The 240000-nt window shown below is 44.7% G+C and overlaps 17 protein-coding genes across 18 annotated transcripts in view; 10 read left to right on the top strand and 7 right to left on the bottom strand.

The window, feature by feature from the left end:
- abhd17b (abhydrolase domain containing 17B, depalmitoylase) overlaps positions 1–6159 on the top strand; it is a 14210-nt gene extending 8051 nt beyond the window's left edge. The window contains exons 3-4 of the mRNA XM_084456800.1: positions 3175–3354; positions 3878–6159. Coding sequence (XP_084312926.1) covers positions 3175–3354; positions 3878–4097 — 400 coding nt within the window. The 3' untranslated portion in view covers positions 4098–6159. The remainder of the gene's footprint in view (positions 1–3174; positions 3355–3877) is intronic.
- A 3497-nt stretch (positions 6160–9656) lies between these two features.
- cemip2 (cell migration inducing hyaluronidase 2) lies at positions 9657–34206 on the top strand. Its single transcript, XM_084457283.1, has 24 exons — positions 9657–9762; positions 11342–11690; positions 11918–12058; positions 12224–12791; positions 16836–17005; positions 17632–17820; positions 18962–19131; positions 20919–21131; positions 21804–22009; positions 22770–22839; positions 23615–23743; positions 24410–24498; positions 25201–25332; positions 25588–25623; positions 25807–25962; positions 27376–27553; positions 28467–28682; positions 28914–29125; positions 29405–29587; positions 32271–32490; positions 32877–32978; positions 33087–33232; positions 33344–33450; positions 33980–34206. The coding sequence occupies exons 2-24, from the start codon at positions 11363–11365 to the stop codon at positions 34192–34194; spliced, it is 4176 nt and encodes a 1391-aa protein (XP_084313409.1). The 5' UTR covers positions 9657–9762; positions 11342–11362; the 3' UTR covers positions 34195–34206.
- Positions 34207–58503: 24297 nt separating this feature from the next.
- Positions 58504–62244, top strand: LOC311324326 (UDP-glucuronosyltransferase 2A1-like). The gene is made up of 6 exons (XM_084456779.1): positions 58504–59362; positions 59560–59708; positions 59872–60003; positions 60294–60381; positions 60549–60768; positions 61051–62244. The coding sequence occupies exons 1-6, from the start codon at positions 58645–58647 to the stop codon at positions 61334–61336; spliced, it is 1593 nt and encodes a 530-aa protein (XP_084312905.1). The 5' UTR covers positions 58504–58644; the 3' UTR covers positions 61337–62244.
- A 2980-nt stretch (positions 62245–65224) lies between these two features.
- Positions 65225–75842, bottom strand: ptgs1 (prostaglandin-endoperoxide synthase 1). Its single transcript, XM_084457583.1, has 11 exons — positions 75749–75842; positions 75544–75633; positions 74856–74972; positions 73408–73548; positions 69126–69269; positions 68831–69012; positions 68465–68548; positions 67520–67766; positions 67000–67286; positions 66411–66558; positions 65225–66182 (listed from the first exon to the last, which is right to left on the bottom strand). Exons 1-11 carry the CDS (start codon positions 75765–75767, stop codon positions 65833–65835), a joined length of 1809 nt encoding a protein of 602 aa, XP_084313709.1. The 5' UTR covers positions 75768–75842; the 3' UTR covers positions 65225–65832.
- Positions 75843–81230: 5388 nt separating this feature from the next.
- Positions 81231–90053, top strand: lhx6b (LIM homeobox 6b; the record flags this gene model as incomplete). The annotated part of the gene is made up of 8 exons (XM_084457476.1): positions 81231–81287; positions 86714–86875; positions 87132–87253; positions 87894–88114; positions 88302–88402; positions 89327–89422; positions 89581–89755; positions 89971–90053. 8 exons carry the CDS (start codon positions 81231–81233, stop codon positions 90051–90053), a joined length of 1017 nt encoding a protein of 338 aa, XP_084313602.1.
- Positions 90054–98270: 8217 nt separating this feature from the next.
- Positions 98271–103113, top strand: krt1-c5 (keratin, type 1, gene c5; the record flags this gene model as incomplete). The annotated part of the gene is made up of 8 exons (XM_084456976.1): positions 98271–98663; positions 98889–98971; positions 99515–99671; positions 100634–100798; positions 101096–101221; positions 102009–102226; positions 102387–102412; positions 102998–103113. 8 exons carry the CDS (start codon positions 98271–98273, stop codon positions 103111–103113), a joined length of 1284 nt encoding a protein of 427 aa, XP_084313102.1.
- Positions 103114–107061: 3948 nt separating this feature from the next.
- On the top strand, positions 107062–108396 carry zbtb26 (zinc finger and BTB domain containing 26; the record flags this gene model as incomplete). The annotated part of the gene is made up of 1 exon (XM_084457475.1): positions 107062–108396. The coding sequence occupies one exon, from the start codon at positions 107062–107064 to the stop codon at positions 108394–108396; it is 1335 nt and encodes a 444-aa protein (XP_084313601.1).
- Positions 108397–119561: 11165 nt separating this feature from the next.
- LOC311324876 (putative G-protein coupled receptor 21) lies at positions 119562–120623 on the top strand (the record flags this gene model as incomplete). Its single annotated transcript, XM_084457473.1, has 1 exon — positions 119562–120623. One exon carries the CDS (start codon positions 119562–119564, stop codon positions 120621–120623), a length of 1062 nt encoding a protein of 353 aa, XP_084313599.1.
- Positions 120624–132407: 11784 nt separating this feature from the next.
- Positions 132408–151515, bottom strand: LOC311324875 (spermatid perinuclear RNA-binding protein-like; the record flags this gene model as incomplete). Its single annotated transcript, XM_084457472.1, has 17 exons — positions 132408–132496; positions 133494–133544; positions 134388–134514; positions 134633–134776; positions 134903–135037; positions 135658–135825; positions 136060–136268; positions 137287–137355; positions 137506–137599; positions 138544–138641; positions 138851–138962; positions 139452–139547; positions 139726–139841; positions 143838–143988; positions 144754–144910; positions 145298–145548; positions 151447–151515. The coding sequence occupies 17 exons, from the start codon at positions 151513–151515 to the stop codon at positions 132408–132410; spliced, it is 2136 nt and encodes a 711-aa protein (XP_084313598.1).
- Positions 151516–156704: 5189 nt separating this feature from the next.
- On the bottom strand, positions 156705–162909 carry cfap157 (cilia and flagella associated protein 157; the record flags this gene model as incomplete). The annotated part of the gene is made up of 9 exons (XM_084457471.1): positions 156705–156828; positions 157145–157300; positions 157846–158024; positions 158718–158868; positions 159075–159205; positions 159435–159702; positions 161593–161746; positions 161962–162233; positions 162755–162909. 9 exons carry the CDS (start codon positions 162907–162909, stop codon positions 156705–156707), a joined length of 1590 nt encoding a protein of 529 aa, XP_084313597.1.
- A 1840-nt stretch (positions 162910–164749) lies between these two features.
- On the top strand, positions 164750–183124 carry sh2d3cb (SH2 domain containing 3Cb; the record flags this gene model as incomplete). The annotated part of the gene is made up of 14 exons (XM_084457470.1): positions 164750–164768; positions 166853–167101; positions 167519–167597; positions 170502–170541; positions 171634–171762; positions 172094–172432; positions 174733–174836; positions 174957–174985; positions 179887–180380; positions 181405–181520; positions 181713–181884; positions 182302–182413; positions 182562–182768; positions 182949–183124. The coding sequence occupies 14 exons, from the start codon at positions 164750–164752 to the stop codon at positions 183122–183124; spliced, it is 2265 nt and encodes a 754-aa protein (XP_084313596.1).
- A 1219-nt stretch (positions 183125–184343) lies between these two features.
- Positions 184344–195175, top strand: tor2a (torsin family 2, member A; the record flags this gene model as incomplete). The annotated part of the gene is made up of 5 exons (XM_084457622.1): positions 184344–184464; positions 188499–188764; positions 188956–189131; positions 189537–189664; positions 192490–195175. The coding sequence occupies 5 exons, from the start codon at positions 184344–184346 to the stop codon at positions 192732–192734; spliced, it is 936 nt and encodes a 311-aa protein (XP_084313748.1). The 3' UTR covers positions 192735–195175.
- A 10980-nt stretch (positions 195176–206155) lies between these two features.
- On the bottom strand, positions 206156–208903 carry ptrh1 (peptidyl-tRNA hydrolase 1 homolog). Of its 2 annotated transcripts, none has more exons than XM_084457364.1 (5): positions 208517–208903; positions 207411–207630; positions 207150–207249; positions 206890–206935; positions 206156–206706 (listed from the first exon to the last, which is right to left on the bottom strand). In XM_084457364.1, exons 1-5 carry the CDS (start codon positions 208688–208690, stop codon positions 206440–206442), a joined length of 807 nt encoding a protein of 268 aa, XP_084313490.1. In that variant the 5' UTR covers positions 208691–208903; the 3' UTR covers positions 206156–206439. The 2 variants fall into 2 exon arrangements, with proteins under 2 accessions (XP_084313490.1, XP_084313491.1); XM_084457365.1 differs by having other exon boundaries at positions 207150–207246.
- Positions 208904–209329: 426 nt separating this feature from the next.
- On the bottom strand, positions 209330–210775 carry LOC311324872 (natterin-3-like; the record flags this gene model as incomplete). The annotated part of the gene is made up of 2 exons (XM_084457469.1): positions 209330–210420; positions 210661–210775. 2 exons carry the CDS (start codon positions 210773–210775, stop codon positions 209330–209332), a joined length of 1206 nt encoding a protein of 401 aa, XP_084313595.1.
- A 2600-nt stretch (positions 210776–213375) lies between these two features.
- LOC311324871 (natterin-3-like) lies at positions 213376–217459 on the bottom strand (the record flags this gene model as incomplete). The annotated part of the gene is made up of 3 exons (XM_084457468.1): positions 213376–214463; positions 214582–214705; positions 217415–217459. 3 exons carry the CDS (start codon positions 217457–217459, stop codon positions 213376–213378), a joined length of 1257 nt encoding a protein of 418 aa, XP_084313594.1.
- Positions 217460–227296: 9837 nt separating this feature from the next.
- Positions 227297–227938, top strand: fam163b (family with sequence similarity 163 member B; the record flags this gene model as incomplete). Its single annotated transcript, XM_084457632.1, has 2 exons — positions 227297–227389; positions 227528–227938. 2 exons carry the CDS (start codon positions 227297–227299, stop codon positions 227936–227938), a joined length of 504 nt encoding a protein of 167 aa, XP_084313758.1.
- A 3537-nt stretch (positions 227939–231475) lies between these two features.
- The window catches only part of LOC311324976 (ADAMTS-like protein 2), a gene marked incomplete at both ends in the record, with an annotated part of 9108 nt that continues 583 nt past the window's right edge, over positions 231476–240000 (bottom strand). The window contains 17 exons of the mRNA XM_084457595.1: positions 231476–231597; positions 231746–231890; positions 232145–232321; positions 232475–232645; positions 232784–232939; positions 233358–233571; positions 233754–233889; positions 234064–234167; positions 235431–235797; positions 236739–237072; positions 237969–238144; positions 238417–238497; positions 238737–238860; positions 239053–239198; positions 239291–239393; positions 239650–239725; positions 239990–240000. The exon at positions 239990–240000 is cut by the window's right edge and continues 132 nt beyond it. Of these exons, the coding sequence (XP_084313721.1) occupies positions 231476–231597; positions 231746–231890; positions 232145–232321; positions 232475–232645; positions 232784–232939; positions 233358–233571; positions 233754–233889; positions 234064–234167; positions 235431–235797; positions 236739–237072; positions 237969–238144; positions 238417–238497; positions 238737–238860; positions 239053–239198; positions 239291–239393; positions 239650–239725; positions 239990–240000 (2643 nt within the window). The remainder of the gene's footprint in view (positions 231598–231745; positions 231891–232144; positions 232322–232474; positions 232646–232783; positions 232940–233357; positions 233572–233753; positions 233890–234063; positions 234168–235430; positions 235798–236738; positions 237073–237968; positions 238145–238416; positions 238498–238736; positions 238861–239052; positions 239199–239290; positions 239394–239649; positions 239726–239989) is intronic.

Below are 240000 nucleotides of genomic sequence, written 5' to 3'. Positions count from 1 at the left end.
GAGAGCCACAGCCCCGGTGGTGAGAACAGGTCCAGTACCTGCGTAGTTCCGCCGTAGAGACAAAAGAGGAAGCGGTCAGCGACGGCGCCAGGAACGCGAGAGGGTGTGATGCATTATTGATTGGAAACGTCTCCAGGGACTTGACTGATAGCGGGGGGGAGGGTTGAGGGAGCGCCTCAGGATGGCGTGTCGCTGAGGTGACGTGAGTTCACGCTGAATCAGAGAGTCCAGGGAGAGTCCAGGGAGAGCACCGCGTGGCGCGTTGAGGACATGCAGTTGCGTCACCTTTTGAATGACGTCACCTGACATTGGTGTGTACTGCCCCAGTAGCCTGTATTAAATCAAACATTATATATATATATATATATTTCATACACAAAGGCAACACAATGTGCTTTAAAGAAGGGGGGGGGGGGGGTATACATATAATGATCCTACCCTCATTTTCCAGAGGGAAGCAAAAAAAACAGTTCACCGGTTTTGAGCCAATGGGGGAACTGTAAAAAACTTTCCTGACCTCTCGATGAGATGCAAGACATAAAGCAAGCTCCTGGAAAATGTGTAACTATTAGCTTTATCATAGGAACATATTACATAGCACATGCATACAATACATGCTACATTATAAGACACATAACTATCAAAAACAGAGGAGTAAAATAAACAAATACAAACATTTTACCTGAGTAGTAGGCAACTATATGTTAGCTATATCCCAGTAACCCATTATACTGTAGGACGCATCTCACATAATAAAACACAGTAAACATTTAGCAGTGAACTATTGAATACTAGGTACAAGTAACAAAACAGAAGTGAGAAACAAAGTGCAGTGAACCAAGGGGGGGGGTGATGACTGTGGGGGATCAGATGGTGTCAACAAACAATTATTAGTATTGTCAACACTGCACAAACTTGATTTTGATAAGGACTGTACATGTTTATGGTTTGGCCAGTCTGTTTCATACAGAGTGATTAGATTAGCTTCTGTTTTATGTCTCAGAACTTTTCCAGGCCCCTGCTGGGAACAGACCACTGAGAACAGGAGAGTGATACATGGCGTTTCCTGACTCTGGCATAGTGAGCCTCAGAGCTGCTACTCTAATCAGTCTGCTAGCCTGAACCTGGTGACACACACACACACACACACAGACGGACAGACAGACACGCATACAGAGAGACGGCAAGCTACTCCTCGCACAGGCCTACATCCGCTCCTGGGCCAAGCAAGAGTAAACTATGGCACTTTCCTCATTCCTGTTTTGATCCGTGTCTACGCTGCACCTCTGTGAAGGCCTGGCCTCATCACAGGTAAACACTGTAGGCTAGCCCGCCGCCCCAGGGTCCTGGTGAATTGCTGGTGCCCACAGCTGTGCCATCTGCAGGTTCATGCACACACAGGGAAGCCCAGTACAGGTTAGTTGGTGGTCTCAGATAGTCCGTGTGTAGGAATACTACTACTATAATAATAATACTGACCTGTGGTGTACCCTCTGGCGGTCTGGTCTGGGCGTGCTGTGTGGTGTTCTGGTCTAGGTGTGCTTCTGTACGGTTGTGTTCTGGTTTGGGTGCGGCTAGACAGAGCCCAGGCCAGGTTGACCCGATGTTCTGAGCTGTTACAGCGCTTAACAGCCCAGGACTGTCAGCTGACTGGCTGAGAGGGTCACATTCTCCATAATCAGCTCTGGAATGCCGACTTTCTATTTCTTTTTCTTCTCTCTCTCTCTCTCTCTCTCTCTCTCTCTCTCTCTCTCTCTTCATCTTTCTTTTTCTCCTCCGCTGTCATCTCTTCTCTCTCTCTCTACACCTCCCCCCTGTCTCTCTGTCCCTTCTCTCTCTCTCTCTCTCTCTCTCTCTCTCTCTCTCTCTCTTCTCTCTCTCTCTCTCTCTCTCTCTCTCTCTCTCTCTCTCTCGCTCGCTCCACCTTCTCAGAACCTCATACTGGACCACGTGAGAGTTCCTCTCCTCTGGGCCCTCAGGAGGATGAGAATAGCTCGTCTCATAGGCCAGTGTGCTTGAAGCAGCAGTAGACCGTGTTGTAGGCCGGTATCGACTGTCTGACCTGACTCTGCTACCGCACCACAGACCACACCAGGGAGAGCCATGGCCTCCTCAACCAGAGAGGAGTGAATGAGCCTCGCTGTCGTCTCCAGTCACTCTTACGAAGCTGTAGCCCTTAAAGGTGCAGTATGAGGACATTTTTATTAAAGATTTTGAAAAAATCAACCGACAAAATCCCTGCCCCGCCCTTCAGGCCTCCCTCCAAAGCGCCACTGCTCCAAACTGAGGGTAAACAAATGACACTGGCTAGCTACCGCTAGGCAGGTAGGTAGGTTCACAGGCAGGTAAGCCATCCAGTCATTTCGAGTTGGCAACTCAAAACGATTGGACGCACCTGCGACTTCTATAGATTACAGATTTAATTCATTTTAGCGTCAGAGCACTTTATTTATCGATCGCTGTCGGGATGTAATGAGAATTGCAAAAAATAGAACGAAAATTGCTTCAGTCAAACCGCATACTGCACCTTTAACTGCTAACGACAAACGCCTAGCGCAATACCTGTGCAGGTGAGAGAGATGGAGTGTGTGCAGGTGAGAGAGATGGAGTGTGTGCAGGTGAGAGGGATGGAGTGTGTGCAAGTGAGCGAGATGGAGTGTGTGCAGGTGAGAGAGATGGAGTGTGCAGGTGAGAGAGATGGAGTGTGTGCAGGTGAGAGAGATGGAGTGTGTGCAGGTGAGAGAGATGGAGTGTGTGCTGGTGAGAGAGATGGAGTGTGTGCTGGTGAGAGAGATGGAGTGTGTGCAGGTGAGAGAGATGGAGTGTGTGCAGGTGAGAGGGATGGAGTGTGTGCAGGTGAGAGAGATGGAGTGTGCTGGTGAGAGAGATGGAGTGTGCAGGTGAGAGAGATGGAGTGTGTGCAGGTGAGAGAGATGGAGTGTGTGCAGGTGAGAGGGATGGAGTGTGTGCAGGTGAGAGAGATGGAGTGTGTGCAGGTGAGAGGGATGGAGTGTGTGCTGGTGAGAGAGAGAGCGATCGAGATAGCAGAAGTATAATGTGCAAATGTCTTGCGTGAGCGCACTTACTGGATGTGGATGTTGTGTTGACACCTGTCTCGTGTGTGTGTGTGTGTGTGTGTGTGTGTGTGTGTGCGTGCGTGCGCGTGCCTCCCAGGTACGGTATCCGTCCAGAGAACGTGATCGTTTATGGCCAGAGCATCGGCACGGTCCCGTCTGTGGACCTGGCAGCTCGCTACGAGAGCGCCGCAGTCGTCCTCCACTCCCCCCTGACCTCCGGAATGAGAGTGGCCTTCCCTGACACCAAGAAGACCTACTGCTTCGACGCCTTCCCCAAGTCAGTCCCAGAACACACACACACGCGCACACACAGAGTATTCCAAATGCTGATACATGATTGGTACAAAAAGGATCAACAAGTCAGGAGATGAGCTTGGTTCCTTTCGGACATTAAAAAAACAACAACAAGGAGTCCTTCATACAGGCCACAGCACCCTTAAGGGCAGGAGAGACTGTAACTGGGCCACAGAACAGAACTCATCCCTGACTGCTATACAACCATGGGCAAAAGCAATGTACTTTATTTAAAGGAAAGCAAGAGCAGTATATAATCTTTAATGAAGCCAACATACACAATAACAAAACAGAGTGATAAATTGTGAACTTATCAATAGCACCCTCTGGTGGTCCATAGTTGTCCCCTCTCAAATGCTCACCATTACAGAGCAACTATGCATTGCCTTATTGTTGTGTGTGTCTGTGTGCGTGCGTGCGTATGCGCGCGTTTGTGTGTGTGCCCGTGTGTGTGTGTGTGTGTGCGTGCGTGCGCGCGCATCATCTTCCCTTCCCCACCCCCACAGCATCGACAAGATCTCCAAGGTGACGTCCCCGGTCCTGGTGATCCACGGCACGGAGGACGAGGTCATCGACTTCTCCCACGGCCTGGCGCTGTACGAGCGCTGCCAGCGGCCCGTAGAGCCGCTCTGGGTGGAGGGCGCCGGCCACAACGACGTGGAGCTCTACGGACAGTACCTGGAGCGCTTGAAACAGTTTGTGGCCCACGAGCTGGTCAACCTGTAGAGGGGGAGCCGGGACTGGCCGTCGTCATCATCGCCCCCCTCTCTGCCCTCAGCCAACCAATCAACCGCCTCGCCTGCTGCAACTGTGAACTCTAGGAACCATACCACCCATCCTCCTTTTTGGTTGTTTTTTAGTTTTTGTCATTTGACATTGAATCGCACAGCGTGGCGTCCGAGGGAGGAGAGATGTGTGTGAAGGGTACACAGAGGAGCAAAGACGAGAAACCGTGTGCATGCGTACGTAGTCATGTTTGTGTATTCCGTGTGCGTGTATGTATGTGTGTGTGTGCGTGCGAGTGTGTGTGTATGTTATATTTTTGCGGCCTTTCAGAAGGATGCGTTGGGCGGCCCGTAGTTCGGACCTCTGACCGTGCCTAAGAGGGTTTTGTGGACCAGCCGTGCTGGAAACTGGACCGGACCAACTCTCACCCTAACCCTACCCTGTTCCACATGGATGGTCTGGTCCAATGTGGTCAACATGGATGTTTTGTTGTTGGTTTGTTTGTTTGAGTTTTTATTATACATAACTGTTGCACATACAGTATGACATGTGACTGAGAACTGTTTGGGACAAAACTCTGACATAATATGACGGTGCCAGTGTCGCCAAATCTTAAACATATTGAAGAGAATAAAACACAGACAACCACTTTGTATGAAGGAAAGTGGAGAAACAACTCCAAGGCTGAACAAGCTGTACGTTTTTTATGATTTATTTTTTCTTTCTTCATGTCTAAAGAACTACCTGTTTTGAAACCACAGTGAAATGCTGGATGGTACCAAGAAGATATACTGTCCCACTTTTAACGGCTTCATAAAGCCTGTATAACCTATTCACATGGTCCCGCATATTTAGAAGCAAATGTCAGGCCGTATTTCAATCGAAGTGGGACCAAATATATGATATATATGCCGTACGTAAAAGCTATAATAGAGCTTGTATACCACTTGGGAGAAATAGTCTAGATTTTTCTTTTTTATAGAAACTACTGTGGCTGGAGCCCGTGGTAGCTCTCTTTATTCACTCTGAACAAGGCCCATACCACTAATGCCATACTGAACTAAACAACAGTAAGAGTCTGGAAACGCTTAACCAGCTTGGCATTGATGACTTTCACAGAGGAACTCGATTGGGGCCTCTTTTTGGGGGGTTTTTCTTACACGTTTTGTAAATTGCATGTTGATTTGGTTCCATGGTTCTCTGTGAAATGCCCCGTGAATGCGGAAGGAGGTGAAACAGACCATTGACCCGTCACGCCATCGTCATGTATTATTTGTTTCACATTGACTACATTCTTCAGAGTTTGGCCCCAGTGTGTATCATGTGACAATTCAGATCGTATTTCCAGCTGAAGCATTTACCATGTTGTTTACACTGAAATTGTGGGTCCCCAGTGTGTACAGTATGATCACATGACAATTCAGATGATGTTTCTTTGGATAAAAGCATCTGCTAAATGACTAATGTTTCCTGCTGAAGCATTTACTACATTCTTTACACTTAAACGGTTTGGCCCCAGTGTGTATCATCCAAGTAACGATTCAGAATATATTTCCTATTGAAGCATTATTATATATGTTGAAGTATTAGCAAGGCCCTGGGAGGTTCATGTTGTTAAGTGCTACTGCATGCCACATACTGCTAGTCTCTTGCCCTGGCCAGTGGTAAGCAGGGGAGAGCCCCCACGTTCAAGGGTGCTACCTAAACCTTCAGGTTCGATCACAATAGGTGGAGTTGAACTGAATCTAGTTGGGATTTACAGTCGGTGTTTAATAGATTAACCAGGAACTATTAGGATCGGTTGTTTGTTGCTGTTGTCAGGTGAAGCATCATTTATAAATAATACTAATAATAATCTGGGGACTTGACTTTTCTGTACTTTAAAAGGTTATGCTTTCTTTCATCATTACACTGTAAATAATGTTTGTACTGGACATTTTTATTTCTTTCACAAGCCTCTGTATTATCTAAATTGTAGTTACCATAACTACTGTAACTCTTGGTGGGACAGTTGAGGGTCCATTTTTGGTGAGACTATTTTGAATTATCAGATGACCTCTGAACTCAATCTGGTCACTCGGGACTGATGTCATTTATATAATTTTTTGTAAGACACGTTTCATCATTGAAGGAACATGTATGTATAATTAATGATCTTGATAATAGTTATTATAAAAATGGTTATAGAAAATAAAAACATATTTGAGAAACAAATCAACTGTCTCCCGTGTATTGTAGCATTTCTTCACTTCAAGAGCTGTATCCCACATGAAAGAGTCTCCATTTACATAGAAGTACATTGAATCAATAAACAGCATGTGTGAATATTCTGGAGGGGGGGGGGGGGGTTGTCTGCAGAGAAAGAGAAGGACAGATGTAGACTGAATTCCACCTCACTACAGAAAACCCTCAATCACATACAGTACCCCACCATCAATCACATACTGTACATGTATCATACCCCACCACATCACATACCATACCCCACCTCATCACATACCATACCCCACCTCATCACATCACATACCCCACCTCCTCATATACAGTACCATACCCCACCATCAATCATATACATGTACCATACCCCACCTCATCACATACCATACCCCATCACATACCATACCCCATCACATCACATACCATACCCCATCACATACCATACCCCATCACATCACATACCCCACCTCATTACATACAGTACCATACCCCACCTCATCACATACCATACCCCACCCCATCACATACCATACCCCATCACATCACATACCCCACCTCATCACATACCATACCCCATCACATACCATACCCCACCTCATCACATCACATACCCCACCTCATCACATACCATACCTCATCACATACCATACCCCACCTAATCACATCACATACCCCACCTCATCACATACAGTACCATACCCCACCATCAATCATATACATGTACCATACCCCACCTCATCACATACCATACCCCATCACATACCATACCCCATCACATACATACCCCACCTCATCACATCACATACCCCACCTCATCACATACAGTACCATACCCCACCATCAATCATATACCATACCCCACCTCATCACATACCACATCACATACCCTACTGCCTACCCCATCACATACCGTACCCCATCCCATATACATACCATACCCCATCACATACCGTACCCCATCCCATCACATACCGTACCCCATCACATACCATACACCACCTCATCACATACCCCACCTCACCCTCCTCTCAGTGAGGGACTGGCACAACAATGGCCCAAGTGAATCTTTTTAAATTGTTAGGTGTTCTATTCTGAAGTAGTACAATAAAAGTAGTACAATAAAATTTACAAGCGCACCCCCAGTAACCTATGGTGATATTACAACGGATAAAGGGTCCAAATGAGGGTCCAGACTCAACCACAGTGTATTGTTTACTTTCACAACTGTTGAACGAGTGGCCATTCACAGTCCATTTTTTGACCTTAGATTTCATCTCATGTCTCTGTCTCTGTCTGTCTTTCTGCCTGCATACTGTAGCTTCTAAATATGGTGTTTCCTGTAGAACTATGCGAAAGGTTTTTTTTTCTTTTGCGAAAAAAAGTGAAGAAAGGTGTTAGTTTCATATACGTATGAAGCCTGTATGTATGTCTTACTGTATGCGATGCCATTTTTTCTCTTGCAAGTGATGCACGTGTGATGACTGATTGACGCAAGTAATGAACTCTTTACTGTCTATCTACCTATGATTGACGTATTTAGAGCGTCTGATGACCTTCTGACTGTCTGACTGACATCTATGATTGACGCATGCAGGTGGCTTCGATGATATGGGGTTAGATCTGTTTCAATACTTGTCAATATACACCACATGTTTCACAAATGTTTTTTGGTGATTCACAAATACATTTGTGTGGTTCACAAATAAATTCTTGTTTCACAAATGTTTTTTGGTGATTCACAAATAAATTCTTGTTTCACAAATGTATTTTTGTGGTTCACAAATATATTTCAAACTCACAAACTTGTATTTACTTGCACCTGAGACACGAACCATGAAACTGCTGACACAAATCAAAATTGATTTTGAAACAGATCTACCTCTCTGGGGTTAAGGTATGTCTGACAACAGTGAGGATCGATTCTTGTTAAAATAATATTTGAAGAGTCAGATAAGCACCTATCACAAAGGGTTCTAGATCCTAGTGACTAAAAATAGGTATCACAAGTGGTGAGATATGTTTTAGCATCACGAAAGGAATAGGATTCACTGTTTATAAGTCTTGGTAGTGAGAGTGGTGACCTTATTAAATTTGGATATTGTAGGATTCCGTATCAAACCAAAACCAGAACTAATTAATTTAATCTTGAAACGGCTATAGGATAAAACTCTAAATTAATTTAGCTATAAGTAGCTTTTTAAGGTTACTTAGAATAACTAAAAAGGTGATAGTTATTCAAGACCAAGGTCACCGTGACAGGAATATCACACCGGCGGTCCGTTGCGACAAATCCTCTCATTCTCACCAAGCGTTCCGTCCTACACAACAGAGGAGAAGCTATATAACGGGCTGGCATTGACTCTAACTTCTGAGGAGATAGAACCACTCTTCTCTGTTGTCGACTCTAGAAATGTTTTCAACCCCCCAAGACCTGAGTTACCAAGGCTTCTCTAGAAGAATTTATGAGACCTTGGGTGGGGGTCTGCTGCATAGCTGCATAAAGAATGTGGTGTTGACTAACCACACTGCAGACAGCAACTCCCAGTTCAGATTCTTTATGGCTCTTTGGGCTGATTATGGCCTCAGCAATGCCAACATGAGTAACATTCTTGGCCATGCTATTACCAGCCTCATAATGCCAAACTCTTGCCTATTTTCAGTCTAAGTCTACCATCTAAACTAACAGAGCCTGCCTCCATTTAAATTAATAAATTATTGCAATCACTATAAGTATTAGGGATAAAAAGTTTTCTTTTAGCATGTTGTTAATATTTATTTATGCGCCTATTTATGAAATAAGCCTAAGCCAAATGATGAAAAATGAGAGGAGGACGAGAGTGATACGTAGGCCTATAAAGTACAACAATAAAGTATATTTAGGCTATGTATGAATTTGTCTCTTTACAGCTTCATTATATGCTAACTGACCCTGGAATTCTTTGCTTTTGCCATCTGCTGTAGGTTATCGTTCTACTCCCAACCCCCCCTTCCCCTCCCTCTGTGGATTTATAATAATTTATTTGTTGATGCAGCGAGATGTTTTAGGCTACACACAGATCAGACCGCTCAGGATTCTTGAAGGTCTTCTATTATTCCTTACTAATCATGTTTATTACGATAGCAATTATATTCCACAGTCCAGTGAAGAACGAATCTCCAGTCTATAGACAGCAGGCGGCAGTGTGTCATCCCAACCCAAAAGCACCTCCCCCGATTCCCCTGAGCTACGGTTCGCTCCTCACTTCCTCTCAGCAAGCCGCGCCTGGGTCGGGGGCTGGCGGACGACAGCCCCGAAAGAGAACACCATGTAAAGAAAAGTATAAAAAGGATACAGCGCAAATTGTCGGGTTGTGTTATCATTTTTATAACATTTTAGTGTTGTGGGCAAAGCTTAGCGGTTTGGCAGAGATCGAATGGCCAGAGGAGACTCGGACTAGTGTCGTGAAAGGTAAGAGACGCTTCTCGCTCGTTACTACTGTGATTCCGTTGACATCCCGCGTGATAATTAAGTAGTAGGCTATTGAACGATGCTGATTGAACTCAAACATAATCTGTGCTGTTCAAACATTGATATAAACTAGGTTACTGAGTAGGCTGAGGTTTGAGAGTTTACGTTTCAAGCAGCGCTTTTAATGTTGTCAACAGTTACTCAAGTTGCAGTCTTGAAGAGACAACAGTGATGCAACGTGTCTCTCTGGCACATACTGGCATGTTATGGCACTATTTCTAAAGCAAATTACCATTTTATATGGAAACAAATCAGTAATAGCTGTAAAAAAAAGTTTTTGAACGTAAAACCGTCATGCAAACGTCATGTCAGATAGGCGGCATTTAGTCCTTTTAATGTAGCCTAATATAAGATACAATCTAATTTAATTCAGTTAGGCTATTTGTTACACAAAGAAGGCGAGACAGCAGATGGGCCAGATGACAACATGGGCCAGATGACAAGATGCTTCTTGTGTGTTATGTCTGTCCACGGCTGTCAGAACTTTGATCTTGTGACATATTGTAGCCTACTGATGGCCTGAAGGCAACGCTCCAATGAATGAGTAATGTTGTTTGGGGGATCTGAATGAGCCTTTGCCTTAGTGAGAAGGTAGACAAAGACATGGCGTGTTATACTGTATGGGGACTGGAGTGAAATGGATCTGTTCAGCAGTCTGCTTTCCCCGGGATAGGGCAGGAGGGATAGGTCGGGAGGGAAGACGTTTGTTTGCACCAGGTTGGTGTGGCTTGAATAGGGCAGATGAGGGAGGCTGTGGGGGGGGGGGGGGTCAATGAAAGGCCGAGTTTGGTGGTTGGTTCTGCCTGTAGCGCCCTTGACTCAACCTGTTCGGTTCTGCTGAGTCAGCGGGTCAAACCGCTATCCCACAGGATACATGCCGTATAGAAGCTTCTAGAGACACAGCTGGATCAGGTTTATTTTACTACTGTGCCAATACAGGACTCTGTTCTATTAGAGCGGCACATCTAATCCAAACAAATGTATATCCACAGTGTATGATACTTGGATGTTAGTATGCGCTGTGAAAGGAATCAGCTTGACTCTGCAGGAGTGAGACTTCTAAAGTAAAGGGCATGGAGGTTTTTTTTGCAGTGTCATTTCCTCTGGTGTGTATGTGCGCGTGTGCACGCGCGTGAGTAGGGAGCCAGACATTTTGCCTGCTCTACAACTGTAATTGGTGCCATCTGTGGGCCCCCCCCCCCACCCTACCACGGCGTCAGAAGGCTCAGCAGATCCATCAAATCTCCCCTTCACCCGCCTGGCCAAGGGCAGCCAAGGTCACCGACTCTTAAGCACAGCAAACCCAAGGGACGGCCTGGAAGGAAGGAGGAATTGAATTGGCTGTCAGCTTCAGCTCAGCCTTGGTGGCTGGCTGCCCGTTTCCCTGGGTTTACCACCTCACTCACAACCTGTTCTTTCTTATTCTCCTCTTGCCTCATTTCTTACTTTCTCTCTCAGCCACCCTCTCTATCTGTCCTCTGTCCGATTCCTGACGCTGCTTCGTTCTCTGTGTCTCCAGTAGGTAGCAGACAGTTGTACCATGCAGATGACGGGCCCCAGTCGTCTCCCTGTGTTTGTGGCCCCGCCCAACGGTAACCACCGGTCCCCAGGATACGTCCCTGGCAGGGTAGCCCCCGTCCGCTCCCCGCCTCCCACCAAAGCCCCTCCCCCTCCGCCGCTGAAGCCCCTGGGCCCGCCCCCGGAGCACCGGCCCACTTTCAACTTGTCAGAGGAGAACCAGCGCAGGGAGCGCGCTCAGAGCCTGAGGAAGAGAAGGAACACCTTGATCTGCTTCGGCATCTCTATGGGAATGTTTTTCGTCACGCTCATCCTCGCCGTCCGCCTCAACAGTCGATACGTACTGGATGGTGAGTGTGTGTGTGTGTGTGTGTGAGAGAGAGAGAGAAAGAGAAGAGAGAGAGAAAGAATGAATAGATGTCCTATGATCTTTAGGTTTACAATAATGAGTCATGTCTTTGCTGGAGCTGAAAGAGATCAAGGAACGATCTGGAAGGCCGAGAGCAGCAGTTTGTTCTGCTGTGTCACAGTTGTTTGTTGATATAGATTCTCTTCCTGTGATTGGTTGTGTCTGTAGAGAACTGCCCAGATCACAGCCCCTCCCTGAGCAGCTGGAAGCCAGGTCACCACCCTGAGAGGGCTGTGGTTGTCAGGAGGGGAGACCTGTTCCGATTGGATGCCTCTGCCACCATCTTCTCCCTAACCATCCAATCAGGAGGTACTATACATAGTCTAGGACAGGTCCACTGGTCAAGAGGATGTGCCAATGAAGCAGATATATAATAATAATAATAATAATAATTATTATTACATATTAATTACTTAGTAATTATCATCACAACCATGCATGATTGTTTTCATGTTTCTGTCCCTCCCCCATCAGGCAGTGTGGTCTTTGCCGACAGTGCAGACGGTTCCAAAAACATAACACTGCGAACGCGCCATGTGCTCATCGAGGATGGGGGGGCCCTGCACATCGGCGCGCCAAAATGCCCCTACCGCTCCCGAGCCACCATCGCCCTGGTGGGCCGGTCAGATGAGGCTGCGGTCACCGAGGTTCCGGGCCTGGGCAGGAAGTTCATCGGCGTGCGTGGGGGCGGAACCCTGGAGCTCCACGGGACTCCGAGGCTGTCCTGGACCCTCCTGACGCGCAGCGTCCCCGCCTCGGGGCTCGCCACCGGCGGCTACTCGTTCCAGCGTAACTTCAGCCGTGGCATCAACCTGCGTGTGGTGGACCAGGACACGGCGGCCATGCTGCTCTGCGAGCGCTACGACACGCATGATTCTCGCAACGACAGCCGGCGCCTCACCCAGCTGCTGAAGACGCTGCCAGCGGGGCGCATCGTCACACTGGCCGTGGGGGACTCGGCGGTCAAGAGCCTCATGGATGAGACCAAGAGAACCATCCAGGAGCTGCTAGGGAGCACCTACGTCCACGACCTCAAATACAGGTAACGGCACAGTCACAATCCTTCATAACACCTGAAATACAGGTAATGGCACAGTCACAATCCTTCATAACACCTGAAATACAGGTAATGGCACAGCCACAATCCTTCATAACACCTAAAATACAGGTAATGGCACAGTCACAATCCTTCATAACACTTGAAATACAGGTAATGGCACAGTCACAATCCTTCATAACACCTTAAATACAGGTAATGGCACAGATGATAAAGGATAATCCATCAAAGTGCTCCATCAAAGGTTTAGACAGACACACAGAGATAGAGATAGAAAGATACTTACTTTAATAAACCCTGTGGGGGGAAATTGGGTGTTTCAGCAGTGGTAAAATACAGCAGCAGTGGGGGAAAAAAGTACAGCAGAATAAAGAATACACTGGATGGTGATGGAGGTTGGGGGCATCTTGTTCCTTCTGAAGTCCACCACCAGTTCCTTGGTCTTGCTGATGTTGAGTTGGAACTGGTTCTCCTCAGACATTTCAATGAATCTCCTGATCACATCCCTATACTCCTCCTCATCGTCTGCCCTGATGCAGCCCACATCCGAGAACATCTGGTGGTGGCACGCTCCAGAGTCGTGGCTGAAGTCGGAGGTGTAGAGCGTGAACAGGAAAGCTGACAGAACTGCTCCTTGGGGGGCGCCTGTGTTGCTTATCACCACAGCCCTGCAGTCGGACATACTGTAGCCTGCCGGTGAGGTAGTCTGTGATCCAGGCCACCATGTCGTGGTCTACCCGCATTGCTGGGAGCTTTTCTGGGAGCTGGAGGAGCAGGATGGTGTTGAATGCACTGGAAAAGTCAAAGCGAACTTGACTCTTACATTAATTCCTTGCCCTTCCAGGTATGAGTAGGCTTTGTGGAGTAGGTAGATGATGGCATCGTCCACACTGTTTTGGGCCTGGTACGCAAACTGCAGGGGGTCCAGGAGGTTGCCTACCATGGGCCTCAGGTGCTTCAGAACCAGTCTCTCGAATATCTTCATGACATGTGACTTCAGTGCCACTGGCCTGTGGTCATTGAGGACGCTGGGATGTGCTTTTTTGGCCACTGGAACGATGCAGGTCTTCCACAGCACTGGCATCTTCTTCAGCCTCGGAATAGGTGTTGGAACACGCCCGCCATTTGTCCCACACACTCGCCAGCACCCACGTCAGCACCCTGGAGCTAATTCCCTCTGGGCCAGAGGCCTTGTTGATTCGTAGCCTTTGAAGTTCCCGCCTTACCTGGCTCTCTGAGTTGAATGGTCTGGTGGGGGTAGGGAGTGGTGGAGGGGGGCAGGGGCAGAGGCATTCTAAACTCATAGGGGTGGGGGCAGTGTCAAACTTGTTGGAAAAACTAGCTTTGAAAAACTTTAGTTCTGTGGAAAAACCCATTCAGGAAGTTCTTATTACATATCTGCATTTAGATCTCCCTTTCTCCTGATTCTGTTTAGATCCACGCTCACTATAGCAGCACTTTTGCATCTCCTCCCGACTCTTTGTCTGCTGCTCTGTCACGAGGAATTCCGCCGCACTCCTCCCTCCGCCTGTTTTCCGATGTTCGCTTTCCTCCAGGACAGGAAGTACGCGGGTGCACGGAGAACGTTTCCAGGATTTGTGTAAAATGAGCTGAATCAGGCCTCTTCTCCTCCGCTCAGAGGTCCGTCCTAGAACGGAAACTGAAATCATGCAGGGGTCCCCTGAGGTCCCCTGGAAAGTTTACAGGAATTATTATTGCAATACAGACATACTTCTGTGCAGTAGACAATTGATAGGGACCCGAATGACCACATACAGTACTGTACATACAGTATAATACAGAACATTCAAAACAGACATTTTGCCTGGCTCAGTGGAAATTCTGGGTGTTTATCTTGAATGTTTCCCGGTTGAAAACTCCTGCCCCTACTGCTACTGGCGGACCCGTGGTGGAGGAGACTGTTGGGTCACTGCAGGTGATACTCAGTGTTCAGTTCGGTTGGGGGAAGAGAAGCAAGGACAGCAGCACTCCACCAGAGAAAAGCCATAGGAACTGTCATACTGTACACTACACACACATACACATTCTACTGTACTTGCAGCACTACACTACACTTGCAACACACTCTCTCAGTGAACTCACACACACAAACACCCAACCCCCCATCTCGCTCTCTCTCTCTCTCTCTCTCTCTGTCTGTCTCTGTCTCTGTCTCTGTCTCGGTCTCTCTCTCTTTCTCTCTCTCTCTCTCTCCCCCTTATAGAATGAACACAAGTGACCTTATCCTCCTGTCAGACACATCAGACGACATGTGCCCCCCTGGCTCGTGCCTGCTGACCCCTTTCTCCCCTCCTCTGGCATTGATCTGTGGGATCTGAGGGGACCGGGCACTGGGCCGGGCAGCGCCAGTCCCGGGTGAGCTGACCTCTCCGGTCACCACGCTGCCAGGATAAACAAAGAGCCTGTTAAAAGGCAGAATGACGCATGTCTGGCTCTCGAGGACATGATGAGAGAGTGAGCCGAAAACAAAACACTCAAGACTTCAGGCTTTTTCTCGCTGGCATACATGCGTATACACACACACACACACTCCATCACACAGCTAATGGCGGGGCTGGGGTGCTTCCACAGATGGTTCCTGTTTGTGTTCCAGGGGGGTAGATGGCAGATCTTTTGGATTCTCTTGTGTTGGACCCCTGCTTGTGTCATATTTGGACTAGCTCTATGAAGAAAGAGGTTTGACGATTCCTCTTGATGCTCATTCAAGTGGAATTCAATGCTGTGCCGAGTTCCAGGCGTCACTATGTCGTCTCCTCAGATACAGAGCCAATATCTGGCCAATAAGGTTAAGTAAACGTTTTCTAAAGGTTATACAGTCTGAAAGGTTGTATAGATGTGAAATGAAAAGAAAGTGCCTCAAAAGGGCACTCTGTCCAAGGGCAGGAGAGGCTGTAAGCCTGTCAAAAGGGTTCTCTGATGTACTGTGGAAGTAGATAAATCTCTATAAATATAATGCCCCCACACTCTTAACGCCACAACCTCACCCCTCTTGTAAACCTCACTCTGCTGCTCCACAACCGCGGTCGCAGTTCTCACCCTTTCCTCTCTCCTCCCCTAGCTCTCTCCTTCCCTCGGTTTCTTATTCTAGCTCTGCCACACACACACACACACACACACACACACACACACACACACATACACAAGGGCACGTGAGCACACACACACACGCACACACACGTACTGTACAATTAAATCCAATATAGGTCGCACCCTTTCCTTGACCAACCCTCACATCTGTAAAATATCACGTAAGGAATGACACGAGCGTCCTGTGGATATAGTTTTGACTTTGCTCTTATTTGCAAGCGATACCAGCTGCTATGGCCGTGTTTATTGTACAATATAATTATTGTACAGTATAACGTTATACAGTCTGACATCGAGCAGTTGGAGTTGTACCACTTCCTGAGGACATTCCACAGCAGTGAGTATACCAGCAGTCATATTGTTGTTAGTACGGCAAGGGAGCGCATAACATAATTAGCTGCAGCAGTAGCAACTTCTGAATTAGGCTATAAAAGCTCGTCAATCTGCTCTCTCTTTCTGCGTGTGGAAAGCTGGAATGTGTGGAACGAAGGGCGTCACGGCCGGTTTGGCTCCCAGTCCCTGCCCAGGAGTAAACAGAGCTCTGAGCCAGCCAGGCAGGCGGTGCTGGGAGGGACCAGGTCAGTGGGTGGCCAGTGATGAGCTACGAGCCGGCGTGTCGACGTGTGAATGATGAGCGAATGGTGAACCGCCACCGGTCTGGTAGCCGTGGAGATATTCCCACCGTGGCTCCGCGCCCGCCCCCTCTCTCCCCCGTCGGACGACGACACGATGACCTCAGTCCTCAGACTGAGGGGTCCTCTGTCGCTGGGGTCTCTCGAAGTCTCATTCTTCTTCTCTCTTTGTCTCCCTCCCTTGCTGCTGTCCCTGTGTCGCTGCCAACCCCCCCCCACCTCTCTCTCTCTCCCCCACCCCCCCTCCCCTTTCTCTCTCGCTCTCTTGCCCCCCCCTTACCCACACCAGGCAGGCCTGGGCCCTGGTCTCTGTGATCGGAGGCGGGAACACGTCCTGCTCGGAGGAGGTCAGGGAGCATGAGAACCATGACACGGGAGGCAGGGCCCTGGCCCGGCGCAACTACACCACGGTGGACGGGGTGGCCTTCTCCGTCAGCGCCTACAGCGAGTGGAGAAACGGTGGGGCGCCGCACACACATTCATCACTCCTGCACCGGCCGACTGGCCGACATAATGACCAGACATGACCACGTAATGATCGTCTGGAACCGCATAATGCTCGGCTTTGACTACTGTGCGCTGCTGTGATGTGATTTGTGGTTCGGTCTTATTCGTTTCGGTTTCTGATCTCTCCCCCCGTCCGTGTTCATTGTAATTGTTGGACAGTCATTGGACAGATCGGACAGGAAGTTGTTAGGGGTTACCACCATATAAGGACATCCATGCAGGTGTTGCGATGCAGGCAGGCAGACGGCCTTCTCTGGCCAGTAGCGGGTGAGGGTTAGCGGCTCCGGGCTACTGGTCTGCTGGTTAGCTGCTGGTTTATAGGCCTGTCAGGATATCAAAGACATTCCTGAGCGTGTGTGGGCAGCCCAGTTATTATAGCTCTGTCACCAGGACAAACGACTGCTCCCCAGGTGTGTGTGTGTGTGTGTGTGTGTGTGTGTGGGGGGGGGTGGCATTCTGGGCGAGGCATCAGTTTTGTGAGATCCTCATACAGCCATGCCCACATCCTGTACAGGCCAGCTGAGAAAACTGAATGCCATTGATTGCTGCTAGACCTAAAGAGATCCCTTCTTTTTCAGGTTTTCCCATCTCGGGGTTCCAGGTGGATGCTGTGGATCAGGTTGTACTCAACCTGCAGGATGATGTTCAAACCTGGCAACCTGGAGACCAGATCGTGGTTGCCAGTACTGACTACTCAATGCACCAGGCTGAGGAGTTTACCATCCTGCCCTGCAGCCAGTGCACCAGCAGACAAGTCCGAATTCAAGGTGTGTGCGTGCATGTGTGTGTGTGTGTGTGTGCGCTGTGTTGGGATATATGGTATAAAGGTAGGAGGATGAGAAACGTATTTATAGGCCCTTAGCCATGAGGAGTAGTGATACTGTAGCAGCTCTGTTTATAAACGGTGCCAGGCAGTAGCGCTGGGGTCAAGTTACAGAGCAGACTGTTCCACAGACAGGAGCGGCAGAGCACACAGACACAACAATCTGACCGGCTAGTTCCCAGGAAAAACTGCCGCATGTCATCCCCGCATTTGCTGATCGGTCAAAGAAACAAGACTTTGTTAGAGAGGCAGTAGGAGAACATATTAACAAACAAATGGTTTTACTGTAACTTATTATTCCCTAAGAAGCACATTAATTGATCATCATTGATTGTTTATGTCCTACGCAGCTCTTTCTAGTGGTGTTTAAACATCAGCAGCAGGCTGGCTTACATAGCGGAGTGGTTTCAGGTCTGTCAGCCCCACAGTTCTGGGCTTCCGCTGCGGTCCGCGCCACCTCCCTTCCTGTGTGGCAAGGCTAGGTGAAGCACGCTTCCTGCGCGCGCTAGTAGCCAGGAAAGAGCGGACAGGGGAAGTCCTCTCAATCTTTTACGAGAGTTGCATTTTTAATGCTTTTCCGTCGCAAAAGTGCACCTGCTCGTGTGTACGTGCCCGTGTGTGTGTGTGTGTGTGTGTGTGTGTGTGTGTGTGTGTGTGTGTGTGTGTGTGTGTGTGTGTGTGTGTGCGCGTGTGCGTGTGCGTGTGTGTGAGACTGGCAGTGCTACATACATACAGTCGGTATGTATACGGGGTGGCTGTAGCTCAGTTGGTAGAGCGGGTCGTTCAGTGATCGAAGGGTCAGTGGTTCGAATCCCGGCTCCGACTGTCCACATGTCGAAGTGTCCTTGAGCAAGACACCTAACCCCAAATTGCTCCTAATGAGCAGGTTAGCACCTTGCATGGCAGCTACCGCCATTGGTGTATGAATGTGTGTGTGAATGGGTGAATGAGAGGCCATTGTAAAGCGCTTTGAGTGCCGCTAAGGTGGAAAAGCGCTATATAAGTGCAGTCCATTTACCATTTACAGTCAAGGCCATAGTGGTGATGACCCCCTCAGGAACAGTGTGTGTCATCGTCCCCCTCAGGGAGGCCCCAGTTTGCCCACATGGGGGAGATCGTGGAGGGGGTGGACATGCGTGCCGAGGTGGGGCTGCTCACCAGGAACATCCTCATCTATGGAGAGATGGAAAACTCCTGCTATGGAAACAACTGGTGCCAGTTCTTCAGCCACGACACCTTCGGCGGACACATCAAGGTGTGTGTGTGTGTTTGTGTGTATATCCAGGTATGTGTATCTTTTACATGGCTATGGCATGTGTGTGTGTGTTTAGACTATGCTACATGTCTGTGTGTGCAGTACTGACTGAGTGTGTGTGTGTGTGTGTGTGTGTGTGTGTGTGTGTGTGTGTGTGTGTGTGTGTGTGTGTGTGTGTGTGTGTTATTGAATGCCATAGCACCTAAGGTAATCAAGCTAAGGATATCCATATTGCTATGGTGAAGGATCACTAGACCATTCTGCTGGCCATGAATGAGAGAGTGTATTCAGTATTCACACATGTGCTCACACCACCAGGCTACACACAGCTCTGAGAAATAGAGAGAGAGCGAAAGAAAGAAAGAGAGAGAGAGAGAGAGAGCGAAAGAAAGAAAGGGAGAAAGAGAGAGAGAGAGAGAGGGAAAGAAAGAACGACAAAAAGGCAGCAATATTCATCTGCACTATATATTTAGTAATATTCATCTACATTATGTAGGCTATATTTGTATTCAGTAAAGCACTTTGTTCCTTTATAGCTTAGCCAAAATCAATCAACCCACACCCATACTTAATGTGATATATGTAAACAGCAACCAAGAACAAATACACCCACCAAGCTTGTGTGTGTGTGTGTGTGGATACGGATACGGTGTGGATCACACCCTCTTACACACCCAACCCTTTTGTCTCTTGATACATCAATGTATTATGTACTTAAATTGATATACCCATTCTGTGGACTGGTACATGCATAATAACATTCCTCCAGCCTTGCGTAAGCCTTGGTAAATGGAAAAATGTCCTTGTTGCTCTTCAGTTAGAGGAGAGCTGTGTTCAAGTGTGTGTGTGTGTGTGTGTGTGTGTGTGTGTGTGTGTGTGTGTGTGTGTGTGTGTGTGTTCGATGAGGGAGTGAGTTACAGTTAGCTGGAGAGATTGGCCAATGCCTTCTTAATGCAAACCAGACAGGAGGGAGTGGGCTGTAGTCATGAGGACCTCCTAGAGAGCCTGCCGAGTTTGTGTGGTTGATCCTAAGGGTCTGAGTTCATAAATGACTGTTTGGGGTTTTCCCCTGCAGATTAATTTAGTGTTTGCAACACAATTTTTTAATGTGGCAAACGTGACATACGGTATCCTACTGCTGGAAGGAAAACCGTGCTTTGTCTGTCTCAATTCAATTCAATATGCTTTATTGGCTTGAATATTGAGTACAACATTGCCAAGGTGTTGCGCATAAAAGGAGAGCAGATACATTATTCAAATTCTCTCTGTCTTTTATCTTTCTCTCTCTCTGTCTTTCTCTTTCTCTCTGTCCATCTGTCTCTCTGTCTGTCTTTTTCTCCCTCTCTCTCCTTCTCTCTCCTCTCTGTCTCCTTCTCTCTCTCCATCTCTCTCTTTCTCCATCTCACTTTCTCTCCCCATCTCTATCTCTCTCTCTCCATCTCTCTTTTTCTCCCCATCTCTCTCTCTCCATCTCTCTTTCTCTCTCCATCTCTCTCTCTCTCCCCATCTCTCTCTCCATCTCTCTCTCTTTCCATCTCTTTCTCTCCCCATCTCTCTCTCCCTCTCTCTCCGTCTCTCCATCTCTCTCCGTCTCTCTCTCCCTCTCTCTCCGTTTCTCTCTCTCTCCCCATCTCTCTCTCCCTCTCTCTCTGTCTCTCTCTCCCTCTCCATCTCTCTCCGTCTCTCTCTCTCTCCATCTCTCTCTCCATCTCTCTCTCTCTCTCTCTCTCTCTCCATCTCTCTCCGTCTCTCTCTCTCTCTCCATCTCTCTCCGTCTCTGACTCCAGGTGTTTGGGAACTTTTCTGCGGTGCACCTGTCTCAGGTGGAGCTGAGGAACCTGGGGCAGCAGAGGATTCTGGGCCGCTACCCCCTCCACTTCCACCGCTGCGGGGACGTGGACCGCCAGGGGGGCTACCGGGAGCCCACCTACGTAGACGGACTCTCCATCCACCACTCCTTCTCGCGCTGCCTCACTGTCCACGCCACCAACGGCCTGCTGGTGAGCCAGGGGTGTGTGTGTGTGTGCGCGCGTGCGTGTGTGTGTGTTTAACTCTGGTTTATTACTGTAATACCATCTGACGAAGGTCATTAAATCACTATTTTGCTGCAATATCCCCTGTTTCTCTTTCTGTGTTTTTAACATGTTTCATCCATCTCACCCTCTGCTTCTCTCTGCCTTGTCCTGTCTCAGCGCGGCTGCTGTGATCTATGTCTCCTCCATCCACTTTATTTACAGTCTTACAAAACTCAAATCACACCAGGCAACCTTCCAATTCTCTTACATAAACAAGCCGTATCTTGGGCGTAGGTGTGTTTCGGTGTTTGTGTTATCCTGACAATGCTCTTTGAGGTCAAACCCGTGACCGGTCATCTTCTGCCGTTGAGGTTCACAATAAAAACACATCCATCTTTAGTGCATTCGAGAAATACAATGACGTTCAGATGATTACATTGTTCCACTGCTTTCCTGCTTTAGCTCAGTCACTTCGATAGCAGTGACTAATGTTAGACAAAGCTCTCTAAGAAAGTCAGAATAATTGACCCCTAGTTGGTTCAGAGAAAGGAACAAGGAAGCGTCAGCCCTGTGGCTCCCCTGGGTCGGAGTAGAACACCCCCGCCCCTAACACTCCTAACACGTTCCCCCTAACGCCGTCCCTTCTCCCAACCCCAGGTGAAGGACACGGTGGGCTACGACACACTGGGCCACTGCTTCTTCCTGGAGGACGGCATCGAGCAGAGGAACACCTTCTACCACAACCTGGGCCTGGTGACCCGACCCGGAACCCTGCTGCCCACCGACCGCAACGAGACCATGTGCGCCGGCATCAGGGACCGCGTGTTCAAGAACTACGCCCCCTCGCCCAGCACCGAGTGCAAGTAAGGGACGCGCCGAGGACAGGGGAGGCACGCCCGCCCCGGGCGGGAGGGACAGAGTACGTCAGTCGAGGGGCGGGGGGTGCGAGAACGCAGATCCGAGCCAGGAACAGAGTGGTAATGGACTGATGAAGCGCTAAGAGCGGATTTCGCGGACGCCTGTCCGGGGCCTCTGAGTCGCTGGCCGCCGTGGCCGGGCTAGCTAGGGGGGGGGGGGGGGGCGGGTGCGGGGGCGGGGTGGGGGGCGGGGCGGGGCGGGGGAGTCCCGTGTCCCGCGCCAGACAGCTGCAGCGAGACAGGCGGCGGCGGTCGTGTGCCTGCAATAACAGCCGCCTCGCCACATGGGGTGTGTTTGTGTTGCAGGAGGAGGTTGAAAAGAGGGTCTGTTAGGGCAGCAGCAGCAGCGGGGCTCCGCTTTCCTAGGGCTGTGTGTGAGCGCCTGTGTGTGCGTTGTGTGTGTTGTGTGCGCGCGTGTGTGTGTGTGTGTGTGCGTGTGTTGTGCGTGTGTGCGTGTTTGTGTGTGCACGCTCTCGTGCGTGTGTGTGTGTTTGCGTGTGTTTCCCTGTGTGTGTGCATTGGCAGCCCTGTCCTAGCAGAGCGTTTATGTTGGAGAAATAAATCATCCAGGATAACAGGAGCCAGTGTTCTGTTCCCACTTCATATTACATTCACAGACATACTAAATATCAGATACGCCTGGAGCCCTCCTAATGCCCTCTCCTGCGTGTGTGTGTGTGCGTGCGTGCGCGTGCGTGTGTTACAGGGCAGTATCTACGTTCTGGATCGCTAACCCCAACAATAACCTCATAAGCAACGCTGCTGCCGGTTCTCAGGTAAGTCCTGTAATATCCCCCCCAGAGAGGCTTCTGGGTAACTGAAGGGATATCCACACACGGCAGGGCAGGGTTTCATCTCATCGTTGTTGTTGTCTGGGGTTCATGCGCTCGTTATGAAGGTACAGTCGTTTTTAACCAATAAGCAAGACATCCCCCGCCGTGAGTCTGGGGCCCGTGTGAGGAAATGAGGGGATCAAACGGTTCCACGGCGATGTTCCCAGCAGGTTCCTCCCTTCCCTCATCCCGGTTCTCCACTAGATAAACACGCAGCAGATCCCCGCTGTAAGGGCGGTTCCAGGGTGAAGCGGGGGACAACAGAGATAGATGTTCAAGAGATTTTATGTGCCATATGCAACAAGTACTGTATAAGTACAAGTACATTGGAATTCTTGATCCTTCTCCCAGGTTCCTGACTAAACAATATAATATACATGTGAATAATATAATATAGCATACTCTAGACAAGTAAAGCCTATATTAATATACTACAGTTCAATAATAATAATGTTGACCTGAATCTAGGACCTTGTGCGTGCGGAGGCGAGGTTCGACAAGCCCTGTGGTAGTAGTGATGATTACGCCGAGGATTTTCAGGTTCATTGTCGCCCAAAACCTTGTTGTCCAACTCGGTATGTGATGTAATTGCACTCTCTCTCTCTCTCTCTCTCTCTCTCTCTCTCTCTCTCTCTCCCCCTCTCCCCCTCCCTCCCTCCCTCCCTCTCTCTCTCTCTCTGTCTGTCTGTCTGTCTGTCTCTGCGTCTGTCTCCCGTAGGATGCTGGGATATGGTACGTGTTCCACAGTTCCTCCACGGGAGACTCTCACGGGCTGGTCCCTGAGACCAGGGCAGAGCTCACCCCCCTGGGGATCTTCTACAACAACCGCGTCCACTCCAACTTCAAGGTAGACACAAACACACACACACAAACAAACACACACATACACACAAACACACACACACAAACACACACACAGACGTGCGCGGCTGTCCGTCATATTCAACAGCCTCGCACGGTAGTTGTTGTTGATTGTCCCGAGCGTGTAAAACCAGTTCAGAGTGTGAAACCTTTTTTATTTTTTACAGTAGATACACATGCACGCTTGCTCACAAATACACACGCCAATACTGTACATGTACATGTAGACACACTCTCTCTCTCTCTCTCTCTCTCTCTCTCTCTCACACACACACTTACACACACACACACAAGCGCACACACAATAGAGCTCTGTCAATAGTGGAAGTAGGTCAGGTGAACTGTAAGGTCTTTGTCCACTCTGACCACAAGAGTCTCTCTCATAGAAAGACTTAAGACCATACCCGATTCATATACCTGTCACACTGCATTACTTCCTACACACACACACACAAATATCTGACAGTTCCCTCACCTGTGTGTGTGTGTGTGTGTGTGTGTGCATGCATGCGAGCGTACGCGTGTGTGTATGTGTGAGGGCATATATGTGTGTGTTTGCGTGCAAGTGTGTGCGCGCACGTACGTGCATGTGTGCATGTGTAGGGAGTAACGCAGTCACAGCCACATCACAGTACTGCCGTTTCCCTCACAGGCCGGCCTGTTCATTGATAAAGGTGTGAAGACCACCAACGCCAGCGCCGCAGACCCCCGGGAATACCTGTGTCTGGACAACAATGCCAGGTGTGTGTGTGTGTGTGTGTGTGTGTGTGCGCGCGTCTGAGATTTGTTTGTCCAGTTTGCGTGCGAATTTGAATGCATACAGACGATATGGGCTTTTCAGAGGATGTGTGATTTGAACAGGACTGGGTGTTACAGTTGGAGAAGGTCTAGTATTGGTGCATCCTGGAGTCATCACACGGGGGCCAGTCTGTGGTAGCTGGAGCAGCTGGGTCCGGCTGGATGGCCTGGTCTGTGCTGGACTGGTGCGAAGGGTCTCTGTTTACAGAGAAAACAAGCTTCCACAGATAGAGTTTCCACTCTGCAACTCTCTCTCCGAATACAAGCCTGGGACGGATGGAAAAAAGATTTAGACCGCCTCCGAAACCACTACCCACCCACACGCACGCGTGTGTGTGTGTGTTTGTGTGCCTGTGTTCATGCCGTGGTGGCGTGTAGGAGAGCACTGTGTGCCGCACGTATCCATTTTGTGGTTGCGCGTCAGTGTGTGTGTGTGTGTGTGTGTGTGTCTGTGTTTGTTTATGGGTACAATATTTGAAAGTGATGGCTGTGTGTGTGAGAGAAAGAGCTTAACTTGTGCAATGCGTGTGTGTGTGTGCGTGCGTGCGTGTGTGCGCGGCCGAGAGAGGGAGAAGGAAGCCATAAGTAGGCTTGTGTTCAATCATTGGCTCTTATTCAGGTCCCAACTTCCTCCCCCCGGCTCAGGTTCCGTCCGCACCAGAACGCCGACCCAACGCGCCCTCGGGTCGCTGCGCTCATCCACACACTCATCTCCTTCAAGAACAACGACCTGGGAGCCTGGATACGAGGCGGTGACATCATCATCCAGAACTCTGGGTGAGCGGGCGAGGGCCGTGAGGTCATCACGTGAGCCCTCGGGAGTGGGGATTGTCATGGTTACTCACGGATGAGCGTATTCTCTGTTTTTTCTGGGGCACTGGAGCAGTGTTTGATGTTCATACCATAGAGATGAATGTAGTTTGTATTCAGTATGACTCATGCCTTGGCTGTTCAGCGCGTTGAATATTGACTCATTCGCCTGCCGCGAGACACAGTCCATCTCTCTGACACGCTCGCTTTCATCGGTTGCAGGTTTGCAGACAATGGCGTCGGACTGTCCTTCGCAAGGTGCGTGCTATCGACTCACCGTGGGCGTCTGCCCCTTCTTTGCGCTTCGCCGCGTTCGTTTCATTGCTCTCGCCGCACAACACCACATCCTGTCCATTCTAAGCGTTCCTGGAGATGACGTACACGCGCGAGGTGTCTAAAAAGCCGCCCCCCCCCCCCTCTCTCATCCTCTCACCCTGGCAGTGACGGCAGCTACCCGAAGGACGAGGGCTCCAGCCAGGAGGTGACCGAGTCCCTGTTTGTGGGCGAGAGCCGGAACCGGGGCAGCAACGGTGGACAGAACAAATACTGGGGCATGGGAGGCGTGGACGGCAAGATGAGAACACTGCCCCGGAACAGGTGAGGGAGGGGGAGAGGAAATGAGAGAGAGAGAGAGAGGGAGGAATGGAGAGAAGGAGAGAGAGGGAGGAAGGGAGAGAGAGAGAGAGAGAGGGAGGGAGGCAGGGAGAGAGGGAGAGAGAGAGAGAATGTGAGACAGAGAGAGAGAGAGAAAAAGACTGGGCTGGTTGGGGTTAGCAGGTGTTTGTGATCTTGTGAAAGGAAGTAATCCAGAGTTTCCACATAACCAATTACTCAGTCAGCTGACTCTGCACCAGCTATCTGCAGCCAGCCGGCTGAGGGGGAGAGCGGCTGTCGTACCAGGACAGAGTGGAGGGCTTTACTGAGAGCCCAAGCGGAAGCAGGAAGAGCCGTCCCATGGGACCTTAATTTGGAAAAAAACATGTACGGTAGTCAATGGTGATAAAGAAAGAATTTCTTGATCCCGTTTGAATTGTGCCATGACCATCACATATGATGTTTGTCAATTTAAAACATAATAAGTCAAGAAAGTCGCAGTTTGTCGTAATAGTATAAAGCAGTTATTCCAGAATGAGTATTAAAAGAGGTGAAAATCAGTATTAGTCTGGCCATGTTGAGAGCTGCAGGAATGCGAAGGGAGAGTTAGTCAGTTCTGTAAGAGCTGGCATGCGAGATCGGCTTTACAAGGATTTGGCGAGTGTTAAACGAGTGTATAATTAAGTGTAATATTAGCTAACTTGCGAGTTAACCGAGATTAGTAAGGTTTATGTTTTAAATCGACAAACATCATGTGATGGTCATGGCACAATTCAATCGGGATCAAGGGATTATTCTTCTCACGCCGTTCACTACCATTCATATTTTTTCAGATTTAAGGTCCCATGACGGTTTTCTCTTCCTGCTTCCGCTCACGCACTCTGACCTCTCTGAGCCTCCTACCCATCCTCGCCCTCTGCGGAGGCTGTCCCTTGTCGTGAGGACGGCTAATTGCTGCCTGCTCTCAGGCACTCCAAAGTCCCCTCTCTGTCACCACTGAAACTTGTTCAGCTGAGTGTGCCATTTCACACATTTCCTGAGAAGAGTTACTGCTGTGGGTTTGTGGTCACTGTGGTATGGTTTCTCTACCATACCACAGATGTTCTTGCGTCACGTTCTGTCTCTAGTTAGACTAGTTGGTTTCCTGGGAAAGCTATGCGATGGTAACAGCAGTGCCATAAATGCATACTATTATACTGTAAATGGAGCATTAAGACAATGAAGTCTCTGGAGGCCTCAACGTTCCTAACAAAGTCAAAAATTGTTCCAGGAACTAATAAAAAGCTGAAGTTTTATTTGAAGCTCTGTAAACCCTTTCAAACTCCTTCATGTGTGACAGCCTTGAGTAATACTAGTAACAGTCAGTAGTGTTTCCAGTGAAGTTGACCCCCCCCTAAATGTGCTCCTGTTCCCCAGGACGTTCCCCATCCGAGGGTTCCAGATCTACGACGGCCCGGTGCGGCTGACCCGGAGCACATTCCGGAGCTACGTTCCCACGGCGGAACGTTTCACCAGCGCCGTGGGCTTCAGCCTGAAGAACACCTGGCAGCTCACCCCGCGCAACAACTTGTCCCAGCTCAACTTCCACCCCACGGTGAGCACTCCTGACGATGCAACACCGGAGCACAGCCCGCTCCCTTCTCAAATGGGATTAAGACTTCCGAGATCTCACCAGTTTCTTATCTTTAAGCTTTCTTTCTGTGTCTTTCTTCCTCCCTTGATTCAAAAGAAGCGAACGACCCGTCTAAAACTCTCCTGAAACAGTTACCTGTCTGTCGGCTTCCCTCCCTTCCTTCCAAATGACGAGTCCAACTATCTGAGGCGTCTGCGTTTGACACGTCGTCCTGTTCACCTCAAACGGATATCGTTTGGTTCCGGTGCCATTTGTGCTTATGTTGACAGCTTTGTTTTTCACTGCAGCAACAGATTGTTTCCCAGCTCCCTCTGCATTTGTGTGTGTGTGTGCGTGTGTGTGTGTGTGTGTGCGTGTGCCTGTGTCTGTTTCCTCTCTGAACTGTTCCCATCTGTTAGTCGCTCCCTCTCTGGCCCCGATCTCAGCAGTGAGGAGCAGAGTTACTGAGCTGGCACTTACTGGAGCTGGGGGTGGAGGGACCCCATGCAGGGGGCTCTGGAGCCTCATAGAGCTCATTTGGCGCTTGGGCGCCCTCTAGTGTCAGAGAAAAGAAACACACATATTGCTGGTGCCTGTACTCACATGCTGACGTTGAACCGAAGAGTAGAACTAGACTAACGGCAGATCTGCATGTGCTTTAGCCAATCTCTAACGACACCTCGGTCATGTTCAGCTGTGACAGGAACAGCAGCACAGCGCAGATATATCTATGGTGGCCAGAAGCCAGATCAGACTGAAGAACCGCACGTACGACAAGTGCAACGTTGCAGCAGTTCTAGACGGCAGATAGCACGGGCATCGATGACCGGTTGTGAGGCCAAGGCGTGTCCGACCGACGCGCCGTCTCTCACACCCGCGTCCTCTCCTCCGCCAGGTGGGTCTGAGGGCGTTCTTCGGCCGACCGGGCCAGTGGTTCGAGGAGAACGATTTAGACGGGGATAAAAACTCCATCTTCCACGACGTGGACGGGTCCGTGACGGGGTACCGCGACGCGTACGTGGGCCGGGCCGACAACTACCTGATCCGCCACCCCGGCTGCGCCAACGTCTCGCTGTGGAACGGGGTGATCTGCAGCGGGGCCTACTCTCAGGTGAGGAAAGGGTGTGTGTGTGTGTGTGTGTGTGTGGTGTGTGTGTGTGTGTGTGTGTGTGTGTTGTGTGTGTGTGTGTGTGTGTGTGTGTGTGTGTGTGTGTGTGTGTGTGGAAGGGGGGGAGGGGGTACTACATGATACTGACGGTGTGCTTGTCTGATCTGTTACATGTCTGATTGATACATATTCATTAGTCCTCTCCTCTATTTGACCCCCCTCCCTCCTCCCCAGGTCTACATCCAGACCCTGGGGGCCCCCAGCCTCAGCCTGTCCATCAATAGGGACGAGTACCCTGCTGCCCCCCTGCTGCTGCGGGGTATCAACAGCCAGGGGGCGCTGTCCCAGCAGTACCAGCCCATCCTGATGATGAGCAAGAGCTACACTCTGCACTGGGACGGCCCGGCTCCCAGAGAGATAGTCCTCTCCCTCATCAACTTCAACCAGTGAGTGGACAGTGCACTAAGAGCGCGTGTGTGTGTGTGTGTGTGTGTGCGTGCGTGCGTGTGCGCGTGTGCTTTTTTGTGTGCGTTTGTTAGTTTCTTCCCCTGCTACACTAAGACCTACTCTGAACCCTGCCGTGTGTGTGTGTGTGTGTGTGTGTGTGTGTGTGTGTGTGTGTGTGTGTGTGTGTGTGTGTGTGTGTGTGTGTGTGTGTGTGTGTGTGTGTGTGTGTGTGTGTGTGTGTGTGTGTGTGTGTGTGTGTGTGTGTGTGTTTTCCCCAGAGGCGACTGGGTCCTGGTGGGACTGTGTTACCCAGCAGACACCACCTTCCAGATCATGGCCGACATCAATGACCGGCAGAGCAACACCTTTGATGACATCACCGACTACGGCACCGTGAGCTCCCTGGTTGACCTGGAGAAGAGACCTCTGGAGAGGAAGTACTACTTTGACCGCAGCGTTGGGTGAGGCCATGCTAGAACCACATGGTGCTGCTAAGTCCTCCGTTGACATCATCCATCCACAGTGTTTTTTTGTGGTAGAATTTATGGTCAGCCTCTCACGCCTTCTCATTCTCTCTCTCTCTCTCTCTCTCCCTCGCTCTCTCTCAATTAAATTCAACATGAATAGACAAAAATCTAAATCTAAATTAGATCAACTAGTCCCTGTGCCTGTTAATAAGCTAATAAGCTAAGCCTTAGCAATATTACAAAGTGTAAGGGAGTACATGAAAATGCATTTTGACAGACATGAGAACTTTTCTAATTACTATAGCACCATAATGTATCGTAGCTAATAGTCAACTAAACTAAACTGTAAATGGTTAATTCACAAAGGCCCCTGCCGTTACACAGGTCTCCATGGTGGTGGTATACTGCGTTGGCTTTTCTGAGTAGCATTGCTAACAGTGGAGCATCTTCAAGCTATGTAGCTTAGCTTCCACCTTCCCTAAACCTACAGCCTCCATCCCTCCGCTCACACACTAATTCATTGTTCACATGGGCACCAATGACGTTATGGACAATCAGTCAAACTGTCAAAATCGATCAAATAGATTGCTTGGCATCCAGAATCCAGAGCCTGGGCAAAACCTGCGTTTTTTTTTGGCCCCATTCCCTCTCCTTCAAAAAGCCCTGAGCGTCTCAGCCATCTGTATAGTCTCCATTAAACTAGTGGCTCAAAACTACATACAGTGTATCGCTTTGAATTCTGAATGATATTCACCTCATCACGACCCTGCTCTTGAAGCTACTCTTGTCCATGATAATGAGCATCTCTCCCTGGGTCCTGCTGAACACTCCTTTACCAACACTGTACTCCATGCTGATGCCTTGCCTTTATCTTTCATTCCATCTATTGTTACTGTACAGAAAAGATACAGTAGATAGATAGAAGCCTTTATTTAGACAGGACATACTGAGACCAGGTCTCTTTTACAGATGTGCCCTGCTTACAAACAACAACATATACAGCAATTCAGTGGCAGGGTACTGAAAAATACAAGAACAGTGACAGTGCAGACAACACTGACAATGTATGAACTTAGAATCAACGATTACAGTAATACAGTAGCAGAGTGCGAGGGAAAAAATATGTTGGCCTAGGCCTAATGCTGGTTGCAACCACAGTAATCTACTGTTGTAAAAACCTTGATTCATACAAAAGTTAAACATGACCGGCAATATGGACTTTTAGATGCAAGATCGCTCACAGATAATAGTTTTTTAATCAGTGTTTATGATTTTTTTTCTCTGAAAAGAAATGTCTCTTTGTTTCTTGTGGAAACCTGGCCAAAGAGTGATGGCACTGCAACTCTTGTTGAAGCTTGTCCACCTACAGTAACTACAAGTTATTTCAATTGGTAAGACAGGTCAAAAGAGGGGGTGGTATAGCTGCAACTTCTCCAATCAGTTCAGTTATAGTGAGATTGATTTAGGTACATTTTTATCCTTTGAATATCTTGCCATCTGGCTCAAATCTGAATCAGATGTGCTTATCTTAACTCTATACAGACCACCTAAGCAACCATCAGTATTTCTTCCTGAACTTTCTTTCACATTTTACTTGAAATGCTTGAATAAATCTTGAAGTCCTGGACCAAAAAAAACAGGCCCAAACTACAGACCATGAGTTACTAGGCCAGAAAGTAGCACCACGATTTGATCCTATGTGGCGCTATAATAAGCAATTTAGAAAACAAAGCTGGCATTTCCACACCGTTGGAGGAAAATGTATGAAACTTAGAACACGTCATTCCTCATGGGGAACATCTTTGCCGATTTGGACCCATAATCTCCCCCATGATGGATTTGGCTGCAAGTTGAAAAGGTTTCTTCACATAAACACATATGTTCAGGGTGCATGTCACCCTATAGGGTGTTCACAACAAAGAAATCCAATCCAAGATGGTGAAGGAACTGGCATTAAAAAATAAACAAAGTTCAAGTGCTTATCATTTTGTACAACAATAATCTAGGGACCTGAACTCACTTTAACACGAAGAGTGCAGTACCATGTTGCACCCTGTCGAAGCCTTTGCAGATATCTCAAAAACAAGGAAATTACAGGCATTCAAAATTTGACCATTTTGGCAGGAAGCTAATTGCTAATGTTAATATACTGTAGGGCTTTAAAGCTAATTTTCTCATGAACGCTTTACACATGTACTCTTAGAGATTCACCATTCTTAGAGAATTTCCAGTCAGGTTTAATCGAATCACAGTACAGAGCGCTGTAGCTAAAATTGTCAATGATTTTAGACTCAAGTGCTGAATTTGACACAATTGACTACAGCATCTAATCAATCGTCTAGAAAACTGGGCTGGTTTCTCAGAATGTGCTCTTAATTAGTTCTGAACATAGAGAGACTATTTTAGATACACTTGACTAACAGACTGGAGACTTTCTTCCCCATTATCCTGTTTATTTATCCACAATGTCCACCCTCATGAGTCAGTTCCATGTCTATTATCGATGATGACATGTGTGACGTGGTGGCAGGTACAGCACCCTCTGGTGGCTAGGTGGTGAATCACACCTGGCAGTCGTTTGCCGGTTAGTCCATTCGCCTCTTTATAGTAACGGATAATAACAATGATAATGAAATATCGACTAATGAATAACCGCCCCCCCGCCCCCTCTCCCCAGGTTGTTGTGGCTGTACCTGAGGGCGAGGCAGGGCCGTGAGGGCCACAGCTACTGCTCTGTGAAGGGCTGTGAGAGGGTCAAGGTGATGGCCACCACCTCCTCCCGGCCCATTTGCAACTGCACAGCCAAGGCCTATCCCAAATATGCCAAAACCCCCTCTGCCGTGGTCCCCATGCCCAAGCTCAACATCCAGACCTGCAAGGACTGTGGGGCCTCTCAGGTCAGCACACGCCACACCACACTGTGTTTGACCACAGGCAGACATGGCCAGCGGATCTGAGCCAAGTCTCTTCTACAACTGGGTTCTATCACAGCATGATCATCCATTTTCATTTCAGCATAGAATGTTGTCAGCCTGTAGTTCAGCTTGATTGACAGTGAGGTTATGACAGTGAGGTTATATCATGTAACATTTAGCTGTTGTAACATTAAGGAGTGGTTCTAATCTGTGTGTGTGTGTGTGTGTGTGTGTGTGTGTGTGTGTGTGTGTGTGTGTGTGTGTGTGTGTGTGTGTGTGTGTGTGTGTGTGTGTGTGTGTGTGTGTGTGTGTGTGTGTGTGTGTGTGTGTGTGTGTGTGTGTGTGCGTGTGTGTGTTCTCTCCACTAGCTGGTGTTCTCCAGCGACCCGTGGAACTCCTACCTCCAGACCCAGATCAAGTCCCTCAGCAGCCAGGAGCAGCAGGCTGGAGACATACAGTCCTTCATCACTGTGAGTACGGCCCTCTAGGACTGTGGAGCCAGATGCTTTCTCGGCACAATAGAACAGGGCCTGTAGAGAGCCTTCATGTAATGCTCCTCCCTGTCGTGTGCTCCCCAGGTGAATGAAGAGAACTTCTCCTTCTCCCAGACGGGCTTTTTCCTGGTCACTGTGGACGCCTGCTCGGGAAAAGTCACCAAGAAATCTTCCTTCTCCAAAATGGATGCCAAAATGGTGCAGTATTTGAAAACTGGAATACCAAAGAGGTCAGTGGAAGGGGTTTAGACTAAGGGGGAAGGGTTTGAATGGTGGTTGGGGTGAGAGCTTGATCGGTGGCCCACGGTGCCTGAATTTAGAATGTCTCCACTCATGACCAGATCAATAGTGCTGCTGGGGTCGCGAGGTCAACCCGAAGGCCTGGCCAGTGTCGCACCGTTTCTGGTCCCTCTAGGACTGGCCAAGCCTGCTGATCTGCAGAGAAAAGGTAGGTGTCACACTCAACCGGTTCCCCTGGCAGGTTCCAGTTCTGTAAACCAGGTCTGGTTGTTGGGGGATTTACCTCTCTGTTCACTTTTCTCTGTGTCTCTACAGCAATTATTACAAATTCCACTCTTTTTCCAGTGCGATGCTATGACACGTGTTGAAGTTCCAGCATAAATGGACAGAACAACATGCAACAGCGATTTTGCAGCGCCCAAACATAGTTCCAAATTAGTTGACACCGATTTTGAAGAGAGAATGAATAAGTAACAGATATAAAGAAGTAACCACCCTAACATTTTCACTGGTTTCCATGACACCCGGCCAGACAAGCTAATTTTCACCCTTTTCCGGCAATTTCATGACATTGAACATGACACGGCAGAAAAAAACAGAAAGGGAATATTCATCTAAAAAGTAAATCTCTCTTTCTCTCCTTTTCCCTCTCTCTCTCTCTGTCCCTCCCTCTCTATGTCTTTCTCTTCATCCTTCCCTCTCTCCCCTGTGCTCCCTGCCGGCCCCTCCCTCCACAGACACCCTGGTGTTTTGGGGCCTCCAGGGTGGCTCTGCCCCGGCCCCGTGGGCCTCTCTGCTGTCCAGCCAGGGTGAGGAGGGCGGCGTGGGACTGCAGGAGCGCTACCTCCCCCTGGGGCTGGAGGCCTACGGCTGCCCCCCCCAGCCTGCGACACGCACACGCAAGGACCTGGAGCTCCTCAGGACAGCCACCGCACCACAGGGACCCATGTGAAACACAGCCAGCCAAACACACAACCCAACCAACCAGCGAATGAATGTGAACTGCTGAACTTTTATTTATTATCCTCGGCAAAGATGTTTACTGATCGGAGTGGTATTTTATTGTGAGTGGATGAGAAAGGAGAGTTAGAGTTTTGTGTGATTGTGTTTTATTGTGTACGTGTGCGTGCGTGCGTGTGCGTGCATGTGTGTATGTGTGTGTTGCTTGGGGGAGGATCCATTGAGGCACCGAATAATGCACTTTCCAAGAAGCAAACTGTTTTTCCTTGCCAGCCAAAGTGATAGACAGTAGATATGCCATGAAATCAGTTTGTGACTTATTCATCATCATGTAACCATGAAACATGCGAAAAAGCACCTGCACCGTCATTGCTCACCATAGTACTGTAGACTGCAACTGTAAGTTATTTCAATAAGACCAGACAAATCCAATTGTATGGTCAATGAACACAGCAAACAGTCTTGCTCTTGGTCAGGTATTGCATCATATAAAGATATGTTCTCCAAGATATGCATCATGGAGAACAGTACAGAGTACAGCCAGGCAATCAAAGGAAAACACTCATCATACAACTCATCCACACTGCTCCTGTCGGCTGTGTCTGTGTTTTTGTGCACCTTTTGTGCATTGTGACTGGAACTTTATTAAAAACTGTTTTTTTATTTTTATTTTTTATTTTTAACACATCACAGAGCAGCTGCAGGACAAATAGAGACCTCTTCCAGATTCCACTGGGACCTCCCAAGCCTTTTTGTTGTTCTTCTTGCTGCCATATTTATTTAATCTTATCTACTCTGTGACGGTTTCCATGGCTGGTTAGGTGTGCAACATTTTCCCCATGTCTCGTTCTCTCACCATTTCACAACTCCTTGATTTGGGCCACATATGCTGTTTTAACAAACTGTCATTACCAAAAGCAAGTTTCCTGTGAGAGTCTGAGGCGGTACATGTATATTGTATGTGAACATAGCAGGAAAGTGAACCAAAGCAGAAGCAGGGCTGTACCTCTGAGGGGGCGCCCCCTGGAGGCGCATTGAGCAGGGCTCACCCACTGTGCCATAATAGGTTCATCTCTGGATGTGTGGTCACGTGAGAGAATCTCTGCAGGAGAGATGAACCTGCCTTTAACCACTGAACTGTTGCATTCTAGCCTATACAGAGATACATGTGCTTTTCTACCTTACTTTGTATCTTCTCACTCAGTGCTTTCTAGATGCAAAAAACATGAACTCTTTTGGAGTAGGAATGAATTTTTGCAAGTACAGTATATGTTGTCCAATGCTATTAGTAGTGTGTGTATTTTCTGTGTGAGAGTGCCTTTCTTTTTTGAAGTGTTTTTTTTTTGTATTTGTAAAGTGTTGAATCACAGTACATGTGAGGGTTTCTATCTTTAATCGAGTTCTTACTTTGGAAACTCATCCTCAATGCTCTTTTTAAAGTGCAAAGTGAATAAACATTTGTACAGTAAGTTGCGATAACACTGTGTCGACTACCGCTCAGCTGTTACAGAGTGATGCGTCTATTAAGGAAGCCTCTACGAACATGCACAGTATTCAATATTCAAGATCCGTTTCATTGGCCATGTAGACGACATAGGACAGGGTGCAGTAGGCAGGACAAAGACAGGACAGTGCAAATGCAATACGAAAAAAAAACTAAATACAAAATACAGTGCAATATACAAAATCCCTTATATTACAAATTACTTGAAAAAGTAGCCTGATTACAGTAGGCTAATCCGTTATTTTGCAATCAATAATTAGGCTACTCGCAACACAGGTGGCGGTCCACGACGGACGAGGACGCGGAGATTGTGAATGCTTCAACACTAGAGAAGATTAGGGCTGCTTTCTGCCCGTAGAATTGTTTTGCTACTGACATTTTAGAATGAACTGTTTTTAACCCAACCTGAACGGACCGAGAGGGAGAGAGACCGGGTTGGCGGAACGACGCGGAGTCGTGAGAGCCAGAAGTCATCATCCGGTAAGACATACCCCCCTCTCTCCCCACTGCTCCTAACCGTTAGTTTGGCCGGCTAAATAGTAGCCTAGTGTAATCTGTGCTTCTTGGGGTAACGTTAACGGAGGTCCGGGAACTGTTATCTGTTAGCTGACCTGCCTATTTCGTGGATTGGATAGCCGGTGGGACCTGCCGCCACAGGATGCGGTTATAGTGGCCTATTATCACATATGACTGTTAGAAATGTCTTGATTCTGAGTCACTTTCACTAGGCTATATTTAATCCTCAACCTGTAGAGATCATATGACACTCTTGGACCAAGCACAGTGATAGGAGCATCCATAATCCAGGCAGAACCTGGGGCACCATGGTCATCAAATGCAACTGAAAAAAAATGGGTCTGGATCCATCTGACTAACTATGACATCCTGTTCTCCCACTTTTTGGAAACATTGGTCTCAACAACCTTCTGAGTTGGCTAGTTCGTTATTGAACACACTGTGCTGATGTGCACCAGTGATGCAGAAGAGGACAATTGATTACTGCCTACTGCATTGGGGCCCCAATAATGGTTTACCCTACATACAACCAAGAGCCAGTCTGATATCTACTCATGGTTGTGTCACATTTAGGAGACAGGAAGAGAGGGCTCTTGACACCTTTGAATGGATTTTGCCAGATAAAAAGACACAATTATCTATTGGCTATATGTCATTGCTGAACAGGACCATATCGGCAGGTGGCTGTGATGTTTTGGGCAATATCTTGGATTCCAGACTGTGGTTCTTCGGCATATGAGCTCCAGGACACCATCCACAATCTGAAGGAGGAGAACCTTTATCTACATCATCGACTGGAGAACCTCACCCGTGCTCTCCGTGAACTGAAACACCTGCTGCTGGTTCACTCTGGAGGTACAATAAGCAGCACATCCAGTATCACAGGTTACTGTAGCTCTGGTCCAGTGCGTTAGTGGGAGCATGGTCAGGGACCATACATTTCTCCATCGGCTTTTTTCACTGTCTGCTCTTCAGTCTACAGATAATATATTTTCGTTACTCAATGAAGTGAAAACGGTTGTCGAATGATGAAAGCCTTTTTTCTGAGGTGGCTGTACTCCCCCCCCCCCCCCCCCCAGCATCGTAGGTGCTCCTGTGTTATCTCAGGGGAGCAGCTCTGAGTGGAGTAGGCTGTCGTCCAGGTGTGTGGGGGCAGTACAGCTCTACCTGAATGCATGTTTAGTGTGGCTACATCTACCAAGGCTTCAGAATAAAAAGGCAACTGGCACTGATGTGTACTTTGCCAGTTTATGATCATGTGGTTCTAGGACTGGTAATCCTGCACAGCATTGCCAGGTCAGCTGTCTGAGTGTGAGCGTATGAGTCATTGCTCAGTAATGTTCGCTTGCCTGTAAAGTGGCTCCCTCATTAGAGAGAGGTGGCTCATTTGTTGTGAATGAGACCACTGCACCCAACCACCCACCCACCCAACCTTTTTCACGCTGGGCAGAGTGCTGTCATATCTCACAACAAGCATGTGATGGGAAAAGGTACAGCACATCAATGGAAAACCATTCAAACATCTACTACTGTAGGTTCTTACGTACAGTCATTGGTTTACTGATCAGTGCATGCCTTTACATGTTCACTCCAGGGGCCGAAGTCCCGAAAAGACAAATAAAAAAGTTATTGGTAGAAACCCAATTATTCTCAGAATATTCCACACATTTCCTCCATAATTTGGAGATGTCTCATGAGATTACCTGATCGAATCTGACCAGATAACAGTTGGTCTTTACCACCGTCAGCAGTGTGGTTGGAATGGCGAGCGCCCAGACAGTTACTGTACTGCTCCTGTGGTCATTTAGTGTGTTTGATGTACTCAACTGACAATATCACCATTTGTCAACTAAATCAGTCTTTGTCCAGTTAATTAAAATCACCCTCCTTGCATAGATTACACATCGGGCCATTTGTACTTTAATTTCCATTTGATTGTGCTGAACTGATTGGGAAAATAAGACCATTTACATTTGCAAAGACTTACTGCAGGTAGACACACGGCAGCTGATGATACCCAGGCCTTTGAATGGACTGCACAAAGCTTGGCTACTCCAGCAGCCACAGTTCCTGTAACAGTGATCTGGTTGAGGGTGTGCCTCTGAGCGAAGCAGTTGATAGACTGGTCCAGTGTTGGTCTGCTGTTGCCTCTCAGGCAGCCTAATTATTGGCCTTAATTGAGGGGAGAAAGTCTAGCCAGCAGTTTGCTTAGTACACAGTCCATTAACAAATCCACTAGACAGGATAAAGATTGCTGGCCCACCCTGCTCCACCTCAGATGCAGAAAGTCAATTTTTGCCTCTAGGGTATTGTGGGGGCATGTAAAGCTTCATGCTAAAAGCAAAGACTTAGCTATTCATCAACCTATTCGATCTTAATGTAGCACCGTAGTGACCTGCTCAACATGACAAGAACAGTCTTGTCTTCTGACAGTCCATCTCTGTATTTTCTGAAACTAGTGCACAGTGCCCGTGGAGCCGTCATGGTCTATCTAGCTCAGGTGGTAGAGTGGCCGGCTGGGGATCTCGAGGTCCCCGGTTCAATCGCAGCTTCTGGAGTATGCCGAAGTGTCCTTGAGCAAGACACTGAACCCCCAAAATCGCTCACGTGCAGCACGTGGCATAGTAGGCTACCTAGTACTGTCACCTCACAGCAAGTAGGTCTCTGGGCCTTTCTGTGCAGAGTTTGCATGTTCTTCTCATGTTGGCAAGGGTTTCCTCCCTGAGAACCCAACACGAAAAAACATGCGGAAGAACAGATCGCTAAGGCTGTATGTCCCTGACAAAGACAGACAGGAGCACTTGGTCAGTCCCCATGGCGCGTCCCCTGCATGCTGCCTACTGTCTGCTCCCGGCTGCCCTTGGAGGAAGGACGACGGGTTAAGAGCAGAGGTGGACACTGTGTGTGTGTGTGTGTGTGTGTGTGTGTGTGTGTGTGTTTCGGCATTGACACCCCATCGCTGTGTGCAACCACTGTATGACAATAAAAAGTTGTTTCGTTGGCGCCCCCCTTGTGGTGGGGGCAGCCTCCAAACCCTATGTCTCTAGCGCCCCCACACAGAAAGCTGGCAAAGTTTTGTTTTGGCTGTATTGCGCTTGCACATGCATGCAAGCGGGACACAATACATATTTGGTCTTGCTGCATTTGCTATGTTGAGACCTTTCTAAACCACGTCTCTGTGACCTTCCCACGCGGAGATGGCCATTTCAATCGCGCAGCGCCATCCGGTGGTTAGGCGGTGAAGTGCATGTTCGACCAGTCCACCGTCCACTATCCACCCAGCCTGTCCGTTTCTGCCATTATAGTACAGATGTAATGTCTTGTTTGAAAAGTACATTCATTGTAATGTAGTTACACAGAAATGTACCCACACTGGTAAGTAAAAGGTATGTTCCAAAAAAGTGAGAATTAATTCTGCAAACCCTTTGAGTTTTTCATTTGTCATCATTTGTGTTTTATCATGTTCTTCCAATATTGAATGCTCTTTAATTTAGAACAACAATGTAGAGACATTGATACTGGGCCTGATTATAAGCTTGTTATACAATGTTTGAGGGCAGAGCCCTGCAGTAGACTCCCTTGTGTTCCAACAGTCTGTCTTCTCTTTGTTGATTGATGGTTTTGTGCTTCAATACAGCCTCTGCCCATGAGTGGATTATGCTCTGCTCTTGAGTGTGTGTGTGTGTGTGTGTGTGTGTGTGTGTGTGTGTGTGTGTGTGTGTGTGTGTGTGTGTGTGTGAGAGAGAGAGAGAGAGAGAAAGTGTGTGTGCGTGTGTCTGTGTGAGAGGGAGAGAGAGTGAGAGAGAGAGGGAGAGTGTGTGTGTGAGAGGGAGAGGGAGAGAGAGTGTGTGTGTGTGTGTGTGTGTGTGCGTGCATGCTGTATACAATACTGTATGTGCATCTGTGTGTGCGCTGTATTTGCACGGTATTTGTGCATATGTGTGTGTGCGTGTGTGCTAGCGATTTGCTGTCTAGCTGGAAGCTTAACATATGCGCCGGGTGAGCAGAGGGTTGTCATCGACAGGAGAGAGACCTGGAGAGAGAGCTACAGCAGGTGCAGCAAATGGACTTACCAACACAGTAACAGAAAAACACTGTCACCGGACCAGCAGCAACAGCAAGTTAACGTCTTTCAAATGTCATATATGTAAAGATAGAATAATCTTTCAATAAGTTACATCAGGATTAATTTTAATTGTCAGTCTTGCAGCAATTGTTGCATGCATGCATGTTGCATATTAACTTAATTATAATTTATTGTTGGTTTTCCAGGCAATTGACATTTGGCAGAGCTTTTGTAGGCTATTTCATATGGATCAGATAGTTAAATGATGCTAGAAGCAGCATGATTTCTTCCATCAGGTTTCCTACACAATCAGGGTCCAGAAGGGTAACGATATCAAAGCTAGAGCCCCTCGTTGGATTAACGTTTGCTCTGTTGCAACTTAAGGAGCGTGATGATACAATATAGATTTTTTATTTTTTAAGATTTATAGTTTTTATTATTTTTAAGAATGCAATATACAAAACGCAACACGATACATAATGAGCAGTGAAACAAAAATTAAATAAACAAGTGTTTTTCAATGGTACACAATAAATTGGGGTATAGAGGGATTAATGATACAGTATGCCAATTCAAACTTCTAACAGGGTCCTTTAATATGGGTTTCCCACTTGTTCCATTTCAGCAGGTACAGCTCTACCTTATTCATAAGTCTGAAGGTCAGCTTTTCCAGAGCTGCCAAATGACCAAGCTGACTAATCCAAGTGTTCACAGAGGGAGCGTCAGGGGCTTCCATTCACACAATATCAGTTTGCGTCCCAGCATAAGGGCTGTTTGAATCCACTCTGCATCTGAGGAATTTAAATCGCTGAGAAGAGAGGGATCACCCAAGAGGTTGATACAATATAGATTAAAGCCTTTAGATATAATGCTATTTTGCATTCCCTTTAACTGCAACTTGAAATTCTGTAGTTATTCTTACTAGTGCAGTGCCCGTTCAGAACATGCGCACATCGCCCTCTGGCTGCTACAGTAGGTGGTATATAACATTGTTGCCCGTTCTGAATGCTAATGGTGTGGCCTCTTCCCATTGCAGCTTTCTCTGCTAATCAAAATAAATTAAGACAGACAGACATACCATGAAACATTGACGAAAGCATTGAGGTCAACCAGGCTTAATATTAGCCAAAGTAGGGTAGTAGAGAACGCATTTACGTTCTCTTTAATTAAGTACTTGCCTGGCCTTGACAGAATCTATTAATCTAAAGATATTTTTTGTCAAACAGGCTATCTGTGCAGTGTCTGTTCAAAACCTGCCTGTTTGGAACGGGCCGATTGCTTGGCCTCCGGTATTGCTGCTTACAGAACTGCTCACCCAAACTTGGGCCCGGCACAATGTCCTCTGGCTGCACTTCCTTGGTTCCTAGTGCCTGTTTAACACATGCCTGTTCATAATGGGCCGACTAATTGCAGCTTTCTCAAGAACCGTGGCTTGCCAAACAGCTTCACTCAATACTGCAGAATTTTTACTTCATACAGTGCCTGGTTCTTGAGATAATCAAAATACAGATATACAGACTACAGAGATTCCTGCCATTTATAGTAGGAAGTAGATGGTCGCGCAGATGATGATCTCTATCATTTCAATTTTGTCCAAAAATTGACCTAAAACTACAAAATCCATATCCACTACCCTCTATAAAAGAAGAGTGAGCATACTGTAGAAGTGCATTTGTGGAATATGACAAAACACAACTTAAAGTGCCTGTAAACTGGGTTTGAAATAGTAAAAATGCATATATAATGTCATTATGTTTAGTGTCTCTGTAAGCATCCACAATAATCTGAGGGAAAATAAACATTCAGAACTATTAGAAAACCTTGTTCAAAAACAGCTAATTTAGCTGCTTAGACCATTTCTAAAGACTGTCCTAATGGACTTTTAATGCATCACTGTACGCATCACAATGCACGCTCACCATGATGGTACGTCACACATGGGTGAAATTATTATTAGCCAGACGAATGATCATCGCCTGTCGAGGCGAAATTTGCATCAAAGGAGAACTCCATGTGAAGAAACGATGCCACCAGAAGCAAATGTTTTATTCGCCTCTTCCCTCGCATAGAAGTGAAGTGAATGGAGGTGAATATTAATTTTGCCCATGTGTGACCGTACCATGATAAGTAGGGCTGCATGACCTGTTCAGGAAAATAAACATTTTGAAAAACAGTTTAGGTTTAATGCCACAATTCAGTACTACATACCTGTAGTTCACAGACTCCACATATTTTCAGCAATTACTTTCCAACACATATAATGTGTTTATAAACAAATCTGGGAAACACTTTAAAGTCACTTTAGTTAATTGCTAAACTGTATGCTGGATAAAGGGTCTGTTGTGAGACCAAAGAAAACAAACACCCCCAGGCTCTCAGCTGCTATCTGTATGTTACCCACTCTCTGACACTACTGTCCGCACCAGATGAGTCAGGGCCTAAAGTAGCCATTCATGCTCCACTCTCAAGCACTTCAACAGACAGGTGCAGGTGCTTGGCCCACTAAAGCTGTGTTAAGATCTGTGGGAGTCCATTTTGTCCACTGTTACAGGGACAGTTGGGTCTAATTAGCATGTCCTTGGTATCACTACCTATACAGTTTTTCAGTATTTGTTTTGTGTGTCTACAGATATTTTTATTTTTTTGGACATTTAACCCTATTTGTGGTCTGTCTACCATTAACCTAAAACATAGAGACCATAATTTCACTGATCATTCCAGTATTGAGCTAGCTGCAGTTTTTATGCAGGCTCTCACTGGGCTAGGGAAGACTGGGATTGACTGGGAAGTCAATGGGGCATACGTAAATGCGTTGAGAAAAACTATGATAAAGTGGTTTTCGAAGAGGGAAAGCACAGATGTAATCTTACCAGTCTCAGTATGCTTTCCTTTGAAATGTATTGCAATCCGAATGTTTTTACATGTTTGGCATGGCTTGGACATGAGCATTCCCTTGGCGCTTGTTTTCACTGTTCCCACAGAGGACTATCTGCAAGTCATGCCAAACACCTACAAATATTTGGATTGCGATACATTTCACAGGAGAGCATACTGAGACTAGTAAGATAACACCCTGTGCTTCCTGTCTCAGAAAAGCACATTCATCATAGTTTTTCAATGCATTTATGTATGCTCCATTGTAGCCCAGTGAGAGCCTGCATGAAAACTGCAGCTAGCTCAATACTGGAACGATCAGTGAAATTATGGTCTCTATGTTTCAGGTTGATGGTAGACAGACCACAAATAGGGCTAAATGTACACATGTACACACTACCCCTTTAAATAAAAAATATAGTTTCAAATATTAATCAATGCACTAGAGAGAAACTGCATCTACTGTACATAGTCCCACGCTGAGCTGTTAACAAGTGATTCTGTCCAAAGCACCAAGGTAAAACCCTTGAAAAACTCAACTTTTATCATTATCAAGTCTCACTTTCATCGCACATGTATATATACATGTATATATACATGTGTATATATATATGTCAAGCTTTTTAGTGCTTAAATTAAATATAAGGATGTGCATTTCCCGTAGTTTCACTCTCTCCTCTTTCCTTTAGGGCCGCCTGAGCCGAAAGTGTGTCAGCTTGACGGCTGGTAGGATGTGTCTTCACAAGGCCAGGCTCAGGATTCATGAAAGCCCCATGCGATCAGACGAAGGGCAGGCAGCTTTCTTCCAGGGGGGCTGAGGGATAACTGATCCTCACAGTACAAAGCTCCGCTGCTCTTTTCATGTCACGTTCATTGAGTGGAGGGGCTGCAGCAGCTCACAGCTCTATAAAGTGGCCCTGGCTCCCATTGAAGAGACTAGATAGACTGCTATCGCCACCACCCCACTGAAACACGTCCAAAACAGGAACTGTCCAGGGAGAGGGGATGCAGTTCACCATCTAACTGTGAACTGCATTGTTGAGGATACTATACTGGGAGCCTACACCTATGTGTTTCAACAGGTATTCCCAGACATGGATGAGCTTCTCCAGACCTCTCCTCCTGTCTCCCAGGATGCACTGCAGTAGGATGCAGACTTGTGTCTGTCACGGGGGTCTCCATCAGATGACCTTTCACCTCTGGCTGCTGATCCTCTCCTGCTCTGTCCACATCCAACCAGCCGTCTCAGAACTGGGTGAGTGAGAGACAAACGCTGACACTCTTTATCATACAGTACTTAAACTATAAGACACACTTTGCATGCACAATTGCTGCATAGCAGAGATTATTGCATTATGCCAGAGCATCCTACATCCTACAGTATCCTATACAATGCTTTCGTAAGTCTACACTTAATGCTGCTGACTCAATCAAATATGTGTATGTGTCCAGATAAGCCACTGTGTCTTGCTCTGCTTACTCATCATCTAAAGGGAAATGCATAGGGAAGGCAATTACATTTTGGTCCAGAACTATCAAAAGAACAGCCATAAGCCAGGCTGGACCTGGCCTGGTTTTGCTTCCCTCTGGAAAATGAATGTCAGGGTTAGTATATGCATTTTATATGCATTTTATTGTTTGAAATGTGCTATATAAATAAATTTGATTGATTTGGTCAACTGCTCAAACTATTTATGACACCGTTGACCAATTAGCCTTGCGTGAATCAATGCATTGAGACCATAATGTAAAGAAACAAAGTCGCTTATCAGATTTTCCTAACAAGCAATCGTATCATTTAAAACAAGCACAAAGAAACGCTACCCGCGACCTGTGAAAATGTAACATTTAGATGTAATCCAAAACTTTGCTTAGTAAATCTATAGCTCTCATCTTCAATGGGTGAAACCCTGATAACTCAGAGTGATAGTCTGTCTATTAGCATAGCTCCAAGCTAATTTCCAGGCCTCATGTATAATGTGACAAAACAGGCTTGAAAAAACCTCGTCACCGTTGTATCTGTAACCTAGCAACCAGGGACACTGTCAGGTTATCTGATAATGTGATTTCAGTCAGGGCTGGGATCGACTGAAAATATTGGGAAATCGGGTTACAGTAGGCTAATTATATTCTTTTGAAATTTACACCACTTAATCACTCCATGATTTCCCTATTCATGGCTAGATGCTGATGATGTAAAACTATACACTTGCTGAAGGATGCATCGACTTTGAAGGATGCATTGCATTTTGCATAATGACAGTCACATCAACAGATTTTCTTGGCAAGAGAAAGGACAGACCTTAGTATTCAACTCAGGTGACAGGGTCAGGAAAGATGCAGGGTGAGGGTTCTATGTGAACTACTATAGAACCTTTTCACAAGGGCCAGAGTCTCTCTCCTGTCTCACTACTCCTTCTGTCCCCCCTCCAGTGTTCTCCACTCGTCCAGAGGATGGGGTAGGTGTGCTGGGCGCTCCCCTCACTCTGCACTGTGCAGTATATGATTCCAGGCAGCAGAGGGCGCTGTCTGTCAGCTGGGGGAGAACCAGTGGAGAACCGGCAGCAGCAGCAGACATCCATCAGATGGCGAACGGCTCCCTGTTCTTCCCCCGACTGGCAGAGAGAGACCTGGGGGAGTACGCCTGTAGAGCTACGGCTGGAACAGACCACATCACCACCACCGTCCAGGTGGTACAAGCTGGTTGGTATAGTGCTCCACAAATGCTGTTAGGAGAATCCAGAACACATGCAATTAAATATAACAGGATAGAACTTTGGAATCAATATGATATTGTGATATGACCTCCACAACTAAAAAGAGCAATAAGTGTCTCTCTCTCTTTCTCTCTCTCTCTTTCTCTGTGTGTGTGTGTGTGCGTGTGCGTGTGCGTGTGCGTGTGTGTGCGTGTGTGTGCGCGTGTGCGTGCGTGTGTGTGTGTGTGTGTGTGTGTGTGTCTCAGTAGATCTGGGGGCAGTGTTCCACAGTCCCCAGTCTCAGACGGTCAGTGAGAGCCAGGCTGTGTCTCTCCAGTGTGTGTCAGGAGACAGTTCTCCTCCAGCACACATCACCTGGCTCAGAGACGGCGCACTTCTCACTAAAGGCAAACAGATTCAGGTACAGTGTCTATGTGTGTGCGTGTGTGTAGCCCATCATGAACAATGTGTATATATACTGTAAGTGCAGTCCATTTACCTTTTACTATTTACCATTTACAAAAAAGTAAATAAGTTAGTTTGCGCTCTTATCAACTAGTCCAAAAATATATATTTTATCAGCTAGGTGCGTGAGCCAGAAACATATGAGATAAAAATTGAGAGAGCTCGCACACTGACATTAGACAAAAGAAATGTCCACACTGAGGTTAAGGATGCAGAGGTTAAGGATGCAGAAATGTATTCTCAAACTTTCAAAACATACAACTCTACAGTAGCGCTATACAAAAAAAGTAGTACTAACCTTCATCAGTCTGCCATAAAAGCACCATTTACCAAATGTGTTTCCTCAGGGTCAGTACGCTGGTGGCAGCCAGCGGAAGACCTCAGGCACTCTGCTTCTCTCTAACGTGTCACTGGACGACCAGGGACGATACATCTGTGTCACACACAACTCCTTACTCAACACCAGCAGGGAGAGCAGTCCTGCTACACTCACAGTGCTAGGTGAGAGCAGTCTCTCCGGAGAATTGCTATGGAGCCCTTGATACGGGCCTGGCCTGTCCCCTGCCTCACATATATCTGTGGTGGTTCTTACAACTATGAACGCATGTCCGTTCCTCCACAGGTGTTCCCAGAAGGCTCCAGATCACTCAGGGCCCTGACAACATCACTGTTGCCGTAGCGACAGAAGTCTCTATGCGCTGTGTTGTCCACGGCTACCCGGTTCCCACAGTGCACTGGTTCAAAGATGGCCGTCCGCTGGCCAACAGCTCTGGCGTCAGTCTGTTGGACAACGGACGGCTGCTCTTTTTCAGGTCAGGAGACATTTCACTAGAAATCAAACCTGCAGCACTGTCGTTTTGAACCTGAGCCTTGACCCTTTCTAGAGTCCTTGATCTATTTTATAGCAGGAAAATGAATCAATACACGAAAAAAGAAAAAGTCTAGCAAGCAAAGAAATATTACTATTTTAATGTTGTATATCACCTCCTCCTTAAAATAATGACCTGGATTTTTTCTTTTGTTGCCCAAGTAATCTCTTCATGGTGCTGGCCACCTCTGGTAAAATGGACTACTTACTCAAATGAAAAGATCACACTGCCTATCATGTATATGTTGACTTAGGCCATTCTATTTTTTGTGTTTTTTGAAAAACTTGAAAATACGACTTAGGCCATCATTTTAAGAAGGTGACTATCTTTAACTATACTGTAGAAGGATAGTATCTTGCTGTATCTTGTGCTCTTGGTTCTCAGGAATGTGTTCGAATTGGATGAGGGCTCCTATTACTGTGAGGCCAGGAACCAGATGGAGACAGTGAGATCCCAGCCTGCCTTCCTCCTGCCAGCAGGTATGCTGCTGGGGGCCAGAGAACCATCATCATGGTTATTCAATCTAGTTTTAACAGTTCTGTAACCTTCGTCCATGTGAATTTGACAACTACAGTAGATGTGTATATTTGACATCTTGAGACTATGTGCCTATTGTATTGCATTAACTTATTGCAACACTTAGTTTTTTCTCCCAAATTCTCTGACACTCAGATCAGTTGGGCTGATAACCTTTTTGATGACGTGTGTGGTAACACACACACACACACACACACACACACACACACACACACACACACGTGCACACATCATTAACTTTTACTGTAGTATCCTTTCTCTTTCCACAGTGATGGACTGGGCCTTTGTCCAGCAGCCCAGCAACCAGACGGTCAGGAGGGGGGCCCCGGTCACCCTGGCCTGCAGCCCCCCCCACAGCAGGCCCCCCGCTCAGCTGACCTGGTTCAAAAACAACACACCCCTCATTCCCCAGCCTCACTTTGCTGTGGCACCCAGGGGAGAGCTCATCTTCCATAGGTGTGTATGAATGCACAATGTGTGTGTGTGTGTGTGTGTGTGTGTGTGTGTGTGTGTGTGTGCGCACGTGTGCGTGCGTGTGTGCTGTGTGAGACTGAAGAAATGAAGTCAAAACTGTCTCTGTACTGCCTGTCCTGCTGTAGAGTCCAGGAGACAGACAGCGGGAGCTACTTCTGCAGGGCGTCTAACCCCCACCTTCACAGATCTGTGACCTCCTGGAGGGTCAGCCTCGAAGTGCTAGGTACAACAGGACAGTACAGCACGCACGCACACACACCATGTAATTATGACAAAATACAGGCCTCTGTAGATCTCCATACCCTCACCTTTCACCATGCGCCCTCCCCCCATCTCCTCCTGACAGCCCCGCCCTCTGTGAAGCTGTCACCCCTTGTGGCGACGGTGCCTGTGGGCGCACAGGTGGTGTTCCATTGCCAGGTGAGGGGGCACCCCCCCCCCTCCATCAGGTGGCACAAGCATGGTCTCCACAGGGAGACCGGGGGAAGGACCGCTGTGGGGTACGTTCACATGGACAAGCTGGCAGTGTTTAGGGCATTGTTGTTATGATCTCATTGCAGTCTAATGTACTGTTGTAGTCGTTAACATGTACAGTATGAAGAATTTCAAATTTACCAGAAAGAGAATGCACAGAATGTGGGATGATACATGCATTTGGATAAATAACTGTTGAAATTACTGTAATTCATATTTATTAGATTGTATTGTTGCCAATCAATCAATCAATCAATCAATCAATCAAGCAACCAATCAATCAGCCAATCAATCAATCAATCAATCAATCAATCAATGGGAGCTTGGCACAAGATCAAATACTCATTTGCAAATAAACCAAATGAGACAGTATTTCTGTAGTAGGAACCATTTCTCACTAGGGTTTTGGTTCTGAGCAGCTCGTCTGTTGCCAGGATGCGGAACGCCAGCCTCTCCATCCTGTCTGTCAGGAGTCTTGATGAGGGCATGTACACCTGTGAGGCCGCCAACACCATAGGTAGAGCCCACAGCACAGCCACGCTACGTGTTGCTGGTAAGCTGCTATGCTGTAGCCCATTAACACTAATAAACTCTTGGGTAAAGGTTTGCAATCTGTGGGCTGGCGTTGGTTTCCCAGAGTCAGATTTGTCCTGAACTAAAAACCTGTAAGTGGTCTCCGTTAAAAGGTCTTTTAGTTGTAGGCTCTTTTTTAGCTTAGGCTTCTGCGGCCCTCTCACTCTCCCCTCGCCTGTCCCTGTTGCAGCGAGCCCCATCATCGTGTCCTTGGTGAGGCAGGTGCGGGGCTCAGAGGGGACCCTGGTGGTGCTGCCGTGCCGGGCAGTGGGGGTCCTCCCTATCAGCTACATCTGGAGGAAGGGTGACCTCCGCTCCCCCATCACCTCCACACAGGAGAGACGCATTGATGGTGAGACATTCGTTACTTCCACACACAGGCCTTATCACAGCAGTAAAGCAGTCAGAACATCCAGTGACCTACAGGAGTGAATGCCATTCTGTGACGTTATTATAGTAGTAGTAGTTATTATAGTAATAGTAGTAGTACTAGTAGTAGCAGTAGTGTAGCCTACTTTATTGGTCAACAGAGGGAAATTGGACTGTTGCAGCATCAAAGACAACAAAATCGGATACAAATTTACAGTACAGTATATACAAAATATGCGGAAGTCCAAAAATACAAGAGTGCTATATCCAAATATACAAGAGTATGTAGGGCTTCCATGGTACTGCACGGTATCTATCTGCCTATCCAGATTCCTGAAATGACTTGTTTCAACAGGGTTTTACTGAGTGGCTTTGTGCTCTTCCTGCATGTGTAGATGACGGAGCTCTGCGCATCGCTAATGTGCAGCGGTCAGATGCAGGGGAGTACCACTGCACTGCCCAGAACAGAGTAGGACGACAGAAGAGAAGTTTCCTCCTCACTGTGACTGGTACAATCTTTATCTACAGATAAACCAAAATCATACACACACACACACACACCTGCAGTCACACACATACACTCACACAGTTCACAAGACAAGATGCATACATGCCTGTATGCTATTTTCTCATTGTAACTTTCTCTATTTTAAGATGAAGATCACAAGCAGATTAGACAGGTTTTGTCTTCAGTGAGTACCCAGGTCGATGTGGAGATCTCGTGTTGCGGTGACTTCTGTTTATTGTTGTCAGTTGTAAACATGCTGAGTAAACCATGTTCTCGCTATATTATGAGTCAGCTTCCTGTTATTCGTCTGCAGTTTTGTGTATCAATGTTGTGTAAACTGTTCCCAGTGTATTTGTGTGTCGTGCTTATGTAAGCTTATGCGTCATACATGTCTGGTTAGACAAAGGAATGTGTGGCAATCATCTGAAAACGTCCCCTCCGCAACATTCAGGCGGCTGTTGTTGAAGAGAATTTTGGGATGGCCCATGATCCACAACTCTCACAACACAAAGAGACCACTGGTGCGTACAAATCCATACTTAAAATGTTGTTCACATGATTGGCATGCACGGCTATAAATAGCTGGCATGAATTTGTTTTGTCTATTTTCAGCCCAGGCATCAGAGGTAGATTCGACTACCCAGATCACCCCGGCGGCCACGCTTGGCAATTCACTACTGCTCACATCTCCATCGGAAACCACCGATGGACTAACAGGACCTCACTCACGGCTGCCATTGGGCCAGCCCTCAGCCAATCCAGCACAACCTGCAGACACACAGATCCAGGCCCCTGTGTTCCAGCTCCCACCTGCAGAGCTCCATGAATCATCAAACCCTTTCCTCCTTTCCTCTTTGTCTAGTAACCTTCCCTCTCCATACACCCAAACACCCTCGCAGCCCCAAGCAGTTTCACCCACCCAGGATCTAGACCCCTTGAGCCAATCTGCTGCCTCTCTCCTCCCCTCTACAAAACCACTCACCCATTCTCTGTCTGAAGTCATGCCTGTGGACCCACACTTACAGCCCACTGACATGGCCATTTTGTTTTCAGCTTCCCAGGATCAGTCTACAACAGCACCAACACAACCACAGCCACTTCTAGCCGAACCTCACCTATCTCAAACTCCACCTCAACCACCTCTAACCCAGCCCCTACCATCTCTAGCCCAGCCTCAACCACCTCTAACCCAGCCCCTACCATCTCTAGCCCTGCCTCAACCACCTCTAACCCAGCCCCTACCATCTCTAGCCATGCCTCAACCACCTCTAACCCAGCCCCTACCATCTCTAGCCCTGCCTCAACCACCTCTAACCCAGCCCCTACCATCTCTAGCCCTGCCTCAACCACCTCTAACCCAGCCCCTACCATCTCTAGCCCTGCCTCAACCACCTCTAACCCAGCCTCAACCAACCACACATGGGCAAATCCGGCTTGAAACACAACCTACACATTCCCCCACAAAGACTTCCATCACCCACTCACACCACCTGACCCTAGGGCCCCCTACCTCTGACACCCAGGGCCCTATTGCCCCCCAGGTCACCACCACAGACCCCCTGCAGCAGAGGCCTAGCCAGTCCGCCAACCCAGCGCACCCTGCCAAGTCAGCTGGACCCAACGATACAGAGCCCACAGGGTGGCTGAAGAGGAACACATCACAGTCCACCATGCGGACAAGCGATGACCGCTGGTAGGCAGGGATGACCTCTGGTAGGCAGTGATGACCTCTGGTAGACAGGGATGACCTCTGGTAGACAGGGATGACCTCTGGTAGACAGGGATGACTGCAGGTAGGCAGGGATGACTGCAGGTAGGCAGGGATGACCACTGATAGGCAGGGATGGCCGCTGGTAGGCAAGGATAATGATGACCGCAGGTATTGGAATAGTGTTGGTTTCTTGCATGTGGATAGTTAAAGGTGCTATAGATAACTTTTTGTTGACTGGAATATGTAGGGGTGGGACGTCTGCCCACCTCCCTTGTTCTCTGTAAAGCGCATTGTGCTGCCTCTGGGTATGAAATGCGCTATACAAATAAAGCTTTGATTGATTGATTGACAAATCATTAAAAAAAATGAACAACTCTCTAACAAGGCTTATGAGCCAATAGTATTACGACTCCTGATTCCCTGATCCCAGAACATCTCCTGGAGGCAGGGCAGTGAACAGGGATGTCTCCCTGGTGGCTTTACTCAGTCTTCTTCCCCGTAGCCCTAGATCTTTGATTAGGCGTGTTGTTGAACCTTGTTGTTGAGTTGTTGTGCTGACAGAGTATGCTAGTATTAACCTACTCACAATGTGCTTTTCTGTGTCGGAGGTATGAGGAAATAAAGTACAGATAGTTGTGGCCCTTGTATGAACTACTGTGATGAAACCATTAACATCTACATGAAACATTGCGTTGAGATCTACCTCTAGATTCCATAAACTGTAGGTCAATCTAGCATTTTCTATACTGAGATCCCTCGTCTCTGTCAGGGTGACGCCTAAGCCTCCATCATGGCTGCCCGTGCTGGAGAAACATGACATCCCCATTGTGGTGGGAGTGGGCGTGTCCCTCGCCTTCATCTTCATCACCATGGCCTTCTATTCGCTGGTCCAGAAGAATGAGCCCGTCCCCATCGGGAGGGGAGGTTAGTGAATCTCACACTGACCGGATTTGAACCGGTAGCCTAAACAATGTCATACCTTTCTGTGCCAGAGTGATTGTTACTCCACGTACAGCAAGAAGAATATTGGTACTGGAAAGTGCTTCAAACTAATGACACCATATGATAAAACCGTCCACATAATCCCCATTGGTGTCCCCATCTTTGCATTAACACATGAAGAATGCAAATACTCTTAAACTGCAATGTTTTATTACAATAAATAACAACACACTGAGCTAAAAATCAACTAAGTGCCTGAATGTTCTCCACAGCTCAGAGGAACCTGGGTGTTCCTTGCAGACATGGTGAACGGCTGGCGACGGGGAGAACATACGAGAATAGGTAACTGTTTCCAATTTTTTGCATGATAGTGGGTGTGAAAGACATTACTGTGAGGATGACATCTAACGGTCTCATCTGAATTCATGTGTTCTGTGCAGGGCGTTCGAGGATGATGACCTGGTAGCTGTGATTGAACAAAGCCCCAACACGTCAGACACACGCGCCAGAGTCACGGTGCCCGGCCCAGTCACTGTGCACATGGACCCTTCCTCTGAAGAGCTCCAGGGGGACGACCAGCCCCAGCCCACCCCCGACCACTCCACCATGGCAGAGACCTACCCAGAGCCCAGCCAGGACACACTGGTCAGTGTGTGCGCCATGTTAAATCACATACATTCTACACAACAGGCGGATGCACTTACAGATGAATCTATTCCTCCTCTTTTCCCACCACAGATCGACTCGTCCCTGGATGAGGAGAAGGGCTCTGCCCTGTCCCACCCCAGCATCCAGCTCCAGCGTGTGGAGGACTGGGGGGGCGGCGGCGGCGAGGCGGAGTACGGCCCGTTCCGGGACTCCCTCCCTCCCCCGTCGCCCACCCCCTCCCGCTCTCCCTCGCCGCCGAGCACGTACGAGGCCCTCCGCTCCTCCCTCACCCTGCAGACCTCGGAGCCCCGCGGGACGCCCGTCCACCACAGCCTGAGCATCTCGCACGCCAACGCGCCCCTGCTCCTCTCGCACTGCGTCTCCCTGGGCCTCACCACCGTCGCCGTGGACGTCCATTTCTTCCCAGCGGCCTCCGCCGCGCCCGTCACACAGCTGAGCTCCACCGCGTCCGCCACCCTGGGGCCTCAGCTCAGCTCCCGATCGGCTCACAGTCAGGAGAACGACCTATCCATTGCCAGCATGCGTCAGAGTAAGTAATAGGAGAGGAAGCCAGACGGAATCCTGTTTCCTCTGTCAAGGCTAGCTTGATGGGTGTTGTGTTTGAGATCTTACCATGTGAGAGGAAGACATCTTGACGAGAGCTTCCACTGACGGGGCTTAATTTGATCTCTACATGCTACCTCCACTTTGTGTATCATGTAATGTTCCCACTATACCATTTAGAAGTTTGTCTAGGGATATATAGATGTTGCCTTTTGAAAAGTCTGTCAATTTACTATAGTCTAAATATTTTCAAATGTTTTATACGTTTTTTTCTGTGTACTCTATCACCATTGATTCATCATTGCTAAAATAACACTTAACGCTGTACATATAGTTTCTCTCACTTTACTGAATATGTTACAAGGCTGAAGTCACATGTACTTTCTGTGTTTTATACAGTACTTACAATAGGAAACAATTTGATTTTAAAGTTTAGTTTTTGTTTACTCGACTCTAAAGAAAGCCAATGACAACTGCATGTACTTTCAGAAAATATTGCAAAAAGAAATCGTTGTTGCTGTAATATCGTCCATTCAGGTAATCCACTCACATGTATAGCTGTTGCACCATAAGCCATACAGTAGCTGATACGGCTAGGCAGTGACTGTTACTTCTTTGCTGAAACCAAAGGAAGTTTTTATTGGCTTACTGTAAGTCAAATCCCACTGCCCTGAAGAGGCGTCAAGACCACCACCCATACAGTAGATGTGTCCGTCTCTGTTCTTTCCATAGTGACGTTCATTTTGCTAATGTTCTGTTTTCTGTGGCTGATGTGTGTTTTGTGGTTGTGGAAACCACATTCTCATGTTTTTGAGTTGTTTTTCTGTACACCTAAAACATTGTTGAATCTAGTAGCCAATCTGCTGTAGCTAATCGATCAAACAGATCATAAGTCTTAGAACTCCTTCATTACCATGTACAGTATTGCATTTCAATGACAACCATCCATGGCTAGTTGTAAACTATAAACGATTTTTATTTAGCTTGTTGCCTTACATATGTTTCATTTCAGTGTATAGTATACACATCCTCATCAAGTCATCAGTGTTGTAAAAATGTACAGTTGAAAAGATATCTAATATTGTGAAAAACAAGGAAGGTTATGACTAAAAGACTTGTTACATTCCTGGCACTGATATTGTTTCTCTCATGTGGGTTATTCTATGGCTCACACTAAACCTAATCTTTTTTTTTTTTACCAAAACCTTTGTCAAATTACTCACACTGATATGGTTTCTCTCCTGTGTGGATTCTCCTATGGTTAACTAAACAACCCTTACAACTAAAAGCTATTATGGTTTATCTCCTGTATGGATTCTTTGATGGCTAACTAAATGACAAGGCTAAAAGCTCTGCCACATTCCTGGCACTGATATCGTTCTCTCCTGTGTGGATTCCTCCATGGCCAATTAAATGACCCTGATGACTAAAAGCTTTGTCACATTTTCACACTGATATGGTTTCTCCCGTGTGGCTTCTATGTCTAACTAATTTACCCTTTTCACTAAAAACTCACATTCCTCACACTGGTATGGTTTCTCTGCGGCTTTTAAAAATGGTTAACCACAGCCATTTGCATTTCCACAGCAAATTTGGGGATTATAGCACTATAAAAGACAGAACAGAACATAAGAGATACAGGAATAGAAATCAACAATAGTCATTAAAAAACAAAATGTTTGAATTAAAATACATAAGAACTAGCCTATAATTAATTGCTGTAAAAACTATAAATATCTAAAGCCTAGCCAATGTAAAGTGACAAGTGACAAAAGGATGGGCTCAGGCACTGTTGTTATATGGTGTGATGGCTGCTGGCACAAAGGAATGACTAGCCTCCCTGTCTTACACTTGGGCGGGATGAGCCTGTGGCTGAAGGTGGTCCCCATCAGCCACAGCTCGTCATGGAAGGGATGAGAGGGGTTGTCCAGGATGGACTTAAGTTAGTTCTTCTTCCACTCATTCTCTGATGCTGGCCCAGAATCCTGGATCGGAGATTGGAGGGGAGAATAGCTATAGGTTTAAAACACCACAAGGAGCAACACCACAAAGGAGCAACACCAGAAATGCCTTGTGATAGGACAGCCAATCATTCATTTTAGACCTAGGCTATTACCGTAGCTATTTGTTGTGCAGGAAAATGATACTGACAAAGAGGCTTTGCACGTGGTATATCGTGAATATACAACGGCTCTTAACCAATCAGATTGCGAGGTCGGAACTACCCGTTGTAAGTTTTAATGAAGCAATAACTCATGAGAGGGTGTGCTATATGACAAAGCACAACCCGTGGTATATTGGCCATATACTACCGCAACCCTCGAGTGAGTTATTGCTTTGAGTGAGTCCCCCCTTCAGTGTTCTCCACTCGTCCAGAGGATGGGGTAGGTGTGCTGTAGCCTAGTACGAACATCCCGTTCTCGCGAGCTCACATTCTGTTTCCCTAACGCAGAACACTGCAGTCAAGTGAGCCGCACTTTTTTCTTCCACGGTCAAGTGAGCCGCACTTTTTTCCCCCTAAATTCTAAACAAAAATGGGGCAGCTATTGGTAGTATTACGGTGAAACGGTTTCTGCAATAGATATATCATCGCTGCTTCTTTTTCTTGGCACTGATATTGCTAATCGCACATTGGGTCATTTATATAATTAAATATAGGCTAACTAAGATATAATGTACAATAAATAAATGTATTTCGGAAATTAGGTAGGCTAGACGCGAACTAGCCTATTTCTCACGCACTCATGCCCTTGACGTCAATCTGATTCCTCAGAGCTGAGGCACCCCCCCCCCCCTTTCTCTCTCTCTCTCTCTCTTTCTCTCTCCCTTCTCTTGTAGTCAATATAATGTGAATTATCCATAACTCTTCACAGGATGGATTTTGAATTTCCTCACAAAGTAGGCTATTACTGTAAAAACATTTAAATTTTTCTCATTCTTGACAAGTAATAAAAGGATAATTATACGGTGTTAGAGTCTCTTATACATGCTTTCAGGACCACTACCAAACCACCTCAGTCAGGGGCTAATGGTCTGAGAGATTTAAATTGACTCGTAAGACAAAACAGCAGCCGTGCTTGCGGGGTTTTCACACTAGGCAGACAACCTCGGGCGACAGCTTATCAGTTATCTCTCTCTTGCTAAATTAGCTCACAGGCTAAAATAGCAGCCGTGCTCGTGGGGTTTCTACACTAGGCCGACAACTCCGAGCGACAGCGAGAGGCCAACTTAGCTACAGGCTAAGAAAGCGGGGAGAGACTGTGCTATAAGGTTCCTACTCTTGGTCGGCAACCTTGGCAGCTGTGCTATCGGAGACCCTACTCGAGGCCGGCGACTCCGTAGCAAAAGCAAGCAACAGTCGGCAATGCTAGATAGCTCTCGCTAAACTAGCAGCTTCACAGAGAAAACACAGTAGCTACAGGGGACACTGAGTCGCTCTGCGACTGGAAAACAGAGAACTGAATCCGCCTGCGAGCTGTTAAAGGGGTAGTAAAGGGAAAATGCATGTTCAGCCCTGTTTTAAGGTTACTTATGATCATATACAATGGTTCAGATCAAAACGTTGACAAAACTAGCACTTTTGAGAAAGTCTGATGATTGATTTTCCAAGGTGCCCACCCACATCCATTGTATGACCAAAACGGTGGTAGAGCAATGAGCGTGAGTGAGTTGTGACTTGAAGTCGTAATTTACGAGCTCAAAATCCTATCTGGAACGCGGCATTAATCACAACACTTAAACAAGAACAAGAGTATGCGCTAGCGGAGGTTCTCGGTGGAAAATTTTTGCCGTTCTCACAACTGGATTTGGCAAAAGTTTGCTTCACTAGAGGAGTTTCTCGGTGGAAAAGATGTTTTTGCCGTTCTTCCGACTGGATTTGGCAAAAGTTTGCTGAACGCTGATTGGCTGAAGGTGTTTGTCTGTCAACCCCCGCCCAAGTAATCGCTCTTTATGGGGCTAGTCATTTGCAGTTGTTTCGCTGGTCTAGAGCGGAAGCGCGATAACGCATCGCATAATCATCCGGTCTGGAACGGAAAGAGAACAGTTGTTGTAATGTTTTTACTGTAGGCTGCACATGGTGAAGTTTCGAGTAGATAACATTCGCGATGGCATCACCAGGCATAACACCTACAAAAATTGTAAAAGAAGATGCGAGGAGAACTACCGGTTAAGGAAAAATAAAGCAAGCGGATGTTGGAGGCGGGCTCTACAGGCTCGAGCCGGATGAGGGGGCGGGCTTAAGGCAGTGAAGTAAATAGATACCAGGCTCTTCTCCCCGAGGACGCGAGGCTACTATGGGGCGAAGGCCAGACCGATATTGCGGAGCGAAGCAGTGAGCTCGCTAGATTGGGATGGTCATACAAGGATAGGTCATACCAGGCTAGGTCATACCAGGCTACTGGTTCACTACAGGTGACTAGAGTTCAAATTCTGCGTTAATGATTCATTTTACTTGACAGTATAGTTCTGAGTTAATGATTTGTTTCCATTTACAGATAGTTTTTAAAAGGTTCAGGATCCACCACACACACTATTACTGTACGTGCTCAGACTCAGCCCAGGGGAGGGAAAGGGAGTAACAGATTCAAACAGTGAACCGGATGACAAAATTCATAGATTGAACCGGGTAGGCACACACACACACACTCACGATGAAGCTGGCACAGAGTGTATCTGTGTGTGTGATCCTACTGTGGATCACTGGGAATGTGAATGGTGGAAACATCCTTGTTTGGCACACCGAAGGAAGCCACTGGATCAACCTCAAACCTGTCCTGGACACTCTGATTGACAGGGGACACAGAGTGACAGTGCTGGTGCAGAATGCCTCTCTCTACATGGACCCCAGCGCTGCATCTCGCTTCAACTACGAACCGTTCAATGTCTCCGTCTCTTTGGAGGTCATGGATAATTATCTGGAAGAGTTCATTTACTTCAACATGTACGAGATTGACCACATGAACCTCCTGGAGCTCCACCTGAAGTACTTTGACCTCATGCAGAAAGAGATGAGGCTATCTATGCAGGTGTGTGACGGTCTGCTGAGGTCAGACACAGTCATGGGGAGACTGAAGGCTGCAAAGTATGACCTCATGCTAGCAGACCCCATCTACCCCTGTAGTGAGCTCACAGCAGAGATTCTGGACATCCCTCTGGTCTACACTCTGCGTTTCTCCATCGCCCACGTCTGGGAGAGGCTGTGTGGCCAGCTACCGGCACCTCCTTCCTACGTGCCAGGTGCCATGGTGAAGCTAACAGACAGGATGAGCTTCTCTGAGCGACTGTGGAACTTCCTGTTCTATGCCTCTCAGGATCTGCTGGCGCAGAGTCTGTGGAGGGAGCTGGATAACTACTACAGTGAGATCCGAGGTGAGCTTGCAGCCCCAGGGATGGGCGTCTAAACCTAGCAGGGCTGTGTGTTCATATGTTGTTGTTCTGGGTAAAAGCATGAAAAATGATCATCATAACTATACTAGATTTAATATCATCATCATCATAACTAGATATAATACTATATCTACCGTGTCACTAGTTTATACTAAAATGTTTTGCCTGGCCATGAACAGGGAGGCCAGTGTCTTTTTGTGAGATGATGGGCAGAGCAGACATTTGGCTAATCCGGACATACTGGGATTTTGAGTACCCCCGTCCTTTCCTCCCCAATTTTAAGTTTGTGGGAGGGATGCACTGCAGGCCTGCCAAACCCTTACCAAAGGTATGGTTAAAGCACACTCAAATCAACAAAAGCACATTAAAAATCCCTTTAAAATATTTTTTCTTACTCTTAGGCTCAACAGCCAGGAATATTAACCATTGCTTCTTAGAAGGTGACAGGCATGAGTGTTGTTACAAGAAACCCTGTTCTATTCTGTAATCAGGACATGGAGGAGTTTGTGCAGAGCTCAGGGGATGATGGTATTGTGGTGTTCACCCTGGGCTCCATGATCAAGAACATGACGAAAGAGAAGAGCAACATGATTGCCTCTGCCCTCGCTCAGCTTCCACAGAAGGTCAGACAACAACCCACTGTGACTATTACTGACATACACATGCTAACTGAATGGTTGAGTCCCAGCACAGATTACACAATACCCTGCTCATACTGTTCTAAGTCAGTGTACTGCAAGGCAAGACAAGTGTATTTGTATAGCACATTTCAGCAACAAGGCAGATACTTAGAACAGTATTTGGAAACACATTGTGCTGTGTGCTCATGCTATTTTATGTATTGTATGCAGTACATAGAACAGTAGAGTATTTGGCCACACATTGTGCTGTGTGGATGTTTCCCTATGACCAGATCCTGTGGAGAGACAGTGGAGAGAAACCTGAGACCCTGGGAGCGAACACCAGAGTGTATGACTGGATCCCACAGAATGACCTCCTGGGTACTGAAGAGAGTACTAAACCTATGCATGAATTCATATAAATATTCCTCTTGCTGATTCTTGTCCATCAATCTGTTGATCCGTGAAATGTTACATAACACACAATAGATGCACTAACAATGTAAACAATATTTCACCAGATATCTCTCTTTTGTTTGCTCTAAAAGGTCACCACAAGACCAGAGCCTTCATCACTCACGGTGGGACCAATGGAATCTATGAGGCTATCTACCACGGGGTTCCCATGGTGGGGATCCCCATGTTCAGTGACCAGCCCGACAACATGGTCCACATGAAGGCCAAAGGGGCTGCGGTCATCATGGACTTCAACTTCATGAAGGCCCAGGACCTGGTGGACGGGCTCAACGCGGTCATTAACGACCCATCGTAAGTCGTTCCCATATTCACTGTGAAGTAGGCTACTATGGAATGTAAAGTATATTAAAAGGCTGTGAAAGTTATGCTGCGTATGACAAGAGGGTAAAATCCCATGGAATACACCAATGACAAGGAGTTAAGAGGGAAAATGGACTAAATGTTTGTATCCATATCAACTCTGCAACATTGAGTGGTTCAAATAGGATGGCACACTCAAAAGATTCTGTATCATGCAGTTCATAAATCATGTAGTTATCAGACCAGTGGATCACTGATGTCTTTTCTGGACAGCTACAAGGAGAATGCCATGAGGTTGTCCAGGATCCACCACGACAGGCCCATCAGCCCCAAGGATGAGGCCATATTCTGGATAGAGTTTACCATGAGGCACAAAGGAGCCAAGCACCTTCAAGTCCAGGCCCACAAGCTCACCTGGTACCAGTACCACTGTCTGGATGTGCTGGCCTTCCTCCTGACCACCGTCCTGCTGCTGACCCTACTCCTGGTCAAAACCTGCATCTTCTGTGTCAGGATGTGCTGTGGCCAAAGGGGGAAGACCAAGAGCAAGACAGAGTGACTGTCAATACAAAGGATGACCATTTTAACACATGTCCATTCACTTGAAATGGCCTGTCCTCGCACAATTAGCAAAAATGCCTTGTGATGAATTGAAAGTTATTTTTGGTCATATATACCACATTTTATATATGCTAATTTTAAAGAATAGTTAAAACTGATATGCACATAAATACCAAACTTTTGTGACACAAAAGTACAACTACAAATCACTGTGCATTTTGACAAGTGTGCAATGAAAGAGAGGTTTGAAATGAAATAAACTGCTTGCCGTAACCAATCACTACAACACAAAATGGCACCCCCCTCCCCCAATCTTATGTAACCCATTAGATGAACAGAGCCAACAAAAAAACTTTAGAGAAGTAAATTGTGACATTTCAACAGTATCTGTGACATTTCATTAATAAACATAAAAATGTCAGTTTTATTACAATCACCATCTTTTCACTTTGCCATCTTCTTTGACCTTCCACAACATGAGCTCCATGCATGCAGCAGCGTCCTCTGCAGTATCATGGCCATCCACTGGGAGAGGGCACAACAGCATCAGATAAATGGACAACACACACTCACGACTGAAGATGAAACTCTGTAAAGTGTATTTCTACCATGTCATTTTGCGTGATGTGTCATATCAAAAGAGGGCAATTACCTGATTATATGAAACATGTCAAGTTACATCTAAAGCATCAATGCACACAACTTCCACAAAGACCATTCCCATTTAATTTCACTGTACAAATTGGAGAATATAAATCGATGGTCAGGAATATTAGGGGTACCTCAATATTGGGGCCAACACTGTTCACATTGTATATTAATGAGATATGTGGTGTATCAAAAATTATGAAATGTATACGTTTTGCTGATGATACAAATATATGCTCGGGGGAGAATCTTCAGCAGCTCTTGGTGGATATCACACAGGAAATTAATAAATAAAAATGTGTTTTAATATAAATGGTCACTATTTGAAAATAACAAACTAAACTTATGTTATTTGGAAAATGGAAAAGTGACATACCAGTACAAATAATGATTGATAATACAACTATAGAAAAAGTTGATCACAACACATTCCTGAGTGTGGTAATCAATGAAAGAATTAGCTTGAAACCCGACATACTGTAAGTCATATACGAATGAAAGTTGCCAAGGGTGTTATGAAGAGATCCAGTCATTTACTTAATCACACAACTTTGCTTATGCTGTATCACTCACTTATTATGCCATATCTAAATTATTGTGTTGAGGTCTGGGGACAAATTTACTACCTCTGGTTATGCTCCAAAAAAGAGCCATTAGAACTGCCAACAAGGTCAGATATAATGAACATACTAAACCATTATTTCTTGAATCATCTGCTTTGAAATTAATGGACTTGGTAAAGTACAAAACGGCTCAAATTATGTTCAAGGCATCAAAGAACGCTCTTCCTGGCGACATTCAAAAAACAAGGGAGGTGGGCATAAGTCCCACCCCTACATATTCCAGAGGGAATCTGTATGCACACACACACACACATGCGCACAAACGCGCGCACACACATGCGCATGTACACACACACGCACACATACACACAGCATCAGCCCCCGATTCTACTCACAGTGAAGAGAACGACCTCTCCTTCGCCAGCATGCGTCAGAGTAAGTGATGGGAGAGGAAGGCAGATTATGTATTGAACTGAATGTGTTGAAATGTATTGGAATATTACTTGCTGTCATTCATTTCCTGACAGACATTTTGGCTCTGTCGTCTTCACTTGGCTCTGTGTTTGTCAGCCTGTTTCCTCTGTCTAGTCCTGCCAGGCTAGGTTGATGGGGGTTGGTTTAAGATCTTACAGAACCATGTGATAGGGAGACATATTGATGAGAGCTTCCACTGAAGACAGGCTTAATTTGATCTCTACATGCTACCTGCACTTTGTGTATCATGTAATGTTCCCACTATACCATTTAGAAGTGAAAAAGAAAAACAATGTGTGCACCTGCGGCCAATCAGAGTACAGGTGCTACTATATAAACACGCTGCAACCAGCGTTCAATCCAAGAGGTAGCAGACAAAAGGCGATGGTGATGCCCACACCGCGGCCACACAAATGTATTCCACCAACACTCCACCAAAGAGGGCAACTGAGGTTGACATCCCTCTCGTGGAGTGTGCCCTGAAATTCGCAGGCTGCCGCTGCCTGATAAAGCCCCAAACGCACTGGAAGAGTCAATTACTGCGCTTCATTTGACTTGCCTCATTTGACGCTCCTATGGCGCACTGCAGGCGTCAGCTTTGATAGGGAGCTGATTTAATTTAGATTGATTTGTCCCCATTTGACGCTCCAAAATGTAAACAAGTTCGAAGTAGAAGCGTCAAGGCAGTTTGACTCGCCTCAAAACGCTTTTGGTGCGTGATCGGCCATTTAAAACAATTGGTGTTCTTTAAAATGCTAGTCTCAGGTGTACTCTCAAAACGTCAGACTCTTCCAGTGCGTCTGGGGCTTTAGACACGGTGATGCACTCCCAAAGCCAATGGGAGAGGCGTTGTCTCGAAAGCGGCAATCCCACTTATCCAGGGCCATAACAGACCAGAAACAGGGGCATGGACCTGACCGCTGCCATGCACTCAATGTAACGTAACAGCGCATGTACGGGGCAAAAGAGATGCAAGCGAGCCTCCTCCCCACTCCGGTGGGACGGGGGGAAGAACCCTTGCAGCTCGCAAGCCTGCGTGCTATAAGCCCTCTTAACCACCTTCGGAACGAAGGCAGGGTTAGAGTGCACCAAGCAGTCTTGATCAAAAGCCATTTGAGGGAAAGCTGATCCATCGGCTCGAAAGGCTGTTCACACGGCACATTCAGCACCAAGGACAGATCCTACTGTACCATAAGCATGTGGAAAAACCTCTTGGACACAGACACCGCGTGAAGGCACGCTCAGTGCCACGAAATGCATTCAGGAGCGGAGGTCTGTGCTCTCTGAGCACCATTTCTAGTTCTTTTGTTTTTTTAGTATAATTTTTTGTACAGGTAAGTTAGATCATCCTACATTATGAAACGTGTTCTTCTAATTATGTCATCGATCATACCTTAAAAGTCACACACACCCTTTCCTTATGGTATTGGTTTCTTCCAAAGGAAATTGGTTTGCAACGCGTGCACACAACCCGTTGGCTATTAATGCTGGAGGACATGTAGGCTGGTTAGTGTTGCTGAAGTTGGTGGTAGAGCAAAAATCCCATTTTCAAATGTGTGAAAAGGAAATACAATTAGTCATACATACCTAAATGCATTTGAGAAATTTAGGCATAATTTGCTTTTCAGGATAGTTGTTGGCTAGTAGTAGGCTAGGTTTAGCCTTCTGGCTCCCTAGTTGTGACTTGTGATAGCAAACCAGTCACAGAAGAGATGTGTGAATCTTGTGGCAGTGAGCTGATAGTTACCACCACTAAAAACTGAATTCCTTTTGATATGTCCAGCCAGGTAAATCATGCAGAAGTATGATAATATCTATATCCATACGTTTAAGGCCCCAGCCCTGTCCTCAGTCAGGAGGTTGTAGTGCAGCAAGAGTTAGCTGGAGTAGCTATTTTACCAATAAATTCCACTATATGGCAGTAAGAGACTCACGCAGTCCCCCCCCAGTATTTTGGCATGCATGATGCCTCTGACCAATCGTACATGTGTCTTTCTGTTGTTTCCAGCGACATTCTAATGTTCTGTCTTGTAGCTGTTTTGTGGGTGGGGAAACCACATTCTTGAGTTTTGTTTTTCTATGTACAGTAATGCATTTTCAGTGACAACCATCCAAGGCTATTTTTTAAAGATTTTTATTTAGCTTGTAGCTTTACATATGCTTCATTTCAGTCTATAATGGTCTTATGCATCCTTCTCAAGTCACCAGTTTTGTAAAAATGCACAGCTGAAAAATATATCTACAGTAATATTGTGGAAAAATATAAACAAACGTTTACATTTACATACTATAAGGGAGGAAGAATGCTATGGCCTTATAAAAAAAAGATAAGGAATTATACCTTTCATATACTGGTATGTTATATAATAGTTTGTTTTTTCCTTGGCAGCTTCTGTAAATATTGTTCATTATTCACAGAAATATCAGTAAGCAATGAATTAGGAAAGTGACATCTGTTCTCACATGGTATCACATTGTCTTCAGTGGAACCACTGTACTGTAGATTGAAATACTGTAGTAGAACTGAAATAGTATTAAAGCATAACTACATTATATCCACAGCCTTGCTTTATCAAGATGTATGAAAAAAACAAACTGATTCATCAATACTAGATAATCTTTTAAACTGACCGAATGTGTTATGGTAACTCACGTCACATGACACATCACATGACACGTGAAACCAATTAAACAAATGTAAGAGAAGTGGGGTTGGGGGGGGCTTTGTACTCTAAACATACAGGCCTCGTAGCCTCAGAGGGAGCAAAACCCTACTAATGAACACAAGGGTAGAGGCTGGTCACTACAGCTACAGTTCAGTGTCTGGTCTCCTTGGTGTCTTCTGAGGGTCATCCAAAGGAGCATGGAAGGCTACGTACGGACACCACTTGCTGTTGAGGCACACCAGTCTCTCCAGTGTGGCAGAGTTGACAATATTGAAGCCCGTCTGCCCTCCGAATGTGCTGGGCTTCCAGTACTCTGGCGAGCAGATGGGGTTTCCCAGCAAGCCTTTCAGGGAGAAAGGAGCCCCCATCTCCACCATGCTCTCTCCAAATATGGCATCGGGGCGTGTCCTCTCCAGCATGAGGGCAGGGTAGAACTCCAGAGCGTCAATGTCACCATAGAGTTCCTCCAGCTCTCTGGCGATCTCCTCATCACCTGTGGGAGAAAGACAAGAACATACAGTACAAGACTGCAGGGGGTGTTCAGCAGGAGCACCAGATCTCCATTTTAACATTACATTTTCAATTTGGCAACAGAACGATACACTCTCTTCCAAGGTTGCCATAAATTATAGTACAAGTAGATTTAGGAGTAGACTAAAATCATAAATGAATGGCCAACATTCATGTAGAATCTTGTTCTAGAAATGACCACTCTACTCACCAGTGAACTCAGAGAAAGAGGTGTAGGGCTTCAGGTGGAACCTCTTCCTGTACTCGTTGAAGGGTTGCAGACGCAGCGCTCTGGACTCTATAATGGCCCCCTCTGCCACATTTGTCACCACTGAGTGGATGTTCTTACCGCCCCCTATCTGTGACAGAGAAATGCAGGTTCAAGTCAACCAAGTCATCAGATGGGAACCTGAAAATAAACCTTCATTTTCAACCAATAATTCACACAGGATAAAGTTCCTGGTTCTAAGTCTATAATAGTAAATAAATTACATTTGTGTTTTTGTTCCTATTCACCATCTCTTTTTCCCATGTGTATCCATTTGAAATTCTCTTACACAAAATACAAATATCACATACTGTACTGTATATCTACCTCATAAAGAGCCCAAATACTCAAAACCAGTGGAGACCCATCAGTACTGCTCATGAAATCTCATGGAGGATTTCTGTCCCGGTCCTGGCCTCGTGCAAATCCCCATCCCAATTTCAATCGTGATCCTAATCCTAGTCTCCATCCCAGTCCAAGTCAGTCCTAATCCCAGAATCACTATCTGTACCACCACATCCAGAATCAGTACCTGACCGGCGTGCTGGCGTGAGAAGGCATCCACCAGCTTCTCCACGCCATAGTGTGTGAGGACGGTGGTGTTGTAGATGAACTGGGAGTAGGGGACGTCGTCCCCATCGATGAGGAAGCTGTCGGGCATCAGAGGGTGCCAGTGGTACAGCTGGTTGAACTCCACGGCGATACGGTTCCTGTACTGAAACTGGGAGCTGAAGAGCAGGGTGGGGTCGAACTTGAGCTGGAGCAGGTAGCCACTCAAGTGCTGCACATATTCCTCGATTACAATCCGGATAGTCTCACCTGAAATTTGATTGATTAAATACATTTCAATAAAATAAAACAATTTAATAATGTTTGATTATTAATCAAAAAAGCTTTGAAGAGTTTCCTACAGTAGTCCCCAATGCGCAGTCTCTCACTGTAAATAGAATCTATTGGTAGACGACGCTTGGCGAAAAAGAACTACAGCCCACACATTGGTCTATCATGACTTCAAAAAGAACTACAAAGACCACATTTCCTCACTCGCTCACCAATGACAATGAGTCTGCTGGTCTGGAAGAGCTGCTCGTCCCCCCAGGTGGGATGCTCCTTCTTCAGGACGTCACACACGCGGTTGTGTTCCCTCAGCCACAAGGTGGCATACATGGTGAGGCCTGGCAGCAGGCCAAACAGCTCCTGCCCGATGGCCAGGCGGTGGCCTGCCGGCACAGCTGGTGGGTATGTCATGTTCACAGGAGCCTCTGCCACCGTAGGCGGGTACATCGCACCGTTAATCATCTGGGAAAATGAGTTGATCATGTGTTGTGTCAGGTTATAGCTACTACTACAGAAAGAAAGCAGGAGAAAGAGAGCTACCGACTAGTTAGTGTATAAGTCACTTAAAAGAGCTGAGTCAAGGTTCACAAATCTGTCAAAAAAACGTAAACCCATTTTATATGTCCATTTTTATCTATCTTTTTAGCTCATTTTATTGTTTGGGATTTTTATAAGCAGCCTAAAAAGGAAATGGTCTTTCTGCTATATTCACATAGATTAAAGGCTTACTCTGAATACAAAACAGCAAGGGAAAAACAACAAGAGCTACCGGAGGCTTAGCTTTCCACCTGAATCAGATAACATTCCACTGAACTGAGAATATGAGGAAGTGTGGATTAAGGTGAATTCCACTCTGTAGAAATATCACTCGCCTCAATCCAGATGCAACAGATATGAGTCAGCAAACTGCACATATCAGATCATTCCAAGGCTGTATACCACTTTGGACAATTTGGTTATACAAACCTGGTATGTGTACACACACACACACACACACAGAACAAACTCAAGACTTGTATTCCTTAGCGCCAGTGATGTCATAACAGTAACATTTGCGATTTTACTTTCCAAATGATTCATACTAAGCACACCATAGAGTTAGTCCCTGAGTGGTACAGGGTGTGACTTCTGCTGCTGGAATGCTGGATGGGATCCTATACCTGGTATTTCAGCTTCCCATCCTCATGAAGTCTCAGAGTCTGCTGACGGACAAGGTTGTCTCCATAGACATGTCCAGCATCCACCTAGTTGAGTTTAACATTTTTATGATTTAGCAACATAAGAACCAAAAACAACATTTACATTCCATTCATGATGCATGGACTGCAAGAGGTACTGTGGAGGTAGACTTGAATCTTTTATCAGAGTGCTAACACATAAGCACATTGGGTAAGCCTGGTTCAAGTCTGGTGTAAAGCAGATGGACTCAACAATGTTCAGATTTGGTCCAGAGTGTAGAGGCGACTATTAGTGCAACTAGCTAAGGCACAACTGAAAATGTGCTGTTAAATCCATCTGTCACTCACCCCATGGCCCAGAGCCTTTGTGAAACCTAGTCCCATTCGGTTGTGGGTCTTGAAGAACTGATGGGTGAAATGTTGGGCGAAGAAGGCAAACATGAGGTTGGTGCCCTGGGGGTCCGGCCTAAACTCCCTCCTGAGCAAAAACCTCTCCACAATCAATTTGGGGTCAGGCAGGACCAGTTTTCCTGAGGAAAAGAACAAGAAAAATATCTCTGTTTGGAAGATTTATCTTTTCAGGCCACCTCTGTTTCCACCCCTCATCTGTGTTTGGCCGAATGACCCCTGAATAACCTCTGACCTTTGGTACCCATGGGTGTAGGGCAGTCCTCAGGCACAGCGGGTAGGAGGCGAGTGTAGTACGAAACATTGGAGTAGGATTCCCAGCTGAGGTATCCATACTTGGAGTTGAAGGTCGGAGGACTCGGGATGAGGTTGGCTCTTACTTTGAGAAGTAGAACACAGTAATTGGAGAAATATTACACATACATACATACATACATACATACATACACACATACATACACACATACTGTACATACACACATACATACACACACACACACACAGTACATGCAACATACTGTAAATACATTCAGAAACAAACTTTGTGTGTGGGGTGTTAGCATGGGGTGAGCAGATCTCACTTAACTCATACTTCAGTATGTATGACAGGAAACATGGTATTTGTGATATCAGATACAGCCCTGTTTACCTAACCATAATGTGATAATAGGTCTTCAGTACACGTGACAGGAAACATGGTGTTTGCGATATTTTATACAGGCCTGGTCACCTAACCTAACCTTAATGTGGTAGTGGGTTTCTCATTGGTGTATCCCTGCTGTACTACTTTGCTTTTCACAGAAAATGACTTGATGTCCTTTTTAAACCATGTAGACTGAATATGAAGACAACTTTCGCAATAATAAATATGTATTGAGGAAATATTAAGCCTCAATCAGATGATTCCCTTCTATCATTTTTATATCCAGCAAAGTGGGTCTCTTTCCAACCAAAACTTGCAAACGTACTCTTCTAAGAGAGAAGCTGGAGGGCAGGGGATGTGGTCATCTAAGGAATGTACGTGTGAGTCTGCCAGAGAGGTTAGGTGAGGACACACTAACACCCAAGCACACTCAACTGGGAAATGTACGTAGAATTTGTCAGAGCGTGGAAGATTAGATGGGAGGAATTTCTGGGACTCATAGCTGAGCCACATGGCATGCGGGCTTAAGGTGTTGGCTTATGAGGGGCACTTATATAAATAGAAATGCTGGTTTAGAGGCAATGATAGAAATACTGGTTTAGAGGCAATGTGGTAGAAGCCCCATTTCATGAGATAAACCAGACCAGCCTTACTGGCCAGACAAATATACAAATAAAGTGAATAAATACTACATATACCAAACCTTGCTTGGCAACAGAGATTTTAACACAACATGTTGGGTGGAGGTCAAAAGTCAAAGGTCTGACCTGACATGATCACTTCCTCTCCCTTGTCTTTCCATGCACCCCCACCTCACCCTAGCATGCCCTAGTGATTGGCAGCACAATAGGTCCTGTCCACTACTGCCTCTGCCCATACCCAGGGTCAGGGAGAGGGAAGGGAGAGCGAGAGAGAGGGGGGGGGGTAAGAGATGAGAGGAAGAGATTGGGAGAGGGGAGATTGAGAGGAAGAGTAGGGGTGCTCGACATAACTGAGCCACGGGAGGAGATAGAGGGCCCGGATGGGCAGTCAGCTGCGGGGGCATGGAGCAGTGGTCAGGGTGAAAGTCTGAGTAAATATTGCCAGGATGCCAGGTCAGCGAAAGCAACTCCACCCCCGCTACCATTTAGCATGCAGAGACAGGGAGAGAGGGAGAATAACGTTGGGTGTACCCTCCATCTGTGGACAAAATCCAAGACTAAGACATTGAGCAACCTGGCCGAAACTCCCGCCATTGGCCTACTGTAAAAATAAATAAATAAAAATGAAAAACAGGCTTTCAGAAAAGGTCTAAGAAGATTCTTGGTGTTTCCAAACTTCTTCCATGAATGATGGTGGCCACTGTGCTCTTTGGAACCTGTAAAGCTGCAGATATGTTTCCATACCCATCTCCAGATCTATGCTTTGACACAATCCTGTTTTTGAGATCTGCAGATAATTCCTTTTTGACCCCATGGCTTGGAGTTTGCTCTGACATGCACTGTCAATTGTGTGACCTTATATACTGTAGGCAGGTATTGACAATCCCCAATCATGTCCAATCAATTGAATTTACCACAGGTGGACTCCAATTAAGTTGTAGAAACATCTCAAGTAGTATCAGTGGAAACAAAATGCACCTCTGCTCACTTTTGGGTGTCATATCAAAAGGTGTGCACATTTGTGTACATAATATTTTACATTTTGATATTTTATAAATTAGCACAAATGTCTAAAAACCTGTTTTCACTTTGTCATTATGGGCTATTTTGTGTAGAAATTTTAGACAAAAAATGAACTCAATCTATTGTAGAATAAGTCTGTAACATAATACAACGTGGAGAAGGTGAAAGGGGTGTGCAGACTTTCCGGCTTGACTGTAAGAGTCTCGATAAATGTAGTCTTGCATAGCCAGGCATATCTCCACACTTCGTTTACACTGTCAGTGCTGGAGAAAGCACTGGCGGGTCTCATTAACAAGATCGGCGGATTGGTTTTGATGTCCTCCTTTATTTTGGTGTGCTGGGACTACTGCCTCTTGTGGTGCCAACAGACAAATGCAGGTCAACATTGACCGGAGGGAGGGAGGGAGTGATAACCGGACAAACGCTATTCTAGGTGCGCTGGCTTACAGCCATGCACAAAAAAACACTACCTCTTGTCTAGGTGCGCTGGCTTACAGCCACGCACAAAAAAACACTACCTCTTGTCTAGGTGCGCTGGCTTACAGCCACACACAAAAAAACACTACCTCTTGTCTAGGTGCGCTGGCTTACAGCCACGCACAAAAAAACACTGCCTCTTGTCTAGGTGCAGCCATGCACAAAAAAACACTGCCTCTTGTGGTACTGTAGCAACATAGAACTGCGGGTTCTATGTTGACAACCTGTCTCTAGTGACAACCGGACATTTGCTATCTTTGGTGCGTCGCCACGCACAAATATCTTAAAAATCATGTCTGAGATCCACACAGTACAATGCCTGAGTAGTCATGAGCATGTTTATTCTGCATCAACCAGGGCTTGAACTCACAACCATCATCATCAACCTTTGTGTGTTGTGTGTGTGTGTGTGTATGTATGTGTGAAAGATATTTCAAAAATCTGTAAAGATTGTTTGTGGAGGACAGTCTGACGATACAGTGTAGTTTTTGAGAAAAACGGAGTGATGGACTTCATACTGTAGTTCCTGCTGGCTGGAAGCGAAGCATATGGATGTTTCTGCTCACCTGGGCCTACATTTTTACAGACCCTGAACAGATTTGTTACTGTAAATGAGACCCCCTTTTTTAAGGTTAATAAAAAATAAAAAATGTTTGTGGTGGTTGCAAAGTGATAGCACATATGGATGATTTGTTATGATTTTTTAAAGTTTTAACTTCAGACGGTTGCTGTAGCGCCACCATCAGGACTATTGGCCCACATTGCCAGTTGAGAACTTTGGGCATAGGACTATGTGTAATGTTTAGTGATTTTTCATGCATGGGAAGTCAGACTTCCTAGGACGATTCAGAAGATTCAGAAGAAGAAGAGTATTGGCAAATGCTGTACAAGAGGGAGCTAAGCTGCCCAGCCCCTAATGAGTCAAGTACCTGAGTGATGATACTTTGATGATGCATTTGAACTGAATCATGTTTGCTCATGTTTTTGACATTTTATAATCATGAGAGCCAGTCTAAACACCAAGAACAGAGAGTGTCTATGTTGATAGCTATGAGAGCAGGACCTAGGGCGGTTGGTCTGGCCTCTTCAAAACACACTATCAATAGTACTTATGGACACCAATTATAAGCTGATTGTAATGTGCCATGTAGATTTGCGGACTTAGAACATGTTGTGCACGGCAGGATTATACTCAAAATATGTGCAAGTTTAATATATTGTAGCTTTTGCAGAAGCTGCTAGTGGTACCGTGTGTGTGTGTGTGTGTTTGTACAGTATATATGTGTACATACATGTTTGTGTATCGTATGTGTCTACATCTGTAGGTGGGGGCTAGGCCCCTCCCTTCCTCTTTTCACGTGAAAACAACCCATGGTTTTCCCAGACAGCAAGTTGCTACATCATCCATCTTTACAACAGCAGAGCAACCACCCTCACACAGCCTGGACACATCTCTGGCTTTAATTGGCTGGGGAAAGGCCAGAGACTAAACCTTGGGCTTATGGTCTCCATAAATATTTAGACTACTGTACATGTTGGGAACAAGTCTGAGCAAGTTGTCTGATCCTAAGTACTGTAGCCCTTTCAAAATGACAGTGCAGTGGCTTAAGACTTAAGACAATCTATTGTATTGCACCAACTGATCCATCAGTAACTAGCATCCACCCAGGTCATGTCTGACAGCCATTTTGTGTCAGATTGCTCAAGACTGGATTGGGCTGCAGATTACTTACCTGTGAGAACAAGCCTCATTAGCCAGTCTCGCATGAAGGTGTTGTTGATGAGGCTCCACAGCCAGTGAAAGTGGGTGAGAATGTAATGGAGAGTATCAGGGCTGGGTTTCAGTAGTAGATGGACCCTCATCAGGAACTCCGCTACACAAAAAGAGAGAGAAGAGACAGAGGGAGGGGGAGAGAGAGACAGAGGGAGGGGGAGAGAGAGACAGAGGGAGGGAGAGAGAGAGTGAGAGAGAGAGAGAGAGAGAGAGAGAGAGAGAGCGCGAGAGTGAGAGCGAGGGCGGGGAGGGGTACATGTACACCAGTGTTCTCTATTTGAAACCAACTGAAGCCAAACTAAATCTAGGAGGATGCCAAAAGAACAGGATAACTCGCTGTGCGACAGCTGGTTGAGAGGTGATAACCCACGCTGCTGTGGCTTTCTCTCTTAACATGGGCTGTTCTCTCCATGGATGGAGATATTCACTACAGGAAGGAAGAGGAAGGGTTTACATTTAGACCGGGGACTTGCCTATTTGTGACTTCTACCCGCCCTGAAGTCCTCACAGACCAAATGTTGGGCTTTTTGAGCCTTTTTGGAGATTTTGGGATCAAAAAGCTACAGTAGGCTATAATAAAATCCTGAGCAAAGCTTTCAGTAGGGGATTTTCTTATCATCATTTATATCAGGTTTCTGTTGGCTTGCGTTGCACGAATGGGCAGCCCAGGGGGAGGAGATAGTACATGTTTGGAGAGTGGGGTGAAAAAACTAGAATTCATAGCTATCCGTATTCATCATAGTCGCTTAATGTAATCAAATATAACATTAACACTATGAACAGTTATTCCCCCTCAGTACAGTTGGATTATACCCAATAATGTAATATTGGTAGCTGTGTAGGCCTCCAACATAGTCCTGGTTTCAAAAACATAGAAATCCAGCACATCCAAAGCATTTAACAGTATTTGTAAGTGCTGTTTGGACCACCTGGGTCTGGTTCCAATCAATCAATCAATCAAAGATTTATTTGTATAGCGCATTTCATACCCAGAGGCAACACAATGCGCTTTACAGAGAACAAGGGAGGTGGGCATACGACCCACTCTCTACATATTCCAGAGGGAAGCAAAAAAACAGTAATCACCCGGGGGCCAGATAAGTGAGCTGTAAAAATTCTTCCCTGAAGTTCCAGTTGTACAGTCCTGAAGCTCTGACTTGCATTATACTCCGTCACCAGAAACACACAGGTGTACTGAAGTGTGTCTCTGGCTGGACATCACAAAACACCAGCTGGATAGGAATAACAAAAACAGTGGCTTGGCTTTGGAGATATTATTTCCTGCCTGTGGAACGCCAACCATTTCCTCACCCTTCCTACAACATTGCGCTTCTAAGCAAGGTTATAGGGTACAGTATGTAAGGAAAGTGATATACTACTGTAGTACACATGACAGAGTTCACTTACGGACAGTGCAGTTCTCTCCATAGAAGCCAGTGCGGGTGCAGTCACATTCATACCGGTCAGTGTCAAATATCACACACACACCCAAGTTCTGACAGGGGTAGTAGCAACAGGGATTCACTGCAAATGAGACAACAAACAAACAAACAAACACACGCACACACACACACACACACACACACACACACACACACACACCAAATACAATACAGCACATTAGACTCCATGTACTTAGTCTACATCATCAGTTACATGAGGTAGACTCAAAATTTAATGCAACTCTTTATGAGTGGAATCTAAAGTAGAAATCTAAGAATCTAGATAGGCCTATGCCACGTTTAGGATAATTTTGCGCTAGATACGTCCTTTTTTCACTGTAAAGAGTGAATGTTTTAGAAATAGTAAACAAGCACATGTTCCACAGATGAGTTTCGACTCCATAGAATTCCAAAATATACAAGAATTAAAATTTTAGTAGGCTACATTTTGGATCTCTTGTAGGCTACATTTGTATTTAGTCTTGATGTGCTTTAAGTAGGCTATGCCTGTACCTGCACTATCGTGCAGTTTTATATAGGCTAACATGTTGGATAGCGTTTCAGCTACCGATTAACAAAACAACAACAAAAACGTGTGGAAATTAAAGTCTGAAGATATGTTGTGAATTACTTGAACATAGACCGACACTTACCTATACTGGTAGTAGCATCTGTATTCCTCTCAGCAGCGCAACAGAGAACAAATAGCAGCAGCACACCTGCCCAAGTGAGCACGATGGACTCTGACAAAAGATTATGGTAATAAAGTGACTTTAATTACTTCTTGCAAAAACAAAAGTAGTAACATTGGTAATATTCATAAATGTCACTTGAAAACAATACGTTGGTTTAGCCTACCTTTCATGACGCAGGTCATTCAGGGAACTTCTGACACGCGCTCCTCCCAAACAGTTGACAATTAGCTAACCCTAAATACTCTCATTAATATGAGGCAACCCATAACCAAACGGCCTCACCGGAACTATTACAAACCCTTCTCAACTCCCTCACCAGAAATTATTCATGAGTAATTGGGATGAGTAGTAGGACATCCAACGCCACCTACTGTTTATAAAACTATACAGAAAAATAGGTTCAAATGTTCTGCTTAAGAGTAGGCTATGTGGTCCATGTAAAATGTAATTAAATGTTGCTTTGTAGGCCTACATTATTTTTATTCTATATAAGAACAGCACAAAACCAGAAATGTGGAGTTTTTAACAGTGAAAGTTTGTGCAGAGTTCTGGCTGGCCTGGGTTGGGTGTTTCTTTGAGAACAAGTGGACAGCTTCTTTGCTCTACGGGAAAATCCTTGGAATCTCCCCTTCTCCTGTTTGCTATTCTGCACCTGTCCGCCCCATGAGAGAAATAAAACAGGAATGAATATCCATATTCATTAATTCATCATTAATCTTGTGTAGGCTATTATATCTGCACAGATATAATACAGTTCATGCGTAGTGTGACAGCTACAATGTAGTAGGCTACTCACCACTGCCCTCCTCTGTCAGGCCGCTGCACAGAGCAGCTGAGTGACCTCTGTGGTCTGTAGAATACTGTGTGTGTAGTTTGACGTATTTCCTACGCAAACAAGCTATAAGGGTGGGACATATGTTTAGAGGAATTTGATTGAAATATTGACAAGTGGACGGGTTTTAAGAATTTTAGACAGATTCAATAGAAGGATAGCATTGATTGACGGGTGGATGTCGTGAGATTATTGGCCTAAAATCTAAGGTACCTGTTGTCGTCACTGCACATGACCTACCGTTTTCCAGGAAGTAAGAGATTATATACTTTGATATAAGATTACACAACAAAAGTAGAATTTTGTATTTTTTTTGGCATACATCTTTGAATAGGTGAACATTATGACCAATTTTGTGAACCAAAATGGGACAAAATGTTTTTTTCATTTCAGTGTGTGAGCAGTAAAGGGAAGATGCATGTTTAGCCCTGTTTTAAGTTTAGCCTACTTATGATCATATACAATGGTTCAGATCAGAACGTTGACAAAACTAGTCTGATAATTGCTCTACCACCGTTTTGGTCATACTGTACAATGGATGTGAATGGGCACCTTGAAAAATCTTAATGTTAAACTCTCGATTTCAAATACAAGAAGCTCACCGAGGGGGTAATTGGTGTCCGTTGGTGTTCTGACTTCAAATTCGCCGCAAAGTATGAATCCTGTAGGGTTTTATTGATCATTTTATGAAATCCATTGACTTGTATTGAAGCGACCGTTGTAGATGTGTCGATCAATCCGCAGAGGGGATTCAGGAAGCAGAACCACTTACGGTAGCTATTGTTATTGTTTATGTTGCTAGGCTACCTAGTTTGCGGAAGTTTACACAGGTATGTGCTGTGACTAAATAGTTCTATGCTAAATATTTAAAAAAGCCTTTCCAGATGAACTAGAATCTTACTTTATGGCAAATTATATGTCAGAACGCCAACTAACACCTCGGTGAGTTTCTTGTCTTTGAAATTGAGGGTTTAACATGTTTTTTGAATGATTTTTCACCGTGCCCACCCACATCCATTGTATGACCAAAACGGTGGTAGAAAGATTATCAGACTTTCTCAAAAGTGCTAGTTTTGTCAATGTTTTGATCTGAACCATTGTATATGATCATAAGTAACCTTAAAACAGGGCTAAACATGCATTTTCCCTTTACTACTCCTTTAAAGTCCTCTTGTTAAGCATTAGTTAATAGCTAATCAGGTCCTCATAAGATGCTTATTAACATTATTATGTTAATAAGACATGTATGTATTAATGATATCATTATAAAGTGTATTGTTAGATTATAAGACATAAGACAAGACAGGGATAGAGAGATGCGGGGGTATGGGGAGAGAGAGAAAGAGAGAGGGAGAGAGAGAGAGAGAAAGAGAGAGAGACAGCTGATCAGAGGTGAAAATCTCCAAGCATCGTTTGAAGCCCTCTCAAAGATCTCTCTGGTATCTCTAGAGTTTTAAAACAAGCCTGAAGACTTTTCTTTTTGCCACTGCTTTCTAAGAGGAGCTATCAGTATCAGTATCAGTATACTGCACTGTAACTTTTATTCCTGTATTCTATTTGTCCTGCTTTTTGTTTAAATGTCTATAATGACTTGCTTTTTGTTTTAATGCTTTTAATTTGTCCTGCCTTTTGTTTTAAATGTCTATTATGTCTTGCTTTTTGTTTTAATGCTTTTAATGTCTCATGTAAAGCACCTTGAATTGCCCTGTGGCTGAAATGTGCTATATAAATAAACTTGCCTTGCCTTGCCTTGCCTAGAGTAAAACACCAATGGGTGGATCATACTGTATCATTCCTTTCTCCCAAACACCTTGGAGAGATGACAGTCATTGCCGGGTTTCCTGATAAAGAACCTTCTAAGGGAACCCTTCTTAAGCAACCCTTTGTATGGAAGTTAAGAAGTACTTTGGAGTTAAGTGCTTCTTAACTCATTCGGGAAACCCGGCCATTGTCATTGAAATCCATGATTTCAAACAAAGACCATTCACTTATTTTTTTAGCAGCAGCAGTCTACAACTAGACATTAAACAATGACTAATTGTCAGCATTCAAACATTCCAGTGGCTACAATGTATGTTTATGTAAAGATATAATACAGTTCATGCGTATCTGTGTATCTGTGCATTTTCTCTGTCTTTAAATGATTTTGAGTGTTCGAAATGAGTTTCATTCAGCTGTTGTTGAGAGAAATGTTTTCAGTCTGCTGTGAGTGCAGTGAGCATCAGCACCATGATGTCGATGATGTTGAAATAATGATGGTCCACATAGGTCCACTAGGGGGAGCATTGGTATTGCAACTTGCATGAGAAAACTGTACCACATGTGTTCCCCCACAGTCAGAGTCACGATCTGTGCTTTCCCTTGGCATGTGTACTTTCCCTTGGCATCTTCGATCTGGTCCTCCCCATGACCATAGAAGAGTGAAGAGATAGAATGTTGTTTTTCAGTGTTATATCACCCCCAGAATAGCCTGACTGGCCTCCTCCCCTAGTCCTTGTCCAACTCATGCATGAGCTTAGCCTATCACAACCATGTTGTCTGCCAAGTTTACTCTGTGTGTGTGTTCTACAGAGCGAGAGAGAGAGGGGAGGGGGATAGAGAGAGAACGAGAGAAGGTATAGTTGCATCACGCTGCGCCCCAGAGGCTGTGGTAGGACAGGGAGAAAATCCAGCTGGTCCCAGATACTATGACCGATGTTTGTGCTCCATGTCCAAAAGCTCAACACTGTCAGCAGGTCCCCGTCCCTCTGACACTATCTGGCTCTCTGTCAGGAAGCAGAGACATGCTGTTTGTGTTACACAGATGCTTGCTGAAGTGTGCAGAAATACATATGCAACAGACTCTGTTTTCCAGTTTTGAAATATTTCTGGGGGAGGACCCCCTGACACCTCCCTGCCAGATATGATGCCCTTGTTATGTGATGTTATGTATTTTGGCATGCCCTAGGTTTTGCTGAAACGAAGCCACTACATGCTCTGCTGTCTCAAGCCGTTGTATTTATCAGTTAGGCATCCTTGACTGTAACCTGACGCACGCCAGATGGAGTGAAACAACGTGCTCGTGAGATCAGGATGGTCTCACGAGATTAACTTGACTGTAGCCTTTAGCCTACAGTATGGTACTGTACACTTCACGTTGTCAGTAATTGTTCAGTACACAAGGTCTACTTTGTCTCGGACTACAGGCAGAAAATGTGTTTATAATGAGGGGATGTTTCCCCAAATGTAGCTCAGAGAAAAAAAAGGCAACAACCACTTCAAGATTGATACAAGAAAGGATGAGAGGCATCGGGAACAAATTATCAAATAATAATTTCCCGTTTCACACGTGGATGGAACAGGCTCAGTCTCTACACAACTAGCTTTCACCGTCTCCTGGTTGCCATGGTGCTGTTTGCACAGGTTGAGGTGGGGTGGGGTGGGGGTGGGGGGGTCATTGGTTCCTATAGAGTTCTGATAATTGATATCAGATGCTTCTCAGCATCTGACCTAGGCTGGGGAGTAACCTGGAAGCATTTATTCTATGGAGAAGATGTTTAGTTAAGCCATGCTCTTGCTCTTAATGAGGCTGGGGTCCATGCCTGGTGATGGATACTATTGGTGAAAGCACTGAAGGCTGGTTCCTGACTTCTTCCTTCCCCTGGATCAGGTTACAGATTAGCAGACTTCCTGTCCAGTTGGGGAATGGACCGATCCGTGCGATGGTTGGGTGGGTGTTGGGGGAGTGAGCATCATGTATTACCTCTGATGGGATTTTTTGACAGAGCCACACAGCGTTGGAGGTCCTATAAGAGCTCCTCAGAGGATCATTTGCCAAAGCTGTGAGAAGAAGCAGCTGATTCCGAACGAGGGCGACCGTTTCCTTTTGGAGAATGGATACTGTACATGCATCTCCATCACCTTCCTGGAGGATATGCAGTGGTTTCTCAAGTGGTTGGTGGTATACCACCTCAATGGTAGTTATCTCCCCTATTAGTGAGTTGGTTTGAGGTTTGAGCTCACTCCTAGTTTTCATGCTGTGATTGTACAGTACAGGCAGACGTTGTAAAGCTCTTATCACATCAACATGTATTCTATGTTGACAACTGAGATTACATTAGCTTTAAGATATATTGTCATAAGCGACCTATTACTGTAGTATGTTAGAGTCTGCAGGCTGTCCAGTGAGCCAGCATTGTGCTCATTTAGCAGCTGTCAGAGAGTTGGCACAGTTGACTGTAGAACAACCCAATAGGCCCCTCTCTGCAATACAGTCACTCTGCTCAAGGAGGCCGTGTTCTAAGTGCTCAGGGTCAGCCCTTCAGAAGAACTGTGTGTCTTCACAGTGTGTAATGAAAACAATTGAACGCAGGAGCACATTTGCTCATTGACTTTTGACATCGTTGACTTGTACTTGAATTGTGTAATTTTCTTGCATACTGTACGTTGTCAATCAAGTATCACATATGGTTTATGTCACTCAGCATCAAAAGGACAATTACCTGCAATGATTTTTGTGTTTGTTATCCAGTTATGATATGTATCATGTCTTACAATGTCCTTCCCTGCAGTGGCGATTGATTGACCACTGAGACTAATTCAAAACAAAACTACGACTGTGGTTGTGCTCTGAAACACTTGTCTCCTTCCTGCATCACCTTCCACACTCCCTCTGGCTGATGTCTGACAGCGGGCCGTGTCTCAAAACTAATTGATTCCTTCCATCCTCTCTCCTTGCCCCCTTCTCCAGGCTCATTGGAGGGAAAAAAAGCTGAGTTCCTCCCCTCGGATCTTCCGGTCCAATGCAATTTTGAGAAGGGAGTAAGGGCAGAAAATGAGACGACGAGAGGTAACGAGGAAAGACTTTCAGGACTCAACCAGGCCACGAGTGGTGAGATCCAGCCACCTCTCTTTGACACTGCCAGATTTGACACAGTCTGGAACTGTTAGGATCAACAGAGAAGCAGGATATTGTAGTCGGCATAAAACCAAACACACGATGCCTGCTGCTGCAGTAATCTCCACGTTGAGCCTATTTGACCTGACAGTTTAAACACTTGAACTCAAAGACGCCTTGTTGTAGGGGACTGGGTTGTGTTGGGCGGTGTTCAGGGGTGCGCAGCATGCGTCCCCAGGGGGGCTGTCCCTGATTAGGACTATGTTTCACCTCTAATTGCTCAGGGTCACTGTAGGTGAGCGCAAGTGGTCGGAAGGAAACAATTTTCCTCCTGGAGCTAGTTACCTGATTGGGTAAGTAGGTGACCCTTGATCCTGACCCCACTCCATGTTTGCATATTTAAAGTTGAGGCAAGGGGTTGGATCAGGATCAGAGATAGAGGTTTGATTACAGCATGCAATACTTTAATAAAACAAAGGCACATTGTTTGGTTGTTATGTTACCATGTTGCTATACTAGAAAGTTGATTAATATTGCTCTATAATTGCATCAAAATGGTAAATAGTGCTACAGTTGTTTAATTGACAACATTTGACATCATAATTACAGTGCCGTGTCTACCCACCATCATCTAATGTGGTTGTCTACTGGCCATTTGTGCTACGCAGCTGGGGTACTGTCTTTAACTCTCAAACCTAATCGATGGTCCAAAAACAACTATTTCTCCTGCTCAACAATGGTACTGTAGCCAAACCTGAGTAGTATATTGTTTATTGTTTCTTTGGATCCCCATTAGTTGGCGCCAAGGTGAACACTAGTCCTGGGTTCCACAAAAAGATAACATATAGATCTAAAGCACAATACTGTATATCATAGTCACTCATGAATTGGATGCCCACAGTGGCTGTACACCTGCACTTGACCCCGGCCATGGATGGTCAATCCATCACCATGTTTACAGGAGCCCCTTCACTAGCTGTATATTTTCATCCTGCAGAGAAAAAGCATTAACTCTCCTGGTTGCACAGCCAGACGTATGGGCTGCCTCCTGGCTGTAAATAAGGGGGTGTACTGTAATCCCTTGATAAATATCAGTCGAAATAAAGTAATCAGCTGAAAGCAATTTGCATGTCTGTGTCCAAGCCAGAGGCTCACGATTTTCTCTGCTGTCATCCATCATAGGCAGCCGGCCCCGGCCAAAATACACACAACCCTCAAATTGCTGTCATATGGAGCAGGAGTGCTGAAACTCCCCACCATTTTTCCTTTTCTGTACTTCAAATAAACTTTTTATTTGTTTAATGATGGTGGGGGGACTCTTTTTGTCCACTTACAGTACAGCAGGGCTTTAGTAGGAATGGGCTGGTGTAATGTGTTGTTTCCTTTGTTTGTTGAAAGATTGGCTACAGGATTCTAATAGAGGGGTTTTTTCATCTTACTGTATATTAGATGCAGTCTACAGTATATAGTTGAACTCACCATGGCAACTTTTCAACAGCCCGGCCAATCATACTACAGGTCATAGGCGACTGTGACCCACAGTCTGTTTTGGATTGTAATTGTATACATACATTTGCTTCCTTTAATATGTTATACTATGCATCAAATAGCTCACAGGCACATGGTGGGCCTTTTATGAAGAACTGATGTTCATCCTGCACTACACGGCAACATGGTCAGACACAGTCTCTCCCCTTACTGAATTTTCGCTTCAGTTTCTATCAACAAACATTCAACTAACTTTCCGTCATAGCACCCCTAGCCCTCACCTTAACGATTGTTGGATATAAAGTACATTTGCAGTTAATGTTATAGGAAATGTTTCACTGGCACACACACACACACACACACACACACATACACACACACGTCTCACTACCACACTACCCCTCACAACCTTTTTTTCAATGTGTTGCTGGCGGAAACACAGAGGCAGTGCTGCTATAGAAACAAGATAAGGCCCTGCTGTTGGGTCTAGGGCTTCTTTGCATCCTTCCTTCAGCGAACATGCCAAGAGAAGCATCTGTCATTTTGTCACTTGGCTTTGTGCTGTTTGCAGGAGTTTACACCTCAAAACAACAGAGACTGAGCCCTTGCTCAGATTATGCAGAAGGAGAGCAAAACCACTAAGGAATTTCTCCTCTACATTCACAAAATAGGTGCCAACTAAAACTGTTTTAGGTTCTTGGGTTGTCCCTATAGGGGAGCCCTCAGAAAAAACATTTTTGGTTCCAGGTGGAACAATTTCATCAAGCAAAGGTTTCAACTAGAATAATTTCACCAATAAACAGTTCTACCGGGAACCGATAAAAGTGATATATCAACAAAGGGAATCCTACATAGTGTAGCTCAATAGATCTGTCATACTGTAAAGCCTTGTCAGATGTCTGACTGCTTACCCTCTCTGCTTTACTCACGGTGAGTGGAAAACTACTTTTCTGAGAAATGTATTATGCTTTTAACTGAATTCTGGTCAATAAAACACTAGTATTAACTAGAAGACAAGGCTATTCATTCAGTATCAATATGGCAATTAGAAATTATGTTATTAATGGGTAGGTACAGGTATATGAAGTTACAGCAGTAGAGATTACAGCGAAGAGAGTATTGTGAGAAACTGCAATACTTGAAGGTAGGAATTCAAATAATTTCTGCAGACCCAGGGACAGTAGTAGATACGATATAGCTTACTCTTAAAGGTGTAGTCTGTGTCATTTCCTGGTACAGACAGATCTACGGTCAACAAGTTATTCAATCTGTCTGGCATTCAAGAGCAACAATGGTTCTCCACCTTAATGCTGATTATTTCCCACAATACGCGCACGCCCGTGCGTGCACACACACACACACACACACACACACACATACACACACACACACACACACACACAATATAATTAGTGCCCCTGAACGACCCCTCCTTGCTCCTCACCTCACACATTTGTAAGGAGCGGATGAAAAAACGAAATATCGTTGTTGACATGTTGACCCATAGACTGTCCACTGGGGGCCATTCCAGATGCCATGATAGCTTCAGCATGTGTTGTGGTTTGTTTTGATTCAGGTGGGGGGCTAGCTGTTCATTGTTTGTATGTGGAACATGAACAGCTGTAGTTGAAGGAAGGGCAGGGTAGCAGGACAGAGGAGTTCTGGGTATGACGGTAGCAGCACTGTAGGCTACTTAACGTTCACACGTCCTCAGACCCGTTCAGGATGTTCAGTACAGTTCCCATTTATGACCTTCCCCATTGTGTGTGGGGTTAAAGAGAAGTCTGTTCACTAATTTAAAGTTCAGTATACACTAATGTTCTGTAAGGGTGGTGCATAACAGGACACAACTCCTCTTTCACAAACACACGCACAGACACACACACACACACACACACACACACACAGCACACACACACTAGAAAACACATTTGATAACATATAAAGCGTGGCTTTTACACACTCACTCACTCACTCACTCACTCACTCAGTTGATAACTTTGTAACACACACACGCACACACACACACACGCACACACACGCATACACACACGCACACACACACACACACACACACACACACACTCATCACCCCAAAATTTGCAGCATTGGAAAAGTGTTTAATATTGAGCATAGGCTACACTTTATCAAGTTTTACAACTACAAAAAAAATCCACCAATTCATCTACAATTTGACATTTTGGGAAATATTTTCTTTTTTGCTGCAGACTACACATGGATTTTGTTGCCAGTTGAAAGCGCATAACCTAGTGGTGCATGCATAACATTATTTTCACAATGCAGAAATGTACCAACTAACACAAGCTATTGTTTTCTCATCAGACTGAATGGGGAGTAGTCTAACTTCCATTTTGGTGGAGAGGCGGAGAAAAAGTGCCCGAAAGATTGCAGCAGCCTCTCAGCTCAGCTTTCCTGAATGAACACGGGCATTTCTCGAAAGGATACAGACTATTTGCCTCTGATTTGGAATCACTGGACACAGGATATAGGAAAATACATTTCCCCCCTACAGGACAGCAAGAGACCTTTGAGGCACAATTAAAACTGAATGTTGCTGTAATAGGCCTCCAACTGATTCGTGATCATCTATAACGATTTTCACTTGAATGCTGGATATTCCCCTCTGTACGGCCTATATAGGCTGGGATATTTGGATGTTTCTGCCTCTCTCATGTACTGGAAAAATGAAGCTCAGTCCTCGCTCACAAAGGAAGAAGGGGTTTTATTGGACAATGATTTCGTTAAGGTAATAAAACGACAGCCTGTGAATTTCGGATTTTTAATGTGTTCCTCCATGAGGTTTCCTCAAATTTCATCGGATGAATATCTGTTTTTTGTCCAGTGTGTATGTTTAGTAACAATGATCAGCCTATTTCACATTGCTTGTAATTTTTTAAACGAAGGACAACATGAATTCTGAATTTCACCCTGAAGCACATTTTGGCAGTCTGTGAATAGCGCTGTAATCACCGGGTGGACTCTCAAGTATTTAACGAGCTTATCATGAGCGAGACAATCAAGCTCCTTTATGTTTCAAGATCAGCTGCGACTTGTGCAACGTTACATTATCTCTTATGAATAGTACGATCTCAAATTGAGCCACTTCATATCCTATGTCTGTTTGGAGAGATTCGATTTTCGATTACGGCTATTAAAATTATAATATGCGGTTCTGCTGGTGGCCCGGTGCCTTCTCTGATTGACAGCTGAAATTGACACTCTTGCTGCCTCTTGTCCCGAGCATTTCAAGCCATCACTAATTGCAGGTAGTCTATCTTTTCACTGCGTTTCGATTACGTGGAGAATATGAGGTATTGCGCACGAGAGAAAAAAATCAATCACATAAATCAAATTGCCTCATCAAGTTTTGCTTTTGTTTCCAGGGTTTAAATACAGGAGAAAGTGTTATTTATTGTTTTGGACCGGATATAGCTCGCAGTGTGGGTCGATATGGATGCGTAATGTGCAGAGCAGGGCGCAGAGTCTGTTGCGTTATAGGGCCATTCTTTTCAACCAACACCCATTCTCCGAGGCTTGATAATGGTGAGTCCAAACGATAAGGGCTTAATTCTGCTTCAGTGTTATATTTCTATGACCAATACTCTTAGATGTTGTTTTGAAGAGGGCGTTGAATAGAACTTCGTTGGCTATTCCCTTAAGTTGTGTTGCATAATGTTTTGGACGTCAAGCCTGTTGTTTTTGCGCTTGAATTGACATTTAATATCTGATATCGTTATTTCTGTGGCTGATGACTTGAAATGTCTAAGTATATTTGTCTATTGTACGTTTTTCATTTAGGCTATAATGTGGATGACATAGAAATATGTCTGCAAGTTTGCAAAATTATAGCCTAAGATACATTGGAAAAAAGGATAAAATTGAGATCATAAAAATGCCCTTCCTTAAAACAGTCTCACTCGGATGGGGAGTCTCAATCGGAGGTGAAGAAAGAGGCGAACCTGTCCAGTTCTCCGGTGACACCGTGTATGTGCTCTCCGACCACGGTGCGCTCCTCAGTGAAGAACCAGTGCGCCAGCTGCGGGACAGAGATCCAGGACAGATACCTGCTGAAGGTGGGTTGCTGTAGGATATTACACAGTTGCCTAATAGGCATTATTGTCCTCACATAGGCCTACTATATTGGAACCATTACCAGCCTTATACCAGATTCCATTTCACACCCTTTTGTGCATATAGCACGCGCCTTGATTGATGTCAGTTTTGTAGTCTTTTGATTAATTCAGAGACAAAATTAATAATTTTGAAAATCGTTGAACAAACGATTATATTTTCACAATATAACTTTGTAATTATGTTGTTTCCTTGTAGGTCAACAATTTGAATTGGCACGTGGGGTGCCTGGAATGTTCAGTATGCAGAGCATCACTACGTCAACACAATAGCTGCTACATTAAAAACAAAGAGATCTACTGCAAATTGGACTATTTCAGGTAGGGCACATTTTGTTTAAATTAAAATGATCACTCCATGTGCCAATGCGCAAGTATTTAAGCAAACATCTATTGCGTTCTGCTTGCTAATAGTAGACTGAATTGTTGCTGCAAAACTTTCGTTAGGCCTATGAAGAACATTTTACGCATTAAGCCTATAAATTAAATATCTAATCCCAAATATTTTTATTGGAATACATGTCTTAATTTGATATATTTCGTTCGGTTAGTTTTAGAAAATCTGACATAGGCTTGGCCTACTGAGGCTAAATCATTCTTAATTCAGTTTCAGACCTCTCCTTACATCACCCGATGGTCATAATATTCAATTGCATAGTATTATACATTTATCGACTATTATGATGTTATTAGTGTTTTGATTATTATAAGAACCACAATTATTATTATTATTATTATTATTATTATTAGGCCTATTATTTCTACTACTACTATTGTTTTTATTATTATTATTGTTGTTGTTGTGGTTGCTATTATTGTTATTACTGGTTTGGTTGCTATTATTGTTATTATCATTATTTATTTTGTTATTATTATAACCTACTTTCCCTCAAAATGTAGGCTAGTAACTGACAAGTGTGACTTGCACATGTCAGTTACTAAATTAAATGTCTTCTCACAGTAGGTTTGGCACCAAATGCGCCCAGTGTGGCCGTCAGGTCTATGCCAGTGACTGGGTGAGACGGGCACGTGGCAGCGTGTACCACTTGGCGTGCTTCGCCTGTTTCTCCTGTAAACGGCAACTGTCTACCGGCGAAGAGTTCGGTCTGGTGGAGGGCAGGGTGCTATGTCGTAGTCACTACGACACCATGGTGGAAAACCTCCGCAGGTCTGCAGAAAACGGTCAGTGACGGCTTTCAGACATCCCTGTTACATATTCATGCATCAATATACGCTCATCATTTTTTGAACTAATAAGCAGTCGTTTCGATATCTGCAAATGGACAAATTTAATACTGAACATCAACCATAATATGATGACGATAATTACAGCCGCCTATAAGGGTTTGTGTGTGCCTCTATCCTATAGGGACAGGACTGACTTTAGAGGGAGCTTTGCCTTCTGATCAGGACAACCAACCCAAGCCAGCCAAGAGAGCACGCACATCCTTCACTGCAGAGCAACTCCAGGTATCTTATGCAGTGTGTGTACGTGTGTGTGTGTGTGTATGTGTGAGTGTGTGTGTGCGTGTGTGTGCTTTTAGTCTCAGACAATAAAAAATCCTTTGCACATCCTTCACTGCACAGCAACTTCAGAATCAGCTTTCGGTCTTGGTGCATAACATGGAGACAACATTGGACAGGGTGCATGGACGAGGTGTGACAGTGCAAAGACAGAATCAATCAATTAATCAATCAAAGCTTTATTTGTATAGCTTATTTCATACCCAGAGGCAACACAATGCGCTTTACAGAGAACAAGGGAGGTGGGCATACGACTCACTCTCTACATATTCCAGAGGGAAGGAAAAAAACAGTAATCACCCGGGGGCCAGATAAGTGAGCTGTATAAATTCTTCCCTGACCCCTCTCAACAAGGCGATCAAGCAAGCTCCAGGAGTATGTTTGTCTACCGGCTAAGAACATTTACAAAGCAAAGCAACTGTGGATACAAAAAGCTAATGCAAAAAAGGATAAACTAAGAAAAATAACAATATACAAAAAGTAGTGTAGTCAGTGTATATACTACTCTATGCAGAGTGTAATGTGTAGTGAGTGTGTGTACAGTATGTGTGTACTGTATGTGTGTCCAGCGTGATATGTGAGTGCGGCGCTCCCTCTACATACATTCAGGTCATGTGCATGTATGTGTACAGTATAATTTGTGCATGTGTGTGTACAGTATAACTAACTTCATCCAATGTACTGCAGTGTGTGTGTGTGTGTGCTTTTAGTCTCAGACAATATGAAATAGATAGATTACGGTAGGACCCCTTCGAAAATGAGATGATACATCTCAAGGGGTTATTTTCAATAAATTAAATTCAATGATTATTTTTGTTCTCTGTATTAGTAGTTCCAGCTGACTGAGACCCGTAGGTGTGTCCTCCTCAGGTCATGCAGTCGCAGTTTTCCCAAGACAATAACCCAGATGCTCAGACCCTTCAGAAACTGGCAGACATGACTGGGCTGAGCAGGCGCGTGATACAGGTGTGTAGTATGATTTAATACAATAAAAAACTGTAATATAGAATAATATAGAATATTAGAAACCGATAGAAAACGATAAAATGTGTTATTGTTGCATGAATAAAGCATCATAGGATACTTCAGCAATTGATAACTATGTTCTATGTTTCATTTCATAGGTTTGGTTTCAAAACTGTAGAGCAAGACACAAAAAGCACCCTCCGCAGCCCAACACTCTCTCCCAGGGTGCCCCACACTCCCGAATACCCCCCTCTCTGCCTGACGACCTCCACTATTCGCCCTTCAACAGTCCTGACCGGCCACATCTGCTGGCGCTGCACGGATACTTAGACAGTGAGTTCGTTTCACCAGAGCCGTATACTGTATATACAGTTTATGGAAGAGATGCTGTGAGGCATTGAGTGTGCGTTAATGTGTAAGCTGCTAAATCTGTTGGGTGTTTTTTGTTCCAGTGGATATTGCAGTATTTGATCACACACAGTACATACATGCAAGTGCTCAAGGTCGACCTCTTGAATTGATCGACCCTTACTTTTCTCTGTATGAAGGTCATCCTTTCTCAATGCTGGCTGCTCCTAACCACCTCGGCCACCCGAGTATGAGCTTACCACAGCTGCCCCTCAGTCGCTGAACCACACCCCGGAGAGTACCTCCAACAAACGTCATTGCTGTTAGTAGCCATCATGCATGGTAAAGTCCACGGACACCATCAACGCTCTACTCCTTCAGTTCAGGACTACATTGTTGGTGTTTTCATGTCATCTGGTTTGTCGGAGTTGGAGTTATATTATCAAGCAGACGGACAATTTCTTGCTATCCTTTGGAAAGAAGCCACCCCCAGAACCCAGACCAGGGGGTTGGGAGAGGTTCCTGGCTGCTGACAGGGAATTACCAACTTGTATTTTTTATGGATTACACTTTTCTCCAACAATTTTTTTCTCCAACTGTTACCATTAAAGGTATTTCATTTTCAATCCTGAAGTTTGAATTTGTACTTTCTTTCTGGCATTAAGTGTATTTTTTTGTATGTAAACCACATGCATGAACTTCCATTTATCGGTGTTAGAGTTGTGGATATATACGTGGTGTTTTGTTTTGTGTTGTTGTCGTTTTTTGGTCTAATGGAAAGTTGTTTATTTATTCAGAGACTTTAGAAAAGCACTTTTGTAAATGTCCTTATCTGCTAACTACTAAAGTCATTTATTGTATATTGTAAATACCGTACCAATGTAATAAATTTGCCTACAAGATATAGATAATTTTCATTTGAATCAATTTGTTGATAAAATTGGAAACACTGTCATTCAATTGATGTACTGTAAGCCTCACTTTCAGTCTTTTGTGACAAGAACACAGGAACATACTGTGCAAACACACATACACACACACACACGCACACACACACACACATACATACATACTGGAAGTACATAGTGTAGGCGTCACACATTGAGCTATTTCACACACAATTGCAAACAATAAGTCCATTAGGCCGTCCATCAAAGGCCAATTAGCCTTCATAACCTTGCATTAGCAGCAATATTCATACAGTAGGTACGTATGTAATGGTGTTAAGTTAATGGGAAAGGCAATCATTCCAATAACAAAAACTATTATACGCATTTTCCCCTGTGTGTCGTATTGATCCAGCACTCTGTTGGCTTTCATAAGACCTTTTAACTGAAATCATCCGAAGTAGTTATATTGACTGGTTAGCACTCTGCTATCCTAGCAATGAAGAAGATAGAAAGAATAATGAAACCAGAGCGACAAAGGAGAATGTAGTCTCCACTGTCTCTTTTGTTGGGGACCCCTTTTATATATATTTTTTTTGTTTTTTTACGTACTGAAACACTTAACGTTAGACCAGACCAATCTCCTCATCACACCTATTCACATGCCCGCGTAAGTGTTTCTTTTTAAACTATATTCCTGAAGCAATGTGACAGGGAACAGGCCAACTCGATACATCCTCAAAAGATAGACAGACAGACAGACAGACAGACAGACAGACAGACAGACAGACAGACAGACAGACAGACAGACAGACAGACAGACAGACAGAGATAGATAGATAGATAGATAGATAGATAGATAGATAGATAGATAGATAGATAGATAGATAGATAGATAGATAGATAGATAGATAGATAGATAGATAGATAGATTATTTATCCTCAAGGGGAAATTGTTGAATCTTCAATCAGAATCAAGCAACAAATGTCTTGTACTAAAAACAGTGAGAGAATAATATTACAATGACGGACAGGGAGTGTAATCTGTTTTTCATCCCAAATACTGTATTCCTCGGTGTGCCTCAAAGCTTCAAGTTGATAATCCATTTATGGCTCATTGTCCTTAAAACACACATACTGTACACACACACACACACACACACACACATACACACACAAAACCTGTGCACGCCCACACACGCACACACACACACACACACATACATACGCATGTGAACACAGTTTCTGTACACACACACACACACACACACACACACACACACACTGTAAACAGTTTTTCTGTTTGCTCCCACCCCTTGCGACATACTGTAGAAAGATGTGGAAACAGCAGCCATTCTCAGTCTGTGATATTGGCCAGTGACCATAGTGCTGGGTTTTGCTAAAGTTGCTTCTATATTTCAGAATTTGGTCACTCTTTATTTGACACCCCAATCATATTTTCACCTTTTTGGTATTGAAATGACTTTCTTAATCTGAAAAAGCATTGGAGAGTTTTGTTGTGAGTATGATTCATGTGTTTTTGCTCATAAGTATGTTGACAAACTTGAGGAGATGTTCTTCCATCCATCATCTCGCTTTGGACCATTCGTCACCACTAAGGGGCGTAGTCCCAATGGCCATGTCAAAAATCCATAGAATCAAGATGCTGCAATGGTGCTCTTGTAGAGTTAAAGCATGCATTGGTCTGAAGCCAGCTATAGACTACATGTTCCACTTAAATAAGGTAAGGACTGTAGGAAAGTAATCTGATCTTTAATCAGTGCCTACAAGGTTAATGTCCCCAGGGGTGTGTGGTACTATCTACACATCTACACATTTCCATGCAGAGTCTTTATGATGACTACATGACTGTATGATCCAATGATACCAGACAGTCCACACAGGGAAACCATAGCTACAGTAAAAAGAAGAATGTGTACTGTAGGCACTGACTCAATGGTGTGCTTTGTGCTCTGGCTCTACGATTGGAGATTTAATTAAAGATAGACCAGATTGGATGGAGCCAGGTGTGGGTGTGTGACTCAGGTGTATGTCTATGTATGCATGTATGTGTTTAGCCAAGAAGTCCTGCTGACTGGAGTGAGAGGTAGGAGTCATCAAGGAGACAGGACTTAGAAGAGGAAATTAAAAGAGGGTTGATAAGGAAGAGAGAAAGAATTGTAAGAGATTGGCAGTAGGCTACTACTGTATATAACTTGAGGTTTTACCATTAGACCTATACTGTATCTATATTTTCTTGGACTGATGTTTACTGTGCCAATGCAATAGCCAAGTTTTATTGTTGTATTACTTTGTAATCAGTGTCTCTTTCAGTCAATAAAATGCGCAAGAAAAAAAATTGGATTGAAAGTTCGGTTCTATTGATGGCGACCGTGAAATCCTAAAACAAAGGAGTGTCTTCTTGTTGCGTTGAATTGAGTTGATTATCAATCAGGCATATTCTGGGCCACCCTCCAACTAAACACTAAGATGTAAATGCAATTTTTCCCCTCTCATTAGATTCTCTCACATATCATTTGCCCATTGAGTGGATGAGGCAGGGGAACTGGAGCGTTTAGCCTCTTGCTCTATGCACAAGTATCTACTGTACAGACATTCAAACCATCTCATTCTGTCATTATGTCATGCGCCTGCTCAGATGATTGGCAGGCCCAAGTGCTTGCAGATGAGAATGGCCCCCTACATTAATGAATAGGCGTCTGATTGCAGGATTCCTCATGCTGAATGACTGTGCAGTGCTGCTGATGAGCAATTACACTAGTGCCTCTCGTCTTTGCTTACTGCTCCCAGTATGAATCCCAGCACCACTTCACAACTCCTCAACAAATGTCTGAGCAGAGCTCTTCCCAATGTCTCCTCTCCCCAAAAAGGACCTGGTATAATAATACCAGGAAATGGTCCAAGTTTGGTGGTCTGTTATCCTTTGATTATGGAGAGGAGGCCTATGAATGGATAAGTAGCCTACACCTTAGTGTATTTGAATACATTAAATGAGGGGCTTAGGAATGCCTCAGACCTTTGAAAGCTAAAATGCAAAAAATTAACAATACAGAGAATCACCATTTAATTTCAACACAAAATACAGGGTAGCTTAAACTATGTATTTTTAATTTCTGGAACTGCACTTCAACCTCACATTTAAACCATTAAAGACATATAAGATGTTCATCAGCTGCTTCTTCCATAATGGGACAAGAATGGCATCACTCAGGACATGAATACAGGAGGGGAGTAACTGCAGACATACTGTAGCGTACACAGAAAATTCACTTTGATAAAGCTTTTCTTTCACTAAAATGAATATCAGTTTGCCTAAAAACTACAGTGCAATTCCTCGTTCAAAAACGATGTGTTTATTTATTGAGGTGAATAAATCTTACAGCACTCGGGTTTGACTGGTGTTACCGCATAGCACTACAGTAATTCACTGTGACATCTTGGAAGCGTCATGGCCATCATGGCTGCTGCGTTTCCTTCTCGCCATATTGGCTCTTGGACAGACGGAGAAAACCGAGGCGTCTGACACACTGGGTTTGAAGATTGTGCCAGACCACTCCAGACTCCCAGTGCTCTCAGACAGACAGCAGGAGAAAGAGGACTTTTCAAGTGGTCTCATTTGGCCAATTTTCATCTAAATACATCTACAAAGTGCACAAATCACTCTGTGCCATCTGAGCAATTTGAGATGGAATAATTAGCCTCTGAACTGTAAATATGAAGAAAAATCTGTCACAATGCAGTGACTACTTCCTCCCAGCAGGTGGTAGTACATCCACAAGATTATAGTTGGGTGGATGAAGGAAGCGTCCTCTGGATGTCCCTGGACAGGTATCCTCTCACAGTCCATAGGGGATGGACCTTTCTTATCATAAATTGAGTACTACAGTTGTTAAGATATAATCACCCAGATGCCCCATCATCTTCAGGTCCTGAACAGAGGATCTGTCTTGGTTCTGTTGCTTTAATTGGATCACTTACAGTGCTAAACTCAGCATTTCATCATCTGAGATTTGGAGAGAGGGTAGTGGCCAAGTTTGTCCATACATCACTTAATCGGGTCAGGCAGTATCACTGCTCGAGGTCTCGAAGCTCTCCTCTTGGAATTATGCACCCAGAGCCTGATAAAATTTCATCTATTGCAATAAACAAAAAGCCTTTACACTGATCCTTATACGTGTTAAGTGCATTTGTGAACAATAGATGGACATGATAGAATTTCTTCTATTGCAATAAACACCATGCTTTTACATGGATCCTTATCTGTGTTGAGTGCATTTGTAAACAGAAGCAATAGATGGACATGATACTAGAAAGTTTGAAGTTTGAGACACATATCCGTTTAGACAATGGAGACCTGTCAGGTATACACAGACACAGCACATATACAATGTAGTGTACACAAGTATGCAAATAGTCTAAGCCAGGGCTCGACAAACCCAACCACCACCCACATTTGGAGCATTTCTCAGGGGTTTTCCATTTCTCCTCTTTCTCTCTCTCTCTCCATTGTCCCCTTCTTCCTCCCAGAATCCCCCAACCCAGCGGCCCATCATCCTCAGGTGGGGCAGGCTTCTCGGGTTGCCAGGTATTGTGACGTGGCTCAATAGATCTGCTGTATTAGGAGAACTGGAGCTGTATGCACTCAGCTGGTCCAACTCACAATCAGGTCAGACAGGACAGAGCTTTAAATAATACTAATAACACAACTGCTGATATGGCTAAGAACAACAACAACAACAATAATAAATAATAATAATAATAATAATAACCATTTGTTCTTATCTTATATGTTATTCTTTCTGTATGACAAACGTTTTACAATTGTTTCATGGATTTGATTTGTAAGATCAGTCTAGCTCTTGATAATACAGTAATAACGTCTTTCAAAATAATCTCTCCCTTGGCTCTTAATCTTGGTGGTAAAGTATTGGCAGTCCTTTCCCAACAGCCTTAACTTAACTGAAAATTTGGTATATTTTCCACGTAAGTGGATTTTTTATTTATTTTCCACTTATCACTACTACGTAAGTGCACAGCAGACATAACTAAAATGCTTAGAAGTGCAATCATTTTAATATGGGTTCCCTGAAACCACATTTTCCTCAGCCACTTGGAATGAATTCTGGGACATGGTGGGAGAGGATGGTGATGTTGCCCGAGGGTAGGGATCCTTTTTAACTTTAGCCTACTTATAGACATTAGAAAACACTTATTTATATGACTGTAGGGTACCTGGGTAACTATTCCTATGTGCTTCAATCTCACATTTAGACCGACCTAATCCAAGTGTGGTGAGTTCAGCAAGTTCAGATGTGGTCGGGAGGGCAGAACATCATTTATCTGGCTCTCGAAGGAAAATGTTTGTCTGCCAAACATGGTTTATCCTTCGGCCTCTAGATCCTCCTGCAAACGTTGTATTAACAGTCAGCCTTAGCTCAAATGTGTCTGTAATAATTCTGACTAGTAGGCCTAAGATCCAAATATGACACTAGCCTCTCGTTCTGTCCCCTGTCTGTAGCCAGCCCGGTATCACGTATACTGCAATAGACGTTGCTGCAGCTGCGTGGGGGTCGCGCTCTCACCTGCAGTGGGCACACCTGATCTCATCAGTCATCAGCACCTGTATATACAGTAGCCTATCTACTGTAGGCTACCCTTTGATATTCGTCTGTGGCTAAACGGCCAAGCTGCTCTCTGACATGGCGGTTGAAGCAAGCCGCTCCCGCCTTTCCTGACACTATTTACGGATATCCGCAACGTCAATTTCGCCTAAACTCCTATTCAAGATATTTGTAGCCTAATTATTTCGACTAGGCAGAATAAAACGTCAAGATGTATCCATTTTTATATATCTCTAATCGAAATTAATTTTAAGATATCTATAACTAAGCCTATCTATATTTCTTAGGATAGACTATTCCTAATTCCAGTTTGAGATACTGTATCTAAAACATAGCCTACTATTTTATCATAGTTCTGGTTCAAGATATCTACAACTTCATCCTGACTAGCTAAAACTTAGATATAGCCTATACTTAGATATCTAAAAAGAACAATGTAGATAACTTGAATTAAGGGGAATTAAAGATATATTGAACTGGATTTATGACTAGTCAAAATTAAATTGTAGATATATGAAACTAGAATTACAACTAGTCATAACTCAGTTACAGATGCAACTAAATAGATCTGTAATGCAAACCCCATACACATGATTGACAAAAGTAGTTTGGATCTTACTGGTCAAAATGAACAGTAGGCTAATTACAGATATCTTAGGCAAAACAATGTTGCAGATATCAGTGATGATCAGTGTTGGGATTACAAAATAGCGGATTACTGTAATCAGATTACTTTTTTCAGTTGGAATGTAAGGGACATTTGAATTTTCATTCATCAGATTACAGTTACTAACCTAATAAAAATGGGACTACTTATTTGAGTTACGTATGCATGTGCCTGCTCCCTTTCATTTGGTTGATACTGTATGTGCATGAGGTCAGTCATGGCTGAACTGACTGTTTATGTCATCAGGGTCAAGATGTGCAAAGAGTGTGTATAGGATCAGATTTTGTAGTGTCTATAATGATTTAAGATGCAAACTGAATCCTAGATCAGCACTTCCATGCTTAGGGTAAGGAATGATCTGGCTTCAGAAAGTGACTCAAATGAAAAAGTATAGTAAAGTGAAGTAAAGTATAGCAATCCAATTACTTTTCAGAGAGAAATCAGTAAAGTAATCTAATTACAATTAAGAGGAAGTAATCAGTAACTTTACCTGATTACTTTTATTAAGGAACTTGCCCAACAAGATATCAATAATGAATATCAAGTCTAGCTAATAATGTTAGAACGGCTTGCCATTCTGCTCTGCTCTTTTTTTCTTTTCTTTTTGACCCAAGGGTGTCATATGGCAATCTCAGTGTTGGTGCAGTTTGATTGGACACATCCATAGTGGCCCTGCCCCAAAATACAGACATTCTGAGGCAAAGCAACGCCCCTTTAGTGTCCCAGCATACCTCACCTGGGAGATCTCACATAGCCACAGCAGTCACCTGCATCACCCGGGTCAGAGTCCTAGCCCACACCAGCTCCCGCCCATCCATGTAAGTTGACTTGATCTATTGTGCTTGCACTCAGTAGAATTCATCACGTACGTTGATTGAAACTTCTTCATGGCTTTTTATGTTTGGCGTGGTTGTTTTCTAGTTGTTCACCTTTTTGATTGAGAGGTAACTATTATAGATTTACTTTTAGTGAGGGATGTCTTGATGGAAACATTTTATTTTAAGATGATAAAATCCAACTTGCAAATTCAATGCATCATGTGGAAATACAAGTTAAATAAAGGTTAGGGGAAAAAACATCTATATAATTAGAATCTATAAAAATTGTATAATAAATTTGTCCCTGGAGAAACATACTTTGTATTTCCCAGAGTTTACATGTTGCACACTGCGTCATTTGTTTCTAAGTTGCAATTAACATATTGTCATACCGCAATAAAAACAAACTATCTACACAGTATATGAAGGCAGTAAAACTCCTACATAATAACTCCTATCCACTCCTGCTTCTCTCTAGTGGACACCATGGCCTCCAGCTTCTCCACGCGAAGCTACTCTGTCCGCCGGCCCTCCTTCTCCAGCATGTCTCTGCGGGACAGCGGGCGCAGCGTCCGCTCCAAAGCCCCCGCCGGCCCCCTGGCCTCTGCCAGCACGCTTTCCCGCTCGCTGTCCGTGGGGAACGGCCTCAACGTGCTGGGCTCCGGCCTCTCCCTCAACGCCATGAGTGTCGGGTCCAGCGACAAGGAGACCATGCAGGGGCTCAACGACCGCTTGGCCAACTACCTGGACAAGGTGCGCTCGCTGGAGCGCTCCAACGCCGAGCTGGAGCTGAAGATCAAGCAGCTGATGTTGGATCGGGCGCCCAAGGGCCATGACATCGAGGGCATGATGGCCCAGGCTCACGCCATTGGCCAGGAGGTCAGTGCCCTTTATGAATGTAATACTCATGATACAGCAGGATACTTGTGTGTGTGTGTGTGTGTGTGTGTGTAATCTATACACCTATTGCGACTAATTTGCGGAACTGTTTTTTTTTTTCTTTGTTGGCCAATTTGATAAGACTGGTTGTTGCATAAGAACTGCTATAGAGTTGTTTTCATGTTTGACTTGACTGATTTATATGTGTTCTACACCCACTGCTAGGTGAGAAAGAAGACACTGGAGAACGCCCGCATCATGCTGGAGATTGATAATGCCAAGTTGGCTGCTGATGACTTCAGGGTCAAGTGAGTGGCACACAGAGGGGCTTTTCTTTTGCGCTCCTAGTCTGTGAGTTTCACATGAAAGTGCTAGTCTGCATTGCACTGTGAATAAATGACCTCTCTGTCAGGCTGTGAAATTAGAACCCGTTCCCACGGTGCTCAAACACTGAAAGCAGGCTTGCAGCATGCCCATCAGTTAGCATAGCCTGTGATGGATAGATCGGGTCATGGAGACATCATCCATTTCAGAAGGGTCTGCAGAGTTGGCAAGGTCAAGCGTCAGGAGAGAAGCACGAGAGCACAGAAAGGACATGCGGTGTTCACGCATTGAAGTTATGTGCTCAAGTATTAGAATGTGTGCGTGTATGTGTGTGTGTATGTGTGTGTGTGTGTATGTGTGTGTGTTTCTGTCTGTCTGTCTGTCCGTCTGTGCTGGCATGTGTGTTCTGTATACGACTGTAAGTGTCCATCCATTCATCCTTTGTGTGTTTGTGTGTGTTTGTGTATGTGTGTGAGCCAAAGTCAGTGACAGATTCTCCATGTAATTCTCCTCTGTGGTTGCTGTAGATGGGAAGCAGAGGCCACACTTTGCCAGTCTGTTGAGCGGGACTGCCAGGCTCTGAGGAGAGCCAAGTCTGACCATGACCAGATCATAGCCACCCTCAGGGGCGACCTGGACAGCCTGAAGGAGGAGCTCTACTTCCTCAAGAAGAATCACGATGAGGTGAGATCTCCCTCAAGGGTCATAGGTCACGTCAGTGCAAGATCAATGCATGTGTACGCATCAGCCTAATTACCTCACAAGTTGTCATTTTGGATTTTTTTGGGGGGGGGTTGGGGTCAGAGAGTGTGTGTGTGTGTGTGTGTGTGTGTGTGTATGTGTGTGTGTGTGTGTGTGTGTGTGTGTGTGTGTGTAGGAAGGAACAGGAAAGGTGGATGGGGATAACAGAGATTTGGTTCCAGGAATCAGACTGGATTACTCTGGGTTGCTTTTTTGTTCACAAACCGTAGAATAATACTGTGCTCTACAAAAACCTCCGGGAAAAGTATTTTATGAGCTTCCCTTCATCTAAAGTTGGCCCAGAGTATTGAAGATAAAATCACCAAACTGGAATACACAGTGTTGTTCAGAAGAGTGAACAGAATTCAGTCAATGAAACATGATAGTGTATGCATGTATGGGCACACCCTACTGGCTCTGTACTCTTTGTGCCTGTAGATACTATGATCACACAGACTACTGTACACACACACACACACACACACACACACACACACACACACACACACACACACACTAGTGTGATCTCTGTGTGTTAAGAGAGACAGGTGTGGTGTCCAGGATGTAGCCTGCCATACACAGGGATGCTCTCAGTCACCAGGTGTAGTCACCGTAATGGGTAATCACTACTGTGGGGGGACACACCCAGAGGACTGAATCACAAAATGACTTGTGCTTGCCTGTCTGTCTGCTTGCCTGTCTGTCTGTCTGTCTGACTGTTTTTCTGTCTAACTATCTGTCTGTCTGTCTGTCTGTCTGTCTGTCTGTCTGTCTGTCTGTCTGTCTGTCTGTCTGTCTGCTTGCCTGTCTGCTTGCCTGTCTGTTTGTCTGTCTGTCTGTCTGTCTGCCTGCCTGCCTGCCTGCCTGCCTGCCTGCCTGTCCGTCCATCTCTTTATCCACTGTAGGAGATGGACTCCCTGAAGGCCCGACTGGTCCACGAGCAGGTGACTGTGGAGGTGGATGCGGCCCATGGTCCAGACCTGGGGGCCATCATGGCTGAGCTGCGGATCCAGTATGAGGGTATCACCCGTAAAAACAAGGAGGAAGCTGAGACTTGGTACCTGAAGAAGGTCAGTCTGACTTCAGGGGCAATTCAGGATTCAAGGTTCTTTAGGGTTAATGTGTTAGTAGTGTAGGTGCCCAAACACACATATATACAGTATATAGTCGTTGTGAAACATTATGGATTGATACACTCTTTGGTTTTGCCAGCAATGTGTACCTGTACATTACAGTAATGTATGTGTGTGTGTGTGTGTGTGTGTGTGTGTGTGTGTGTGTGTGTGTGTGTGTGTGTGTGTGTGTGTGTGTGTGTGTGCGTGCATGCATGCGTGTGTGTGTGTGCATGCGTGTGTGTGTGTTTATAGCTGGAGGCAGTGCAGTCGGAGGTGAAGGATAGCAACGAAGCTCTGCGCCATGCTCAGAGTGAGCTCAGTGAGAGGAGACGCTTCCTGCAGGCTCTGGAGGTGGAGCTGGACAATCTGCGCAAGCAGGTACAAGCCACACCTCCTTTTAGACCTCTGCCCCCCTCTGCAAACTGTAGAAACATCAACAAAGCAGTTTCACTATGAGTTTCACTCAAGACCTTTGTGGTTACAGCCAAGCCTATAAACTCTCCTTTGATCAAATCTTCTATTAGAGCTTAATTTGCCATATGTGCGTTCGATTAAAATGTTATTGGATAAATTATGAACTGGTATCGTTAGTTAATCTGAGAGTCACAGTTGGTCCTGTAGTGTGCCTCAAGATTTCTGCTGTCGTCTTTCTCATTTTGGTCATTATTGTTGAACACAATGGTTTTACCCTGCCCCTCTGAGTTCATAAGTCAATGTGAAAGGACCTAAACAAAGTCAAATGAGTCCAGGACATGCCTGTGTCACAGTCTGTGACATGTTAGGACAGGTCTACTGAACACACAGATGCTCCATATATACGGTGGAAACATGTCCTTTCAAAATGACATCTCATGTATCATGTATGTGTGCACAAGCTGATAAATGACCACCCTTGAATCTATAGAGAATGATGGCGATGATGGTGATGACATTAGTCTTGCTGGTCAGATGGTGAGGTTGAGGCTGTGCATGGATGAGCCAGGTGTAGGAGTCTATATTTAGACTACTCAGGTCTGCAGTGTTAGCAACACGGTTGTCTGTAAATACAGGTGTGCTTGAGCTGTGATGAGCAACATGTGGGTCCCTGCCTGTCAAAGAAGATTGATTTGTCTGGTTAGACTGCAGACGAACGCTAACACGGACACCCTGGTGTGTTTGGTCCCAGGTGGAGGTGCTGGAGGGGAACCTCGGGGAGACCGGTCACAAGTACACCGAGGAGATGGACCGTCTGCAGGCCAGTCTGTCCCAGCTGGAGGACGAGCTCTCTCAGCTGCGCCTGGACATGCAGCGCAACAAGACCGACTACGAACAGTTGCTGCGCATCAAACAGAACCTGGAGATGGAGATTGCCACCTACAGGAGGCTGCTGGAAGGAGAGGAATTGTAAGTTAAAGTCCCAGTGAAATGTTCATTATACTGTACACCCTACTGCAGGCCTATTAGTGGAAAACTGTATTTATTAATTAATTAATTAATTCATTCATCCATTCATTCATTCATTCATTCATCTTGGAATAAACCATTTTCCTGGTTTGACTTGCAGGGTAAAGGAGATAGCACCCCCTAAAAGTAAGTACATTTTACATTTAGATAACTCTGAAGACTAGAAAGGTGCTCTGTGACACATCCGATCACAATTACAAAGTGTTTATAATGCCTACACGACAATGGAAGAGGTAAAAAATCTTCCGATCACGGTGTCAACAACACAACATCAGTTATCAGATGACCAACATTGCTGCATTCCATTGTGATGAAGGCGAGGCGTGAGAATCTGTTCCCAGAGGTCAATCAGGAAAGGACACACCCGTTCTTTCTCTCTGTGTCAGGCTTCAGTATCGCCTGCAGCTGTCATAGTCCATGCTGCTTGATACAAGCCTGTGTAGTCTAAAATCATCTTACTTACTTGCTTCTTTAGCCTATACAAGTAGTTCTGTTAGGATCTGTTATTATCACTAAACCGACTAAAGGCATGACACTCCATGAGTATCCTACTGTACTCTGTATCTAATGGAGTGCACAAGTACACACTTCAAGGACAAGGGTGGAGATTTGGGATGGGACATGGGAATGGACCAGTGGAGAGGTTAGGGTAGAGCAGGGTGACAAGTGGCTAACCTAACCCTTTTCTGGTCCTGTGTCTTTGTGGCGCAGGGGAACCCGAGGTGAGGACTAGGAAGATTGTGAAGGTGGTCACCCAGACCATGATCAATGGCAAGGTGGTGGATGAGTCCAGTGAGGTGGAGCAGATTGAGGAGCACAAGAAATGAGTCACCTTCATCATCATCATCATCATCCTCATTGGCACAAGCACACATTTATGGAACCACAGTATGGAACCATGGACCGATAAAAAAAGGAACGTACTGAACTTGTACTGTAGCGTCCATGTATTTTAGGGAATGTTTGTAAGATACAGTAACAAAGAAGGCTATCACAGTGTCTTTGTCAACACTTTGTACTGACCATGTTATTATTTGGGGAAATAGTAAAAACATTTTCAACATCTGCAGTGTGTCTTCTACATTTGATTAACATGAGGTATGATCTCAGAGAGCATGGCTGGAATAACAGGGAGGATAGGATAGCTTAATTGTGATTTGGTAACCTTGGTAGCCACTTTAATAACCTTAAGGTAATGTAACAACTGCTACATGTAAATATAATCTCTAAATATCAAGTCAGTGTAGTTGTACTCATTTGATTCAGTGTACTGCTTTCACAAGAAACAAATCCAAATCCACTGCGAGCCATCTGAATATCTATACAGCTTATAGTGATGGTGACCTCAGATCTGAATATCTATACAGCTTATAGTGATGGTGACCTCAAGTAGATCTGAGTATCTATACAGCTTATAGTGATGGTGACCTCAGATCTGAATATCTATACAGCTTATAGTGATGGTGACCTCAAGTAGATCTGAGTATCTATACAGCTTATAGTGATGGTGACCTCAGATCTGAATATCTATACAGCTTATAGTGATGGTGACCTCAAGTAGATCTGAGTATCTGTACAGCTTATAGTGATGGTGACCTCAAGTAGATCTGAGTATCTATACAGCTTATAGTGATGGTGACCTCAAGTAGATCTGAGTATCTGTACAGCTTATAGTGACAGTCCCAGTTTCTCCTGGGAGGGAGTTTCTCCTTCGAATGAGAAACTGGGAAAGAACTTCAACAAGAGGTTAGAAACCAAAATAGCTGTGCAATAGTAGTCTCAGATATCAAGGCTTTTGTGTGTGTGTTTCTGTGTGTGTGTGTGTGTGTGTGTGTGTGTGTGTGTGTGTGTGTGTGTGTGTGTGTGTGTGTGTGTGCGTGTGTGTGTGTGTTCGTGTGTGCATACATGCATGCGTGCGTACATGAATAGAGAGTATTGTAATCATATAACAAAATCCTTGGCCAACTCATGTGAGATTCTCTAAAATCAAAGATCTCCAGCTCAACATGGTTGACAGTCTAGTTAGAGAGGGCAACAGTGCTGATGTCATTAAACACATTGTCCTGTCTTTCTGGGATCCAGTGGAACCAGGCCAGGGGCTAGATCGGGTATCTTGTTGGTTATTCCCATGGCTACTTATCAGCAGTCCATCCCCACAGAATAAACTTGAAATTCTGGTCCTCCTGCATGTTCCCATTGTCTATTTGGGACCTCTGCTCCAGATGACTCTGTTAGCGTGGATTACCTGTTGATAAAAGTTGTCGGATGAGATGACCACTCTTGATAATGAGCAGCTGTGCAAGCAAAACTTGTTCTATGAGCTAAGTGTTCTATTTGAGTAATGTGTACAGTAGGCTACGGGGTTTCACTGACTTTGAGTTTTGTCCCGGATCACTGACGCAATCCATATGTTATCTAAAACTGTGTGACGTGAAGTCTTTCTACTGTATGCCCTAGAGTGGATTATCAAATGCTGTAAATGTCCAGTGATGACACAGTGTGTGGCACCATCATGGCTCTACACTGACAACACTTGTCTTCTCTGTTCAAAATGCACTAACAGATACCTTTATGTCAGGAAAAACACAACCTAAGTGATTTAATGGTAATGGAAGTAGCAATTGAGTTAGATCTCAGACATTACTGTCCGATGTGTTTTCCTGGTCATGTGCTATAGTTTTGACACAATAGGGTGCTGACATACATTTTCACAATGCATGTATGTTACAGTATGACAACCGGCAGCCTACTGTCAGTGGTAACCTGAGATTAAGGGGCACAGTGCAACTGGATGAGTGAATAAAAATGCCCAAAACACAATCACACAAGTGATATTCAGCTCAACATCAAAGTACACATTTTCCGCAAAAACAACTGGTAGGTTAGATTATTCCTTTCATCCCTGGGCAAAACAAAAGGTTCAACATGACATTCAAAAGGCATACTATTTGTTAACAGACTTTTGAAGAGCAGTTGAATGGAGGCTGCCTGCATACAAATGCAAACAGGCACACACACACACACACACACACACACACACACACTGCAACCGTATACACACACACACACATGCACACGTATTCATGTGCACACATGCTAGGCTTTATTAGCATTATGTTATTCAAACAGCACAGGTGCAGGGTTAAAAGTCAGACTCAAAGTTTCTATTTTTTGTGTTTTTTTTCTCCAGCATTTAGCCTGTTAAAGACAGAGACAGTATGCCTATTAAACAAGAGCAAAGTTAAAGTCCATGTAAGCAAGGATATGCCTATAGGCTAAGGATTGGCCTAGTCCTACTCAATCTCCAGAATAATACATTAAAAAGCCTTTTTGGCTCTGCCATAGGTAGGCTATAGGCTGCGTGCGCTCCTATCTACAACGAATAGAGGGCGTTTTCGGGTGGTTGACTAATACAGGTTGACATCAATTCTATTGTCTGTATCTGCAATATCAGACATGAGGTAGCCTATCAGTCATAACAGCCGGCCACTAGCCTATACTGTATGTTCTTTGTGATAATGGGTTGTTTTCTCTGAAATGTCTTTTTTTTTTCATTTTCCTGCAAAGAGTGACATATTATATTCAGGACATTGGTAAATTGATGCCCAGTTTTGCTGCCAAATTCGTCTGTTGGTTTCTGTGTCCACTTGCATTTCTCTGTCCACCTGCATTATTCTTCTCTTTGTGGGGAAGCATTGCCCCCGTGTGGCAACTAGCCTACCTACCTCTGATATGGTAACTCAATAAAAAATAGCCTAAATGTGGTTCTATGGGCCTATTCTTCAGTTATTATCTTCATAGGTATGCTACATTTTGATGGTGAAATCATTGGAAATAATTCAACCAATGTTTCCATTGGTTTATCCTACGGGACAATAACGTTGCTATCGCTTTAAATTCTCTCCCGTCTAGATTGCCAATGCGGAGCGCCTCCGCCCTCCTCCCTACTCCGCTCTTCCGTATACAGAATCCAACGGGCTCTGCCATTTTTCTAGACTGATTCTAGAGACGATATTTAAGCTTCTGGTGGGTCTCCGAAAAAGTGCCAAATACAGAGCGATATTTTTCAATTGCCAAGCATAGGTGAATATATTTTGCTATAAGTAGGAGTGTAGTTGATTAAAATGTTATTGTCTTTGGCTAGATACAATTTAGAGCCGCATTTAGATGCCGGTAAATAAGAGGCTATACAAATGCTTAGTGAACATGAGCTACATGCTACATTGTAGTAGTCCATCAACTTCCACTGAAACAAAATTATACAGCATAGGGCCATGCATTGGGATATTTATTTAGATGAACCATACTGTACCATGCATTTTAAATAATCATATACAATATGTTTGCCTTTGCTGTGTCACCAATCAAGCCAGGGGCCGGTTGAGTTCAATGTAGGATTGGATTTTGGCAATGGCATAGTGTTTTGGAGTGTAGGTGGGGCTGCACTTATTATGGCATATTGTTCATTTTAAATGCTAAGCAACTTAGGATAACATCATAATTACATAGTAGGCTAATAACATAAATATTGTATTTTGCACTAATGGATTTGTAGTGCAAGATAGTTTATAGACTAACAGTCAAGACAGTTTTAATAAGTTTTAGGATGTCTCTCTGTTATAAAACCTGTCTTGAAGATTACATCATATCTTTAATTACAAATACAGTTTTGAACAGAGAAGGCAGTCGTGGCTGTTGTATGTGAACCCAGTTTTATTAAAGTCCTCATATTGTGACTGTTCTGATGTTCGTCAGGCCCTAGCTTGTGAGGCGCCATGAGCCAGAACCAGGTGATCCTCCAGTTCCGCTTCGCCACCTTCGGTGACTCCATGCTGCAGAAGATGAACCTCCTCCGCCGTCAGAGCCGCTTCTGTGACGTCACCGTGCGCATCAACGACCTGGAGGTGCCTGGCCACAAGGTGGTGCTGGCGGCGGGCTCGCCCTTCCTGCGGGACCAGTTCATCCTCCAGGACTCCCGGGAGGTCCAGATCTCCACCATCCAGGAGGCAGAGGTGGGGCAGCAGCTGCTGCTCTCCTGCTACACGGGCCAGCTGGAGTTCCCCGAGCTGGAGCTGGTCAATTACCTGACGGTGGCCAGCTTCCTCCAGATGGGCCACATCGTGGAGCAGTGCACCCAGGCCCTCAAGAAGTTCATCAAACCCCGGCCCCAGTTGCAGCAGCAGCAGAAGGACGAGCGCAGTCCCCCATCTGTCCACAGGGGGGCGGAACCTCTGGGAACCCCGCCGCTGGTTGTCTGTCACGAGGTGGTGGAGGATGACGATGATGAGGATGACACTGCCGATGTTGTCGTCCAACCCAGGACCCCCCCTCAGAGGCGAGGTAGGCGTGACCAAGGGGAGGGGGATGAGAGCCCTATCACCATAGTGAAGGTGGAGTCGGTGGGTGAGACGGTCTCAGACACAGAGTACCCCTCTACGGTGCACTACCCGAGCAGCCCCCCCTCCCCGCTGCGCTCCCCTGCGCCCCAGCACTCCCTCATCAACTCCACCGTTGATACCCGCTCCGGCGAACTGGCGGCGCCGACCATGCCAGGATACCCGCTCAGCCCGCCTCCTCCCGCCGCCCCCGTGGGGAAAAGCAACCTTGGTGGCGGCGGGCACCTACGAAACTTTGACAAATCCCTCCAGTGGTACCATCAGTGCCCGAAGTGTGCCCGTGTCTTCCGCCAGCTGGAGAACTACGCCAACCATTTAAAGATGCACAAGCTCTTCATGTGCCTCCTTTGCGGTAAGACGTTCACCCAGAAGGGCAATCTCCACCGGCACATGCGCGTCCACGCGGGCATCAAGCCTTTCCAGTGCAAGATCTGTGGCAAGACTTTCACCCAGAAATGTTCTCTGCTGGACCACCTCAACCTGCACAGCGGAGACAAGCCCCACCGCTGTAACTACTGTGACATGGTGTTTGCCCACAAACCCGTACTGCGCAAACACCTCAAACAGATCCACGGGAAGAACAGCTTTGACAACGCCAATGAGCGCAATCTGCATGATGGCACTCACGACAGTGTTCAGGACTTTGAGTACGGGCGACTACAAGACTGTACCATGGACAATCCATCCCTTCAGATGGATCACTCTGTTCAGTAGCTATACTGTAGTTGCGGTACATAGTTTTGTGGTAACTTGTGTTATTAAACACAAGTCACATCATACTGAAATACATTGAGATACAGGTTAAGTGCTACAGTGTTTATGTTTTCAAACCATGTTGGTTTAGTTTATGAAATGAAGCTGCTCTGATACTGATTTGTGTTGTATGACACTTATACTGTAAACCTAGGAATATGTCAGAATGTGAATTAAGTATATTTTTAAGGAAAAAGTATCAAGCTTGGAATCATTTTGTAATATGCAATGCTTGAAATTTAGAGTCGGGGTACTTATTTAACATTTTAGGTCATGGAAAGTGTTCTTGTGTGACAGAGTGTATCAAAGTGCTGTATTTCAACTAAAGTCATTTTCCTTCCCTCTGGAAGGTAGCATAGGACCAACGTTATGACCGTGTGTTTAAACGCTAATGTCTGAATTGAAATGGCCCTCCAATAGGTTATTTGCCTCCTTGCCAGGCCATCATTGTAAGTAATTTTGTTCTTAATTGACCTGCCTGGTTAAATAAAGATTGAATTGAAAAGATAAACAATAAAGTAGATCAGGTTTTATAAGGGTAACCAGCATGCCCTTATTTCTAAAGAGACATGTTTTGTGTTCAAATGTATTCGGGTCCTCCATATTATATCTACGATTAAGAATGCTGTGCTACATACTGTACCATACATTATAATCATACAAATGTGAGCCTGGTATATCCAGTAGAGGGCACTGTTTAATACCATATCACACTCTCAGAATCAGATTTATTTTAGCCATGTACAGTAGGTTTGCCCCAGGAATTTGCCTTTGGTCTGTTGGTGCATGGCAATACTAGTAAACATAGTGCAAGAACAAGACAGGACAATGCAAAATACAATAGCGAAGATATACAGTACAATACAATACAATCTACCAAAAGGATTATATTTCTTATATACACGTAGCTTTACCATGCTTTTTGTCTGCTGATGAACTCTTGAGTACATTTGTGCTTAAACACACTGAGGCAGTTTTCAGAACAGGATTGTTGTTACATGATCTCATGGATGATATTCCACTCAAAGACACCATAGAGAGACTGTAGTACACTGTACATTGTAGTAAATCAGTCATAATGTTTAATATTTCTCCCCCTAGCCATCAATATTGCCATTGTGTATGACGGGTGGATCATGGGTGCAACCACCATGTAACACCATTATGTCAAAATTGTGAGATGGCTTACAGAAGCTTCTCATTTCTCTGGATATAATGTTATCTGATGTAATATAATTCTTTGTGACCAACAGAAAGCAACTCATTTGGTGTCCTGGCCTCATTTTCACATGAAATGTATATGCTGAAGACATTTTGACATGAAATGTCAAAATAGAAATGTTGAGTTGTGTCATTATGAAGCCATATTATCCACCTATTCGTATTGTAACAGAGGTGTGCGCATAAGCGACACAGGGCCATAAAGGCATGGTCTGGCAGCTGGCAAACCACCCTGCTCCTCCTCCTAAGTCAGTCAAGCAGACAAGATATGCATGGCTTCATCTCCTGCTCGGCTCCATACTGCTAATCTTCTCCCTTCTCCCTTAGTCTTACTAAAAGCTGCGTGCGAGTGTATGTTTGTGTGTGTGTGTGTGTGTGTGTGTGTGTGTGTGTGTGTGTGTGTGTGTGTGTGTGCGTGTGTTTGCACGCACACATGTGCATGTCAGCTTACACACTCCTTGAGCAGCAGCTGCAAGAGGAAATCAGCTTTAATCTTCTTATTGCTTAATTATGTAAACTGAGATCCAATTAATTGAATAAACTAATTTGGCCAGAATATGCTGCATGTTGGTATGAAGGAATTTCTGGATTTAGCTAACAGTATTTGGAAAGGCTTCCAATTATTGTGTTAACATAGGCTACTGTGAATGGCAGTCTACTGTTCTGTTACAGTGATACAGTAATACAATTTGAAGACATAAGAATAAATGAGTTGTCCACTTTGTGGTGATCCATTTACCACAGATAAAATAGGCTGCACTTGAGGTGTAATGTTTGACATTCATTACGACTCAGGGACCTCCTCCTTTCTGTCTTTAGCCTCCAGACCATGCACATTGTTTTTATAAATGGGGCATATTATAGACAGACGGGGCCCTTTGTTAAACAACTGGGGGCTGAAAATAGCACCAAGCCACTTCTTTTAGCGCCTAACTTCACTATTTCCTCCCATTCGTCATCCAGCAGTTGCTCAGTGTGGCTTTTGTTTGGAGATGGATGTTTTAAGAGGACCCAGCGGCTGATTGTCTCTGGGCCTACGTCTGTCTTCTTAAAGGGACTGGATATGGGGAGTTAATTGGATTATTTGTGCTGTGAGGGGAACACATTCCTACAACTTTGTCCACATGTCCCTGGCTGACACCCGGGTGTTTAACTCAAATAAAAGAGCAGGGGTGATACTGTCATACTAGAGCAGAACTGCACAGTACTGTACAATACCATGCACTGTAGTGAGGACTAGAGAAATACAAGACAGTAAAAGATAACCATGGATGTTAGATCTATAAGAGTTGATGGTTGGTTGGTTGGTTGGTTGGATGGACTGATAGATCTGATTGGTTGGTCAATGGATGGATGGATGGACGGATGGAGAGATGGATGGATGGATTCTTCAGACACATACACACACGCACACACACACACACACACACACACACACACACACACACACACACACACACACACACACACAACTACAGAGTATGTAACAAACAAGTGAGGTTAGTCCTAATATGATCCAGTCCAGTCCTGTATGATGTAAACATGATGGATGACATTCTCTTCTGATCTCAGTTCAACTCCATAAAAGAAGAGTTAGGCAGGAACAGCGACCATAGATAGTCCGAATGTCCTTATTTATTTTTCATATTTTGTTTCAAAGAGCCTGCTATTAGAGGGTGAATTGAGGATAGATGTCTGTCTCTGTTCCTGTCTCTCTCCTAACGAAATGATGTAGGCTACTGTAGCTAAGGACTTACAGTAGGCTAATAAGATACACTGTAGAACGTGTTTTACTGAAACCATAAGCTCATCGTTACATAATAAAGTGATGACATCCATGGCAGGTGGTTGACCTTGAATGTCAGGATGTGAATGTCAGGATGTGTATCCTACAATCTATCTTACTGTTGGCCTTCCCTGAGCCACCAACTGTCAAACATGTACACCCAAACCCTACAGTAGGCTATATTAAAGGAGCACGCCAACTTTGGGGGGAAATTTGCTTATTTGCCATCTTCCCCAGATTCAGACAAGAAGATACATTGCCTACTTATTCTCTGTGCATACAATAGGAAGCATAGACTCAACTAGCAGGGAATGCTCCCACAACATTGGCGAACATTCACAACACGTTCTGCTAAAGTTTTCACATTCCTATAACATTTTTAGAACAAATGATTGCTGGGGAGACTCGCACCGTTAGCCTAGCTTGCCGCAATCACTGGAAGTGGTTCAGCTCCATCAAAAGTGAAATAGCCTACACTTTCCAACAACTCCAAAACATTCTTATTTACATGTTCTGACTTGTGTATTTACCACATGTATAAATAGCTAACAACAATTACTGTACACATGTATACATGTTGTCTCCCACCCATTATGCATGTTCCCTTGTGGTATCAAGCCCCCTGCCTCTCACTAGGCGTTTTTATACAGAGATCCCACTATATTGCCATATAGAAGACCCCTCAATTTTCTGGCTTAGTTTTTTCATAATGAACCAAAGAAAGACGGCATAATGTATGATTTTATATAGCATTGACGCAACATCCGCTAGTTGTTAAACAAGTCCATGCACCTGTATAGTCAAAAGTCCTGTAATGAATGTTGAAATACAGTACAGCCATATCTAGTGCTACTAATGTCACATCATGTGTATAAATGATTGACCAAAGTAAGTTCTCTACAAACCATGGTAGAGTGAATAATACATCCATGATAAGAGTAGCCTACATAGCGTCTCCATCTAATGGACAAACAAGTCCATGCACCTGTGTGGTCAAAAGTCCTATAATGAATGTTAAAATACAGATATATCTAGCGCTACTAAACACCTCAAGCTCTACTCTTTGCGGATGTAGAAAGTACATGATTTCCTACTGTAGGCTACTGTACACACAAAGAAGAGACGGGCTATGTATCTTCTTGTCTGACTCTGGGGAAGATGGCAAAGCAAATTTCCCAAAAGTTGGCATCTTCTATTCCTTTAAAATATAAGATTTATAAATATAAGATTTGTTTGCCATGGTAGCTAACCAAAATAAGACCAGCCTAAACTTAACCTATGGTAGCCTATCTCCCTCTCTGAGCAAATTTCCACTGTAACGGAAATATTCCAACTAAATATGTAAATCAATCAATCAATCAATCAAAGCTTTGTATAGCGCATTTCATACCCAGAGGCAGCACAATGCGCTTTACAGAGAACAAGGGAGGTGGGTCAGTAGGTCTGGTGAACAATCTGAAGATGAAAATTGATAGGATAGCACATGACTGTTGGTAAATTGATTGCATTGCATGCATTGTGAATGTACATACAGTAGATAAATCATGCCACTGATGCATTAATAGTCTACGTGGTTGTTCATTTAATGTAATGTTATTAATGGAGGAAAAATATGAAATATATTTCTAATCCCTAATCTCTAATCTCTCCTCACACAAAGCTGTGGAACATTGTAGATGCTAGCTAAATCCAATCCATACAGCCCACTTCCATTTCCCAGTCCCATTACTCTCACTCATTGTTCTTAAATCAGAACCTTGAGAAGATTTTTAAATTCTCTGGAATTGAATCAAAAGCATTCTAAAAATAGGACTAGTCCGCCAGCTGTGGCAATTAGCGTTTACTGTGGGGGTTTCCGGTGTACGAGTTTGTGTGTGTGTGTGTGTGTGTGTGTGTGTGTGTGTGTGTGTGTGTGTGTGTGTGTGTGTGTGTGCGCGCGCGCGCATTTGTGACCACCACTGGAGGTTTGGTCCTGATGTCTGCCAAGGTCATTTTCAGTTTTTTCAACAGATTATGTAACAAATTGTAACCTTTCAAATGATGTCATGCATTGAAATCTGCAAATATTTGAAGGAGATACACAGATTCTGTGAATGTCAGTGCACCTAAAGCGCATTGTGTTGCCTCTGGGTATGAAATGCGCTATATAAATAAAGCTTTGATTGATTGATTGATTGATTGAAATCACTACAATAAGCAGAGAAAAGGGGCTTCAAAGATTCAGAGCTGTTAAAGGACAATGCTCGTTTTTGACAACCTGGACCTTATTTACGACATATTATAAGACGTTTGACTCACCGAGATCACTTTGGTGTAGTTCGGAGGCCTGTAGAAGAAATGTAAAATCCAGCGCGAGCCAGTATATCCATGTAATGGCGGTGATCGGGGCAACGAGAATGCAGCTTCTAAAAATCTATTTTCTGCCGCTTAACGGTTTTCATCAATCTGTCTGGATGAATCGCTAGTTGTGCTTACATAGAGCATAACTGTTGTGGTTTTCACATGCCATGATCTTTAGAAACGTCTTTCGAAACGAAATAGCTTCCTCACTTGCTCCAGCACTAATGCGCACAGCGCGCAATCGTTGCTCCAGCACGCTGTGCGCATGCGTGCTGGAGCAAGTGAGGAAGCTATTTCGTGTCTAACGACGTTTCTAAAGATCATATTACAGAGGCATGGGAAATACCACAACAGGCCTATGCTCTCTATGTAAGCACAACTAGCGATTCATCCAGACAGATTGATGAAAACAACCGTTTCGCGGCAGAAAATAGATTTTTAGAAGCTGCATTCTCGTTGCCCCGATCACCGCCATTACATGGATATACTGGCTCGCGCTGGATTTTACATTTCTTCTACATGCCTCCGAACTACACCAAAGTGATCTCGGTGAGTCAAACGTCTTATAATATGTCGTAAATAAGGTCCAGGTTGTCAAAAACGAGCATTGTCCTTTAACACTACTCACAGGACATAGATTTTGATGACAAAATATGACTATTTAGTTATCCTAAAACGATTGTTTGTTATATTGAGTGGGTACTTCGCAACTTCAGTTATCGTAATATGAAAAAAAAAAAGGAAAACAGGAAATAAAAAATGGAGGCTATTTTGCCCTCTAGCGCATTGACTGACATTAGGACCAAACCGCCAGTGGCGGTCACGTTTTAGAGAACTCAGTTCAAATGTCTGTGTAAAGAGTGTTTTTACCCCAAGGACTAATCTAATTTCCCTCTTTTTAAAACAATACTAAAATTATCTAATTAACAAGTTCAATGAGCAGCTTGAAGCAGCCTTGAGGCCGAAGGCCGAAATGGCCTGTTCAGTTAAATCACCCTGCATCGAGAGCTTGAGAGTGTGGTGTCTTCCTTTATTCAGTAGAGTAGGCTATGTCAACCATTACTGGCACTCCCCAAGACTACAGCATGCGTTTTCTTTTTCTAAATCAAGGAGCAGCTTACCATATGTAAGAAATGTAGTTTCACACTCTCCAGCTGTCCTCTAGTTAGAATAGCCTAGTAGCCTACTTTCACATTCTAAAGATTTTCCAAAGAAAGGATAGCAAACTGAATCAAGTCTTCAAAAACGTGACAATTGTCCTGTTACATCCTACTTAATAAAGAAGAGGTCTCTGTATCCACGTATGCTGTATAAATGTATCCGTATCTGTGTATCTGCAATAGAATTTTAAAAATTTTCCGGACACCGTCAGCCTGATGGCATTTATATTTGGCCTGTATCTGCATGGGTCCCAGGTATAGAGACGGATTTTTAATTAATTTATGATTTGGCTAATTTGAAAAAAAATACTGCTTCAGAGCCACCCCTCCATTCACAATACGCCGCACCGGTGTATCTATTGCACCCAAGTTAAGCCAACCAATAGAAATACTCAAATACAACTGCACCCAGATACAAACGCTGAACTACAAAGTACATTACTAGCTAGCTAGCCTGCTTGGTAACGTTAGCCAAACCAAGCTATCATTCAGGCGGGACTTGCCAAACACAATATGTCCGCAATCTTCTATTCCAGTCACTTAGTGCAAATTCTGTGTGTTCTATTGTCCACCCTGTACAATATAGCTACAAAACCATAATTAGCCGCAATTTTCGTCATGTTCTACTCCATTAACTTATGCTTACAACATTTGTGATCAAAACAGCTGCATGAAAATCTCTTCTGGTCGATCTAGCGGCCAGTAAAATCAACCAATGTCAAGAGGTGGACCGTGGACATCATTGGATTCCTCTCAGACTACAGAATCTAGCAATGTGCTTTTGACTAGTTTTCAGTCAATTAGTATTGTGCAAAGCACAGAGAATAACCGCCCATTGACCTCATTCAGCAAAACATTCCCACATTCTGTATGGCGCCCGGTTCCGATACCTATCTCGGGTTCTGTGGGTGGGGAGGGGGTGGGGGGTGGGGGGGGGGGTTGCTCCAACGGGTATCTAAACTAGTTATTGTGTAAACATGAGACAGAGTATAAGACATGGCTGCTCTAGAAGTTATAACCAGCTTTCACATGGACTCCCATCTAGACACTCAATCCATGAATGCACCTCAAAAGCACTACTTAATGGTTCATGCTTCATGTAATACAGTATGCTTTAGTTGGCCTGCTCTTCCTGGCTCTGGTTAATATTCTATCACGGTGAGTAATGTCGTGGAGGGGAATGGCTGATGTTTTAGTACCAGACAGTTCCACTGCCATTACATTAATGGTGTGCTCAATCTGACTAACTGATTGAGAAGCTTTACAGCTTATACAGTAGATATGGAGCTGGCTAAAAGCCTAGGATACCAGGCCGGGCTCCGGGGTCAGAGATGAATGGGAGTGCAATGACATGCAGTATCAACAGGCCAAGACCCATTACATATGGAAAACCAATGAAAACCAGCAAAAACCAATGCAACGTTGTGTAATAGGCAGGTAAGTACAGTAATGTGCAGCTCTCAGGCTTACTGTACAAACCTGTGACCCCTGGTTGATAATACATATTCAGGTGTAGTGTTTAGTGTTAGATGTAGATTTAGTGATGTTATTTTAGCGTAAGATGTGGATTTAGAGTCAGATGTGGATTTAGTCATGGTGGTTGTGGTGGTGGAAGTTGTTGCTGTAGTTTCTTTGTAGTCGAAGGGTTGAAAGCTTTTATCATATACCTTTCCTCTTAGCACAAATACCTTACTGTATTTGTATCTATTTGGCTTTGCCCTTTTACTTTAGCACTGGTTATGGTCTTTGATGCTAGTTTAGAAAGGAGATACACTTATGATTTCTGACTAGCAGTTCTCTTGACTACCTATGTTGAATGTACTTATTATAAGTCACTTTGGATAATCCTCCGGTCATGTCCTTGTTCATGGGCTCTCTCCAGAGACACCTCGCTCTTTGTGGCCACTCAGACTCTCATAACAAATCAACTGCCTGTGGCACCAAGCAGGAGTATCATTATGAATCATGTGCCCGGGGTTAACTCGATTTGGCTGCTAGGTCAGAATCTGGGGGCAAACAGGCTGTTTCTTGCTTTCGTGCAAATTGGAGTTTGTAGTCGAAAAAATAGACATGGTTAGGACTGCAGGGATGGACGTATGGATGTGTGCGGTTTTGAGCATGGATATATACTGTACAGAAGGTCTTCCTGGCATCCCTCGCTCTCTCTCTCGCTCCGTCTACCACCTCCCCCCTCCCCTCTGTTCCCCCTCCCCCCACTTCCTCCATCCCCTCTGCTATTTCTCTCTTCTCTCACTTATCAGCAATATATTTTCTTCTCTGCCTCATGTCTTCCTAGGCAATGAGACATTTCCTCATTTCCTTTCTACCGGTCACTCCATATGGGGTCCTCTCTCCATTTTGTATCAGCAACAACCTGACCTTTTCTATGGAGCTGATAACTGGGGAGGTGCAGGAAATTAGGTAACCAGCCCCCCCCCCTTCCAAGCCAACAACCTTCGCTGTTTACCCTAGTCTTTTATGGTTCCCCCGTGGTTAACGGCAGGCGGCGAGGTGTGCGTTGATGTTTATACGCCTTGCAGGGTGTAGAACAGACTCAGTGCTTGTTCATCCCGGCGTTTGGGCCGCCGGTTCGGCCCATAACGGCGGCAGATGTGCGTTCGTTGACCCTTGACCCAGAAGTAAACACCATATCTGACGCCTTCCCCCAACCTCCCGCCATCCCCTCAACAACCCCCTAACACACGCCATATGGTGAGAAATAACAAACCAGCTCTCAATGCTCGCTCTGTTCCTCTGCACCAACTCACTGGTTCACTATCGCAGAGGGGAATGGCGTGAAATAACTCTGTTCTTCCCATAACAAATGGTGATACGGACCGTATCGCCATGAGAAGATTATGTGATCATGTCTTAATTGAGGACCTGCAGAATGTTCCAGCACAGTCAGTTCACATGGGCAGGTCCCAGGGTGTGTTGACAGATTAGGTCTTTGTTTTCTCAGTAGGGTGGGGTGTGGCAGTATGAGTGTAGAAAGGCATCACGGCTTCTTCAGTGCTCTCCTCCCTGAGCGATGCTAAATCTGGCAACCCAGTCTGATCATGCATTTTAATGAGCAGCGGCAGGTGAGCAGGGTGCCCGGGTAAGAGGGGCGGGGGGGGGGGGGAGAAGCCACGCAGAACCTCCTTCTGCACCCCACAATAGCCTGATATACATTATCAGGGTCAGCATCTACTCCGCTACCCCCCCCCCCCCCCCCAACCCCCCCCCCCAACCCCCCCCCCCCTCTCTCTCTCTTTCTCTCTCTCGCTCTTCTCTTTTACCCATACATACATCCTTTTAGACACAGGTAAGGGATATGTGTGTGCTTGTGTGTGTGTGCTTGTGTGTGTGTGTGTGTGTGTGTGTGTGTGTGTGTGTGTGTGTGTGTGTGTGTGTGTGTGTATAGTGCTTGTGCATGCTAGCAGGATGGGCATTGGCATTTGGTAAATCTCTCCTGATGTTCTTGCTGGGCACGTGTGCGTTTCTGTGTATGTGCTGTATCAGGACATTTGCACGCGTGTTCGTGTGTGATGGGAGCCTTCCATGAGCACGTGGGTGGGTGTGCACCGTCTGTGTGGAGAAAGACCCCTCTCCAGCCTCTTATTGGCTAAGAACAGATTGAGGGAGGAGCCTGTTTCCCTGGCTGTTCCTGATGCATGCATAGAACAGGAGAGGCGGGGGGGGGGGGGGGGGGGGGGGGGGGGGGGGGGGTTTGGGAGAGGGGGTGGAGAGAGAGCGTGTGTGAGAGAGAGAGCAAGAGAGAAAGAGAGAGAGAGAGAAAGGGAGAGAGAGAGAGAAAGTGAAGGGGAGGGAGAGGGCAGAAGCAGCTCTGCATCAGTGCTACAGCAGAGTGGAGCAGTGTTGGCTTGGCTCCCTGATCTTCCTCTATCCAACACAGCGCTCAGACCCTGGCTCGCGAGAGGCAGGGCATTACAGACCAGAGCTCATATTGACAAATCCATCACCTCTGGATGTGTGTGGGTTGTGTGTGTCTGCGTGTGTTCGCCTCTTCTCCTCTCCTCTGTTGGTGGACGCTGGAGGACACCAGCGTTTAGGACACCTCTCTGCATCTCTCTCCTGTTGGACTATTAGAGCACACCGCTCCACACGTCTGCAGCTACTTCTGGAGGTCTATGACAGCGTTGTTACTGTATTTGGACTGTGTTTCTGGAGCTGCGATTAGCTGGCTTTGTTTATCGAGGCTCATCTGGATTATTGTCACAGAGTTTTCCACTTGGGACTTTCCGATGCGTATTAGATGTGCTGGGATCCCCAATATGCAGGTAGGCGGAAAACAGAAGACTGTGTTTTGTTTTTTCTGCACATCATGGGGAAACTCGGTATCTCTTATCCCTGCAGGTAAATCACTGGGGGTCGAGCGGTGGAATCAATATTAGTGGGGAGACTGTTTTTGTTGCTGGCCCGGTGTTCTGTCCAGCCAAGTTCCCCTGTGTGATAAGTTACCCTCACCAGCTAGCTCTGGATTTTTGCCTCTTGTAGTTCTCTTCTTTCACTGGCATATAAACGTCACTCCCAGCTATAGAGAGTTTCCCCAGAGATGACCGCAGAGCTAAACTGACCTGTCCCCCCACCCCACCCCCCCCCCTCGCAGCTCAAACATGAACTCTTCCTCCTCGTCTGACGTGAACCACAGCAGCTCTCCCTTCTGTCTGCTGGGCGCGGTGGGCTACTCTCGCGCCCTGGACACCTGCGTCCTCGAGGCGGTCGTCGTCCTCTTCCTCACCGTCCTCATCATCACCGGCAACCTGGTGGTCATCTTCGTCTTCCACTGCGCCCCCCTCCTACATCACCACACCACCGGACACTTCATCCAGACCATGGCCTTCGCCGACCTGCTAGTGGGCGTCAGCTGCCTGGTCCCCTCCCTGTCCCTGCTGGGCTACCTGCGTGGCCTGGATGAGGAGCTCGCCTGCAAGCTCTTCGGCTACATGGTGTCTGTGCTGAAGAGCGTCTCCATGGCGTCGCTGGCCTGCATCAGCGTGGACCGCTACATCGCCATCACGCGGCCGCTCTCCTACGCCACCCTTGTGACCCCCTGCCGGCTGAGGGTGTGCATCGCGCTCATCTGGGTCTACTCGGCGCTCGTCTTCCTGCCGTCCTTCCTGGGCTGGGGGAAGCCGGGCTACCACGGCGACGTGTTCCTGTGGTGCGCCGCCTCGTGGCAGACCGACCCGGGCTTCAGCTCGTTCATCGTGGCGCTGCTGTACGCGCCGGCGGCACTCACCGTCTGCTTCACCTACGGGAGCATCTTTCGCATCTGCAGGCAGCACACGCGGGAGATCACGCAGCGCCACGCCCGCTTCGGGCCACAGGAGGGGGAGAGGGGCGAGCGCGGCGAGGGCTGCCCGGACAAGCGCTACGCCATGGTACTGTTCCGCATCACCAGCGTCTTCTATGTCCTGTGGATGCCCTACATCCTCTACTTCCTGCTGGAGAGCGCCGGGCTCTATCGCCACTTGGGGGCCTCTTTCCTCACCACGTGGCTGGCCATTAGCAACAGCTTCTGTAACTGCCTCATTTACAGTCTGTCCAACAGCATGTTCCGAAAGGGCCTGGGGCACCTGTTCAGGCCTCTCTGCACCCCCTGTCTGGGCTGCGCCAAGGAAAAGAAGCCCCCCAAACCCTCCAGCGCACCGCCAGCCCCCACTTGCCAGGTGTAGGATCCAGCCCCAACAAGGTTAGGTTTGGGTAATTCTACAGCATTGGCCCTTGAGTGTGTGCACTGCATTGTAATGCAATTGCATATGACAGGGTGTTTTGGTTCCACAGTGATGTATGTGGAGGCCCTCCGTGCCCAGTGCAGAGATAGGTGTCCATGGAGGTGCCTGTCATCTCAAAGAGGCTGTCTGTGATGAGGAAGGAGCCTGTGGAGCTTCTCTGGAATGTTCTCCCATGTAGGATGCAGTTCTATGGCTTTTGGGGTCACAATACTAGGATGAGGAGTGTGCTTGAGGTGGATATCAATCGAAATGGATGAAAGAAAAAGGAAACTAAATAGAGTAGCAACTTTACAACGACTGTCTTCGGTGCCTGTTTTGATGAATCTGTGAACCTCTACTGATGTTTTAAATGCAAAAATGACATGAGCACAATGCGACTTGTGTTGTGATATAGCCACTAAGGTGCAAGTTTGTTCTCCCTGTTAAGTCTGTTGACTGAAATTTTTTTGAATCTCTCTGGGTAGAGAGAATAGAGATGTAAAGAAAGATGTAAAACACTTGAAATACTGTCCCGTTTTCCATTGAAAATAACTGTTTGCATTCTGTAGCTGTAATAGGTACAATAGCAAGTATATGGGCAAAGTGTTTAATAAAGATGTTGCGAGCATGTGTGTGTGAGACATGCAGAGACTAACAGCCTTAGAGAGTGTGCTGGACATAGCCTTTTCCCAGAGAAGAGACTTGCGGTGTATTCAGGAGCTCATGTGAAAGGATTCCTCTTGAAGTTGGGTGTTAGAAGCAAGTTCAAAGAATGTTTATGCAGTGTTGAGTTTCACAGGAGAATGTTGATGTAACCTACAAATTAACATTATTTTCCAAGATGGCCGTCTGCATGCCCATAGGCTTTGTGTTCCCCCCCCTTCCCCGCCCTTTTCACAGCAGCCATTTTGGCATATCAAAGCAGGGTAAACACAGGTGTAATTAATAACATTAATTATGGACCTGTTCCATTTGCGCCAGGGCCCTGATATAGTGCATGCTGGCTCACTGGAATGGTTGTGACACTAAATAGAATGGGACCATAATATTTTTGATCAATTACACCTGTGTTCACCCTGCTTTGACATCAAAATGGTTGCTGTGAAAATGGCCTACTGTATATGACCTGTCTTCAGTGTGAATTCTCAGCAAGAAAACATGTTTATTTATTCAGAATTTTATTATGTTGCCTCCTCAGGTCTATAACGTCAGTTGTTTTTTCAGGTGTTGGCTGATGCATTTAGACTGGTCTGTGTTACTGTTGATCATACATAACTCTTAAATCACAAGTCACGTAATTTGATAGCAATATCGTGATATGAGTACGTCATGTTGAGCAATATTTCATCTCAGAGGAGAAACCCAAGTTCACCATATAAAGAGATCCTCAAATTGAACGCTCACTTTATAGTTGAGCTATTCTCTCACTGTCTGCCGTCTACTGTAGCTCCAGATAGCGTCACAGAGGAACATTTACAGAGGAGAGTTACTGGTTCTGGGAAACACCAGAAGGCCAGAGAATATTCCAGCTAGGGGTCATAGAGGCTGTGGGTTTCTTAGCTCTTATGGAGCTCTTCTATGGGCTTAGAAAATTGACTGCTGTGTTCCTGAGAGATTTATACTGGGTTAAGTGTATGTGTGAATGGAGGTGAATAGACTGTGATGGGGAGTTTTGACATGTACTGTACACAATCAGAGACATTTATTCACTCACACGTACACTAGAGACAGTTAGTGTCAACTTGCTGTAACTTGGAGACGCTAGAGATGATTTGACATGCTCAATGAATTCTATTTCTCCTTGGCAAATATTCCTTGACATGCCTGAAGGGAATCTGTGTAGGATTGGGTAGAAGTCTATCTACACTACAGTATGTAGCCTACAACAGTGGTAGTAAATCTGTAACATTGAGAATGAACTGTTGTGTTTTTGTGATCTAAAAAAAGTATCTTTGTGATGTAGACAGTTTTCATGCATGATGCTGACATCGATAGTTAAGTAGGATCAATATCCTTTTGATAATGCTTACTAAAACAATTTTGTGAAAATACACAGTTACACAAAACATTGACAGTGTTGACTTTAAGCTAATATTGTTTCATATGGCATATCGTCATTTTGTGGCATTTGCACAAATCTACACTGTAGTTCAAAGAAAGGTTTATTTTTTATAATTGATTCATGACAGAGAACCTTTTCAAGCGTGTGACCTGTCTCACACTTTTAGGAACTAGTAATGCGATGTGTAACTGTTTATTTACAGTATTACCCTACGCTTGTTCTCCTTATCTATGCTGCTGTAGTGCAGCGGGGTCTGTGCAATATACATTTTCCATCCTCTTCCTGCTGTACTTGTCTCAAGACAATGAAGACATATCAACAATAGAACAACAGTATTACAAAAGGGCTCTTAATTGTCTGACAGAGCCATTGATAAACAACATTACATGCATGTGGTCTTCAATGTTCTTCCGTAGCGGATTGGAGAAATGTGTGGTTTATTTGGCTCACATGACTGTTATCTTGAGGTGAGTGTGAAATGGGGGCTCTGTCCGCTGACTGTAGTGTTTGTGTTTGATGTAGTTGATTACACTCACATGAATGCTATTGAATGGGCGTATTCTGTATAGCCTTGTGTATTTGTTGTTGAGTAGACAGTTGTATATAAACTGGCCAGGCTGTAATCTGCCATGCAGTGAATTACGTTATTTTGCACTTGTCAGAAGAAATCACCAGCATGTCTCATACAGTAATACTTGAGATGTGTATGAAATAACCAAGATAAATGTTGACTTTTATGGTAGCCACTACATTTGAATTTTCCTGAATGGCACAAGAAGGCTACCCTGTCTGTCCCCTCCTGATGTTGAGAAACATGCACTGTAAAATGTGTCTAATATAGTAAATGTAACGTGTACATTGATTACAGTAACTACTGAAGTTTATGAAAACTTCATTCAAATCTTTTTTTCTATACATATGCATCACAATCATTATAATGGTACAGGACTCAAAAGAAGTTTCCGGCTCATTTAAGCTTTGATGAAGCTTAAATGGCTCATTTAAGCTTTGATGATGTTGAAAAAAACATGTTATGTCAAAGCATATGTTGATTTTTTTTTCCTGTGGGAAAATCGTTGTGTTGTCAGAATCAGAACAGAGTGAAAAGATAGAGTCTTGATCTCGAGGGAACTGTTTTTTCTTTATGACCCGGACCACAGTGTGCCAAATTAGGAGTAGAACCGGGGAGGCCTGGGTTGAGGGTTGGGGTAGGGGGTGAGGGCTATGTATTTACATTGGAACAAAGCACTCCCATTCCCCAATGTTGGTCAAAATGATGACACCACTGAATCAATGGCACTGAAAGGGTTTATCATGATGGATAAAGAAATGTGAAGTGTAGATGTGCTTACTGTATATACCTGTAGGTACAGTAAGGTGAATGAGTGGATAGCAATATGGAAAAATTGCAAAAACAGTGACATTTTGACATACTGTTGTAAGTATAGTATGACATGGTGGAAAAGTGTAACTAGTAAATTTTGCTACACCCAAATATCTTAAAGTGCATGTTTTGTGTTTTTTTGGGTGGGGGGGGTTGTTCAATGTTGGTCAACCAATGTACACAGAAACACCCACGTCTATAGCAATCTGTGTGTAAAGGTCTTGGTGGATTAGAACTTCTACTGTACTGTGCCTCAGTGTGATGCTCAGATCTGTATGCATTTGATTACTATTGATGACCCACTTGGATTCCGGATTGTACTGCAACAATCATTAAATGTGACGTTACCTGTACGCGCAAGTGGTCTGAGTCATTCTTTGTGCTCTTTGTATTTGAAGCCAGCACTTTTACAATGGATCAGTCGGTTCAATGTTTGACTTATCACTTACCATAGACATGCAAAGAGTTTGAATGGTATTGATATTTTCTGTTCAGTGTCAGGGTGAATGGGTGTTACATGAAGACTAGCGCAGCTGGTAGGCAATAGTACAAGGAAAGACAGTCACTGAGTTGAGGTGGTGTATCCACGGGAACCTGGGCGATAAGCAGTCGAGCGTTATCTGCTAATCAGCAAGAATGAAGGGAGCTTAAAAAGCTCCTTTTCATGCTAACAGTTATTCTTAGCTACACGGAAATGAGTCTGGTGCCAGGGCTCAAGCTAAGTAGACCTTATTATGGAAAGGCACGCCTATTCCTTAGCCAGTCCCCACCTGACACACACACACACACACACACACACACACACACACACACACACACACACACACACAAACACACAGGCAAACAATGTAGCACCAGTGGCACCCACGCACGTACACATACTGTATACATACAGTATAGGGCACACACTCCCTCTGAAGAACATACCTGATGTGTTTGTCTGGTGGTGGTGGTGGTGGTGGTGAGGGTGGTGAGGTAGCTGTACCTAAGGATGTGTGTGTGTGTGTGTGTGTGTGTGTGTGTGTCTGTGTGTGTGTGTGTGTGTGTGTGTGTGTGTGTAGTGTGTGTATGTGTGTGTGTGTGTGTCAGACCCTGATAACCCATAGCCAGAAATAGAGGGAACATAAACATTGATGATTATCGTGAGCCAAAGAACACTAGCAGACAGGCTCGCCGCCGACCTGGTCCGAGCCCGGGCCCACTAGGACCGTGGCGGTGGGAACCTCCGATATGGAAAATAAGAATTCCTCGGCTTCCCTCTGTACAAGCAGTCCTTTGTTTGTTACCCTTTCTTCCTGTCATTCTTTGCTTGCTTTCTTTCTTGTTGCCTTTTCCCCTCTTTGAATGGGAACAAGGCTCAGACGACTGAGACAGAGTGGGGGGGGCGGGAGAAAGAAAGAAAGAAAGAAAGAAAGAAAGAAAGAAAGAAAGAAAGAAAGAAAGAAAGAAAGAAAGAAAGAAAGAAAGAAAGAAAGAGAAAGGGGAAAAGAGAAGGAGGGGAAGAGAGAACCCACAGTAGATGTATTAGTGCCCCAGGCTTTTCTTTAGCTCCCTCAGACCTGACCACAATGTTGTATGCTGTATCTAGACAGACAGGCAGACAGACAGACAGACAGACAGACAGACAGACAGACAGACAGACAGACAGACAGATAGACAGATAGACAGATAGACAGATAGATAGATAGATAGATAGATAGATAGATAGATAGATAGATAGATAGATAGATAGATAGATAGATAGATAGATAGATAGATAGATAGATAGATAATCCCAGTGGGGGGAAATTGAGTGTTTCAGCAGTGGAAAAGTACAGCAGCAGTGGGGAAAAAAGTACAGCAATATAAAGAACATAGAGAATATACATAATTAAATTACAAGAAATATATACCTACAGTATGCATAAATATAGAATATATACATACAAACAGTCTGTACTAATACTCAAAAATGCATACATACTGTACATGCATACACACATCCACAGCACTCAGGAACACTCAAGCACTATTAATAGAGTCTGATGGCCGCAGGTACAAAGGAGCGTCTGAACCGCTCGTTTTTGGGTGGGATGAACCTGTGAGTGAAGGTGCTCCCCATCTGCCACAGCTCGTCATAGAGGGGTTGGGAGGGCTCGGATACAGGAGGGACGGATTTCAATATTTCAACTGAGGTATCATATGGCTCATATGGATGGACTAGTGAAGAGAAGAAAGTTTGAAACTGTAGGGATTCAAAAGTGTATGTTTGTTTGTGTGTGTTGAAATGCGCTATACAAATAAAGCTTTGATTGATTGATTGTGTTGCGTGTGTGAGAGAGGCAGGAGGGATTGCAGACAACCTGATGAAGGTCAGACGACCAAAATGTTGTATATATTAAATTGATTTATTGCAAGTGAAGAAGGCAGTGTGTGGGAGTTCTTTCGTTCCTAAACTACCATACCAGTCAGGATCAACAGTTCTTCACAATCTTGATTTTACTGGACTGATACACATGTCAAATGTAGGGTAATAAGGGTACTGTACATCTCTGGAATTCTTCTGATTAAAGATGGGGGCCACATTGTACTGTAGCTATAACTAACTAGCTCACTGCTGAGCCCAATTCTCATCATCTACAGACTCAGCAGTTTTATCTCAAGAACACCAACAGTCCAGGACCATTCATAAACATTTGGAGAAATCCCTCCCTGAGCTGTTAATGTGACATCTAGTCTAAAGGGATGAGAAATGGGGTGGGAGCTCTCAAATGTTGATTCATGCATGTCTGTCTATCTGTGTCTGTCTGTCCGTCTGCGTGTGTCTCCTCTCTCTCTCTCTCTCTCTCTCTCTCTCTCTCTCTCTCTCTCTCTCTCTCTCTCTCTCTCTCTCTCATACCCAAAGCTTTTCAACTAGATCCAGCCAGGCAAGCCCCAATCTATTATTCAAAGAGGCTTCTCTGGTCCACATAAACAGAGCATCAATAATGGAGCCTCAGGTGATTAATCATTGAATGGAGCAGGATTGTAATGTACTGTATGGGGCGGCATGTACAGTATGGAGGATGTGGGGTGCGTGGGCGGGCTCATGAAACCCTCTGTAATCCTTACATCAGCGCTTCCCCCTCTCACCAGCAGGGGGACACTATGGAACGTCAGCATGCTGGGGAATGCTGTCGTCGGCATCACCTCCAGCTTCATCTGCCAGCTGTGATGGAGGCTTCAACAGAGAGAACACAGGGAGTGTCAGGAGGACACCAGCTCCAGGGGCAATGATTGGTTCCTCTCACTGTAGGGATGTTCAGACAGATCTCAGATCAGTTTGTTTGGGAGAGACAGACAGCTCTCACTGTAGGGATGCTCAGATCTCAGGTCACTTTGTATAGGAGAGAAAGACAGATCGCGCTGTAGGGATGCTCGGTGTCGTTCTAGACTAAAAACATCAGAAGAAGGAATAGTGCTCTAAACCTTGCCTGGGACAGCCTAGTCAGTGTGATCAGGCCACCAGTGATTTGAGAGGCTCTTATATGAGACTCATGAGCGGAGAGATGGAGCAGCAAGGAAAGTCAGCAAAATGAGAGTACGATCACATCAGTGATCACAGCAGCCCCAAAAGATACTGTAGCCTATCCTCTGATCAATTTAAGCCGCAGTGCAGTGCAGGCACAAAATGATTAAGCAGGTAAGGGGGGGTGCATGTGTGTGTGTGTGTGTGTGTGTGCGTGGAGGAGAAGGGGGAGGGGAGAACACATGCACATAAACATTCTCAAACACCACAATGTAGACTACACTGCATGTTCTCTATACTGTATGTTGTTCACACAAATGGAGATACTATGCAGCACAGTTCATGCTACAGTACTGAATAAATGAGTGTTGGTTTGCAGGTGGAGTGAGTGTGTAAAAAATCTAATGTTTGAGACTGTTCTCAGACCAGAGTCACCATTAATATTACATGATGTCCCCAGGTCACCACAGGCTGGTCACAAGCATCCGCACACCAGTTTTGCTATTCTTCCATCCATAATCGAGAGTGAGAGACGGTATATAGATGTATACAGTATGATGTGACCACATGCCCTTGCATCCACTCACATCCACACACACCAGGTCAAAACACAGACACACAGGCACAGAAAGCATGCACACTCTGCACCAATGCATGAACAGCTGATTTATAGTGAGACAGTATGATAGTCACACAGAGATCTTCATTGTTAAATTGACCAGGACAGACAGACCCATGGCGTCAAGAATGCAATCCCTAAGGGAACAGAAGGCCTGACACCTCTTTTCTCACCTCTGCATCATAAGATTCTACTGTAGAACCATCTCTCTATCTTTCTGAGACAGCACCAGGCTCTGACCCAACCAGCTGGGAAACTAGATAGATACTTTAATGATCCCCCTAGGGGAGAAATTTTGTGTTTCAGCAGTGGAAATATTACAGCAAAGGTTGGAAATATAGATACAGAATATACATTGTAGCAATAAGCATAAAAAGAAGAACAAGGACTATATACATCCAGCGGAGGCGCTGGGATTCCTTCTATCCTCACAGCGGTGGGGGGGGCTACGTCGAACCTGTTAAAGAACTGGTTTAGCTCATTAGCATGTTCTTGACCCCTCCCCCACAGCTGGGACTGAAGGACCCAGCCCAGTGATTCTCTTCATCCCCTCCCACACCTCCTAGGTGCTGAACCCTCCACCCTCTCTCTGTAACTTGTTTGGGCCTTCCGCAGCTCCCTCTTCAGTTCCTTTTGGCTGACCTGGCCTCCTCTCAGTCCTTGGCTATAAAGGCCCTCTTTTTTGGCTGACGGGCGGAGCCCAACAGATCTAAAATAGGGTTTGTCTCTTTCTCACTCCCTCTGCCCCTCCGTCCTTTGTTGACTGCAGGCAGAGTGAGTGGCAGGCAGCACAGAGAGCAGATTGCACTCATGAGAAAGAGACTGCTCCCTCTCACTTGTAGAGGCGATTGAGTCACTGGGTACAAATTAACATGGCCGCCACTCAACGTCAATGCAACCCTGTGTAAACAGGAAGTGAGTTCTAGCTGCTTAACGCATCATCCCTTTGACATTCTACTTAATATTCATACTCCATAAGGCTGAATGGGCACAATAAAACATGGCCGCCACTAAATATCAACGCAACATAAACAGGAAGTGAGGTCTATTTGCTTAATGCATTATCCCTTTGACATTCTACTTAATATGCATGCTCCTAAGAGTCAGCGGGCACCAATTAACATGTCTACCAATCAACGTCAACACAACACCGTGTAAACAGGAAGTGAGGTCTCACTGCCTAACACATCATCCTTTTGACATTCTACTTAACATGCATACTCCATAAGGGTGAATGGGCACAATTTAACATGGCCGCCACTCAATATCAACACAATGCCACACAAAAAGGAAGTTCTCATTGTTTAATGCATCATCTCTTTGACATTCTACACATTAATATGTACATTCCATAAGGGTCAATAACTAACTGCTGACTCTACTGTGTAAATATCCAGATAAGCTTTACTTCACCTTCTACAGGGAAGTGCATAGGGCAGGCAATTACATTTCTTCAGAACTATCAAAAGAACTGTATGTACGCCCATCAGCCATAAGCCAGGCTGGACCTGGCCTGGTCCTGTTGAGGGCTTTAATGTTTTGTTAATGTTGTGTTGTTTGTTGTAGAAGCAGCCTACCTTTTGGGTATGATGCATTCCGTACAGAGCGTCATGTAGTGTGTCGTGCAGTAGGAGAGACCGTCCATGTCCTCCTTGTAATCCTCTGTGAATGGTTCCAGTCCATGGTCTGGAGACAGGTAGTCGGCTGCCACCTGGGAGGGAGAAGGGGGAGGGGGGCTGGCTCCAATGTATATTGCATGTATGGCCTATCATTAACACTAGGGGAGGCCATGTCCCAGACATGGATTATGAGATGTGTCCTTAAATATGGCCACTAGAGGGTACTCTTACCTAACTCTGCATATCCACTCTCATGCTTCTCATGTGTCTTTCTATAGATTGAAATGTATCAGTAGAAATTAAAGCACATTAAATATATATGAAAAAAAAACGTACAGACACAGCTAAATAACTTAATTGTATAAAAACATGTCTGCTACTTCTAAAAGTAATTGAGGCCCATTCCATGCTTGGTGTCGAGGCACTGTAATACATATACAGTAGGCCTACTAGTAATCATTACATTACATTTACATTAGTCATTTAGCTGACGCTTTTATCCAAAGCGACTTACAATAATTGCATTTAACGTCTTCCATCTCCATCTTCTCAGCTCCATATGAGTGAGTTACTCCTAATGTGCCGAGTTAAAAAAAAATAATATATTGTGCCGGGGACAGGGTGCTGGGGAACAGAGAAGAAAAGATAACCACCACGCACCACACCAACCATTAGTGAGACGGGCATGTGCCATCGCTGCGTAATGCTACACCTCGCATGGCTCTCACCGCTAAAAATACCAGAGGGATCCATCTTCTTTTCCCATCTGATATGATCCCAGTGTGTGTGTGTGTATGCTGTGTGGGATCAAATGAGTTCACCATTCCCCTGTGTCAGCAAGTCCTTTGCCAGTCGTCATTCTTGATGCAACTGAGCCATTCCAGGTCGACGTCAGGACAATCTTGACACGCATTGCGAGGCTGGATGATGGAGGTTGGGCGCATGTGAAGAGTACTTCTCCAGATGACTGAGAGTAATCAGACAGGCTCCCAAGCCTCTGTTCAGCAGGTTGGTTTCTGTCAGGCAGGGTAGGATTGGCAACAGGACAGAAGCTTCAGCAAGGGGCCTGCTATGGTATGACATGCCCATGCACTGATGCTCTGTTGTGATACACATGGACATCAACAAATTATTCGTTTTAATTATTAGGCTATTAGTCTCAGTTTCCTTTATTATATGAAAAAGATGATACTCAATAGACAACACACCTTTTAGGGCCATATATGGAGGCTACATTGACAAAAATATATAGTCCAATAGATGAAGTTATTTGTAAGTCCACTAGGCCCTGAAGCTCAGATATAATGGATATCATTTTGCTCCATTATTTCTACCTGTCAGCAGCACTGGCGAGTGGACGAGTTCTCATAGCTGTAATCATGAAGAAATCTGGTGTCAGACCAAAGCCAGCTGCAAAACCCGTGATACAGACCAGCCAAACGGAGATGTGTTTCACCGACAAATCATACCAAAAACCAAACCATCTCCATGAACACTGAGAAAACATGGGAAGAATTATATACATTTGCCAGTTACACTATTAATACTTCATGTATGAATGTGTCAATGGGAAGTTGTGGTTATACATTCTACTGTACCAAACACATTCAGTACCCAAGGCTGTAGTAGGTAGCTAGTATTATAATATCCACACCAACCAGCATATCTGTCTATATGCATTACATATATGAATGACATTATTCAAGGAATTAGTGCCACCTGTGTGTATGCACGTGAGTGTGCACGTGTGCGCACGTTTGTGTGTGTGCTTGTGAGGAAGGTGAAGAGGAACATGTGGTTTCCATTGATGAAGATAGAGGAACATGGGGTTTCCATTGATAAATATAGACATCAGTGTCCTTCCCTGAGTCTAGTATTGCTCATGAGGCTTGTGCTTTTAAGTCTACAGAGAGGGAATGTACTGTATATTCGTCAGACTACTGTGCAATACAGAAGAAACCTTCATCTACAGCATAATTGCACCAGTTGTTGATGTAATAGTCATCACAGGTCATGTGAGTGGAGTTTACTATACTATACTATATTTTGTCATAACCCCAAAAAGTTTACAATTTTCTGAAGTCGAACTTGCTTGAATTTGGAATTAAACACCTCTTATACTGTATAAATAATCTTAGTTGCTTCACATTGCCATAGATAGATACTATAATGACTTAGATATTGTATACAAACGTTTTGTTTACCATTGTTTTCCCATTCATAGGTACAGTATAAATTCAAATAATTAACCCATATCAGAAATAAACCATTAACAAGTTGAACAAAGGTCACACATCCATACTTACACACATACTGTACAAACATATGTCCTTTGATAATTTTCAGATTAAGTCACTTTCAATGCACATTCACTATTTCAAGTGCATTCAGACCAGTATTGCAACACGTGACAATATCCACCAAATTGAGATAGCGTATTGCTTCTTCTCTGATTGGTGTCTGCTCAGAGAGGAGTGGAGAGAGAGAGAGAGAGGGAGAGGGAGACAGAGGGAGAGTAGCCCAGGGAGGTAGGAAGCAGGGTCACACTCCACCCCCTCCCCATGTCTGTGAGGGTCAGAAGAGATCGTGAGGCCCCAGGTGAATGATCAGAGGTGTGGCTATGGTCTGGGGCTGGTAAAAGGCACTGTCAATGTACAGACCACCTACGGAGACAGAATCAGAGAGAAAGACTGTGGTTACAGCCTGTACCATTCAGTGGTAGAGAGAGGCTAGAAATTAGCAAGCTTTTGATTGGCTGATATGAAACTGAGTTTTGTTGATGACATTCTTGGGTGAGTTTTGATTGGGTGAAGAAAGGAGAGAAAGGAAGTATTGCAGCGGATACAACGTTGAACTGGGGCTGCTGTAGTAGTGAATCTAAGAATGCTATGAATCAAGATGTACTCAATTGTTGACAAATATTTTCATTTATTAATCAAATGTAATATCACAGAGCTCAAAATAAAATAAATCTCTCAAACAAATAATGTTTAACGTATAACTAATAAAACAACTCTTCTTTTAACAAAACCATGGACAATCAATATCCATAAAAAGAATTCACAACATATTCAACAACTGAACTTTTCAGAACCTGTATTTTCTATACAATCATAAGCATATATTGTATACAGAGTGGAGCGCACCCTACATTTTCAGAGGTGCAGACTAACAGAACATAAACATTAAAAAATAGTAAAGTCGCACATTCACATTTTCTCCTCTGCTGTTTCGGCAAAGAGCCTTCAGAAAATGTTCTTATTTTTTAATATACAATCATAAGGTCATACAAAACAGAAAAAAGGAACATATTAAATATATCTAATTACTCCCTATGGAGGTGAAAAAATAGAATCTGTTTCTTTGAGCTGAAGGCATGGATGGAGTGGTCAGCCTAGTAGTAGGGGTAGAGGTGAGGGAAGGCATGGGGGACTCTCATGACTGGAACTATGATGGGGGGCATTCTGGGGGCAAAACCTACAAAGAAAATAAAACAAATGTGACTGGATTGAGTTCTGCAATGCCAGCCAGTTAAAGGGAAGACAAATGCCTAAATGAGGTGAAACACCACACATATGAGGGTCTTTGTGGTACACTTGATGCAAATGAGCGAAATAGTGTGCATAGGAGAGCACGTGTTGTATGTCCCAGTGGGCTTACCGTAGGCAGGGAGGGGGGCTGCGGGTCCGTAACCGTAGGGAGCTCCAAAACCTGAGAAGAGAGGTCACAGGTTAAGTCTCATCATCTACCCCTCACACGTACATACATGTACAGTATGCACACACCAGAGATGCACATAAGTCTTTTTATGCAAGTCCAAGTCAGGTCTTAAGTCTTTGACCTAGAGTCCAAGTCCAGTCTTAAGTCTTTGAGGGACAAGTCCAATTTAAGTCTCCAAGTCAGATTTAATTGACACATTTAGATTTCATTTTTAATTGTGCCAGTGTGGTAGGCTACTGGAAAGGCCTGGGATAGGGGGGTGCATTGCAGGTGAACCTTGAATGGGGTCTGTGAGTGACTTAGATGTCCAGGTGAAAGGCTAATTGCTAATTGCTAACCTGCTAATTGTTCTCCTGCCATTCAAATTAGTAGTGTATAGGCTACTGCTCCCAACGATAAGCCATGATGGCTCAATCAAAAACCTACTGAACCTGTGATTTTCCACCCGCGAAGAGATGCCAAACATGTCTATGCGACGCATAGGCTACAACCATTTGCAAAGGATTCCATGTTGTAGGCTATGAGATGGACGCGGCCTAGGATTTCCTTAATGATAATGTCTGAAGTCGAGTCAAGTTATTGTGGGTGCAACTTCAGTGCAACTCGAGTCCAAGTCACAGACTTGAGTGCCCATCTCTGGCGCACGCACGCACGCAAGCACGCACGCACGCACGCACACACACATACTTAAATTTCTCTATTGGATTTTCAAAGATACAAATCAATATCAAAAAGCAACAGTAGCAAGAGTCACACAACGCAGTGCAAGATCACACACACACACACACACACACACACACACACACACACACACACACACACACTGTACTGTACCTGGTGGGAGGTAGCTATGGGTGGGGTGTGCGTTGATAAATGGTGCTCTGGGCATTACTGGAAGCCCTCTAGGTCTGCTGGCGAGAGCGGGGAGGCTCACGACCGAGGCCGCCACCGTCCTCTTTACCTACAGACACATACAGACACTCGCGTCAAACGTCTGTGGCATTCGCACATCCACAGTACCAGAATGAGCGTCTGCGATGAAGCTGTAGGACTGTGGCCGCCGGCATTTCTCTACTGACCGGTGGGTTGGGCCTCTTCTTCTTGTTGTTGCCGGGAGATTTGGAGCCGGAGAACAGGCTTTTGAGCGCCGCCAGGGCAGCGCTGGCCTTCGCCACCTTCTTGTTTGGTCCCGTGCCTCGGAATCTCTGCTTATCCACCTCCACCTGCCATGCAGGGACAACAGGGAAGTTAATCCTTCATGAACCACGGAGACCTTCAAAGACCCGGGGATGGATGGGAGGGTTGCCATACCGTATCAGATAGAGGTGTGTGTGTGTGTTTAAGCTGACCTCTATGATGAAGCGTTTATCATAGCTGCAGCCGCTCTCGGAGATGAGTTCATACTTGAGGCCCCGGCGTTTCTCGTTGAGTTCCATCACTGGGTTCTTGCCTCCAGCAGTCAGAATGGGGCCAGGTGCTCTCAACTGGACACAGAAATAAAGGTCAAATCACTCCATGAAGCTGATTAAAGTCAGTAGCTATTGTGCTGGCTTTGTTATAATGTGACACATTGTGAATGCTGACCAAAATATGAAAAAAATAGAAATGGTGCTCGGAGAGCACAGACCTCCAGCCATGAATGCATTTCGTGGCTCTGTGTGCGCGCACGTATGGGCACGCAGGACGTATTTGTTGAATTTGTTAGGTCGAGAGGTTTATACCAGTCCAAACCCTGTGTTTCCCCCCAGCCCCCCAATGGTTGGCTCTGTGGCGCCCCCCTTGGGTCACAGCCAGCAGGGGAAGGTTCGGTGAAGTCCGGGCTCTCCCCCTGCACGCCCCCATATCTCTAGTTCCCACATGGGGAGCTGGCTTCGCTCAAAGTCTTATTTTAATTTACACCCCAATAACACCCCGTGATTCGGATTAGTTCCAAAATTTAGTGGGTTCCAAGTTGGCCCATGCTACAACCCTTCACCGTTTAATAAAAATCTGTCTGGTAGTTTCTGAGTAAACTTGCTAACAAATAAACAAACCAACGAACCAACCAATAAACACATGCAACCGAAAACATGGGATGTTGTTATTAACGTTGCTTGCCCGCTACCTCAGGCGTGTCCGTGGAGGAAGTGACTGAGTTGGTGCTGGAGCTGGTGGACATCCTGTCGTTCTTGCCCTCGCCGTCGTTCTTGCCCTCGCCGTCGGACTTCTCGTCCGCGCTCAGGAAGTCCAGCTCACCGTCGAAGCCCCCTGGGTAGCCTAGCGCCTGCAGCACCTGTGAGCAGAAGAGGAGGAAGACGCACTTTTATCTTAGTGAACAAAGAGCTCCGTACTGTACAGACCTCACCCGCTGGAAACCCTTATTCATTTATTTGTTATGCCCTATTCATTTATTTTTTTAGGCCTTATTCATTTATTCGTTATGCCTTATTCATTTATTTGTTAGGCCTTATTCATTTATTCATTATGGCTTATTCATTTCCAGCACATTCCAAAGACTCGCAGGTACCTTCAGTGCTACGTGCAGCTTGGCTGTCTTCTTGGAGGCGCCGGAGGCCTGGTAGACGGTACCGTGGAGCTCAGCGGACATGGTGAAGACGGGGGCGTGGACCGGGCCGGACTGGGACAGCAGCTTGTACTGCAGACCCGGGTGGACCTGGTTCAGACGCATCAGGGCGTTCATGGGGTGGTTGGGGTCCGTCATCTTACCGTCCAGAACTAGCGAGCGGAACGTGAGGGGACAGAACAGGTTTGGAGCAGGAACGAAATGCAAGTCAAATACGCTGCCTGTTCTGATTCTCAGAAAGATGCTGAATAGAAAACAATGTTGAGCCTGAACAGAAGACTGAACAGATTTAGATTCTCAACTGCAGGCGTAGATTCAGGAAAAACTGCTCGTCTGCTTCTGAACAATGAATCCCATTATGTGCAGCTGATAAGGTTAATAGATTCTGATAACAGATTCTGATTTGAGTATTTCTGAGGGCAATGCTGCAGGCCTGTGCTGCTGGCACAGCCAGGGCTGACAGTCAGGAGTGGAAGAGGTAGCAGACAAGTGTTGAAACAGAAACTGGGGAGGGCTATATAACACATGCGGTGTGTTCTCCTGGACTCCTGTGGGGGACGGAGATAATTATGTACAGTATATGTGTGTGTGTGTGTGTATGTGCATGTATGCATCTGAGAGAGAGAGAGAGAGAGAGAGAGATAGAGAGAGAGAGAGAGCCTGGAGGGGGGCATTAATCCCACTCCACCTTAGACTCCCATCACCCAGTCACCTGCTTTGAAAGTGATGAAAGTGTCCTTAGATTAGTGTCAGGGTGTGTGTGTGTGTGTGTGTGTGTGTGGGGGGGGGGGGGGGGGGGGGTATTTAATTACTGTGACACACACGGTGCCCCTGGGCACGGGGGGGGGGCGGGTTTGCTCTGAGTAGCTCCTTGGGAGTAGGGATATGGTGGAATTTACTGTAGCAGCTATTTTAGAAACTTGTGGTATACCTCAATCTCGTCATGAAATGTCATTCATTTTTTTATCGGACAGCGTATGGAGGACGGAGCTGGACCGAAATAGAAACAACACACGTCCTAGGAGACACGACAAGCTTCGAGTACCCATGACACATTGAGTATCATCCAAGACTGAAGGGAGAGGAATGTGGGATTCTGATAAGTTGATTGTTGTGGTTCCTCACAGAAAGGCTGACTGGACTGGTAATGGGGGAGAGTTTGCATGTCACCTCTCATTCTCTTGATGAGTTCTCTGTCGTCTGGCAGAGCTTCCTCTCGCGGCCTCTTCAGACAGGTCCCTGGAGAGAAGAGGCGAGACAGGATCTGAAGCCACCCAAGCAGAACTCAGACAGCTTGGTACATACATAAACGAAGACCCACACACACACACACACACACCTTCACAACCTCATATGAGTGCACGCGTGCACACACACATACACACACACCTTCCAAGAGTCTCTGGGAGGGTTTGCTTGCAGGAAGTGGATCCATATTCAGCACTTTATACATCTGTCCAAAGGCCAGGAGGCGTAACGCATGCTGAAACACGCACACACACACGCACGTGCACGTACACACACATACACACACACAGATATGAAATCTAAGACAGAATAAGGGCACATCACTTTATCTTACAGACCCCACTACCCAATCCCTCTGGGGGAAAAGCGAACAGATTCCAGTAACCCCCTTTAAAATGTAATCAATAAGTCACCGAATAAGGAGACACTGAGATCTGATCAGCTCATCCCCAGCAAAACTAGGCTTGTTCCTTTCATTGGTTTAGAGAGCGCTCTTGTATAGAAAAACAGGAAATACACCCTCATGTTGGTTAATAAACCCCTGAAGAAAGTAAGAGTCCGCACACTGTAGCTCCCATTTAGATTATATTATGGACAAAATATAAATGTGACGTTTCGAGCGACAACGCTCTTCCTCAGACAACGCCTGAGTTACAAAACCCCTGACACATTTCTGTTTTTCCCATCTTAAAGCATGAAACTTCAGAAAAACGTCCCCTCTGTCCTTAGCGCCAGCATGGCGTGCTCTACCCCGGGGCACGCTGACGGTTTCCTGTAGTGGGCAGGCAGCGGTGGAGGCGGGGCGGGGTGCGCTGGCTTTCCCACGCTCATTAGGCCTCTAATTAGGCCTTTCTTCGTCATTCTCCCCCGGCTCTCAGGGTCTGGAGGGTAGAGGTCGTGGAGTTGCTGCTGCAGCGCTGGCAGTGCAGTCTAAATATAGCCCCCGGTCTGAGCTAAGGCCTCTGAAGTGGCCGGGGGGACCGCTTTAAATAAACCCTCCTCCACTTCAATCAATGAGAAATGCTTCGGAGGAGGGTGAAGACAGAGTCTTGTAGTAGGTTTTCTACTACAGTATGTAGGCTTATAGCAGCAAGCGAAGGTGGATAATCAGTTGCACAGCTATGCTACAGTAGACTTGTATGATGGGGTACAGTGTGGTGTATGGTGGAGGTGGCAGACCTGTGCACTGTGTGAGATGGCCTCAGCCTGCTGGCCTGTGAGGGAAGACAGGCTGTCTGTAGGCTCCCTCTCACACGGGTCATGGACCCCTGGGCCACCTAGAACAACAGTGGCCGTTCAGTAGTTTCAAAATATCATATTTGAACAAAAAATACAGTATATAAAATCTTAAATCTTACACAGCCAAAGTAATTAAGACTGTGAGAGAAGAAGTGCCACGGGTTGGTGGACAGACAACAAAACATACTTGTGTGTGCGTATTTGTCCATTAAAGGAGGGTGAGATTCAGAGCATGACCAGTGCTGACCTGGGAGGAGGATCCCTGAGGCGATGCACTCCAGGACCCTGCGCAGGGCCTCGCCTGGACCCAGGGGCCGGTTACAGGTGGCTATGGCCTTCTCACAGATCAGCTCCAGGGGCTGGGAGAGGAGTAAGTGAACACACACACGAACACACAAACACACACACAGACACACACGAACACACGAACGCACGAACACACGAACGCACGAACACACGAACACACAAACACACGAACACACACACACACACTTGATTAATTGAGTATTTAAATAAGTTATAGATAACATATTTTATGTGGAAGAATCATTAAAAAAGATAAAAAATAAAAACTCTTAAAGCTTGTGAGCCAATAGTATTATGACTCCTGATTGTTCCCAACACAGAGGTGCCAACTTCATAATATTATTGCCTCATGAGGCTCTCAGACAGATAGACATTCATTTTGGACCTGTCAAAATTGTGTAGATGATAAATTCATAATCAATCATTTTTTTAAGGGGAAGCAATACTTTTATTCTGCACCTTTCTAAAAACTTATTTAGTTTTTACTTTTAACACAAGAGAAACATACGTAGTAGCTCTATCTCAACCTCCCCTTTTCTTACCCATCCTTTGATGGGCTGCCACACGGCCATTCTGTTGCACATGTCTCTGAGAACGCGCAGGACGATGACACAAGACCTCAGATCAGTTACTCTTGCCTGAGATGAAGAGATGGGGGGCGAGGGAGAGACCGAGAGGGAGAGAGAGAAAGAGGGGGAGAGAGCTTCGGCTTTACAGGATCAAACCAGTTAACCTCGCCCAGCCAACCGCCAGGATGTAAACAGTTGAGGAAAACTTAAAACGAATGTAGAAACTGCAGCAGCGCAGATGGCCCACCTGGAACCATTTGGCATGTCTGAGGGATACCAGGGCTGCCAGGCTCCTCTGCCCATCCAGAATACCCTCCTCCTCCTTCTCCTCCTCCTGTTGCTGCTGCTCCTCTGAGACCTCTTCTGGAGAGAGGAAGAGGGTGAGAAAAACAGGACAGCACAGTGACCCAGGGGGGCCTACAGACTCAAGACAGGCAGCAGGGTGGACAGCTATCAATTAACATCCCACTGATCTGATAGAATGAGCTGAAGGTGGGGAGGGCGGGGGAGGGGGGGGGAGGTGTTGAGAGTTGCCCCGATTTCTTGTCTCATGCACAGGAAAGGGGGAGAGGCGGGTTCAACGAGCGTCAACACACAACCCTCATGGAGTAGATGTGAGCACATGCGGCCCCCGGCCCGGACTCTCACTCTAGATGCAGATCAGTGGCTGACAGGCCATGGTCACGCCAGATTAGTGTGTTATCGGTGCAGTGCAGGACCTGAATGAGAGCACGGTACCACGCCTAAGCACACAGGCCGGGTGGGACATGACTACAAAAGAGGTTGAGAGTCTTATCAGTTTTCTAACTACTGTCTAAAGAGCAGCTAGGACTGAATGTGAGATTAAATGTTAGCCAGTGATGCAGAGGTACTCAGGAATTGGCCTGGTCTGGCGCCCGGATCGGTAGCTAGTTAGCCGTGAGCTGGGTGCCGTGCTGATATTCAGGGTCTTGCGGGTTGATCAGATGTTTATGTTTACTAAACAGTCTCCACGCCGGTTTCTTGGGGTACCACCCCTGCCATGACTGCTGGGGAGCCATGGGAGAAAGATGAGAGAAAAGCAGCTGCAGCAAAATGACCACATAAACATCTGAGAGTGAGAACGCCACCCTGGAAAGAAAGTGAAGTCTCTTTTTTCTTGGGAGCAGCTGGGAGGGGTGGGGGTGACCTCTGTGGGACAAGCAGACCAATTGGGGAACGGACTGCAGACCACACCACACAGCTTTGAGTTCAGAAGAATAAGAGTCTTGGGTCTTGAATAATGATGGGAACCCTGCAGTCTTAGAATGACTGTCACTAGAATGTCTTGTGCCTTTTCCAAATCAGTTTGGCATCTTTTGTGCAGATCTTTATAGAATCTTTTGTGTGAATCTTTGGTGGTATGCCTCACTCCTGTGGTCTAGAGTCAGAAGAGCTGACGAGGATGCAACGCAAATATCAGAGAGAGAGAGAGAGAGAGAGAGAGGCTTTGTCTGAAAACAGATCATCAGCTGATAATCACAGTAATTCATTCAAATGGACCCAGAACTCACATATTAACAAAATGTTGAACAGTTTCTAACGTTAAGGGGATTTCACTCTGATATGAGACAAATGCCGGCCTGGCTTGTTGAATGGGGAGGAAATTTCAATGGATCTCAAACCAGAATGTAAGAGGTAGTCTTTACTGGCTAAGAGGGATGTGTTTGTGTGGTGGTCGCAGGCCGTTGTAATAGAGACTGAAGTGAAAGCTGGACACAATGGAAGAGGTGGAAGACAAACAGAGGAGTCAATGAGAGATAGGGAGTCATCCCGCGTCACACCCCCTAAGACCAGAGACTGACCACCTTCATGTTCTGCCGCAGGGAGATCTTGGGTATAAACCCCCTACAGAAACTGGGCAATCTTGATCAAGGGACAGGGGAGACTTTTGCCGGGACACACTACAGGATTTTTATGCTGCAGTTGCATCACGCGCATAAGGAGAATCTTAACAGATGTTCTTCTCGCTAATCTCAAACTCTCAAACAAGCACACACTACAAGTTTTGAAAATAACAGCTCATCACACACTACAGGATCTTATCGTGCTCGCGGGAGCAACAAACCGCTGCCGTCTCGCTTGAGGGAGCCGAACAGGAGGTTTAAGATTGGATGTGTAAACCCCTTACATTATTAAATAATCTGGGCCGAACATCAGTACCGACCAACGTTCCAGACCAGATTTCTCCTCCGATTGTTGGGAGGGGTGAATCGGGGATAAATCAGCCCAAAAATCCTGTAGTGTGAGCCCGGCAATAGTAACACGTACTGTAAAATGAGAGCATGACAATGACACAATCCTTGGGTGAACTATCAGGTCACTTTCAGGTGCAATTTGAGACCTTTAAAATCTGGGGCTTTCCGTGAGAACAGGCAGAGGCGTTATTTATCTCGGATAAAAATATAGGCTTGCTGATGAAGAAACTTTGAGATTGGTATGCACCTACCGAAAACTAAATGTGTAAACAACACCCAAATTAAAGTTCTCTTAAAATAATTGGAACTTTTTCAATTTTTTACCGTCACGGTTTAGAGTTTTAATCTTCCCTGCACGGTGAATGGTGATATAATTTAATAGCCAAATATCTCTCCAATTTCAAATTTTTTTGGAAGCAGAACATCATCTCACCCACAGGCAGGCCACGAAGGAGCCAGCAGGCGAATGCCAGGACCACATACAGATACAGACAATCCCACTAAAAATGCTCCTTGACATCATCAGCTTGGACTTTTGATTAGTGACCAAAACATAAATGACATTAATACCACTGGCTTTACAACATGAAATTATAGGATGTCATTCTGAGCCATTCGATTGACAAGTGAGAGATAGCAGATATGAGCCTAAAAATGTCAATCTTTCAAGACCATAATGGGAAAATTCTCAGTTTTGTTTGCTCTAAAATGGACATGATCCAGAATTTCATGGTGTACAGTAACCCAGCGAAGAGAAGTCCAGGAAACAGAGAAGGAGGAGGGACAGGAGGAGCATGTCTGACAGAGTGAGTGGACATTTGTAGTTTTTTTTGAAGGGGGTTGGGGGGGAAGGGGAGTTGGGGGTTGTAGTTCGGGGAAGCCCCATATACCCGGGCTTCCTGCGCTGGGGCTCGTCGGCTGCAGGCCTGGGGCCTGGCAGGTTTGACACTCCATACACCAACACGCGGGGCTGGGGAGCTGTGGCAACATAACCAGGAGGAAATCAGCACAGGCCAGGTACATGGTAGAACAACAGTCAGCCAGTTCGTCCGTCCGTCAGTCAGTCCTATCAGCGCTGCTCTCATGTTGTTCCTAGAATCACACCTTATATAGGACTCAACTCGTATCCATGCGACGCATTATGTAACACCCATAATGAAAGTCTAATTCATAATTTTTGCTTATTTGTGCTTCATTGAAGCACTGAGGAGAGTTATCTCGAACCGGCCTCTAACCTGAATACTGCTATTGTGCTGTACCGATTCTATGCACCGTCCTGTGGATTTAAATACTTTTCTCTCCCACTGTGAAGGTCTGACTGTCAGCCCCAGAGGGGGATGCGCTACAATGGGGATGTGTTGGTGTTACATAATGGCTTCCCTACCTCACTGACTCGCCTTTCATTCATTTTTTAATTTCATTCTATTTAAAAAGAAGAAGAAAGTCACTGCACGGACACTGTCAATCTCAGGGAGGCTCTTTGAAAACGGCAGGTGGAACCGTCTGACTGAATGCTGGTTAAGAGAAAGCTTTGGATAAGACTTCATGACTATAAGTCAATAGGGGGTGGGTTCACTGAGACAGGCAGCTCTTCTTACACATGCTCCCAGCTTCCTGTGTCCTCCAATGGAGCTACACTTCCGGCAGGCAGCTGTCTTTCCATCAGCCAAGACATTGATCTACATCCCTCCCTCCTCTTCCTCCCTCCTCTTCCTCCCGATCGCCTCCAGCCGGCTCCTCTCCGCTTTGTCCTCCTCCATATCTACCAGCGCTCAGCTCTCTCTTTGCATCCCTTGTCTTTCTCAGATTTCGGCTATCCTGTATGTGGTATCTCCCTCTCTTTTCTATCAGATCTCACCTGTCCTTTTCTCAAATCCCCCCCCCCTCCCCACACACACACACACACACACACACACACACACACACACACACACACACACACACACACACACACACACACACACACACACACACACACACACACACACACACACACACACACACACACACACACACACACGTTTATTCCATCTTCAAGCCCTTTCTCCTCTTTGCTTCTCCAGCTCATCTCATCCTCTCCCCTCTATCGCCCCTGCGTTGTCAAAATAAAGGTTAAGTAGAACAGAGGCGGAGAGAGGGGAACGAGTACCTTCCGCTGAGGTGTTGCGCTCGTCCCTCACGGCCATGGAGGAGAGCGTGATCTTCAGCGTGAGCTCGGGGTCTTTGGTGTTGAGCACTCGGATGGCTGCCTCTGACACGCATGAACGCACCTCGTACTTGTCCTCTGTCAGCGTCTACAAGGACAAGAAGGGAGGGGGGGTAGATTGGCTCATTACAAGATTCACACATACTGTATACCGCAGCATTAGTAGAACACATCCTGGGTGTACCGCTTGATAATCAAACATTGCACGGTTGTTGATGATTGTGCGTGTGTGTGTGTGCGTGTTGCATGATAATCGAATTCCATTGTTTTCTGGTAGCGACGGCGGTGTTTCGTTGCAGAGTTTTATGGTGTTTGACAGGAAAGGATTCAGGTTCGGTCTCTCTAGTTCATTTGACGGATGGATCCATCAGTCGCCCGTTCCTAACGGCCCCTCCGCCCAGTTTAGCTCAGGAAATGAGCACTTCAAATGGAGCCCTGTGTTAGTGATAAAGTGCACGCAGAAGGCATGGCAGGTAATTAACTGTGTGATGGGGGCGCGGGGAGCACATTTAGAGTTCGCCATGCGGATCTCAAAGAAGGAACCAGCCCACTCCATATGCCGATGCCATTGTGCGGAATAATGACCGTGCTGGATCCAGCTGTATATTTCGGTGTTCAACCTCTCTAAGTTCATCTCGATACATTAGCTATCACCGTGCCTCCGAAAAACATTTCCTCTTGCTCTCCCGTGTCTAAGGGTACAGTTTTCCTGTGTAAACTCTGATCAGTGTTTTTTCCCCCCACCCTTTCCCTATTCATTTCTGCCGTTTCCTCTGTCGTATTTCGGGACCCCGACCCCGCCGTTGTGTCACTGCGTGTCCTCGGGCCAAGCTCCGCGCCGCGCCACACTCACCTGGATCTGCAGGGGCAGGTTGGCGCTGATGGTGTAGAGGAGCAGCTTGGTGGGCTTCTCTCTGCACATGAGCACCAGCTCCAGGTCCAGGTCCCCTCTGATGAGGAGCCCCTTGGCCACCAGGCCCACCCGCATCACACCGCACAGCCCCGAGGCGCTGCCGGACCTGCGGGGGGAGGGGGCAGTTCTAACCAGGCGTTGTGATTGGTCAAGAGGCATTCAGAGCCGTGCCAATAACCACAATATACCAACGGGTGAATCCCTCCGCTTTGATACATTGAGGTTGCCTATAGCAACGGTAAACAAACTATTTCGGATTGCGGATGGCTGAATGCAACACAATTTATCAAAATTGGACTCTTGCAAACTCTTGCAGTGCTGTTGTATAAAAGCAATAACACACTGGAGGTCATGCTTTATCGTGGTTAGTGATAGGGCTGTGCTGCGGCATAAAAACGCCACGAAGAGGAGCGTGCCAACAAAAGAACACTCCCCCTCGTGGTACTGCCGAAATAAATGATGTCATAGGGTTCACGCGACTCACTTTGAATTCTTTGTGCCAGAGTTGGTAGATTCTTCAGCAGGGCCGGTGTCATCGCTGGTGGAGGTGGCGGAGGCCGGGGTCTTTCCTGAGGGGATGTCGAGGTTGTCCATCCAGTCGGACACCTTCTTCAGGGCACACTCCACGGTGGAGACCAGCGTCTGCACCGCCTCCAGCTCCTCTGGAGAGGGGTACACGGCGGCATGCTTGGCCATGACGTGGCGGTCATCGTTAGCAAACGATCGGATGGACCTCTGGAACGGAGGGAGGAGGAAGAAAAGAAAACCATCGTCTCACAGGTTGAAGATTCCACACACAAAACTGCTTTCCTAGTTCAATATTGTTGTAACTAAGACATCTGCTGGAAAAATATATTTTTTCCCTTTGACACAAATCCGAGAATAAGTTATTTTCTCTCTCTCGCAACTGCCTTGATATAGTGGGCTATTAAGCAGGCGAGTCCCTTGTCTCCTCTGCGCACGGGGGGAGAGCTTCTACCCCGCTGTCTGACTGCCATCTACATGGGTAGTTCTAGTGAGTAGGAAGTTCTAACGGACTTTCCCTCAGGGGAAAAGTGCAGGGGGCTTTCTGTTGGGAAAGCACCAATAGAAGTCTTCACTGACGATGGCTGGGATGTGCAGTGCAGTTGGTTCACTTGTTCTAGACAAACATACTGATTGCAATTTGCTTTGGATAAAAGCGTCTGCTAAACGACTAAAATAAATAAGTTACAGAGCGACTTCATTCCAACGAATCTACTCATCTAACAAAACAGGATTCTCAAACCATGGATAATGGCACCATTGTTCGCACACAAGGAAGGAACTGCTGCAAATTAGTCATGCCGCAACATGGTGTTTTTTTGCTAGGTGTCAGACATGCTACAGTATCTGACACTGCATATAATTGACAGCAGCATCTAGAGAGCAACCTGTACTGTTGCCAGTCTCCCTGTGCCCTACTTACAAACAGCAGCGTTCATGTTCACATTTACAACACCCACTTAGGGATGCACAGCATTCAGAAATCAGCTGCTGTGCAAAATGGCTGTTGCTGGTCTTTCAGTCTAAACTGAGAATGCAGAACCACGAAGGGGGCTTTGAATCCAAGGTCATGAAGCTGTTTCCCTGTCCTTCATTCCTTTCTCCTGTCCCTCCCTCCTCCTTCTCCTCCTCCCCCTCCTCTCTCTCGCTGCTGTGTATAAGCACCACTCATTAAGATGGGTTATTTATGATATGCTTTAATAATTCATGGGCCAGAGTCTCGGGGGATGGGTGGATGGGGGGTGCAGGAGTGCACGGAAGTGGAGGTGTGGGTCATTTATCATAACCTGCCCAAACTCTCCCTCCACCACAGAGACATCACACACTACCATTTCAGCAGGTAGTGACAGCAGCACATCAACAACACACACACACACACACATCAACAACCACCACGACACACATAAACAACCACAACACGCATATCAACAACTACATTATGCACATCAACAACCACAACTCACATCAACAGCCACAGCACAGCACAGACATCATTATCCATTATCATATAAGGAGAATGGAGGCATAATTAGGGTTAAAGAAACCACTGAAATAAATGAAGGACTACACAGTGTGTCTCCAGCTACACACACACACACACACACACACACACACACACACACACACACACACACACACACACACCAAAACATAGTTTAGACAGACAAACAGTGACATACAACTCACCATGTCCAGAAGAGTGTCAGTGATTGGGGTCTATGTCAGGACCAGGGTGCTCTCACTCCACCTCTTCATGCAGTCACCTCCAACCCCCTCGCCAGCCCAGACACTGGGAGAAAAGGAAGAAATTACATTGAGGAGGAAGAAGAGCTAAAGTAAAAAACCTAACATTGAATAGCCAATGAGAAAGTGTCTCTTGTTGTGTGCGCTTTACAATGTCTGGTTTTGTTTGGTGCAAAGATCAAAGATCCACACGTTGATCTATGACAAAGCCAGAAAAAGCCCAAGATCCTGCTTTTTCAGAGACTTCCTCGCTCTATTGTCAGACAACCCACCCAGATTACATTTAGACACCACCATGTTGGTGAATGTAGAGCCAAGGTGATTCTACAGGGATAGCCTAATTATATCTTTAATGACTTTTTAAGGACTTTGAAACTACTGCGGCAATAGCAGATGGCCAGCACAGCATGACGGAGAGACAATGCTGCTTCCTCAGCAGAATTTCTTCAAAAATGGAAGGTTAATCATTGGAAGTGGAGATTGTGGACTGCGATCTGTTAAGAGTGTGAAAGCATGTACAGCACACACCCACACAACTCTGTGAATAGACCACTGTACTGGCGTGGAGCAGAGGAGTTTGTATGGTCATTTCATTAGTTTGGAAAGTCTTAATTTTGGTTTGCCAAGACCAATAAACAACTTTTTGGGGGATGATTGTATTTTCTAAATGCTCACTTCAATTAGAATTTAACAGACTATTAAGTGAACCTTTAAGCGACTCCATAACATTCCAATGGCATTACAGTATGCCTTGCCACGTTTCTTTGAAGGACAGTATTGAAATCTAAAACCAAAGACAATTGTCTTCCACCAATGTGTTTCCCAGCAGTGTGTTGAGCCTTTCTCACCCCTGTCCTCCATTTGGGGGAGGTTATATGAACCCCAGGGCAGTTTATTTTGAGCAATGTTTATTTAGGTCATTTACTGCAGGGAACTTTATGAGCTTGGGTCTTACGTTGGCAGAAGACTCTGCTACAACTGATACCCTCCCCAGATCAGGGTACCACAGCCAAGAGAGGCAGGGTCAAGTCTACTTTTCCAATTTAAATTAATTGTTGCTCAGTATTTTACAATAAGTGTGGCTATTAGAGTTTCATGGGAAGAAAAGGGAGATGTGAATAAAACCAAATTAATGTTCATAAAGGGAAATGACAGAATCCAATCTCTTTGATAATGGTGACCTGGAGTGCGATTAAAATAGTCTTAAACATGCTTGGTCTGGGAACATTTACAGTACCATGCCCATTTAGTCTACTGTTCATATTGTAGTATATACTATTTTTCGTACCAGAAAATTGCAACTTTCCTCAAATGTTATGCAACTGAGCCACAGTTAGAAGTGGGGGGGCTGCTTTACAGTGAGGCCAGCTTTTTTGTAAAGAAACACAGTGTGCCTTTAACACAACTGTTAATCTCCCAGGATGTTCATAATAAAATCTTTGACCATGCATTAAGACAGCATCCTCACCTGGAATGCAGGCAAGAAAGTCACATTTTAATCTTAAAGAATTAATGTAATTGGAAGTATGATAATTCTTTGTCATCAATAACGACCATTAGTTAGGCTAAGATTCATTCTTATTATAGGTTACTCTTGTTTCTGACAAATATGAGTAAGAGCACTTTAGCAGTGGATTGTCACACGCCCACAGTCTAATTTGAGTTAATGTAGAGTCTGGCAGCAAGATACTCAACAGACCAAGCCTAAGCCAACCAAACAAGTCAACCAATAACTCTCCAGTCTGCTTAGTTCAGATCACCAGCTTTAAATGACGCGCTCCATCCCATACTCCATAACAGCTGTTCATTTGTATACTGACAAATCCCTGGGGATGTTTGAGCCCACTCAGATATTTCCTCAGTCCTTATAAAGTGTGTTTGTGACGTCTTCCTGTCAGTGCCGGGCAACTGAGCCCGTTTGATGGGACTGAGAACACAAAACATCTGCTTTGTTACTAAACATCGGCTTAAAAGTTACATCAAGGAATAGAGCTTCATTAATGCATTAATGGATCTGTGCAAAATTCGGTCTGCAGTGCGGTAGGGCTAAACATGCACAAGTCTCTTCTTAGCCCTGTCTTGTCATGAAAGCTACTCAGTTTGTGTTTGGTGTGCGTGTGTGTTTGTCCTTTAGTCCAGAACTGGATGTGCCAGCCTCAATGTTATAAGGACAACAATGACATAAAATATAGGCTCCATGCACCTTGAAAGCCAGTTGATTTGATGTCTGTTGACTTGGACCTGCAGCAGGTAAAGTACCTCCACCCTGGGAGATCATTGTCTCAGGTAATCGAGACATCCTGTGCCCATGCATGAGTGAGCAGCTGTGATGATCAGTCAGTCTCTTACACACACACACACACAGCAGCCTGAGCAGCAGAGAGAAGGACAGTGCGTGAGAATGTGTGTGTTTATGTATGTGCCTGGCTTAAACAGCACTTTGGCTGAATACAGTATGCGTTTGCGCTCCAGATAAACAAAGATTTACAGTAGAAAGGCCATCTTCAATCTCACATTGAATATATAGACATGTGTATATATATATATATATATATATATGTGTGTGTGTGTGTGTGTGTGTGTGTGTGTGTGTGCTCCAGAAACCAGCCAGGTCAGAGAGCATGCTTCTGATTTCATTAGAGCCTCTCTGGTAGCGCGCGCCTGTGTGGAGGACACTGCTCACATAGCTCTGGTACTACTGAGGTAAAAAAACAACAACACCTTAACCACTCTGTCATCACCACCAACATCACATCAACCAGCCTACATCGCTTAACACTCCATGACCCTGTCTGGACTGGTCCCCTCAGAGAACAAGCGAAATATTTTAGTGGCAATAAAACAGTCATTAAAAGGCTCCCCCAAGTCTATTTCTATCAGGCGAAAAACTGTGAGAGTCTGCATTCAGCGAGCATAGTCCCCTCTTTAGATATGCACAGAGATATAGCGGGAAGAGTGACAGCACCAAGTGTGTATTCATCGCTGGCTTGACAATGCCTATCAGGTGACGGGCGCTATTCATCTCAGCCTGCTCCAAACCGGCCACTGTGACGGAGTTGACAATAAAAGGCCAAACCAAGCATTGTCCTTCCACTGGGACTTCCTATGGGGACTACTGGCAGCTGTAGCTCTAGTGGCTTCAGCGCATCACTGTGCTGCTAACCTTAACTCTGGTGCCGAGATTCATCTACTGTACCCACACTCATGTGTTTTCAGAGCACATCAAAAGCTTGAAGAGGGAATACCCTGAGGGCAAACAGGAGAGAGGTAGCTGTCTCTGGATAAAATGTATTTCAGACCAACGTGAAGTCAGAAAGCTACTCCATTCGATTCCGCCATTGCCCAGTGTTTCAGTCCAGTGTTGGAATATGGATACAGACAATTCCTGGGTGTGGGGGATGAGATGGAGTCGAAATGAGACATGAGGGATGCGTCTGTGGGAACGAGCAGAGTAAAGCCCTCCTCATGTTACACACACAGTTTTACCTCAACTGGAACAGTTAGGCTAAACCTGTCTTGGGCTATATTGCATGTGGGGTTTCCTGACAAAGTGAATATGTTGGTTTCAGTTAAGCAATTATTCATCCAGTGTTTTTCAAACAACCTCCTCTGAGCTGCAGGGCATTGGGCATTGGGAATTGGAACATGATCATAGGGGGGAATAAGCGTTCCTTCAGCACCAACAACTGTGAAAGGAGCTTCGAGGTCAGAGAAAGACACTAGCGGTCTTCTCCCCAACTGCTTTGGCACTGTTGACTGCTGTTCTGTTCATTGGTTAAGAAAACGTTGGTGTCTTACATACACACAGCACCCATTACACCAACTGAAAACAAAATGTCACATTCACACTTAATCCTCATTTACAAGCCGAGCGCTCCACCAACGTCAACACTTTAGCTCAGCCTCGGAGGGCCCTGGGACATTAGGCTTGATTACCGTCTCTATTTACATTCCATAGATAGATATGAGCCCGCACCTGCTAGACTGTCCGTTCTGCTTACTGTGCAGTCTACTCGCACACCATATGATTGCGAACCTGAACAGGGCACAGGAGGATGTTATTCAGCTTCTGCAAGTGTGGATATTATGCAAAGCACCTGTGAACTCATGGGATTATTACGGTATTTGCCTAACACCAGAGATCGTTCTATGAAATTTCAGCTAGCTATGGCTATTCTTTCGTGTTGCAGAATGGCTTTCTGAAGTTGTTTCTTCAAATTAATTACTTTAAAACCCTCACACATCGGCATATTTGCTGACGTTAGATAACATAGCAAACACAAGGAAAGCATGAATATAGCAAATACACAGTGTAAACTGAATTGAATAATGAATACATCGGCTAGATTACGAATGAGAGCTGACCATGCTGTTAAACTGAGTTGCATGCGGCTGGTAACCAGCCAGTCCATCCCGCGGGACAGGCTCATTCATCCTCGTTTACTAGCTAGTGCAACTATCAGAAAGCAAATACTCACAGAGTTTCAGTTATTGAAGAAAGCCAAATCGTTCAGATGTTTCGAAGAAGGGAGGCTTTAATAGAAATGTGAATCCTTCCTGTCGGATTGCGTGTTCCCAATGGTAACTCCGCTCTCCTCAGATCAGGACACAACGTGGGGTCGATCCAGCAGCTAGCAGCAGCGGTATTCGGTCAACACTGCTGTCAATGAGCGCTGTGTAGCTCTGCAAGGTAACATTTGCGCAAGCGCAGTAAAATTGCAGGGTGCGAAATAAAAACATGCTTTCTCATCAGCTAGTCGGTAGGTACAGCTGTCTGCTGTAATTTTTCATACTGTAACAACGGAGCCTCAAACAATTCGTCAATTCATGTTTAATAGACCATATTAAAGTTCCATCCTTAAAGTTGCATCCCACTTTATATCTCTGGTGATGAAAATCAGTCAAAAGAAAGCCGGCTCACTTACTCTACCAGCTGACAAGCCTTGTGAGGTTATACTGGCCTATCAGTAGGCCTACAGAGCCTCCAAACACACACACACACACACACACACACACACACACACACACACACACACACACACACACTCTCTCTCTCTCTCTCCCTCTCTCTCTCGCGCACACACACATACACACCAGTGACTTCCTCCATCTGGTGTCTGCGTTAAAACCAGATCAGGGTTTATACAATGCCAAATACATCCATCTGTACCAAGTCATGCACATACAGTCAATCATTGGCAAATTAGTTTTTATCCATAATTTTTCAGCTGCCACACATTCTAGTTTTTTGTACATTTTGAGAGCAGCCTTGTTGAACTTACGGAGAGACAGTTTGCAGTTGACATTTGGGCTTAGTATGGGGCAAGATGGATGTGGTCCAACTGCCGTCGGCCTGCATCAGGTGTATGCTGCTCTACAAGTCCCTACTGATACACAGATGATTTAAGATGCTGAGCTGCTTTGGCAGCGGAATCATAGTCCTGCATGTGATGTCCTCTCATCCTGTTCCCAGAAAACGCAAAGGCCTAGTGATACACAGTATACACATAGTGAACAACACAGAGCTCATCCAGAGGTCAGATTAAATGTGTGTTTTCCCACAGTGCTCTCAGCCCCCCGTTCTCTCTCACGCTCAGCTGTTTCTTGTCTCTGACACACATACCCATTCTCTCTCATTGTCCTTTATCAATCTAACCTTCTTCTTTGTTAATCAGCCCCTTTCACAGGAATCCCTCTCTCTCCTTCTCTCCTCTCTGCCTCTCCTCTCCCTCCCTCCTCTCTCCTCTCTCCCTTTCTCTTAGCACACGGATGTGTACAGAGGCTCGCGTTTCACCTCTGTAGGGAACTCTGTCAAAAGAGCAGGACAACCAGGCTAGGTCCAGCCTGGCTTATGTGCGTGGCTGGCTTGTTTCTGTTCAGGACTGGTAGGACGGAAGCTAGTCATGCCACTGAAATAGCTGTGAATTGAAATGACATGAAATAATGTCTGATAAATTAAGGTCTTGTCACCTGGACACATCAGTTCCAATGCTTCCCATGCTAATCCAGCACAATAAGAGCGGGATAGCAAGTTAGCTCATGAGCTCACAAAAATTAGCAGCAGCTTCCATAACATTAAGCGGTCAGTGGCTAAAGCAGTTACACTGATTCAGTTACACTGAATTCTCCAGCTGTTTAACAACGGTGCCCTTCTAAATACCCCCCAGTAGAAACACTCCAGCGGATTGTTGCTCTGATTCCGATGTAGGACCGATATCTGTGTGCTATCTGGGAAAAAGTTGGATTAAAGGATGAACGTGTGGAGGTTTGGGGTCCCATAAAATCATCCCCATCGGAACCCCGATCTCCCGGGTGGGAGTCCAATACTTTCACCGCTACTCTACTTGTGCAGTGGAGATCGGTGGGTTGATTTTGGTGTCCTTCTTTATTTTGGTGTGCTGGGACTACTGCCTCTTGTGGTGCCAACAGAGAAATGCAGGTTAACATTGAACGGAGTAAGGGAGGGAGGGAGTGACAACCCGACAAATGCTATCTATGGTGCTGGCTCACAGCCATGCACAAAAAGATAAAGGAGCACAGCACTCTGGTAAGTCAACATGGCATTCTAATGGATGCTGGACTTGTGACAGTGACTGTATCGACTGTGTGCTGTATGGGGGATGCTGCCAGCCAGCACCCAGGCTCACATTACAGGCTACAATTACATGCAACATTAACAGCTGTGATACACTGTAAGTTACAGTATATGAAAGGAAACGTCTTGCTAGGGAGGAGATAAAGGGTAGGGGGAAGGGACACTTACTGTATGTATGATGTTATAGCCACCCAGTCAAATGACATGACATCATTACAATAAACATGGGAAATTATAATACGCTTCATGTCCATTGGAGGAATAGAGTATTCTTTCCAGGAAAAGAGTGCATTAGTAAATGTTTTCACATGTGAATTCAGAATGAATTCATCTTTCAACCTACTGTACAGTATAGCCCAGCGTGATGGGAAGTACGAACATTTACAATCTTAACTATGTTTTGTTTACTCTGAAGTAACCCGGAGGCCCACACATACTAACGGTACAAATGTGTTTCTCTTGGTTCACTCAAGCTCAGACACTGAGCCTAAAGACAAGGGGAAAAACACGTATAGTCCTGAATTAGATCTGGGTGTAAATATTTGATGAGCTGCTGCATGTTCTGAACAGCTCTGCTTCAAGGTCAAGAAGAACTGCAGTCACTGTGCAGGTCTGCACAACGAAGGACAGGTATAGACTTTGATGCATTTACCAGATACCATGCCTGTACAATTTAACCAATACCTGCTCCGAACACATGTAACATTAAATTATCATTAATACTGCATTCATATTTAATTAAAGATCTAACAGAGCATGGTGGAATCTACAAAAAAAAGCTCCACATTGATTTTCTGTGCCAATTCCTCAGTTTCTCCGCTGCAGTTGGCTCTCATCCATCTATAGATGTATATGCCATCTGCTCCCCGAAATAAGACAGCACTTCAAAACACTGAAATGTTAGATAACAGCTTCTGATGGCTCAGATGACCTTTTAGAGAGAATGCAGGTCTGTCTGCTGTTGGTACTGTGTGGCATGGCCATCTGGTTTCCCTTTAAGCTCCAATTGTGTCTTTGCAGTCCCCCGAACACACTGTGTGCTGCTGTGTGAGACTAGCGCTTATCACTGCCTGAATCCCCTCGCCATGGTCCACTGTAAAAGTTTATACAGTATAGCTGCAGCTCTGTGAGTGTACAGGGGGAAAACATTTATAGGATTCTCAAAACCTCCCTGTCCCACATAAAGATATAAATCTTCTATTTTGGGGCGCTGTAAAGAAAGGTAACATCACCTGGGAATTACTGTGGAGAAGCTCGTCATAAATCATGGTAATAAAAGGTCCTGCTGTCTCCATGTATTTTCATGGGCCAGCAATGAGACTCTGAGTAAAGACATTGGTGACAAGGATTATCTTCTTATGAGCAGAAACAAAGAATCCAAGATACAGTACACATTGGAACAAAGTTGGTGGCATGACAAATAATCAATAACACATTCAACTAATGAAATAATATTTGGCATGCACCTTTAGCAAGAGCAGAAGTATGCACATTAAAGGAATGGCTCATACAATCTTACTGAGTGTGATTATATGCCATAATGTCAGTGACTTTATAGATGACGATATTGTTGTTGGAAAACAAGTCACATTGTATCACATCAACTAGGGTCTTGTGGTGTCACTTAGAAAAATGTCCCAGAATTCATCAGCAGATGTTAGTTCAGAGAGTACGGACATGAGGAACTCATCAACATTTCAATTTGAAACTGAAATTAGGACACCAGCTCAATCATGCCTTTTCTGTGCCACTATTCACAATGAGATCGCCTGCTGTCTCTTTTCTTTAAATGCCACAGGGAATATGTAACCCAGTTGACAAACATGACAGAAACATAGAAAATGTTGTCTTCCACTTTGATAGACGGGCATGGCTGGTACAACATTAGAAATGTCAGTGGACGCTACAGCATAATAAAGCTCTTAGCTACTGCCTGTATAATCCCTGATTACTCAGGCCATGTTTGATCCTGACCGCTTGGAGATTATTTTAACCAATACTGTGCAAGGAGGAGGCTGAGGCTTAATAATTTAGTATCTTATCTGCAATTAAATCACACAATCCTGTATAGTAGTTAAGCCTATACAGTAAACAGTATAGTGCCTAGGTACTATACTATTATTCTGAAAACTGGAAACAACTGTGGGAAGACGCTACTTTATCATGGGTTTAGAGGTTCCACAAGACGCAAAACCATTCATGTATTTGATCTGACCACAGGAAAATGGGAGTGCAGCAAACATCAATGGAAATCTCTGATCAAAAAAGGGGAGTGAGATAGGCTTCTGTGCAAGTACCAGGATGCAGAGTTGATTAAGTCCCAACCATAGCGCTAATTAATGTGAAGTGATACAGCTTTTATAAGGATGAACAGGTGAAAATGAAAACGAAATAAATTAGCAAGTTTACGGCTCACTGGGCAGATGGTGTTGCGGTGAGGGACAAACTTTAATTTGATGAACCAGATGTCTTTATGGAATTGCTGTTTATTTGTATTAAAGAGATCTTTACAAAGTCAAACACTGCTAGCAGATGGCAAGAGTTCAAGAGACATCCACAGTGAAACACCAAAGCTCAAATTCAAATCAAAGATAACTTTCATTCTTTGTTTCATTTGCCAATTGATGGCTGTCCTTGTGTATGCTGTTCCACATAATCTGATCATCAACACAATAAATACCTCACCTGAATAAACCCCTTTAATGCACATATTGACCTCAATGAGATCCAGTGGTTGATGTCATTCCCTCTGTGGCTTAGCATTAGGTGTATACCCAAATAGTGAGAGGATTATTATAAGCTATAACCTATTACAGTATAACCTCTTTGAGAGGGGAGCACTATGCTGCTGTAGCACACTTAGAGAGCTGATGCCACCTAGTGGTGCAAGATAAACACACTAATGCTAACGTTCTGACAACCAAATATCCAAGTTCTTACCAGGAAGGTTACATTTATTGTCTGTGGAAAATGTCCTTATAAACTCCAGGTGTGCAGTGCAGGTCCCAGTGCCTATCTGAGGATGGGTTCAGCAGAGCTGGCCCTTGGTCGCGGCAGGTTGGCTAGGAAAGGATGGTAGATTACTTCTGACAGCCAGGCTCTCTTGGCCGGACAGTTTTGACGGGCTGGTCTTCTTCTGGGGGGAAGGCTTCCTGAGGAACAGAGGGGCTATGGTCATCAAGACATGCACAGTGCACACAGAGCTGTAGCCAATCGGTGCAAAACAAAATACGGAAACAAGAGATTCTGCCATTGTATGACCTCATCTGACAACATCTGTTTATAAACTATCATGATATCTGTTTATAAACATCTGACTATAAACTATCATGACATTATCTTTGAAAGGGATAAGGATCACATTTTAATCTACGGTCTAAGCTATATCATAGCTTATATGTGTATATGTATATGTATATGTCATCTATACTAGGTGTACAGTAACACTTAGCCATGACACTTAATCACCTGTGCAATTGAAGGCAGGTGCTCTTTGAGAGGGGACCCATCTTAGACAGGATGGAGTTGTAGTTCTGTGTCCGACGTGGTACAAGATCCAGGTCTCCTGTCCTGAAGTGAGACAGGTGGGTAATGGGCTTGAGCAGTGGACCAAGAAGTCCTGATCTGTAGAGGTGTATGAGACAACATCAAGTTATTACATTAACATACTTTAGCAGTGTCAGTCCTAGGAGAGGTTGGGTCAAAAAGCTGTCTGATCATATCATATACTTTTGGTAAGGACGTTCAAGCAACATAACACAAGTAACAGTCATATGAAACTAATTAATAACCCATTTTAACTTAATCTGTAACTTCAAATGTAAATTGTTGTAAATGTAAATTGTCTACAGTATACAGGAATTTCTAATTGGAACAACCTGCCCCTGCATAGTAAACAAAGCCAAACAAGGCAGATTTTTAAAAGAAAGATGAAGGTGTATTTATTGGGAGAATTGATGGCTCACTGAGGCAATGAGCTTGAATCTTGGGCATTGTTGGAAAGACGTGGGGTGGCAAAGGGGACGAGTTAGGTTTATCTTGTATTTAGCGTGTCTTCATTTATTTGTTTACATGTATTATGTGTTGTTTTTTCCATGGAGGACCACTTTGTCTAATAGTGATAAAAGATGCATGAATTTATTTTATTAGAAGACAGATCATTATAATACCTCTCCGGGTCAGGCCTAGTCTTGAACACATGGAGGGAGTCTCTCTCCGGGATAAAGTCCTTCCCGGCAGGGTCCTTCCCCAGCTGGACAGCACCGTCCAGCACAGCCAACAGCTTCTGCATCATCTGGTTCCTCCTGGCCAAAGACCTCCCCTCAGAGTCCTCCTCTTTGGGCGCCTCCTGGGAATAAAGCCCAGGAAATTAGGTTAAACTAATGGTGGTGGTTAAAAGGTAAAAAAATGGTGGTAAAGTGTGGTAACTTGTTCACTTCACAATGTTCTTGACTCAACTCCATATCAAGTATGTATGTATGTATGTATGTATGTATGTATGTATGTATGTATGTATGTATGTATGTATGTATGTATGTATGTATGTATGTATATATGTATGTATGTATGTATGTATGTATGTATGTATGTATGTATGTATGTATGTATGTATGTATGTATGTATGTGTATTACTAGACATATCTTTACAGCCTGGATGTTTGTATGTATGTATGTATATATGTGTACTCCTAGACATAACTATCTATTTATACAGACTGGATGTAATTATGTTCATATTTTTATTATATTCTATACTGTACATGCTGTACATATGGATGCATATAGTCCCTGTTCTTCCTCCTTTTTATGCTTACTACTCTGTATATAGTGAATTTTCCAACCTTGCTGTAATTTTTCTATCTATCTATCTATCTATCTATCTATCTATCTATCTATATATCTATCTATCTATCTATCTACAGTATCTATCTACAGTAGAAGCACGACTTGACAAGATAATCTATCGTGTGTTGTAGGGTGATGGTGGTTCATGACAATGTGACAAATGAAAGAGCTTCAAACACGACCGTGTTCCCGTACCATCAGGGCCTGTTTGAGGGCTGAGGCTGCCTCCTGTAGGACGGCCTCCAGCTGTGCTCTCATGTTCCGCTGCTCCTCCAGCTCCCTGCCCAGCCTGTCTGACTCCGCACAGTTCCTCTCTGACTCCTCCAACTCTGAGGCCTGCTGCAGTCTGCACATGTAGCATCCACAGTACAATACCCACTCAACACCATTCACACAGAGCATTTACAAAGGTGTTCTCATCCTTATGTAATATTTTCCTATTTCATCACTAAATTGATTCTTAGCAAACTCAGGAACATGTAATTTAACAGTACTTGAGATATACAGAGGAGAAACTCATGCTTCAGATGCTGAACAGAATAATAATCTAACCTGAGGACATTCAGCTCTGCCAGGAGTTTGGTATGGTCCTCCTGGAGTTTGTGGTTCTGCTGCTGGCTCCTAGAGTAGTCCGCCAACTCAGAGTGAATCTGCTTACACTTCTCTGTCAGCTGGTAGATCACCTTAGGAGAGTGGAGGGATCAGTTTGGAGGTTTACAAAATGACAAAATCATTATGAGTATGTATTGTGATTATGTATTAATACCATCAATATGTACTACAGTAGGGCACACTATAAGTCTGCCCTACTGCTGTTTCCACCCCATCCCTGCATCCCTCCCCAAATTCCTGTGAATCACGATTTCTCCATTCTCTCATCTTCTCCGAATCTCTCCCTCCATCTCTCCCTACCTTCTGGTTGCTGACGTTCTTGCGGGTCATCTCGCTGAGCATGGGCTCCAGGACCTCCATCTCACAGCGGAGCTGCTTCTTCGCCTCCCTCAGGGCCTCGTTCTCCTCTAGGAGCTGACGGCTCTTGTCCGACAGCTGGCTGAGCTGGGCCGTGACAGACACGTTCTCGTGGATGGCCCTCATGGTGGTCTCTGGCATCTTCCTGTCCGACACGCGGCGGAACTCGGCCGCCACCGCTGCCACGTGCTGATGCATCTCCTTCTTTAGTCTAGGATGTGTCCCGCGTTGATGTTTTAAGGTGAATGAACGTCAATTGCAGAGATTTGTGAGAATTATGAGATGTACTGCAGGAGGAAAAAGGTGTGTGTGTGTGTGTGTGTGTGTGTGTGTGTGTGTGTGTGTGTGTGTGTGTGTGTGTGTGTGTGTGTGTGTGTGCGTGTGTGTGTTAGCACTGTCAAATTTGCACAATTGATCTTGAAAATGTAGATTTGATTAGTATACTATATTCTATAGGCTACCGCAAAGCATAATCATGCCAAAACACATTCCATGTTAGTATTTATTCTTTTCAACATGGCCAAAAAAATCCAAATGTCTGTATACACCATCCATCCATCCATCCATCCATCCATCCATCCATCCATCCATCCATCCATCCATCCATCCATCCATCCATCCATCCATCCATCCATCCATCCATCCATCCATCCATCCATCCATCCATCCATCCATCCATCCATCCATCCATCCATCCATCCATCCATCCATCCATCCATCCATCCATCCATCCATCCATCCATCCATCCATCCATCCATCCATCCATCCATCCATCCATCCATCCATCCATCCATCCATCCATCCATCCATCCATCCATCCATCCATCCATCCATCCATCCATCCATCCATCCATCCATCCATCCATCCATCCATCCATCCATCCATCCATCCATCCATCCATCCATCCATCCATCCATCCATCCATCCATCCATCCATCCATCCATCCATCCATCCATCCATCCATCCATCCATCCATCCATCCATCCATCCATCCATCCATCCATCCATCCATCCATCCATCCATCCATCCATCCATCCATCCATCCATCCATCCATCCATCCATCCATCCATCCATCCATCCATCCATCCATCCATCCATCCATCCATCCATCCATCCATCCATCCATCCATCCATCCATCCATCCATCCATCCATCCATCCATCCATCCATCCATCCATCCATCCATCCATCCATCCATCCATCCATCCATCCATCCATCCATCCATCCATCCATCCATCCATCCATCCATCCATCCATCCATCCATCCATCCATCCATCCATCCATCCATCCATCCATCCATCCATCCATCCATCCATCCATCCATCCATCCATCCATCCATCCATCCATCCATCCATCCATCCATCCATCCATCCATCCATCCATCCATCCATCCATCCATCCATCCATCCATCCATCCATCCATCCATCCATCCATCCATCCATCCATCCATCCATCCATCCATCCATCCATCCATCCATCCATCCATCCATCCATCCATCCATCCATCCATCCATCCATCCATCCATCCATCCATCCATCCATCCATCCATCCATCCATCCATCCATCTCTACAGAAGGTGGCGAGGAAATGCAATCTGTAAGATCCAAGCACATTTTCTCCTCGGCAAGGCTAAGGTCTAATAAAAGGACCCTATTTGCACTAAATGTCACCCATGTTAACTGGGTATTACTTGGATACTTGAATCCAGTGAACTTGAATGTTGTCAGACAGAGACAGACAAGAAATATTGAAATATTTGTCCACAGGCGGCGAGTGCCCTCTTGTGGTTACAAGTGGTACTGATCAGTGCGTCATTTCTATGCAAAACTATCAATTATAGGCCTACCGAATATATTCGATTTTCAGAAAATACTTAAGAGAGAAAGTTGAATATTATTTCTGAGCTCAGTTGACAGCCCTATTGTGTGTGTGTGTGTGTGTGTGTGTGTGTGTGTGTGTGTGTGTGTGTGTGTGTGTGTGTGTGTATGTGTGTGTGTGTGTGTGTATGTGTGTGTGTGTGTGTGTGTGTGTGTGTGTGTGTGTGTGTGTGGGTGTGTGTGTGTGTGTGTGAGGGGTGTCAGCAGCAATGACCTGTCATTGTCCACCACAGCCTTCCTCTCCAAGTTGTAGATGACACTATAGTGCTCCTCTCTCTGCTTCCCTAGCTGCTCCTCCAGAGACGCCAGGTGGGCCATCAGCTCTTCTTTCTGCACGCGGAACTCCTCAAGGGCGGCTAGCTTACCCGCTGCGAAGGTGAAAGAGGACGGAACGCTACTATGGCACAGGCAATCAGACAGTTGTGTAGTGGTAGTCAGATTCAGATCAGTTTATTGCCATAGTAGTTTACACATACTAGGAATTTGTTTAGGTGGATTCAACCCTGGCTCTGGATAGCCACCAGGGAACAAAGACCCTGTAGCCACCTTGTTGTGTGAGATGTTGTGCTGTCGGAGCTCTTACCAAGCACCATGTTTTCTGAGGTGAGCTTGTCCCTATTCTCCTGAAGCTCCTGGCGAAGTTGACTCAGCTGCATCTCAAAGGCATCCTTCTCCACACTCTTGGCTTGCTGCAGGCCCACCAGTCGCTCCAAGAGGTCCGTGAGCTCATCCTCCTTCTGAGCAAGAGTGCGTTTCAGGTAGAGCACAATATCCTTTTTCTCCTTCTCAAGAGTACTGTACTGAGAGTGGAAGTCCTTCTGTGCCACCTCAAGCTCATCACATTTATGCTGATATCTGCAGGATAGAAGAAAAACAATGTGACAGATTAAAATGTAAACATGCAAATCAAATCATTGCTAGTTTGCAAAGTTGTTTAGATGGATTGGTGGATCAGTGTGATTGCATTGGTATTTTAAATGATTTAATTTATTAGTGACTTGCGCCCTGTGCTAATGACAGACAGACAGACAGACAGACAGACAGACAGACAGACAGACAGACAGACACTTTATTAATCCCCAGGGAGGAATTGTTGTGTTACAGCAGTAAATGCAACAAAAAAGTACAATCAAATACAAATACTTAATTACATTAAGTAGCCTACACAAAATAAAAGGATGTGGGCTACAAGCCTATAGAAAATCGAAATATTCGAAATATAGGCTACAAGAGTGCAGAGTGATCTAATTTAAAAGCCTACACAGTAGCCTATAAACTACCAGGACCTGACCCGTAGGCTAAGCGTCCCACCGATGGGGACCCACCTCGTAAAAATGGTAGGCTAGCCTACGTGAATGTGCGCAAAAGACCCTCACTTCTCCAATTGTTCCTCCAAGTCTCGTATCTGCGCCCGGTAAAAATCTTTTCCACTTTCAGACAACGCGCCGTCAAAACATGTTTTATCTCCGAATCCCATGCCTTCTTTTTTGGTTGTTTTTTCTCCACTTTTCTTTCCATTCTTTTTGGGCATTTTCGGAAAACTTTCTCCCAGTGAAACTCGCTGCGCTCTCCAGCAGCAAAGCAATCAAAACAAACGTTGTTACCAAGGAACTACGTCATGCACCCTCCTCGCATGCAACCTAAATGAAAGCGAGCAAAGAGATTTGTTTTGTTCAAAATTATATCACAGTATTTTTTACAACAGATAAGAGACTAATCTTTGACTGCAATCTATTGGGGAAAAAACACTCTATTAACTCAATGGATAAAAATATCAGTTGATTGACTAACAGTTGATAACTGATAAGAACGAAGGCCATATGGGCCAGCAGCAGCATAGGCTAAATATGCTAAATCACCTGAATAAGCATGATCATAATCAAATTGTTGAAATGTTAATAAAGCTTATTTTCATGAATAAACAATTCCTAAGAAGATGGCTATTGCCTTGTTTTCCTACAAGCAAACCTTGTTTTTCCACCACAACAAAGCTGACTCTTATATGATACTGTATAAAGACTTGGATGGTACATGGTCTTTCCAGTCAACAGCCAAGTCATGAGCCATTCATGGAGTCAGATGCTATTGACAGTGCCCTCTTTGTGTGTGCTGTAGCCTAACACTTATTCTTGCTGTCATACAGACACTCAGTTATCTGAAAATAAAAGAGTGATAGGCCTGCAACCAAAGCTCACTACTGTATAGTCCATCAGGATCGTGAATGAAAATACTGCCTGTTGAACTCTGGACTAAACTCAGTAGCTACAGTCAGCATAACTGCACTTAATAGTTATACTCGGTAGAATATTTTACATTCTGTACTGTGAATATACATTTCAATAGACTCTATAGATTATATTATAGAGTCAGTGCGTCCGCCTCCCAAGCAGGAAACGGGCTCTAATCCCACCCTGGGCATGCCGAAACATATGGGTTACATTGGTGCCGTGACCCGGATGTCCAGTGGTGTGGAGTGAGTTTGGAGGGGTGAGTGTAACCGAGTGAAACATGGAGTAGCTGGTGAAACTCACTCTCAAAAGAGCGCTAACAGTCCCTCCAAGAGGGACGTCCCTATTGGCGCAACTGTCAGCGTGTCTGCCTCCCAAGAGGAAGACCTGGGTATCTCGCCCTGGGCATGCCGAAACGTACAGTATGGGTTACATACTGTACTGTATCTCATATCTAACGCAATGTTTTCCCTTTATACTTTTGATTTTTTTTTATCTCCATATTTCTTAGTGTGTGCACAATCGAGGAACTTATGTGTATGATGTACTAGGTGCCATGTTTGACTTTGACTTTGATGTTTATACTCAGGCCCTGAAAAATGTATGTTAATATCTCATCTGCTGATTTCTGACATACGTAGCTTGCCCTTCACAGGAAGTGTGGACGGGAAATGCTGAAACCTCTGAGAAAGTGACGCAAGGCTTCTTACTCATGTACTACCAGCTCTTGAACCAGGTTCCTCCCTACACTTGTTTTTCAATGATTTAGCAAGCAGCTATTTGACCGCTAATCTTCACTAAAGTATCACTGACAATAAAACAGCAGCGTGTGCCTAACCACATTATGTAAATATTTACATAAGCCAATATTTTAAGCTTTGTTTTACAAAGACTAATCAGATAGAAGGGGGGGATTTGCTGATGTGAAGTGAGATTTCTATGAAATTGACCTCACACTTCCGTTCTACTCTGACGACAGGAAGCACATTGCTCGATGAGGCTAAAGCATGCTGTTCATCACACTACTGCACTGCGGGGACTGCTGCTAGAAGACTAGGTTCCACTTGTTCTGACTAGAAGTGAGGATAACGACAGCCACTGGAATTAGCCTATCCGTAAACCTTGAAGCTCTTACCCTGAATCATGAGCAAACGCAAGCTAAGTAAGTTTTGTTTTCCCGGATGAATTTCTCATTGATAATCAATAAAGTAGCCTATCTTTAGAGAGGCATGACACTCAAACAGTTCAAGAGCCCTGGTTCATGTGATGAGTCAGGACAAGGGAGGATGCTCCAAGTATGACTCTGAAAGAATGTGCTCTATTGACTGTTGATGTCAGTTCTCTCTTTGTCTTATATCTCATTCAATTGCACAGTACAGGATTATAGTCTATTGTACACAAAATATAGATGGCTCATTGTTTGATTTCAATAATGGCAACTTGGCTGAACACAAAATGGAGGCAAACACAATGTACACATTGAGAAAAACACAATGTAAAAACAAATCTTACAGAGAAAACTAGTGCCTGCTTGTCATAACTAGTGTAAGTCATGTGGAGATTGACATATAAACTCGGTGGATAAGAACTCCCTAAACCTGTAGCCTAATAGTGTTGAAAATGTAAAATTAAATGGCAAATGAAGACAAATCTGAGCCAGAATGTATCTGTTACTCTCCTTTTTCCCTCTACACTACATCTCTGGGTTCTGTCATTTACTCTCATGGCTTCTACCACTGCTATGCCGATGACACCCAACTGGTCCTGTCGTTTCCCCCTTCTGACAAACAAGCTGTGTTCTTGGCTGACATCTCGGAGGGGATGGTGACACATCACCTCAAGCTCAACCTGGACAAGACTGAGCTGCTGTTGCCTGTACCGAGACCTGGCCATCACCATTGAAGACATAGTGGTGACGCCAACTCAGACTCGGACTGCGAGGAATCTGGGTGTGATCCTGGACGAACAACTATCATTCTCCACATATATCACATCCGTTATACGCTCTTGCAGATTCCTGCTCTACAATATCAGGAGGATTCGCCCTTTCCTCTGACGAAATGGCACCGGTGCTCATCCAGGCCCTTGTCATCTCCCGCCTGGACTACTGCAACTCCCTCCTTGCTGGGGCCCCAGTGTCAGACATTAAACCCCTGGAGCTTGTACAGAAAGCTGCTGCTCACCTGATGTTCAACCACCCAAAGTTCTCCCATACAACTTCCCTTTGTTACTATGCTGCCTCCCTGTAGTAGCTTGCATCCAGGTTAAAACTCTGGTACTAGCCTACAGGGCAATGAAAGGAACAGCTCCCTCCTACCTCCAGGCCATGATGAAACTGTACACCCCCTCCCAACCATTACTCTCTGCTGCATCGGTGCGACTGGTTGCCCCGTCACTCTGAGGCCCCTGCAGTCAAACGACACGGTCACGGCTCTTTTCTGTCCTGGCCCCGCAGTGGTGGAATGAACTGCCCACTGACATCAGGACAGCAGAGTCGCTGCCCATCTTTCATCACAGGATCAAAACTCACCTCGTCAGGAAGTACTACCAGGATCCTCCCTCCTAAGCACCTATTGAAATTTTCAGCTTGCTTTTCTTCACTTTGCCTTCAGCACTAGATTATGCTCTGAGTCACATGTTTTAAAAGGAGATTCACTTGTCAGTTCTGGCAAGTATGTTTCTACGTTACAGGCAATTATTGTAAGTCGCTTTGGATAAAAGCATCAGCTAAATGACTGTAATGTAATGTTACTTACATAGTGTAATAAAACACAAAGCAAACAGTTCCTCCTAGTTCAACTCTGTGCTAGAGCCATCCTCTGAGGTCCAGATTGTACCATCCTGTAAACTAAAGCACCTTCCTAAAGTAAATATAAGAAAGGAAAAGGAACATGATAGAATTCCACTATTGTGTCAACCCATGTCCTACTCTCTCTCCCCTTAGCCAACACTGGGTTATATTTAACTAGGACATAAAAATGAATGTCTTCATCAGGTTTTCATCACCTAATGGGCTCCAGGGGACGAAACATAAACAACCACAGAGTTCAGGTCACAGTTAGAGTTTCACCAGCCTGGGACATAATAATAACATTCCATAAATGACTGAACCAAAAACAAAACATTCCTCTTTCACACTAAAACTTCAATAAAATAGAATATGTCTCTCTCCAACACACTAAATATCCCAGCAAAGCGGGAGTATGAGGACAGAAATATAACTTCTGAATCTCCATTCTCTTCCAGGTATGAAGTGGTTTGGGAGTCTTTCCAATCTCTCCATCCGACGTTCCTCAGACAAGTCAGGCCCCCAAAAATCCTCAAAACATGGAGAGAACCCAAGTGACACAACGATGAAGGGAAATACAGTAGATGACATGGACTCCTGCTTGCACAGTCCAGGCTATGTGCGCTCCTCTGACATGTACACACATGTTGGAACTGTGCCCCGCACTGAAAAGAAGGGCAGTAGAAAGGGGTCAAAGAAGAAGGAAGGTAACAAATCTGAGTCAAGTAAAGGACAGGGCCATCCTAAAGCTGAGGATCATGTCAGAGAATCGCCCCTTCTAAGCGTTCTCTCCAGTGCCAGTCTCTCCAGTCGGGATTGGCCGTTACCTGGCTCTAACAAAGGAGGAGGGCTGTCAGCGCCCACCCACTCAGTCTCTATCAACGCAGACGCAGTCTCATCCGATAGCAGAGACACAGAAAAGGCTAAGACCTCACCACTTCATAAACCTTCGAGATGTCAAGATTCATCATTAAGACGCGATGACCATTCAGAGGCCAGTACCGCCATGGTTGAGCCCACTGACAAGGAGGCTGTGTCTGTGCCATCCTCCCCAACCACTCAGTCTAATTCTGTGTCAAAAACAGGACTTACACAAGACGTGTATGTTGTGATGGACCCTATAGCTGGACTGGCCAACAGCAATGCAGACCAGGAGACACTGAAAACTACGACTTCAGAGTACTCACAGGAAGTGGACAGAGGGTGAGAAAAATATTTATCACACCTTGATACAAGGGTTTCTACTCACAGATAAATTGTGTAACAAGTGTTCATCATCATACTTGCCCCCAATAAACATGCATGTCGTCGACGGCCGTAAATAGCCTATGTATTTTATTTAAATATCGACATTTCACTTTCTATTCCATTTTCTCAAAGTTTTAAATTCTTAAAATACATTGGAATAGAAAGTGAAATGACGATATTTAAATAATAAATAAGGGTCTACATATTTATTAAACTGCAGGAAAATGGGAGTTGTCCGACCTGTAGATTGACCTTCGGAAAAATCTTTCTCAAAAATATGAAAGCTGGTACAGGCTTGCGCGCGTAGCCTACGGTTCCTCCCTCTTCCAGCAAGCGGCCGAGCCGAGTGTTTTCGTCTTCTCGGACATTCCGAACGCCACTTCTTTTCGTGGCTTGATATGGCTTGAAATGCGTGAAATTTGGATTACCGGTCAACTCCTCAGAGTCGCGTGATGACAATACCGTTGAGGTGAGATGATGTGGCCTACTTTTCTTTAAACTACGTTGAAGCTTGACAGACAGTACGCCCCGGTATTTTAGAAGATAAGTTCTATAAGGCTATATGCATGTTCAGTGTTAAGTTTTATAGGCTACCTCAGGCTACATTGATGTAATCCAATAATTTCAAGTTGATAGGAATATGTCTTGGTTCGCTCAACATCAGAACAAACAGCACTCAATGGGCTACGCGTACTACACGTGCAGGTAGAGCAATCGTATCGTATGACACAAAGTGCAACACTTCAAGGTGCTAAGTGTGCCTGAGGTGGCTTAAGTTCGGATGCCAGATAGGTGCCCGAAGCGAGATGTTTTGCGTCTAACCTTGATGGGAGCAGATTAATTAGGTGGTGAGCTGGGATCTACTGTGATCTTTTTACCTAGCCTACTATTCTGATTGAATAGCCTGGATAGAAGAAAGCGAGAGGATAGACAGCCAATGATTTTAGATGTTCTGCTTGTCCTTGTAAATGTATGTTCATGTTTTTAACTAGTGTATTGCCATATAGCCAAATCACCAAGTCACATGTGTAAATTGTATTACTGTTGCATCTCTGTGTTTTCTGTTGTATTTTCCGTCTGTAACTCTGTGTTTGGATTGCACTGCTGCCTGTCTTGGCCAGGTCTCTCTTGAAAAAGAGATTTTTAATCTCAATGGGACCTTTCCTGGTTAAATAAAGGCTAAATAAAAAAAATAAAAAAATAAAAAAGTAAATAGCTCCATGAATGCTCAGTTGAATGGGCCAAAGCTAGGCAAGCTGCTGGTCATTTGGAGGGTATTCTAGACCAAATATTATGTAATGTGCTACTCAAGGAATGTGGCTGACATACTGGGCTTTATTCGAGGGGTGACGTCTGATCCCATCTCAGCTCTCCTAAAGTGGCCTATTGATTGGTCAGACAAAGTGACAGATTGGCCAGACAAGTTGAACTTGTCAGAGTTGAACTTGATTTCATGCAGTTTACCAGGGACTAATACAATAGTTGAAACAGACATTTAAAAGACCTAGGCACCTGTTTGCTATGATTAACCTACCTGGAGTTTCTTTGTCAATAATTTAAGTTTAGGTCAAGGCAGAATCGCTCAAATGTGCGGAATGCATGGGACTCGAATACACCGTGCTGATCTTGATCCTGGTTTGAGTGCGTCATCACTGTCAGGTTTTTCCACCCCCAGTGGGGAAGGTTTGGCACTGTTTTGTCATCCATGTCAACATGGTGTAGCGTTCATGTGGGCAGTGTCAAGTTTATTTCATTATGAATGATAACACACTTGAAGGCTAATTGTGCTGTGTGTGTGTGTGTGTGTGTGTGTGTGTGTGTGTGTGTGTGTGTGTGTGTGTGTGTGTGTGCTCGTGTGCGTGTATTTGTGTGTTTGCATTTGTGTGTTCTGCTGGCCAACAGATGAGATGCTTTAAAATGTGTTAAAACTGTTCTTCATTATCATCAAACACACCCCGACAAATACAGGGAAGATCCCACATTGTAATATGCTCTATCTTATATGAAATTTTCTAAAGTTATTAATGCCAGATGATGGCTTATAGGAGCGTGTTTGTTATTGCATCTTTCTCTGGGGGGATTCTGTGGGAATGCCTTGGCTGTGTGGGGAGTGGTGTGTGGGGGAGGATGAGGAGCAGCTGAAATGACTCTTGTGTGTGGTGTGTGTGTGTTTGTTTGAGGGGGGCAGCGCATTTGTGCACAGTGTGTGTGCGTGTGTGTGCGTGTGTGCGCGCGCGTCCGTGTTTGTGTGTGTGTGTTTGTGTGTGTGAAAACCTCTAGTTTATTGAGACAAGGACAAGGTCAGATCATTGACAGCACTCATGGAAATATGTGTCATGCTGAGGAATAACAGAGTTGCAAAGAATGTTTGTAAATCCTCAGAAACACTTTAACAGCGCCTTCACATCACATTGTCACCTCCTCAGAAACACTTTAACAGCCCCATCACATCACATCCTCAGAAACACTTTAACAGCCCCATCACATCACATCCTCAGAAACACTTTAACAGCCGCATCACATTCTATCTTATGAAAGAGTTTTAACAGCCCCATCATATAACATCCTCAGAAACACTTTAACAGCCCCATCACATCACATCTTATGAAAGAGTTTTAACAGCCCTAGTCGCATCTTATGAAAGTGGAGAAAAGTGATTATGTAACTTTGAAGCAAGAGGATGCAAGCGATAAAGGAATTGTTACAACAAGAATGAACAGCACATCTTTGTCTGTGCTCTCTGGCCATCTGGTATGGCGATGACTACACATACAATACAGAGCTGTGAATACAGTGAGGTGTAGTGAGTGTTGTGTATTTATTATAAAAAGTCACCTTGCTGTTCCTCCGTTCTCTTAGGCAATTGGCTCCCATGGATGGCGGCAGTGAATATGTGAAGGTAAGAAGAATCTAACTTTTAAGTTTCTTAAATTAAGTTTGGGGAAAATTCTCTCATAATTTAGAACTGGTCAGTTGCTGGGTTTATATGTAGCCTATAGCTGGATATTGAAAATACTTATCTCTTCATTGGAGCAGGTTGTTTTTGGAATCCCGAATCCCTCTCTCTCTGTGTTTCTGTGAAACCAGGAGAACCCTGGAGAGGGTCCTATGTGCCCAGTGGTCAAGCTCTAATTGAATAAGGATTGGCGACATAAAAGATTTTGGGACTCCTGCCCATTCCTACAGAGTACTATCATGCCTGCAGGGTTACCATGGGCAGCAAAGCCTCCATCTGGATATGGCTAGTTATGCCTGACAAAGGTGAAGGGAGGGAAGGGAAGACATTCCAATCCACAGGCTTAGGCTATATCTCAATAGCCTCCGACTTCACAAACATCCAGTTATCTCAATGGGACTAACTGGTCATGAATGGTAATGGTAATGGAAGTAATGCTATTCATTAGGTTTCTATGTACGTGTTAAGGTTTTCCGTCTTTGTCTTGTGTATTGGACCAATGCCAAAACCGTTTCACTGTCCCAGGGGACAAACAATTGAATGGGCGGTGGGGGGGGGGGGGGGGGGGGTCCTCTGACAAAAACAACATGTCACCCATTTTGAAGGGCTGGGAACAGCAGTGAGAAGCAGCCAGTGAGAATTCCATGAACGTGTATTGAATCTGTGACTGGAGGGATGCTTGATATACTGTAACTGGGTGTGTTTGTGTAAAGAAGTGACAAAGCGTTGCTGACTGATGGCTGTGTCGCACAATAACGTTGCCAAGACAACCTGTCCAGGACTGTGCTGTGTGCAATGCCAGTGTGAGAATGCCAGACCTCTCCTCTCCATCTACCCTCCCTACCCTACCCTTACACTGTCTATCCCACAACAGAGCAGAGTAGACTACAGTACAGTAGCCTACAAACAAAGGGACCAGCAGTACCAGCAGACTGCTACCAAGCCAGGCTTAGTTTTGTCCAAGACTCAAGACGTTCTCTTATTTACATTTGGTCTCTTACTTCTTTAACAATGCCTATCTTGCCTTTCCCGAAGTTCTCTAAGGAGAAGTTGTGGTTGATCGCTCCGACAGAGAAGCAGCGCAGGGAGCTGGAGGAGGAGCTGAAGCTGAGCAGCAGCAACCTCCAGAGCCACGCCTGGTACCACGGACACATCCCCTGGGAGGTTAGTGTCCACCTGTTCTCTCCCTCTCTCACAACACACACACACTCTCTCTCTCTCTCTCTCTCTCTCTCTCTCTCTCTCTCTCTCTCTCTCTCTCTCTCTCTCTCTCACACACACACACACACACACAATGTAATTGTAATTATTTCTCCACAAAAGACAGCCCTCTGATAAGCTTGAGTGGGTTTGTTAGAATCCTAAACTTGTATATTAATTCATAATTATTATTTTTTCTTTGCAGCACATGCAGTATACAATGTTGTTTGTCACGTTCGTCTACACATACTACTGTACAAAACTTTGTACCTCCTACTATGTCTGTGATTGGCAGGTTTCTGAGACTCTGGTGGTGTGTCATGGGGATTTCCTCGTCAGGAACTCTCTCTCCAGCCAGGGAGACTATGTTTTAACCAGCCGCTGGGATCACAACACCCTGCACTTCCTTATCAGCAAGGTCCTGATCCAGTCCAGCGAGACCTACAGTCGGGTCCAGTTCACCCTGGAGGGCGATGCCTTCGACTCAGTAGCTGCACTGGTCAACTTCTATGTGGGGAACAGGACAGTTCTGACCCAGCAAAGTGGGGCTCAGATCCATACCCCTGTCAACCGGACTTTACCTCTGAGTCACCTGGATGCTGCATTCTCTCTGGGAGGATATAAGAGCTGTCTGGTGAGTTCTCCTTCCAGCCAAAGGGTGGCGCTAGTCAAGAGCGGCAGTGTAAATGGAACAAGCAAGACCTGCCCATTAAGGTGAGATAAAATTTCATCCCTCTAGCTCTAGATACAGCACAATTTCTGGTGATATTCAGGCCCCTGATATGTACAGTACTGTATGTAATGATTTCATGTCATTTGTATGAAAATAAAGGTGGAGTGCACAGCAAGATAACTAATAATTCTAAGATAAATTCCAGCTTGTTGTATATAAGTTGCATTTCACCAAAGGTTGAAATTACTGTGAATGTGTGTGTGTGTGTGTGGGTGTGTGTGTGTTTGTTCAGCCCTTCCGCTGTTCCCCACAGGGGGGCAGTCTGGAGCTGTGGCATCAGCAGCTTGGATCCGGTCCAGCCCTTTCCCCCAACCCCTCTCTCTCCCAAATTCAACACCAGTAAGTCTGATAAACAGCTTTTTTCTAGATAAAACATCATCATTTAGCTGTTTTAAGAAGACACACAGATCTATTTTTTTCTTACTTCATTCCATGACTGCAAAAATGCTGAAATGTCACAGCTGTCTCTATCATTTCACACAATGTATACTGCACTAATCATATCAGGGTGGTTTGGAGATTTAAAAAAATGTAGCAATATTATTTTCATCAACGTATACAGTATCTATATTTATACCCCCCACAGACATACACATCATATCTTTATCATTCACTCTTCACTTTTCTCTTAAGCGTTTCATGACCGGCGTGCGCCATCTTTGCCTGGTGTGTAAAGCTACAGTGCCGCCTTGGGATTTGCTCTTGGTTCGGAACGCACTTTGTGAAGCGTCGTTTGAACCAATGGAAAAAAGTCTCTCAAGTGGCTCTCTATTAAGACCACACTGCTCCTTGCTTTGACATCGGGCAAGCAGGTCAGTAATTTGAGAGCACTGACAGTTTATCTCATCATGGGTGATGGGAGCAAAGCTGTTTTGCGCACGGATCCATCTTTCGTTCGGAAAGTGGTCCGGGGCGCATTCAGTGCACAGGATTGGGAGCTGAGAGCCTTCTATCCTCCGCCTCATGCGAGCAAGGAAGAGCCCCGCTTACATGTATTGTGTCCTGTGCGCGTGCTGACTTGTTATGTCCTGCGCACGGCTACTCCGTACTACCCCCCAGCTGTTGGTTTGCCACGGCCCGGGGAAGGTGGGTTCACTGCTGTCTAAACAGCGTCTCTCCCAGTGGATTTGTGAGAGCATCTCCAAATCTTATGAGATTGCGGGTCACCCTCTACCTGGGGCTGCTCGGACACAGTCTACGAGGAGCGTGGCCACGTCGGTTGCCCTGTTCAATAGTGTGTCCGTGGAAGACATTTGTGTGGCGGCAACTTGGTCGTCTCCCTCTCCTTTTGTCCGTTATTATCTTTATCCATGTCCTCCAACAACCATCATTTTCATTCGTGGATCCGGCCCATTATTCGGATCTGCTCCGAAGATGGACCATGATACACCCCTTCACCGAGTTTCATGAAAATCGATTTGGTAGTTTTTGCATAATCATAGTATAAAAAATTAATGGAAGTGAATGGGCAGTCCGGCTGTGTTTGGGCGGCCCGTAGATCCGACCCGTGATTCGGATCCCCTCCAAATTTAAGATGTTTTAAGTTGGCCCATGATACACCCTTCCACCGAATTTTGTGCAAATCGGTCCAGTATTTTTTTAGCATAATCCTGCAAACAGACAAACACACACGCACACACGCCACCTAAAACATTACCTCTCACCCTGTAACCCTATAGGTACATAGCTTATTTAATAACATACAATTACACATTTAAATACCTTTTTCTATGTGTACAAATCAAAGTATTATTACAGCCTTTCCATCACTATGAATTTTGTATTTGACAACAAATTTACAAATAATCCAGATATCATCACATTGAATGTTTTTAACCTTTTAAATCTATCTGTACTATTTATGAACTTACTTGATTTATAAATGCATCAACTTATGTCCTTAATTCCTATAGGGCTACATTTATCATTCACTTTTTACTTTTCTCCTACATAACACTTTACGCCACAAAAACTTAAGAGTTGAAATGGAGAGGAACATCATAATCAAAACAACTGCCAGCAGAGTGGCTATAACATCAACACAATGGTACTGAATCCAAGACATCTTGTAGGACTGTGTCCGCAGATGAGGAGCTCCCTTGTTTCTCATGACATACTCGATCCAGAACATGGCCCGGTCCAGTGGCTTCATGGGCTGGTCTCTGTGCAGTTTGGAGAGCCTCTGCATGTTCTCCCTGTAGGACGACTCGTACAACACCGCACGCAGTGCATCCAAGAAGATGTCTCTGTTTAGTGTGGCTATGTCCACTATCTTAGCCACTCCCTTGACCCTCATCCTGGAGAGGTTGTCCATCTGATCAAAGATTAGCGGGATACCGACTATGGGAACACCGTGGTAGATGGCCTCCTGAACCCCGTTGGTGCCTCCGTGGGCTACGAACACTCTGGTCTTGGGGTGTCCCAGGAGGTCATTCTGGGGCAGCCAATCCACCAGTAATGTGTTGTTGCCCAGGATGACCGGTCTCTTCCCCATGTGCCTCCAGATGACCTTCTGAGGTAGTTGGGCGAAAGCAGCGGCGATGTCTTCTGTTACGTCCTCAGGAAGCTGTCCTACTAAGGTGCCCAAGGACATTAAGATTATGCCATGCTCTCCAGAGCTCTGGACAAACTCCTCTAGATCCTGAGGTAGGGGCTTGGAGGGCTTGCATTGGAAACCACCCATGTAGACAATGTTTGGCATGGTGGGACGAGGAAACTCAAAGGTGAAGTCGTTCCTCATGAGCCAGATGTCGGCTTCCTGGAACAGCTCCATGTAGTGGACATCAGGACCAAAGTAACGATGGACAAATGGTTCGTAGTTTCGGTCAGTGACATATGCAGTTTGCAGACGTGTGAAAAAATACATACAAATGTTTTTTACTCTTTCACCAAATGTCATCTTGTCAGTCAGTTCTGCCCCAGGGATTGGGACATATGAAAGGGGTGAGGGGGCAATGGCTTGATGACCTTCACCCTGGATCGTCCACCTGACATTGAAGACTAGAGGAAGATCAAGGCGATGAGCCAGCAATGTCCCTCCACCAGTGCCGGGGTCCGTCAGAACCACATCATACTTAGCATCTCGGAAAGACTGCATCATTTCCTCATCCTCAAATACTTTCTCCATCGTCTCGACCATGTCTTTGTGCAATCCGTAGAACTGTTTCAAAAGCTCTATCTCCAAACTCATGCGAGACCAAAAAGAGCCACCGTCCCTTCGCAATTCCAGTTGTCTTGTTACAAATGAACCAAAGATTTCTTCATCGATTCCAGCTGTGGTGGGAATAGTGATAGATGAGTAGTGAGGTGATTCTGCTTTGATGTACCAGTTAACTGATGGTCGAATCACTGTGATACTGTGACCTCTGGCGTGGAGCTCCTCAATGAGCACTTTCATGTTCACCCAGTGACTTCCATCCAACGGGAACACCAAGACCTTCCCCCCATGAACCGTGAGCACAGAGCAAAGCAGAATGGTGAATGTCGCTAGGGTTGGAGGATTCATCTCTAGTTAAAGTCTGTAACCCAAGAATAGAAGACACAAAGGTAGTGGTTACTTTCAGAGCAACTTTACCTCTCATAGTCTCACTGCCTCTCAGATGGGTGCACATTTTTCTGGCCTAAGAATCCTACTATTCTATATTTTAAGACACTGACAAAACTCATTAAGAACATCTTTACTCCTATGCACATTAGATAATGTAGCCTTTGTAGATATAAACTTAAAATGACAGACAAGACAAACAGTGTGGGCTACAACACAGATTTCAAGGAGAAACAAGAAAAAGGTTTGCGCCTCATCTAAATTATTTTAGTAATTCAAACATAGGCAAATTAAATGTACTGCACAAAATAGGACTTAACTGTATATAAGTTAATCACCAATCTACCTCAATGGAAAATAGTTATATTGAAGCATAGTAAGCCTATGTTATCCAATTGTAGACAGTGAATAGACTACAGAACATTTTCAATAGTAACCTTCATTTCAGGCATTTTCCTTCTAGACTTGCGCAAGGTCCCTACATCTGGAAGAGGTTTTGTGGTTATGTAACAGTATTGTTCCAAATGAATTGCAGCAGTTTTAATCCCACTCTGGAGCATAACATGAATGGGCCATTCAAATGCAAAACTACAAAAATACTATGGTTTGTGTACATCCTTAGAATCAGGTTTATACTGTATGTTCCTAAAGACTGTTGGTTATATTGTACAAGAGAAATGGGATGATACAAAATATCTGCATGAGAGTACTTGATTTTAAAACCAGTATTATGTTGAATTGAATTCAGTTCTTCACATATTGATCATTTTGTCATTTCCCCCACAAGCATATTTAGTTTGCACAGGTCTACACTCTACACTTGTATTAATTGAAAGGCTGTACAGATCTTTTGTTGCAATATGATAAACAGTAGCTACAGTATACTTCAGATATTTGATTTCAGCAACGTATTTGAAGCCTAAAAACTTACCAAGAACAGCCAGCTATTTTACAAGTAGCATCAACCAGCCAACTGATAGAAGGTCACCCAACTGATAGAAAGTCACTCTGGATAATGTCTGATGAATGACTCAAATGGAATGTGAATGTATCCCCCTTACGGTGGCTTTTCAACTGGTAGCTCTCCAGTCCAAAGTTCACAGGTGCTGATGCTCGTTATTGCTCTGCAACAGGAAGATTTACAACACATGCCTGCATTGGACTCTGGTATGCATATATAGCTGTTGAGACATCAAAAAGACTGTCCATGGTATATTCCCATCCCCCCATAGTATATCTTTTTGTAGCGCCCCCTTTCGGTCATTTAGTCCATTATATGTATTAACCCCGTCATCCCCCCAGAACCAGAGATACGGGTATCAGAACGGGGCGCTATACAGAATCAATGGGGAAATGTATTTTGCTCCTGAGCCTTAGCCCCAACTGAATGGTGGTCAATGGACGGTTATTTTATGTGCTTATAATGACACTAATCAACTCCAAACTGCTCAAAAGCTCATTGCTAGATTCTGTAGACCGAGAGGAATCCAACAATGTCCACCTCTTGACTAGGGAAGTGCACAAGTTAAGTAAATGACGAGTGACCTGCTAATAGGCAAAGAAAATACTAACTGATTAACCTACTGTAAATATTACATATTACTAAATATTGGCCACGATTAATTTTCTGACTATTGCCGCCAGCTCTGGGTATAAGCACGAATCGTGATCATGTGAAATAGTGTAATGTGTTGCTGAGTTAAATAAAAGTGTAGTGTGGAAGTATTTTGATCTTGAAGACGATGGGAATGGGGTTGTATATCATCTTTAAAAAAGTAAATTGGTGTATAACCACTCTACCAGTGCTAGTTGAACCATCTCAAATATCGGCATGTGGGTTTTACTAGCATTGGCATGTGGGCATCGGCAACCTAAACAGATGTCGGTTTTGGAGATAAGCCTTGTCATTGGGCTTATTACTACCCAATCAGTGGCAACAGAGATTTCCCGGATAATCAGATTCAATCCAGATTCCTCCCCTAACTCTGTGTTACCGTTTTTAAAGTTCCCTTCACTATGTGAAATAAGAACAACCTAGCAACCACTCCACCGAAGACGATCTTGATTGGTTTAAAGAATTACAATGGCAGACAGTAACTGAACTGGCAGACAATCACCTCTTTATGAACTTTCATTTAAAATCTGTGCAAGTCCACAGACTTTGAGGTGAAGTTCAGAAGTCCAATACATGTACATTATATGCATAAGGTAATACAGTAAATCAGTCTAAATTCTACTTCCAAAGTAAAAGAGAACAAGCCTATCATAACCTATAGTTATCCAGTTCTCTTGCACATGGTCTCTATTGAACATCTGGATAAGGTTTCATGGTTACATAGCTAACATTCTTCTGGAATCAAATTATTGAGCATAGGATTATGTAGTGATGGGCGGTGCAGCTATACAGTACTCTACAAAAACTCTTTGGATTTGTTTACATCCCTATGAAGTCTAAATGCTGGATAACTAAATGTGTGCAAGGAAGAACTTGCAGTAATCGTAATGCTGAATATACTGTAAAATGGAATGTAGTTATTACTGAATGTTTTTTGTCGTTGATATTTTTGTATTTTATATTTTTCCCACAGGCAGATGTACATAGAAACTTTATAGGGATACTCTCTACGTGTGCTTGCATTTATTTGGTTGCTTTGCTTATTTGATTACTTTAATATTATCAACAATACTAGAGCTATTTATGTCAATATTTAAAATTGTACTTGCAACATAAACTCTTACCAAGAATAGTCCAGTAGATGAGCAGTCTCAACTGTTGCCTATTCAGCCAACAGATTGCAAGTCACACTGGAATGTCTGGAAGATTTATACAATTGAATCTTTCCTGCTTCACAGTGGCTGTTGAATTCAGATCCCAGTTAGCAATGTGGATGTGTGCTGAGCTGTAGTCATTTATATGATCATAACTCACCCTCTACTCCAGAGTTCACAGGTCCTGGTCCTTGGAACACTGTGATTACACAGGGAAAGACAGACTTGCGACACATGCCTGTTTTGGAGGGTTTACTCAGGGCTCATGAGTCTTTAATCAAATCAAAATTAAGGTGTACAATATTTGAAATTCACATATAGTATGACATTTTTTCAAACATTCAAGATCAGTCACCTGGAGCAAAGCGCTGTTCCAAACATATACAGTAGTATCATGTAGATATTGAGGGTGTGGTAGAGCCACAGTTACAGAAGACGTGAAAGAGCTTCAGTGTGAAAAAAGTTCAGGAATGATTTAGATTGAGTAGTTGTGTGATGAATTTATAATGCAAAGGAATTTCTATGAACATGAGGAGGCCTTGGCAGTAAACATGACACTGGTTGAACCCAAGTTCAATGCCTATGAGGCCCATGTGAAATTGTATAACTTCTACACACAGTGTTAACAAAGCAGGTAAACCGAAGTGTAGGGCAGAGGTCCTCTCTAAATCTGATTATATCATACCTACCTGTGCTGTGACTATGGAGCACCTTGACCAGATGTAGCATTATAATAGTCCTTTTCGCTTCATGATTATTGTGGAAAATATACAAATGTGCAGTCCAATTAAGCTCTTCATTGGAAAGAAGAATGTAATGTTTTATTTGATTCAACAATGACTTTACCCCTCTTCATGCAGTATCCAGAAATGACTTAACATTATTGTCTCCAGTCACAGGTCAAAGGTTATGCTGCTTCAAGCTTTATGGTGACATGGTTAATATCCAAGTGTGTTGCATAAAACAATTCTGTGAGAAAAAGGAAAAACTAGATACTCATACACTATATGTTCATGATGTGTGGTCTGCTTGTTTTTTCCAGTCCCCCAGCACAGAAGCCTGCAGCATTGCAGCAAAGTGGCTACCGTGGCTCCATCCCCATCACTCTTCAAACGCTCTGGTGGGGCCCAGCCGCAACCATCCCCCAACAACAAGAGCTACTCCCCCCACACACCATGGACCACCAGACCTCAGACCCACCCAAACCACAGCTACCCCTTTGCAGGGTCAGACACAGGGACACAGACACAGGCGCAGCTTCACCCCACGTCACAGGCTACGAGCTATGTAGAGCGTCTGCGTGCAGAGGAGAGGCTGGATATAGGTGAAGTACCGGCCAGGGAGGAGAATGGGAATGTGTATTTTGTTCCTGAGGTGGAGGCGGTGTCTGCCTTCAGGCCCAGTAGATACCAGTCCCAGCTGATGCCCCAGGAGAACAAGCCCCTGGAGATGGGCGTGCTGAGGAGAGTGAAGGAGCTGCTGACTATGGTGGATGCCAAGACGGCAGCTAAACACATCACCAAGGTGGACTGCATGGTACTTCCAAATGCACAAATAGAACCTAGATCACACACACAATGACACACAGTAAAAGAAATAGAAATAAACACTAGAAAGGTTGCTCAGAGAGCACAGACCTCCGCCCATGAATGCATTTTATCAGTATGTGCAGCGGAACGTGTAAGTGGACAAATCCCAGTAGACAGTGAGAGATAAGAAAGCAGCAAGGTCTCTCTCCCCTCTCTTTCTCCCTAGGCTATCAGGGCTAGGGTACAAAGTCAAAGTCAGTTTCATTTATATAGCACAAATGTAGCACACAGTTCTTTACGGAATAAAAATAGATCAATAAAAACATAGTTTATTGGTAAATGGTACACAAAGTAAGAAAATGAAGCAGGGCAGATAATATATGATAAAATAGAATATAAATAAGAAACAGTAAATAATTAAAAATGAGATTTCTTTTATTGAGAACATTTAATTATAACATTGGTATAGCTACATGATAAAAGTGAGATTTAAAAAGTGTCTTAAGATCAACAACAACAAAAAATTCCCACAGTTTCAGGCATTCTTAGGTTTTCTGGCAGGGTATTCCAGAGGCTGCCTCCCCATGTCTCTTGGTCCTGGCTCTAGGAACCGTTAAAAGTTCTAAAAAAAAAAACAGTGCTAGAGGATCTCATGGACCTACTTGGCCCAACCTTGACCAGTGCTGTCTCCGTGCTATGATGAGGGTCGAAAACCAGACTGAAAAATATCAGGGATACAATTTGCATCTAGAAAGTAATTTGACTGTTTGAATACAATTTTTCAAGAATTTTACCTAAAAATGGGAGGTTGGAAATTACTGAGGACTGAGGTTTCTAGATTATTTTTCTTCAGAAGGGTTTTTACAATAAAACCACAATAACAGATATACATTGACACTTTTATTTCACTGTATTTCAGCTGTTGCACTTTACTGGCCTCAAACTCAAAACTACAAAAATCATTCTGGGTAAAAGTAGAATAAGAATGAGCAGACAATATTGATTGATACAATGTAATTATTGATCATCAGGTTGCCAGAATATTGGGGGTGACTCCAGAGATGCAGAGGGGGATGGGGGTTAGCTCTGGTATGGAGCTCCTGACCCTCCCACAAGGCCACCAACTCCGCCTAGACCTGCTCGAAAGGTAAGGCATGACCTGCAACTGAAACCACTTCTATAAATGAAACCCTAACCACCACATACAGATTCTGGTGTCAGGATAGATTTGGCTTGTCTCTCTCTTGCTCTCTTTTCATCCCTTCCTCTCCCTCTAACCCCTCGCCCTCTCCTTTTCTCTCTCTCACTTCTTCCCTTGCTTTGTCCCTCTCCATCATAGGTTCCAGACCATGTCTATCATGCTAGCGGTGGATGTGCTGGGCTGCACAGGCAGTGCTGAGGAGAGAGCTGTCTTGCTGCACAAAGTCATCCAGATGGCTGCTGAGCTCAAGAGCAATCTGGGCAACATGTTTGGCTTCGCTGCCATCATGAGAGCCTTAGACCTGCCACAGGTACAATAGTCTAGGATACATGGGTTCGTTGAAGCATGAGAGTTGTGGGCTCATACTGAAATGTGTTCTCAATGTTACTTTGGAGAAAGAGACCACTAAATGGTATTGTGTAGTATGCCATTGATACAGTTAACCATAGCATCTCACTGATACCGGAGAGTAGGTTATCTTTGTGTGGAGCAGTTCACAAAGTATTGGAAACTGTCACTGTATCTCATAACTTGCCTTTTAAATGTTTGATATTTTTGTGTATTTGTGTTTATCTGTATGTAACCTAAATGTATGTTTTTATGCTGCCCTCTTGGCCAGGCCTCTCTTGGAAAAGAGATTTTAACCTGATTAAATAAAGGTTTAAGAAAAACACAACTACATGTTGTGGTGGAGCATTGATTGATGGGCTGTCCTCTCTCCTCTTAGATTTCCCGTCTGGAGCAGACTTGGGTAGTGTTACGACAGCGACACACAGAGGGTGCCATCCTCTATGAGAAAACCTTGAAACCTTTCATGAAGAGCTTGAATGATGGGAAAGGTAATACAATTTAAATTCAACCCAATGTTCTTACATTCATCTTGATGTCATTTCCTCTTACCCTCAGAATGGAAATTATGATTGTCTTCCTCAGTTTGAATGTTCGCCCAATGCATTGCCTGATGGGCCTCTCTTTCCTCCCTCCCAGAGAGCTGTCCATTGTCAAACACATGTTTCCCCCATGTGGTCCCACTGCTCTCCCTCCTGGAGAAGAGCGTGGCGGTCGGGGAGGGGGTGGAGCCATGGGAGACAGTGGAGGCGGGGGTTGATGTGGTTATGAATCATCTGGGGGCGGCACGTACCATTGCACAGCTGGGGGGGATCTACCACTCCAACGCAGAGACCAAATTGCAGGGTAAGGGTGAGAGGTGAAGCCTTCACATCATTCAGGCATAAGGTACTATAGGTAGCAATATCTGTTACTGCATTGATAACAGTTGTTACAAGTACAAATGAACAGCCTATATAAAAATGTGAGTGGATAGTGGATTATAGATCATGTTCATGGTTTTGACTTAGTGTGTACTTTGTGCAGACTTCCAGGAGCAAGCTGAGGTTCAGGAGCTCTTCCTCACCGAGTTCCAGATGAGGTTACTGTGGGGGAGTCGGGGAGCAGGGGAGAACCAGGCCAAGCGCTACGCCAAGTTTGACCAAGTGTTGACCGCCCTGTCAAATAAACTGGAGCCCCCCATTCAACCACAGGGACCCTGAGTCTCTACCCTCACTGGACTCTGTGGCATGACTTTCCATGTTTGTTTTTTTACCCTGGACATGACAAGCAACTCCATTCAACTGAAGGGACAAGATTTTGACATTTGTTTAGCACTGTTTTGCTTGAGAGATTACATTTGAAACAGGGACATGCATGCATGAAATAAGAGAGCACTGAATAGGGATGTGAATAAAATCAAAATACATGTATTGCCAGGACCAACCAGGAGATCTACTTTACTGCAATTATTAAACTGATTTGATTTTGCCAATATACTCTCTTACTTGCTGTGAAAATCTGTAATGATATACAGACTTGTACTGTTCTTGAGGCCAGTTAACCCCCTTTCAGTATCCAATGTCCTTATTTTTATAACCCTAAGGTCCAACAGGACTGTAAAGAATGTGTACTCCTGATAATGATAAAGTAAGGTTGAGGTCCGCACACAGCTACTCCACAGGGCTATTTATTAGGTAAAACTCCACAGGGCTATTTATTAGGTAAAAGGTGATCACCTTTTACCTAATAAATAGCCCTGTGGAGTAGCTGTGTGCGGACCTCAACCTTACTTTATCAGATGTTATTTTGTCCTGCACCAGCATGGTGGATGTGCTTGGCATACATTTTATTGTATTTCATACTCCTGATAATGCCCATGTGAGGCTGTGCCTTATGTATGAAACTATAAAACCATTGGATGTCTCTGTACAGTATTAATAAATGTTTATTTTACACTGTAGCCTACTAAATGCCTGCTCTAAAGGCAGTACCTTACTCATGTGACTGACTGAATGACAGAATGTGAAGGAGATTTCACACTAGCCTACATGTCTGAGAGTCACTATAGGCCTAGATCAAAACATTTCAGAGTGACATCACTTACCACTTGTAATGAAGACATTTACTGTACATTGTAACGGTATGAATTTCTTGACTGACCAATTTCTTAATAAAGGTCCACGAAAGGGAATCAATCTCATGGGACAGACCTGACAAAGTATGCAGACTTCGAACGTGTCGTCACCATGGATGTATTAATAGAACTGGTCGTCACACAGTTTAAACAACTCAGACGTATTGTGGGAATTGCTGTTCTCTCAACGGCTCTCCTATCGGTAATAATCAAAAGAAAAACTACAAACGTACAAGTGGTGCATTCCTGTTTGGCTTGACTGTGACTCGCACACGCACGCTAGCTCGAGCTAGACAGCCAAGAAGATGTTTGCCAACATAGCTGCGTTGTTTTTACTGTATTTTGTCCGAGTCAAGTGTGTTTCAAAAATTTACTGCAGCATATATTATGACCACTGCGATTGCGACTTCAAACCAAACATACAAGGTATGTAACAGGAAGTTATTTGCTTAATGATGGGGTGAACAAACGTTAGTGCTAGCTAGCTGTAACGTGTTAGCTATTATAGCTAAGAGATAAGATAAGACTTTATTGATCCCCCCAGCGAGCTAATGTTGGTTAGATAGCCTATACAGCTATCTAGCTATGCTAGTCTTTATTCTGAGCATTTCTGGAAATTGAAGACATGTTAGCACACAGCTAATGTTGCTAACGTTGATTGGTTTTGTAGCTAATGATGTGCTAGCAGTCCTTCTTTTTCCTTCATTGATGAATAACTTTGTTGCCTAGCTAGCTGACGTGCTTTTGCTTGCAAATCGGCTAACTTTGGATGTAAGGGGGGTCCGTGTAACGTTTATCGGTTTAGTTTTATGACGTGACTAGATAGAATAATACGTAATTGGTTGCAATATTTCAATTTTACTTTTTTTTTATATACCTGGTGTTTGTATATGCTCCATTGAAAAATGAAAATAGAATATTTTCTAAAACTGGAGTATTTCCTGTGTTCTTCCTCCCACTTCCTGTGGAGGGAGGAGGGGAGAGAACTCTGCTGCACGTCATCAAATGTCACAGTTGAATCAACCAATCACACCGCCAACTTGTTTCTTGCACTATTTTCAGTTTATTCGCTCCAGCGACCTGTTATTTCGTTCGTTCGTTCGTTCGTCACGTTCTATTAATACATCCATGGTCACGTCACATAGCAGGATTATACAAAAACTACCAGAGCGATATTCATGAAACTCGGTGGAGTAGTGTAGCATGGGCCAAGTTAGAACACATTAAGTTTAGGTGCAGATCAGAATCATTGGTTGGATACACAAATTAAAAGAAAATAACATTTGCCATACTTGGACCGGCTTCTTTTATATTTACGTCTCCTGATGAGTTTCTATACCGCCGATGGCCTAGCGCTAATGTATCAGTCTAGCAATGCGTCACCCCCAGTTTGGTTCGGCATTTGATATCAACTTTTTTTTTTGCTGTTTAAAATAGAGATCGATAAATACTTAATTGATCCAAAAATAGAGATCGATAAATACTTAATTGATCCAGAAAGAAATGTAAGAAAAGCACATAGCCAGATTCTAGGAAGAGAGGACGATGTCCACCTCTTGACATTTGGCCAGAGTAGGCCAGCCTAGGCCTACTGAAGGCTAGATCGAGCTGAAGACTATCAATTTCATTGAACTAACAGCACTGTAACTGTAGCACAGTGATTTTAACTTGGTGAAAATAGTGAAGATATGCTTTGAATAAATCTGTTATGGTGCTACGATTACATCAATATATAGACATCAGGACAGTTGATTTGATGAATATGCCAAGTATATTTATGTACTGGGCGAAGATGGATTATATCGTATGCTAGCTCAACGTAACGTTAGCTGACTACGGGGAACGCAGACAGAAATAAACTGAAAATAGTGCCAGAAACAAGCTGGTGGTGTGATTGGTTGATGATGTGCAGCAGAGTTCCCTCCCCTCCTCCCTCCAGATGAGGCGAAACACAGGAAATATATATATAATATTTTAGAAATTATTTCAATTTTCATTTTTCAAAGGAGCCTTTACAAAAATCGACAATTGGAAAAACGAGTCCAAATAGTCACATTTCTATTTAACATCAGGTATAAAAAAAAAATGCTAAATGGAAATAATGCAACCAATTACGTATTATTCTATTTACTCACGTCATTGATAAAATTAAACAGATAAATATTACACGGACCTGTAAGTTAATACATCATGTAACGTTAGCCTAACGTTATTGTAAAAAGTTAATTATGTTTTCGGTGGCGTGCGTGCTTTTTGTTTGTGCGTGTGTTTGTAGCAGGATTACGCAAAAACAACTGGATCGACATTCACGAAACTCAGCGGAAGGGTATAGCATGGTCCAGTTAAGAACCTCTTAAATTTTGGAGCAGATCGGAATCACGGGCCAGATCCACGAATACAAAACAGAGAAACAAAACTTAACAAAGCCAGCTCCCTGTGTGGGGAGGATAGAGACAGGGGGGTTGGACTGGGGTGTGTGGGGCAGTGTTGCAAGATGGGAAATGTTGAAGTATCGTACCAGAGGCTTAAAATTATCGTATTTTGAGGAAAATTGTTGTGTGTGAGTCATAACCAAGAGAAATAGGCGTAAATGTGTAATTTCAAAAAACATGGCTATTTATTGAGACAACTTCTTTTTCTTTTTTTTGCCTCAAAACCATTCTCACAGGAGCTCATACTTTGTTTCTCTATTTTGGTGCATGAGGTTACAACTAGCCTACAGTACATCCAGCCATGACTGGAAGCTGGTTAATAAATCTACATGAAAACAGTTTTGGTAGCCTAAATATTTGATGCTGTCCAAGAGTCCTGCATTGTTTAACATTTAGCCCTATTTGTGGTAACATGAACCTGAAAAATAGAGATCATAATTTCACTGATTGCTCAAGTAGATCGACATTTCCGTCCGACTCTTTACAATGGAAGTGGACAGGAACAGGAAAAAGCGAAAATGTGTAGCCTTTTCCGAGTCGGGAAGCTCATGGTTTAATCTTATCTCAAATCAAATCAAACTTTATTTGTATAGTGCAATTCATACACAGAGGCAACACAATGCGCTTTACAGAGAGCAATGGGGGCGGTGGGCATAGGTCCCATCCCTACATATTCCAGAGGGAAGCAAAAAAAAAACAGTTTCACCCAGGGGCCAGAAAGTGAGCTGTAAAAATTATTTCCTGACCTCTCTCAACGAGACAATCGAGCAAGCTCCTGGAAAATGTTTGTCTATTGGCTAAGAACACACAGAGCAATAAAAATGGGCTTAATACTTCATAAGAGAGACATGACTAACAGTAGAGTGCACAAATAGCCCACATAGTAGGCCATTATGTGTTAGCTATCCCTGTAGTCTCTTATATGATATTTAATTAAATCATATAACAAAGCATAGTAAGCACTTAGCAGAACAGGCTAATAGAGAATGCCGCAAAGCTGAGGTGGGGAGACAGAACCCCTGCTTTGCGGCATTCTCTATGAGCCTGTTCTGCTCAGTATGCTGTCCTGTGAAATGTAGGCTATTTGCAAAGTAAACCAAATGTTGAAACAAGTTACATTTAAACCGGAACTATTTCACCGACCGCACTACCACTGTAAACTCACGCTCTGTTTACTTTGTAGAGACCACACAGAGACCTCCGAGGGGCGGAAGTTACAGTATTACATCCTGATCTTGTCAAGACTCGGAAAATTAACCGATTACAACTGTCACAATATGATCAAATTATCGTACATTATGGTATTTTTGGCATTATTGATTGTACAGAGGGCAAAATTATTGTACAAATACGATAATTATCGTACATCTGGCAATGCTGGTGTGGGCGGAGAGCCTGGAGTGCACCGCACTTCCCCCTGCAGGCTTTGACCTGAGGGAGGTGCCACAGAGCCGGCCAAATACAGCCACCTATTCACCTCCAGTCATTTTTGGACTTGGATTACACAAAATGAAAACAAAACTTGGGAACAAAGCCAGCGTGTGGGGGTGCTACAGACACAGGGTTTGCCACACTGCCGCCCACTGCCTGTGACCCAAGGGGGGCGCCACAGAGCTGGCCAAATACAGCCACCCATTCACTTTGTTAATCCTGCTAACAAACAAACAAACCAAGAAACCACACTCGCCCATGCTACACCTCTCTACTGAATTTGTGAAAATCGGTCTGGTAGTCTGCGTAATCCTGCTAACAAACAAACAAACAAACACACACCACCAAAAATATTACCTCTTGCCCTGTGCTGTTGCTGGGGAGGAGGTAACAACATAATTAGAACATATTTCATAGACACAAAAAGAGAAAATATGTTTTACTAGATAGTTCCTTCCCTGACTATGGCATGTAACGTTAGTAGCTAAGCAACATGTAAAGTACTTGTCGGTTTACACGTTTGAATCTGACTGGTATTTCATCTTGGCAGGGCAAATCAAATTAAAGCCATAACTATGCATTTTTCTACCTCCCTAGCTTTGGAATGGGACCTCTATAAGAACCTCTATGGACAGCATTTGGTCCAGGATATAGTGTCAGAGGAGGTGGCAAGCTTCCTCCAGAAAGAGAGCCCTGACCGTCCCCTGGTCCTGTCCTTCCATGGCTCCTCGGGGACCGGCAAGACTCTGGTCAGCTCCATGTTGGGCAGACACCTCTTTAGCACGGCGATGGGCAGCCCATATATCCACCAGTTTGTGCCCACCTTACACTTCCCCTCGCCCAAACGTGTCAAACAGTACAGGGTAGGATATCTGACATCTTTCAGACCATCTCTGATCTCTCCTACCTCAACCCAGAGACTATCATACACACTACACTCACACAGACACCTCACATTGCCCTCTTATTGACACTGTAGTGTTGTCCCTCAACCAGTAGTTTTCTAGTATACAACTCTCTTTCTCCATCTCCTTTCTTCCATCTCTACCTCCAGCTGGACCTGAAGAGCTGGGTGGAGGGGAATCTGACAGCCTGTGCCCGCTCTGTCTTCATCTTCGACGAGATGGAGAAGATGCCCCCTGGGGTGATCGACATCCTGGAGCCCTTCCTGGGCCCTTCCCATGTGGTGTTCAGCACCAACTACCGCAAGGCCATATACGTCTTCATCAGGTACAGTACCCTAGCCCAGCCACTCATTGACCAGTCAATGCTGTCGCTCACCTCAAATGACCTTGAATGAGGCTCTTGAATTGAGCCCTGTGTAGAATCAGTAGTGCTTTCAGTACCCACTTTTCTACTGAAATGACGGCCTCTCGGTCTAGTATTCTGTTTTTGCAGGGAGAGGGGGTCATTATACTCAGTGATTTTGCTTTCGCTGCTAATGTTATGGAGGAAATATAAGCACCATTACCCCAGCTATGAGTTCCTCTTAGCTTTTGCATGGGTTTTTTAGCTGGATGTTTTCAGGCAGACTTCATTGTCTGACAGTGAATGGTTTGTTTGTGGACATATGAGCTCTGTTCATATTTCTCTCTGTGCCACTGTAATGGCAGTGTTGTATGTGTTCTGTTCCAGCACCACTGGGGAGAAGGTGATTAACGGGCTGACTCTGGAAGTCCGGCAGGCTGGCAGGGAGCGAGAGGAGATCAGTCTCAGGGATCTCGAGGACCACCTATCACAGGCTGTGTTTAATAGCAGCAGAAGTAAGAATTGTCTTGCTGCACAGGCTGTGTTTGATAAGGATATTTATAGCATGGCTTTATGTGATGGAATAAGACGTATCAGGGCTCAAAATTGCTACCGTTTTGGTCGCATATGCTCCCGAAATTTTATCTGTACAATGCCGAAATATAATTAGGAGAATTTGTGCAAGTGCACATAATTGTTCTGGTGTAGGGATGTTAACAATTAATCAACAAGCGATTCATGGTTGTTAAGGATTTGCTCGAGCACATGAAATTTACTCGATGTACTATCAAACAACGTGGTCTACTATCAAACGTGTTTGATAGATCGAGTAAATTGCACATGCTAGAGCAAATCCTTAACTAATTAACTAATCCTTAACAAATCCCTATTCTGGTGCAACCTTTTTTTTTCCATTCGGACCTTCCTCTGTATTCGCGTGCGGTGTTGTGCAACTAAAGTATTCCTCCCATCCCTAAAACGCCTAAACAGCTATATCTTGACTTAGGAGGGTCACAGAAACATAGGGTTTGAACTGGGACAAAGCTCTTGACTTCACGAACGTATCTAGCACCAAGTTATCAAGCTCAATTTATTGAACAGACAACGCTTTCTCTATGGGAGTGTGAAACCTCTTCTCCATTCATTGATATATAGTAGCCTACCAAAATCGAAAACTTAAACTGGCTCGAAATGACTTAAAAAACAAGGTGCTGATTGGAACCTTATTGGAAGAATACTTTGTGGTGATTTTTTTGTCACAGACACCAGTGACCACTCGGTGAGTTCAGAGCTTCCTGTCTTTGAAAACGAGAGTTTATGGTGTTTTTGAGGGATTTTGTCTATGCACCTATGGATCCATTGAGTGTGTTAGCGGCGACGGGCTGTATCTCGAGAGTGCACTGTTTGACAAAACTTTTAAATCGGCTGTTGTATATGATCGTAAATAACCTTATAACATGGCTTATAATGCTAAATTCCCAGCCTGTCCTTTAAATAAAGAGTCGATGCATTGCCACAAATGCAACCTTCTCTTGCATGCCGTGTGATTATTTACCCACAGTAGGGCAGTAGCTTTATCCAATTCGGCAGTAAGAAATGCATGGAAATAGTAACCGATTGCCCTGACTGTTGAACAAGTTGCAGGGGTGATGTATCTCTTTCTCTACTCTCACCAAGCCCCCAGGATTCGAAATCTAAAGTGAAGGTTTATTGAACCGCGCCATCTTGGCTAGATTTGTAGTCATTTGGCTATTTCCGGTGACTTTTGTACTTGCGCAGTTGAGCTTTTCTGTCCGACGCGCGTCCACGCACGTTCCCGGCTCTCCCCGCATTGATTTAGCAATGAAAACCGGCTTGCATATTAACCTGTTTTTGTAAAATATATCCATTGGAGAAATTATTTTTTCATCCAGGCATCTTAGTTTTAACAGGTTAAATATAACTGAACATGTTTTGTTTGCTAGTAGATGGTATTCATTCCGTTCGCGATAACGTTATTGCAGCCAGGCTAAATTCCTCCAGGGAGCCAGTGACCGGCGAGTTGAAGAGCTTCACTCCCCGCCAGCAGGAGCTTTGGCCGCTGCTACCGCATCTCGGATAACCCGCTGAGTTCGTGGCTGCTATTTCACATTCGCCCTTGATCAATCCCAATACCGATCCATGGTAATAATGAATCAATCGTTCAGATCAGATCGGCAGTGCTGCATGCATGTTACAACATCATTGTTAGCTTTATTAACATAACCATAGACTACATTTATCTCTCTAACGTTAGGCTATCCATCTTACACCAGTCGGCCATTCGATAGCTAGAAGCGGTGCCAACGTTGACCGTGGACGTGGACGCGCGTAGGACAGAAGTACAACTGCGCAAGTACAAAAGTCACCGGAAGGCCAGAAAAGCACAACTGCGCAAGTACAAAAGTCACCGGAAATGGTCAAATGACTACAAATTTGCCAAGATGGCGCGGTTCAATAGGGCTTCATTGTTGATAGCGGTCAGTGAATGGAGTGGCTGTATCCAGTTCTATTAATACATCCATGACTCTCACCCAGATGCACTTTCATACTGAAATTTGGCACCAATTCATTTTACATGAATCGGTACACGGTACTTTAGTCGGTACCCAACCCTAAATAAGTACTGCATGCGTGATCAGACAATTCATGGTGTTTGATGCAAGCCCACTCGACTGGACAGGCTGGCAGACCCTACCAGTGAACTACATGGTTACTTTGGCACCTGAAAAAATATAAAAACAATTACTAGACGGCTTGCTCGTGTTTGCTGCTTTCTCTAACAGTGTTTGTTTGGTCTAGGCGAGTGATAACGTTATAATGTTAGATTTGGGTAGAGAGACTACTGCTTCTTGTGGTGCCAACAAAGGCCTGCCGGCCACCAACAAAAAACCAGAGCCTACTGACTTACCGAGCGAGTGACAATGCGACAATCCCTAGTTAGGTATAGTGTGTGTGTATGTGTATATGTACATATATGACACACACACAATAATACATTTTTGTTATCATACTGTCAAAATCTCATACCATCCCATCCTAGCTATAATACAAAAATATATTACAAATAGGCATATTGTTGGTGCTCCTTACATTTTGATGGGTGCTCCTAAATTTTTTAAGCTGGGAGCGAGTGCTACCAAAAAAAAAGGTAAATTTTTAGCCCTGCTTGTGGATTTTTGCTCATCAAAAATCTATGGGAAAAAGCCTGAATGCTAGGCAGGATATTTAACCACCAAGCCTTCTACTAATAATACTTCAGGTAATGTTACTTCCTCCTCAATGAAGATGACGGTGTGTATCTCTCTCTTCCTCTCTCCAGGTGGCTTCTATCACTCCAGCATCATCCAGGAGAAGCTAATCACCAGGTATGTGCCCTTCCTGCCCCTGAGCAGGCGCCATGTGGAGCGCTGTGCTCGGCGAGAGCTGTGCCAACGGGGCCTGTGCCACCGCAACGACGTGGTGGAGTCAGTAGGGGGAGCCTTGGTCTACACACCTCAGCAGGGACAACACTTCTCAAGCACAGGCTGCAAGTCCGTACCAGCCAAAGTCAACCTTTTCCTGTGAGTCCACATGAGAGCCATGTTAAATCCCTCGTTTGGGATGAGGAAAAATATCTGGGACCAATCTGGGTTTAATGAAGAGATCCTAAGCGGTCGATTGGGAAGGAGTTTATAAGAGAGTGGACTGAATCATAAGTCTGGCTGATGGGCTGGAGAGGTTTATGGCTCTAACTCAACCCAAGGAGGCATGTGGGTCTTTGTTGATCTGCAGAGTGAAGATCTTAGCTGCCATTTCTCTGGCACCTAATTGGAAAGAGCAGCGTTGTTGGACACTCAATCTAGTGCTCCGGTGAGGTAACTCTCAGGGCTGTATCCAGATCAGAAGCATTAGGAGAGGTCCTCTGGTCCAGAGCCTTCATCCATGCAGTGAGATCTCTTCTTCTAATACCCCCTCCTCCTCTTCACCGTCAGTTTCCCTTTTAAAGCAAGGGGCGACAATGCTCACAGTGTACGGCCACCAGGTACAAGTCTAGGGCTTGAGAGTGTTGGGCCAGTAACCATAAGGTCATTGGTTCAGATATCCAAGCCGAATAGTTGAAAAATGAATTGATATGACCTTGAGCAAGGCACTTAACCCTTAAGGAGCATCTGCTAAATGACTAAAATGTAACCCTGGATAGCTGGCTATTCCTGGTTAAGAAGAGTCTGGTCCTTCAGCATCCGGCTTTGGGGCTGCAGGGAGTCTAACATGGTGAGACAACTGGGGTCAAGAATATGAAGAGAAAAAAGGGAACAGTGATGAGTTGTGTCCTTGAGTTGCTGCTCGTGAAAGGAATACAGATGGGGGAAGTACCGTTCTCAGGCCGCGTACCTTTTGGCCTGGCCTCGTAAGGCCATCCTGATCTAGCAAGCTCACATTCTGTTTGTCTCTGCAGATAAGTCTGGCCTTCCTCCCATCTCGAATGATTTCAGTGGGTGGGAGTACTTGCCTTGACAGACTAACTCCTTCATCTAATCAGCCTAACAAAACTTTTGCCAAATCCAGTTAGAAGAACGGCGAAACATATTTTCCTCCAAAACATTCTGGGTACTCTTGTTCTTGTTTAATTGTTATTATTGAGTCTATTTCTGCAATAACTGCACTGCTACTGCTCGTTGCTTTGGAAGACTATTTTGCCACGGGAACCAATCCAGGGTTACACTACTGGGGGGCAGGACAGTAGTCAGAACATACATCCCTGATTGGCCTGTAATCTGAGAGAAATCGTTCGAGATAGCTGGACGTCCACACCGATCTGCGGAGAAACTGAAAGTGAGCTGGCAAGCTCAGGATGGTCTTATGAGGCTCCTTTTGGACCACAGTATAAGGGTAAATTAATTGACGATTCAAAAGGTCCAGGTAGTATTGGGAAGGGGATCAATCTTCAGTCTTTGGATTTGTGAGATCTAGACGGCATCAAAAGTCTGCTTTTTTCATGTTGCTTTGTGGTGAGTCAAAGCCACCTTTTTAACCAGGAGGTGGCAGTAAAGCCTTTTTTGATAGCAGAGATGAAGAGGGGCTCAAGACAAGGGAAGAGAAGTTGGTGCTTTTTAATTGGTTTAAGTTATTGATTCTTTTAGTTTTTGAAGGGCTTTTATGTTTTTAAGACCATATAATTGATTTGCTAATTGTTTGAAAAATATTTATTTGGTACATGTTTATGAATAATGCACTTTACTGTATCGGATAGGATATCCAGGCAAATGTTTTGTGTTTCACCTCTGTATTTGAAATGTTTCTAGATACAGCTGAAAATCAGCCTACTGTTACAATTGATTTTGATTATGGACTGAAACTACATTAGATTAATGTTTATAATATGAACTATCAGTGAACCAACCTGAATTATATTTCATTTGATCTATGACACATTGTCTTGCACAGTCTCAGAAGGACTGCCCCAAGATCGCTGCATTAAACTACAGTAACTACCAAAGTACTGTGCAATGTCTTTATCCTGGAGTTATACAAGCAATATAGTTGATGGCGTATAACATGCATACCCTCTGTATGCATGTTATACTATTAAGATTATTTGTTTGATTCATATACAAAGAGTTGCCTATCTGTATGTACATTAGTGCTACCAGGGCACACCCAGGGTCCATTTTCAATATCATCATTCAACAGTTGTATTTATATCACTATGTGCTATATACTTGAACAATTAAATAATCATTTTTACTGTACTGTTGAATATCCTTAGTCTCATCTTTTTTTGTGTACTTCATATCGTGTGATTGAACTGGTTGCTCTTATGTTTACTTTGTTTCAGTCAAGTTTTACATACTGTACAGTACATGATTTCCCTCCATTAAGTGCCTCTCAGAAATGCATGTGAATATTAGGCCTATGCTAGGTGAAAGTGTTAGTGACCAGTTAACCAGTGTTGCCCCAACAGGCCATCTGGGTCGTGCCAAGCTCATTTTGAAACAAAATGCATGTTCTAATCCTTGTGAGTGAAAATAAACATCCAATTCAAGTGATGACTTCCATGTTTTTACTTTATTGAATATACATGCAAGCGTTTTCCTTTTTCATCCAAACTTTCCCTCGCACTTTTACTTAAAGCCACACTAAGCCATTCAACACGTGCATATATGCAAGCTGTTAATGATTTTTGACAGGTTTTCATTATTTGAGTAGACCTAGACTAGATCACATAGTGGCAGGGGAAGCTTGTCATGGTAAGCATGGCAAATGTGAAGTGACATGCTGACAAGTTGTAACACTTTGTGACCAGAATATAGTTATGCTAATGGACATGGTCACTTCTGACCCCCCTCCCATTGGCACACACACACACTCAGCGAATACACACACTGCAGAAACATTTGACTGCATGTTTTATTTGACATGCTTTAATTGATATACTGTAGACACATGCACCACATTTTCTTGCACTCCTTTGCACTAAAAAGTTTAAAAGTTAGTTATTTACTATGATGGGCAAATGTTACCAGATGTTACCCATTGAAATGTCTTATATAATACAAGTCTGTAAAAGCAAATGCTCCATTTTGCTATTGTTTTACTATTCTCACCAGTTGACCTTGTTAACGTGTATGTTGCTAGCAAATGACTAGTCTTTATATGCAGTTAGCTAGTGGTTCAACAAGCGCCAAAGGAGTGGTCAGTCTATGTAAGACTGTGGAGGATGAATGAGAGTGTCCACTACTACCTTTGGTCACCTCAGCACAGCTGGGTGTTATGAATATGAAGAGAAGCAGGTCTCAGCCTGCCCTGACAGATTGAAGGCTGATATCTCCATTGGATGACACACAACAGGAAATTAATAGTTTCTCCACAGGAAATGAACAGATGTCAAAGGTCCTCTGTGTGTGCTTGCGTCCGTGTTTGTGTGCATGCACAGCCCATACAGTATACTGTATGTGTGATTCATCCACATGGGTTACTCGCAACAGCTGAGAATTGAGCTCACCTCAGTTAGGGCCATGATCGTACATCTGCTCACAGCGTTCAGAAGCCCTTCAGTCATCCTCATATATATATGCCACTTCTCCCCTCAGTCCTGCAGTGATGACTTCATTAGCCACCCCCCCACCCCCCCCCCCCCCCGCCAAGTGAGGATGATGAGGGCCAATGCTCTGAGAGGGCTCTTCACTCCAGCTGCCGTTGTTAAAGGAAAGGCTTTTCTGTATCGCCATCCTCTGGACAATAAGACTCCCATATAATGTCAGGATGACCCCCCTGGTTCCTCCTCCACCTCTCCAGGGTCTGACCCCGCGGCCTGCGTTCACACGCTCCCCAGGACAGCTGGACCGGCCTAGCCCAGGCCTCGGCACAGCCCAACCCCTCTCTCTGTCCTCTCCCCGTCTGTTTGGTCACCTCTCTCTCTCTCTCTCTCTCTCTCTCTCTCCCTGCTCCACCGTCACAAATCGCTGTGTAAAAAGCCACCGCGCCCACCTCCCTCGCTCCCTACCCTCGCTTCTGTTCTCCCCCCCAATGGGCAACAATGGGCCGTTCCAGCACCCCTCCCTCAGCCACATCTGTGAGTGCCCCTCTGTCTGCTTATTCTTCTCTCTAACCGCTCCATTCTTGGCCCTCTTTCACTTGTAAATGTGGCCAGCGATACTTCTGATGGGTCTTTTATCCACGCGGCCGGGGTCAGGGAAAAGGTAGGGGAGAGGAGGAGAGGGGACTGGGTAGTGTGGGTACAGGAGGTGGGGGTGAGGGGGAAGTGGGGGGTGGGGGTTATTTGGGCCAGAGTGGAGAGGACAATTGTGACAAAGAGTTAAACCCTTTTTTGTGAGTGCAGTCATTTGGGACGTCGGGCAAACCAAACTCTTGCCTCTGCCTGCATTCCTTCAACCTTTCTCGCCTAGTAGGACAGGACGCTGTCGAAGAGCACCCTGCCCAACTATGGACTCTGTTCCTTCCTGTTCTCTGTAGCTTCATCACTGCCTGTGGAGCCCAAGAGACCGTTTGGTTCTGGAGCATCTCGGGCAACTATTCTCAGATGGCATGTGGTCAAAAGTCAGATTAGCCATTAGCTAATAATAATAATATAATAATAAAAATAACCATTAGTGTTTGTATAGTGTTTCCCTCTAACCGAATGCTGATTCCTCTTCTTCTGAAAGTTACTGTACTTACAGCAATAGGCCTATGGTATTGAGCGAAAGAGGGCTGGGAAAAGCCATACATCCTAGATGTATGTGTGTGAGTGTCTGTCCATGCCCATCTGAGGCCTCCGGAGCTCAAGAGAGATGGAGTAGGATGACGGTGGAATGGCCATCGGCCACCGCCGTGTCACGGCGTTCAGGGCGTGGTCAGTGTGCCGGGGAGTTATATGTTATTTTAGCTTCTGCTCTGACCTCAACAACGCCCCCCCCCCCCCCCCCCTCGTACGCGACAATGGGGTGGTCTCTGTGGCAATAGAGTCTCCAGGACAACAGGTGAACAAAGAGCGCGCCACGGGGGAATGTGGGGCAGGGGGAGAGGGTAGGGGCGGCAGGAGGGAGGAAGGGAGGGAGAGCAGGGGTAGGGAGGTTGACCTTGGCCTCTGTGTGGTCAGATGGGGTGCGAGGGCCACAGGCCCTGGCAGGGACGGGGGTGTGGGGGGGGGGGGTTAGAGGGATGACAAGGAGTGAGGAATAATAGAATGACGCCTCCCATTCTCTTCTAGCTCCGGGTGATTAATGACAACACACACGCACACAAATCCCCCCTCCACACAATCCCCCCTCCCCCTCCCTACCCCATCTGACCTCTGTGTGCCTGCTGCTCACACACCCAGCCCAGGCCTTTTGACATGGTCACTTTCCCATTTCCAACGCCCCTGATTGATGAATAGTTTCACTCCTAGTCTCAATATATGGTAATGCTGACCATGCCAAGGAGCATGGAACTTTTAAGCTGCTTCTGCAGTTCCAGTTTCAACTAGAGCCAACTATTGATGCACTAATATCAGATTTAAGTATACACATGCTCGCCATCTCCTCCCACAGTGTTTTAGTGGCCTTTAAAAAAAAATCAGCGTTAAGCTTGTTATAAGATGTCATTAAAGCTCACTGAAACCTATTATGAACATGAGCGTGCTTCTGATAACGTGAACGTGAAATGGGATTACTCCATGTCCCACCATAGAAAGTGTTGCTGAAAACGAATAAACAGGGAACATCGTGTTGGCGGTGGTTGTTGTTGTTGTTGTTATTGGTTGTTGTCGACATTATGATATCCCTGATATCCCAGCTGTGGAGGACGTGTGATTGTCTCTGCGAGTCCATGTTGAGCTGGAACAATGGTGCTGTGTGTTGAGAGGGACGAGAGCAGATGAACAAGAGGAGCCGGTTTCTCTGTGGTACCAGAGGGAGACGGAGGGAGCGTGAGCGTCCAGTCAGAGATAGGTCCAGACATCTCGGACATCTCTCACTCATGTCTGGTGACGGAATATAGGCGAAGATGCAAGTGCTATCCAGTAACCTGCACTGGGTACACACGTATACACGCACACACACACACACGACACACCAACAGCACACACACACACACACGCATATTCAAATACGCACCACATGTATGATAGAAAAAGTTAATTGTTGTTTGTCTCCCCTTTCAATAGAGCAAACACTAGAACGAACAATACCACAGACTGTATAGCAAAATGGATGGATCCAGCTTAGGTAGCTGATGATTTCCGGGGGGTACGAGAGGGGTGGTGTGTGTGTGTGTGTGTGTGTGTGTGTGTGTGTGTGTGTGTGCGTGCGTGTGTGTGTGTGTGTGCGTGTGTGTGTGTGCGTGTGTGTGTGTGTGTGTGTGTGCGTGTGTGTGTGTGTGTGTGTGTGTGTGCGTGTGTGTGCGTGTGTTGGAGGGGGGCGGGATCATATGAATATCTGCAGTCCCTGTCTCCCCCAGCAGTACCATCACCAGATGCTAGACTAGCTCCTGCTGCATGATATAGGTACTATATACCAGTTTGCAGGTTAGACAATGTACAGTAGGGTGATGCACACATACGCAAGGATTGTGCAGAGATGCGGTCTTCTCATCATATCACTGGGCGATCTCTCCCTATAGTTCTGTTGTCACATTACTATGTGAACGGGCTGGCAATAGATCTAAGACAGCCTTCTAGGTTTCCCAGACATCCCTGGGAGTTAGCCCACATGACCAGGCAGAGGATAGGGCTAGCTGGTGTGACGTCAGCCCCCTGATGCTCCCACGCCCCTACGCCATCCATCCCCTGCTCTGACACGCTAGGGTGGTGTCACCCATAGCAATGACACAGAACCCCCGGTCACGTGACTATGGCTTCCAGAGGGACATGAAGGAGGAAGTGAGTGACCCGGATCATAACACACATCATGCGCACACACACACACACACACACAAACACACACAGGACTGATGGGAGAACAGCTGTGGACCGAACCTGATGATCTGGCAATGGAGGTCACGGTTTAAAGAGAAAGGGAGGCGGTAGAAGAAACAGTCTGTATGTGTGTGTGTACCTATCGCCATTTGTAATTGTGGCGTCATTCACAATCATATTTCCTCTCTGTTCAGATTGCACACCCATCTTACGAAGGATGGAAGAAGTCTTTTGTATTAGACATTAATGAGAGATAGAGTATTTCAATACAAGCCATTTATCTGGTTCATTACATTACATGGTTCAAGTGTGTCTCATTACACAACATCTGGCTTAGGGAGGTGTGCCATTACACATTGCAACACCAAAAGGATATCGGGTAGCATGCATGTAGTGTTTTGGAATGAATCCTTTCATACTTTATATCTAGGCGGTCTTGTCGTAAGTTGACTGTAACAAGGTTAAATACCTCCAATGATCACCATTACATGTTCCTAATTGCCTCTTTAGTATAGCCTTTCTCATCAATATTAATATCAATACTTATCAATTTCCCAATAACAGATACTGACCTGCATGTAAAACATGTGCTGTGTAACTTACTATCTCTCAAAATTGTCACAAGTTTGCATCTCCCAAGCTAACAATTTAAACATGTCTAGGGTATAGGCCCAAATCAGCTTTTCCATTGATAACAAGACTCACGTAAATCCTCATTTTGATTTTTTAAGTCAAATATAGTATTTGAATACATTTGCATTATGTTTTTTTCTGCTGTATAGTCTAATCCTTTCGTTTTTGCTGAAAGGTCCTCATTTTAGTATGTGGCTGGGAGGTTTGGTTGACTATAGATCTATAGAATAGGACCACACACGTCTCACTGCTCATAATCCACTATTATATCATGTCGTTTGTGAATTGAAAAGATGAATAATATGGTGGACCACATCTTACCAGAGACATAGTTCTCAGAGTTCCTGTTAGCATGCTGAGAGGGATTAGGGAGGCCTTTGGTAAATGGATGTGAGAGAACCACATACACCAGAACTGTGATGGAACTGCGTGTGGTGTGAAAATCAAACACATCCTCGTCCCAAGCCAGGACACTAAGTCTATATTTGTTCATCCCACACTGTTCAACCTGCAAGTTACATACGGTTTCAATACATGACACTATCCAAGCATCATCTTTTCTGTATAGTTTGCAATATCATTTTCTTTGATAAGATTATTTTCAGGTAGCCCACGTATCCCACTATGGGGTGGTTTATAAAGCATTGTCCAGTCCACAGTATACACTTTTATCCCTATGTGACAAGTATGAGTTGACACATAAAACACAGGGAGTATAGGACTGGGCCTGCTAGTAAAGCATGTGCTATGTAACTTACTACCTCTCAAAGATTGTCTGCGTCTCACAAGCTTTACAAACAGCTTAAACATGTCTAGGGGAGGCCGACACTTGTCATGATGAAGACTACTGTAAGTTATGGCCTTCACCACAAAAACATGTCCCTGCTAATAATCAAGTCAAACCACAGACTGTGTTGAAAAAGAAGGATAAATAACTTTGGGGAAATGAAAATTCCCTGACATCAACAGCATTTTTTTTCGATTCTAAACAATTGTGTAGGCCTACATTGATAAAATAAGCATTAACATACTTCTTTTTAAATAGAGTTCTTGTAGATGTATTTGTTCTGCAATAAAAAATGCATTATGTACTGTAACTCAACACTAGCCTATATCATGCAATCATACCACATATTTACATCAGATTCAACAAAAGCTCAAACGAAATTGTAACTATCGTAATTCTTTATTTACTTATTGAAATAAAAGTTAAAACAAATTCCCTCTTTATTGTGATATAATGGCGATTGTTTTCAAAGGATAAAAAGGTTGGAAAGGTCACGGTTTGTTAAACAAAATTAAAATGATACATTCCTTAAGAATTATGCAAATTGTAATCCTAAAACACCACAAAGGGCTCCAACAAAAGCACACCAGTGGTGCGACAATAAACCCATCCTTGCGAGGAGCTATCAAAAGTTGGAGGAAAACAAGAATGATGGCTAATGATGGTAAGAATTGGGCCAATATGCAAAACGATAGTGGTTTCTAAGTTCACAATTAAGTTTTAGGCTAATCATTTACATTAACTCCTAAGCTAACAGGTCTACATAACATTTCCAAAAGTTATTCAAGACAAAATAAATCACTTAAGATTAATAATTAAGAAATTACGTTTAAAAAAAAAACATATAACATTCAAGGCCTGTGATTATAACATGATGATCTATTTTTTCATTGATGGAACTAAGAATGAATGGGAAATGAATAATCAACCATTTAATCTATTTATTGAATATCACGGTAATTATCAGAAATACAGATGCCAAAGAACCTCCAGCAACAGATGTCCAGGCACAATTCTCGGGTTGTGTTTGAAATTTCACAAGAATTGCGTTTGGACAATCAGCTGCGAGGGCTCATATTTTCTGCAACAATTTCTTAGCCTGCCTTAAACTTGGACTACTGCTGTGATCTATAGCGTCTTCGACAAGCATTTGGAAATTGTGGCTATCTGGAGAAAAAAAAGTCAAACTCATCACTGCCAATAAACAAGCAGCAGTCTATTTATTGAAGGAATAGCCTAATCCTGCTAATCTTCGTGGAAATAGCCAAGAATAAGCCTATGGTCTGCAGAATAAGGATATTGTCGTACAGAAAAAAAACATTTGTGTAATAAATGTGGAGAAATGATTATTATTAGCCTATATGTTGCCTATAACAGACAAAACACCATAGACTCTTATCTCATAGCCGCCTAAATATTTCGATTTTTTATTTAGGTTTCATGGTATTCCTCAAATTGGTTATCTTATTTCAAGCATCATAAAGTCAAAATATTGAATTCTAGATACTCAGACAAAATAGACGCAAATTAGCTTACCAAAAGTAGCAAGGCCCTATATAGCCTACTCTCTCCATTCAAACATTTTCAACTTTTCATAATTCAAACGAGCAATCAAACCATATGTGGCAGTGTACTTGATTGAACAATGTTGACTGTTTTCTCCAGCATCTACAGGAATCGAAAGAAAACGCACACTTTCAAACGAGGCTCTTCAAACTCCATTCTGCCTCCGTTTCGCCATATCTGCACCTGTAAGACGCATCTTCTTGAACACTGAGTTTCAACCTCATTATAGAAACCGAGAGAGGCACTTAAACTCGACTTCAAATTCTTCAAATGATACAAACCGTTACCCAATGGTAGTTACAGTCTTACATTTCAGACGATAAGGCTACAAAGAAGCACATCTTGCACGCTGATGACGCCAGGAAAGCCCAGAGGGAAATGGTTAAAGCGCGGATGCACCTGCTCCTCCATGGTCCCCATAATCTTGTACTCCAGTTTATAGAAAAATGATAGGACGCGTAAAAAAGGAATACACGAGTCAGTTAACTCGTAGTCATAGCTCTCCGGCCGGGTATTACTTGATAGGACGACTGCATGGGAATGACACTGGCTTGCTATTCTCCTATCCAAAGGCTTTTCTTTGGCTCCGCTAACAATAACGGTGTTACCGAGATGGACGGCGAGAGGGAGTGGGGATGGTCTTCTCTTGGTACTGAATTTGAATAACACCACGGGGTGATAAATGTCCATTGTGCTGAAGAAGTAATGAATCTGCACTGTCTCTGATAGCACACAAGCCAGCAGCTGCGAATGAAGGACCAGCAACCTCTTAAAGATACAACAGTCCTATTTTCTCTCCCGGGCAATTACAATCAAAACATTGTTAACCTTGCATTGTCAATAGGCTACTAAATGACGTTTACTCTTTCTGTTGTTTTGAACAACAAAACAGGGCTATTCATGAAACATAGGACACACAAATAGACTATAACAAATATCAACTCTTAGGTCATACAAAAAATATTCTTGAATGGCTTGGAGAAAAGCCTGGAATAATCCCGTTCGTTGTTGATAAATCAATAGAGGCCTCATTAATTGATTGGGATATCAGTTAAATAAGATGACCAACTGAGGTTGGTGCTGCCTCGCTCGAGTAGCCTGGCCTACATTATGAAATAACTGAATGAACTGAAATCACTATAGTCTATTCCTGTAGCCTAATGAAATAGAGTATTGATTGTAGAAAACCCTGTGACTGTTCCTTCTTGGTCCTCATAGGTGATTTTGGCACGTGGACCACACAAAACGCGCCAAGGGAGGTGAGCGATTCATTCTGCTGAGCTGAAGAAAAACTTGCACCTTCATGTCCTCCCAGACCCCAAAACTTTTCCTCATCTTACTTTTCCCCTGTCGATATGCTATAGCTGGTATATTTCCAGGAATCATTGAATTAAATTAAACCAAATAAGACAATTCCTACAGGCGAGGCTAATCTGGGAGCGTGCATTCCTCGTTCCCTAAACACGTATTTATTCAAGATAAACGGACCCAAATCTTACAAAAGGGCTAGGCTAATTATTGGCTCCGCAGAACTTCTCATACAGTGACCGCCTTCGGACTGGGCCTCTCCTTCCCAGACATCTCAGTTGGATTCATCCATCGCACTCCTTCGTTGAGAGTGAGTTAACATTTCCTTTGCTGGGAACATCTTCTCACTTTCGATGCTCATTTGCCTCTTAAAGGACCTGCCCGCTGCTGCCTTTTCACGGCCATGTCAGAATAATTTAGTGCGGGAGGCCCGAGATCACTGAAGATTATGGCTATGAAAGAGAAAGGACGCGTTATTAATGCTTACTCATCGGAAAAAAGTGAGCGAAAAAGAACTTCACTCTGAGGTCGCTTTAATTCCATGGAAGATGGATAACTATAGCCCAACAAGTAGGCCTAGTCATGCAAGTAACAGAAATTGAATAATTTAGCCGCAAACTCTGAAGTTTGGTTCAATTTAGTAGCCTAGTTATTTTTGCTATCTTTGGCCTACTCGACATATAGGCCTATAGGCTATCCCAATGGAGTCCTACATTTTCATCCAAAAGCAAATGTAGCCTAGGGCTAGAAACACATTAAATAGTTTTCCACATTAACAATATAGGATATCCCATGTAGATATTGATTGAAATCCGTTTATTGACAAGATTTTAAATATATATCCTTGGTGTAACACATATAGGCTATTAACATTTTTATGTTAAAGGGATGTACACTTCAATAGCCTACCTGTAGTTCTTTCAAACCTCTGATAAGAACCTCAGCATTGGGTTGGTATGTTTAATCTAAGCCTCTTCATAAGTTTGTGGAAACCTAGGGATTGTCTGTAGCTCCCAGTTCTCCGGTCATCCACTGCCCTCTGGCCTTAAAACCACATGCCAATACTGCACAGTTGCTAAGTAACAAGGATGAAGCAGTATGGGTGAGGGTGTTTGTGACAGAGACCTATGGTATCTCTAAACCACTGGGGTCAGTTAGACTAGGGAGCATGGCCTAGAGACCTGGTTGTGGAGTAGAGACTGCAGAAAGCCTTCTCGTTAAATTGAGTTCAGCATGGGCAGATCAATTTTCAGTTCTGAAGTTCAGGTTCCAGAATTTACCATGCTTATCCTGCCTGTTATTGTCTTTGGGGAATCTTTAAGTTAGAGTATTCCCTTCAAACTCTTTCAAGCTTCCAACTCAATCTCAAAAAATGTCAGAGTCAATAATTAGTTTCAAAGATGCTGTGTGTGTGTGTACTAGTCTCCCCCCTCCCACACACCACACTCCCTGTCTTATTGTGTAGTCCTGGTTTTAGCACATCTGTGAGCTTAGGGGAAGACCCCCCACTGGGCCTGGGCTAGTGAAGCTCAGCCTAGCTGCTGAGGGGGGGAAACCATTCCTGAATAAATGAGCTTCTCCGCTATTACCCGAGTGTCCAGGCCTGCCACTGACCTTTGACCTCTCCAGAGAAAAGTTATTGAAGCTTGGGGTGAGCTCTCCCAGGCTGACCACTCTGATGGGCTGGGAAAGTCCCCTGATGGGGGAGAAGGTTGGCTCAAGGGGGTCAGACCAGAGAAAGTGAAAGGGTCCTAGGGGGTGGGGGGTCTGTCATGAGTGGAGAAATTGCCTTTGAGCCTCCCCACCACCCCGACCCATTTCCCACATCCACAAGTGTGTCCCTGACACTATTGTGACTCTGAGCTACAGCCAAACAGAAGGCTTCAAACAGCCCCCATCTTACAATGTTTGGCTCCTTTTGTTTCTCTACAACCCTTTTCTTTTGCCCTCCATCGCAATCTATTCGGCCCATTGTATTGATTTTTCCTTCTTTTTTTTCCGCCCTGCGTCTTTCCTTAGTTTTATATGCTCTTTTCTCAGGTTTTGTTGCCTCTGGTCACTCGTTTGTGAATGCTAGACTTCTTGACTGGATGCAACTCATTAAAGACACAAGATGGAGAATGGTGTTTAGTGTGGCAATCAAAGGATGTGATCAACACGTTGAGCCAGCAAACACATTACTGGGAATAAGTCAAAACATTCTGAGGCTCAGGGTGGCTTTAAAGTTCAATTTATCTGTGCAATTATTTAATAAGGTAAAGATTATATTTAAGATGATCATCTTTCTTTACAGAAGGTCAGTCTCTAGACCTTTATTGCATTTGTCCAGCTTTTCTAAGATTATCATACACAAGGTAGATACTGTTTTAAAAATACTTTCCTAGTGGTCTGAGCCAGCAGTGTCTTATCCATATACTGCACCTCAACCTTTGAACACTTTCCTTGAACACTCAGTTCATTCACTTCACACATACATTCACGGATCCAGAGCATATAGTCCCAATAAATAAACTCTTCAGCACGCATTCAGATTTCTGCTAGAGGCTTTGTTTTGTTTCAGTCCAACAGTAGAGTTCCACAGTTCTACTGGCTCTGCAGCCTCAGGTCTGTTCAGTAGCTGAGTCCTGAGGTGGTGAGGCAGAGCGCTGCCGCTCTTTGCTGGGCCGTAATGGCAGTCTGCCCCCTGGTGGTGACGGAGGGGACTGCACCTCCTGGTCTGTAAGCTGGGAGAGGAGGAGGTCCACACTTTGGTCCAGAACCACACTCAGAACCTTCTTCTCCTCCTGGGAGAACCGTCCCAGGACATGGCGGTCCACTGGTGTTTTGCCTGATGGTCTGCCAATGCCCACCCGTAGTCTGGGCATCACCTGCGAGAGGGGGGGGGGGGCACAGCAGCAGCACAAGTACAATGATGAATCCCCATAGAGAAGAGTTGTTACTTAATGTCTTTTCTTTAAGCATTTCGATGATCAGTGTTATAACAATTAAAATTACACAAACAGTACACAGAGAATGTCGACATGGAGAGAAATTCAAATAAGCTTACTTACATCTGTCTGCAGACAGTCAACGCAAGACCGCACACCGTTGTGACCCCTGCCAATGCATTATGTTAAATATGAATAAATATTATAGTAATTCTAACAACTGGAAACACACCAAAATTAAAAAGTTAGCAACAATACAGATTAATTCTCCGCTAGAATAATGAATGACAGAACGTTGTCCTAATGCGATTCAAAAAGAATGTAATTTGCTTATCAGCAACTACAGTATATACTATAGCACTGGTCAGCTCTCAGGGGCTCACCTGGCACTCCCTCCAAGTTTCATGGCCAGCTTCCCCAGCGGCTTGTCCAGCTCATCATGGACCAGAAGGATGTGCTCAGGCTTGATGCTATACTTCCCTGCTGAGGGGTGTGAGTGAGAAAATATGTTCAAAGGTAAAGGAGGAGAATAGAATAGAAAATAGAAAAGCCCATTCTTCTAACAGGCACAAACTAGCCTAATTCAATTCCTGAATTAGACCTACTTCCAATCACAACCAGTGGGGATCAGATGAGGTCCTCACCTGCTTTGGCCACAGACACACCATTGATGTTCATCAGAAGTCGTGGGCGGAGAAGCACAATTTGTGTGTCCTGGACATCTGATACGATGACCTCACCAGACACATGCTTGTCAGCTCGCCACTGACCAGCTACCCCGAGGCGCGCTGCGAGGGCCCCCAGCACCGCCATGCCCACACTGTGCCGAGAGCCATCCATGCCAGGGTTGCCCAGTCCCACAACCTGCAAGAACAGATTCAAGTACTCATTTGGTATTTAGCATAATAAGCCCTGTTATAAGGCTATTTACAATCATAACGCTCCATATACATTTGTTGACAAATTGTGCACTCCTGAGATATCAGTGCTCATTGCTTATGTCACAGTTACTGTAAGTATGCAATATATATACCCATAGAGATCCATTGTGTACTTAGAGTAGCTTAAATAATTTGTATGTAGATAGATAGATAGATAGATAGATAGATAGATAGTCATTGATTAACAGTTTGCCAAACATTATCATTGACAATTAATTTAAGATTATCAGTATTCTCAGTCATATTTTTCCACATTGTAAGGTTTCCTCGGTGTAGTCTACAGTAGCCTACATTTAAACGCTTTGAGAATAAGCTTTCTTAATTTGTATTCTCTAGTTTTTATATATTTTATTCTATTTTACATTATCTTTTAATTTGTAATTATTTTAAGTGTATTGTTTATTTTAAATCTGTTCTCGCTGTGTTTATACCATTTATGTTTTTACCCATTTCTTTTTATGTAAAGCACAATGTGCTACATTGATTGTATGAATAAAGCGAGATGTTTGTCTGTATTGCATCTGCACTGTCGTGTCTTTGCACTGTCCTGTCCTGCACGCTGTCCTGTGTCACCTGCAACAGCGTATGCCATTACCCTTGTCAAATTAGTATATGTATGTACCATGTATGTACATAGCCTATAAAACGGATCTTGAATCTTATCAATATTGTGAATTACCACAGCAGTGACGCACATGCCGCAATAAACAATAGTTAGGCTACATGGCATTGTCATTGTTTACATTGTCTTTCTAACGTCAGAACCAACGTTCTAAAACTAAACCAATTAAATAAGTTTGCCTACTTACCAATCTCCGACGAACATTTGTGTGCATTTCTACCTCGCTGCCCAGACTTGTAGTAAAAGGTCCACTCAGCAATACTCGGTTTATCAGTTTTGATAAAAGTCGCCTCATTGTGATAAAGTTCAGCAGCTTCTTGAAAAATTGTGAAACACAGTGGCAGATTGTGACGTTTCCCATAAGTGTGCTATCAAGGCAGTAAAGAATAAGTTTATTTCCATAACTTCATGACACCGATGACATTGTAGGCAACAGTAACTTTAGCTTGTTTCCATTCAGTTATAGAGTAGCCTAACCATTCACAGTGGCTGTGAATCTCTCAGATTCCATACTCTATAAACCACTGATTGACATTTCATTAGAAAACGATCCTAATCGGCACTGACCTCTCGAATATAAAGAACTTTAATTTGTGAAAACCGACAATGTGGCCATGTTTCTACAAAGTAGTCAAAGAGAATTTCTACTAGAGGGCTCCACCATCTGATCTTTTCAGTGGTACTGCCACCTAGCTTGGAGGTTTTGAATTTCATTCACAGTATCAATTTTAACGGGACAATATCCTTGACTTCGATCTTGACCTCATGTAAACTGCTATACAGTAGGTAGGGTACATGATGATGATGACGATGATTTTCATCCAAGACAAATTGGGTAAATCAAGAGAGGAACAAGAATGTTGCATGAAAAACAGAATATTTATTGTTTGGAAAAGTGTTGAATTATTTCTGTGAAATGAGCATTTCTGTGAAATTGTGTTTTTTTATTTACAGTAATACGGGTTGGTAAAATACAGTTCTTCCACATTCGAGTTCCATCTCAGTACATGTCATAAGGACTGCAAGGAAGGGCATCGGACACAGGCTGGCATCTCTCCACCACTGCGTTGATCTCCCCCACACTCATACCATCGTAGGTGCCTGTGATGGTGGTCCAGTGGGTGTCACCATTGCGGTATGTCCTGCTCAGCCTCCCGGTGAAGGGAATGTCAGCAGTCATCTTCCTCCCGTCCATCCTCATGACGCAGGAGTGGTTGGGGGGGACCAGGACCTGCACGGAGATGGAGTGGCTGATGGACTCTATCATGGTTGTGCCCTCAGAGAAGCTGACCGTCTGCTCCTTGGTGAAGTCCACCGTCCCCGGTCTCAGGACGGGCATCTTGGCTTTCATGGTGGTCACAGAGCCGTTGTGGGTCTCCCTGCCGATGTCCCAGAACTTCTCCACCGTGCTGGTCTTCTCCAGCTTCACTGTCTTCTGCACGCTGCGACACTCCAGGTTGGTGACCTTGGCCAGCTGCATGGTCTCAGGAGGGTGGTGGAACAGCTCCATCTGGTCGATGCCGTACTCCACATGGGAGATGTGCTGGCTGTAGGCATCTGTGTTGATGGCCAGGACCTGGTAGCTCTTGTACCAGTACTCTTTGCCCTCCCAGGGCAGGAAGAAGGCCTCATGCTGGGTCACCACCTTCCCAAGGCCGTACTGGTTCTTGCCCACGTAGATATCAACACCAGTGCAGGTCTTGACGGAGTTGGGGGGGACGGATCCGTACTCATCCTCAAGCCACTCTAGGAACTCAAAGTTGTCAACGTTGACCAGGACTTCAAACTTGGAGGAAGAGTACTCCTTGTCTGCGTATGGGTACAGGCAGACACTCCCCTTACTGGGGGTGTAGAAGCCAGACTCGCAGTTGACTTTGCAGACATAGTCTGTGCGTTCAGTGTAGCCGTTATAAATGGCCACAGCTCCATTGGGAAGGGACCCCTCCCATTTCACCCATTTGAGGTTGGGGTTCTCCCCGTACGTGATCAGGAGCTCAGGGTCCGTGTCTGCCTCTGCGGCTGCCGGTATGGCTGGACTGCTGATGTCAAAGGACGGGAGCACTTCCTCCTGCTCAGGGTTGAGCCAGAGTTCTGTGAAAAGACAAGTTTAGATGGCAGATAAACCAATTATTGGGATGTGGAACCATTTACATATCAAGTCAGTATATACTGTAGTATGATGACAGGCATTTCTTCCTGAGAACATTTCTGGATAATCAGATATATTCACTCTCGACTGTCAAATAATGATTTCTTAGAAATGAGAGGTAGTTAAAATCAACTTCATATTCAGCAGTACATTTTACACTACATTTCTACTACAGTGCTCACTGGTGGGGTTCTCCTGGCCCTCCTGTAGCTGAAAGATGTAGAGCTGGGGGTCTGAGAGGAGGGCTGGGGAGCACAGCTGCAGCACCGCCAGCAAGGCAGGGAGAGACAACCTCATCTGAACACAGAGGACCCAACACACACAATTAAGCTAGGCTAGCTGAAACACTAGCTAGCGGAGCTAAAAAGAGCTTTAGCTTTTTGGATTTTATCAACAATCTTAGAAATCAAGTGTGATGCAAACACTTCATAGCACACCTTTTAAATACTAAGAAACGGTGTATTTTTCCCTTTTGACATTTGACATACAGAATTCTAGATAGCCTCTAAAGCCCACCTGTATTCTGGTAGCACTTCTTTTCATACATTACATACATTTTTGATATTTTACAGCTTGTACTCAGCCATTAATTGTTTCTCTGGCTTTATTGATCATACAGTAAATGTGAAACGTTTAGATCAGCAAAATAGCCTATAGTTAGAATGTACAGTATAAGCTGGGTGTTGAGATGTAAAGGAGCTGCTTTACCTTGGCAGGTTCCTCCTCCAGTGGTGTGACCTGCAGCGTGGGCAGCTTTTTAAACCTCTTCCTGAGGACTGATTACCCCCAATAAGGAACTGAGTGCTACAGTGGCTCTCCGCCCAGACACCAAGTAATGTCCTACTGCTCTCTCCTTCCTTATCACTTAAATGTTATATACACTATATATATATATATATATATATATATATATATATATATATATATAAATCATGCTGACTTAATTTAATAAATGAATAGAGATTTGTTGTGAAAAATCATGGGCAATTAAAATGTTAAATGTGTAGGGTCTTTATTTGTGCATATTTAATTTAGACCCAGATGGGAAAGCCAAAATATGTTTTTATTCTATTGGTGGTGCAAGACTGTCCTTAAAGATGATAAGCAAATACAAAGAACAAAGTGATCACACACACACACCCTGTCTTTATCAGTAATCTACAATCGCTGTCAAGTCTAGACACCCTCTCTATTATATAATGTTCAACAACAGCAGGATAACATGATGTGTCTTTTTGAAGTCAAGGCTTTCAAAGTTGTTCTTAATGGACTCAGATATCAAGGCCAATTTAGTGTGACCTTGAGACAGATCATATCATGTTTATTATCAGTTTTCTATTGGATGTTCTCCTGTAATCAATGGGACTGCTGATCACAGCTGTACTGTATATCACCCCACTTTGCACTGAACTTTCACCAATTCAATGGTGAGTCATTTATCTATGATTAGATGTAATTTATGCTTACACTCATCAAATGGAGAAAGGGGTGGTGTGTCTTTGTGTTTGTGTATAATGGCTGCACACTGTCAATATTGCTCAAATAAGAGAAATGGTGATTTTTGGAGAAATGGTGGTTGTGATCAATACTTCCACTCAGGGTTGTGCTTTTTGTTCTGGGTTGTTGTGGTCGGATGTATCGGTCCATGGTCAGCTCATTGTACATTGTGATTGAATGTATTTACAGTAGACTGCTGTACAGTACTGTATGTTCTGATGGATGGGGTGGGATCACACTAAGGAGTTTGTTTCATGTAGTACAGGATACAGGGGAGGTAGTTGTCAGAGGAGAGTATGTGTTTGTGTCAACTTTGTGTTCGAGGATTTTGAGGAAAGTACAGTATGTTTTGTGCCATATTTGTGTTTGTTTCAGTAAAGTTCACCACTGAATGTAGTGTCTGAATACAGTTGTGATTAATCTTGAGAGAAATGTCTTATTAATATCTAATCATACATGTTGTCTTGTACTAAGGGGCACTGTGAGCTAGGGAGACAAGATGGCTGCCTGTGTGTGTGTGCTGTAGAGGCCTAGGGGAGAAGAGTAGGGCCCTTGGTGCCCTTTGTCTAATAACTTAGCTGGTACGCTGTGGGGTCAGGAAGGAGCCTACTTAATAATAACACCAAGACCTTGGTAGCTGATTTGGATTGCGGCAGCCACGCAGGCAAGGCAGAGAGGGCACTCAGACCATGCTGTCTATTGTATGCTGAACATCTGTAATAAACTTATGGAATTAATTCTTCAGTGATTCTTAATTGCAAGAAAGTCAGTTAAGATCGTGGTTATAGTTAGGAGGTGCTGTACCCCTTTATTAAACAAACAAACAAAAAAAACACTGCAGAACAACAAAAACAAGAAGACATCAAAAGCCAACAGTTGTATGCAATCATGAGATTTAATTGTTTTGCTATATGTTCATTAGTTTGATGAACTAATCAAACGTGTGGCTTGTATTTACAGTATGCACTATTTAAGAAAATAATGATAATAGATATTATGTGAAATAATAGTTCTCATGGATGAAAACTGTAGCACTTGTAAACTGGCCAGTTTAACTTGTTAAACAAAGTAGTGAGATATTTGTGGAAGCTGGGGACGATTCTTTTCTTATTTGGAGCCTTCGAAAAGATGAAAAGCAAATGGGTTGTACTCACTCAATTTATTTCTCAAACACACAATGAACAATAAACAAAATGAAAACAGAAATCATATTTTTCATTTGCTTTTTACAGTAATTCCCCTTAGTACTGTAGGTGAAATTGTGCAGGATTAGCTGTCTATATCACATTCACCAGTGAAATTCTTGCATTGAGTAGAGTTTTAGGCGCTAAGGAGAAATAGGCTCATATCAAACATTTTGCATACAGGTATCAGTCAGATTTACAGGTCACATCAGTCTTTTAGGGGCAGGGTTTGGCGTCCGCGACAGGCTCACAGCGGTCGATCACAGCACGGATCTCTCCGATCTGCACGCCATCGTAAACCCCGGAGATGGACGTCCACTGGGTCTCGCCATTCCGGTAGGTGCGGCTGAGGCGGGCGGTGTAGGGGATGTCGGCGGTGATCTTGCGTCCCTCCATACGGACAGTACAGGAGTGGTTGGGGGGCACTTTGAGCTCCACAGACACAGAGTGGCTGAGGGCCTCCACCAGGGTGGTCCCTTTGTTGAATGTGAGGGTCTTCTCCCCGCTGAACTCGATGCCCCCAGAGCCGATGACGGGGATCTTGGCGGTAATGCCCGCCATGATACCTAGCATGGTGGAGCGGCCGATGTTCCAAGTGCTCTCCACCTCGGTGGTCTTGGAGATGGTCACCGTCTTCGACACGCTCTGGCACTCGTTGTTGGTTACGCTAGACATGCGCATGGTCTCGGGTGGGTGGTGGAAGACCTTTACGTCATCGATGGCGTACTTGACGTGGGACAGGTGCTGGCTGTAGGCGTCTCTGTTGATAGTCATGACCTGGTATTTCTTGTACCAGTACTCATCACCCTCCCAGGGCAGGAAGAAGGCTTCGAACTGAGGAACCACCTTGCCAAGGCCGTATTTGTTCTTCCCCACGTAGATGCCCACTGCAGAGCAGGTTCTTACAGAGTGTTTGGGCACTGAGCCATGGGAGTCCTCCTTCCACTCCAGGAACTCAAAGTTGTCCTTGTTGACCAGGACCTCGAACTCAGGGGCATAGTACTCTCTGTTCCCATAGGGGTAGAGACAATAAGGGCCTTTACTGGGTGTGTAGAAGCCGGACTCACAGTTGTATTTGCAGACGTAGTCGATGCGTTTGGTGTAGCCGTTGTAGATGGCCACGGCCCCGTTGGGAAGAGACCCCTCCCACGTCACCCACTGCAGGTTGACGTTGTCTCCAAACATGAAGGGAGACGTCTCAAACTGTTGGTCCTCAAACTCAGGGGGCGTCAGGGCACCCTCCACAGGACCCTCACTGGGGGACGGGGGGACTCTGCCTTCCAGCACTGGGTTTAACAGGGACACTGGAAGATGAGGACAGAAAGACACAATAGTGTCAGGCGCTGTTGCCTTTAGCAACTTGGAAATCAATAACCAGATACATTTCTTTTGGTTTACTAAGTACTAACAAAGAATTATGACCTTTCGTTCTCAGTGCGCTCCTCCTCACAATGTCCAGCAGGCTGGATGGATGGGGGGCTGCAGCCTGGGCAGCAGTGAGCTCCAGCAGGAGCACAGAGAGGAGCACCAAGACTGACAGCCTCATCTGGAGGGAGGGAGGGAGGAAGAGGAGGAGAGAGAGACATTAAGGGATAAATAGCATTGTTATCGTAAGAGAGTATCTAATCTCACACACTAAAAGGCCTGTGGAATTAACACAGGGTTGGAGAAATGTGTTTGTTTGAGGGTGTTTTTGCAATCCTGTTGTAAAATATAGTAAAATAATTCATTTTACGCTAAAAGGTATAAACAAATCCAACTGCCAGTGCACTCACCCTTGCAGTCTTCCCCAGTGGGTCCAGCTCTGCTCTCTCTGTCTTATATCTACTCTAGCTGCTTTATGACCACTCATTAACCATACTGCGCACTCTCCCTCCCTAGGCTCTGAGATGGGCCGACATCACAGTAGCAGGTCTATTCTGACTGTCTCCTGTTTGCTTTGTGTGTGTGTGTGCGGGGGAGAGGGGCGGGGGTAGTTTGTGCACGTGCGGGAGTCAATACCAAAATGTTTTGAACATCTATCATCTGGTATGTGTAGCAGTGCGAACACCATGCAGATCAGAGTACTTCTGTTACAGTGGTGCCGTGACCCGGATGCCCAGTGGCGTGGAGTGAGTGTTAGAGGGGTGAGTGTAACCAAGTGAATTGTGAGTCCTCATAAACCCTCATGGATTGAGTCCGAGGTAGTGGTAGCGAGTAGCTGGTAAACTCACTCCTCAAAGGAGTGCTGACAGTCCGTCCAAGAGAAACGTCCCTATTGGCGCAACTATCAGCACGTCCAAGTTCAAGGTTTATTGGAGTCATGTCTACAGGCAAACTGGCAACATGGTTATGTATGCCTCCCGAAATCAAGCCGGGGAAATAGATTTCCCTCATGTCTTTGTTGTTGAGCAAGAAATATGAAACATGTTGTAAGAAATGTGTGTTCCTCAGCAGAAAGAGAGATAAATGAGATTGAGGAAGATAAGATGAGGGATTATTAACAAGATTAAGGTGAAGTGCTGATGAACAGAGCTTTCTGTCCTCAAGACATCATCAGTTGACTGTCAAATGGTTTCATTCACCTCCCAGCACAGCCTTTATCCTGAAAGCTGTGAGTGAGATTAATGGTATTTCAATAAAACAGTGAATTAGAATCAATGATACAATAATTAGTTCAATTGTAAGGTAACATGTTATTGTCTATGTGATATATATTGTTCATGGCACCATTGACAGATTGATAGGCGGGAGAGTGTGAAACTCCTACCCTTGAAATGAATAATTTCTACTTTGATATTCTTACTTTGAACCAGGCCAGGTCCAGCCTGGCTTATGTACGTGGCTGGCTTGTTTCTGTTCAGGACTGGTAGGACGGAAGCTAGTCATGCCACTGAAATAGCTGTGAATTGAAATGACATGAAATAATGTCTGATAAAGATAGGTCTTGTCGCCTGGATACATCAATTCCAATGCTTCCCATGCTAATCCTGCACAATAAGAGCAAGATAGCCAGTTATCTCATGAGCTCACAACAACTACCAGCAGCTTCCATAACATTAATGGTAGCGGTCAGTGGCTAAAGCAGTTACACTGATGATTCTTGTAACATTAGCTATTTCGCTGCAATTGGTTCAACTTCTGTTTCTGGACAAAGGTAAGGGATACATCCAGATAACACAAGGTTAGCGGACCTACAGCGGGTCCCCGATGGACGAATTGGCGGACCTCCGGCGGAATATAACACAAGGCTAGCGGACCTACAGCAGGTCCCCGATGGATGCTCCACCACCATTCCACCGATAGTTAATTGTCTATATCCTAGGCCCATTGGTCGTGAGGTCCGTGGCGTGGTGGCGAGACTCCGCCCCCTCGCGTCAGAGCGGTTCGGGTGCAGTTACTTCCGGGCAATCTCCATACACCCACTGGTGAAAACCATGTGTCTCTAGCCCGCTCAGTGGCTGAGTTGTGGAGTTCATGGCATGGATAGTGGCGTGGTGGCAAGACTCCGCCCGCTTGGGTCAGAGCTGATTGAGCGCAGTACAGTGACCTCTGGGCAATCTCCTTGCATCCACTGGCAAAGACCGTGTTTCTCTAGCCCATGGATAGTGGCGTGATGGCGAGACTCCGCCCCCTCGGGTCAGAGCTGGTCGTGGACAGTGTACCTCTCTCTGGGCTACCCACCTGCCCCCACCGGTGAAGACAAGTGTGTCTCTAGCCCACTCAGGGGCTGATTTGTGGGGTCCGTGGCGTGGACAGTGGCGTTGTGGCAAGACTCCGCCCCCTCGCGTCATATTGGGTCAACATAGAACTGCAGGTCAACAACGGGACAAAGGGAGTGACGACTATTGGACATTTGCTATTCTAGCTGCGCGGCTGGCCAGCAATGCACGAAAATGAATTATCTGTGGCTCTGCTGTAATTGCTGCAAAGAAGCAACAGGGGGCAGCAATAGCTTGACCATTGAGAAGTCAGTGCCTTTAATAGGAGATACTGACATTATTTCATTGTGAGGTTTGACCTGAGAGTTTTCAGGGTCTTGGTGAAAGCTGTGTAATTCAGCCAACCGCCATGACAGTTGCTTCCAGTTACTCTCTATCAATCTCCCATCTCACCAACTCTCTTATTGCATCTTGGTCACGGCAGTGAGTTTCTAAAGTATGTACTCTTTCTGTTGATCCAATATCTTTTTTTGCTTTCTTTGATTTTCATGAGCATTGGGAAAGCAGTACCAAGTCCTAATGTAATACAATTCCATGTGGCCCTTTTCTGTTACATTTTTGAAGGGGTGGGCTGCAGAAGTGTCATGGTTGATGGCCATAGAGGGCAGTGAGCCGCTCAGTGTCAGCTTAAGATATTGGGCGCAACCAACCAGCCTCCAGAATGCCTACACTTACCAGTATATGTGGATGAATAAAAGATGGCTCGTGTTCCCTGTATCTCTCTCTCTTTCTCTCTCTCTCTCTCTCTGTTCCAGTAACTCTCCCTCATGTGGAATAATGGCCAAGGTGTGCTCTGTATCACTCCGAGGCCTGTCTCCTCATCGATTGCGTCAGGGGCTGCTGTATAGTCAGCTAGCTGCCAGCAGAGCGATGTGCCCATCACGGGCGCTGCATATTCTGCTCTCCTTTTTGGCTGAGCCAAGAAAATGCGTAGATTGAGTAACTATATCCCTCTACATTCACATGTGATGGTGATGTATCATTCACTCATACACACACACACGCACACGCACACACACACACACACACACAATATTCATCTTATATTCATCTATGTTTTCTTGTGTAGCACAGTCACTCTGCTATGTGCGTACTAATGGTTTGCACTGAAAGATCCTAAAAGGCTTCTGTGGGTGAGTGAGAAGTTCCAGCTGGGTGCCCAGATAGATGCCTGGGTTAAAGGGATAAGTAGTGAGCTTCTTTAGTGACCATTATAGCCCATTGAACCACCAAGCCTTGCTTTTTTAATGAGCTGTGAAGATCAGGGAATATCTACAGGCCCAAAGGATTCACAAAAAAGTATGTTTTGAGTCAGCGAGGTTAACGCTGCAACACCAACTGCATATTGAACATGTCAGCCAGCTCAACACTCAAAACACACATAGATAGAAGCAGCAAAGACCTCTACACACAAATGAAAATTGCTGCTACATTTTCCTGTGACTGGAGAAAATGTAATTCATTCATCGAGATGGCATGTAAAACATAGACATGGCATCTGGCATAGCCCAGTGAGAGTATGATAAGTGCTGATGACTGTCACACAAAACAAATTAAGTTCATTGCTCATCATGAAATATGCATGGACTTTGTATTTTAACACATTTGCATTTCAAGACCTCAATTATACCAGGCAGCCTACAGACTTGTGTATGTGTGCGTGTGTGTTGTTTGTGTGTGTGTGTGCGTGCGTGCGTGCGTGTGTATGGGTGTGTGTGTGTGTGTGCCTGGCGGTGGCTTAAGAACATAATTATAGTCTCATCGCCTAAGACAAGTGCACTGAACTTGCTGTCACTCATCTTCCTCCTCAAGACCCTCTCTCCCAGATCTGCTCTCTCCTCCTCAGCCCAGCCCTCCCAGTTCAGGCATGGAATGAATGCTGACCGATCTTCCATGTCTGGGACAGCTCAGCCCACAGTCTTTGTGTCAGAGCTTATACACATCTTTCAGAGACTATGCTCATGTGGTTCATGCATATTGATGGTGCTATTGGCATCAGTGATGTCATAAGGGAAAGGTGGTGAAAACGTGTGTCTGAACCTATAGGATTGCTGGATGGCTTAGTGTAACCAACAGTTGCTGCAAGACCTGAAAATGTAGTCCATTGTATTCTGCTCTACTCAGTCAAAAATGCTTTGAACTCTGGATGACTATAGCCTGTGGCTGACTCTCGCTGCATTCACCATTGCTATGATGTAACCTGGCAACAACGACCTGTATGAGATGGCCAGATTATGATGGAACATTACAATAGCTTATTGATGCTGTTTTTCTAGCCTACAGTGTTCTAGCCTACATTGGTACAACCAATTACTACCACCATATAACTAGTGCATAAACACATAGGTTACAGTATATGATAAAGCATGACATGTCGTAGAATGCCTTCTACTGTAAATTACACAGATGTGCTGAAGCGAGGAAGCTGAAATGTTGTGCTGAGACTGTGTAGGCCAGGTGCTCTTAGACTGGATCCTTTTATAGCCTTCCAGTTCATCCTCAGCGAGAGAGGGTTCTTCCTCAGATGCTCTCCCATGCGCTTCGATGGTTCTGGGTCGGAATTCTTTGAAAAAGCCTTTCCGAAAAGTGGGGTCACAACACAGGACTGAGGAGTAAACCATCAGATAGAAACATTTTTATCCATTATTCATCTCCTGCTGGATCCTAGCTATGGGACTCTGAGTGGATTGAAGGTTTTTGTAATCAGTTGGGAGATGGAAGATTGTCTTGACTCAGGCAGCTTCTCAGCCTCAGACAGTGTTATGGGCTGTACTTATACTGCATTTAGACCTCACTAAATATTTCTGCTCGAAAACATATACACATAGCCTACGAAACCACTTCAATTCAACGCAACCAAACATATATGCTATAGCCTAGTTAATTCAATGAATGCACCCTCCAGTAAATGAAGGTCAAATGCACTGGGTGAAGTCCTCAATGAGTTTTTGGGTTGACGTTCTGCGAAAGGCCACATAAGGGGGGTTGTATTTACCCTGGTGTATTCAAGTTATCAGTCTGACCATCAACCACGTTGAGTGGTCTTGAAGATATACTTTGCAAATATCCTACCACAGAGAAAGCCACATTACTGGCAGCAAACGAACTGAGGGCATAGTAGCTGTCCTCTCCTCCTCACCCTCAACCCTGAAGACAGGAGGAAGACAGGTTCTTCCTTTGTTTTGTCTAAGGTGAGGCTGTTTTTCTAGTGTTCAGGATCCGAGGGACTTTTGACTGAATCCAGACTCTGACCCTTCATACCCAGACTCGATGATGACGCATGGAGAGGGTGCTAAGTGGTAGCCTCCCATGCATTCTGACATCACAGACAGTAACATGAGGCTAACTCTATATATTTTATAAACATTGGGGTTTGGGGTTTGGGGGTAGCAAGGAGGTGTGGTGGAGAGCAGATACTACGGCTAATGCACTGGATCCCTCTCACATCACATTTCCACGGCCGCGAAACGGTCAGGGGAATTAAACGAAAACCTCACAATACTGAGGCCTTCACACTAAAGTCACTGTCTGGCCAGAAGTCTGACCTTTAATGCATTACCTGAGCGTTAATGAAAAGATAACAAGGGTGTCTGAGAGAGTCCAAGAGGTTACAGGCACTTCTTGAGGACTAAGTATTGGCTTAGCATGAACTCATGCATCAGTAGACATGGCACTTTGTGAAATACCGAATTAAATTGCATTAAAACTGCAGCCAGACAAGCAGTGATAGAGCCAGATGCAGTGCATTATTGTGGGGCCAGATGATGCCCATCTGAATGTGCCAGAACCTGGAAAAGCTTTTGAGTCAACTTCTGTTTTTGGCTGTTGCTAACTACTGTATGTAAAGGGCTCTATCAAACTTGCAACTACTCCCATGCACCGGCAATTTGGCTGCAATGTTGTCAAAAGGATTCAGCTAATTAGAGGACAGCAGCCCCTAGCAAGTTTGTCAACATTAGATGAGTCAAAACTAGAGATGAATGCCACAAGCAAGAGGACTCATCTTGAGTTCTTATTATGATCTGACTGCTGAGGAACTGCCAGGAAAGATGATGTTAACTGTAAAACATATGTTATTTCAGATTTGAAAAGTTCAAATACCACAATATTGAGTCTTCCTGTTTCACCTCTACCTTTGTTTATGTGAGGAATGTAATTTACAGTTGTATTGCAGCTGTTGTTGTTCCTTGTTATCTCATTGTTAGTGTTGTTGCTTAAACTTTGTGTATACATTGTTCTGTTTGATGTCTCCTGTCCTGCTGCTGCTGTTGTTGTTGTTGTTGTTGTTGTTGTTCTTCTTCTTCTTCTTCTTCTGCTGCTGCTGCTGCTGTATGTTTTCCTGTTGTTATTGTTTCCTATATTGTAAATAATTTTCTCACTGTTGAATGTTACTCATTTTAATTATCCTCTCTGTAAAGTGAGTTGTGGAACTCGTGTTCAAAATGCACTATAGATAAAATGTGATTTGATTTCATTATTTAATTTTTGCAATATCTGAATTCACATGATTTTTATGTGACATTTTCACAACAAACTGCCATGGTGCTTTACATTATGTCCACTGACCTTTCTAAGCGTGAGGTCTGAGAGACCTCTACCTCAGGTGCATTTCTTCATGTGGCCTTCTGGTTGTGTGCTCTGCCATATGAAAACGTATTAAGAGCAAATGCATAGCATGAAATCACTCAAAAATTAAAAAGACAAAATACCATATACTGTACTATGGTTTGATCTGGATCTCTCTCTCTCTCTCTCCCTGACAGTCTACGCAGACTAAGGCTGGCCCGTGGAGATCAGATCTCTGTGAATGATCTGATGGGCAGTGCCTAGAGGGAAGTTTTATAGCTCCCCAGTGTCCATCCCTTCGGCACTGCACCACCGCAAATCAATACCCACAGCCCAAGGACTGTACAGTGTACTATCAAGTAATATCGAGCTTCTGTTTTCCTATGGCTATCTCTTATGACGGATTATGCATAAATGGTTATTGCTATAATCGCGGGAAAGAATCCCAAGTACCAGACCAGGAGCATTGCAGTTCTCCGAGCTGTCGCATCCTTCTTGCAGTTGTATTTGCACTGGGGAGCTCGACCTCTCCTGTGCTGTGTACACTCATGTCAGAAAATCAGCCTCCTCGGATGTTTCTCTGAATGAGTCTGGATATGTAGAGATGCTATTGTGCTTTGAGCAGGGAACTTGTCAGATTTAAAGATACTGAAAGCACAACAGCAGCTGGTGGGTATCTTTACGCCGTGTCGCATTAAGAATTCAGGAGCCGGGTCATGCCTTTGTGTCTCTCCTCCCAGTTCTGCTCAGTTAGGCCAGTGATGCAGAACGCTGAGGTCTGAGTTGACACTCTACCCATTCAAATCAATGATTAAACCTTCAACATAATATATGCTAGTAGACTTAGTCATGGTATCCATGCCGACCCATTAGGTGACCTTGACTACTGTGAACATTATACTAATCTATGGCGATACAGAGGGAATCAATGCTGCTGTAAGTGGATGACCCTGTTTGTCTTATTGATCTGTGGATAACAAAAGCCAGGGGTATTGGAGGTGTAATCAGAGCAAGACAGGTGCAAAGAGAATGGAGGGAGGGAGGAAACGAGTGGTATGGGCGGACTGAGTGGAGGCGTCTATTGGCAAGTAACACCAGATTTGTGGAGGACAGGGAAATTAGCGAGAGGCTTGTTCTGAGGGTAACCAAAGGCTGGGAGGTTCCTAAAAGCAGGAAATCCTTATGGCTCTGGCCAGTTTGATGTGGTATGTGTGGCTCTATGCCAAGAAATCATATGGTTGCAACTGAGGCTGTGAAAAGTACACTGCAGAGTGGGAGTACATACTGTATCAAACAGTAGTGTGGTGATATAGGAAGAAGACTCTATGAGTGTTTCATTTTATGCACTCCTCCAGCTCGTCAATACTCCAGTACTGGGTTCCAAGGGGGACTGAAGGGATAAGGAAAGCAGTGCTGAAAGACCCACCATGACAAAATATAACCAACCTACTGTATGCATCTCCAGTTATAAATATTACACAGTCTCTACCACACAGTGGAATCTCAGCCTCCTTTAGCCTGTGAATAATTAATGCAATAAAATCTCTTTTTCTTTCACTTCTTTCAAACTATCTTTTCTTGGCAGTACTCAAAGTGGTAGCAGAGGGGAGTACGCCTTTGGAGCAAGGCAAAGGGGTGGAGTGCTTGGAGAGTGTGGAGGGTGAGGGATTATGGAATGTGTGTGTGCGTGTGTGTGAGAGAGAGAGAGAGAGAGAGAGAGAGAGAGAGAGAGAGAGCAGGTGAAGAGGATGTCAGAAAGGAGAATATTTTGAGAGTACATGATGGTGTTGGGGATGTAGAGAGTAGTTAAAGATGAGTGCAGAGAGGAGTGTTATATATTAGCACTGAGAAAACTGATATATGAAAAGTCAATGACACTGCTGGCTAAGAACTACTGTAGATTCATTGCATGATCAATACCTTTCTCAATGAAATATATACCAACACTGAGGCAAAACTGATCTTAATGGAAGTTAATATCGTTAGCCTATTATATATTTTCACAATGCTGCTGTAATTTGATCTTTCCATTAAAGTTTTATGTCATTCTCCTATTTGGTTTTTAAGTGTTAGTTGTAGTGTAGCCTATCATCAACTACAGAGGTGAATAACCAGAAAGAAGAGGCAGGCAAATTTCGTTGTTTACGTCTGTCTTTGAAACAGTCCGTAATTAAATTTAATTAACAGTTTAAATTCCCCCATACAAGCATGAATACTGATCCTATAGTTACATAGTAATTCAATAGGCCTAAAGTCGCCCGTGTATCTTCAAGTGCGGCAAGGTTGAAATAACGCACAGCTGCTTTGACGCGCATGGCCACATTTCGTCAGGTCAGCATTGGGAATTAATGCGCGCGCGGAGGTCCGCTGTCTGTTTAGTTTCAGTACAGATAGGATGGCCATTTATCCTACAGATAGGAAGGCCATTTATCCTACAGATAGGACTGAATTATGTGCGGAGTAAAGACAATATCACATGAAAACCGTTGAACCAAGCGCGATTCCTTTACAATTTTAGAAGGACTGTGGATTTTGATCTTTTAAAAGGAAAATCAGGGAGCCCTGGTACCAAGAGTTGGACTAGAAAAAAATCTTTACAGCAAGTTTTCGATTTGATTATTTGTTAAATTAAGCTATTGCTTAACTTCTTAACATGTTAACTTCTTTAGGCAACTGAACTGCGCGCGCGGGAAAGGACCAAACCTGGGAAATATTTCAGTGGTGTAAAATAACACTTGGTATTCTACCAAGTCGTCCATGACCCTGGTCCCCATACCCACCTGCTCTTCTGACTGAAGAATTGAGGAGGGATGTAGCCTAATTACCATCGTGGAGAAGCCAGGTGGATTTTAAAGTTTCTTTCCAAAGGATATTTAGTCTACCATTGAATTTCCTAGGCTACAGATTTTACTTTATAAACGGACAAGACAAATATGTGCCTATATGGGTTCCCAACCAAATGAGAGTTAGGTTACCTTTCTCCCAGTTTAAACTATATTCATCACGTTCAGGCTAGGCTGCCTTTGAGCATCACGTGTCTGCCTCTCAGATGCTCAGAAGCGGGGCTGCGCGTGCCGGAGGTTCCGGGGATGCGACATGGGACGATTCAAAAACTGATAGAGGTAAGATTACCGGTACCCTACTTTTAGCGAATGGTTTAATAACGTTGACGCATCTGTCTTCTCATCTTCAGTTGCTTCTTTGGTGCGGTGCAGCCTGTTAACATTCCCAAGCACCCTACTGCATAGGCTATAGGCTATCACACGCTAGCCAAACCTTTTGACTCAATAAAAAAGTGACGACTTTCATTGATTAACTTAGCCCTGCCTTTATTCACGTCACCATTCAGTGAGTATAGACTAGGGGAAATCGATGAAACCAACAGGAGTCAGAAGTTGGAATATATTTAACGTATAAAGGCAAATAAATTATAGATAAAAACATTTAATGAGCAATTCAAGCCACTGTTAAACTAATCGTCATTTGCGTGCGCAGCGGGGAGCTATCCATAGTGCTGAAAATAAACTCAAGTTTCACGCCTGAAACCAAGCGCTACTCCAGCAGCTGTAATTCATGCAGTCGGTTGCTGCACGTTATGATATGGCTTCTGTGACAGGCTATAGTATTTTTTTAACTTTATATTTTATGGTGTGGTCATTTTAAGTAAATTGACTGAGCATACTGTTCTCCAATTCAATTACCAGAGTTGCAATTTGTGCTTTTCTTTGTGTGTGTGTGTGTGTGGGGGGGGGGGGGGGGGGGGTTGCGTGCGTGCGTGTAGCGAGGGAGAGGGGGAGAGAGGGGGGAGGTATATCTATGTCAGTTTGACCTCAGGTATCACACATAGTTCATGCTAAAATGTATCTTCAAGGTATTAGGCTACATGTATTTACAATATGCCTTTCAAAGATCAGCACCTAGCCAGAGGCCAACAGTCCTTTGATATTATTATTTAGAACATGTTTGTATATGATTGTCAATAGGAAAACAGTTGTTTTCCTATTGAATAAAGACAAATGCAAATTACCAGGCAACCACAGTCACGGGGTTCATGGTTAACAAGATGGTTTGTAGACTAATTGTAATCAAACCCGAATTTATTTCTGACTGTCTCATCAACAAGGCACAAGACATAACAAGGCACCCCACTGACACTGTCAAGCTTGTACATTTTCGTAGATTGTACTGTATATTGTATTATATAATTTCCGTTATTGTTTTGCCCTGTCCTGTTATGTTCTTGCACTATGTCTTCTGACTATTTTGTACATTTTGGTAGATTTTATTGTAGGCTTATATTGTGCAATCACTTCATTATTGTATTGCACTGTCATGTCTTCTTCTTGTACTACAGTTGTTGTTGTTGTTGTTGTTATTATTATTATTTTATTATTAGTATCATTTATTATTATTATTATTATTATTATTATTACTGTTATTATTATTATTATGTTATTATTATTATTGTTATTATATATTATTATTATTATTATTATTATTATTTTACCAGCAGACCAAGGCAAATTCCTCATAGGAGCAAGCCTACTTGCCTAAATAAAAAAATAAAGAAATCTGAATCTGACGGTGTTAAAAGTGTAAAAATATGATAGTCCCAGTCCTCTGCTTGGAAAGTAGTTGGAGTGGCCTTTGGGTGTGTAGCTGGCCTGTGATATGTGATAGATGGTGAATCTCTGCAGACCATTGTGCGGATGGAAATGACTGGCTGCCCCGAGGATACCGATGTTCAGGCTGCATCGTCATGGGAACAGAATGCAATATGCTGTGATGGGCCCTTGGGGTGGTGATGAGTACGGGAGTCTGAGAGATGGGACAGAATAGCTGGATGCAAGGATCTGCCAATGAATGGGTTTGAGTATGGCATCCATTTCACCTCTGACAAGATAACTGTTGGAAGGCAGTTTTTATTTTTTTTGTTTTTTAGAAAATGTGGTCAGATGGACATGTAGATCTCATAAACCTCCAATTTTAATGAACCAGAAATCAGAGAAAAAGTGTCAGTGTCTCTGCATAAGATTGGGTCCCACCATTAAAGAGTTGCAGGTGGACGGGATGCTGAATAGAATAGTGGCCAGCCCCTGGATACATCATGACAGGCCTAGTAGTGATTCTGAATGATTTTTCTGTACAAATTCAGCTATAATCAAGTTTCTTTGTCAGTATTTTCTTTATTGCTTCAACATTGCACCTCAACATCCATTCCTTCCTCTTGCCTTACTCAATAGGTAATGTCTAGATTAGTGATAGTTTCGGAGAGCTACAATCTACTGTATTAAAATAATTTTAAAAGTCTCTCTGCTCTGAAGTGGACATCGAGTGCCTTATTGGAATCCACAGAGAGCCTCTCCCTAACAAAGTGTTGGAGCTATTTTGGGTTTGAAGTTGTTTCTGCTGTGGAATTTGCATGATGATGATGGTCCCACAGAATGGCATGCACCTGGACACGCCCACTGCTCCACCAACACAGGGAAATGAACTGTGCTGAGTTTCCCAGAAGCATCCTAGCGCTACGTTCATCGTAGCGCTACGATGAACGCCGTAGCTTACGATGAACGTAGCGCTACGATGCCTCTGGCAAACTCAGCCCTGTATGGAACTCACCAGACATTCTCCATGATATCCTTTCTCTCCCTTCTTATTTCAGGCGTCATCATATTACTGCAATCATACTGTACCATACTGATTTCATGTGACCTTGTATGTGATAACGGTCATTGCTCACATTCTGTTTCTGCCTGTGTTATAAACTAATATGGCAATGTACTGTAACTGTTGATGTAACATTGTAGCATTTGCTCGGTAAATTACAAATATCCTTTATCTCTGCAGAGTGTTGATGGAGAGGATTTCGAATGACAGCCGGGACAGTGGTAATCGCAGGTGGAATTCTAGCTACAGTCATCTTACTGACCATCGTTGCAGTACTGTGCTACTGTAGGTTGCAGGTAGGCTAGTCATTCCATATAGATGATGACTGTGACTGTGCACTACAGTAAAGGCTTATTGACATATTTCCAGTGTAGGCTTACTATGATGATGCATCTACAGCTTTCCACCACTCATACCTGTGTTCTTCCTGCCAGTATTATTGCTGTAGGAGGGAGGAGCCAGATAAGGAGGAGGAGGAGGAACCGGACCTCGCCGCCATGTCGCATTACCGGACATGTCCGACTGCTGAACGTTTGGGTGAACCCAACATGGCGTCTACGTTCCTCACGGAGGTCAACGGGCCCGCCGTGTACTCCCCGCCCCTGATCCGTAAACCCCCCCGTTCTCACGCCATCTGTCCCTCCTGCACACGCCAGCCCCCGCCCTTCTACCTGCAGCGCCCGGAGCGAATGCGTAACGGCGGCGGGCACTTCAGCTACAGGACTGTGCAGCAGCAGGAGCTGGACCTCCCCATGGACATGGCCAGCTTCCACCACAAGCTCAACCTCATCCGCTCTGTCACCATGCGGGAGGTGGTCACCCACAGCATCAGCACTGATGTGTAGAGCAGCTAGTGCCCCCCCCCCCCCCGCTGGCCTGGTGGACCTATGTCAGGGGACTGAACCCAGAAGACTGAACCCAGAGGACTGCACTGTTGTACTGTAGGTATTCTGTAGGTATTTCCCACTTCACCAAGCTGATGGATTCTCTCAAATACTGTCGAGAAGGTTTTTGGTCTCACATGCGAATATTGTGCTTTACCACACCGTACACTGCTCCTTAATTCACCTTTTGTTCTTTCAGAATGTCTTTGTCTCACTTATTTTACCAATCTCTTAATGCTCCTTTCTTATGAAAATGTGCATTCAGTTACAATTCAGCTAAGGACATTGTTTGTGTTTGTGCAAAAGTGTGTACATACGTTCTGTGGCGGGTTTTATAGTGCAGCATATGAAAAGTATTTTAAAAGGGCTTATTTTAGCTTACAAAAAATGCTAATGTTTAGTATCCAAATGACTGTGACTTCAAGGAAACATTCTCAACTAAAGACATTTATGCACAGTTAGCGGTAACAATATAGTAGCCTATGTGGTATCAGTCTGGATATACAGTATTTCATGATAACTTTTGACAGATTCATGAGGTATTGTAAGCTGTTAAAAGCCCTAAGTGTTATTTTAGACCAAAAATGCTTGACATTTATTTGTTATTATTTCCTGTTACTGTTGGTGTGATTTCAGTAACTCATTCAGTGTGGAGGAGAAATCACCAAAGAGTAACTTAGCAACTTAAGTTGCTGTAAAGTCATACAGTGTTATGTGGTTCAAATCACTCCATAGTGAATTTAAGTCAACATTTATGTACATTTTGTTGGCATTACAATGCGTGTCAGGTGTTAATTAAGCAATATCACACTAGAGGGAGTGCTGTTATATTGAATATCAGCACAAGTGTAATTTGGTCAGAGGTACTAGGCCGCAGGCAGATGTGATTTAATTGAAATATGGCATTTTTATGCTTTCTCAGTGTTTTGTTTCATTGTTGTGTACATGTATTTGTTTTGTATTTCAATGATAATACTGGAATCCAGCAGATGGCACCAGGTCCTGTTCTGTGCATCAACTGTCAACAAACCAGTCCAGTGGCCATCCCAAATATAGGAATAAGCATTTGTCAGTATTTAAATACAGTGTCAACAATAAACAGATTGAAAAATCAAAGCATATTCTTTTTTTTTCTCCTACTAACGTTAGTTTTTATAAAAATTGAGGATTAATTTTGCATTTGTAGAAATATGATTTCAATTACATTTGCAATAATACATTTGCATAGTAGATTTAAAGATATGGTTTGACATGTATCTTAATCATAGTTCGGATATAACAATCATAATTCTGTCATCAAAGTTAGCCACGTGTAGCATAACAAGGAAACCAACAAAACCGTCAGAGATATATTATGTAAGGGATAATCAAGGATGATGTAGTTATTTAAGCAATAATGTTTGTGAGGCTGTTGGGTATTGGGGTGTATCTCATGGGTAGGGGGGAGTTGTCAGGCCTAGGTTGTGCCTCAGGCTGTTTTACACATCCCTTACTTAAAGCTCAGTGAGATAACTTTTTTATAGTTCAATATTCACCTTTACTTGCTATTAGTTGATGAATTGGCCTTAGCAAGACCACAAAATTGTGTTCATGACATGAGACTGTGAATTTATTATTTTAGAATTTTGGTGTACTGGCTAGTACACTGGTGGGAAATCTTGTGGTGGAAGCAGAAGTGACACTAGCCCTTCTCAGTCCTGTTGTCGCATTCCGCTCGCTCATGCCAGACAACAGTCCTTTTCCGCTCCATTCACTTCGCCGTCAAAATAAATCGGTGTCGGCCTATTTAGGAGAGGCGCTCATATTTACAAGTGTCAGGTTGCGGTGTTTTGAAGCTTTAAAGACAGCGCCACCACCACAGAAGAAGACTACCTCGGAAAAATAATTTAACTCGGACAGAACGCGTCTAAATAAGTTACTTAATGGTAGCGCCGAGGCTTCAAAACTAAGTATTTGTTTAAATAGACCCTTTTGCTTAGGTAAGTGAAGTTTCATGTTTATCTGACACTTGTAAATATGAGCGCCTCTCCTAAATAGGCCGACACCGATTTATTTTGACGGCGAAGTGAATGGAGCGGGAAAGGACTGTTGTCGGGCATGAGCGAGCGTAATGCGACAACAGGACTGAGAAGGACTAAAGTGACGCGTTTTGCATTTCACTATATCAGGAAGACAATAAACCCCTAGCGAATTTATGTACATGCACATAAAAGAAAGAAGACTGCTATTTACCTGCATTGAAGCCATCCTTCCAGAAAGTCCATTGAAGTAGCTACAATCTTCCAATCCAGTCTGTTCCATGCACGTTTGTTATCATATTTTTTTCCCATCGTTACAATGAGTGACTAGGGAACTGTGGGAAGTGTGGTTCTTAAAACGCAGTGCCGATTTTATCACAACCAGAGGGGCCGCCAAAGTGCCGAGATATCTCATGTAGCTTTAATACACCCCTCCTACTCATCAGAATATTCATCCAAGCCATGGTATACTGTAAAAATCTTTATTCAAACGTTTAATGTAAATACAAGGAAAAACAATAATGGTTTCATTTTATCAACAGTACAAAATCTCAATACTTGTTTTTGTACAAAGAGGTATCAGTTATACACAATACACAAGTTATATATTGTCAAAAAATGAAACATATATTATAAATACATCTCCACCATTTCAAGTGTCAGGAATCTTATCTATGAATGGTATCACTATGCCCGTGTATCCCTATAGTTTTATTTTAGAATGCATTCTCTCTGTTGCGTACAAACCATACCTTAAAAACTGGATTACTATGATCTAGAATCAGGAGTTTTATGCAACGATTTATAAGATGGTGTGATGACTAATAAATAATTTATTATATTCTGCAAAAATACCCATTAATATAGAAATAGCAGTGGGCTTCATAACAATAAAATTCTAACAATGAGATAAATGGCAAAGATGTTGCAGCTATGAATTTCACCTTTCAAATATACTGGTAACTTTTCTGTGAGGCATTATTTCCTCTGCCACACATGTTCTCATGTAAGATATTAAATACTATTCATAATTAATATTCTTCATACGGTTTAGACATGCAGTATAGTCTTTTGAGAAATAATTTAATATCTTTCCACAGCAGTGTGGAACATTGTCTTAACATGTTCTTGACATTTGTGGTAATGAAAGTTGAGAGATTTCTGATATTGTACAAGTATTCACTATCAGCATCAGTTCACTATTAACTCTGCTCTCTACCCCACTTTGGCTTAATACAGTACAGTACTTTAGGCTCTTAGTTTTTGCTTGTGCTCAATAGAGAACCTCTTTGGGACACAGCCAGGTGGTGCTCATCTCATGTGGACCAGCCCCAGCCCGTTAGTAAAGGCTTTGTTAGTGGGTATGGAGGGATAGGGGGTGGAGGGGGTACCAGGTGACAGGTGGGATATAGGGTTCTTGTGTGCTGGTTAGGGTTAGGGTTAGGGTTAGGCTGGGGCTCAGTGAGTCCTCTTGGCAGAGCTATGAGGAGCGCAGGGCGCGGCAGGAGTGGCAGCAGGCCTTGCTGTAGTACCAGTGGCTGCACAGATTCACCTTCAGCGCCAGCGAGCAGTTGGTGGTCGGCCGGTCCTGGCAGCTCTCATCTGGAGAGGAAACCAACTTATCATCACAGCTGTGACATCATAACGATTCACCGGTGAACCCTATCCCCCTGCCCCAAATCCCCCATTCAAAACAACGGTACCGATGAGATACAGTACAGTAGGCCTAATTGTTGGCGGTTCTTCTCACCTGGGGGTTCTGTGGGGCAGGGCTGGAGGGCACAGGTTTGCTTAGCCACGGGTTTGGTCAGCGGGTCACACCCTCGTACGATCTCCCTGCCCTGGTAGCACTTCACATCCCTCATCCTCACCCCAACCCCACAGGTCTTAGTGCACTGTGGAACAACGGAACGCAGACGCGACCCTGCTCATTGTTGTGGTTGGGGAGGCACACTGTATGATGTATTTAGACACTGTTTACTGCCCATGACATTACGGCCTGACTGCCCCAGTGCCCCATCCACATTCTTTAGATACCACTGAGTCAAAGTATCAAATGCAAATGTCTATCCCATGATTCATATGTAACATAGCAGGTGGGTTTGTGACCCGCCAGAGGAGCAATGTCCTATTTTGATGTGGATCGTACCTCAGACCAGGGTGTGGTGTACCACTTAAAGCAGGGCCTCTCGAAGCAGGTGTTCTCATCTTCCGGCCTCTCGCTGGCACCGCACTCCTCGTCGTCATAGGTCTGGAACTTTCCGGCTGTGATGCCAGCACACAGCACGAGCCTCCGCTTCACCCCGCGTCCGCATGTGGTGTTGCACTGTGGGAGAGACCGCACAGCCCTTAGCTTACCCTCTGACGTTGGGAATGTTCTTACTGTTGTTACTGATTTGATTGTTACCTTTCCATTCCTAGATGGACAACAAAGTGGTATCTAGATCTAACCCCCCCCCCCCTCCCTCCTGTGCCTCACCCTCTCCCAGTCCTGATTGAGCCAGTGTGGGGCGCAGTCCTTGTCCCCACAGGGGTGGATGGCCAAGGGCTTGTTCTCCGTGGAGCACTGGGACTCAGGGACCACCCGTCCCTCTGGAGTCTTACAGTACACGTGGCGCACCATCTTCCCTTGACCGCACGATCCTGAGCACTGCAACGCGTTAAAGGTTAAAGGTCAAAAGACATTTCAGTAATTATGATAATATGTTATAACGTCATGGTGTAATAGTGGGACTACTAAGTTAGTACTAATATTTTCCTATTGACGTACTTAAGTAGTAGTACTTACAGGTCCCCACTCGGACACTGTCCACTGGCGCTCGCAGGGCGGGCCTGTGCAGTTCTTGGCGTTGGGGGGGCGAGTCATTGGGTCACATGGCTTGGTTTCGTCTGAACACCTGACCTCGCGGGTGACCAGGGCTCTGCGACCACACTTCGCAGGGCACTGGGGCAGGAGAGTGGGCACATACTGTTATTACCTACACAGCTACAGGGGCGGCTGTAGCTCAGTTGGTAGAGCGGGTCGTTCAGTGATTGAAGGGTCAGTGGTTCGAATCCCAGCTCCGACTGTCCACATGTCGAAGTGTCATGTGGACACCTAACCCCAAATTGCAAGACACCTAACCCCAAATTGCTCCCAATGAGTAGGCTAGCACCTTGCATGGCAGCTACCGCCATTGGTGTGTGAATGTGTGTGTGAATGGGTGAATGAGAGGCCATTGTAAAGCGCTTTGAGTGCCGCTAAGGTGGAAAAGCGCTATATAAGTGCAGTCCATTTACCATTTACCATTTTATTTACACACACACACACGCACACACACACACACACACACACTGACAAACAAGAGCATAACCGCACCCACCTCTGCCCACTCGGCCACCTCCCACTGAGGACCGCAGGTGGGGCTCTTGCAGGCCCGTCGCTCCAGGGGGCGCTCTAGCTCAGCCAGGGTGCAGAGGTCACTGTACACAGAGCTGTCCAGCCCGGGAGAGAGCATCTTCCAGCAGCGCACCAGTCTGAACTGGAAACCCTCCCCGCAGGTACGAGAACACTCACTCCAACTGCTCGCCTCCCATCTGGGGGTGGGGGGAGGGGTACCACGAATTATATGACATGGACATGGTACACTGTAACTTCAAAGTAATCTTTCCTCCACTCAACAATGGATGATACATTTGGTGCCCTGCATAAGACAGGGGCACTTTGCTTTTTATGTTACGTGTTCGAGTGGCGTGACTCGGCTGGCTATTGGTCATACGGCACTTGCCTGGGCTGGCATTCTCTCCCAATACAGAAGTCATGGACAGGCTCAGGTCTGGTCAGAGCATCACAGTACATGTCATCTACCTCCACACCGTCATAGCGCACACACATGGCAAAGGACTTAGATACCCCTGTAATGCATGGCAAGGTGAAGGAAAGACTCGCATGACAAAACTGGTTCACACAGGAACTAGTGCCAGTGATGTGTCGCATAATGGCATGTGTGTGTGTGTGTGTGTGTGTGTGTGTGTGTGTGTGTGTGTGTGTGTGTGTGTGTGTGTGTGTGTGTGTGCGTGCCTCTTTACCTATGGAGCACGTCATGCTGCAGGGCTCCTGTGAAGACAGCTTCCAGCGGTACATGTCGGCGGCGCTCAGTTTCAGGTTCTTCTGCAGGAACCTCTGGTTCCCCCTGTCAAAACAGAACATGACATGCCACTCGTCTCACGCTGACCCTGGCGACCCCGAGGCCGCTGGAGACTCCTGCGCCTCCCACGGCTGATTCAGTCTGAATCAAAACAGGCGCTGTTTTGTTTTTCAAGTCACTTGTACATTCCTGTCATAACACTGGTCATTCTCATTGCCAGGGACGTTTATTTGAAACTCACTTTGAGTTATACTTTGCCGGGATTTCTCTGCAGGACCTTGACTAATTCCCGCATATTTCTCCCCAGAGGTGACTACACAGTCTGACAGGATTTTCCCTGTCATATTTTTTCACTCGCACTGCAAATACCTTGAATTATTTGTTTATAAGTGAGGGCTGTTTTCCTCCTCCACACCCTTCTGTCCTCACTATCTCTGTCTGTGCCTGCAAGTAGGCTTGGTGTCTCGTGATGTGCTTCATGGAGGCTCTGGCAGGAGAACTGGCGAAGTGCTGTTTGGATACAGCCCAGGGAAGCCAACATGAATTATAAATATGATGGGATGCAAACCCGGCCAGGTCTGCGCTTTGGCTGTCTCCTCCCAGGCGGCCGGTGCGCTCTTTGGATGTCTCAGGGAAGAAGAAGAAGAAGAAGAAGAAGAAGAAGAAGAAGGAGAAGAGGAATAAAAAGAGGAAGAAGAAGAAGACGAAGAGAAAGAAAAAGAGGAAGAAGAAGACGAAGAGGATGAAAAAGAGGAAGAAGAAGAAGAAGAAGAAGAAGGAGAGGAAGAAGAAGGAGAGGAAGAAGAAGAAGAAGAAGAAGAGGAATAAAAAGAGGAAGAAGAAGAAGAAGATGAAGAGGAAGAAAAAGAGGAAGAAGAAGAAGAAGAAGAAGAAGAAGAAGAAGAAGAAGAAGAAGAGGAAGAAGAAGAGGAAAAAAAAAAAGGGAGTCCGGGACAGGCAAGCAGGCAGAAGCCTGGAGCACATTCCATTCCCCCAGCAGCAGAGGTAGCTGGGCCAGAGGTATCCCCTCCCTCTGCCTCTCCTCTCCCCCTGACCAGCCTATCCAGCTCTCTAACACGCCTCCTGCTCACAACCTTGAAACCACGATCCACCACTTGTCCCTGTGGAGCTGCAGAGGACAGCGCTTTCACCAGCAGTGAGGCAAGGAAGTGCTTGTTGTCGTGTGTGTTGATGAGGAGAAGATCTGAGGTGACACCATTCATACAGTTCCAGTGCAACACTGGTCAAATTTGGCCCAACACGCCTACACAGTGTGTCTTCTTTGTGACTCTACCCACTGATCCTTACCTGGTTCTGTTGCTGCGGTTGCCGCCCCTCAGGCCCGTGTGACTCGTTCTGTTCTGAGAGAGGACGTCTCCGGTATCGTTGCGTCGACGGCCCAGACTAAACTCCCCTATGGTTCCGTTGAGAAGGAAACGGCGGCCATCTTCCAGGCTACCGTAGTCCATCTCTAGAGGGCCCACCTCCGACAGGAACATCCCCTCTCCGTCCGTCAGGAGCTGATTGGTGGAGATGTTGACGAGCAGCTCATCCGGACCAATGCGCTCGCCCAGAAGTACCCTCCAGATGAGGTTCTGAGCGTCTGGTGTCTCCTCCAGGGGTCTGCTGGCTGGAGCCGGGGCGGCTGCACTGCCTGTATGGCTGCTGTTGCCTTCTGGAGGGATGACAAGATCAGAGAGGAAAACCTGTTTTGTATGATAAATGCATCTGTTTCTTCAGAGGAAGTTCTTTTGTATGATATATATTCATCTGCTTTTGTCATTTGGATATTAAGAGGGACAAGACAAACTTTCAGACCAACTTTCCTAGAGGCCATCGAAGAGAGTTATCATCTCTAGCCTACATGTGCAACTTTTCTGCAATTTCGCTCAACGTTCCAAACAGCAGCCTCCCTCCATCTCACCCAGACTCCCTGTACTGTATAACCCTCTGACAGGCCACCTGGCTGGCTGGCTGGCTGAGAGCCTGCTGAAGGGGCCATTACCACTCATGTTTGCAATGCCGCCTTTTTTTTTTTAAAGAGGTGTAAAAGTACCCCAGATCCCTGAATTTTTCATCTCTTCCAACTGCAGCTCATCTTCTTATATCTGAGCATGAATAATACAGGACTCCAATGGGCCCGCATGCAAGGCTCGGATTAACCACCCCCATATCATTTGATATTTGACTAGTGAACCATGATCTGCTCTCTTTCTGTCTTTCTCTTTCTCTCTCTCTCTTTCCCTTTCTCTACAAAGCACAGCCCCTCACTCCACGGACACACTAATATGATGTCAACAGATGTCATTGGTAAAAGTGGGTGGAAACAATTTGAGAGATTGAAAAAAACCTGCATTGCAGAACCAATCCAACGTCTTTAGGGCGGTCCTTCCTAATGTTTGAATGTTTTGTTTTGTTTTGATTCTCTACTCCAGTTTGTTTGGAGGACATAATTTCGAGGACATTTTCCACACAATTTCCAGTCCCTCACCCTATTGGCGATGTAGGCAGTGGCTCTGATTGGTAGCGTCAGTTTTCTGCGCTTTTCTGACAATGACAATTTTCAATGGAGATGTCTCCAGACTTTTGGAGGCAAACTTTTTCGGTACACTCTACCTGTATACTGAGGTTGGGTTGGTCCATCCTGGTCACAGTCGATGGCCGCCGTCTCCTCGTACACCTCATTGGTCTCCTTTCCCTTCTGTCCCTCAGCCCCAGCAGTGCTGGAGACGTCCTGCTTCAGGACCTGGTTCTGCTGGCTTTCAGGCGCTGCCTTGTCGTACACACTAGCATTGAGGGCCACCATGGCCCCCACCTCCACAGAAACACCCGTGGCAATGCTGCTGTCTGGGCCTGTGTAGACAGGTGGTGGGGGGACAGGCGAGAGGGACTCCCTGAGGACAGTGTACTCGTAGGTGATGTAGGGGATCCGCCCATTCTGGTTCCACACCTTGGAGGGCACAAAATAGATAGATAGATAGATAGATAGATAGATAGATAGATAGATAGATAGATAGATAGATAGATAGATAGATAGATAGATAGATAGATAGATAGATAGATAGATAGATAGATAGATAGATAGATAGATAGATAGATAGATAGATAGATAGATAGATAGATAGATAGATAGATAGATAGATAGATAGATAGATAGATAGATAGATAGATAGATAGATAGATAGATAGATAGATAGATGGATAGATAGATAGATAGACTTGAGTGTTGTGGTTTTTTAGTCCTTAATGATCTGCTATATTGTATTAAATTATGTATTGTCATACATGATATCATAGGCTAAGGCCTATCTTCTCGTTTCTGCTGAGTTTACAAGCGTAGGTGGACTTCCAGGTAGCTGGACTCTTAAGCAAGCTTCTCTGTTGATCTAAGCTCATGGTGACTGGTCAGGACAGGACAGGTTAGGGTCCAGCTTCATCACCGCAAACATCACAGCACTCTTTGATTGTCCAATCATCTTGTGTCAATACAGGCAAGCAAGCAGATAGATAGATAGATAGATAGATAGATAGATAGATAGATAGATAGATAGATAGATAGATAGATAGATAGATAGATGGATAGATAGATAGATAGATAGATAGATAGATAGATAGATAGATAGATAGATAGATAGATAGATAGATAGATAGATAGATAGATAGATAGATAGATAGATAGATAGATAGATAGATAGATAGATAGATAGATAGATAGATAGATAGATAGATAGATAGATAGATAGATAGATAGATAGATAGATAGATGGATAGAAGAAATGCAGGACATTAACCAGAGGTCCTGGGCCAGCAAGGAGATGATGCAGACCCAGCCCGAGGCTGCAGTACCAGAATATTGATTGGCTGGTCGATGGGGCCCTTGGCCACAATGTACTCGATCCCAGTCTCGTACACATCCATGGGCCGGCGGTACTTGAAGATGGTCCCTGCCGCATGGAAGTTCTGGGGGCTGTCCACCTTGTAGGCCCCATTGAAGAAGAAATTCCCTGCCTGGTCCGTCACGGCTGAGGGTGGAGGGAGATCAAGAGATAGTGGGAAGGAAATTCAAGATGTGATATATTTTAGTTCATTAGGCCTAAACTACACCTCCCTCTATTTCTCCCTCTAATTAAGATTTAAGAGCATCCAAAAGAGGAGCAAGACATTTGCTGTGTATCAAGAGCCCCTATTAGCACTACTAGCTGGAACAAAAAAATAAGTAAAAAGAAGACACAAGTACAGTAACAATACAGTACTATCATATTCAACGCCAGCATGACGGACAAAAAGTACCCACCCAAAACATCAGCTGACTTCTTCCTCTCGATGATCTGGATGTCCCAGGAACCCTCTGGGATCTGAGTGATAAAGGAGTAACCTTGGAGACAGGAGATGGAGACAGGAAACAGAAAGTGAGTCACGTCAATCAGGCTAATTTCTCCTCCCCATTAGTTTGATGTTGCGATGCGGAAATAAGAGTCTCCTTGGTTGATGTGTCGTTCAGGCATTTTATAACATTGGTAACCATATTCCCTATGCTAGTTGTTACCTAAGCTCGCTGGAAACCACAGAGAGACACACTGACTGGAGGACTGGCTCGAGTCAACACACTCCTACCCAAACTGGTGGCCCCGCGACGGAAGTTTCCGGTGACTCTGCTGCAGCTGCTTCCATCGCCCTGACACACTCCACACTTATCCAGGGTGTTGGGTGAGAAGAGCACTCCATCGCATCCGATTGGCTGTCGAACAACAGGAAGTGTTCATGTGAAAACATGTTCATTAACCTGTCTCCGAATTTAGAGACTACAGCAAGACAATAAAGTTAGTTAATGGCGGTTTTCAATACATTTGACCTAAACAGAATGAAAAGACATCTTCCTTTTTCACAGGTGAGGAACACACCCCTCGCTTTACAGCAGGAGTTCACTCACCTCACATCTCCCATCCACACACACCCCTCGATAGTTGCTGTATTTACATGACGTTCCATCGCGCGCAGGAACCATCAGCTGGCGCTGCCCGTCAGACGTGGTGCAGTGGAGGTCGCAAGGGTTACTGGAGATATGGACGTAGTCATCTGTGGACGCACGCAAAGGTCAGAGGTCAGGGCAGTTATCATCAATAGGGGGCTCAAGAGGTGGATGACACAGCGTGTTGCGTCAGAGTTACCCGGATACAGGGGTTTCCAGTGGTAGTTCCTGCCATTGTAAAGCTGTGAGTTGAAGGACCAGCACTGCTCCTCTCTAAAGCTTCTCCCAGAGGAAGGGCAGTCCTGCAGAGAGGAGAAAACATTCCCATTTAGGCACTCAAGAGGGCAGTTACATTTCTTGATTACGTACCTCTCATATTTTGGAAATATTTTACAATGTGTTATAAAACCTGTGTGTGGGTGTGTGTGTGTGTCTGTGTGTGTGTCCGTGTCTCCATGTGTGTCTTTGTGTCTGTGCGTGTGTGCGTGTGATAAAGATGTAGAGAGAGAGAGAGAGAGAGAGAGAGAGAGAGAGAGGAAGTAAGATAATACCTCTCACCTTCGTATTACATAGATGGTATTTCTTTGCTGTTCCCGTGCAAGTCATATTGTCCCTACCAGTGGCTGCTTTCTTTCTTTGGATAAAAATACATTCAGTTAGGTGAAGTCAAACACAACTCAAACATTATCTTCCAAATTCCATGATAAACAACACTATTCAAATAGTATTTATGTGACAGAAGCATATCCCAGAGGTGCCCATTACTGTACATAGCCTTGAAACATCTTCGATCGGTCAAGATTGGTACAATGTGTTGATTGGTACGATGTCGATTGCTCAACTCTTTGACAGCTAGTGCCCTGATTGGCTGAGAGTCAGTCCTGGTCAGGGGTCTCACCTCTGTTTGAG

The sequence above is a fragment of the Borostomias antarcticus genome (assembly GCF_949987555.1).
Source record: "Borostomias antarcticus genome assembly, chromosome: 23".
Lineage (NCBI taxonomy): Eukaryota > Metazoa > Chordata > Actinopteri > Stomiiformes > Stomiidae > Borostomias > Borostomias antarcticus.
This window is presented reverse-complemented; position numbering and strand designations above follow the sequence as displayed.

Excerpts from the sequence above, each read along its gene's own strand:
- cemip2 (XM_084457283.1), top strand. The coding sequence starts at position 11,363 with ATGCAGATGACGGGCCCCAGTCGTCTCCCTGTGTTTGTGGCCCCGCCC. Across the intron at positions 17,821-18,961 it reads CAGACAAGTCCGAATTCAAG|GGAGGCCCCAGTTTGCCCAC; the intron begins GTGTGTGCGTGC and ends CGTCCCCCTCAG. Across the intron at positions 33,451-33,979 it reads TGCTGATCTGCAGAGAAAAG|ACACCCTGGTGTTTTGGGGC; the intron begins GTAGGTGTCACA and ends CTCCCTCCACAG.
- ptrh1 (XM_084457364.1), bottom strand. The coding sequence starts at position 208,690 with ATGGGAAACGTCACAATCTGCCACTGTGTTTCACAATTTTTCAAGAAG. Across the intron at positions 207,631-208,516 it reads CAAATGTTCGTCGGAGATTG|GTTGTGGGACTGGGCAACCC; the intron begins GTAAGTAGGCAA and ends CTGTTCTTGCAG. Across the intron at positions 206,936-207,149 it reads AAACTTGGAGGGAGTGCCAG|GGGTCACAACGGTGTGCGGT; the intron begins GTGAGCCCCTGA and ends ATGCATTGGCAG.
- ptgs1 (XM_084457583.1), bottom strand. Across the intron at positions 69,270-73,407 it reads AATGAGGCTTGTTCTCACAG|TAAGAGCCAACCTCATCCCG; the intron begins GTAAGTAATCTG and ends TACTTCTCAAAG. Across the intron at positions 66,183-66,410 it reads CTCTTTCTCTGAGTTCACTG|GTGATGAGGAGATCGCCAGA; the intron begins GTGAGTAGAGTG and ends TTTCTCCCACAG.
- LOC311324326 (XM_084456779.1), top strand. The coding sequence starts at position 58,645 with ATGAAGCTGGCACAGAGTGTATCTGTGTGTGTGATCCTACTGTGGATC. Across the intron at positions 60,004-60,293 it reads TCGCTCAGCTTCCACAGAAG|ATCCTGTGGAGAGACAGTGG; the intron begins GTCAGACAACAA and ends CCCTATGACCAG. Across the intron at positions 60,382-60,548 it reads CCCACAGAATGACCTCCTGG|GTCACCACAAGACCAGAGCC; the intron begins GTACTGAAGAGA and ends TTGCTCTAAAAG.